This window comes from Thermobia domestica, chromosome 2 (genome assembly GCF_964235325.1).
Source record: "Thermobia domestica chromosome 2, izTheDome1.hap1.1, whole genome shotgun sequence".
Lineage (NCBI taxonomy): Eukaryota > Metazoa > Arthropoda > Insecta > Zygentoma > Lepismatidae > Thermobia > Thermobia domestica.
Window position 1 is genome coordinate 151417967 of NC_137455.1, and position 288358 is coordinate 151706324.

Here is a 288358-nt window from a genome sequence, read left to right on the forward strand (position 1 = left end):
CCGCAGTGTTGGCGTTTAACACAGGGTGTGTGTTACGTTTTTAACACACAACCGGTGTTGAGCGGTGTTAAATTCGGATCTATGTTTGTGTTTTTGGGGTTGATTCGACACCATGTCAGGGTCAGTAGTGTGGGGAAAAGTGTTAAGTATTACTTGTGGTGGTGTTGCACCAACACGAAGAAAGTAACACAGCGTGTAGTGTGTTAATGAATTAGTGTTAATATTACACCATGCCAAGTATCAATATAACACAGTCCCTGTGTTATTTCTTCCTTTTTACTTCAACACGCAATCTGTGTTAAAATTCAAGGTCAAAGCCGTATAAGTAACACCGTTGTGGTGTTGATTCTACAGTCCCTGTGTAAAAATTCAAGGTCAGACTACCAGATTAACTCCGTTTATGGTGTTAGTCCGACTCCACTTCTGTGTTACTGTGACACCTATTTCGAAGTTGAAATACTGTAACTCAATGTGCGGTATTAATGTAACCATTAATCTGTGTTTTAAAAGCTTGTGGTATGCATGCTTACAATTACCGAAGATTCTAATTTTAAAATAAGGATAGTAAATTACAGAACACTTCACTTAGAAAATCTTCATAAACTTCTTTGTCGTCCTCCTCAACACTTATTGTGAAGTATTTCTTGATGGTGCGAAACACAACCTTAACCAATATCTTATTGAAGAATGATAGAATACTCTTACCTATATGCTTATAATTTATTTGCCTCTTAATCGTGTTTCTACTTGTTTTCCGCCATTTTTGAAACATAGTCCCCGGAGTTGACTGGTGGGCTCTAGTGTATTGTAGAAGTGTCCCAGTAATACGATGTTGTTTCTCGCTGTTGACATATTTAATCAGAAACATTATGTAAAACAATTGAGAACTCATCGTGCGGTTTGCACGTTGAAATTTTGGATTTGCCTAAGTATTTTTTTTTCCTACTGTGTTTGTCTTTAGCTTCAGTACATAAGCCTTTATAATTAGATGCCCAACATATTTGGCAATCACGCAGAAAACACCAAAGATTCTCTTAGTTTAACACACAGGCTGTGTGTCATTTCAACTACCGGCATTTGACACACAACTCCAAATGTAGAGTGAGTTGTGCTAACCACCTGTTTGTGTTATATTTTAACACAGTTTGTTAACACATAGGCATGTCGTTGAAATATCACAACGATATTTTACAGGGATCGGACTTCCGCCAAGAATCGAACTCGGAACCTCAGGCACTTACGATAAGCGGTAGCCACTAAACCAGCAAAGACATCTACAGTATGTGAACACGTTCGGGAAACAAAGTGCATCATCATCAATGTCTGAAATGGCCTTGCTACTGTGTTTTCGCATGTCCATTGGATGTAAAATTCTCATATTTCACCAACATTTCCCACAAAAATATTACGATATAAAAATTTAAGTCCTCTGAAGGAAACTATACCTTTGGTTGTCTCTATTTTCATAAAAGTAGAAATGGACCTCTATTTAACAGGTTAGTAAATACTGTATATAAAATAGTAGAACATTAAAAATTAGTAAAGAGGATTACAATAGCGATTCCAATACTTGTATTGCATGAGCATATTCATGGATTATGATTTACAGTACGATGGACAATAGTGAACATGATTTATACCACAAGATTGTGTGTGTGTGTGTGTGTGTGTGTGTGTGTGTGTGTGTGTGTGTGGTGTGTGTGTGTAAGTAAAAGTTTTGGTTTCTATTGGGGAATAGTGATTGGGAGCACCTTTGTGATTATGTGAAATCTCACGAAACGAGCAAGCCCCACAAAGCGTGTGTATTCAAATGGTTAGATTTAGAAAAAAGGACTTAAACTCGCAACAACTATCGACACTGTCTCATACTCAAATTGAAGAAGAAAAGGAGCGCTGTAAAGAAATTTTGGCAAGGCAATATTTAGCATCTCCTAATTTACCATTCAGGGGACACAAAGAGAAAATGGATTCAGATTCCACTGGTAATTTTTTGGACTTGGTCAAGTTAATAGCTTTATTTGATCCAATCCTTCTTGATCATTTGCGACAAGCGATAAACAAGGAAGTTAATAACCAAATACCCAAGATGAACTGAATATAACTGCTTGCGACTAACGTCAAAGCTGAAATTGTGAAGAAAGTGATGAAGAGTAAGTACTTTTCAATTATTGTCTACTGTACTCGAGATGGCACTCGTGTTAAACAGCTTGAACAAAAACAGAAAAGTTAAAAATAAGGACGTCCCTCAGAAAAGCCCGCGCCCTGGATAGTGAATAAGGCATCAACCAACATTTTACGTGCCTCTCCTCCATGCAGTTAGTAATCTAAAGCATCTGTCGGTGGGGAGTGTTTATCGCGGCTTCTATCTTTAACGAAAGACATTTACACGCGAGTCTGTTACTATTGTGTAAGATAGAAAGAAAGAAGTGTAAAATAGAAGATAGGAAAGCGCGAGAGAAATTTTATTGTGTTTTGATAGAGGGACAAAAAACCTGGAAACCAGAAAAATCCTTGTCGGTCATGCTACATGCATAAGTATTTAGATGGCAAAACCACAGTTGAAGGATTGCCAAAATCCATGTAAAATTGTCTCTAATAATACATTATTAATTAATATGATATATTTGAAGCCTATCTGATTATGTTACATTCAAATCTGTGTTGTCTGTAGTGGGGAGGTGTATTGTTAGTGGGGATCTGTGTTATTTTTAGCATGCAATAATTCCGTCTCAATGTCCTTTGTCTGTGCATGTGTCGTCATCTGTCTGCAGATTGCAGCATCTTCAATTCACCTGTTGTACCCCTGCTACTTCTGCTTTATTGTTTCGTGAAGCTGGTTTGGGTTTTGAGTTCAGCTGCTTGCCCCTGGATGTTATCTTGTCTGCACATGTCAGTTGAGTAACATGTATGGTTCCATTGGTAGCTATTAAGGCATTTACTGTTCTTGCGAAGACTTTCTTTGTAGTTTTCTGAATGGTTTCCAGCATCTTCTTTTGTTCTTCTTGTTGACTGGTTGCTGTGAGAATGGTTGTGACCATGTAATAATGCGGTTTGTAGCTATCTCTATTGCTGATGTGATTTGTTGTTCTATATCAGGTGGATGGCCTTCTGGGACATTTTCTTTTGTGGAGTTTTCAACTGCTTTAGTGGTGTCGTGGTCCTGGGAAGGGCCAGATCGTCTGCTTGGGTTAACTTCTTCTATTGTGATGTTGGTGTACCTTTGTTGATGGATGCTTCGTGGTCTTTGGGGGCAGATACTGCTTCCCGTTCTGTCCTTTCTGCTTACAAGTGGCATAGAAACCATTGTTTACTGGTCTGTTGCAATCCTCTTAGTGTGCATTGCCACAATGGAAGCAGACTCGCTGACTAGAGCACTGGAACTTCAGATGCCCGTACTGGTAACAGTTCCAGCAGGGCATCGGTCTTGGAGGCTGTCGGGAATTCTCTACTTTATATCGCCTTTCATCAGTTTCCAATTCTTGTGTTGTGAGCCTATTGATGTCTTCAATGTGCTTGGAAAAAAGCCTTAATATTGGTGCCGGGCCGTTGTTTGTGTTTATACGGATGATGTTGGTAAAGCAGATTTTCTGCTTTTTTAATGCTTCTTTGATTGTATTGATGCTAATTATGTCTGAACCCCCCGTATAACACATGTGTACGTTGATGACTTTTTCTGCTGCTTTTGTGTGGCGTGCTGCTGTCTGTCTCCTTGAGTCCTGGTCTTCTTACTTGAACCTCTCGCCTCTTCAGTGTACTGTTTTCTTCCTCTTCTATGCTGTACCGGCTTGAAGTCATCTTATTGAACATCTGTTTGTGGTTTTTAACCTGTATGAGAAGTGTGTTTTACCTGTGAGTGGGTATTCACCTGTGTGTGATTTTGTTGGCCCTGAAAAGAGCCGGAAGTTTGAGGTCTCTCCTGCGTGAGCTGTTTTGGCAAGATGCTTTGCTCTCGCTCGGTGGCTAGTTTTTCTGGTTGAGCTGTTTCTGTTGGGTTCGAGAGTCGTCCAAGTATATATAATTGCTTGTGGGCCAAAGTCACTGTTTTTGAAAATCTTTAGGAAAATCTCCCTTGTGGCTTCTGATTTGGAATAAGCACGATGCTTCCCTCCACTCATGCTGAGCAACATGAAATCCTCTGCATCGATCTTCTGTTTGATGATGGCTTCGATGTTTATTTCTTGGTTGGTTTTCAAGATGTTCACAGGCAGATACATCAGGTAGTTATTATTGAGTGCCTTACATGCTTGAACTGGGTGTCTCCCTCCAGTTCTCCTTGGTTGACACTGTTGTGTACATTTCCTTCTTCTCATCATCTCTGCGTTTGTCTTCTCTGGACGTTCCTCTTTTTGTGAGTCTCTTCTGTCTACTGGGTACTCTTCTGGAAGTCTCCGACGGCAGTTCGTCTTCTGGCCCTCTCTCACTCGTCTCACTCATCTGGTCGTCTCTTCTTTTATGGCTAGCATCACGCGAATTCTTTGTGGGTGTTCGTTTTGGTGGTCTGGGCATCGTTTAGTGGGATTGCTGGTCTTGACAAGAGCCACAGTCACTGTCACTAATTGGGTTAGTGGGTCTGGTAAGGGCCAGTTCTCTAATTGCTGTATATTTGCTTCTCTACGCTATCCTAGCGAGATAGTATTGTGATCCCGTCAGCCGACTGTCGGCAAAACCTGTTCAGCCTATATGGCCAGAGCGAATCTTGGTCCACAATAGGGGGTCAAATCGACGGAAAGCAATACTTATTTCACCCTATACACTATGATTTTATAATCCTTTAAATGTTCTTGAAATTTACGAATTTCAAGAATTCCACCCATTTGCACCGGCAGCTTCACACAGGTCTTCTGATTATTGCTGTATTAAATATTTATTTTGATTTTTACGTTGTATTGGGTTTGATTTCTCCCCTTGTGTTTTTTTAGTCCTATGGCAACGACGATTGCATGTGCTAAACATCTTGTACCTGTTTTCTTAATTGTAATAATACCACGTTTTGTCTTTACATATTCATCGGTATTCATAACATGTTTCAAACGACCTTGTTCTCTTGGCATGCGTACATGATGAAAGTTCACGATACAATTTTCATTTATAAGGAAAGCCGCATTACTTTGCAGTACTTTCTCATAACTTGTTCATAGCACTTCTGTTGGGAGATTTCTACCTTCTCTGAACGATAACCAAAAAGGGCGATGTTCTTCTCTTTCATTTGTAATTGTTATTCCTACGTAATCATGTTGGTCCACATGACGTAACAAATAATCTATTAGAACACGTAAACTTGTTTCAATTACAGTAAAAGGATTTTCATCTGCTCGCACGGGGGCTAAACGGATTCTTAGCATTGTTCCCTTCACATTACATCTTCTGTACTGTGTTCTACGTTCTTCTATTATCTGAAATCTATTGTTATCATGATTACGATTATTGATTCCAAATCCCACTTGTACATTTGTGTTTCAATCTGCTTGAAATTCAGACAACAATTCGTCCATTCTCTTCTCTATTTCGTCTAAATCAACTTCTATTTCTTCTGCTAATATTTCCACAAAAGATGGATATATTTCTTCTTCCTACTCTTCTTCTTTTCCAGTATTGGGAAATAAATTGTTAAGCCAATTTTGTAGTTCATTTTCGTAAAACTCTTCTTCTGTATTCTTCTCTTCCTCATTATAATCTTGTTTCATTATCTGTGAAAACGTAAGATTTAGCAATTCTTTATCATTTGTCCTTTCTTCGACGTCTTCTTGTAATACTTCTGCTTCTTCTTGTAACTATGTTTTTAATTTTTTCAATACATGCGGATTCTTCTTCTTCTGTTATCATTCTATTACCTCAATTTTCTAATATTTCTAATAGTTCTTCATATTTCTCTTCTTAATCATCTACAGCTTCGTTTATCATCTCTTCTTCTTCTTCTTCTTCTGCTATTTCAATTAAGTGTGTCTCTTTCTTCTTCTTCAGCAATGTTCATCATGTATTGTTTTTCTTCTGCTATTTCAATTTTATTAACTACATCTCTTTATTCTTCTTCTTCTTGAGCAATTGCATCTGCTGGTAATCTTTCTTCTTCCTTATGTGTTCCTTTCTTCTTGCTCCTTTCATCATCATCTTCTTCTTCCTTATGGACTTCTTCCTTCCTCTCACGATGATCATCTTCTTCTACCCCGATTACATAATCTATTTCCCTCAAAAGAACATGCGTCTCTTTATTGCGTACGTATTCTTCTTCTATGTTGTTAATAGTCTGTAATCTCTTTTAATAGTTCTTACGTACTCTTCTTGTTTTCCATTTTATTCCGCCCTATATGTACTATATGTATATAAGTAATACAAAAAGAATATTTTCCTATACGTATATATAAGTATTTTAACAGAATATATGAATATGTAAAAGCCAATATATATATATATATAACCGGATATCTATTAAAATGCTACAATAGCAATTAACAGCGACTGAGCTTCAACCTACAACTTTAGCTTTCAAATCTTCGATTCACTGTTATTTGTGATTTCATGTCTATAACAAAGACAAATATTTTTAAAAAGGTGTACTTTAAACAAATTACCTAAAGAGATATTTTTCATAAAGTTTATCCTTTTAAATTATGGTACAAAGCCTTTGCATTTTAATAAGCTTTCTCCGAAATAAATGCAAATGAATTGTGCTGTCATCTCTGGAGTTTTTTAAACCATACGTTTGTGGACGTTTATATGTTTGTGGCAAATCCTTTCGACAGTGAGATCTCGGAAACTACAGGCTCTAGAAAGGTGACGTTTTCACTGATCAATTGCAAATTTTGCGTAGATTGTCCAGTTCTAACTCAATATTTAAAAAAACATAGCCATTATTTATATATTACATTTTTACGGGTACACTGGAAGTGTTGAAATTAAAAACAAATTCTAAAGCATCATATCCTACCTATTATAATTCCAAAACCATTTAATTGTATATAGAGCTGCATATCTCTCAGGCGTTTGTTTCATAGCCAAATGATAATGAAAAACGAAGCATAACCATTTCTCCAGTCTAAGTTAAATATTTATTGTTTGGAGTGTTTTACCCAATAAACACTATATATCACTGACATTATAATTGATTGTATGTGTAATGTATTAGCTTATTTTAAAATATATAAAACGATAATCATGCCTGTTGTTGTGTATGGTTGCGAAATACAGTCACTTGCTCGGAACGAAGAACATAGATTGAAAGTATTTGAGAATAAGATCTTGAGACGAATATTCGGACCCAAGAGGAACAGGAATGGGGAATCACGGAACCTTCATAACGAGGAACTATACAATTTATACGGTTTATCCAACATTGTTAGGGTCATCAAATCTAAGAGGCTCAGGTGGGCAGGTCATGTAGCCAAGATGGAAGAACGAACGAACGCTTTCAAAATCTTAACTGGAAGACCAGCCGGAAAATGACCATTAGGAAGACGTAGGAGCAGATGGGAGGACAATATTAAGATGGATCTCGCAGAAACAGGAATACAAAGTAGAAACTGGATCCAATTGGCTAAGGATAGAAGTCAGTGGAGAGCTTTTGTGAAAGCGGCATTGAACCCCGGGTTCCATAGGCCATAGAGTTACTTAGTTTATGTATTTGCTTTACATACTACATGCAAGAAGAAAGAAAATACAGATCATACATGAGGTAAAAACTCCAACCGGAAGTAGGCTCAAATCTTGCAAATGGTACGAGATATTGAAAAAGTAATCGAAAAAATTTCCCCTTTATGGTATCGCTTGCCGATTTTTACCAACACTTCTTTCACTTGTGTCTGCAAAGGGACATGTACAGATGTGAGGAATAACAAGGAGATTCATGCTCATATATGAATTATGCGCTGTGTAAAGAGCACAGGTTCAGCTAGTAAGTATTTAAAAAAGGAATATCAATATCGATAAGGATAAAGAATGCTTGTCTTTGTATAATAGCATTCAACCTAAAATAAAACAGAAATTCATCTCGTTACTTATAAACACATTCCAAATAGTTATAAAACAGTGTATACAGATTTCAATTCGTTATAAGGAAAAGCTAAGACAGAACTTTATGATGTCAAGGAAACAAAAAGCATACTGTTCACTATCAAACATGTACTAATATATTTTTTTTTTTTACTTCTGCTATAATGAACTTTTTTTTCGTGTTCCACGTGAGTGAAACTAATGTATGTCCACAGTTTGCTTCAAGTGTGTTGTCTGATGAACAAATGTTCTGGACATCGTTTTTTATACTTCCAGAATTTCATCATTAATCTTAGCGACCACGAAAAATATGTATTTGACACTAATATCGACCGTTTTACATATTCCGCTAACCCTATTCCCTATGGTAGTCGAATGCAATTTAAGCATGTGGAGTTTCAGCATTGATCTCAGCATCTGTGAATTCAATAGTAACATCGGTCATTTTCTACACTTCATTACAGAGTACTTCCGTTTCCTCTCACTTGCTTTAAGCATTGTCTCCTTTAGCGAAAGGACATACTTATACAACGTTATATCAGCATAAACTTACTTGCGAGAGATCGAACTTAACATTATTAACTTTTTCCCTGAAAGCCTTCACTGTATGTGTCCCCTTAGCGTAAAGGATATATTTTTGCGACGTTAAACTGAAAGATTTCATCTCCCCCTTACGGGGCACGGTGTCTGAATGATAAAGTGAGCTTACATCTGATGTTTAGGATCCTTTGGTTCGATCTCAAAGCGAGTAAATTTGTGGTGGACAACGATGTATCCGTAAGTTTTCTCTTTCTACATTGTATTCCATCACTTGTCTTAATCATGTGTTCCCTTAGCGTAAGGAGCATATTTGTGAAACGTTAAAGTGAAAGATCTCCCTTACGGGACACGGTGTACTTATCTCTGGTGATTATTGTCCCTGATTCGATCGCCGAGCGAGTAAATTTGTGGTGGACAACATAGTACCCGTGAGTTTTCTCGATGTACCCTCTCTCTCGTTCAGGGCATTTTTTAAGGTACCTTTTTGTATCCAAATGGATACCTAGGCCCAGCACTTGGATACCCAGGCCCAGGAGTTTGGATACCCAGTGAACTTCATCAATCTTTAAATTACTGGAAGAGTACTTAACAATAAATTACTTGAATTTCTGTAAATTTAAAATTATTTCAATATACTTTGGTTTTGTGATTATATGTATTAGCTTGTATTCTGTGGATAGGTATAAAATTTGAGCTTCATTCTTGAAATTTCTCTCTCCTTCGTTTCGCATAGTCATTTGTCTGTCTCGAGATGCTAGCACTTTCATTCTACTCTAACACAGAGGAAGTTAATAGACCGATTAAAGAGGTAGAAAGGTTGAAGCCCATGAATATCGGTCCAAATAACGTTTGGATTATATAGTCTCAGAGAAAATAACAGAAGAAAACAACTTTGCTATTTGGATATTTAATTTTTATGAAATGGAATTTTTACTTATCCTTAGCTTACAAAACTGTTTTGCTTTGTTACAATTAAGGCTCAGATAAAATATTGACAAAAGAACCTATACAACACTTTTGGGGAAACTTTGCGTTGCGACGATAGCCACCTACATTAAAAAACCAGCGATATGTAGAGTAAGAAGGAGCTGCTGATTCAGAGTATCGGCGCCGATGGTTTGTAGTGAAAAATCTCTCACGCCGAATGATTAATGTAGCTACTTGAAGTCAAAGCCAGGATTGTTGTCTGTCGTCTATAAGGTAGGATCGCGCATTAGAACGTATTTAAGGCTAAGCTAAACTGTCTATTAAAGAGGAGGTTATTGTAAATAGGAAGGATTTAGAGCAACTGAATTAGACTTGCCATGTTTGTTTTGTTTTGCTGCTTGTATGTTTTCTGGCAACAATTGAAAATTGAGTTTCCTAGAATCCATTTCCGTTTTATTTAGAAGAAGCGATCACGGACGACTTTTCCTTTAAAGTCAGATTGTATTTTATTCATCACCAGAACGTGATTTTTTCATACATCCTACTATCACACCGACCTACTACGCACTATATTGTTGATATTCATTTGATGTGACGCATATTAAGTTATAAACTTTGATAAAACAACTTTTGATTTTTTGCATAGGTTGGATTATATTGAGTGCATTGACTACGCATACATAATTTTGAAGTTGTTATTTTAGAGGCCTGTTGAGACTAGCTTTCAGCTATTCCTGAGCTACGCTTGTGCATTCGTAATAGCCCTATGGTTCGTTTTCCAGAGATTCCCAATTCTCATTATCGCCCAATTCCAGGCTGCTCAAAGATTGTTCAGCAGACCTACCCTGTTTTATCCTGGCAACCAAACATTTCAAGTCTGTAATGGGTAATATCGGTAATTAATATTTGTTCAGGCAAATTTTCTTACATAATTAATAGTGGCACAAACTTGTAAGAAAGTGGAATTGTCCATTAAGTATAAAGCGCTTTTTTTAACAAATTTTGAGCCAATTTGTTGCACAGTTAGTTTCAGTTTCGGATTTACGCCGGCGGAAAAGGGGCTGACCTCCTCCAAAATTTTGGGATTTCTATAGAAAACGAATCAATTGTTACTTATTACCTTCAAGAACCTCCCTTAAAATTTTGGGATTTCTAAACACGAAGTATTCCTAAGAGAAGCCCCTACTAAAATATTTTTCTAAATTTGTCGCTGGTTACCTTTGTGCACCTCCATTTTCCCCCTTATTTCCATATATTAGAACCTGTAATACTCAGATTATAATCACAGGGTATTTTTCAGTTTTTTGTTCAGAGCGAATTTTCTTAAATATTGCCAGAAATGTTTCTTTCTCTTTGGTAATTTAACGATCAGTGAGATGCTACAAAATGGCGACAGTTAAATTGTTAAAAAAATCCCTTATTTCACAAAGCATAACAAATTGTAAACCTTTTTCATGCTCTGTAGCGTTACATAATTAACGGAGAGTCCTAATAGTATCTAATGCCGAAATCTCGAATACATCGCATGCATTCTATTTTCATAGCAAAAGTGGGGCTACATGCAATGCTCCTGTATTGACGGCGATATGTTGAATTGGAAATGAAACAGTTAGCAGAAGTCTGACGAATACGTCATTTTATATGTTATTATTTCAAACGTAATACATTATACAAAAATGTACTTTAAAAACTCAGTGTGGTTGAATTTTATTATTATTGTCAAGGGCCCTTTTGTGCCTGGATACCCAGTAGCGATTTCTTAAAAAATGCACTGCTCTCGTTCCACATTTTATTCCATTATCATTCACTTTGGGGCACGGTGGCTCAGTGCTTGGGGTCCTTGGTTCGATCCCAGCTCGCGCCGTGTGGACTTTGTACTGGACAAACACTGTACTCTTGTGTCTTCTCGGAGCTCTCCCTTTTTCTCCCACTTCTTCATTTTACCATGTGACTATTGTTCAATGTTTGGTGGTTCCCGAACACATACTACAGACAGACAGGCAGATAAAGAATTTTATTTTATTTATATTACATAGGTATAGGGACGATTGTTCAATGTTAAAACATTCATGGGGTGTCGAATACAATCACTGCATGTGTGCTGTGGTTTGACCTAAAGCTATCATTTGATATTACCAAAACTAAAACACATAAACATACATCTTCCCGGAGCATATTTTTGAGACGTTAAACTAAAAAAAAAAAATCATCTCTCCCATACGGGGCACAAAATATCTCTGGTGATTACGGTCCCTGATTCGATCTCCAAGCGAGTAAATTTGTGGTAGAAAACATCGTAATCACCAGAGATTTTATGGACAAGACCCATAAAATCATTATGGCTTTCGGTTACTATTACCTTGATGAGATGACATATTTAATGGTCGATAAACTGACATATTTGAACAATTTCTTAAATTGGATATATTTTCTAGCTTTGTGTTGAACATATACGTCCTTCACATTTTGTCATAAAGATAATTAAAAAGTTTTCAAAAGTACTTCATAATACGAAGCAGCATAGTATAAGGAGTGTTCAAATGAAAAGATACGAAACGTCTTACAAACCAAACCGGTTGAAATAGGAATATGCCGCTTTGGGAGAACGTAGTGCGACATGTAGGGAAGAGAATGTAATGTTCGGCGTGGTTGTCGGCATGCACGGGCGCCCCTCACACGACGCAGGAGAGAAGCGTGAGAGAAGCACTCAGTCACAGTGTTCCGTTCCGTCTAATTGACGCGGCAGTGCTTATGAGGAAATCATGGCGTTCACGTTCACAAATTCGACGCTTCAGGAGCAGAGAGGTGTTATCAGATTTGTGACTGCGGAAGGGTTAAACCGGCCGATATTCATCGCTGGTTATATACGGGGGACACTATATACTTGACAAGTCAGTGAAAAAGTGGAGTGCTCGTTTCCATGGAGACCGGGAGATTTTGATTAATGACTCGAGACCAGGCCAGACAAACACGGTAATCACGGCCGAAGCCATCGACAAGGTGAACGTCCTGGTGAGAAGTGATCGGTGAGAGTATGGTGAGGATGCAATTTACGAAAGCACATATCGTCGCTGGTTCAGAAATTCAGGGACGGCGACAGAAGCTGTCAAGATCAGTCGCGGTCTGGACGTCCAACAACATTTTCCGAGGAGTATCTGGACCAGGCCATAACAGATAGTCCGAATTCAACTGTAGAGGAATGAGTGGAAGCCTTCTAGGTACACAGAACAATAGTAGAAACGAGGCTTGTAGCGTTGGGTTTTAGCACAAAGTTCGATGGTGGGTTTCCACATCAGCTGAGTGCAACTCATCGAGAGAGGCGAGACATGACATTCATTTCCTTGATTTCCTATACAAGAGTGATCTCTTCTTCACACGGATTGTCACAGGAGGTAAGAAGTGAGTTATATACTAGGGATGGCCAAAAATTTTCGGATCCGGATATCCCGGATCCAGTGAGATCCTGATCCGGATCTCGGATCCGAACCTCAGATCCGGATCTCGGATCCGAAATTCGGATCTCGGATCTGGGTCCGGATCTCGGATTTGGATCCGAAATTCGGATCTCGAATCTCGATCCGAAATTCAGATCTCGGATCTGGATCCAGATCTCGGATCTGGATCCGAAATTCGAATCTCAGATCTTGATTCGTATCCAAACCTACATCTGAAATTGTGATGATAAAATTGAATATCTAAAATTTGTTAAAACTTTTTTCGGATTCACTAATATAGTAGGTTGCAGTGCTTTTAAATGTTTCCATAACACGTTTGTGCTACCTTTGTTCTTTATTTTATTTTAACCTTGCAATAGTTACATGTTGCACTTTCTGTCGACGTCTCTTTAGTAAAATGTTTCCAAGTTTGATTTCTTCCCATTTCAGAGTATAGTGAACTATCTGAAAACTGATGTAAATGGTAACAAATTCTTCTGTTTAGCTCCTCTTCGAAACTTAATGTTAGCTTCACATTGAAAATATTTATTTTATTCTTAGAAAATAACTTTTTTTCATATACAAATGAAATATCTTTTATATAAGGCCCTTCTAATCGCAGGAATACTAGACAAAACAAACTCTTTATTAATAGTAGTTTCTGACTCACTAGAGTCCAACCATCAACAAATGTAATAATGAATATCTTTCACTTCGAAGGTATATACAACAAAAAAATATAGACTGGTTGGCGTGGAACAACAGTAGATTTTTAAACATACACACGAGAATTTCAGGAGAGCGATATGGTTATGTTCGTTGCATGACTTGATTACCTAACTTATGGCTTGCCCTTCTGAGGTCGGGAGTTTGTTGAAGGAGTAAATATGAAAGAGATTTCTGTTATTTTTATGTCACCCTCCAGGTTTCTTTAATCATACATTAGAAAGAATAGAGTAGAATAGAATAGAATATTTTTATTGTCGTTAAGTCTGTATACAGACAATAGACAACGTCAAATGCAGTTTTACAACTATGTTTTTTAATCCCTATTTCAATATACTCTTATCTTCTTCAAATTCCTTAATATTATAATATGGTACAGTAATTAACCAATCATACAGTTTGCTTTTAAAATGAGTGAGCGGTAACTTTTGGATGTCTATTGGTACCCTATTCATAAATTTTGTACCCTATATTGCATAGCTATTTTTTAACTTTTGTTAGCCTGCTGTATGATACATCAACTTGTTTAGCATATCTTGTGTTGTATGAATGAATATCCTGTCTACGTTTAACATCTGACATGTTTTGTTTTACATAAACTAAAACTTTATATATATACAAATTTACAACAGTCATAATTTTCAACTTACAAAATAATGGTTTACAGTGTTCCTTGTATGATGCCCCACTGATTATTCTGATGACCTTTTTTGGTAGTAACAGAACCTCATTTATGTAGTTACTACTCCCCCAAAACAATATTCCATATTCTAAGGTACTCTGAAAAAAGGCAAAATAGGCTGACCTTATATAGTTGTTCGGTACAATATCTCTTAAATTTCGTATTAAACTTATTGTTCTTGAAAGTTTTACACACATATTCTACATGTGCCTTCCATGTTAACTGCTTGTCGAGAATAATGCCAAGAAATTTCACATTATTTGACATTTCCGGACATTCATTTAATGAAAATACTTGCTGGGTAGTCTTATCTTCATTGAGAAGAAATCCGTTTGCCTTGAACCATTCCTTAGTTTCTATAAAAGTTTTCTCATTCATTTGCATTAGATCTATAGAGTTATTACTAGTGTTTAGAAAGGTTGTGTCATCAGCATAGAGAAAGGATTTAGCTGAGATATTTAGTGGTAGATCATTTATCATTAATATAAACAATAGCGGCCCCAGTACAGAACCTTGGGGAACCCCATGTTTTATTTGAATACTATCAGATTTCATTCCATTAACACTAACAATCTGAGTACGACCTTCTAGGTATGTTTTAAAAAAGTTCAGACTCTTACCTTGAAAACCATAACATTCCAATTTTCTTAACAATGTATAATGTTCTACACAGTCAAAAGCCTTACTTTGATCACAAAAGGTAGCCAATGCAAAACCCTTGTTCTCAAATACTTCATGAATACATTTCACTAGATTGTCAATGGCATCTATCGTTGAGCTACCGCTTCTGAATCCAAACTGTGAATTATTAAGCATTGTGTGTTCATTTAGATAATGATATGCCTGTTCCTTCGCCACCGTTTCAATAATTTTAGAGAATATGGGTACTAAAGATATTGGTCGATAGTTGGCTGGACATAATCTGTCTCCCTTTTTAAAGATTGGTATTACCTTACTTATTTTTAGAACATCTGGGAAAATCCCTTCACTTAAACATTTATTAATACAAAATGTAAGCGGCTCAGCAATATAGTTAATTACATTTTTAATGAACTTATTCGATATGTCATATATATATTTGCTATTTGATGGCTTAAATCTATTAACTATGCGTATGATATCTTCCGGTGTTACCAATTTAAAATCAAATATGTGCGAGTATTTATTAAGTTTATTTTCATGGTTATCAGATCCTATTTTATTAATATTATTTTTCATTATATCTATAGAGTTTATAAAATATTTATTTAATTCATCAGGTGCAATATTCATTTTATCTATCGTATTACCTTTTGCTACTTTCTTTATTAATTTCCAAGCCATTTGACATTTATTGTGAGAGTTTTCGATGTTTATTTGGTTAAATTTCTTTTTCTCTTCTATTACAGCCTTTTATATCTTTCACGTGTAGTAGTATAATTTCTTTTATTACGCTCTGTCCTCTCATTTTTAACGTAACCAAAACATATCCATGCATCGTATCATTGAAGCGTTTTGTGTTTTGTATATTAAAGTGTTCAAAAATATTTAACATATTCGCATTTGTTCATGTGATCTCAGGTTCAATTATCGGTGGGAACATACATGAGAAAATTCAAAGCTGAAATAATATGAAAATAGTATTTAAAAGTCAGGAAATTGATATTACAACTTTAGCTATCTATTGGGACTGTAAGTTTGTATTTAAATTAACCCACACGTTTCGTGAAGATATATTACGTCGTTATTGTTTATTTACTCTAAACTACCAGATACATCCTCAGAGGCCACTTTACACTGTAGTAATCAACAGATGAAAACATTGGAAAAGGAATGGAATGAAGGTCTCCAGAGCCTTAGATCAAGGTATTAACCTAGCATGTGCCCAGTATAACTGAGGAACAACCCTGGAAAATCCTCAGTCAGGATGGCTGGTCTCCGAATTCGAACCCGGTGTTATCCAATTGCGAAGCAAGAATCCTAACAAGTAGCCTGAGCTCGCTCCGTATTATTATTATTATTATTATTATTATTATTATTATTATTATTATTATTATTATTATTATTATTATTATTATTATTATTATTATTATTATTATTTAATTAACGCAATGTTTTAAAATTAGTGCAAATTAAACCTTACTTTCTTTATTGCTGATGTTATAGTTAATAAGCCTACATGAAACATCAGTCACCCACCAAGAAAGAATACTAGAACTGAAATTCAGAAAGCGGGGGTGAAGAGATTAATGAGGATGAGGAAACTATGTACGATGCAAAAACAGTAATTATGATCGTCACAGATATATTCACTTACATACGTCAATTAATATTTCGCTGATACAGTGCACTCTCACTTTCTATAGTGGCAGGAAAATGGCCTGCTTTTGTAAACGAACACACTAAGCACGTGCATATAGGCGCAATGTCCGTGCAAAGAAACATAGGTGAAACTAGAAAGAAAATAGGGAAAGCGAGGGGAAAATGATAAAACCGCCCTTCAACTTAAAAAAAAAACTTTAAAAAAAACTAAACTTAGAGCTACGAAAGACGCGAGGTGAATTTTATTGAAAAGATTGTTTTTCCTTAGTGATTGTTGTTTTTCCTTAGTGATTGATAGTAGTTGTGCTAACTATGAACATGATTTAAAAAGAAAACAAGTAGCTAGCTGTGAGTTTCGCAAACTAGTTGAAAAGAAAATATTGGATAAAATTTAATAATAAAGAAGGCATTTATGATAATTAAAAGAAACTAAATTCTTGGCACGACAGTTCTTCGGTTCCTACCAGCGGGCTTACGTTCAAAGTGGGGATGTGTAGTCAACGTATCGACACCCGAAGTCCCTAATGCCGGCTTTCTAGACTAGAGTCCGTTACCTCTTACTTAAGATAACTCCCCAATTGTCCTCACGATGCTGGGTCAACATCGAAATTGTTGAGTGCCTCTCCGGAAATTGAGCCCATGACCACGGGCACCGAAGGCACGCTCTCCGTCTTCTATAGACGAAAAGCTATAGTTACTCACATTATCTAATACAGAAATAAGTTCTGATTCTCTAATAGCTGCTGATGGTGATAGTCAAGGTTCACCGAAGCATGATCCCAACCCCAAACTGAGATATTGATGTCACTGGAACGCCTGAAAACTCATTGTGGGTAAGTGAATTGCCCACTTGTCAGGATGAAGGGCGATGGTGATGTGAAATGCGGGGCTGTCAGAAGTACTACTTATGATAATTAGATTTATAATATTCTATGTTGCCATAAACCCTCTTCAAGAACATAACTGTTAATCTTAGCTTTGGAAATGTTACATAAGGAGTTTTATTGCCATCATTAGGTTGCATTAGGAATTATCGGATTGATTTTAACGCTTAACTTTTACATCTCTTCTGATTTACGAATATTTAAATCGCGATTATCCCCTTAGGGTCAATTAGTGATATTTTAAATCATTTTGAACCAACTTCATATATAGTGTCTTGTTATATGGGAATAATTGAGACCAGATGTAGTCTACAGGCTAAGTCCAAAAGAATCTTGGCCAACCTCCTGATAAACCACGTCTTTCAGCAAGCCGATACCCACATGAGGAAATCTTCGGTTCAGTGTGAAAGCTTCCAGCACTCTAATCAGTGAAATGTGTTTTGCTAAATTTTATTCAATGTGAAAGTACCTAACTTTATTGCTAAAAAAGAAAAGGCATTTATTTCAAACAAGTCGCCATTACAGTTTTCGTATTTGAACACAACACTCATGAAAAGTCATGTTAAAGCGCGACTTGCCCCTGAAAAAGAATATTTATCTGTTTTTAGTTTCTCGTGTTCCCCAAAGTACATGCGGAATTAGTGCAACTGCCTTCCCTGCGAGCGGATGGCTTCCGCTCGCATTACCTAGGTACAAACGGCTATGATCTTGGTACTAGCACTTGTTTCGGTTTCCAGATCTCAAATATTTGTCTTTCAGCCTGATTCTATATTTGAATTCGAAATTTCAAATCTAGATAAGGGGAACCAAAATTCATAGTTTATTCTCGGTGCTCATATTGTGATTTACTAAACAATTATTAAATCTAATTGTAAGATATACATTTGATATTTTGAGCAGACTGTGCAAGATAAATATACGTAAAAACTAGTCAATACTTCTCTTAACTGTTTATGTTTTCTTAACTGTCAATGATATAGGTGTATTGAGGAATTTTAAATATTCGAGTTTTGTATTCCGGTTTCAAATATAAATATGTGTGTATTTCATCTCGGTCCTGCAACCGGGTGGACCTAGATTCGACATTAGAACTCTCATCCGGATCAAATCAGATTATTTGATCTTTAGTGTAGAATGAAGGAGACAAATAGACTTGTCAATATTCGTCTTAATTTTCTGTTTTCTTCTTCACTGTCAGGACTTCGTGAAATTACTTTCGGCGAATTTTTGATATTCAAGTTTATCACAATTTGGGTGGGATGTCGGTTTGGATAAGAATCAAGATCTGAGATCCGGATATCAGATCCAGATCCGAATTTCGAACCCAGACCTGAGATCCGAATCCAGATCCGAGATTCGAAATCCGGATCCAGATCCGAGATCCGGATCCAGATCCGAGATCCGGACCCAGATTCGATATCCGGATTCAGATCCGAGATTCGAGATCCGGACCCAATCAGATCCGGATCCGGCCATCCCTATTATATACCGGAACGCGACGCGTCGCAGAATTGTGTGTCGTTTCAGAACTGCCTCCATCCAGAGCCAGATTTAGCCATGGGCTCGGAATCAGGGCGGCAAATTTTGAAGAGCGGCAATTTAAATATATATATATATATTTAAAAGAAACATAAAACTATTGAAAATAGACCTACATATTTCACCAACGACTCAATAAAATAAGCGAAAGCCATTTTTTTAATGGCCGTGACTAAGATAATATTGTAGCAGATTAGTCGAAGCAAATATTGTCATAAATCAGTTGGTTATTATGGTGGTTTGATCAGGAATTAAAATATATTACATAAAATGAGTAATAAGAAACAAGAATAGTAATAACTAGTAATAGTAATAATTATTATTTAGTAGCAAACGTAAAAGTAATATTTTAAGAAGTGGATCCAGGAGAATTGAAGTTTTAGAGAAATATACGATTGGTTTGACTAGGGGCGACAATTTCGCTAGGGCCCACGGGCGAAAAACATGTAAATCCGGCCCTGCCTCCATCGACGTTTAAACCAGACCTTCATTCCAAGAAGGTGTTGTTGAGTGTGTGGTAGGATATTCAAGGCATTATTTATTGGGAGCTCTTGGAAGCTAATCCAGCCATTAATGCGACCTTCTCCTGTCAGCAGCTTGACAGACTTGAGTAATCATTGCCATTGAAGCGGCCAGGCTTTGACAACATGATAACCCTAACCGTATTCCTGCGATAGCATGTCAGAAATTGATGTTCTGTGGTTGAGATATTTTATCTCACCCGTCTTATTCCTTTGACTTGGCCCCTACAACCTTCCACTTTTTTTCGCGTTTTGCAACCTCCTTTACTGGGAGACCTCTGCTGATGTGGAGACTATGAATGTTGCCTGAAGTAAGTTCTTCAACTCGAAACCTGCGGAGTTTTATCGGCTTGGAATAAATCTTCTACCAGAAAGATGACAAAAGGTCATTGCTCATACTGGTGAGCATACACAGCCCTAAGTGAGTTGCATTTTATGTTCTTCGCACTATCATATGCACACCAAACACGGTTAGAACTTTTACACTTAGACAATATTAAATTCAAAAGTATCTGTATTCCTTAATTTAAGAATACATGCTTATGAAATATAAAATTCTTTGGTACTTTATCACTTCCTAAAGACCTAATGTTACAATTTAAAGCCCAACTCATTCCCACAACTTAACGTTTCTTTTCTCCATAATCAAATCATGGCTGCGATTTCCTACTTGGTATAGCCCTCTATTTTTTTAAAATAATAATATAACCGATATTTTACTACGTTTACTTCCCTTAGTTGGGTGTCCCGACAAAACGTACCAGCGACAAAACGTACCACTCGAATTTTCGCGACAAAACGTACCACTTTTGACGACCTGTCATAAATGACAACCTATCATGGATTAATTAAAGCATTTCTGATATTTATTCCACGACAAAACGTACCACTTATATAAATTACAACCTGTCATGGACTAATTAAAACATTTCGGATATTTAATCCGCGACAAAACGTATTACTTCATGTTAAGAAACATGAGCAGGTAAAACACGGCAGTATAAGGTTGAAAAGAACAGACAGGTAATGTATCGATTTCTCAAAGTGCAGAAACTCATTGGTAAAAGAGGGCTCATTTACAGAGGAAATGTAGCAGCCTATAAACTGAAAGACACAGCTATAGATCATGGAAACCTTTTGGATATTATTCCTTTCTTAAGCAAATTTGATCTTCCGCTTAAAAGTAATTTAGATAAAATCACCGAGAAGAGTCATATATGAGGAAGTAAGCAGGATAGTGGTCGCATAACTTTTACTAAACACGGTGAATTATGTTTTGAATGCTATCAGCACACTTATCAGAGAAGATATTTCGAAAGAAGTCTCTCAAGCTTCAATATTTTCTGTTCTATTAGATACTACTCAAGATATAGTAGTTTCAGGCCAGTGCTTTGTTGTTTTACGGTATGTTGTTAAAATGGTTGTTAAACAAAGTATTGTTGTCATTGTAAAATGCATATCTACCACAGGCCAGTGTCTTTGCGGTTTACTGCTGTAAATTCTGCAGAAATTGAACCTTGATATTAAGAAGTGTATTTGAAATTCAACCGATGGCTCAAGTAACATGCAAGGACAATATTCGGATTTTTTTTTTTAATTCACCTATGATCAGTTACACGTGTGATTCAGTTTATTTTGAGTTTAACGGCCCTTTTAGCAGCGAGGCTATATGAGACGAGACATACTGATTTACGGGAAATCCGAATCACATGAGCTCCCGCCGGGAATCGAACCCAGTTCTCCCGCGACAAAGGCGCATATGCTAACCGCTTAACTACTAAGAAACTCAGTTACACGTGTGATGTTACGCTCATGTACTCAATCATGTTATATGTGATCTGTCATATGTGATCTGAAAAAATGCATTGATTCTGTGTCATTGTTCTGCTGAATGACTGTGCGATATTTATGCGTGAGTCTTATCAGCGAATGTACATTTGGAAGATCAAATGTTAACAAAGGCGTCTTACAGTTATTGCAGAAACAAGATGGTAGAAAACACACTGTTTTTCAGAAAATGTTTGGTCATTTTTCGAACCCAAAAAGTGCTTTGTATATAGAGTTGACAATAACAATTAAGAAAATTGCTTCTATGGAAAATATCAAACCAAAAGCTAGGTGTAAAGGATATATAAAAGATCTTCTCAAGTTCAAAACAATTCAGACAGCAGAAACAGCAGAAATGTTCCTTAAGATATTTCAAGTGACGACCTCTCTGTCAAATTATCTCCAAATAGAGGGTGCTGCAATTGTAGTCCTATCGCATGATGCAGACTACTCTGTTCGAACTGAAAGAGTAGAGAGATGATTTTGAATCCGTTAAGAATGCAGCATTAAGCTTTGCAGAATGGGCCAATAACAAATTTGAAGACTTAGAACGTGATTTCTTTCTTTCTTTTTTTTTTTCTATTGACCTATCGACAATTCGCCTTCAGAGATGGACAAAGATTTTTCCTGTAATACTCGTATGAAGATGAAGCTGCTTCTATCCAATGACCAGGTACTGCATCGAAGCATTCAACACAATATTGGACATGGTAGTTTTGAGTATTTCTTCAAGATTCAAGAAGCAATGCACTTTATGGATTATTTGGACCCTAGCCACTTCAACCAAGTAACAGAACTTCCAGACGTGCCTTTCGATAAACTTGCATATTTTCTGAAAAACTTCAGTTAAGAAGTTTCCAAGGATACTATAAATGTATTCTCTTGGACTTTTGAAGGACATGGATATCCTCGGTTGACGAGCACAACCGAGGAAAAATGACTGTGCTGATTGTGCAAGTGATTCAGAATTAGGAGAAAATACATTTGTTTACAAGGAATGCGAATGCAAAACGTGTTGCAAAATTGTTCAATGTGCTGCTTTTTAATTTTGCATAATTGTAATTTGTGCAGTAGTACTTATCCAGGTTTCCAGCATACAAATTTTTATTGACTTTGCCCGTAACTCAGGTAACATGTGAAAGAAATTTTTTTCAAAATTGAAATAAAGTTAAATACATTAAAAATAGGCTAACGAGTACCATGTCTCAGGAATATTTGAAAACATTTAGTTGATGTCTATTGAAAAAGATTTATTAAAAAAATATTTCGAATGCAAAAGTGATAGACACAGTAGCATCAAAAACTAGTACACTAAAACATCTGCTAATTTTGTAGTATAGTATACGTTCTCCTTGAACTTCATATAATATTTTGAACAATTCAGAATAATATACTGATGAAAGAATATTAGGTTTTAATTGTCAATTGTTAATACTATTGACTTACTGTAGAAAGAAAACTGCAATTGATTTGTGACATTGAGATGCTGGTGGTCCTTGTAGCAGAAAGCGCCCGCGCCCCTCTAATAATGCCTATCCGTCTCTGGTCCAAAGCCTGGAGAAAGTGTGATGGAAATCAGCAAATATTCAAATATTGCATATGCAAGATTCTTGCTGGTCTTGGTGTTACAAGAATCTTGCAGCCATGGTCTTAGTCTTAGCCTTAGTCTTAGTCTTGGTCTTGCATCGGTACTTTTCTCAGCACCAATCTGTTCAACTTTTAACCTTATTTTGGCCGATATATATATATATATATATATATATATATATATATATATATATATATATATATATATATATATATATATATATATATATATATATAGGGGAAGGTAGTACACAGTGGATCATTGTACACAGTGGATCAGAAGGCGTTATTCATTTATTTATTGCACAAATTCACCTAGCGCATGTCAGTTATTCTGTTTTCACATTACACACTTATGAACGAAATGTCAACAACAATGGATGCTTCTCATTTGTGGTGAAGTGAAAAATCTGTTTTCCTTATGCTGAAGTAAAAAATGAAGTAATAGGAGTGAATGCTCTGACGCTGTGATTTATCTTGTAATTTAGAATACCACGGACACGGGAGGTAGGTAAGAATGTATTTGTAATATAGCATTGTTTATTTTGTTCTTCTACTTTAATAGTTCCTTGTTGTGGGAAACTGTTTGGGTTGACACCAACAAGTACACAATGGATCACATCGGTGTGGTACACAGTGGATCACATCGGTGTGGTACACAGTGGATCACATCGGTGTGGTACACAGTGGACTGATCCCTCTGTACCTCATTGTGTTTATAGAAGTCAATGTATTTGGCATACTCTTTTAAAAACAAGTCATGGTATTGGCATTTCACGGAGCTTTTAATATCATGTTACACGTTACAGATTAATGGTTTAACCACAAGGAAATATACGCAAGGCAACATGAAAGACATTTATTTAGATGAGAGAAGCAGTGCAATTAGTGGTGGAGCAGGGATATTCTATTAGCAGCGTTGGTAAATTGAAGAACATTGCTTACACAACTTTGAGCAGATGTGCCAAAAAATAAGAAAGTACCAGGTGACAATGTTAAAATGAAGTCAAATTATTCTGTACGACAAATATTCACTTCAGAGTTGGAGCATTTATTTCCGAAATACATAAAAATGTGCAACAAGATGTCTTAGTCTACGTGGCCGTGAGGCGTTTGGCATATGAAATTGACAAGAACAACAATATATCGATACCTGCTTAGTGGGGAAAAAAGCAAAATTTCAGGTCTAGAGTGAATCGTAATAAAGATCTTAGTATTCGAAATCCCTAAGATGTGTTGAATAGCGTCAATCTTAGACTCTCAAGATTGGTCATTCAACAAACACAATGTTGAGGCATTCCTTAGTAATTTATGTAACTTATCTACGAAATATCCCAAATTCCCTTTCACGTATTTTCAACTTGGACATGAACTAGAACAGATCAGACATCCAAGAAAGTAATAACAGAGAAAGAAGCCAGTGAATAAAAGGAGTTCAAATTCAGCAGCAATCTGAAGCAAAACGGATAAAATAAAGAAAATGATTTTTAGATTTCGTTTCTAAGAAGTGAGAAGATACACGAAAGTTTCGTCCACCCAAATAATCCAGATATTTCACCCACACACAATATTTGAATAGTAAGACGGCTTCCAAAACCTCTTATTGTGAAGAATAAAATACTGTCTGTTAATATGAGGTTGCCGGTAGAGTTCCATGGAATTGATCTCCGCTAACCTTTTGAAGTTTCAAAGGATGATATTGTCGAGCTGGACATATATTTTTGTCGTCATAGTGAAACTAATAATTTGCATAATCAGACTAATTGAATTCAGTAAGAAAGTTAAATTCTCCATTTTATAACAAATTGATTATGCTATTGTGCATAACTACTAAATTAACTAATCCAAAATCAAAGATTCTCCGTACAAGATATCAATTTAATTGTCTAAAAAGTTTGTTTTATAACAGTCGTTTGTATTGTTTATTTTGGTAATCAATTTCTGAAATTAATACTATGCTATTAAGATGCTTGTAATACTTCGATTCTAACTATTATTTAGAATTTTAAAATTTATTTTGTATTGTGAATAATAAAGATTTTGACAATAATGTTTACAATTTTATGTAGATTTGGAGATTTTTAGATGATGGGCTCCTATCATACGGTTTCTATTCATTACTTTCAATACATTGTTCCTTTGATCCACTGTGTACGCATATATGATCCACTGTGTACGATGGTGGTACACAGTGAATCACTTTACAAGCATTAGCGTTAACTGTAACTGTAAAATACAGAGCAGCGCTTCATATTAATAAATTACTTACGAATGTAGTGGAGACATGTGTCCATGTTCTACACTAAACAAATTCCAGTAATAGTTGCATTAAATGGATTTATGCTGAAAGTTTTAAAAATTGATCCACTGTGTACTACCTTCCCCTATATATATATATATACTTATATACCGTCCTATCACGTGGTACGTTTTGTCGCCTGATATTATTTGATGGCTGATTGGAAGACTCTTCGCAAGTAGCCCTCCAGGCAAGTGGTACGTTTTGTCGCTCGTCATTATTTAAAGTGTTTTTAGAAAACCCTTCACAAGCAGCCCTCAGGGTAAGTGGTACGTTTTGCCGCTAGTACGTTTTGTCGCGTATTCATTTCTGTCATGTTCATGAACCGTAACTTTGGAAAATAAATATATATATTATAGAATACATTTTCTTATGATAATACTGAATATTTAGTCTAGAATATTTACCAAACACAGTGAAAACACTTTATCCTGATATGGAAGACATGGTGACTCAGTACTAGAATATTCATTTCTGGCACGCAAACTTTCTGGTTTGGTCTCTGAGCACCATTTGAATATGTGGTAAAGAACGTAGTGTCCGTTGCGTTTCTCGGAGTTCCGTTTGTTTCCACGTCTTTCATCGTACAATTCTTTCAACCATTTTTCACCTGTCGTGTTTAATCTACAAGGCATAACCTTTGACCAGTCAAGATTTTATTCATTTCATTGGGTTTTATATACTTCTAATGTTGGGGTATCGCAAAGAATTATTATAGGTAGTATGTGTGTCACTATCAAAAGAAATAAAGAAACAACAATACATACTATCTGCCAGTTAATAGTGTACTTTTCATATGCAGTAAATAAATAAATCAATCTATTCTAGCAGAATAAAAACTACAACTGCTATGAGCGCCATACGTTTTAGCGCCAAACAATTCATTTTTCTAGATTTTCTCGAATCGAGCATGTCATGCACTTTGTTCAGGTCGATGTGGTCTATCGGCGGATGTATTTTCCTGATCTTTGACCAATATTTTATTTTAACAAAAAATAAAGTTTAAAGAGTAATTAAAATTTGGGCTTAACCATACCATATAATGTCATTTTTCTAGCGTTATAATAAAGAGGTTGATGAGCGTAAACACTTTAGTATCAGTTTCACCTTAATAGATGGAACAGTTCTTGTATAGCATCAAATGTTTAGGCTTAGAAAAAAAAAACTATTTTCTCGAAAACTAGACATCAACTTTTATATATTGATATATATCATTTTGTTAAGCTGCATGATATATACCTATTGGTGTATACAGGGTCGGATCCAGGATTTTCTGAGGGGGATGTACCAATAACTACCAGTACCTTTGAATTGAATTGGAATTTTTCAAATGCCTTTAGGCATCTGTGGTGTTAATGAGAAAATGCCCTGGAAATGCTAAGTGTTTGTTCTCGGTGAATCCATTTCTTTCAATTTTTAGAAAATTGACTAAATGCGGTCCTGGGTATATAGATAGATATAATAGATATATATTTATATAGATCAATCGATCAATCGATCGATCGATAGATAGATAGATATAGGGTGGCCCAAAAGTATGTATACAGTCCCATACTGATCAGCTCACTGTATTTTATATCATTTCTTATTGTTATCAAACAGGTAGACCTAGCTTCTTTATTATTTGTCTTTAAACATTTTTTACTTATACCTTAGCTCGGGACAACCGAAGCAAATAAACCCATAAAATAGAATGTTGTACTTGATCAATGCATGGGTGTATACCTATTTTTGGACCACCATGTATAGACCTTCATATCCTCTTTTGACTTTTTTTTTTTTTTTTTTTTTGTTAAACACTGACAATATTGTAGGATTATGATTGTGAATATTTTTATGCAAAAGCCAAAGTATTTGTCATATAACGAAGTAAAAGAAGAAACTTTCCATTGCAGATGCAAACCACTGAGCGACTTAGGATCATAGTTCGTAATTAACATGTAAGACCCTCTATTAATTAAGCTTCTAGATTTGTCATTTCAATGAACCGTTGTGTGACCTATTAGCATCTCTTGCGCTCGAAGGAACAGCAGAGAGAAACAACATACAAAAGGAGAGCGAGAGGGTTCGAGGAGGCAGGAGAATGGAGTGTTGGCTATGTGCGACTACTGGACCTCATAAACTACCAACGTTCTTGTACGACACATCTGCCACTACTACTACCTTTGCCTTTTATAAATGTCAGGTATCTCTTCTACTCCTACCTTCCCCACTGGTCTAGTGATTAGCACGCAACGGGATCCCGGGTTCAGTCCCCGATGGGAGAGCCTTGACTAAGAACACACTACTGCAGTGCAGGTTCCGCATTACATTATAGGCCCAAGTCTCATATAACTTAAGAATCCCTAACTCCAATCCAACAACCAACAACCAAAGCTAATTTACACTAGAATCTTTAATATTCAATTAAAATAACAAACACCGTCTCCTTTAGCCTAACCGGCATAACCGTTGGGCGTAAAACTCAAAGAATTCATTTCATTTCATTTTAAAATAACAAAGGAAAAGGTAGTCGGCTACAGCCTTGCAGAATTCAAGAAATGGGACTCTGAAGAAAACCCTGGAAATTAACTCAGTCGGGATTACCGGAGTTGCGAGGCATGAATATGAACCCGGAACCTCTTGATTCCAAAGCAAAAATACTAACCACTTCGTAAATGTTTGTGAATTTCAATTTTCATCTTCAAAACTGTCCTACAGATATTTATGAAGTAGGATAATGATACTCTCTTTGGTTATCATAAAACGATCCGCCAGAATTTACTGAAGGGAATATTGGAGAAACTCATTTAGAAGTACCTAACTACGGATTTTTCATTAACTGAGGTCTCACACCGTTTTATAGTGTGAGAACGTGAGAACTTATCAAAATCCCTGCCTTCTTTTCCGTTATTAGAATCCACAGCCCTATATTAGAGAAATATTAACTAACAACGTGTGCAAATGACCATCTGTTCATAATTTATTTAGCTCTGTCCCTAATCACTAATCTTCAATCTATGCACTGAATCCAGCTCCATAACTTCCAGTTTCTTACAAACCATTTTGAACCACAGTAGAAATAGGGTTGCCATTCGTCCTGGAAAATCCGGGAACGTCACGGAATCGAGATCTGCGTCCCGAAAATATTTCTCGGGACGCTTATATGTCCCAGATTTCAGCGAAGAAGAAAGGAAGGAAATATTATAGTTTGCTTTTTTGACAGGTTTAGGTATATAATTATTTTCTTCAACTTCTGGGTATAGCAATTCAAAAGTTTAAAAAAAAATTGAATACATGAAACATGGATTCAATTAAGTTCACGAGTTAACTACTTTGACACTGAACGAAGCTTTCGTTTCATTGGAGCAGGGACAATTATTATTATCTTATTGTTATCTTTAGTGCTGTTTCGATCTGAATCTTGTTTCTGAAATATTTTAACCAATAATCTCTGACCGATATTTTTGGTAATATTCCGCTGACCATTCAAAAAGAAAAAATATATTGTTTTAGTTAATAAAACTGAACAGACAGAAAAAAAAAGATTCAATACGAACAAATAAAACGTGTGAAAGGAAACTTCATACCTTGAATGAGCTAAAACAGACTCTGAAAGCCACGAAACATAGAAAATCCTGAGAAATAAATAAAAAAAAAAATGCTTACCAGGAGGAGGGGGTAAATCATTAGTTTACGTTTGCTTAACTAGGGAGGAAAAGGTCTACTAAAATTACTAAAAATGTGATTTCGTAATATTTCAACAACTCTATCTAATGGAACAAAGTAAATTAGCATATAACATTTCTTTTCATTTTAAGCCTTTGAAAGATTCTCGTAATTTAGTAGCGTCCCGAGTTTTCATTTTTGAAATATGGCACCCTTAAGTAGAAAGGAACTGGCCATCCAACCCCTACTCAGTTGACTTAGCGGCCCCGCCTATCTACGTTAGAGTAAATGGGCTAGAACTATGATTTCGATCAGAATAGTGAACCGCTGTAATTGTATTATTTTATAGGTCTACATTAAGCATGTTGCTAACTTAACAGATTTTGCGTTGAAGGAGTTTGTTTACTCTCCTATACTACCTGTTAAGTTCTCTTTATACTTTTTTTGTTGTTCCTTTTACATAAGCAACTAAATGACCGTGAAACAACTAAAGAAAATGAGTACGGAGGATGCGAAGTTTCCCTATACCGCGTAGGACTGTATAAACCAAATTTCGATGATGCGCATGCGCATTGTCACAGGCCATGCTCTCCACTGGCTCCTAGGCATCAGCCTCCGACTCACCTCGATTTACCAGCAGACGGGTTTCAGCCAGCTGAAAGAGAAAGCGTGAAATAATTTTTTTCCTGTCCATTATCGATTCAACATGGCGGCTGCGTTTCGTCTGCTTCTATACCTATCTGTTGCTTGTAGTGTGAGCATAACATATGGTTTCAAAGTGGAAAAATATTCACTACTTATGCCGAATGTTAGACCGACTACGGTGAGTACAAATCGTTTTAATGTGTTGTTTATAATGATTTGATGCATGTTAGCGTGTAAAGGTTCACGTACTGTCAACGTAAACTTAAACCATTGGCGGTAATGAAGAGAGCTATACAGTTCCGAAACACCTGTTACGTTGGATTGGACGTATGCAGGTGCCTGCTTGTTCAGGTAATCACGAAATTAGATAACGCTCATCCATTTTTCAGCAGGGGTTCTACACATTAGACAATAATATTTAATAATATATAATGCTCAAATGTCAAACACATCTTTCCTTCATGAGCGTTGTTTAGACACTGACAGTTGCGGACAAAACTTATAATGGAGAAATATTAGCATTTTGTTATGGGTATTATTCAGGGTTTATTCATTTTTTTTTCTTAATTGATAGGCAGCTATATTTTTAAACATATGTTTATGTCCTTTCTCAAGTGAGTCTCATCATTGTCAAGAAGCATAAGTAATATTGTTTTCCGAATAAAAAATATATATGTGTATATATTTCGTGATGAGGACTGGCATGAAGTCTGGGAATTCTCGAAAAATAAATAAATAAAAGTATAATGTTCATTATTGTGGAGTCACTTGTCATTTGTACATAGGGCGGCGGTTGGAAGTTCGCGGGGAGGTTTTTCTCCCTCTTGATCCGAAAGAAATCAGGAAGAAAAGCTATGGATAAAATGCAGTAACTATAAAAATAATTGTTATTACATCTGTTTTAAATCAATTTCTCATTTAAAAATTTTACCCTTTGAGTTGGTGAACTGAAAATATTGATCTATGCGGCCTAATGTATCATTACGAGGCATATGTACTGATTAACTGCTTAGTAAGAAATGCATAATGTTTGAGAAATTAACAAAATGCAATTAGGAGACAAATTCTGGGGTCTCGGGTTCTTTGAATCTCTTCAATACTGTCTTTGTGAAGACTCAACCTTCTAAATCTTATCCCCTCCAAAAAATCAATATGTTTATATTGCACTTGAAAGAAGTTAACGAAATTCCTATTGTGTTTAATAAGTGTTGTGTATTGTGCTTATTGAAGGTTCTTTAGCTTATTGAAGGTTCTTTGAGTAACAGAAAAAAATGTAAAATTCCAGACAAACCTAAAATTATTCAGTGCAATTGCGTTATTAACTAAAATTCTGAAAGAAAATATGGGAGGAAAACGTAATGAAAAGTAATGATCTTGCACACATAGTTTACTTGTTAATTAATAACGATCGACACCTTCATATGGCAAAAGATACATATTCGGTAATTGTAAACTTAGGCACATTTAGAATGTCCGGATTGAATGAAATTTCGAATTTGATTATTATTGTTGTTGTTATTGTACATCATAAAACAATAACTGAAAAATATCAGGAAATAAAATCTGATTATTACACTTTCCTTACTTTAACTAAATAAGGAACTTCATCATAAGTTTCTGATAAAATTGAAAATCGCGTTATGTGCGTGTGTGCAGGTGCAGGCCCGTACCCAGACCGAAAATGTATTGGGGCCCGGTGAAAGTTAGGGGGGCCTGACCAAAAAATATTATAGTTCATCACCATATTATAGTTCATTTACAAGCCTACTGTGAAAATTTTAGAGGGGGCAAGTAAAAATTTAGGGGGCCCGGCCCCCCTAGACCCCCCTGGATACGGGCCTGTGTAGGTCTATGTGCTTTTTAATTCTATTTTCCTCTATTTGTAAATATTTTTTTCAAAGTCCATTTATTTACTAAGTTTTCGGAACTTTTTAGCACACAGCATAATGTTATTTAAATCTGAAATTATATTAGTAGAAACAACGACCATATAGGCTAGTATGAAATAAAGAAACTTAAAGCAACAAAGAATATATGACACACTACCATATTATACATATTTGCGTAACTAGGATATTTTCCTAGGGGGGCATGGGCCCTTACTTCTGAGGATGGAAAGAATCTTACCTGTGGTCCAGCGATATTCTAGGGGGTGGACAATGTTCTTGGGGATCCTAAACCACTCCTCCTTCCAGTTACGCCTATTATTATACAATACGTATATTTATATATTTATATCTAGTTATTTACGTATTTGTTTCTTTATTATTCTAACTTAGCCAACTGACTTTGAAAATCACTTTCAGCGGTAAAAAGAAGTTTCATGGTAATAAACTGAAACTGAAATCTGTAAAATAAGGAGCCCCAAATTCTAATCAATACCTATTCAATAGGTAAATTATTATGCGGGTTTATGTATCACGTTTATTTCTTATCATGTATACCAACTGTGCACACGTTGTCTGCAAATTCCATCTTCTTAACTGTAACAGACTTCTGTAAGGTCAGCAACATTCCTGACGTAGTCTTTGTGTTACTGACTACAAAAAGACTGCTCGCTTCTCTTTTCATACTCTAGTCCCTATATTTCATATTTAAATGAATTTTGTATTAGACCGTGACCATTTCGTTCCCATTTTCGATAATGCGTAATAACCCAAAAATCAACGATGTCTATCTTTAGGAAGGAACAATATATATTGCCAATGAGCCATATGAAGTTAGTGATTCGCAACATCGCCCACAAGAAAACATCGGTAGTTTCTTCATCAGCAAAGAGTTCCCAACAAAGATGTGCTCAATAAAGAAATGATAATTTCAATGTTAGGCTAGAATTTTTATTAATATACTGCACTCTCTACACAGTGCATCATTCACATATGAGCATGAATCTCCATGTCATTCCTTACAATATATTTACATGTCCCTGTACAGACACAAGTGAAAGACGTCTTGATAAAAATCAGCAAGGGGAGATTTTTTTCGATGATTTTTCAATATCACGCACTAGTTGCAAGATTTGAGCCTACTTCCGGTTGGAGTTTTTAATTCATGTATGATCAGTGTTTTCTTTCTTCTTGCATGCAGTATGTAATAAGCAAGTATATTACACACACAATTAATTATGTCAGTGATATATGGTGTTCATTGGGCAAAACACTCCAAACAATAAAGATTCATTTTAGACTGGAGAAATGGTTATCCTTCGTTCTTCATTTTCATTTGGGTATCGAACAAACGCCTGAGAGATATACTATTCCCGTATACAATTTATGCTGTGTTGGAATGTATAACTCGTAGGATATGCTTTTATAAAATTTCAACACTTCCAGTGTATCCATAAAAAATGTAATGAAGAAATAATTGTCATGTTTTTTTTAAAAAAAATAATCAACTAGAACTGGCCAATCTACACAAAATTTGGAATCGACCAGTGAAAACAGCACGTTTGTAGCACTCGTGGTTTTCGAGATCTCATTATCAAAAGAATTGGAGACAAACATATAAACTTTTCTTTGGAGGCAAACATATCATCATATGAGAACCAAAGAAACGTAACTCCAAGAATGGATTTTTTGTTTGCTTGGATTATAAACATAATTCTGAAAGGCCCACTTTGTGCTTTTTGAGTGTTATTGAAGTTGACTTTTGTCATTGACTTGTCTGCTATGCAATAGTGTGTTTGTCATCTTATCGAAATAACACTTGTGTGGAAAAAACTACTTTTTCCCCTCTCTTCTGTGAACCTACAAAAATGGAGCTACGTTCCTCTTGTTCTCATACGACAATATAAACCTAGCATTTTAATATATAGATATTTCTATTTCTTTTTCTACTGTCTAAATCCAAATTCAGTGTTACAATCTTACTAAATATTACTCGTTATCCAAATATTGAAAAACTGAATTTGTACGTCTAGTATCACGGGCATCAGTATTGATGATCTATAATTAGCAATGAATAATGAAATCTTCGCCCTCTCAACTAGTGGCGGTCACGCTTGCCTTTGGTGCACAAGGTTCGATTCCCAGTAAGAGAGCCATGAGATTTGAACCCATTACTGTGTTTCGAATTCCACTTTAACCTATAAATCCACGTCTCATATAACCTCAGTGCTAAAAGAGGAGCTAAATTCCAATAAACCAGCCAACCAAAATAAAATGTTAAAACGCTTAAACATATTTTCAATGTTTATATATGTGTATCGCAGTTAATTTGCAAAATTTCTATATACTTTGATTTTTTTATATCTTATTTCAAAACTGTAAACACAAGAGGTAGAACTATTGAATTCCCATAAATTTTAACAATTCATCAAACCCATTTTTTTTAAATACACAATCTTCAACAGTTCGAAACTTGCTGAATAAATTTTCTAAACACATAATCAGTGTTCTCGAGAAATACGCATATTTTACCACAAAATAAATAAATAGTAATTAACTTTCAAAGTTTAAGAACAATCTTTTTAAAAATATTCTGTACGATTATTATTTACCAAAATAAAACATTGCTCCGTTATTGGGTATTAATAGCTTAAATTTTCACACACAAAAGTATACTGTTAGTAGCAAAGATTCTGAAAGTAAAACTTGCGATTTTGATTAAAATTATAAATTAGCTACATTTTTAAAGAATAAGAAAATTATGTCTTTTGTGAATTTGCAGACTATGTAAGTTTTATTGTTTATGTGTAATCAGTGATAAACAAATTTTGTATTATTTATTTCTTTTACATTAACTTCTCTGTTTATTTCTATTATTTATTTTATTAACTTCTCTATTTCTCTATTTATATCATTAACTTCTCTATTTCTCTATTATTTATTTCCTTTATTAACTTTCCTAAAATCTTATAGCAACAGGCATAAAACCAGATTTGTTCTCTTGTTATTTCGGTCTCTTCCCTTAATCTTACTTCTATCACTTCCTCTCAGAGTTTCATTATATGGCTCAAAGACGTTGCTCTTCATAATCTATTCAACTTATTTCTTTACTTCAATGAGGGTGTTGGGACGGTAACACTGGAGGCATGGGGAGGGAGGCTGAGGGTTGGAAGGAAGTGACATTAAGGAGTTTTTTCATTGAAATATGTGTCCTAAGGTGGAAAGGGTTCCAAAATTTCCATAAACCTATTTTTTCCTCTGCGAAGACGTGACATTTCAGCTAGTTTGAACATATAGTCAACTCAGATGAAGCTACTGCAAAATGTTACTCGTAAAAAATCTCTGTATTATTCTGAGCTGTTTGCTAACGTTTCGTCAAAGTATGTCCACGGGGTTGTCGTGGAAAACATCGTTACATTACACATGTACGAATTGATAGGCCAAAATGAAGACATTTATTTATTTATTTATTTTCCTACTTAACAAAAAATGTTTTGTAAGAGGTTCTTAGACGTATGGTACTTCCAAATGAGCTTCTGAAACTTTCCGAATTCACGAGTGGATTAAAGAGAGGTTAAAGTTGAGGAGCGGGAAAGTAAAACACCAACTTTTGAAATTATCATTTTCTGTTTCTTAAATTATACTGCACATAGAACAGTATAGAAATTTAAAACTAAACTTCCCAGCGTTAGAGCTCACAAATGTCTGTGTATGAGCTAGTCGACATTTTTAGGTTAAGCAATGTTTGTACCGGCTCTCATAGTTATTTTTTTTTAACCGGAGTTCGATACCTCTTAATCAAAATATAATATTACTTGACGAAGCTCGGTTTAACAACGAAATTTTTGTATTCTTATGGCGAATTGAACTCAAGAGCACCCACATTACCCCAGGGGCGGATCCAGGATCGACTTTTGGGGGGGCGGTGGGTTGTCATACTGCTACTTTTAAGGGCTCCAAACTTTGGGATGGGTTTTATTTATATATATAAAATAAGAAAGTTTCCTCTTTTTGGGGGGGGGGCGATCGCCCCCCTCTGGATCCGCCCCTGCTGATTACCCGTACGCTAATAATTTGATTGCAGAGAACCATTGTTATATATTACACTAATAGAAAACATTGGCTATTGATAAATGACATTTATTCAGATATACCAACAAAATTATTTTTGAACCAGCGCAGCGTTTGAAATATTGTTCTAAATAACCAACAAAATTTTGAAAAAAAAAATTAGAAACGAACGTAGGGCCAATCCTTAAGATAAATCGTTTTGAAATTACCTTTGACAGGCTCTTTCTCACTACAAACACGCTCGTACGTACAAACACATATAAAGATGACTTTTCACAGTTACGTAATGTTCTCCACTATGTTTCCCACATTTCACTCAAATGAGAAGGAAATGGAGCATGGTGGTATTTACTACTTAAATTATGAAATACAGTAATATTTCACTGGATGCAGATGAACTTGATTATAATAAGAAATGTATGGAATTTGTGTGTAAAGATTATATCTTGCTATATAATACTACATCATTACCATTAATAATTACAATTATTATTATTATTTGCTATAATGTTAGTAATTGTGGTAGTAGTAATAATAGTAGCAATACTCACACCAAATTTCTATTATCTATTATGTGTAATGTTTTATTTTCGATTCACTTTTAATAAATGTTCCTGAGGTATCTCAAAGAAATCCCGCAAGGTGATGTAACAGGCATGATTATACGCCTACCATAGAAAGAATAAACCTCGTAAATCTGTATATAACTTACGGTCAACAGAGTCCATGCAGTATTTTGGCAATCTGTATTATTACCTCTATGATATCAGTATGGGGCGGAGACATGTAATATTAATTTCCGTAATTAATTAATGATTATTAATTAGTTAGGCTTTGTTTGGTTAGTTAGTCATCTCCGTTAATTAATTGAAGTTAAGTTTAAGAGCCGTAAGCACGTACTGTAGCATTTTCCAAAGGAATATTGAAATTGCTCAAAAAGAAATCTACTCATTAACTATCCCACGCTCAGTCATAAATTTTATTTCTATTAATTTTATAATTGCTATTACAGATGGTGCATAGCACAGTGGAAGTGAGCGAAGGCTTTTAAATGATTTTTTTAATTGAATGATAATTCACCTTCTCACGCTTAATCGATTTTAACCTCTAGGAATGCACAATATAGGTGAGCTCACGTAGTGTTTCATGAAATACAGTACTTTTGTTTTACTGAAGACTTTTTTTTAAAAGATAGGAGTAAGTTGATTCCCTTGCTTCTGACTGATTTGAACCCTCAGGCAATAGAGTAATTCTTACACCTCGTATAGAACACTCAATTTTCCACGAAAATAGGACTTTTTTTTTTTTTTTTTTTTTTACGAGTCACCCCAAGATTTGTTTTTAAAGATCGGTGGGGAATTAACTCCCTTTCTTATCCCCTTATTCCTGATTGATTTGAATCCAAAATAATAGTGTAATTTAAGGAGAATGCATTGAGAAATTTCGTACCTTCTTTCTTTATAAAAATATCGTGGGATATATATATACGGTCTATTATGTTGAGGGGGTGGGGGTAAGTTTACCTCTAATTCTTGACTGATTTTAATCCCGAGCAACGAGGATATCTGGAAATTCTTAAAGAAAATAATACGCAGTATTTCGTAAAAATTTGAACCGCTCTTACGAAAGCTATTGTAGATAATTGTTTCCTTGTCACATTATGTATATATTATGCAAAACTTATAAAGTTAGAAATCCGATGGTGACAAGTTTTCAAAACATAAGGGCTTATAAGGTAAACGTCAAGTAAAGGCCAGGATATGAAGATCCAAGGATTGTGCCTGGATTTAAAAGCCCCCACAATATTTTGACTTTACCACTCATGCAGTTGTAGTGAACACAGAACAAGAAAAAACCCTGTCTTTGTCGGAGATCTAACCCTGGCCTTGCTGACTACACTACCGCGGTTCTTAAAAGCATGCCAACAGAATTGAAGGGCTTATATTAATATTATTTATTATTATAAATAATGTACTCTTCTCACCATCTGTTGTAGGCACTGAATCCTCTAATAAAATTGGAAATGAATCTTGATAAATTAATATCCCATGATAATTCGCAAAGGGCTGAATAATATGTACAGAAAAGATAGGCGGAATGAAGAGAGTGGAAGAAAACAGAAAAACACTGTATTTGTGCGCCATAAAGTGATGTGTGTGAGATCGAGCTGAGAACTCTTTGCACCAGACGTGTGAGCTACTACTAAGCCACTGTTTCCCGTGAATTTAAATAATGAATTACTATGTTAATAATTATATCTCTCATTAATAAATAAAGTGACCATTTGTGAGTGAAATGAAATGAAACCTTTATTTAAATGTCCCACTGAAGAATAAACGATTTCGTTTCATTTTTATTTAATTTTAGTTTACAGTGATTACAAATATTGAGAGCAAAATACTATTTCCAAAGGAACTCTATTAGTAATAAGATTTGCATTCATGTGTTGAAAACGCGTAATATGAAACATACCTTCAGTTTAACATCCCGTGTGAATGTTCTGTAGGTTAAACAAATACACGTGAATGATGGTAAACGACTTGATGGAATGATGAATGATGAAGTGGAACGAAACAGGAGAATACCAAGAAAACGCAAGATGGACACAATCCTGTTTACAAATTCAGAAGACCTTACTTGATCCCTCACACTAAGGGCAGCACACTCTGCTACTGAACCGATGTGTTTTTCCATCGTTCCCCGAGTTTCAGAAAAGGGACTAAAATTTTGAATATGAATTAAAAACGAAGCATGACGATCTTTTATAATCTTATCTGCTGCAAATGGATCTATTAGTATACACAGTAGTTGTATTGTTTTGGAACGTTTGACATCTAATAGAGTGTAGTACTAAAATGTTCATGAGTGTGCCTTTGCTGCACATGTTCTCGGGTTCGATTCCCGGTAGGAGAACACAAAAATATTAGTTTCATAATCATTCACTTTTATTAATCACCCGTCTCCTTTAGCCTAAATGGCATAACCTGCGTAAGCGTGGAACGTTAAACTAAAATGACTACAACATTCCTCTCATGTAGCACAAATATGCCCACCATTGTTCGTAAAAATAGTTCACATGTTCACATAATCGGGTTACACATCTGCCTCCACGCTATAAACATTTAGATCGTGACAATACGACAAACTTCTCTGTATAGAGGATATTAGGATAGGAAAGCAGAGATTAGCATCTTGTAATGGTAATCTGATCATCTTATAGCAAATCAATTCAAAATTATTTCACATTAAAAGTTGAACATTATACGATCCAGGCGAAGAACAAAATCTGCAAATTATATAAGATAAGCAGCTTTCTTCATTTTTTTTGAAGCTGTATTCTAAAAAATATAGGAGAACTCAAAATGTAAAAGGGAAAGATAAATTTAGTGGTTAAAAAAGAAAATAGCCATTATTTCCGCTTCCTGTGTAGAAGAATCTAACGTAAGTAATGAGCATCAGAGCAGAAAATCCTGCTTTCCCTTAAATTGTAATGCAATTTTTATGCATGCTTGGAGGATCAACTATTATTTCATGTTATTTGCGATTTGTTGAGATAAAAGAAACCAAATAATGAAACATGGAGAGTAATTGGACCACATGGACAAGTCATGTATCCCAAATTGCTTTGAATCCTTTGTTAAATAAATAACATTTGCCACATTAGTTACGAACAACGAACTGTTAGTGTATATATGTTCTTTCCTATCTATGTGCCACATTTCTATTAAAATCTGATCACGCTGGTTTAATGCAGTAGGATACTGTGAAGGGTTTCATTCCCTTGCTAACTGAAAATAATAGCTAAGGCCAGGGGCGTCCATGCTGTGGTTTCCAAGTGGGAGCAAGTATAAGCAACGTTTCAAATATAGTTTCAAATTTTGCTGTAACTAATGTAAAAATTCTATTGGGTTTTCGATACTCCCAAGTACAATTTTCTCTTAGGGTGGCGAGCGCCCCACCTTGTCCCCCTTGATGGGCGCCCTTGGCTAAGACTGTTGTTACCTGTAAATAGCACGTGTTCCTATCAAAATAATACGTAGGACAGAGCTAAGAAGATTCACGTCAAGTGCTTCACTACATTTTGACAGTCTCTAAGTTAACTTTCGTTATTAAAAGTCATTGCAAGTAAAACTCAGATCGTTTTCATAATGTGCTAATACCGTTTGTTAGGGTGTCATAAAATGATAATGGTGTGTTTATAAACCATAAACAAATTTTAGTCCATTCTAAGTTTTACAGAGTGCTATGTCTGCCACATTTAAAATTTTGCCTTTTATTTATTTTTACAAGTATTCTTAAAAGGATAAGAAAATGACACAAACTTACGTTTTTACAAATTAAATATGTTTAATGAAGAAAGTGACTGGAAGTGACGTGTCTGTATGCTATTTGCATGGCAAGATGGAGTGTGTAGGTGATAAAGTTTTGCACAAATTTCCTTTCCTCCAATCATTGTCAGTGATTCCTATCGATTTCTGGCACGAATCTCACCTAAAATTTTGAAAATATGCATGCTTCTGTGTCCTAGAATATGGCAGAAAATAATCTAAAAACAAAATTATCTTTGAGATTACAGAAGTGGAGCCAAATATTCCCCTGAACTTCACATGTAAGTACCTAGGCAAACTTCTGCTTATACCGGAGAGTTCTTCCCTCCCCGCAGCCAAACAAATACTGAAATGACAGTACTGCTGAAAACCACACAACTTTTCGCTACTAGACCATTTTAGGCATCTTGAAACTATACTCTGTCATGTCAGATTCTACGACAAAAAAAAATCCTCAAAAGGAATTAAGATATTATTCACACACGAAAACTATCCGTATGCTCAGTGTAAAAGAAAAGAAAAAGACGGGTTTTATTAAAAGTGCTAATGATTTCAGGAAGTGGGCCGGAGAAGGGGGATTTCCATGGGCTTATATATCCGATGGTGCTTAATATGGATTTTACAAGTATTTTGATGTACTAGTTTCATCTCTCGTGTATTTAACCCTTGTCCGGGCAAGCTATTTTTGTAACGTAGACGGCAACTGGGGCCTTACCAACTCTATTAGCCTTACCAACTCGATATGTTCATGACTTTAACTTCGACTAAAAATAGAAGAATTCAGAATTTTATGTCATCTGAGTTTCTCCGAGGGTTAAAGTTTCCCCGAATGTGTTTAGAAATATTTTCTCCCAATATGCAATAGAGAAACTAGACATGAATATCTGTGGAGAGGTGGAGAAAGAAAATGAAATGAAATGAAATCATCGAGTTTTACATCCTACGATTATGCCGGCTAGGCTGAAGGAGATAGTGATGATGAGAAAAGAAGGAAATGGTAGAATAAAGAAAGTGGGAGGAAACGGGAGAACCCCGAGAAAACCCACGCACACGGTGTTTGTCCACCACAATATTCACTTGGCGCAAACTGAGATCAAACCGAGGTCCTCATGCACCGGAGATGAACGCTCTATCACTGAGCCACCGCGGCCCCAGAGATGGAGAAAGAAATGCAGACAGTGGCAGTTTCTTTCAAAGTAATTGTTGCAACATCAGGTCAGCTGTTTTGACCCCTTGCACTTTACAATATTGCTCCAAGTCCAATTACACCAGACCTATTATTGTGTCTAAGGATTATGGCATTTTAGTATTTTTTTTTTTTTTTTAAGTAAAAAGGGACGGCATACCGTGGATTATTAGTCAAGTACTGAGCTCTGGCCCCAAAAATTACTGGTTCGATTTCAGAACATATAAGTCTCTGACGGACAACACCGTGTTTGATTTCTACCGTAGTTCTCCCATTTTTCTCCTACTTTCTCATTCTGCCATTCTTTCACCATCACTCGCACTTATAATATATTTTCCGTACTCCATAGCAGCAAGACGTTGAAGTATATTACATTGTTTTACTATACATCTTGTTTCAGGTAGGATTGTTTATTTTTGGATAAGAAAGAAACTGATACTTATCTTTGTTGATAGGGCCTCAGTGGCTCACTGTTAAAACGTTCACCTCTGGCACATGAGGTCCCGACAAGAGGACTTTGTGGCGGACAAAAGCCGTATGCATGAGTCTTCTTGTGGTTCTCCCTTTTCTACCACTTTGTCATTCCACCATTATCATCTGTCTCATCATCGTCTTCCTTAGCCTCGGTACGTGATCGTGGGATGTTATACTTATTTTGTTGACTTTTATTCTGGAAACACTTCTTAAGGTGGAGCAGGAGAGGATACAGCTAGTATGAATTAAGAGCTTAGATTTAATATGGGCCACAAATAGTTTTCATTACATATCTTTGGTCTATTTAAGATTTATTTTTTAATTGCACAATAGTTTAGTGTAAACAACAGATACGTTAACGTGGATGACCTGCTCCTTGTCAACAAGTTAAGCACGTAGTGCTATGAAGGAATTTATAGACGCATTTGTATTATAGCTAACAGATCTAAATCATTAAAAACGTATTTGTTGGATATAAGTATCCAGATAATTTTTAAATGTTTGAGTTAATTTTCCCGTTTAAAATGGTAACAAGATTAAAATACATGTCTGAATGTATTTAAATTTTTATCTAAATTTTCTTCTTAAAATGTTGTTTAGGCTTATTAGAGGTTATCACGTTTGCTTCACTAACCAGTCTGTTCTCGTTTGACGGATGCACTTAACTTTTCCAGCATCCAGCATTTTTCCATCTCTATAGCTGCAGCATCTGCTACAGCTATAGAGATTTAAAAAAAAAAAAAAAAAAAACACCCCGCAATCATGGATATTTTCTTTTCCATCTTGAAAAATCGACACCCTTAGCTTCAAACATCTATGGTATGGACAGCACTAAAAATGTTGGTTGAATTTTATACACGAATCTGTAGCGTTTTAGTGTTTAGCCTTGGTGGAGTTTAAATTGGACAAATTGTTGAAGTCTAAATTGGTGACTGGTGTTAAAATTATTTTTATTGTTGAGCAGAATCCTATCACAATAAGGAGCTTCTCTAAAGCATGATGAACTGGATGAACAATACCTAAAGTTGGTTAATATTTCTATAAAAACGTTGCTTTTTCTTGTTTAATGATCTGTTAGCGCAGTTAGTTGAAAAAAATAGAATTAATAAAACCAAGTTTTGTACAAAGATTACATTAAGGAGTTTTTGTTTCTTCAGTAATATAAAACGCAGTTGAATTTTTACTACCAGAATATTTTCGTATGCAACCAAATCATCTTTAAATCAAAGTGTTGCATATGTGTCAGGATATGTGCATATTCTGCACGAATTTGTCGTTTAGTTGCAATATTTGATTTCATTAATGAAACATTGAGACATTATTGAAATAAATGTTATTTCACAAATAATTATAATAATGTTGCTTCATGACTCATCTAATTTTCATAATCAAAAATGGAGCTAATTCCAACTTATATATATACTTTCCAACTTATATATACTTCCAACAATAATATTATCATTACAAGATCAGATAGAAACTCGGTACAGTTATGCGTATTCATCTCTTTACATTGCAGTGTAATTTAGTTGTCAGACATAAAGTGTAGAGACATCATTTCAGTAGGAAAGTGTAAAATTTTCTTGTGATGCTCATGGAGAGAAATACATACATTTTTGTCTAACATGTAAGTTTTTTTTTTTTTTTTTTTTTTGTTTTTTTTTTAAGGATAGAAATAGACTTTAATCTTGGATGTGTTAACAATTATTCCGATTTTCTTACAATGCGCAGTTGTAATTATTTCTGTAGTAAAACTTGGAGTTTTCTGCAGAATAAATCTTAAACTCCAGAAGATAATTATATTTCTTCTCAGACTGGCTTATCTGAATCATTGTATTACGGATTTTTTAATATAAACCACACAGATGAGCAATAAAAGTACCTCTACTACTAAATCTTCTATCATACTTGATATCAAAAGAGTTCTAAATCACTTTTGCTTCTGCAGCAAGTATGATAGAAGATACTAGTCCTGAAAGCATTATTTGTTTAAAAATTAGGGGATTTAGGATTTAGATTTCTGGGCTTTCGGCATCTAAGGCCATTTAGCCCGTCACGATTTGAGGGATGACGTCCCTCGGCGAGCACACAATCCGGGGAAAGGGAAGGAAGAAAGGATTGGGGAGGGAAGGAGGCGGCCTGGGACCTATAAGTTAGGTACCACCCCGGCATTTGCCTGGTGTGAATGAGGAAAACCCAGGAAAACCTCATTCAGGGTGGCTGGCCTGAAAAAGCGTGTTACACTTTTTCGACCGAGTGACCCCACCGGGAATCGAACCCGGGACCGATTTAAAAATTAGCGTAGACATCATATAATCACTCTGTAGTATCTAAAATCAAAAACAAAAGAAACATTGCAGTAATGGGGCTTAGTTGACAAATAAGGATTAAACAATAAATAAAATAGACAGATCTTGGTACACCCATTCTTATTGTAAATCTTTAAATTAAAGCTGTATATCTGCGTTTCATTGTGCCTTCATAACTTCTGCTCTACAGAACATTAAATCACCAAACAGGTACGATAGCTGTTAGCTACCTACAGGAAATGTTCTTAGCGAGATGTTAATCCGCTGAGATGTAAACGTCGTCAGAAATTTTCGCAGCGGTTATTTCCTGATTTCTTCGCCGGATCTGGCGAAAGAGACGAGACGTATGGTTGGGTTTAGGAGAATGAGTTTCCGTCGAGAAATAAACTGTGATAGCATTATCTCTATGCACACAAAAAAAAGAAGAAGAAGAAGAAGAAGTCTTGACTGACTGATCGATGCCCAGACCAGCTAGAGATTTCAAATTTGGACAGCGCATAGTATTTGTGAAGGATTTTTTTTTTTTTTTTAATATAAATTTGACGTGTAAAAAGGGGAACGAATAGGGGTAGAATTATAATAAGATGGCAATATCTCAGAATCTCTTACAGAATATTGCTATTTGGATTTTGGTTTTGTTTCTGCCTTCGTTTTAACTAACTTTACCTAGAAGGGAAGAAGAATAAAGAGGTAGGAAGAAAAAGAGAGAGGTTGGAATTATTATAGTAAGATATTGTTATTACGATATATCTTAACGTTACAGAGATGAAGTTTGATATTGGAACTTTTCATTTAAAATAATTAAATATGTGTCAGCATTTTTTTGATATTTGACCAGAATGGAGGAAAAAGAGGTGGAATGGTGCAGTAAGATGGCCATACGTGACGTCAAATTTCTTGTGAGACTTTAGATTCAATTTTATATGAGAGATGCAGAAGAAAAAAGACAAAATATTGGCCGCAATAACACGTGGACGCACTTGCTAGTACATGCATATAAATCAGTGTTGGGTAAGTTACTTGTAAAAATGTAACGCGTTACAAGTTACTTTACTTTCTCTTAAAATGTAACGCGTTAGTAACGCGTTACTTGCAACAAAAAAGTAACTTTTACTTTACTTCGAAAGTAACGCGTTCCTAACGCGTTACTTTCAGGTCCGAAACTTTAAAAATGTGAAAAAATTATCACTTCAATTTTCCGTACTACTATTACTACCGCTATTATTATTATTATTATTATTATTATTATTATTATTATTGTTATTATTATTATTATTATTATTATTATTATTATTATTGTTATTATTGTTATTATTATTATTATTATTATTATTATTGCACATTCTGAATCTCTTTATGTAAATGCAAGGACAATTTTTTACTTGAAATATGAACATTTTCATATAATGTAATATTGATAAAATGCCATACTGCGTTACTTGTAGGGATGGACACGAGCGAGTTCGAGCGAGTTTTCTTTGAAACTCGATTCGACTAGAAATAGACATCTTTGAGCTCGAACCGAGAACTAGGCTAGAAAAATTTCCTCCAGCTCGACTCGAATTGGGGTCGAGTTTCGAGTCGAGTCGAGCCAAATCCGGTGTGTAGTTTCGAGTACATTCTTCAAGTATATTACATAGACAGTATAATTATTATCAATTACACTGCTACTACTACTACTTTTATTATTATTATTATTATTATTATTATTATTATTATTATTATTATTATTATTATTATTATTATTATTATTATTATATTAATAATAATAATAATTATGACAACACTGTATATAAACATGAAAGATAAGCGGTTTGTATTTGAATACTAAAAAAATAGTTGATTGTCAACCTCGGTAGTCGTGAAGTCTTGGAGTCAAGGACATTGTACACTAGCTTCTGAATTTGGGTTGGGGGTCTAGGTTGAGTATTAAGGCTCGAGCCAAACACTATTAAAAGTTATAGGGCACTGGCCAAATATCTTCAAAACTGCTCGGCCCGGGTTTAGAATTCTCAACGACTCCAGCAGCTCGGCTCACAGCTCATTCACTATCGACTCGAACCGAGAAGTGAACTAAGCCAACAGCTCACCCAACCGCCTCGGCTAGAGCTCTCGGCTCAGTTGAGCCGAACCGAGCAGATGGCTCATCCCTACCAAGCCAGCTCGAGCCGATGGTTCACCCCAAGTGAGCCGGCTCGAGCCATCTTCTCAGTTGAGCCGAGCCGAGCCGAGCTGAGCTTCTTATAAAAATCTTTTGTGGTCTCGCTATCGAGACGAGACGAGACGAGATGTGAGCAGTGCCCCCTCTCGTGAGCAGCACTAAAAGTATTCTATGTTACTGTTTAGATTACATTTCTCATGGCTTTCGTTTTCCAGTGTAATCAGGCCATGATTTCAAGACGAGTTAAAACGAACGAGCCATCTATCAAACTCGACTGGACTCGAAACTCGACGCGAAAAACTGAATCGGTTTGGAACCCGACTCGAGGATATTACCTTTGACTTGACTTGAATTCGAATCGAGTCGAGTTTTAGCTTGACTCGTGCTCATCCCTATGCGTTAGAAAAATTGGTTGCTTATTATTATTCTGCTAAACTAATTATATAATAATAACAATATTGTTATGTAAAATTAAAAATACAGAATATAGAGAAACATGACACTACAACTAATAAAATGAGAACACATGAACTGGGAGTGAATCAAAACTTGCCAGTAACTGTAGAATCGATACATGCTTTTTAAAGCTAGTTTCAAACTCTATAATCAACGGGACTCTAGGATAAGCAAACTGATCTGAAAGAACGCCAATATTACATACCATCAGCAAACCATTTTCTAGTAATAAAGTAGGCCTACTCATCAGAACACAGTTTATTCATATTAACCCCTTACTGTAAATCGTTAATTATGGCACCCTAGTTGTTGGTAAATATTTTCCGCCGGGGCACTTCAGACACTTTACTTTTAAATTCTGTCCGCCATCATCCTCAGTTCTTAAGAAAAAAGTATACTTTCAAATGTTCAAACGGTAAAATATTTATGTTCTCCATCTTTATAAAAACAACAACAATCAAAATAAAATAGACTACCGGTATCATTGCACTCCTAGTTCACGCACTGAATGTATTGATTTGGAGCTGTCAAAATCTACGACAAAATCTTCCAGGTACTTGCAATCAGTACACGTGATTTCCCTAAGGCTGTCCTCATCATCCAAAAACAGCAAGTGGTACTACGAACTTATCTGTTTATCTGTGAGTCTGTGACTGTCGGTTGTTCATGCTCGATTGTTTCATTCTGCGAAATTCACTTACAGGAAAGAAACATTTGTTTCCGAAAAAAAATATACATATATTGTAGTTACTCATCCGAAATGTAACGCGAAACAAGTAACGCAAACTAGGTACGTTACTTAAAAATTTGTAACGCGTTACCGTTACAGTTACTTTGGAAAAAATGTAACGCGTTACTAGAAAACGTTACTTAAAAAGTAACGCGTTACAAGTAACGCGTTACTTGCGTTACGTTACTTCCCAAGACTGATATAAATAATGTATTATGTTGCATAAAGAATTTGAATGAGAAGCCAAGGAGGCGTCTTGGCTTTCTACGATGAAGCTTATTATTATTATTATTATTATTATTATTATTATTATTATTATTATTATTATTATTATTATTATTATTATTATTATTATTATTATTATTATCTTTTTGATTGTGATGTTCTACATAAATAAAATAACAGGACAGTTATAAAATTCTTGAGCCATTTTTAAGAGTTGCCTGTTTTTAGATGTTAGTCCACTTTACACGGGGGTTGTCAAAAGCAGTCACAGGAGCACTAATAGAAATTTTAGAAACGGCACAATCACTGAGATTATTATAACTTCTCTTTTTATAGGAATATATGTCTATTATTGAATTACAATATAAAATTTATCATATTTAAATGGCTCATATTATGAAAAATAGTGTCTAGCTATAAATAAGCTATTGTAAGGAAAGAAAGAAAGCGCTTAATTTAAGTGCTGAAAGAACTATAAGTAGATCTAAACAAGATTAGTAATACACATATATTGTTGACTGAACAACGAAAAGTTGAATATGACCATATCGGAAAAAGTAAGTTAAACAAAAACGTTAAAAATGTGATTTGCATTTGAGGAAAATGAACATTACATAAAATTTTATATTGAAGATTATTTGTAAAGGATATTTGAACAAGGTTAAAAACAATACGCAAGTTGGATTAGGCATGTCTGAAATCTAAAGTTTACAGAAACCATGTTTTGATTCTTGACCGTGTTACTGAGCTTTAAAAAAAAATAAAAGCGTAAAGAAGAAACGGTGTTTGGTTATGATGCTTTCAAGTTGTGAAACTAGAGGAGTTCTCGAGGTACCGTGCACAAAGCGTTTGGTTATGGTGCTTTCAACTTGTGAAACTAGAGGAATTCTCGAGGTATCGTGCACAACAACACTTTTTAACGAAATTTTACGACTTCGTAATGTCGCAGCAAAATTAGAGTAATGCAAGGTTTTTCTTTTGTATGGCACATCTAGTACGACTGAATTAATAATTTTAAAAAATGGAAGTGATCAGAACCAGAAATCAAACCTTAAACTTCCAGTTATCCAAAGATATTACCCACTTGAAATTTGTATTTGTAATGATATAGATTTACGTATCCCGTGATTCTACAGTTACGACTGTAACACTTGTGTTGTAAATCGTGGCACATTCAGATACAAAAATCCAGTGATTCTGGCATGTGAGACATGATCTGGGTTTATTTAATCCAGGATCTTCCAGTTACGGGTCCGCTTAGCAATACTAGTTGGATCATTAAATTTCTCTTTCAGGGACACCAAAGCTTCAATTACAGTATGGCCAGATGTTGTGCAGAAAAGCCTTATTTTATTGAGTTTATACAAGTGGCTTGACGTCACTGCTCATTCATTCACAGTGTGTACAAGGAAAAAAACACACAAACTGTTGCTCTTGCGATCGAAGTGAACCGCGGATTTTTTTTTTCTGTTTTTCCTGAAATCTCATAGCAGCAGGGCGATCCGCCTCCGCAAGAGCGAAGTTACTGACGTCAGAACTCAAACCCTGTGACTACGAAATAACTATTGATTTATACGAAAATCGTTCACCTGACAGAGACGTAAGACTTTTTGCAAAACACGAAAAGTAGAGAACATGTGTTTGAACAATTTAGTGCTATTTATAGCTTTATTTCGTGCTAACCAGGCATCAGTAGGTAAAACAGAGTGGTTTTTGTCTGGAACTTTAGTCATAATATTTTCGTCTCCAGAAAAATGTACCTACACATTCAAAAGAGATCATATTCCCCATTGATAATAGTGTACAAAATCCTTAACCTCGACAGTTCCTTCTAATTTATTATTGATAAATCGTCATTTATGTATCTGTCGTAGGTTCTGAGACGACGGAAGTAAACTTATCCTTCTTTATATCTTGATCACTCCTTGTTTACTGATCTGGTGCTCGTCTTACTAAAATCAGAAAATACTGTAAGTCAAATCGATCACATCTACTATTTTATTTACGATATGAATATGTAGCTGGCATATGACAAAAAAACAAAGAAAAAAATAATAATGGATCTATGTTCATAACAAAACGACAATTGCTCGTTATATTCTGATTTCCCCCTCCCATTTATCAAGCAAGAATAGAAACAGTTAAAATTTAAATAGGAGCTCGGTGGACAGAGTGCTCACTTTTTTCTGGTATAAGGGATCCCTGGTTCAATCCCGGGCCATTTGTGTTTGTCCATGGATTTTCTTGGAGTTGTCCCTTCTTCCTCAAATTATCATTCCACCGTTCTTCCATAATTATTGATTTTCATTATTCATCCGTTTTCTTTAGCCTAATGGACATAACCATGGGATGTTAAATTGAAAATTTCGTTTCATTTTACTTTCAAAAGCAAATTTCTTGCGTTAAATGATGTTAACTGCTCTCGAGCTTGCAAATAACGTCCCAACAAAAAAGTAGAAACACGCATACAAAATTATATCTTTTGGTATCCAAGAGCACAGATGAAGTAAAGTTAAGTAAATTACCAACATGGAGTATGAGTGAAACCTTCAATAGGTTCACAAAAAGGGAAAGAGTACGAGTATTTATGACTACCTTAAAAGATTTAAAAATTAACTTGTAAACATATTATGTCATGACATGAGTAGCTCTACTGTCACTGGGTAATATAATTTCTCATGACATAATGACTGAACAACATTGTCGTTGAACATTGACAGAATTTTGATTATAATCAACACATTCTATTAAGTGGGCATATACTATTAATTATTTCTATACCAATGGCATCTCCAAGTAAGGATTTACTGAAAATTCATCATCATACTATGGATATGTTATAAGTGAATTATGAGCATATGAACTATGTGTAACAGTTAACAAAATTGTTTTAGTGTTCTTCACTTAGAAACACTTTGAAACTTCTCGGAATGTTTACTTTATTATCTCCATTACACGTCAAATAGATATCCATTGGCCTCCAAGCTCCAATGGACGCCATATCTACACTAAACTTCCTGGTTTTAGCTGGGTCGATGAAAGAAATCGTCACTTGATGTGTTGACAGTACTCATGAAACACGGTTTCTTGGGAGCATCTTCTTCATTGCAGTCAGTCTTATGAGTAGGCCTAATTTATTTATGCTTTTAGCTTGTTGATTTTGTTGCATCTTTGAAAGAATAGGCGGACTAGTTATATAGCGCTGTATAAATTCGTGTAACATGATCGTATTCCGTATCTGTTACTTGGTTAATTAGTTTGGAATTCAACTTCTCTTTTAACACCGAAACTATATGGAACGTCCGAAACATATAAGTCCCACTATGAATCAAACCTGGATCTCCTTATACGTATTTATTTAACCGACAAATGTGTCTAGAATGTGGTAAACCCGGAAATAACTTTTTTTTTTCACTTAACTAGCAGGAAGTTGCAGAAGTTATAGTATTCAGTCTCGTGACATTGAAAGGGCCGTATGCATGCCCATTGCTGATACAGACATACCGATAAATATGGTATTCCTTGAAGTTTCTAGCATATTAATATTTTACGTATACTCTTTGAGGTTTGAGATTTTTTCTCTTTATACCAATAGTTGATGTGAATATGACACAGCGTTGCCAAATGGAGTGAGCAGAACTATCAGCCCAGAAAACTAAAATATTCAGCGTAACGTTACACGGTTATTGTATTTAGGCTAAAAGAGATGGATGTTAAAGAAAAGTGAATGACTATGGAAAAATTGATAGAAAGGAGATAGTGGGAGAAAATCTCGAGAAAACACACATATATGGTGTTTTCCACCACAAGATCACAGAATGACATCGAACCAGACACCAGAGGCAGACTTTCTACTGTTAAAATTCGAATAATTCGTTATTCATATAATGGATTCTTCAAGTATTCGTTATTCTAATAACGAATAATTATTCGAAAAATTATTCTAATAATTTTAACAGCATTGCTCTCTACCACCGTGTTACTGTGTTCTCTTCTCCAGAAAGCGAAGCACTACCCAGCACAACAAATGTTGACTAAGGCACGTGGCAATAAATTTGGCAGCCGTGCTCATCAGCGATTGGTTGCATTAATGCGTGTTGCTTGGAATTATGACGACCAAAATGGAGGCAAACATTATAGACAAATTATTATTATTATTTCGTTACGGTAATTCGGGTTTGGAACTCTGTGACAGCTATCTTTGTTTTAATTTTCATTTCATTTACGTATATTGAAGATAGGAATAAAAGCGGCTACAATTATCTCAACGTGACAATTAGTGTTAAAAAGGAAAAGGAACTAATACCAATATTTCCACACCGGTAGGACATTTGACTTTTATGTGAACCCACTGTCTCAAACGAATGAATGTATACAGTAGTAGTACATGTCTCGATATTTCACAGAGTATGTTCCATTTATTGAGACAGAAACATAAGAGAACAGTGGTGATTGTAAACAATTTCAGACTTTACGTATATAAAAATACACCCAAGGTTATCTTAACGCTAACTGTTCTTTTTATGGCTCTCTTCAAGTCTGTATGTGCAATTAGAAAAATGAGTTATGAAATTACATTATTTTTAACGTTCTTGTGATTCTAACACTATTATTATTATATGGTGCACCATGACATAAATATAGGTGTGAGAACAGGAAGAAAATTATTCTCCTAATTAAAGATTTTTCTTAATATAGTCTGTGATCAGATTTGTTCTGATAATGTTGGAAAATCTAGAAGAACAGTGAAAGTGTACCAGCCGGCAGTATACTCTCAAGGTCAAATGAAAAATCGTTTATTCATGGATTTGCATAAGGAACGTGCCTTGCTGCACAACTGCTCACATGGAAGAAACAAAATGTACTCGGATATTTTCGCCATTAAAACCACAATTATTGAGCACATTCTTTGAAGAACAATACATTAAGTAGTTTTTCACTTTACAAGCTGTTTTTCTACGAAAAGTACAATAACGAATTCATATACGTCATATCATTTGCCTATCAATTTTTTTTAATGCTCTGGATAACTTCGTCACTGACTTCTCAAATTGGAGAATATAACATGCAAAATAACTAGTCTGGAATGTAGGAAATGGTTGCCGTATTACTAAAGATATGAACAGAAGCCAATTTATGTATCTGAAACAAGATAATAATTGAAGGACAGACCCAAAGGGAAGCGCGCATCTGTGAATTATACTGAACAATTGTCCAAAACATATTATGATCTACTTCTAAACCTTATATCCGTGTCCTAAAGTTTACCTGTTGAAGAGTGTAGACAGAGCCAGAGGCGGATAGGGCTACCGGGCGGTGCCCGGTGCGCCCCCAAGATGCAACATATAAAAGAAAATTTCGGACTGAATGGAGCCAGCTTTAAATCATGAAAATCGACGCGGCATCGTGGAAAGAAGGCAAAGCTATTACAAATAGATGCTGATGCTTGCAAAAAGATTATATACCTATTTAGTGTCTGCAAACCTGCAAAACTATCAACTACTGATTGCCAACAGAGTAAATACTGCCTACCTCATCTGCTACGAACGCTACTGTCAGAGTGGAAAATTAACAGGAAAACTTTAGTTTCATGTGTGCTGAAATTAGTGCTACCACTATATCAGCTACGAATGTCACTGTCAGAGTGGAAAATGAACAAGAAGGTTCCACTTCCATGAGTCTTGAAAATATCGCTTCCAACTTCAGATACGATTGCTCTGTCAAAGAAGAAAATGAACAGAAAAGCTCCAGTTCTAGTGATACCGATTCCGAAGTCAGTTAAAACATTGGAAAACATGATGCAGCAGACAACAGAGCAACGAACTTTTTCATGCGTTCACGAAAGTAAGATACGGAAACCCATATCCTCAAGTTTTTTTAGTTCCATCTCCATGAACCAAAATAAAGCATACCGGTACCATTTAATCCTGAGTTTGGTTATAAACGAGCAGATGGAACCAACAGGGCTTGGCTGTCATATTGTCCTGCTCAAAATGCGTCTTTTGCAGCGTGTGCACAGCTTATTCTGCAGATTGAACAAACACGTTTCTCAAAGATTCTGTACATGACGAACCTAACCTAAACACGATTATCAGCGAGTAAGAGAACACGAGTCTTCCCAAATACATCAGACCAGCGTGGATGCTTACGTATCTAACAAAATAGAGCATAGTGTTAAGAAACTACTTCCATACGAACAGATAAAAACGGCAGTGTCAGGTTGAGAATAACAGACAGGTAATGTATCGAGGTGTTGAAGTGCTGAAACTCGTTAGTGAAAGAGGGCTCACTTACAGAGGAAAAGAAATGTAGTAGCATATTGGAAAACAGCTACAGATCATGGAAACTTTCTGGATATTATTTTTTTGTTAAGCAAATTTAATCTTCCGCTAAAAAGTAATTTAGAGAAGGTCATCGAGAAGAGTAAACTAAGTCATGTACGAAGAAGTAAGCACGATGGTGCTCATGTAACTTACAATAAAACACGCTGAATTGTGTTTTGGATGCTACCATCACACTTATCAGAGAAGATATTTCGAAAGAAGTCTCTCAAGCTGGATTTTTTTCTGTTCTATTAGATACTACTCAACAGGGCAGTGCTCTGTTGTTTTACGGTATGTTGTTAAACAAAGAATTGTTGCCATTGCAAAATGCATATCTAGCACAGGCCAGTATCTTTACAGTTTACTGCTGGAAATTCTACAGAAGTTGAACCTTGATATTAGAAATAGAACCTTGATGTTATATTGTATTGAAAATTCAATCTATGGCGCAAGTAACATGCAAGAGCAATATTCGTTTTTTCAAAACGCGTATGATCAGTTACACGTGTCATGTTACGCCCATATACTCAATCTTGTCATATGTGATCTGACAAAATGTTGCATTGATTCTGTGTCATTTGTTGTGCTGAATGACTGTACATTTATGTGTGAGTATTATCTGCGAATGGACATTTGGAAGATCAAATGCCAGCAAAGGCGTCTTACCGTTACTGCGGAAAGAAGATGGTGGAAACACTCTGCTTTGCAGAAAAAGTTCGGTCATTTTTCGAACGCAGAAAGTGCTTTGTACTTAGAGTTATTCATAACAATGAAGAAAATTGTTTCTACGGAAAATATTAAACCAGAAGCTAGATATAAAGCGAAAGAGTATATAAAAAAATCTTCTCAACATCAAAATAATTTTGACAGCACAAGTGTTCCTCAGAATATTTCAAGTGACGATCCCTCTGTCAAACTATCTCCAAACACAGAGTGCTGATGTATTGTAGTCTTATCGAATGATCAGACTACTCTGTTCCAACTGAAAGAGCAGAGAGCTGATTTCGAATCTATTAAAAATGCAGCGTTAAGATTTGCAGAATGGGGCAATAATAAATTTGAAGAATTAGAACGTGATTTCTTTGTTTCTACTGGCCTGTCGACAACACGCCTTCGCAGGTGAAAAAGATTGTTTTCCTATGAAGATGAAGGTGAAGCTACTTCTCATCCAATGACCAGGTACTGCATCGAAGCATTCAACACGATATTGGATACGGTAATTTCGAGTATTTTTCAAGATTCAAGAAGCAAGATACTTTATGGATTGTTTGAACTCTAGAAACTTCAACCAAGTAAGAGAACTTCCAGACACGGCTTTCATTAAGTTTACTCATCGTCTGAAAAAGTTCAGTTAAGAAGTTTCCAAGGATTCAATAAAGTCTTCTCTTGAAATTCTTGAAAATCAGTCTTGATCACAAGTATAACCGAGAAAAAACGACTTATTGTGCTGATGGTACAAGTGATTCAGAATTAGAAGAAAGTACATTTCTTCAGAAGGAAGGCGAGTGCAAAAGGTGTTGCAGAAATTGTCCATTGTTTTTTTCTTTCTTTCTTTCTTTAATTTTGCGGTTATAATTTGTACAGCAATACTTAACCAAGTTTGCTACTAGCATACGAATTTCTATTGACTATGCTAGTAGCAAACTCAAGTAACATGTGAAAGGAATTTTTCAAAACTGAAATACATTAAAAATAGGTTAAGCAGTACCATATCTCAGGAACATTTGGAAACATTTATGTTGATGTCTATTGGAAAAGATTTGTTAAGGAATGTTTCGAATGAAAAGGTGATAGATAGAGTAGCATCAAAAAGTAGTACACTAAAACATCGGTTAATTTTGTAATATAGTAGCTATACGTACTCCTTGAATTTCATGTAATACTTTGAACAATTCAGAATATATATACTGATGAAAGCATATGTTTTTAATTGTTAATTGTTAATACTATTGACATACTGTAGAAAGAAAACTGTGCAACTTGATTTGCGACATTGAGATGCAACTTGCCCTTGTGGGAAAAGGCGCTCGCTCCCCCCTAATGATGCCTATCTGCCCCTGGACAGAGCTCTCGTGACTAAGCGATTAGCACGCGCGCCTTTTGCGTGGGAGACCTGGGTTCGATTCCTGCCTGGAGCTGATATGATTCGGATTCCACGTTAAGCTATAGGTTCATGTCTCTTGTAGCTTTGCTGCTGAAAGGGACGCTAAAACAAAAATCAAATCAAGAGCGTAGACAAAATAAAACTACAAGGTGTCCCGACAAAACGTACCAGCGACAAAACGTACCACTTGAATTTTCGCGACTAAACGTACCATTTTTGACGACCTGTCATAAATGACAACCTATCATGGATTAATTAAAGCATTTCTGATATTTATTCCACGACAAAACGTACCACTTGTATAAATTACAACCTGTCATGGACTAATTAAAACATTTCGGATATTTAATCCGCGACAAAACGTACTACTTCATGTTAAGAAACTACTTCCTCATGAACAGGTAAAACAACGGCAGTATAAGGTTGAGAAGAACAGACAGGTAATGTATCGAGTTGTCAAAGTGCAGAAACTCATTGGTAAAAGAGGGCTCATTTACAGAGGAAATGTAGCAGCCTATAAACTGAAAGACACAGCTATAGATCATGGAAACTTTTTGGATAGTATTCCTTTCTTAAGCAAATTTGATCTTCCGCTTAAAAGTAATTTAGATAAGGTCACAGAGAAGAGTCATATACGAGGAAGTAAGCAGGATAGTGGTCGCATAACTTTTACTAAACACGGTGAATTATGTTTTGAATGCTATCAGCACACTTATCAGAGAAGATATTTCGAAAGAAGTCTCTCAAGCTTCAATATTTTCTGTTCTATTAGATACTACTCAAGATATAGTAGTTTCAGGCCAGTGCTCTGTTGTTTTACGGTATGTTGTTAAAATGGTTGTTAAACAAAGTATTGTCATTGTAAAATGCATATCTACCACAGGCCAGTGTCTTTGCGGTTTACTGCTGGGAATTCTGCGAAGTTGAACCTGGATATTAAGAAGTGTATTTGAAATTCAACCGATGGCTCAAGTAACATGCAAGGACAATATTCGGATTTTTTTCAATTCACCTATGATCAGTTACACGTGTGATTCAGTTGATTTTGAGTTTAACGACCCTTTTAGCAGCGAGGCTATATGGGACGGGACATACTGATTTACGGGAAATCCGAAGCACATGAGCTCTCGCCGGGTATCGAACCCAAGTCTCCCACGACAAAGGCGCATACGCTAACCGCTTAACTACTAAGAAACTCAGTTACACGTGTGGTGTTACGCTCATATACTTAATCATGTCATATGTGATCTGACAAAAAAAATGCATTGATTCTGTGTCATTGTTCTGCTGAATGACTGTGCGATATTTATGCGTGAGTCTTATCAGCGAATGTACATTTGGAAGATCAAATGTTAACAAAGGCATCTTACAGTTATTGCGGAAACAAGATGGTAGAAAACACACTGTTTTTCAGAAAAAGTTTGGTCATTTTTCGAACCCAAAAAGTGCTTTGTATATAGAGTTGACCATAATAATTAAGAAAATTGCTTCTACAGAAAATACCAAACCAAAAACTAGGTGTAAATCGAAAGGATATATAAAAGATCTTCTCAAGTTCAAAACAATTCGGACAGCAGAAATGTTCCTTAAGATATTTCAAGTGACGACCTTTCTGTCAAACTATCTCCAAATAGAGGGTTTTGCTAGTGTAGTCCCAGTAGCGTAGCCAGGATGTGTGTTCGGGGGGGGGGCCAAGTGCTGTTATAGGTACATATAGAAAAATTACAAACAAAAAAATATATAAACATAAAAATATATAAAAAATTACAAACATCAAAGTACCAAAGTACATTGTCGGACCTCTTGGGGGGGGCCCGGCCCCTCCGCCCCCCCCCTTCCCTACGCCACTGTGTAGTCCTATCGGATGGTGCAGATTACTCTGTTCCAACTGAAAGAGTAGAGAGATAATTTTGAATCCGTTAAGAATGCAGCATTAAGCTTTGCAGAATGGACCAATAACAAATTTGAAGACTTAGAACGTGATTTCTTTTTTTCTATTGACCTGTCGACAATTCGCCTTCAGAGATGGACAAAGATTTTTCCTGTGAATATGAAGATGGAGCTGCTTCTATTCAATGACCAGGTACTGCATCGAAGCATTCAACACAATATTGGACATGGTAGTTTTGAGTATTTCTTCAAGATTCAAGAAACAATGTACTTTATGGGTTATTTGGACCCTAGCCACTTCAACCAAGTAACAGAACTTCCAGACGTCCCTTTCGATAAACTTACATATTTTCTGAAAAACTTCAGTTAAGAAGTTTCCAAGGATACTATAAATGTATTCTCTTGGACTTTTGAAGGACGTGGATATCCTCGAAAGTCAGTCTTGATGACGAGCACAACCGAGGAAAAATGACTGTGCTGATGGTGCAAGTGATTCAGAATTAGGAGAAAATACATTTGTTTACAAGGAAAGCGAATGAAAACGTGTTGCAAAATTGCCCAATGTGCTGCTTTTTAATTTTGCAGAATTGTAATTTGTGCAGTAATACTTATCCAGGTTTCCAGCATACAAATTTTTATTGACTTTGCCCGTAACTCAGGTAACATGTGAAAGAATTATTTCAAAATTGAAATAAACTTAAATACATTAAAAATAGGCTAACGAATACCATGTCTCAGGAACATTTGAAAACATTTTGTTGATGTCTATTGAAAAAGATTTATTAAAATATATTTCGAATGCAAAAGTGATAGATACAGTAGCATCAAAAACTAGTACACTAAAACATCTGCTAATTTTGTAATATAGTATACGTTCTCCTTGAACTTCATATACTATTTTGAACAATAATATACTGATGAAAGAATATCAGGTTTTAATTGTCAATTGTTAATACTATTGACTTACTGTAGAAAGAAAACTGTGCAATTGATTTGTGACATTGAGATGCTGGTGGCCCTTGTGGGAGAAAGCACCCGCGCCCCTCTAATAATGCCTATCCGTCTCTGGTCAAAAGCCTGGATAAAGTGTGATGGAAATCAGCAAATATTCAAATATTGCATATGCAAGATTCTTGTTGGTCTTGGTCTGGCGAGAATTTTGCAGGTATGGTCTTGGTGTTGCGAGAATCCTGCAGGCATGGTCTTAGTCTTAGCCTTAGTCTTAGTCTTAGTCTTAGTCTTGCATCGGTACTTTTCTCACCATCAATCTGTTCAACTTTTAACCTTATTTTGGCCGGTACATATATACTTATATACCGTCCTATCAAGTGGTACGTTTTGTCGCCTGACATTATTTGATGGCTGATTGGAAGACTCTTCGCAAGTAGCCCTCTAGGCAAGTGGTACGTTTTGTCGCTTGTCATTATTTAAAGTGTTTTTAGAAAACCCTTCACAAGCAGCCCTCAGGGTAAGTGGTACGTTTTGTCGGTGGTACGTTTTGTCGCGTATTCAACTGCAAAAAGTAGAATTTTACAGCAGAGAGAAAGCATAGAATTATTTTGTTCTTGAAATGGAAAGAAAGTTTGTGAGTATAGTGGCTCAGTGGTAGAGCGCTTACTTCTCGTGCAGCGGATCCAAGATTCAATGTCAAAGTATGTGAGTTTGTGATGAACATTTGACAATATAGCATTCTAGAATTTTCTCCTATATTCCAATTTCACAAATTCTGCTTTAATTATCACTTGCGCTTTTTCGTTTCTCTTCACTAGCCTACAGATGATAAACCATACGAAAACTACATTTCATTTCATGAGAATAGGTTTCTTAAATCTCCATAGCCATTCGAATGGCTGTTGCAGTTAACAGGCATTATGATTTTTTTTTTTTTTTTTTTTTTTTTTTTTAACGTTTGCAAGATTTCATATATGGCAGTAAGTATACATACAACATACATACAAACTGAGAACTTTTTAAGAGAAGTCGGTTAAAAATGAAGTAACGTGAAAGATGTCGACTGATACGATGTTATTCAGTGCAAGTTTATATGCTACATGATTGCACTATTGTACGCACAATTTAACCATCATAACAACAAGAAAAAAGCTAGTAACTTCCCTTAAAGCGAATGGATGGTTTTCTGTAAGGAAGACGGACAAGTTCTGGCTAAAGAGCAGAAAATAATATCCTGATCTGGTAACTGCTGCTTTAAAAGTAATAATTCCATTTGCTACATCGTACCTCGAAAGTGATTTTCCTTCCATGGTAAGCATTAAAACAATGACAAGAAATCGCTTATCAGTTGAAAATGGCTTGATAATATGCGTCACTAAGATTGAAAATGAAATTAAATTAAATCTATAAGTTTAACGTCCCACGGTTATGCCGGTTAGGCTAAAGTAGACGGTGATAATGAGAAATGAGTGAAATGATGGAATGAAGAAAGTGGGAGGAAACGGGAGAACTCCGAGAAAACCCACGAGCACGGTATTTGTCCACCACAAAGTCCACACGGCGCGAGCTGGGATCGAAACAGGGACCCCAGGCACCGGAGGTGAACGCTCAACCACTGAGCCACCGCGCCCCCTCACTAAGATTGAACCGGACATTGCCGCATTAGTGAAATCATACCATGCTCACGTATCTCATTATCTTTCAATTTTAATTGTACTTCAATATGCAGGTTTTGTTGAATTTGTATTTTTCAGGTATTTCAATATGCAGTTCTCTGATTTTTAAATAACATTGTACATGTTGAAAATGTTTAGTAGACGCCCCTTTTTTTGTTCTTAACAGTATGTATAAAAATAAAAATATGCCTATCAGAACAAAATTCAAAATAATATTTAAAAATATTTTCCAGTATTAAATTCTAATTATATGTATCTATTCCGTTTATCTTCGCGACCCCTATGATATCCTCTCGCGACCCTCCTAGGGGTCGCGACCCTCAGGTTGAGAAACTCTGGTTTAAATTGATGACAAGTGATCATAAGATAGAGTTAACAAGGTTTCGAAACTGTGACGTTTTAGCTAAGTAAACGATCTTTCCATATACACGACTAAGATACTTAATGTGGTTGTTTCGACATTTGTGTGCTGATAAAGTCTGCATGAACAGTAAACTGGAAGATGCTCTATTGTTTCGTTCTGAAAGTCCCGATAGTCGCTAATAACGCCATTGTGTTTCAACGAGAAATCGCTTGTGTTGTTTTATGTATTACATATGGTTCACTTTATGTCTTTGTTTATAGAACATACACGCTCAGAAGAACATTAAAAACATTAAGTAACTATACAAGATAAAATTTATTAATATAATATTTATCTAGGAGCACCAATATTGCAATATTATAGGCAGTTTATTATCAGTGCTTTGCTGTGCATATTTTACGTTGCACTCTGTAATTAGTATTTAATAGTGCGTAAAAGAGATTTGAAGTCCTAAACTGTGTAGAAGTATTTAAACATCAACGAGCAAAAATGTAAAAATGTTTGTAAATTTTCAAATTTAATGAGTTACGAAAGCGTATTTCCAAGTAACAACATAACTTGCAAGCGGGTCACACAAAGGCTACTTTGGGTTTGATCCATATGTGGAAAATAGTAACTAAATATTTATTTAATTGGATAATATAATAATACAAATCTCTAAAATATTTTTTCTTGAATTTATTATCAAGGATACTATTATCCGAATTTATTACATTTACAAGTACTATGTTGGTGACCGTTAGGAAAAATCAAACAACAATATAGATACAGTTTGCTACTTAACGATTGACGTTTTTCATCTACGTACAATAAATAAATAAATAAATAATCTATTCCGGCAGAATAAAAAACTATCAACTGTATCCGACAGGTGACGAACAACATACTTTTAAAATTAGTTTCTTTGTCATTTTCTCGATAACTACTCATAAGAAATCACCTTGAAGTATTTCCAAGTAACAACATAACTTGCAAGCGGGTCACACAAAGGCTACTTTGGGTTTGATCCATATGTGGAAAATAGTAACTAAATATTTATTTAATTGGATAATATAATAATACAAATCTCTAAAATATTTTTTCTTGAATTTATTATCAAGGATACTATTATCCGAATTTATTACATTTACAAGTACTATGTTGGTGACCGTTAGGAAAAATCAAACAACAATATAGATACAGTTTGCTACTTAACTGTTCATTTCGTTCAGGTTGATGTGATCTATCAATTGACGTATGTATATTTTATTCGGTCAATATTATTGTTAAATAAAAATTTAAGTTGAAGGGTTAATCAATATTTTAGATTATATCTCATTAACTATACGATGTACTCTCATCTTACTAGCGCCTTAATATAATGCGTAATATGGAGTATACTTAATGTCGTAAAGTTGTAAGTATTCCATTAATAATCCTAACATATGGCATAAGTTATTTCGTATGAAGAAATCTGCAAGGAGTAATTTACTTTTGGAGATAAGTTTTGTTTCGGTGAAGTTTTTCGTAATTGCTTTATAATTTTGTTCGTATTTCATAAGATGATGTTTCATAATAACTACAGCACAACATGACTTAGTTTAAGGAATTGGAGCGAGAAATTCTAGAGCGGTGCCCCGTATCTTTTACTTTTCAAGTTTTCCCACACCCTTTGGATTAAAAAAAAAAAGAAAAAAAAGCATTCTCATTAGATTAAAACAGACTTGTGACCAACAGTCAGTTGTAGAGCAGAAAGTTGTAGAATATGGCATAGTGGTAGAACTTCACCTACTATAAAATCGTGTTGTTCAGTCAGTGTTCGAAGTGGAAAAAAAAAAAAGCAGAGACGGTATGTTTTATTACTATTTTGATTCGACATACCGTCTATCTAAATGTTGAAATACAGTGAGGGTATGTTACCTAAAATATTGCATACCAGAGGCGATATGCCTTCGTCACTGAAAAACCAGAGGCGGTATGGCATACCACCGCATACTGTCTCACTTTTACCACTGTGCCCAGTTTTATGGTTCCCATGTTAGAAGGATTCCAATTGTGCGTCATATTCTCACAAATAAAATCCCAAATATGTATGTGTAAATGATCCAGTAGGCTGAAACCAGAGATGGAGTGGGTCAGTGGGTCGGTGGGTCAAGTTTTCTGAGTGGGTCAGTGGGTCGTGGGTCAACACCATGCGACCCACTGTGACCCACCACCCACCGTGACCCACCATGACCCACTGTGACCCACCACCCACCATGACCCACTGCGACCCACCACCCACCGTGCCCTACTGCGACCCACCACCCACTGCGACCAACGGACTCAGTATGATCTACCGACCCTTTCTGCTCACTGCATTGTAGACAGTATCTTCTGAAGACTGGTAAATTTGTCTGCGTTTTACTTTCAAGACCTTCATTTCCCTTCCTTTTCTACTTGTTTCTGTCTACTTACCTGAGGTGAGTATATCTAACCAAGTGAAAAAAGAACTTCAGGCACTTATGGATATTGATATTTTTAATAGTAATGATAGCAATAGGACTTACACTACAACTTGGCTTTCGAGACCTGTGAGTTTTTAGAGCTAACTACTGGAAAAAATACATTTTTGAATCTCTGTAATATATAAAATATTATATAAAAAATTGAATGTAACTATGTGTGCCTGATCATCTGGTCAAATTGCAAAGTCAAATGAAATTACTTTTGGTATATAGTTAGGCCTTAATCCAAATTGGGATGTTATATTGCTTTTATTATAATGCATAATATCCTAAGGAGGTAGTGAGGATCCGAATTTTTTGGGGGAAAAAATGAGGATCTCGCAAGCCGTTAAACTTACGAGCTGAAATTCAGTTTATTAACTCTTTATTGAAAATAAACAGAATGTGTCCTAGCATTTTTAAAAATTCTCCTTTATGTGTGTGTGTGGGGGGGAGGGCACTTTCTATATATGGAAAATTGGTAGTGAGTTGGTTTGTAAAAATGATCGAAAACGATCGATGATATTTAAGAAAAAAATCAGAAACAAAAAATACAGTGCTTGGCTTCATATATCCATTGCTTTCTGCTATATAATAATTGCTGAAGCTTATGTTTATTATATGGAGCGCTTACAGCACAGGGCAATCAACCCATAAAGTTGTGAGAAAAATATGCATAAAATTTGTACTGTGAGCTTAATTACACGGAAATTTTAAGTTTGGATTGTACACATAATTGTATGGAAAATTTTACATTTTTTTTTCCTTTACGTTGGTCTACTTACTTTGATTTGGAACTTTGAAATTTCATCCTTTTTTCCACTGAAAAGTATTGTTAATTCAACAAGGAAATAATTATACTATGATAATTTAATTGAAATTCATCGTAATTTGGCACGTGGTAATTGAAGTTGAAGAAGGAGGGAAATTACCATTCACCTCTGAACACTTTCCAGGAACCTCGTTCTCTTTCGCTTTCTAGACGGGGGAGGGAACTTGGGAATGGTATCAAACCTTCATGTGTAATCACAAAAATTAAATTTATAAACAAATAAAAAATCATCAGTTTATCAGGCTTTAATTGATAATTTGTACACAAGATTCCCTATCAAAGGCGTGGTAGATGAAGTTTCTGTTCTGCCAACTGACATGGTCGATATGGAAAAGATATTGTGTGGTGATAGAGAGAGATACTTCTTGCTGAGTATTTCAAACCTGACCAAGAAAAATCGTTATCAGACTTAAGTCTAACAAGTAGATTGTCGATGAGAAGTTGCAGAAATCGGGTAGAAGTATTATCAATTTCCACGACAGAATGCGAACGGGGATTTCCCCTTATGAATTTACAGATGACTGATATTAGAAATAGACTAAGTGCTCAAACATTGTCTAACTTGTTGCTCATCAATGTTAATGGCCCACCGCTAGACGTGCTCAAAGTAGACGAGCTAGTTATTTCTTGGCTGAAGGATGGACATCATTCCACTGCGGATGATTTACCGCCAAAAAGTTACCAACAGGAAATAAATCCGATTTCAGATTTGTTTTAAGGTGGAAAATTACGAGTTACGGAAAATGTATACTTGTATTACTAATGGCTTATTTGTGTTATTCAACTTTGTACCTAGTTTTTAGTAAGTCTCTGCTTTAGGTAAACTACTTTTGAATAAATATTCATAATAATTGCAATTATGCATATTTGTAACTTAAATTTAACGTGGTGTTTTAGTGATTACACATTACAATTATGAGCATACTTTATGGAAATGCTCTCACATAGGGTACCCGAGCACCTTTATACCCTATGAACAACTGATTTTTCAAGTCTTTTGTGAGAAAAATACTGTGAACTGAGAAACCATAACCTTTTCCATATTGTACAGGGGTATTTTCCTGCGAATAGAAGTTTCTTTTGGAATGCGTTCAGAAATTAACACTTGCAAGAATACTCTCTTAGTACAAGTATATTTTAGGCACACACTAATTTCCCCCCACCTCGAACTGTTTCAATTTCCTCACTGACAAACACTTTACAATTTTATATCATAAAGGTCAGATCCACCGTTATTGTAACAGTGGTGCTTCAGCGATTGACTAGAAATTCAAACTCCGATTAGTGACAATTTCACAGTCTTGTTTTATTACAAGTGTAAACTCTTTAGTCAGTTCAGAAGAGGCCTGGATCGTGTTCAGAGTTGATGACGATGGATTTTGGTGAGTCAGAGTAGGTCAAAGGGGATGAGAGTGGTTTATGGTGGGTGGGGGTCACGGTGGGAGGTGGGTCAGAGTGGGTCATGGTGGGTGGTGGGTCATGGGTCACGGTGGGTCGTGGATCAGAGTGGGTCATGGTGGGTTGTGGGTCGTGGGTCAAGTTTTCATTGACCTACGCCAACTCTGGCTGAAACTTGCCATGATGCTAGATCTTAATTAGCTACGTAAGGGCATGAAATATTATATTGTCCAGGCTTACGATTTCTGAGTTATGAGCGATCGATTTTGAGCCATATTTGCGAAAACAGAAACCCATACACCGAACTTATCCACTCAGGATCAGACGTGTCATAGTGATAGAACTGCACATACTATAAAAGCGTGTGAAATGCTATGTTGTGCAGGCTTATTGCTCCCGAGTTGTAGGCGATAGAATTTTGCGTTATATTTTCGAAAGCAGAACTATATATATGTTTGAGTTGAATTAGAATTAAGTTCAATATCCCTTTCAGCAGCGAAGCTGGATTGGAATATACTTATATTCCAATCGGGATCAAATTTGGTATGGTGTATCTTGACCTGCTATATAAGCGCGTGGAATATTATGTTTTGTATACTTTTGGTTTCCAAATTATGAGCGGTCAAACTTTGCGTCATGTATTCCTAACTCTTATAGATTCCGTCTTTTTTAAGGTAAATTATAGACATTCAGTCAAGCGGCTACAGCATGATCCCTATTTATCGTAGGATCATGGTTCATACCTCGTTTTCTTACAATAGAGCAAACTTTTAAATGGTACCATTCACATCTCCCTATCATGTCTCTAAAGCGGGAAGTTTTGAAAGAAATCGGGATTTTTCTCTAAAAATATTTTTGTTTCAAATTTTGAGCCCCTCTGGACCACCCTGTGTTAACGCAGAGACCTGAAAATCAACTGAAAAATACTAAATGTGTGTATAAAATTTCAAGCTTCTATCTTAAATAGTAAGGGCGGGAAAAATATTTATCAATAATCCCCACAATGCCCCAGATTACTGCAAAAGACCCTGATCTCAGGTAAAAAAATTCCTGAGACATCCCTATGTATCCTAGGACCATGTTGCGCCCATCATTCTCTTCAGAATGTAACTGCCTTTAAAATGGTACCATTCACATGTCTCTATCATGTATCTGTGGTGGTAAAATCGCGAAGAAAGGGATTTTTTGGTTAAAGTTTTTCTTTTTTAAACTTTTTGCCCCTTTGGACCCTCTCCCTATGTTAATGCAGAGACCTGAAAAAATCTGATAAATACTACTAAGTGGACTGAATGTTTGTGCAAAATTTCAATCTTCTAGGTGCAAAAGTAACCCCGCCAAAAATAATGAGTAGATGTAACAAAAAATATTTTTTTAACTTATGACGTCATCACCTCCTATGTCTCGACGCAGAAAGGCGTGAAACCATACGTAACGTGTTCTAAAATCCATGCAGACTTGAAAAAAAAACTAAGTAAAAAGCTTTATTGGTTCCTTTTTAATCGAATAATGAAGAGACATTATAGTACCTGTACTAGAATTCCAAGGGGCTAAACAAAACCAATCACTGAAGTCATCCGATTGGGGCAGACCTTCGTCTGTTTATTAGCGTGTGAAATATTGTTGTGCAGACTTTGGGTTCACGAGTTATGCACAATTGAATTTCTAAATCATTGGACATAACAAAAATAAATCATTGGACATAAATACCGTTTAAATGGTAATTGAATCGTCAAGGTTAAGAAGGGAACAAGTTCATAAAAACAAAGTGAAGAACAAAATTATGTAAGCGGTAGAGTAGTCGTTCAATAACCACCAAGTTTGTGCTGGAATTTGAGAACTATTCACTATATCACTTACGTGTAGAACGATGCTTGGAAATAGTGTAGGAGATGTTGCAGAGTACAAAAAATACATTTTGTCATTTTTTTTTTGTCTTCCCTCCTTTTAACAGCGAAAATAAAAGGCTAATGAAGAGTGACTTTTTTTTACCATTATGTGTATTTTACTTGTGTAGAATGTAAATATTACAGGGATTTTGGACCAGTTTTCTCCATAATTTAGAGACAATAAAAATTTACCCCTCTTCTCTAATTGTGCCCCTAATTACACTAAAGAAAACTTAAAATAAAGACGTGGTAACCTATGCATTAAAGAAGAAACGAGGTAAACGTAACTACTATTGATTGAATGTTCGTAATACATTTGATGTTGGTTGATTTGGAGTTTAGGGTATCATTCAGCATCAAGACTATATGAGACGTGGACTTACAACTTTGTGTGGGATTTCAACCGCACGAGCTTCCAGCAGGAACAGGAACCGATCCCGAATCTTCCACGCCGAAGTCTCGCGCACCATATAAATTTGGGTTTAGCTAGGATTGAAATGAAAGGATTCTACTATTCCATACACGGTAGCTTGTTAATAACGATGCGTTGAATATATATTGTTTTCCGGATGATCATATACAGTTTATATATATATTATACAGTAAAACCTGTCTTAAGCGGAATCGAGCGCGACTGGCAAAAATTTCCGGTAAAGTCAGGTTTCCGCTTAATGGAGGTATATGTTGCCTTTAAAAAAATACACGCTTATAACGGACATACTGAGAAAATATTGTACGTACGTTGTAGTACCTTTTTTCAATTACAGTACTTCTTTTTTCTACGAATTAATACACAAAAAGTTTAAAATTAATACAAAATATGCTATGCATATGCTTTCCAGTAGTTAAGCAGAGTTTTCTTCATACATTGCTGCTTGGCTGCTCGAATTTCCGCACACACTTTAGCCTAAGAAACTACACTAAGTATTTTTTTTTTTTTTTTTTGCAAGGTAAGTTGTTGCAGTTCCTTTAAACTTCTGAGAGCATCTTGATACGTCTTTATTCTACACTCTTTTTCGAATTCGGTACCGGATTCGTCGTCTTCTTCCATTTCGTCTTCTCCTTTCCGACTTTCCATATGAATCTTGATAAAGGTGAGGGGATTAAGGACAAATTGTGGGGGTGTTCAACAATGTCCAGAAAGATTTAACAAAAGAACGAAGAATTTATCGCAGACATGTAATATATATATTTACCCTCTTTAGAATGTAATGTATATATTTACCCTCCTACAAAGTTCTAAACACTGCAGTCTGGAACTCAGAATTTTCTGTTAAAGGTTTATTTTGCTTTCCGTTGTCCGCATAACACAGTTTCCGCTTGATAAAGGGACTTTTACACGTTTTCCACTCCAAAATTCATGGGACCATGAAATATTACCGTTTAAGACAGTTTTCCGTTTAATAAAGGGTCCGTTGAAGGCAGGTTTTACTGTATATAGTTTATATATATATATATATATATATATATATATATATATATATATATATATATATATATATATATATATATATATATATTTCACTTCTCAACCCTTATTTATTAATGCTGTCAGTTTGAATACCAGCTGTATTTCCTGTATAAATTATAGTTTTTTTTCTTGTTGTTGTTGTTACACAATTGAACTGTTCCATTTGATAAATTAAGAATGAACAACGGTATTCTCAACCAAAAGAAGTATCTCTGTGCGTTACAAGTGCTTATTTAGAAGAAGAAAAATAATTTGTTCTTAGTCTAGGTACTTGTGCAAAAGTGTTGAAACTTAAGTAGCGTAATATAACGGGTATTCAAGTTCTTGCTTAGTTGTTCATCACATATGTACTGGCTAACAGAACAAGTTTCAAAAACTATGTTCGTTGATCTTTATGTTCAGGTTAACAGAATTAGTAGCAGGTAGGATGAGGACAATAGAGCTCAGTGGCACATTGTTCTTCTCTGGTGTGTAAGGTCACATGTTTGCTCTAAGGTAGTCTGAATCTTATAGTCAACAAAACAACTCTTCCGGAAGTCACCTTAAGGCATCTTTGCAGTTTTTCATTGAACTAATCCTTTAAAATTATTTACATATATATATATATATATATATATATATATATATATATATATATATATATATATATATATAGAGAGAGAGAGAGAGAGAGAGAGAGAGAGAGAGAGAGAGAGAGAAAAGAAACGATTAACATTTAATTTTCCTTTCAACTGATAGCATTTTGTTGGAAATCTTTAGTTTAATATAATCTGATACAATTTTGTCATTCGTATATGATGTTAGCAAATGATAACTTTTATATCTATAAAGAGAGAGAGAGCGAGATGCGACGGCTTTTCGGTAAGGTATCTACCTATCAACTGGGCGATTCGGGATCGATCCCTAGTAAAAGAGGATTTTTTTTCTAATTTACCTTCCTTTCAATACTGCTCAAAGTTCACCCAACCTCTGTAAAATGTATATAACCTGAGGGCCAGAGTCGGCTGAAATATTGTACTTACATCACCTGTATGTGCCGAAGTCAAATAAGCGTGTGAAGCTTTATCTCCACCCAACTGTTCAGCCCCCTACGGCCTGTCCCGAATAGAGATGCCCTTTAACTTATCTAATATAAATAAAATAGTTTGTTTGTGTGTCTGTCTCTGTGTGCGGCCTGGAGACCAGACAAGTGGGCCGAGAGTTACCAAATTTTGGTCACGAGTACCTTGGTCCAGGTCCCAGACCAAGACGAAGCGTTTTTTAAATTCTAGGGATGCGCTCGAGTCGAGACATATCTCGAATCTCGACTCGACTCGACTCGAATTCGAGTCGAGATTCGAGTCGAGACACACTTTGTAAAATTCGAGACGAGTCGAGACAAACGTATTTCTCGACTCGAATTTTCGAGTCGAGACACGAGTCGAGTCGAGACGGCTCTTAAAAATCTCGACTCGACTCGAATGTCTCGAAAATCTTTCTATAATTTTTAATATTATTTTGAAGAAAGTATTCACTCAGAAATAGCCTTGAAACCAATTCCAGCTTTTATTCCTTCAGAAAGGTACAGAACGCATAAAATTAATAGTTAATCTTTATGATCAAGATTTAATTTTCAGCTCAATTCAGTTAATTAGAACTAATAGTTAATGTCGTTGTATTTGGTTGTACTGCAAATATAATGATAATAATAATAATAATTGATTATCTAGTTTGTATAAAACTATTATCCGTAGTCTAAATCTAGTTTGTATATAACTATTAAGATAAAGTGAACTTCATAAATTCTCTGAATGAGCAGTTGGTAGTCTATAGTAATTTAGCATAGTTATAATTATTGTGTTTTCGTTCCCATGAACGCAATAGGGTTACGTAACTTCTGGATTATTCGCTTGCCCAACTATTCTGAGGCTTTAATATGTTGCAGCATATCACGAGCTACGGATAATATATAACAGGGCTGTCCAAATGGCGGCCCGCGGGCCGCATGCGGCCCGCCAAACCCTTTTCTGCGGCCCACAAAGCTTTCATGATTTACGATTGTTATAACTGATAATATTTTAATTTATATTCATTCAGTCTTTTAATGTTTCCACTCTTCTTTCGGAATAAAGCATCCATTTAGCGCCTGTCTACAACAAAAAGGCTCGGGCATCCACGGCAACACTGGAGTCGGTAATGTAATCGTTGCTGAAAGGAACGATTATTTCAATGAAAGAATATATATTTGATCTAGCTTTTTAAATCAGACCCTTTCTTCCTCGAACTTTGCCTAGAAGCCATAGCGCGCAAGAAATACACCACTTCTTGTGATAAACACAATTTAGCATACTTTCCAAGTTGCAATCGTCTGGCATTTAATTTTTTTGAGTTCTGTAGAGACATCGAGAGTACCAAGAATGGATTTAATGCGAGATTCTCAGATTTTGACAAACTAAAAAACGACATTGCATTATTTATTAATCCATTGACAGATATCGAAGAACATCCTCCAAACTTACAGCTCGAACTTTGTGACCTTCAGGCTGACCCATTCTTTCAGACAAGGACAGAGAAAGGAGTAGATTTTTCAGGCTACTTTCTAACAAACCTTTCCCAAACTTTTGTGAGTTGTGTCGAAAAATAGTGTCAATGTTTGGTAGTACTTATCTGTGTGGAAGTGCATTTTCCACCATGAAAATTGTAAGGAATCGCTCCAGAAACTGCCTTGGAGATTCTTCTCTTTTACATCTTCTGCGGGTTACATCTTTTACAACAAGAGGAATGGATGTAGATACCCCAGCCCTTGTAAACGCTCCTAGTCACCCTCATTAGTCACATTGAATAGGTATGTAATATTTCAAATATATTTTTCTTTTGTAGTGTAATAATAATAATAATAATAATAATAATAATAATAATAATAATAATAATAATAATAATAATTATTATTATTATTATTATTATTATTATTATTATTATTATTATTATTATTATTATTATTATTATTATTATTATTATTATTATTATTATTATTATTATTATTATTATTATTAGTTGCGGCCCTCCACCTTATTAGTAAAGACGGTTATGGCCCTCAGACTCATTATAATTGGACACCACTGATATATAATGTAACATTTGTTGTAAATCACATATTATGATACGAGACTATTTTACATAGTATATCTTATCTAATATAAATAAAATAAAGAGTTGGTTTGTGTGTTTGTCTATCTGTCTGTGTGCGACCTGGGGACCAGACGAGTGGACCGAGAGCTCCCAAAATTTGGTCACGGATACCTTAGTCCAGGCCCCAGATCAAGACGAAGCGTTTTTTTTTTAAATTTCGAACCAGGGGGGTCTCGGGGGGGACGTTTACTGGGACCGACCTGGGGACCAGACAAGTTGACCGAGAGTTACGAAATTTTGGTCACGGATACCTTGGTCCAGGTCCCAGTCTAAGGCGAAGCGTTTTTGTCAAAATTGGAACCAGGGGGTCTCAGGGGGGCGTTTAGCGAGACATGTAGTAAAAGTAATCCAAATTGATCGACATTAGTGTCAAATCCATAGTTTTCACGGTCGCTGAGATCAATGGTGACACTTCCATCAGCGATGACTTGCAAATTCAGCTACTACCAGTGGCGTATTTACGATTTTGTTTCGGGAGGGGCTTTGCTAACTTTCGGGGGGGGGCTTTACCTAAAAATGTGAAAATTCAGCAAGATATTTCATATACTTTACTATAGTAAGTAAGATTTCGGGGGGGCTTAAGCCCGGAAGCCCCCCCCCCCTAAATACGCCACTGGCTACTACTGTATGCGGGCCGGGTGTCAGCGGGTGAGGAATACCGAGACATGTATAAATAGCCCATATTGATTGATACTAGTGTCAAATCCATAGTTTTCGCGGTCACTGAAATGAATGGTGATACTTCCACAGGTGTTGACTTCCAAATACAGCCCCCATGCGAAGAATGGGTATATTAAGCTAGTATTACATTAAATGGACTGCTTGGATGCCAAGAACTAGTACAGATAAGTACCATTCACTTCTATGAATAGGTATTTTTTAAAAGGATTTTTGTAAACACTAAGTTATAAAACAATGAACTACATACAGTAGTTATGGTTTTGGTTCCCAACATAAAAGAAATATGGATTGTTCATGAGATATTGAACTTCAACTTTCACTCCTGGAAAATTTCAATTTTGGAGTTAGGCCACTTGGCATCAAAGCAGTTCACTGTAAGATAAATACATTCCGCACATTAGTAACATAGTTGTTCAGGGGCCTTCGATTTCCATCCTCTCAAATGAAAGCTGAACGATTGCTTGATACATGGAGAAATAGGAGGAGAAATAGTGTATTAAGCTTTCGAGCTTTGGTGCGTATCCGTATTTACACTCTGATATAACTTTAAGTTCACACTCAAATCGAGCTAATTGTTTAATGCATTTCGAAAGCTTTTGTTTTTATGCAGCTCATTAAGGAAAATCTATTTCATAATCGTAACATTTATGTACTAAGAAACTATGAACGTAAAGTGGACTCGACTTAGTTCCGTGGCCGCTGTGACTCAGTGGCACAGCTCTCACCCTTGATGTGTGAGGACTCTGATTCTGTGTGTGTGTGTGAACTCCGCGGCTAGTGTACGCGTCTTTGCCGTGGAAGACTCGGGTTCAATTCCCGGCGCGAGCTCATGTAGTTCGGATTCCACGTTAATCAGTAGGTCTACATTTCATATATCCTCGCTGCTGAAAGAGACGGTAAAGTCAAAATCAACTCAACAATATATATGTGTGTGTGCTTATGTGAATTTCCTCGTGGCTGTATGGTTAACACATACGCCTTGATCGCGGGAGACTCTGGTTCGATTTACGGTGGAAGCTCATGAAGTTGTTACCGGTATCCCACTTTAAACTGTAGATCCATGCCTCATATAACCATAGATATAATATATATGCCTTTGATACACTTATTTTCCGACTTGGAAGCCATCGAAAAGTCCCGTAGACCGAAAATGAGAAACATGGGTACAGAGTAAAACAGCCATAGAAATTTAAGCTTTTTAGGCTAACTTAATCCTTACATATAATGCAACTAGCTTGGCCAAGTTATAATGGAGAAAATGCTATCATTGCAACACTCTGAGAATAGAAAATGTTCGTCAGGTATTACTATCCCCCCCTCTCCTGCAGAATGAAAACCCTGACTAAAACTCAATATATATATGTATAAAACTATTTTGTGTAATGTAACAAACAGTGGCGGATAGTATTCATGTTTCCTTGCAGAGGTAATAGTTTTATATACCGTTCGCTTCAATCTTCCTCTCCCCAAGAACTAAAATAAATTAAAAAATTGCTATTACTTGTTAATCTTGTACAAAGGACGCAATTAAAGTCCCAGTGTAACACCCCTTCACATTTAGATTTTTCCCCTGGAAGAAAACTAGTTATTATTGTTTCTTGATTTCTCAGTCTCACCTACATAAACATACGAATAGAATTACAGGATAGGACATGTTCAGATTGCTTGCACGTGACATCTAACTATATTTCTCATCAAATGTGTCACAGATGAAAATTTCCGTTTGTACTGCCTCTATTTTCTGGTACATATTTTTCATTTATGTTATGTTGCTAAAGTTCGTTAGGAAACAAGTACAGACTGCGCCTGTGTGCCTGACAAACCGTAAATGTACTGGATAATTATTTCTTCACTTTCTTCCAGAAAAAAAAGTAACCCATCTCATGTCGGCTAACAAAAGGGGGTAGCGGACCAAAGATAGCCGTTGTTTACCTAAGGTCGTTACACAGCAGGGGTTTCATTCAGTCAGAGGGAAAAGAAAAAATAATTTAAGGTTTCTACATTTGTTTTGAACTGCAATATACTCCTTCCTTTTATTTTAAGAACCATTTCCTTCTCATTTGTCTGCATCAGAAAAAAAAATGCAAAAAAATCACTAGAATGTGCCTATTTACCAAAAGTACCTACTAGATCACTAGTTCAATGGTAAAATCACTAAATCTAGTACGAAATCATAAATGTGGCATCCCTGGGTTGGAGCGAAAGTAATGGTTGGAGTAAAAACTAGTCCGTATTTCTACTGCGTTCTGTTGTTGAATTCACAGAAATGTTCAAAAATAAATTCAAGAAGTAAAACACAATCCTACAAAAGACTGTTTACTTGCTCACTGGTTTTCGTATTGTGAACTGAAACTCAAGTGCGCAGTCATGTTGAATACTTCTGTCCCTTTCTACTTTACAACTTGAGGTGGGATGAGGGTCAGGATAGATCTAGTGATATACCGCTAAAGGAAGTGCTTCAGTACAGAGTCGGAAGCGGTATGTATTGTTTATACTACTTACAACGTTACTCCCCACATAAAATATAAATTCACCCTTTCTTCCTTCCCTTTTTCGAATACAATGAACCGACTCTTTTGCTGAAGAAAGATGCTAAAAGAAAATTGAAACATCTGTGTCTAAACTTTCTTTGAAGCGCAGTCTTTTGTATTTGTAAGGTTTTGCGAGTGTTTTCGAGATAGCCAAATCTTTTACCAAGGACTCCTGCTGCGAACTGACCGTGAGTAAACACCCGATCTCGCTGTGCTCATTTTCTCTCGCACACGTGAAATGGGTTTGTTGTTTCCAAAACAAATAGGAAGTTACCTTGTGCTTTTGCATTTCTGCACGCACACAGGTACCATTGTTGTTTTAATGATCAGAAGAAATATCAAAACCATCCGATATATATGATACGAAACAGCTAACAGAGGGAGGCAAAGATAAAAGTAGGCCTATACCAAGTTTTCCGCGTGGTACCATTACGGAGAATAAATATTTGATAAAGTCACGTAGATGCGCTTAAACCTATTCCATCTGTCCTTATAACTTTTCTGGTCTCATCAATTTCTCAGGAGAATACGTACAACATATGTCCAAATTCCATATATACTCTTTCTAAACTAATGAGTAAACTCATTAAGAACACCAACTGATATCAATAAACAGGAAAGAAAACAATACTTTATACTTCTATCATTTGGTACACATCTCTATGAAGCACAGCTTGTTTCTTTTCGAAATAGCTCCTTCGTGTCACAGCTGTGGTTAGTTTTGTTTTGTGTTAGGATGAAAGAGAGAAATGCAACATTTGCTTCGCGGTGAAGTTATATATAGTATTAAGATGAGCGGTGATAAGCGAGGTTTAACAAAGAGTGCCTTTCGGATGCACAATTTAACGGGTAGTTGCAGTCCGTGTTGAGAATCGAACCAAAGCTTTCTAAGACATGTTATGACAAACCCAAAAGGTGTTTTGTATCGGTGCAGTGCCAGTTTTTCACGTTTTTCAAAATGTTCCAAAACCCAAAGAATAATCTTTAATTTCTGATATTTTAGTCGTCACAAATTACAATTTTATAATGTAGTCAATGTTTATAATTACTGGGCAGTTGGGCGTTTAAACTAATGACATCATAATAAAGTCAAAACCATAATTTTGAGTTGAATTGATTCTGAGTTTAACGTCCCGTTCAGCAGCGAGGCTATGTGAGACGTGGACCTACTGATTAACGTGGAATCCGAACCACATGAACTCCCACCGGGAATCAAGCCCAGGTTTCCCACGCCAAAGGCAAGTATGCTAACCGTTAGCCACGAAGGAGCTCCACCATAATTTTAGTGGGCGTTAAGAAATATCTCGCCAGTGCTTTTACAATAAATAAAATTTTATAAGTATTAAAGAATAGTGGTAAGAGATTTTATAATAGCTCTTTTATTTATGAGATATGAGTATTTTGAAAAAACAACTAAAGAATAGGTTGGCGGAACCACAAAAGACTTTCGTATAAATACATACGCACCTTACTCACTTTTATAATTGTCATGCTTACGTTCTCCATAAAAACAGAAATTCTCTTTTAGTGATACTTTACACAAGATCATGAAGTGGGTTCAAATTTAATTAAAGGCAAAATACAATACAATAATCCACAAATATTGCCTCAAGTGAGTTTAAAGATTTCTAAACACTAGTGCGAAACCGGGCTCTGCCGTTGCGATCGATTTACAGGTCTTGAGACGAAAGTAAGAAGGGACTTACGCACACAGTAAGTAAAAACAATTAATATGACTGTAACTTTCCCCCAAATTGGTGTATCTTAAAACTAACCTCACCATTATTTTTCTAATTAAATTCTTGCCCGAAATTATGTATCATATTACCCTATTCCCATTTTGTAAACTTGACCTTAATTCAAAATGGTGGATTTCAAGATGGCTGCCATCAAGGTCATATCTACCATACGGCTTGCCCCAGGACTTATATGTATCTACATGGTTTTTCTTCACTTTTCTTCGTTAACGCTCCGTTTACAAAGGGTAGTAAGGGACTTCTGTAGTAATCTCTAATAACCACGTCACAACTCTTAAAAGTTATTTAAAAAAAATAGAAAACATGCACCATGGCAAAAATTTGTCATCACAAGTAATGATGCATACATGTCTTCTATCAGCAAAAAAAGTTTCATTGAAATTGGAGCCGAACATTTGAGTGATGTCCCTTGTGGGATGTGATTGAACGTGACGTCAGAGCACATCGCCCCCCTTCCCGGAATTTACGGGAATTAGGTGACCTGAGTGAGCACATGTGGTGCCAGCTCTCTCCAGCGACCTATCAAGGATCATTGCGTGTATGCCAAGACGTGTCGCCGTTTTTATCCATGCCAAAAGTCGACATACTGACAATTAGATAGGTAGTCATGATGGTCTGGCTGATGTGTGCGTATATTTTAACTCGTACATTTTGTCTCGACTCGAATTTCGAGACGTCTCGACTCGAATTCGAGTCGAGTCGAGACAGAGACTGTCGAGTCGAGACACGAGTCGAGACAGGAACATATTTTCGAGTCGAGACAGGCTTAAATCTCGACTCGACTCGACTCGAATGCATCCGTATTAAATTCGAATCACATGGATTTCGGGGGGGGCGTTAACCGGGACAGGTAAAAGTAGTAGAAAATGCCCGATATTAGTGTCGAATTTATAGTTTTCGCGGTAGCTGAGATCAATGGTAAAACTCCCACAGGCGTTGACTTTCAAATACAGCCCCCATCAGATGGAGACCAGAGGCGTATTCTTTTTCAATTTTCGAACCAAGGAGTCTCAGTGGGCGTTTACCGGGATATGTAAAAGTAGTGGAAAATGACCGATATTTTTTCCTTTTCCTGTTTAGTTTGTTTACATAGATATTTTATCTGACCCATGCGAAGAATGGGTATTTCAGCTAGATAAGAGAAAGGACTGACCATTATGGAACCAGCAACGCAGTAAAGTAATGTGTGGTTGTCTAACCTGAAAGCCTTCTGATATAGTCAATATTTTTTGAACCTCCAGAACGTGCGATCCTTCCCCCTTCCCTCCCAATCCCTCTTGAGTCGAAAATCGAACAGAAAATCTGCTTCGTATGCGATTATAGCTGGTGAAAATCTATCTATGTGCAAAAATTTATGGTTGTAGGCGACTCGTTACTATGCGAAAATTTGATTGCAAACACACACATACATTCTATTAAATATTAATATGGGATGGTTTTCGTGAGAGTTCTATAAATTTATTACCTGATCCAGCGGTTGTGTAATCACTTTCTACAAATTCTGACTGTTTTCCTTAATTCTATTAGGTTAATTCTAAAACATACTGCAAACGAAGCTGAGGAATGTTTTACCACGTAACTAGATTACAGACTCGATCCTCAAACCCATCGACACTATATTTATCCATTATTATTACTTGTGGTTTGCGTGCTTAGAACAAGTGCCATCGGTGCACGAGGTTCCGGGTTCGATCAGGTAACATATATTTGGTGTTGACTCAGCATCGTGAGGCACAGCACTAACGGTGATGGAACTAACGATCCGCTGACCAGACATTCCACCACTAAAATCGCCGGTTGGATGACCTAAGCCATTTGGAACTTCGTGCCGTGGAGTTTATTATTATTATTATTATTATTATTATTATTATTATTATTAGTAGTAGTAGTAGTAGTAGTAGTAGTAGTAGTAATAGCAGAGGAGGACGAGGAATATAGCGTTCTGCTACTTACTATAGTACTTTTGTACGAAACATTGAAAATTTCTTCATCGCTAAGATAGTGCTTTTCACTTTTTTTTTTTTTTTTTTTTTTTTTTAAATTTTACAATGCCCTTACTGTTCAATGAAAGATATCATATGAAGCGAAGAAGCTGTTTGAAGAAATAATTCACTTTTCTTTGCATGCGTGCAATTACAATCACGCTTCGTTAACTTCCGTTATTTCTATAAAGCCCGTTGACTTTTGTCCTTGGCTAAATCGGAAGTAGAAAAGAGGAGCTCTTTCATACTATTACGCGTGGCAGCATTCCCGCGTTGAGATTTGTGACGAAATCGTGAGGTAAACAAATGTTTAGTTACGGAAAGTTTCCTTTGACCTCCAAAACATAAAGTAAAACACTACATCAAGTATAGACCTACGATTTTAATCAATGTACACAATTTTCGTTGTATCGTTTATAGAATTGGAACAATTCGATAAGTTTTCTTATTTTTGTGAAATCTACACAAGACAAATAAAACCTATTGGGTGCATATTGTAGCCATGCCTTTATGCATTCTCTTTTTGAGAATTTGATATCCCAGACTTTACCGTTGCTAAAGTGTACGCTTGTACGTACAATAGAGGTGAATCATGATTAGGTTCGTTAACTTATTTTTAATAATCATGTTATGCAAATATGTTATGTTATGCTAATAATTATGTTATGTGTGTGTGTGTTCTTTTATGACTTTTCGTTATGTTCATACATAGCAATAGCAGCAAACTTATCGCTTTCCATTGATTGATTGATTATAATTTAACATTCCTTTTCAGAACACTATATGAAGAAAAGGAAGCTACTATTTTAAATTATCATATATCGTAGTATACAACTAAATAAATCACACTAGCAAACGCAGATTAATGTCCTTTTCTAAGATTATATAAATTCTCTCTTCCAGATGCCTGTCTCTTTAAATTATGCAATATTAGTATAGTTGTACCGCAAGCAATTTATAAAAGTTCTTTCTTATCTTTTCGTTTTCCTTAAGGTTTCTTCTTGGACTTGCCTCTTCCTTTTTTAGGTTTCTTATTGAACTTACATCTTCCTTTTTCAGGTTTCTGTTTGGAATTACGTTTACCTTTTTAAGGTGTCTTGTTAAGCTTGTCATTCATTTTTTAAAGCTTTTTTTGTTGTGCTTCCACTTTTATACTTTTCTTGTTGATCTTATCTCTTCCACTTTTAAATTTCTTGTACTTACCTATTTTTTCTAGTTTCTTGTTGTGCTACTTTTTTAAGTTTTCTTTTTAGTTCTTTCTAGTTTTATTTGGTCTAGGAATTAATTCGTGCGGGTGGACAAGAGATGGCGCAACGAACGGAGCGTCCCACAGTTCCGTGTATCCACACATGTGTTGCAAACCCCTGTCATCGCGTATCGTTCGTAGTATAGGGCAGTGGATTAAAGCGTCAACAACACCAGTTTGTAGTTAAGTGAACATGGCGCAATTTGTGCCTGATAAAGTGTTTTTGCGGGGTGTCCTGCTGCATTACTTTAACATGCAGAAAAGTGCGACTGAAAGTCATCGTATTTTGTTGGAAGTGTATGGTGACCATGCTCTAGCTGAGCGAACGTGTCAGAAGTGGTTTGCACGGTTTAGAAGTGGTGATTTCGGCTTGGCAGACCAAGAGCGAGCTGGACAGCCAAAAAAATTTCAAGACGAAGAATTGACAGCATTGCTCGAGCAGGATTCGTGTCAAACGCAGGAACAACTTGCAGCAGCATTAGGCGCTGATCAAACAACAGTCTCCAAACGCTTGAAAGCCATGGGAATGATTCAAAAGATGTCACATTGGGTTCCACATGAATTGAAAGACAGAGACGTTGAAAGACGTAAAACCATTTGCGAATTGCTGCTTCAACGACAGAGCAGAAAGGGGTTTCTGCATCGAATTATTACGGGTGATGAGAAGTGGATCCATTACGAGAACCCTAAACGAAAAAAGGCCTGGGTGAAACCAGGTGAACCAGGTCCATCACAACCAAAACGAGATATTCACTGTGCAAAGGTTATGCTGTGCATATGGTGGGATATGATAGGTGTGGTGTACTATGAGCTGCTGCAACCGGGTGAAACTATGAATGGAGAACGTTATCGACGACAATTAATGCGTTTGAAGCAAGTTCTGGCCAGAACACGACCAGAATGGGAGAACAGACATGATAAACTTATTGTTCAACATGATAACGCTCGCCCACATGTCGCAAAACCGGTCAAAACCTATTTCGAAAATGTCGGATGGGAAGTTTTACCCCACCCGCCGTATTCACCAGACGTTGCTCCTTCGGACTACTACTTGTTCGATTGCATGAACAACGATTTGATTGGACAGCGGTTTACTTCTTCAGAAGATATCGAAACATGGGTCTCTGACTGGATCGCTTCCAAGGATGAGGACTTCTTTCGCCACGGAATCCGTACATTGCCTGACAGATAGGCGAAAGTGGTGGCTAGCGATGGACAATATTTTTCTTAAGGTATTTATGTATTTTGTGTTTGTACTACAGCTTCAATGTGTGCGTACCAACCGCACGAATTAATTCCTAGACCAAATAGTTACATCTTCCTTTTTAGTTTTCTTGTTGGGATTATCTCTTCCTTTTTAAGGTTTCTTGTTGAACTTATACCTTCCTTTTTCGTTCCTTGTTGGACTTACCTCTTCCTTTCTTTAAAGGTTTTCTCTGCTTAGCGTACTCCCTTTTTTATTTCTTGTTGAACTATCTCTTTCTTTCTTTTTTGGATTCTTGTTGGGCTTATCTCTTCCTTTTTTAAATTCACTATTGAACTTACCTATTCCTTTCTCAGACCTTTTGCTACTGAACATTTTTTGTAATGTAACAGGCGATCATTAATTAATTTGGTTATGGATCTTCAAATATAGTCCATTTCTTACGCATGTATCTGTGTAGTTGTAAATTTATAAATATATTCCTTTATAAATTTGTAGATGTTGTTTTAAATTTTATTAGTTCAAATTAAGGTGACACAACAGTTCATTTTAAGAGACATCCGTCTTTCGTTAAAACCATATCATATATTACTGTTCGTAGTTATTAATATATAAAGTAGACATAGGCCTACCTACATGTATTTCACGTGACACCAAATTAATACATGACTATGAGTGTGTAGAGGCTTAGATAATATTGTAAAATTTTAATTCGACGCATACGAAAATTACGAAAAAGACACACAGTTCGGATTATATGTGGCTTCCTCGTGGGACGTTTAAGGATACTTCAATTCATGATCTAATATCATAATACCTTATCTTAATATAAGCGCCACTATTAATATGCCTTGAGCAATAAGCAAGTGAACCAATCATGCAGGATAATCCAAAACCCGGGACTTTCTCTTAAAATTAAATTACACTAAACCAAAGTAAACCTCCTTTTATGATACTATAGCCGATGATACTATGGCAGACCAGACGTTTTCCTTGATTAATAGTCATCATAGCGGCTCCAATTGGTATTATTTCTGGCTTCCTAGATAAGATTTCACGTCCTTTCAATTTTGGAGGATTCTCAAGATATTGAATTAATACCAGAAACTTTGTTTCCGACGGGGATCGAATCTAGTATCACATGCATTATCACTCAGCTACAGAAAGGCATTTGATTAGCCTAATACATCCATAATACGAAGATTTTTAATTGTGTGTGTAATTCTACTGTTTGTTGTTATTAGGTATCGTGAATAGTTTAATTTCAATAATTCATGCCTAAATTCAATGTATTGCATAATTATCTGAAAAATTAGAATAAGAGAAACCAAAATTAATGTGACAACACAGGCAATACCTCTTCTCTTGAATCCTCATATGATTTCTCTGTAGCATTTGAGTAATAAAGGTAAATTTGTTTATACTCTGACGACGATGTACACTCATGTCCAAAATGATCGTCGCATATCTATAACTGTCTTCTTGTAAGAATATAATTTGATAATGATTTTGCAGGGTACTTTCAATACTGATACTATGTGTATAATCGGGAAATGTATATTTGTGGTAAATTTCATAGAAAAAGAATTATAAATACGAAAATTAGAATAAATAAAACAAAATGTTGCTAAATGGACAAGAAAGTTTTATTTTCGTTTTATTGTTCTTATTTACTGCTCTTTTGACATGAAATTTTCCACATACATGTCTTTGTCGTTTATACACATACTAACATTATAAGAAATACCGAGCAAATTCGCTATCAAATTATATTCCTACAACAACATATTTATAGACATGCGACAATAATTTTGGACATGCGACAATAATTTTGGACATCTTCACACTTAATTAAATATTAAAGCAAATAAACATGTCGATTATTGTTTATACACATCAATATATACATTTCTTTATTTAGAATTTATTATTCCTTTGCAGCATTAAGGATGCACACGAGACATAAATCTGCATATTAATGTGGAACATGAACTGCATGTGCTCATCACTGGAGATCGAATCGAAATCAAAACCGCTATTGTTTATCCATGATCAGCAACACATCAAAACAACGTTTAAACCAAATACATGTTTTTAAAAAAATGTAAAGAAGCTAAATATGGTTAATTTTTGAACTTTGAATGAATATCACAATTAGTTTGACCTATTCCTTCACTCACAGAGATGATAGAGTATTCTCAATTCATGTTATCACACATTGTCAAGGCCGTTATCCGCCGCAGTTTAAAAATAGGCCAATGTCTTTTTCTCCTCCTAGCTTGCATGGCCAAATGCATTACGCTGCTATCGACATACATTCCAATGTGGCTGCTAATAGAAACATTGTAATCAATTTAACAAGCAAAGGCTTACTTGTTGAGCAAAATATCTTGAAAAAATAAAACAATATTTCCAACGCGTACTGCAGTTATTTATGGAGAATTTGCTTGTCGTCATGCGTTTATCAGTTATTCTGACGCAAACAAATATTATTATTATTATTATTATTATTATTATTATTATTATTATTATTATTATTATTATTATTATTATTATTATTATTATTATTATTATTATTATTATTATTGAAAGCTTAGATATTTATATATTTAATATCTCTTTATTCTACTTTATGGTTCTCTTCCACACTTTCCAAGTAAAGAAAAGGTCGATAACGCAAAATGACAAATAAAGATTTATCATAATCAGTGTGCAAGTTGACGGGGAGTGGGAATGCCAGAGATATCACTCTCCTAAAGGCCGTACCGTTTAATGTATCTGCACCAAATTTTAGACTTAATGTTTTTATAAAATTCCCTAGGGGCGGTTTTCGAATTTTATTCCTACCCCAAAAGCTAAGGATGGTTTACTGAAGGGTGAAAATTGAAAATTGATATTTCTCACAAACAGATCTAAGGATTTTGTTTAAATGACACATATCGATATTTTATTAACAACCTTTAATGTGGTGTAAAAAATCCATAATAAAAGGTGTAGTTTATTCTTAGGAGAGAGTAAATTTAGTACGATTTTCTCAAAAAACGACTCAAACAATTTTGTTTATATATTTTATAAACAAAGATTTTGTTAGTAACCTGACAATATGGCATAACTCATTTGTCCTGAAAATATTTACACAAGGAATAGTTTACTCCAGATTTGAGTTTTTTCCGGGCTATTTTCTCCAGAAAGACTCAAGCGATCTTGTTCATATTTCATAAATAAATATTTAACTACTAACCTGATAATATGGCATAAATCATTTATCTTGGAAAGTTCAAGGAATAGTTTACTCTTAAGAGTTTTTTTTTGGGGGGGGGCGGTTCTCGTAAAACCACCTAGTCAATTGCGTGTGTTCACATTTCGTAAATAGACGATTCATTTCATTAATAACCTCATATGTCACTTCTCATGAAACAATCAACAAAATTTAATTTATTCATGGGGTTGAATTCATTTTTGAAGTTTTTTTTTCAAAAATGACTCAGCGATTTTCTTCATATTTCATAAATAAGTATTTCTGTAATAAACTATAATGTTCAATAAATTATTTCTTATGAAAATATGGACAAGGGATAGGGGTAGTTTACGTTAGAGAATGTTTTCTTCAGTCCAAATTTCCTTCGAAAACGCTTTATAATTTTGTTCGTATTTCAGTAAGAAACGTTTTAGTTATAACTGCAGCATAACTTGATTTAGTTTAAGAAACTAGAGCGACGATGTTTATTGCCGTGGCCTGTACCTTTTATTTCAAATAACCACGAAGATAAAAACAGTAAACATCTTTTATTTGAAACAAAACTAAAAGCAAAACACTTTTATTTGAGTTAATATGAAGATCTCTCTTCTTAACCTTTTTCGTGAGCTCTCTCATGGCTAAGCGGTTATCATACGCACCTTTGGCATAGATAACCCGGGTTCGATTGCCAGCGGGAGCACATGTGGTTCGGATTCCACGTTAAGTTATAGGTTCACGTTTCATATAGCCTCGCTGCTGAAAGAGGCGCTAAACTGAAAATCAAATCAATCAGACTTTTTCGTTTCCGGAGATGAGTTTCAGAAGTTTTATAAAATGTTTATACATTGTTGAGATAAAGTTTACAAGAAAGCAAGAATTAGAGAACACACACACACACACACACACACATATATATATATATATATATATATATAAAGAGAGGGGCTGTTTGCGAGTATGGGTGAAATTCGTCCCTCCCTGGAAAAAGTATTCAATTTGCACAATGATCAGGATTGTAAAAAATACTCCTCTTCTGTTTACATCCATTTACATCACTTTCTTCGATTTCCTCCCCAAATTTTTATATGGCAGAGACGCCAATGTTAAGGAAGGTTGTAATAATGAAACGGATAATAATAGTGGAATGAAGAAAGTGGGACGAAACGAGAAAACCCACGCACTTAATGTTCATTGATCACAAAACCCTCTTGGTAAGGGATGGTTTCGAACCCACGCACCAAAGGTGAGCGCTATACCACTGAGCTCCATTCCATAGTTTTAGTACACGATCTCACATACGAAATACTTAAACCAACAAATGCTATTAGATACCTTAAAACATTATTTCCAATTTTGGGCAAACAAAGAGAAAGGCCATAACAAGTAGTAAGACGTAGCTGGAAAATCAGAAATACTCCCCAACAGTAATAATAATCTGTCTCGAAGGCTTGGCCATATTAAAATTTCCATGGTGGTAGAATTAGCACATTGAGAACCGATAAAACTGTCCAGTGCTGGATCACTTTGTCAAGTGTTCGTTCTCGCTGACGATTGTTCCAAGGACGGAATAAATGTTAATATCTGGGTGCAATATACGGGAAATATGAGTAATGGATTAGCTTTCCAACGTAGTCGTAGCTGACATTAGTAGCATGTGAATTCACGATATCGTGAAGCAGAATACCTAAAGTGATTCCACGGTTTTCAATATTTCATGCACACGTTCCAACTGCTGTGAGTAAACAGCTGCATTCATTGTATGGTCAGATGCCAGCAGTCTGCCATGCACGATACCCCGATCAGTCTGGTGCTAACCAAGATAACAGTGCCATAAATAGCCCAATTTTAATTACATACTAGCACATGTCCAGAAACTGATTTTTTCTTTGATGAGAGAACGAAGGAAATACAGGTAGTAACTGCTATCGCTTTGAGTCGTAGTTAATTCATATGGAGCAGCCCATCACCTCAATATATACTAGGGATGGCCACATTTTTTCGAAAAATACTTTCTCGAAAAATGGATTTTTCGAAAACGAAAAACGAAAAATTTTTCGAAAAACGAAAAACGAAAAATTTTTCGAAAAACGAAAAACGAAAAATTTTTCGAAAAACGAAAAACGAAAAATTTTTCGGAAAACGAAAAACGAAAAATTTTTCGGAAAACGAAAAACGAAAAATTTTTCGAAAAACGAAAAACGAAAAATTTTTCGGAAAACGAAAAACGAAAAATTTTTCGAAAAACGAAAAACGAAAAATTTTTCGGAAAACGAAAAACGAAAAATTTTTCGGAAAACGAAAAACGAAAAATTTTTCGGAAAACGAAAAACGAAAAAAATCGAAACAGAAGGAGATGGAACACGAAGGGACGAAACGAAACTGATGAGAAATTTGAAGTTGCGAAAGAGCAACATTTCCTTCCCTGCCTGGTTTGATTGAAGTTATAAACAAAAGAAAAGAAACGCATCATTACATACAGATAAGCTTTACTCCCTGACTGAAATTGAATAGTATCTTATTTCGCTGATGCGGCGTGTTCTAATCGTAATAGCTATTTGAGACTGCTTTTAGCTAGCTATCTCGTACTCGCCTTTGTTGATACGGTACGTGGTTTCGTATTCGCTGTGACTGAATATTTTGGTAACAATAAAAGATTGTTGTTTAGAGAAAGGACACGTGTCCTACGATATCAACACTTCTGATATGTTTATTGTCCTAGTGGGAGAAGCATTAGTTCGTTATGAGGAATACCCAACTGAGTTCATTATATCAGTTACCAACGCAGAGCTTGTTTCGAACTATATAAGATAACTGCAAGAAGAGATATTTTCGGGAAGTATTTACAATGGGAAAGTCGAATATATGGGAACATTTCACTCGTGAAAATGATGGTGTTTCTTCAAAATGCAATTACTGTCGAAGTATTATCCACAATCGAAATTCAACGACTGGCTTGTGGTACCATTTAAGATCACGACACGTTGGTGTTATACAGGAAACATCAAGATAGCAGTCACTGGAAGAGATTATTGAGGCCGAGGGTGATCCAGAGATGGAGCCACAAAAGAAACAGAGGTAAGTGATTGTACATTGGTGTCATTTGAATCTTCTAGCTTCCTCCCCGAGTGGGGTAGATAAGATTTATTTAGAGGATACTCGTGTTTGACACTCTTAGAGTAAAAATAAAAAAATAACGTGACACGAACACACTTAGTGGACTATTTATCTTTACACTCTTGTAACTTTTAGAATAATATAAAAAAAGGCTGAAATTTTGTTACAAACTAAGGATGCTACAGTATCACAAACATCCACAAAGATCCAGGCCCGTGCTGGCTTACTAATGAGGGCGGTGGACAAGTCTACCAAGAGGGCGCTCATACAAACGTGATTACGTTATATATATATATATATATATATATATATATATATATATATATATATATATATATATATATATATATATATATATATATATATATGTGTGTGTGTGTGTGTGTGTGTCTTTTGGAAGATTTAATTTCTGTCTCCAAGATAAAAAGAAAAGTATAGACCAACCTGGGTGTAGAAATGCCTCGGAGCGATGACCATCCGAAAATTTTCGGAAAAATGCAAAAACAGACATACTCCAGAACAAAATGTCGGATTGAAATTGGGCAAAAGTGAATGTCCATTATTGTTAGCCATAGATTCCATTAGTGTACAATCGGATAAAGTGCAGTGGCGGTGCAAGGGTGGCTCCCAAAGAAACTGGGGGAGCACAGTTGTCTTCAATATTGGGAGACGGGCAGATTTAAGGCTTTTTTTGGTGGCGAAGGGGCAGATGAGACCCAGATGAATCTGCTTTCTGAGGTGAACATGTATATTATATATCAGGCGATGTAGATGAAATAGTGGTAAATATCAGTATTACAAATCAGTGCCATGAACTTATTCTGAAATCTGAATACATGCATATTTGTAATTGGTATGCTTCTACTTAGACCGCATTAAATTTTAAGACACTTATTTTATAATAACTTAAATAATGACTTTCCCAAAACTATGAAGAAAGAAAATAAATTATGTATGACGCAAGAATACTATTATTTGAGAAAAATGATGATGATCTCAATAGCATTATAGGAATCGTTACAGGAATTAAATAAATAGACTAACAATAATTAAAGACGAATTTAATGTATTGAAATTGGGGGGCAGGCTCCCCATTTCCTCGGGATTTATGCCCTATCTACAGCTGATACAATTTTCCAGCATGAGGAGAGGCACATATCCTTTTCTGACACTTATTGCAATTTGTGTCCAAGTAACGGGAGCTGAATTAATACAGATTGGTGTGACGTAAATACGCCAGGATACGAAGTTCAGTTTGAAATATGAAAGAATACGATTCTTTTTTTAAAATGAAACAAGCCAAGAGACATCAATTTCATCTCACTTTCCTTTGTGGCAGTCGGACACAAATCATCACATTTCTCCCCCAAAAACACATTTCAAATCGAATTATTGAGGGGACAGTCCCCCGTAGTTCCAAGGTTGGGGACATGTCCCCCTCATCCTCTCGGGATTTGCGCCAATGACTATATGAATTTACTATATAGAACTGATATACAGAAGGACAATTAAAACCACTTCCCTCTAACGTGGTGTTTCGCAGGGTGCTGTATGCGCGGGACGCACTGCACCCTTCACGGGTTCTTCACCCACAATAACAGCATGTATTCATTTTATAGAACTAAGCCATACAGAAAAATAAATAAAACCGTTTATCTTTGATGTTGTTTTGCAAGGGTGCCTTGACGGGTTCTTTTCCAACGATAACAGTATGTATATTGTATAGAACTGTGCCATACAGAAGCACTAGCGGATCCAGAGGTATCGTTTGGAGGTGCGGTTCGCTTTCTGGAAGATGAGATAGCCTAAAAGTGACCAGAATTTTAATTTGCAAAAATGGGACACATATGAATCCGGGGCTGGAGAGGAGGGGGGGCGTAAACCTGATTCTCAGATTATATTTTGTGACCCGATTTTATTATTATTATTATTATTATTATTATTATTATTATTATTATTATTATTATTATTATTATTATTATTATTATTATTATTTTATGAAAGTATATTCTTTCTCTAGAGTTAAATTAAATACGAACTTCCGTTTCGGAGGCGTGGCGGTATCATAATTCACTTCACACTTAGTCACCACAATATATCAGATGCACTGTCTTGCACAGTACTTACACAAAGTACTATATTGACGATTGCATTTATATGTCACCTGTTATCTGCCACGAGCCTCTCCCATATCTCCTCTGTGTATATAAATATAGCTTCCCTTTGTTTCACTAAAGTGATCGCAAGAAAACATGAAGTTTGATATAACTATCAATTTCATTATCCAATAGAATGCCTTGACGTTCGTCGACCCCTATCCATGACATTTTTTTTTCACTGTCTCTCTGATCTGATCTTTGATCTATGGCGCTATGGAAAGAACATTTCCTGAGGGCAAGATGTTGGATTTCCGTTACGTTTCGTTTTGCTAAACTCAATATTTCACCATGATTTCAGTTTATCAACATTATTGACATTTTCTTAACTGCGCGTTAAGATTGCGGCTACATAAGTCGTACCAAAATCTTCTGATGTATCAAAGGTGAAGAAAACATTTCTATGATTGGTATAGAACCCAGGATTCACGAGGAGTTGGGGAGTCATTGATAAGCCTTGACGTTATGTGTGCATGGAATAGTTCATTTCTCAAGAAAAGCTCCCAACTATACTCAATTGATGCATTTAAAGATGAATGTGTAAGGAATTCAATTTCTGGTACATTCAGGAATTTTTAACTTAAGCAGGAGAGAGCAAGAAGACAAATATAGGATACTATTACAAAAGTGTAGACCTCTATACATAGGGTATTTTGATTTGTTGCTTGAGCTTAACGTTCCATGGTAGTGACATGACGGCTAAAGGAGACGTGCACTTATTGATTGTAATGGAATCCGAACCACATTTTTCGTTGAAATGTATCCTCAACGGGAATCAAACTGGGGACTTTAAACACCGTATAGGGTATTTTGTCCGAATACTCTGCTTTTGCAGTGGTATAATTGAGTATGTAAAAAAAAAAAAAAAAAAGACCAGACGAGGAAGAGGGTGTTGGAAATTGGCTCTATTAATTAATTTCTTAAAAGCAGCATTTAGAAACATGTATGCCTACAACAACAATAAAATTATATTATAGTAGCCTTTACCTAGGTGGGATTTCGCTCCCAGACCCCCAATTTGTTCGGAATACGGCCCTGTACAATGTAGAAAATGCTTCTACGTGTATTGTGGCACAATATTTTGCGTTCTCCCTTCTGTGTCTTTCATATACATATAATTGAATCGAGCTAAAACGCTGTCACGAAATTCAAACACCTCGCAAGGCATTTTAGTCAACCCTCACCTATTTTTTTTCGTTTTTTTGCCTTTCTACTGTACGTTAAGTGGCAAAAAATGCTCAAATACATGTTTCATTATTTTAAATGAATAATCAAATTAGCAACTTTCATGTCTCTAGCCGTAAGGAATCCCGAAATATAGGCATCTTATAATAATAATAATAATAATAATAATAATAATAATACAAAACGCTGAAATATATATTGAATTGTTTTAAGTGAGAAGTCCATATATCTAATTCCATGTTTCTAACCTTCAAAGATTCTTAGATATTGATATCTTATTATGATAATTGCAATCCCCGCCCCCTTTTCTTTACACCTCTTTTCCCCATTTTACTGAAGTATCAAAAAATGTTGAAACGCATTATTTTAAATGAGAAATCAAAATCAAAATTTCAGTTTTCTAACCTTAAGGGATTCGGAGAGATGATCATCTTATTAAAATAATTCCCACCCCATTCCCCCTTCCTTTCTTTGAATTTCCCAAAAATCCTTCCTTAGTGATACCTTAGATCGAAAATCTTATCTACTGTCCGAATTTCAAGTTTCTTGCTTAAGCGGTTTGGCCTGTGCGAAGATCAGGACGACTTCTTTATATATGATTACAATAACAGCTTGTAGCTTGTATTATTTCCTAAGAAAAGATGAAATGCCATTAAAAGTCACAATGAATGTTTCCGTGTTGAACCCCAAAAGTCACAGTTCTTTGTTGATGTAGTAGCTAGCGGACATACCTTTGATAGTTGATGCATCAGGTTCTGTGGTTTGATACAAGGTAAGTGAACATAGAACGCACTGCAGTGGTTCAGATCCAACTTTAAACTCTAGTTCTCGTTCTGTAAAGCATCGCTTTTGACAAACGACATAAATACATATCAATCAATCAACCAACCGAAAAGTCTCCTTTTAGATTCAGAGAGCTTTTCGGTAAGGAGCGCTGAATATTCTATATTTCTTTTTATTCAAAGTAAACGTAATTGAAGATTCGGGTTTTGAATCACACATCATTTTTTTCTAGGATATAGTTTTAAAATATACATTTTTAGTTCAAAGAGTGATCCATCTTTCCTTCTTCCTACAGCTGTTCGTTCAACGAATAAATCATTCTCGCTCGTTTGCGGCTTATGGTGACAGTCTCAAGGAACTAGGGACAGAAGTATTCACAATTCAAATATGTCTGTATTAAGTACCATACATTTTGATTAGACTCTGCTAGGCTTGTCACACAGATTGGATCGGCCAGATTGAAAAGACAATATTTTTATTTCCGAAAGTAAACTGGAAGTAAAATACCTTTGGGGGAGCGGTCGCCCCCTCTGCCCCCACGTGGTCGTGGATCCACCAATATACAGAAGAATAAATTAAACTTTTATCTTTGATGTTGTTTTGCAAGGGTGCCTTACGTAAAAGGCGCACTGTACTCTTCACGGTTTCTTTACCCACAGTAACAGTAAGTATTTATTGTATAGAACTGTGTCATACCGCAGAATAAATTAAACCGTTTATCTTTGATTTGGTTTCACAAGGGCGCCTTACATAAAGGGCGCATTGTACCTTTCACGGGTTCTTTACCAACAGTAATAGTATGCATTCATTGTACAGAACTATGCCATACAGAAGAATAAATAAAACCGTTTATCTTTGGTGAGGTTCCGCAAGGGCGCCTTATATAGAGGGCGCACTGTAACCTTCATGGGTTTTTTACCAACAGTAACAGTATGTATTCATTGTACAAAATTGTGCCATACAGAAGAATAAATAAAACTGTTTATTTTTGATGTAGTTCGCGAGGGCGTCTTATGTAAAGAACGCGCTGTATTCACCACCAGTTCTTTAGCAATAATAAATGTAAGAATTTATTAGATCTATATATATAAAAAAGTTGTACCTTTATTTATAATGAGATGTTTGGGAGGGCGCACCGGGACATGTCCCGGTGGGCCAGCACGGGCCTTCAAAGATCCAAATGTTTTAGGCTTCTATAATAGTAATAAATAATAACTTGGACGGGGCATGCACATCCACAGCACATTAGCACATTACATACTATGATCATGATATGATTTATTTCAAATAAATAGGTACAAAGTTGTCATCATAGGTATTCTGCCATTATTGGCAAGTCACTTGCCGCAACTGAGAAGCTTCCATGCTCCTTAGTCTTCACGTAAGGGATTGAAAATTTGACTTTTTTTTCAGAAAGATTTTATTTCGATAACTGCTTGGATGAGTATCATATCCAACAACATAGAAGGTTTTCAACGGACGTAAAGATCATAATGCAGTTTACAGCAATTTGATATCTCAAACTGATCTGGAGATGTGATACACATTGGTAAAGTTTGCAACACTGGTTAAAATTATGTAATTGCAAGAATTTATTGTAATTACAAGTACCAAAATCTGTTTCTGTAATGTTATAAAAGCAAAGAGAATCAAGATATATTACGAACAATCCCCAAATACGTCATTTTTAGGAGTATCACTATCAGTATTCACGTTTTTCATATCTCCTGAACGATTTGAGATATCAAATTGCTGTAACGGCTCCGAGAAGTTTACGTCTTTTGAGAATCACCTACGTGATTAGACGTTCTGTTTATGTAGGAAATTTTTCGAAAAAAGTCTAATTTTTAATTTCTTGTATTCATTCGAAATAAGCCATGGTCATAGTATTCGACACTAAGGTATTTCGGGTTTGCATTTCACTGTCCGTCTCACTTCTATTCATAGACAGATCCAGGGGGGGAAAGGTTATTCACCTCCCTGAGTTTCACAATCACCAGTGCTGCAAAAGTCGGTGAGAGAGAAAACAGAATCTTTCACTACCTTCTTTCCTCACCGTTGAATTCGTCCTGAATCCGCCTCTGCTTTTATTAATACTATTATCAGGTTTCTAAAGTTTAGATGCTTGTCATATTGCAGCGTCCTTAATTTGCAACACTGAATAACAAATTTGTGTTGTAAGGTTTCGTTTAATATTTAGATTTGAGATATGTAATAACATGGCATAGTGGCGTTAAAAATATAACTTTATATTATGTTGGCAACACTATTAATTTGTTGGTACTGCAGAGTTTATTAGACAGAGTTCCCTTGTCGTTATTTGCATCTTACAAAATTCCAGCCATTTTTGTCAATTAGTTTCAAAATTACATGGGCGTATCAAGATAAATGGCCCATCTCAAATTTTTATACTATAAAGTGGAGAAGTTCCATATAATATAAGCCTAATTAATCATTTTTTTCTTTCTTTAAATGTAAAACCTCAAATGATTGTTGTGTTTTCTTCTTTTAAAGAGACTCAAAATATTTTTCAAGTGAAAAGAAAACATAAAAATAGAAGATTCGCAATCTAGTTTTTATTTTAAGCTCAACACCTTGCAAATGTGTTCCGATGATGATGAGGATATTGGTTTTAGTTTAGCGTCCTACTCAGTTATAGAGACGTGAACTCAGCATAACATGAGATACAAACCACTTAAGCTCCAGGCTGGAATCGAACCCGGTCTCCCGAACCGAAAACACATACGCTAAACATATAGTCACGAGGGACCTCGAATGGGGCTGCGTAACTAAGGGAGATGCTGATGAGCAAAATAATGGATGAAATGGTGCAACGCTATGAAATGAGGAAACGGGAGAACCCCGAGAAAACCCACGAGCACGGTGTTTGTCCACCACAAGGTCCACACGGTGCGAGCTGGGATCGAACCAGGGACCCCAAGCACCGGAGGTGAACGCTCTACCACTGAGCCACCGCGCCCCCATAGGAAATTGTTCAAGGTTATGTACATACAAAGCTCAAGCGACTGAGACATTTTCTCAGGTCAACATGTTCTCTCAAATTATGAAGTATTGACTGTATCCTATCGTCAACTTTCATATACATGGCTTTTCCGTTCTTTTGAGTAATGCTCAGCATTTCCATTCTTCTGAAAACATGATTACATATAGAATCTTCCCTCAATAGTCTTCACAAGACTGGAAATGTGCAGCGGTTCTGGATAATATTTTGTTTAAGCATTTGTGTCAGTCTTCTACTGCTTTATTTGTTCGATTCCTGTGACTGCTACAATTCCAACTTTCCGGAGAAAAATTTCGATTTTCCAGCCATTGCTCCTAATCATTGAAGACTTCGACTCTTCGTCTAATCGGACAGCCTCCATGTTGATCAACAAACCATCAGAAATATACTCTACGGGTACTAGTGCCAGTGTTGGACACATCCGGACGTGACTGCGAATCTCTTTAATCTTGAGATTAGGGATGCCACATTTTTTCGAAAAATACTTTTTCGAAAACTAAAAACGAAAAACGAAATTTTATTCGAAAAACGAAAATTTTTTCGAAAAACGAAAAATTTTTCGAAAAACGAAAAACGAAAATTTTTTCGAAAAACGAAAAACGAAAAATTTTTCGGAAAACGAAAAACGAAAAATTTTTCGAAAAACGAAAAACGAAAAATTTTTCGAAAAAACGAAAAACGAAAAATTTTTCGAAAAAGCGAAAAACGAAAAAACGAAAAATGAAATTTCCGAAAATCGAAAAACAGATTTTTCGAAAAAGGCCATCCCTAATATATACCATTTTCCAACGAATTAAAGGTGGCGAATTTTCTGCACTATCCAATTGAATTTTTCTGAATGTTTCATTTGCCATTACTGGTCTCAATATACATCTTGAGTTCAGTACTTCGTTATCTATGACTGTAAACGTTCGGTACATGATGTGTCCTGTAGGATTTCATCAACGTTGTTTAACTATGTTTTTCAGTCTGCTCATTTGCGTACAAAATGCCTGACACATTTTTCTTCTCGTTTCACTAACATTTGTTCTCAGAAGTATAATGGTCCGTGCAACGCTGTTATGGGTTCTAAAGGTCGCCGTTTAACTGTAGCGACCACAATCATTAGGCTACAAAACAAACTATACCTTCCTTTTTTTGTTTCCATCCCGAAAAGAAAATGACTGCAACACATGGAAGTCCTAGAGAATTTTTTTTAGGTTCCTAGCAGTGTAATAAATTTTAAAAGTTACATGAAGTCCTTTGTGTTTATCTGACTGTGTATGTGTATTTTAACATTTTAGTCGTTTATGTTGTTTTTTCTTTATTAATATGGTGTTAATTTTCTTATATTTCAGCCGGAATTGTATCTCTGTACTCCTATCAAAGTAGATCCAGAGAAAGCATATTACATAGGTAAGTTTTCTTTTAAAATTAACTTCTAATGTATTAAGTCTTACGGTAACAGGGAAAGGGGGAGGGTTTTCGATTCCAGAGCCGATTATATTATTTCTCCATGAAGAAACAAGCAAACAAAAAAGGAAGAAAAGAAAGAAAAGAAAAAACATTAACGTCAAATGGAATAGAGAACTACGTATATTCTGCTATGTTTACAAGCGGCTTGTGGTTTACTTTAGAGAAGCCTACAAATTGGAGTGGGTTCAAAACCTTCTCCCCGTCTCCATTGGTTATGCATTCAACAAGGATAGGGCTACGTGAATAAAAAGAAAAGTATAAAAGACTGAGTAAAACAAAATGTCGAGCCGAAACAGAAACTGTCGAATTGAGACAACATTTTCTCGAGACTAGTCGAGACAGGCTTAAATCACAACTCGACTCGACTCGTGCGAATCCCTATAGGCACGCTTTAATTCCATTTCGTTTTAGTTTAGTTTCTCCCTCAAATTTCTGAAAAAATCGCATCAACATACTAATCTAATACTCAAATATGGTATAAGTTATAGGGATCACCTTGACACAAAAAGGTACAGAAGATGGGCATGGTGGCTCAGTGTTAAGCGTTTACTTCTGGTACGTGGAGTTCTTGGTTCAATCCCCGGCAAAGTAAGTTTGTGGTGGACAACATCGTGTCCATGAATTTTCTCAGGGTATTCCCGTTTCCTCCCACTTTCTTATTCCATCATCATTCACTTGCTTTAATAATTGTCTCCCTTAGCCTAAAGGGCATATTCGTGGGACGTTAAACTAAAGATCTCATTTCATTTTTGAGCTACAGAATCACTCATTTACATCTTCAATTTGAACGGAGCGTAAGCGTAAGTAAAACTTGTCAAGCAAAAAGAGGAAGAATGATTAATGTGAAGTTGGTACTACTGAATCTATGTTATTGTCTTGACTACTCTGACGCACTTAGCAGTTGTCGATGTGCTACCAAGGGAATTATCGCTTTACCAGCAGGTAAAGAGGAAACTCGTACAATTTAACCCATATCTATCTACCATTTGCCAGCCGTAATGCGGCAGCACTTTGTTTCGATCCCGTTTGCACTGACATAAGTTTTCTGTAGATAGATCCGTTAATTACTTCAGGATATGGGTCACGTCATACAAGAACGCAATAATATTTTAATCGAAGAAATATCTTAAGCATAAAACAAAGATAAAAATGTTGTTGCCGTGCATGTGCTGACATGAACTGAACACACACAAATCCATATTTGTATTTAGAGTAACTGTATCTCTGTGATGAGGCTAACTAGATCTATAAAAGAGAATAAATTAAAGATTGCGTGGCTAGATTATTGAAATAAAAATAATAAAGCTAGGTTAACTCTCTACAGTTAAGACATAAACAGAATAATTGAAACCCAGTGACACGTTAATTTGGAAATAATTAGTCAAATGAGTTCAGTTGAAAACTTTGTATAATACGAAAATAACCAATATAGCTTCGTGGCTGTATTAATTACTCAACAACGAAGTCTTTGATGTCAGTAGATAATAGAAAGAAAAGAAAAGAGAGATTTCATTTTCTTTTACATAATAAAGGATGTGAAATATCTGATGGGTAAATTACATGTCAGATAATGCTCAAAAAATCACTGACTGTAATGCGTCTGTGAGTTTAACTAGATAACGATAGAACACATGCAATACCAGAAAATTACGGTTTACAGTATAACACAACCGCTGGCATGTTTCACTGTAGCAAAAAACAGTAATGGGGTGGATCACAGGCCACCTGGATCTCAACGTTTGTCATCCGGGTCTGGGTATCGCTGCTCAGACCCACGCAAACTCGGAGTCCCAAACAGAACCGGCGACCCGGAAGCAGCCGAAATATAAGCTCTGCAGCATTACTGGAGAATTTTATGGTGGATGCTCACTACTCGAGCTCAATCATTCATTTGATTTTCGGTGTGACGTTTCTTAATCAAGGTACCATACCTTGAATATTTAAAATGTAATTCCATATTCATTTGTCTTCCCTTACTGAAAAACTATATAGTAGTTTGTGAACATAGAGTAGAGAAAAAATGATTTAACAAAACACTGTTTGGGCTCAGTGGAATCTTTTATATTCTAGATCAGCGTTTCCCAACCGGTGTGCCGCGGCACACTGGTGTGCCGTGAATGGGGCACTGGTGTGCCGCGAGGAATCGAAACAAAATTATTAATTTTATAGCAATCAAATTGCAAATGTAGGGGAAAATTTATATTTGTATTTCACATTACTATGAACCTCTACTATGAATCTACAATTTTAAGTTTCACACCGGATTACTGTTCTGTACATTTCTATTGTTGAAAAAAGTATTTATCATTGTTATGACCATTATTGCTTCTTTACTGCTGCAGACTATTTCGTAACTTGAAAATTTAAAATATCATCCAATCCTTTCGAAAAATTACCTACATTTGTGTTTTAAAAGTACAAGAGATGTGTTTGTTCGATCATTATTTAGTGATCTTACTTCTTAGTGAAAGGTTGGATACAGTTTTTAAAGAGAAGGCGTATTTTTTAAAAACCTGAGTCCAATATTTCATTGCAATTGTTTTCAAATTAGAATGAAAAATAAGCATAATGATTTACCACGGGGAAAAACCAGTGATAGAGCTTTCTTCTCTGTGAGAAGGAGATCAATAATCACAGAAAAAATACCACTGTGTTTTATATTTACAGTGTGCCACGAGAATCCAAGTAGTGTGCCGCAAGTTGAAAAAAGGTTGGGAAACGCTGTTCTAGGTGGTCGATTAAACTTTGACGATTACACATAAGAAAAAAACGTTGCTTATCATTTCTGTGAGTCTCACGCATTTACACTCTGATAAACCTTGTAGTTATTTCACAGTACAATGTTTTGACACACACAAACGCATATAACACACGAGAAAGAAAATTATTGATTTCGTGAGAAGACAGATTTGTTAGAATTGCATTAACAGCCTCACACATACTCCCCATATGCATGACAAGGTTTTGTCGTGTTCGAATCTGTCTGGGTCGCTCTGGTTCATGGCTCTGTCTAAGTTAGATCCGGTCACCCGGTTTGGCAAGTCATGGGTCTAACTGCCTCTGGGATTTCCAGGTCACAAAGTTACATCACTGACGAGGAGAAAGTTCGGAGTATAAGCTTTTGGGGCGCCCACCAAGTCCAAACACTAATAATAATAATAATAATAATAATAATAATAATAATAATAATAATAATAATAATAATAATAATAATAATAATAACTAACTCTATGACCTATGGAACCCGGAGAGTCAATGCCGCGTTCACAAAAACTCTCCACTGACTTCTGTCCGTAGCTAACTGCATCCAGTTTCTACTTTGTATTCCAATCTCTGCGAGATCCATCTTAATATTGTCCTCCCATCTGCGCCTAGGTCTTCCTAATGGTCGTTTTCCGATTGCTCTTCCTGTCAAGACTTTGAAACCGTTCCTACTTTCTTCCATTCTAGCTACATGACTCGCCCACCTAAGCCTCCTAGACTTGACGACCCTAACAATGTTGGGGAAACCATATAAATTATGTAGTTCCTCGTTATGAAGTTTCCGCCATTCCCCATTCCTCTTGGGTCCGAATATTCGTCTCAGGATCTTGTTCTCAAATACTTTCAGTCTATGTTCTTCCCTCAGAGTAAGTGACCATGTTTGGCAGCCATACAAAACAACAGGCATGATTATCGTTTTGTAAATTTTAAGCTTCAAATTCCTCGACAGAATTCGCGACGACAAGAGATTTTGAACCGAATAGTAACACGAATTCCTTGCTTTTAGTCGACATTTAATTTCTTCGTGAATATGATTTTCCTCTGTTAATATTGATCCTAGATATTTGAAACTATCCTCTTTATCAAAAGTATTATTTAATATTTTAACGCATCCATAATTTGCTGTATTCCGGTCCCGACGCACTTTCATGTATTTAGTTTTCTCTGCATTTACTTCTAAACCCATGTCCCTGCAAGCGTTTAATAAGATCTCTGCATTTCTTTCTATTGTTCTCCTATCATTCCCTATTAAATTTACATCATCAGCACATGCCATAACCGGATGAATACCGTTCAACTCTAGGCCCTGGTAGCTATCTTTGATTTTCCTTATAGCGTAATCCAGAACAAAGTTAAATAATAGTGGCGACAACGCATCTCCTTGTTTCAGGCCATTCTCGGCGTGAAAGCTCGTGGACAAAAATTTTCCTACCTGGACTTTACTTTGGGATTCATTTAAACATATCTTAATTAATCTAATTAGCTTTCTCGGTATTCCAAGTTCTGTAAGAACGTTGTATAATGTTTCTCTCCTAACCGAGTCGTGCGCCTTTCTAAAATCAATAAATGGTGGGTATTGTATTCCCACTTTTTTCCTAGTGTTTGGCGAATGGTAAATATTTGGTCGATAGTTGATCGATTTCGTCTAAATCCGCACTGATAATCTCCAATAATTTCATCTGCGTATGGGGTCAGTCTTGCTAATAGAATATTTAAAAGTATTTTATAGGATGTTGATAGAAGAGAAATGCCTCGATAATTATTACAGTCAGTTTTGTCGCCTTTCTTGTGAATTGGAACAATGATTGATTCTTTCCACTCTTGTGGCAATTCTTCCTTGTTTCAGATAAGGAGAATGAGTTTGTGTATCTGGTTCCACAATTTTTCGCCTCCAGCTAAAATTAACTCAGCCGGAATTTCATCTACACCCGGAGATTTGTGTTTCTTTAATTTCTTTATAGCGGTTTCTACTTCTATTCGATTGGGTTCTGGAATATACGGTTCTACGGTGTGTATCTCCTTTTCTCCATGTACACTAGTTTCTGGTTGCGTGTTAAGCAAATCGTAAAAGAAATCTTACCATCTATTTAAGATGCTATCCGTATCAGTGAGAACTGTACCGTCAGATTTCTTTAATATATAAGCACGAGGTTGATAGACTTTCTTAAATTCGTTGATTCCCTTATACATGTCCCGGATGTTTTTATTTTTACTATTATCTTCAAGTTCCTTAATTTTAGCTTTCAGAAAATCGCGTTTCTTTGTTCTAAAAGTTTTGGAAGTTTCCCGCCTGATATCTGCGAAATTTTGTGTAGTTGTTTCATTCGATTTTGTTGCCAGCGTAATTTTGCCTGTTTTCTCTTCTCTGCTAGTTTTATGCATTCCTGGTCGAACCATGGATTGTTCCTACGTATTTCCGCGTGTCCCAATTTTTCTTTTGCTGAAATTTTAATGCCATCTCTAATTTCAATCCAGGTATCCTCAACACTAGTGCACTCCGAATCTTCTAAAGCCGAGAATCTATTCGAAACTTCAATCTGGTAATTCTCTTTTACCTGGCTCTCTTCTAATTTCTTTAAATTGAATCTCTCCGTTTTCGGACAATGAATATTACCTTTATTCAACGATAATCTCTCTCGTATTATCGCTGCTACCAGGTAGTGGTCAGTGTCACAATCAGCTCCTCTAAACGACCGGACATCAATTATGCTAGATTTCCTTCTTCTATCTACTAAAACATAATAATAATAATAATAATAATAATAATAATAATAATAATAATAATAATAATAATAATAATAATAATAATAATAATAATAATAATAATAATAATAATAATAATGTGAAAGAAAACTCATCGAACCATATTACGCTTTTTGCAATCATCGGCAGCCCACTTTACATGTTCTCAGCACCATTTTCTTCGCGTTAGAACGTTGTTGATGGTGATTAGCTGTTTCGATATTGCAATCTGATCACGAATGCTTTGACTTAGATCATCACAATAGGTTGTTCTAGGTGTGATGTGAGTTCCACAGTCACTTTTGCCACATTAATTCTACGGTATTTGATGACACCGCAAAGAGTAGTCGCTAACGCTCTCGCCTTTGGTGTGAGCGTTGACGAGTTGATGTGGGTATTCGGTCGCAAAAGTATAACAATTTTTTTTAGCACAGTCATTCTGAGTGAGATTTTCCTCATTCACACCAGGGATATCCCGGGATGGTACCTAACATACGTAATGGCTCCAGGCCACTTCCTTCCTTTCCCATTCCTTTGTTTCTCCCAGATTGTCCGGGCATTCTGATAACCGAGGGACGTCATCCTTCATACATGACGAGCTAACATGGCCATAGCTGCTGAAAGCCTAGAAATCTAATTCCTAATTCTAATCCGAATCTACGGTCTTTGGTAACAATCTCTTTCAATGCACGGCGATCCTTGTCACTGAGGCTTCTGCTGCCGTCTATTAGTCTTCGCTGATGTTGTTTGCCTATGAGTTTGTAGGCCGTCACCACCTTGGACATTGTTAGATTAATATACGTAATATATTGGCCGCCTTAGATAAACTTGCACCAATTAACCGCGTACCCATATTTAACCTTTATGAAATTCAGACAGGTCTTTCCATTTCGCATCACCACTATCTGTCCGCTTCAACATATGCCACGTCTACCCCGCATGACATACTACAGACAATCACCTAAAGCACCATTAAAAATGGAAGTGCTGCACACGCATCTTCTGTGTTACCACCTTACACATCTTACATCTGAAGAGTAAGAAATTTCACTTCCAAGGATAGGTAGGAGGATTAGAAGTGTTCTATTATTAATATATATATATATATATATATATATATATATATATATATATATATATATATATATATATATATATATATATATATATATATATATTAACAACCCAGTCACTCTGTGCCTAATTTGGGGATGCTTATTGAGTGATACTGAGCGCCTTCCACTCACCATCTAGAATGAGTGGGAATGATCTCATATATATGTGCGAGAGGTTAACTTAATTTACACATACCAATCGGGGATTAATTCAGGTAATAAAACATTTACTTCAATCATTCAATAACAATTATATTTCTCTTAGATAAAATTGTGAATGTAAGTGTTTTGATGTGATTACGGATAATCGGAACCTTTGCCAGTCGAGTATCGCCTATCGAGTATTGAGCATTTGAGCCCTGAATAGGAGTAACACATACCTTATCTCTTCAGATGACGCTCGCTGATGACCTTGGTGTTGTATCTAGTATCGCCAAGTTGATACTTCTTATGAATGGTTGCTGTAGATGAGCATTGAGTCAGGTTTACTCCCAAATGCTAAAGACGAATCGACGATCTCCGTAGATAGAATATTGAATTCCTAAGTTGACTGTCAGTTGACTGTCTCGCTCTCTGTTGCTCCAACTGATCACTTTGACTGATCACTCACTGATCTTGTCGCCAAGACTGATCTTCTCTGCCAAGACTGATCTTGTCTGCCCCCGAAGACTGATCCTGAAGACCTCCCGTCTCCTGGTTTTGTTCAACTTGGTCCTTCTAGAATTTTCTCCTGTCGTCTGCTGGACGGCACGTGTGACCTCCTTTCACTTGGAAGAACGAATTCTTTCCTTGTGTCAAGACTCAAAAACTGCAACTCTCGACACACTCCGATTTCCCGATTCTAAGCAATTTCCTCATATCCGTGAATGTGTGAAATGTTCACAAAAGCTTACAATCTCTCTTTTCATAATTTACAGAATTTAGCCTATGTAGGAATTGACGCATTGCATGCATTGTCTTCCTGCATTGGCAGACTCTCAATGAAACATTTTATTTACATAATTTCGCTGACCATTAAATAATAACTTTTCCTCAGCTTGCATTAAAGTCAACTCGTAACCATTATTCACCTTCACCTAATTATTTTCATAAAACGCGATCTTCGCAAAATAAATAAACATTGATTGATAAAATAAAATTATTATACATAATCTTTCGATTTAAAAACGGATACTGCCACAATATATATATATAAAAGAGAACGTACAAATCCTTTGTCCGCTCATCACGCTAATACGGCTGAACCAATTTCTTTTATTTTTGGGGGGTTATTAGGATTTGGACCCTAGATGGTTTTTATCATATCACTTTAATTTTCAATTACCAGTGTCTTGAGATAATTGACCATTCAGGTGTCCATTACGTACAAATCCTTTATTAGTTCAATCATAGGTATAAAAATAAACGTATGTATATGCAACCCGCATGACCGTGTCACTCGGCGGGTTAACATAAATGACAGGCGTTATAATGGTTTTTATCATATCACTTGAAAGCGAAAAAGTAAAAATTATCTAAGTAACAAAGTTTATTGCGTTCGGGGGTGACCGCAGCGAAGCGGGCGCGTTAACATAAATGACAGGCGATATAGTGTTAACATTTACTGCAATCTTCTATGGTTTTTATCATATCACTTGAAAGCGAAAAAGTAAAAATTATCTAAGTAACAAAGTTTATTGCGTTCCGGGGTGACCGCAGCGAAGCGGGGTGAACGCTGCTAGTATATATATATATAACGCTGAATTACAAAAACGAAATTAGTATACCATATACTTTGACATACAGAATATATCAATAGCTCATGCAAGAAGCCGATATGGCTAAGTTTTGAAATTAAGAGAACTGAGGAGGATTTTTGTAAAATTAATATTTTGGGTAATAATTTTAATGAAATGAGGAGACTATTTTGATTTCGGATCGAGAGAAACGATATAACTTGATCTCAAGTTTGACAATGCACATTTATGAGTGCTTCTTCTTCTTCTTTTTAATATAATGTGGTCAAATCGACTAGAGATTTTGTCTAATAATTTGCATGAATTGGATGGAACCATTGCTTTGAGGCTGAGAAAACCGTTTCACTCGGTTTTGACGTTATAGGAATTATTTAGAAACGATTATGCATCAAGAAATATTTTGAAAACCTATATATATATAGTGGTGGAACCAAGGGGGGCTATAGGGGCTATAGCCCACCCCCTTGACGCTCAGGTATACACTGGATAAAATGGGCTTCAATCCTGCTTTACACTGGATAAAGCGGTAAACTATTGTTTAGCCCCTCCCTTTATCAGATCCTGGATCCGCCACTGTATAGGTTTATATATATATATTCAGTGTTCGAAGTGGAAAAAAGCAGAGGCGGTATGTTTTATTATGATTGGCTCAACATACCTGTTATTTAAATATTGTCTTGATCACTGAAAAACCAGAGGCGGCATGGCATGCCACCGCATACCGTCTCACTTCGACCACTGTAGATATGTTTATATACCTTATTCTTTCCGTGTGATAAACATAATTTATGCTAGTCTAACATGAATATGCAGACACGTAACAGAGAAGACGCGTCATGTGGATGAATTTATTACTGACTCGAGATATTGATTTGATTTATCGTTCGGAACATCAAATGATAAAAAATCTTCTGTACTAACATACAAACACAGGTACTTGCAATGTATCTGTAAGATAATTCTCCAGCTAACTTAAAAGAAAAAGACAGAAATAGAGGAAGTTTCAAGTATAATTTCAACTGTATAAAAATAGATGCAAACATTATGTATAAAGATAACCACGAAAGTTCTATCGCTTTTTATGGGGGTCTGTGTTCAATTGGCTCTCACACCGTAAGTTGAATGCATGGAGATAAGGCAAAGGCCAGTTGTTGGTGTGGGTATATCCAACATACTATCTGGTTTTGACAGTTCAGTTACACTGTGAACTTGCGTAAGGACACACTGAACATGGGACCTCCACAGAGTATTGTGCTGTACGTGTTCAAACTGGGGTCAAACACTGCTCCAGCTGGGCAGAAGATATGCCAGGCCTTTGGTGAAGGTGTCGTAACTACACGGACAATGAAGCAATGCTTTAACAAGTTTAAGGACGGTGACGAAACACTCGAAAACGCACCACGTGCCGGAAGATTATCATATGTACAAAATGAAGATCTTTAGGCAGCAATTGAGGCGAACAGCAGCCAAACATGTGAGGAACTGGGACTACAATTCAATGTGAGTGGAGCAACCCTTCGACAGGACCTCCATTAACTTGGGAAGCACTACAAGTTGGGTCCCACATGATTTGACTCCGGGCCAGAAGGCAACGCGAGCAGACACCTGTGTTTCTTTGCTGTCTCGTCTGAGGAAAGAGCCATTTCTGGACAGGTTGTTGACTGTGATGAAAAGTGGGTCCTGTACGAAGCTCCATGGAGCCGTCATCATTGGTTAGCATCCCATGAACCGGTTCCAAAACAGACGAAACCAGCACTGCATCAGAAGGTCCTCCTGTGTGTTTGGTGGACTACTCGCGCATCGTGCATCGAGAACTGCTACCAACTGGTCAGAGCATCAATACAATTGTGTACTGTCAGCAGTTGAGCGATGTTCAAGAAAAACTCAAAACTCTGGAGCCAGCACTTCTGAATCGCAAAGGGGTATTCCTGTTACAGGACAACGCTAAGCCCCACGTGGCTAGGATGATCCCGGACACCATTCTGCGCCTTGGATGGGAATCAATATTGCATCCGCCATACTCCCTGGACATTGCACTGTCTGATTATCATATGTTTCATTCGTGAACATCACCTTAGAGGACGCCAGTTCAAATCCTTAGTAGAGGTGCAAAATGAACTTGATACATTCTTCGGTTCACGGCCCACCAGGTTGTACCACGATGGAATCCATGGCCTTCCAGAACGTTGGCAGAAGGTCGTCGATGCTGATGGGGGGTATTTTTGATCTTCCAGGTACGTCTTAGGTGACATATCGATGTTCCAAGGTGGTGGGGGAAAAGCGACAGAACATTCTTGGTTACCTTTATATAATAAAGTGTCATTACGCTTTCGGAACGAATAATTGAGTTTCGTTAATTATTTTGTCTTTTGAAGTGCTAATGAGATTTTATGGCAGTTCGTGTAAGGTGACTCATTTTTTTCTTTCTTTCTGGAAGGTCATGTTCAAGTTTTATATATTTTACCTGTACGTTTTGAATAATGGCACTTACGTGTTATGAGTAAGGAAAAACAAAGCAAAAAGACTTGCTCTAAAATTAATTGTCTAATATGGTATTACTAACTTGATGTTTCCTTATCAGAAATCTGTATTTGAAGAAATTTTAAGTAATATGTACCTTTTTCATCAATTTCGTACTTCTATTTATATGAGCTTTATAACATTTTAAGTACATTTTATTTAGTGTAGCTGAATTACAATTGGAAGAAATAATATTGAATGTTTAGCTTGATATTTATTGATAGTATATCAAGGAATTAACGAAGCTGTAAAGGAGGAATTTACAATATTGCTATAGTTGAAACTATTTTTGAAATCTTAATTCTCATCTGCGGATGCGGATCGAGATGTTGCGGATGGGGATAGAGATATTGCAGATGCGGATAGAGATGCAGTGCGGATGCAACTTTTTTTTATATCCATGCGTACCTTTACACATGTAGCTCTACGTTAAAGAAAAGAAAAGGAATGAAATCGAATTTCCTGTGTTTGAAATGTCCTGTAGCTATAGATATATCTAATTTCTTCATATTTCTTTTTATTTAAAAAAAAAAAAAAAAAAAAACTTCCCCGCTAGTCTAGTAGCTAGTGCGTGCGACATTAGGGCACGTGATCCCCGGTTCGATTCCCAGTGGGAGAGCACAAAAAATTAATTTCACAATCATTCACTTTCATTATTCATCCGTCTCCTTTAGCCGTAGAACGTTAAACTAAATTTTTCATTTCAATTTCCTATTTTATAAAACCAATGGATTGGTAATGTTAGTCTTATAAGCAAGTTATTTTTTATCTTTAATTTTGTGTAAGAGGAGCTACCAAAGCTTATACTTGTGTGTGTGTGTGTGTGCTAGGTACAGATCCTGGATACAGATTATAGAAGGAAAATTTAAATCAAAATTTGACTCCAGAGAAAGTGTGCCAAAAACTTAAATAGTATATATCCAAGGGGGCTATAGGGGCTATAGACCACCCCCCCTTGACGCTCAGGTATACACTGGATAAAATAGGCTTCCATCCTGCTTTACACTGGATAAAACGGCAAACTATGGTTTAGCCCTTTCCTTGATCATATCCTGGATCCGGCCCCATATATATATATATATATATATATATATATATATATATATATATATATATATATATATATATATATATATATATATGGCCGGATTTAGCTGGGGTACACGTGCACTCGCCCTTCCCTTCGTTGTAAATATACACTATTTAAAATGAGAAGCTTGCAGTGAAAGTAGCCATACTTTCCAAAACTTTCTGGCATTAATTTTCCGTTTGGGACTTAACAGAAACCAGAGCTTTGCAAAAGAAGCAAGAGTTTAAGTCGATTTTCTGAAGGTTGAAGGAAAAGGATTCACCAAACAAAACAATACATTTGTCAAGCATGGAAGGAAACAAGCCAGGAGGAGAGAACATTTTTTCCTGGTTGCGACTCTTTTTAAAATACTACCCCCCCCTTTCCCCGTTCTATCTATCAGCGTTGTCAACGGTAAAGAATATTGTCGTATGACACTTTGAAGAGTTTCAGTGTGATTGGTGATTTTGGTGCACCCCCTTCAGAAAATCCTGGATCCGAAGTCAGTATGTTAAGAATTTATAGATATTTCAGTCTGTTCTTTCCCAGACGCAGGAGTTCAATGTGCCTATAGGAAAGTAGAATACTAGGGTTCTTAGGTTCTACAAATTGTACCTACATATCATACATATATAAGATTCAGAAATATCGTAGGTAAATACGAGTACCTACATACGGTTATTTGGATATTAATTGTGTATCGAGATACTTTGAAGTATAGTTTCTATTTCAAAAATGAAAATGAAATGAAATCTTTAAGTTTTACGTCCCACGATTATGCCAACTAGGCTAAAGGAGACGGTGATGATAAGAAATGAATGAAATGGTTGGATGTAGAAAGTGGGAGGAAACGGGAGAACCCCGAGAAAACCCACGCACACAGTGTTTGTCCACCACAAAGCTCACTTGGCGCGAGCTGTGATCAAACCAAGGACCCCATGCACCAGAGGCGAGCGCTATACCACTGAGCCATCGCGTTCCTCCGATTTCCGTTTCAGTTTGCCATTACATAATTTAATTTTAATACATATACTACACTGTAGAGGATTTTATATTTTTTTAAAAGTATGTTTAATTGTTTGTTCTTATAGTTGATGTATGTCATTGACTATACTGACATTGTTGGGTTTTTCTTTTTTAGTTGGATTTGAACCAAATGCAACTATGGAAACAGCTCATCATATGCTTTTATATGGTTGCACTACACCTGGAAGCAATGATCCTGTTTGGTAAGTCAGTTATTTTTTTCACATACATAGTTTCAGAGTTCGTTCAGTGAAAAGATTTGAAGTAGATTTAAGCTATTTTAAATTCTGCGCTAGGAATCACGTAATCAGTCTTCGAAAACTTTATTTACAAGCACCATTATAGCCATTCAAATAAACCTATAGGCCTATAGCTAGTAAATAGTGTTTTCTTCAAATCTCTGCAGCATTGTATTTATTATTCAATGTTCCCAAAACCTTCTGGGCCTAATTGGTCGTACTTCATTAGAAGAATTCTATAAATTAAAATTTCGAAGACTATAATAATATAGTTTCCTAGAGTAGACTGCAAAAATCGAGTCTCCTAACAATTAGCTTCTGTAAATACCACTTTAGGTGGGGGGATGTTGTTTCTGTTAGAAGATTTATGAAATATACAGAGCAAAGGGCTTCATTTGGAAAGAACAAGGGGCTGCTTCCCTGATTTTGGAAAACACACGCTTTTAAACAAATTGTGCACTAATATACTGATTAAAAAAACGTTAAACTCTTATGTCAGTACGCAATCTTGCTTTTCTCCCCCCCCCCCCCTTCCTCCTTCATTCTCCGTGGCAAAATCTGAAATGAAGCTACTGATACAGAGGGAGAAATGTTTTAATATTTGGTCTAGGAATTAATTCGTGCGGGTGGACAAGAGATGGCGCAACGAACGGAGCGTCCCACCCACACATGTGTTGCAAATCCCTGTCATCGCGTACCGTTCGTAGTATAGGGCAGTGGATTAAAGCGTCAACAACACCAGTTTGTAGTGAAGTGAACATGGCGCAATTTGTGCCTAATAAAGTGTTTTTGCGGGGTGTCCTGCTGCATTACTTTAACATGCAGAAAAGTGCGACTGAAAGTCATCGTATTTTGGTGGAAGTGTATGGTGACCATGCTCTAGCTGAACGAACGTGTCCGTGGTTTGCACGGTTTAGAAGTGGTGATTTCGGCTGGACAGCCAAAAAAATTTCAAGACGAAGAATTGACAGCATTGCTCGAGCAGGATTCGTGTCAAACGCAGGAACAACTTGCAGCAGCATTAGGCGTTGATCAAACAACAGTCTCCAAACGCTTGAAAGCCATGGGAATGATTCAAAAGATGTCACATTGGGTTCCACATGAATTGAAAGACAGAGACGTTGAAAGACGAAAAACCATTTGCGAATTGCTGCTTCAACGACAGAGCAGAAAGGGGTTTCTGCATCGAATTATTACGGGTGATGAGAAGTGGATCCATTACGAGAACACTAAACGAAAAAAGGCCTGGGTGAAACCAGGTGAACTAGGTCCATCACAACCAAAACGAGATATTCACTGTGCAAAGGTTATGCTGTGCATATGGTGGGATATGAAAGGTGTGGTGTACTATGAGCTGCTGCAACCGGGTGAAACTATGAATGGAGAACGTTATCGACGACAATTAATGCGTTTGAAGCAAGCTCTGGCCAGAACACGACCAGAATGGGAGAACAGACATGATAAACTTATTGTTCAACATGATAACGCTCGCCCACATGTCGCAAAACCGGTCAAAACCTATTTCGAAAATGTCGGATGGGAAGTTTTACCCCACCCGCCGTATTCACCAGACGTTGCTCCTTCGGACTACTACTTGTTCGATTGCATGAACAACGATTTGATTGGACAGCGGTTTACTTCTTCAGAAGATATCGAAACATGGGTCTCTGACTGGATCGCTTCCAAGGATGAGGACTTCTTTCGCCACGGAATCCGTACATTGCCTGACAGATGGGCGAAAGTGGTGGCTAGCGATGGATAATATTTTTCTTAAGGTATTTATGTATTTTGTGTTTGTACTACAGCTTCAATGTGTGCGTACCAACCGCACGAATTAATTCCTAGACCAAATATTTTCAGCGAAATCCCAGGTTTTGGTCATCTTAAAAGTAAAAATATCTTACTGCATTGCATTCCTATCAAAACATTTTAAATTTCAACGTAAAGTCAAGACTGTACTTTAAAAATTTATTAACATGCCCAGAAATGTAATAGAACGTATATCCACCTAATACTTATTTAGTTCAGCGTATGCTTACCTTAAATTTACGAAAGAAAGAGCTTATACAGGGGTGAAAATACGGTATAATTTTTAACAGTTGAGTGTATACCAATGAAAAATTCTAGCATTACATCACTGCATATACAGTATTATAATGTATAAATATTTTTTTAACAACTGGAAATGTATGACAAGTCGCTCTTTGCGATTTTTTTTCCATAGTATGTACTGTTTAATCCGTTTTATTTAGCTTTTCCATGCGGCGCTATATAGCGTTAGATAGATAGCAGATAGGGAAAGGAAGGTTAATCCGATTGCCAGTCCTTTCGGCTAAGTTCGATCGATCTACTACTAACTTACGGGTTCTTCACTCAAATTGCTAACTGTTGTAACTATGGGCACCCGCAGCGGAAGGCCAGAGGAAACAGTTGCTCTCTTCTAGATTTTCGAAAGGGGCGCTCTTTTTTCAAAATATTGTACAGCGAATAATATGTTTTTGGGAAGTATTTGAGCCCTTCCTTCCTTAGATTACGCGTTTAACTGAAAGCGTGATAATAAAAATCCATTACTTGCAGAATAATGTTTGACTCATTGTTTCAAAGACGGAGAACCTTCTCAGTAGATTTTGAAAGCATTATTTGCTTTTTGGCGCTTATATTTAAATTATTATGAAGGAAAATATAAAATACTTTCATAATATACTTCACAATTTCGGAATTTAATAACACTTTTTTTTTAGAGCATTTAGGAAACGAATTAATATTCTTTAATTACATTTTTAAAACAGGGGCGGATCCAGGGGGGGCGATCGGGGCGATTGCCCTTCCCAGAAGGGCAAAATTTTCTTATTTTATATATATAAATAAAACTCATCCTAAAGTTTGGAACTTTAAAAGTAGCACCGCCCCCCCAGAAGTCGGTCCTGGATCCGCCCCTGCTTTAAAATGTAACTGTGAAACAAACATGCGAAGCGACGAACAAATATATAAGGTTATAGAATAGAATTTATTAATATGTATATGAGTACAAAACAGTTACTTAATAATCTTTATAAACGATTCGGGGAGAGCTGTTTGTGGTTTTTCCTTTCAAAAATTATTTACATATTATAGGATGATGGGTAAATAGTTAATATATTATGTAGATAACACAAAATTACATGAGGCTCTAAATACTTAATAAATCGATAATAAAAAAATAATAATAACGACACACTAATGTCCCTTTCACATTATCCGGCGATTTGCCGGATCCGGTTCCGGCGAGTTGCCGGACGAGGTAGAAAGACATTGCAAGCAATGAAGCTTTTCACATATGTGCGGCGGTCATCGGACATTCATCCGGCGAGCAAAAACAGCCGGATCTCCCTGCTAGAATCCGGCGCGGCAAATCGCCGTGTATAGCCAAGCGGAACATTACAAGCAATGGCGCTCTTCACATATACGCGGCAAACTACCGGATGGGTGTTGGGGGAGGAAGCAAGTGTTGCCAGGAAAGAGCAGAAAGTGGCTGCTGTAATATGGGAGCGTGTGGTTTTGTGTGTTATGTGAAGTGTGTTTGTATATGTGGTTATGTTCTAGCCCAGTACATCTGGAGTAATTAACCAAACCTGTATATACAATATATGGGGAAAGATGACATGTAAAATTAATTGAAAACTACCAATACTACCGAAGTGTCGAAATCAATATAAATTATTATTTTTCTATGTAATAGAAGATTGGGAGATGTCCGTGTAGCACTGGACAAATGACCTTCTATAAATTTGTGGTGACCCAAAATTGAAATATACACTATCAAATATTTCAGCAATACAGTCTTTTGCTATATATTTATGTACTATTTTGCTACGCAAAGCAAGAGAGAATTCATGATTTGATATTTGATAAATATACCGTATTTTATATATTTTATAAATATCTGGCTGTAATTTCTTGAATAGTCCTCTGAATTCAGAGACTAGAGCAGTGCTTTAAAGAGACTTGAGTCAATAGTCGGAACGCTTGAAACAAAAGAATAAACACGAAATAGTATAATAATAATAATAATAATAATAATAATAATAATAATAATAATAATAATAATAATAATAATAATAATAAGAAGAAGAAGAAGAAGAAGAAGGATGACCAAAAATATTCGGATTTCGGAAAAACTCCAGGTTTCGGAAAATCTTTAGAACCACACACTAAATTTGGTCATACCTATTATTTGTCGTAAGAAGAATTCCACTAGTATTATACTGGCAAAGGAAGTACTAGAACTGAAGAACTAATTTTACATTAGCTTTGAATGAAATGACAACACACTTCAAGATGTAGTTTCAAATACATAAAAAGAAAAAAACATATAACTACTGGATTAAGTTTTCTAGTAATAAGGTTCTAAATTTTGTATTACGTCCTATGGTTCTGTTGGCTAGGCTAAAAGAGACGGTGATGATGAGAAATGAATGAAATGATGGAATGAAGAAAGTGGGAGAAAATGGGAGAACCCCGAGAAAACCCACACAAACGTTACTTGTCCAACACAAAGTTCACTTGGCGCAAGCTGGGATCGAACCAAGCACCCCTGCACCAGAGGTGAATCCTCTGCCACTTACCCACCACGGTCCCCTCGATTTATTGAAGTGAAACAATTTAACATTAACTTATTTCTTCACAATTCTTTTAACACAACAAATGTTCGTCGAAAGTTATTCGCGTACTGAATTGAAAGAGAGACAGTATTTAAGACAAAATATTTGATTTGGATTTAAAACTTTAATTTATAACCCCCTTCATCGTGACTTGGTCGTGATAATCGGTCCTGACTCAAAAATATGAATTGTAGGGGGGAAAATATGACCTAAAATGTGTTAAAAGGTCTTTCTAAGAAAATATTCAAAAATTAAAAAAAAAAAGAAAAAAAGGAGGTTGCTACCCGTCTTTCCAATCTGCCTTTTGCAGGTCAATTTACGGTCGAATCTGAGGATCCTGTAGTATTTGCTTACTTTCAACAAGTTTATACTTTTTTTTTCGATTGGAAACTTATTTTGCACTCAGGAGTAATCCAAAATGGCCGAGCCTAACATTTCTAACTCAAAAATACGAATTTTGGGAGAAAATTATAATGATCTAAAAATAATAATAATAATAAAATAACAAAATCAAAAATTTAGAATTAAAACAAATTGGATGAATTGGTTCCAAAGTTTTGAATTAGTAGACCTAAGAAAAAAAAGTCCCCTTTTCAATGGTCTTTGAAAAAAAGGACTTTTTGGCGTGAAATTATTCCCCTCCTCCTTAGAATTCGAAATTATCACAAGGAAAAAGGGGCCCCGGGAAAAATGTTATAGAAATCTTATACTCTGCCTAGCCATACATTATTATTTTTATTACTAATTTAGTCTAAATTCAGTGGCGGATCTAGAAGGGAAAACATGGGGGGCTGCCAGAACCCAGGCTATCATAGATATATCATGAGTTTACTATAAACTTACAAAAATATATATGTTAAATTATTATTGCCACTCAAAAAACTGGGGGGTCTAGGCCCCCCTGGCCCCAGGCTAGATCCGCCACTGGCTACATTATTCTATTGATTGCAGAAGGGACCTGGATCCGTCACTTTGGAAATTCAGCTGTGAATATATGTAAAGTACTATTGATAAAGGAATTAACTTCTTGTGTTGAGTGTTTCGTCTCGTATATTGTAGTGAAATGTTTTAACATGTTTTTTGTTCAATATCTTATGACTATACGAAATTGACTCAGATCCTTTCTTCAACCATCTATTCAATTACATTAAATTTAACGTTATCTATGTGTATAAAAAATACAAATTATCTTATCTTAATGTTACAGCCAACATTTCTGGAGGTTGAATACAGTTCCTAAATTTTGAATTCTGCCTCTGCAGCTGGGTCCGTACGCGATCCAACAACTCATCAAAAGATGCGATAGACATACGAAAGTAATTAAAGAATTTTACTTCGTCTTCCCTTAATTGTGGAAACAGTATAGAAAAATCTCCTTCAAGTACCGCTTCTCTAAAAAAGGGTGAACCCATATGTGTCTCTGACTTTTTTTTTTCTGCCTGTGTCTTAACAAGGCGAGTAGAAAACACATTTTGCGTCTGTCCATTACAACCACCACAACACGACAAGAGTCACTGAGTTTTGTTTCTTCAGTTGCACAGCAACCCTGCTCGCATATTTTTCATCCACGGCAAAACGCCGGATAATATGAAAGGGGCCGAAACCGGATCCGGCAAATCGCCGGATAATGTGAAAGAGGCATAACATATATTGTCTCAATTTTCAAATACTCTTTCAGCTGTTTTTTAAATTTTGTTAAAAATTTCTAGTTCTCTAATACTTAGGGGTAAGGCGTTCCAGGCCTAAATACATTGGTACCTGATACTTTTGATACCATAATTTAATCGTGGTCTTGGTTTTTCAGTTCTTTGTTTGTCTTTGCACGTGTACCAATTGAATATTTTATTTCAACAAATTGAGTTGAATATATAATTGCATCTTTCTTGAGGATTCTGTACATTGGGCAGAATCTATACAAATAAAGTCTATTTAATTTTAGTATGTTCAGTTCGTGGAATAGCGTCTCTTAATGTGCAAGAAAATGTTCCTCCTCCTCCTCTTCATTATTATTATTATTATTATTATTATTATTATTATTATTATTATTATTATTATTATTATTATTATTATTATTAATATTATTATTATTATTATTATTCACAAGAACAAGAAGCTTATATTTAAGCTGTACCCTTAAGTTTCCATACCAGGCTTCGATCGATATGAAAGGTATGGGTGGATGAATGCATAGTGATATATTCTTGTGATTAATTCCGAAAAAAAAATGTTATTTTTAGTAATTACCCCAGTGTTTAGCGAAACTTGAAACATATACTGGATGTATGATTATGCAATGGGCACAATTTGTTGTTGTTCTGTAATATATATATATGCCTCTCACCAGAATTTAAGGAGTGCCTGAGCCGGAAGTTTTTTCTTACTTTTTTTTTTTGCGGGGCGAGCAAAGCAGGTTTCGACACCACTCCTGCTGTGATTTCCCTCTTCTGGAATTTTGGAGCCGCCACTAATTACAACATTTCGAGCTTAGAAGACTAAAAATGTATTGTCAATAATTGTACAAAAGTAGTTTGTCCGTCGTTGTTAGGACTATGTTTCACTGTTAGGAGAAGTCAAACGAAGATAAATATGAGTTCGGTGCTTAACAACGTATGGGTATTTTTCCACTTACAGTGTTATTATTAAGTACTCTGCCGTTTGGCAGGTCCAGGGATTAAGGAGATTTTTTTCTTCTTCTTAATTTTCAGTTTGGGCCTGGAAATATTTCTTTCATGTGTCTCGATTTTCAGTTTCCGGCTTTTAACTCCCAATATTTTCTTTTATTTTTCAAATCATCGATAAATTGTCTTCTTCTTCTTCTTCCTATTCCCCGCTTTCCTTCCATATTTCCGTCTATGGCGGTATGAATAAGACAATTTCTTCGCAAGATATGTTCAACCCAATTAGCCTTTCTATGAAGGATGGTGGCTAGAAGCGTCCCTTCTCTCCTATCCGTTTTAAAACGTCTTCGTTTGTTACTCTTTCTGTCCATCTTCCTTCAACACCAGGAGGGACTTACAGTATATAAATAAATAAATAATTCCAGCAGAATAAATAGTATCAACTGCATGAGGTTGACGATGAACGACACACTTTCTAACTTCGTAAAAAGTAGTTTATTCTCGATTTTCTCGAAAACTACACATCAGAATTTACCACAGATATATAATTTTGTTCAGTTCGTGTGTTTAATCGACTGACATACGTCTTCTTTTGTAATATATGTATTACAGTTTTGAAAAATTAAAGTTTAGAAGTTAATCATAATTCGGAGCTATATCTCAGGGGCGGACCAAGGCAAAATTTTCACCCGGGCAAAGTGACTTTTGGCGTTCCTCAGTCCTAGAATATATTTTACATTTTATTATAGTGATTTTAATATTTTAAACCCATTTACTCAAATACATGACATAGGTATATTTAGTACTTGAAATATATAAAGGTAACGAAGAAAGTTCTGTCGCTTTTTCACCCACCACCTTCGAACATCGATATATCACCTAAGACGTACCTGGAAGATCAAGAATAGTCTCCATCAGCATCGACGACCTTCTACCAATGATTTGGAAGGCCATGGATTCCATCCCGATAGAACTTGATGGGCCGTGAAGCGAAAAAGTATCAAGAGCATTTTGCACCTCTACTAGGGATTTGAACTGGTGTCCTCTAAAGTGATTGTCCAAGGAATGGAACAGGTGATGATCGGACGGTGCAATGTCCGGAGAGTATGGCGGATGCAATAGTGTTTCCCACCCAAGGCATAGAATGTTGTCCCGGGTCATCCTAGCCACGTGGGGCTTAGGGTTCTTCTGTAACAGGAGGATACCTTTGCAATTCAGAAGTGCTGGCTCCAGAGTTCTGAGATTTTCTTGAACACGTCTCAACTGCTGACAGTACATAGTTGCATTGATGCTCTGACAAGTTGGTAGCAGTTCCCGATGCACGATGCCGCGAGCAGTCCACCAAACATAGAGGATACCTTCTTCTGGTGCAGTGCTTGCTTTAGCTGTTTTGGAACCAGTTTATGGGACGCTAACTAATGATGACAGCGCAGTGCAGCTTCGTACAGAACTCACTTCTCATCATATGTCAGCACCTTCTTCAGACGAGACAGCAAAGAAACACAAGTGTCTGCTCGCGTTCTCTTTTGGCCCGGAGTCAAATCATGTGGGACCAATCGACCCAAGTTGTAGTGCTTCCCAATTTGATTAGGTACTGCCGAATGGTTTCTCCACTCACACTGAATTGTAGTCTCTGTTCCTCATATGTCCGACCACTGTTCGCCTCAATTGCTGCCTGAATATCTTCATTCTGTACATTTGTTGGTCTTCCGGCACGTGGTGCGTCTTCGAGTGTTTCGTCACCGTCCTTAAACTTGTTAAATCACCGCTGTAGCCACGACACCCTCACCATCTTCCGCCCGCTGCAGCGGCGTTTGACCCCAGTTTGAACTCGTACAGCACACACGGCCTTATGACGCTCTGTGCAGGTCCCATGTTCACTCTGTCCTTACGCACCTTCACAAAGTAACTGAACTGTCACAACCAGGTAGTAGTATGTTGGATATACCCACACCAACAACTGACCTTCGCCTTATCTCCATTCGCGTTCAACTTACAATGTGAAGGCCAACTGAAGCAGACCTTCACAAAAAGCGACAAAACTTTCTTGTTACCCTATACATATGGTATCAACTACATCGTGTTTTTGTTATTATTATTTATGTACCGATATGTATAAACAAAAACAACATCGAATAGCATTTATTGAATACTACTAATGGTGACATGATTATTGCTATATTGTGAATTGTTTTGTTATATCAATAACATCAGGAGTTAGTCTACCACATATCCGACTATGTAACAATTTATTCTAGTAATGTGATATACCAATACATACATTTCACCTATGTTGAACGTGTTTTACGCACAGCCATGGGCGGCAATTAGGGGGGGCAAGAGGGGGCAGTTGCCCCTCCACTTTTTTGAAGTGACAACCTAATTTATATAGGTTCATTTGGAAATGTAAACAGGGTGTCCACACAATTTGGAGAAAAGATCTCTGACTTTCCATGACGAAAGTTCCAGATTTCCCTGACCCCTGAATAACTTAAAAATATAGAAGATAAAAAAAAAAAAAACAGCCCCCACACTCCTCATAGTTGCCCTTGTTCTCTTCCGCTTCTGTTTCTTTCTTTTTTCAATTTTCTTTCCAAAGGAATGTAAATTTACAAACATGTGCATTAGGCCGATATTGATTAGGCCTACATATTACACAAAATGTAAAGTTACAAACGAAAATGTGCAATATACAGAGTACTTAAGATATGAAAAAAATTACACATTATATGCTTACACATTATAATACCAATTACACAGCATTATAATATTACCTATAGTAATAAACAGTTCATACATGTTTTTACTGATTATTAAAAAACACACACACACACACACACACACAAACATTTCTTTTGCTGGCGGAGATGTTAAATGCAACCCATCTAGAAATTTGATTTTATCCTTTCTCGCATAGTTTTCTTCTCATTGATCTGAATATCCTTCTTGTTGTCTCCGCAGTTTAATTTTCTTCTCTTCTTCCTCCAGCTCCTTTAGTTTTTACTGAATCTTCCATTTCTCTGTCCTCTTCTCGTCTCCAGCATTATTTCTCTTTTCTTTTCCAAATACACCTGATATTGTCTCATTGAACTTCTCACTGAATTTATCATACCTCTTGTAATTATTAATCCTGCTGATCCACCTATTCTCATCACAGAATCATATATGATCCGTTGAGCCACCAGAGATTCTTCTTGTAAGTTCTCAACAATGAGAATTATATTTATTGTGAGACCACTTTCAAAAAATGCGTTTCCGTGAAAGAAGATAAAAACACAATTTCATAACTGACCATAAGTCAACGAAGTTCTTCCTATTTCCTAAGACTAAGTAAAAAACTCATCAAGTCCAATACCATCTCTGTCATTGGCTATGAATTTATTCTAGTGTTCCTTAAAATCTTCAGTCTGAGCTTTCACTGTGAGCTGGAGATATTATTTCTTTGCGTTCTCAGCCACTTGTCCAGATATCCTCTTCGCACCATGCAATTCTTCTAGAACAGCGTCTACCCTTTTGAGCAAATATGCCAGGATGCAGTTAGATGTGTTTCTCGCAGGAAATTAGTTTTAACAACTATATCAGAAAATACTGACTCCCTCAATATCATCATTGAGAACACCACATTTTGCATCCAGTAACAGTAAAGAAATCAAATCTATTTCATAAATTCAGTAATTGAACAATGGACTTAAATCGATTTTTCCCTGACTTTCCCTGACCAATCTGTCATTTCCCTGACTTCACCTGATACATTTTTACTTCCCTGACCTTTCCCTGACTTTCACTTATTTTCCAGAATGTAGACACTCTGGTAAAGGTTTTGTATGTATTACTGTTTCATAGAAAAAATGGTGCCATATGATATTTGTCGTTGCGTGAGTACGTATTGGTTATTTGTCTTCCCGTGGAGTTAAGAAAGCTACAGGAATTGAGTTTTAATTGCAATTCAAAGCAATTAATATTGCAATTGCATATTTCTTTAAATGTCATAGCATATGCTTGCAGTACTTACTGTATTTAACTTTCTAAGAGAAAAAAACATTCATTTAATGGCATGTGTAATGGAATTAAAAGTATAAGATGTTCATTAATTCCCAGTTTCAATAAAACTTCTGCAAACCAAGCTTCATTATTTATTACTATGATTAATATTATCCCTTCTATTTATTTGTTTTGTAAATTTATTAAATAATCTGATCACACAATTTTCCAGACAGAATTTTAAGATGTTCATGAGCAAGAACTCAAATCTTTTCTTACACTTTCGTTGTTTAAGAGTATAAAGGGTTAGCACCTACCTGTATTGCTCTTATGAATTTACTTAATAAAATAAAAATACGATATACGGCATTTTAGGTGAAAAAATATAGTATCCTATTAGTTATACAACCTTTCATCAAACAGTGTTAGAAACAACCAGGAAATCTAACATTAATATATAATTGTTCAGATCATGTCTTGCCCCCCCCCCCTACTTTTAACGTCCAACTGCCGCCGCTGCGCACAGCAATATAAACAACAACCCCTTTTATGTAGGTCCCAGTAGTTGAAGTGCATATCATTCATAAAATGTATCTCATGAATTTGTACAAAAGCTGAACACTCTTACTGTTAGAAGACTAAAACTTAATAACAGGTTTTAGCAAGTATTAGAAATCCTCTAACTTTCGTAAGTTTGATAAGTAAGGAAACCATATCAAAGATAATTTAGGAAACTTCCATTCGATTGTTTTCGATGTCCAAGCGTATATTCAATTTTACAAGCACTGTCGAAATGAATGATTTGGCAAGAACTGTACATAGCGAAACAATAACATCTCCTAAACACTACATTCAACAAAGACTGACAGTTCGGCGCGACGGTGTCGTTTCTAAGAAATCAAAAGTAAATGCTGTATATATTGTTCCCCCTCCACTACCACTTTAAAAGAATAACATATATAAAATCCAATAACATTAATTGTCTGGGAACACAAAGAACGTGGCCCGCTATAAACAAGATATAAGCTCTCCCTTCACTCTTTCTTCTACATGTCATGTCCCCATTTGTCGATACACCCCTAGTACTTTGAAACTCTCTTCTTCCATGGTGGAATGGAAAAAGATGGTGTAATTGATACTACTTGATAATATAAACCGTAAAAGTCACTAGAAAACATGTTATAAAATTTACTTTTTGAGGCTCGTTTTGGCACCCCCTGACTGTAGTGCCCCGGGTTGCCCGGCCCTTGGTCCGCCTCTGCTATATCTTATTACCTGTACTGCACACTATCATCTTGTTAATGTCATAATGAAAAGTTTAAAGTAGAGTAATACTTCAGTATTAGTTTTTATTTTAATATGTGGCGTGGTTATGGTCTAACATCGATGTGTACGTTTTCATTAAATTTGTTTCTCTCGAAAACTACGCATGGATTTTTACGGTTATAATTTTGTTCTTCATAATGATATCTGTCGATTAGTATATGTCTCATCTTTGTACTTTTTTTTTTTTGTTAAATATGCTAATAATATTGCAGAATTTACTAATTATGTAGAATTTTTAAGGGCATTTATATTTTAAAACTGAAAAACAACAGGAAACATTTTTTTTTATTTCTCCTTTTATCCCTAATTATTCTAATTTGAAGCTTAAAAGCTTGAATACTCTTTTTACCACAATATATGTAATCTATGGTGATGATTATCATAATTTTACTTATCTTAAGAAAACACAAATTCTAACACAAGTTTAATTAATAATTTAATTTCTGTATATTTTTAGGGATTGTGGAGAAATGTCGAAGAAGACGAAGGAAATTAAAACAGCAAGTCCGTGTGGAGAAGGTTCTCAGGTAATTACATTTAATTTCTTTTTGTTCTCTATTTTAATTAGAACAAACTCATTTTAAAGATGATTTTCAAATGCAATCCTCGTTATATCCATAATTTGATCATGCTTGAGCATTGGAAATGCTATTGTCCATTTTTGTGGGTGTTTTTCCCAATGAAATCAAAAACTAAAGAAAACTATTGGCCGAAATATAATTCGCAATTCTCATGTATCAATCACATTTACGCATATTTTAAGTTTCTCATTTCATTCATTTTGCTGAAAAGAGAAACGGAAATTACAGCGGTTTCTCCTCATGTTGCTTATACCAAATAAACCCAGAGTATAGGTATGTGAGGGAAAACTAATTACTTGGGGAAGGGTGAAGTCTAACCTGATACCTTGCCCGAAATAAGTATGTAGAAGAACTCTTCCAAACACAAATATTATATACAGTAAGCGCTCTTTAATCCAGTATTATATTGGTTCGGCACATTCCATAATCCAGCACCGATCGAGCCGCAAGAATATTTAATTAAATAAATATTCAATGTTGAAACTTAATTATGTACTCTGTTGAGTTTTAAATAAGAATATTTAAAACCCTACAGTTGCTAGAATGACGAATTATTTTGTACAGTGGGATATTATGTATATTGTCTCCACGGGTTCAAAATGTGCAGAAACACAAAATACGTTTTAATTATTTTGTGATATTTTCGTTAAAACTATATTGAGGTTCGGTAGTACGACAAACTCGCTAATCCGGGATGGCCTGGTCCTGAACCTACCGGAAAAAAGAGCGCTTACTGTAAGTCTTCTTCAGTTGCTGTAATACGATTTAATAGGTAGTAATATACATTGCTTTCCATGAACCCCAATGCATAACATATAAGGAAAACAGGACAAAATTGGTTTGGGTTATGTAGTTAACAGGGATTTTGTTTTGCACATCTTTAGTTTGCAGTAAATACATATTTTTTAATGACCCAAATTTTCTAAATGATTTACGGAAAATTACTGATATGCAAGAAAGCTGTCTGATATTGTTACAGAAACAGAAACATGGATTTAGAGTTCAGGTGTTACACATATATAGGGTGGACCATTTATCTTGATACGTCCTTGTAAGTTTTAAATAGACACAAAACGATGAAATTTCTACTATCTAAATATCGACAGGGGGACATTGCTTGAAACACTCCTCAATATCGCCAGATTAACAGTGTTGCCAACTCAACATAAAGTTATGTTTTCTTAAAGTGACATTACGTCAGGTTATTACATATTTCAAACCTACACGTAAAACGAAAACTTGCAGTTCAACACATATTATGCAGTGTTGCAAACTAAATACAATGCAGTATCACAAACATCGAAAAAAAAAACATTTTGAGGCTTCTACATTAGTAATTACGGATAGGGTAACACATATCCGAAGTATCTTACTGTCGAGTACTACGGTCATCATATGACGTATTTTGAGCCAGTAGAAATACCGTTACAAGGATTTTGAAAATTTGACTTTTTTCAAAGGACTTTATTTCGAAAAGATCTTTAGATAAGTATCATACGAATTACGTACAAACTCCCCAGTAGATGTAAAGATACCGTTTTCAGCAATTTGATACCTTAAACCATTTGGGAGATGGGGAAAAAAGTGATTAAGTTTGATATATTGCTTAAAATGGCCTATTTGTGCGAACTCAATTTACATTGCTTCTGTGATAATTAGCAATACTTTCTGATAGCTGCTAATAGAACAAACTCTCAGAATTACATAATTTTAAGCAGCGTTACAAACTTTACGAGTATTTTCCATATCTCAAGAACGATTTGTGATATCATATTTCTGTAAGCTGCGTTATAATCTTCCGGTGCTCGATCACCTCAGCACCCACAAAAAATGAAGAAAAAGAAAAGGGAAAAATTTAAAAAAAACAAGAAGGAAAGGAAAGAAAAAGGGAGAAAATTCTAATATTTTACTGCATTTCCTAAATGATAGTGAGGCCATTATTTCCATAGAGCGGAGAGCGAAACGATATAAAGTTTAGACAGACTGTTATCAGGGATGAAAGCATGTAAGTTCCGGAATTGTGGAGCTGAGGATTTTTTAGCTGACAAATTGAACGAGAGTTTCTCCGTGGTATTTCAGCTAATTTTTTGATCAAAAGATCCAATATATTTCAGACAGAAATTTTGTTGTAGGCTTTATATCTGGAGAACTACATATAGTGTAGCCAAACTAAAACTACCCTTAACTCTGTATGATGTGCTTATTCCGTAAAAAATACGAAAACTCGATTTAGGGGCCATTAAAATTTTTTGTGGGCTCTGATCCAAAAAAAATCCAATATATTTCATTCAATTACAAATATTCTTGTACGCCTTATATCTCGAGAACTACATATAGTGCAACCAAATCAAAACTATCTCTTAACTCAGTATGATGTGCTTATTCCGTAAAAAATATGAAATCTCGATTTAGGGACCGTTCAAAAATTATGTGGGCCCTGAACCAAAAAATCCAATTTTTTCATTCGATTATAAATTTTTCTTGTACCTTATATCTGGAGATCTACATATAATGCAGCGAAACCAAAACTACCAATTAACTCAGTATGATGTCCCTATTCCGTAAAACATACGAAATCTTGATTTAGGAGCCATTCAAAAATTTTGTGGCCCCTAATCCAAAAAATTCAATATATTTCATTCAATCAAGCATTTTCTTGTACGCCTTATATCTCGAGAACTACATATAGTGCAACAAAATCAAAACTATCTCTTAACTCAGTATGATGTGCTTATTCCGTAAAAAATATGAAATCTCGATTTAGGGACCGTTCAAAAATTTTGTAGGCCCTGAACCAAAAAATCCAATTTTTTCATTCGATTATAAATTTTTCTTGTAGGCCTTAGATTTGGAGAACTGCATATAGTGTATCCAAACCAAAACTACCTCTTAACTCAGTTTGATGTGCTTATTCCGTAAAACACACGGAAACTTGATTTAGAGGCCGTTCAAAAATGTTGTGGCTCCTGACCCAACATCTATTTATTGGCCAAGATCGCAATCTTTTGATCCATTTTTTTGATAGTTCCTAAAATTCTTGTTTCTTGTTTACACTTGTAACACAAATGGTAGACGTTCAGAACGGAAACGATAACTTAGATCGGAGGTTAAAATCTTGGAAACTGGTTACGCTGTCATAATCTGTCATATATCCTCTATAATGATATATTTATACTCTTGATATTTTGTTATTGTAGGTAATATATGCATGGGCAAGAGATGCACCACCTCTCGAACTCCCGCCAGGAGTTGGCTTCAAAGTTGGTGGAAACTCTCCGATTCAGTATTTGGTTCTGCAAGTCCATTATGCATCCGTTGAAAAGTTCAAAGGTACGTAATGAAATATAACGTTCAAAGTTTATTATTATTATTATTATTATTATTATTATTATTATTATTATTATTATTATTATTATTAGTATTATTTTACTTTCTTGTGCTTCCTTACTAAAAACATTCACTTATGTTTAAGAATTCTCAAAATAATGAAAAAACAAAGAACAGTAGAAAATTTGTAAGAAACATAGCAATGTACTCGTAATACTTAGAAAGTGCTAGGGAAGAAAATTATCATTGTTTCTGTGTCTCTGTTATTTTCCATAGAATGCCAAGTAAATAAAATGTTATCTATTTAATAAGTAACAAATAAAAATTTAGTAGCTTAATTTTAGATGTAGTTACCAATAATTTGAATTAAGAATAGACTATATCTGGGACCACACGCTTGAATGAAAGAGTATCGTAAGACAAACGTTGAATACCACTGTACAAAATAGCTTTATTATTATTATTATTATTATTATTATTATTATTATTATTATTATTATTATTATTATTATTATTATTATTATTATTATTATTATTATTAGATCTACTTTTTTGCCGTTTTGAAAATTGTCTTTTTAGTGCATCTACTGCAAGTTGCTCTTTACAACTTCTAGTAATTAAAAATTTAAAGCTTATAAATACTTTTTATGGCGAATGGTGTTTTATTATTCACTATGAAAAGGTATTGGTAAAGACTTAAGAAGGTGTGAGTATTATTTTAAGGATATACAGTAAATTATCTAGCAGGTATGTTGTTTAAGCAAAATTTTTCAACGTTAAGAATAACTGTTATTTTACTTATACACGAGATTGGTTTCATTTTTACAGTTTGATTTATCTGTACCATATTTAGTTATAATTATTCAGTCATAAATATGTCGATTTTTTAAAAAAAGTCTTTGTTCTTAAGAATTCGAATTAGTTTCATTGTGGTCATCTTTACTCACTGCATACATACAAACCTAAGAGTTAGCTATTTTCTCAAATTCCCAACAATTAGAAGTAATAATTCTTGATATTTCTCAGCAAGACTGAACCATTATCCCAGGTAGAACTAGAAATAAGTTAGTATCTTTCTAAATTAAACACATTAGAATGGCGAAAATTAGTCTCTAATAAATAAAAAAATGTGTTATCTAATTAATATACCCAAGAAAGTAATCTGTAGTACGTACACTATAAAGTTTGAACTGTAAAGTTTTTTGGAACTATAAAGTTTCAAAAATTAAAATACGCTGTTGAACATTGAAATGGCAATATCAAGATGGAAGCATCAATTGAACCAACATTCGCAGAATGCATAGAGGATGAACGGAAAGAAAATGATTATCAATGCAGCTATGCTCCTCGAAACCGTAACTGGAGATGGGCCAGAGAACCATAGTTGAGTAGTAGCCGAGTGTTTTCATAACGTAAGGTGTGTCTGGATGGCCGAACAAAGCCTCGTTGTCGAATGCTGAAGCAGTTCCAACAGGTTTGCGTCGTTGATCGCGGAAAGATTGTGACATATCGCGATTATGAGTTTATACTTCCACAACATTGGTACCGTTCTGGTGGGTTATGGCGTATTTCCACGGCGCCCATTGCTGCCGTTCTCTTTGACTGCACAATACACACATGTGAGCCTGTAATGATGCCGTGAACATCGAGTATTCAAAGTCCAATAGCACGATGTCCTTTTGTTGGGCGAATCCCGCTGTTGTTTGTAGCATCATGAGGCCACATCCAGCTAGCCACCGGTCCAGTATCAGACATTCTGATATGAGGTTCCATCGTATTCCCTGGACACTTGTGTCTTATATGTATTGATGGGAGTTCCTTTAACCAACCAAAGGTAAAACAACGAGATGTCGGACCCCATTGTGGTCTCTTTACAGCAGATCTTGCAAGGAGTTACTTTCCAAAGGGATAACGTATGATCATATGTCATTCATCTGGTTCATATTTGCACAACGCCTCGCGCACGAGAGACATTCTCCAGCTACACTAGATGGGCTTCAAGTATGTGTCGCAGATGAATTACATGCATTTAGAAGTGTTAGTAGAAACAATACAATTTGAAGTTTAACAGAAAAGTAGCGAATACAAAATTATTGCCCCACAAAGAGTATCTGTACTCTTTAGAGAATACATCTGGTAACAGCACCCTTAAGTTTTGTTTATTTTTAAGATATGATTCTTTTTTCTTACGAAACAACATAAATTTGTTTCTCTTGTTGAGCATTTTTCATCCTAATCGTATGTTTATACTTGTTTTCACCAGTAAAGGAAATTAATTTATTTTACTCATGTGTGCATTTATATTTTCAGATGGAAGCACAGATGATTCTGGAATATTCCTGGAATATACTGAGAGGCCGTAAGTTAATTTTTCATCTTACTTTCTACGTATTTAATACGGCATGACTTAAATATTACTCTTCCTTCTAATATAAAGGTAGATTTTTATGTTACTTATAAATAATATATTTTTCTACTTCCTTTAATGTTCCTCAGACTTTTATGCCTACTGGTAGTGACATTTCGGTGTTGTGGATATTACTATATTTTTATTTTTTGGTATGGTCGCCGGAAGGGAAGGGCAGGGTGGGTCCCGAGCCCTCCCCCCTGCTCACGAAGATGTATTGAATTTCTTAAGATTTTCTAAATACAAGTAAAAAATACCAAACGTAATATAACAACCAGGAATTTGAGCCCCTCCCCCCTAGAAAATATTCTTCGGGCGCCCGTGTTTTTTGGTTTGAAAATAGACTTTTTATTAACTTTTTGGAAACATAGAATAATGTAATTTTTCCTTCAGTTGTCCGTAGACAATTAAGCCGTGTTTTCAATAGTGAAATTTATGGAATTGTGTATTTTATTTTATTTTCTACGCTTCTATTATTTATGGACTTTTTCTTTCTTGGTAAAATAGGCTTCAAAAAGAAGGATACGTAATATGTGAACAGATAAAATCACACACACACATATGTATAATTAGAACATTAGGTAAGGTTTCTTCCCTTAACTTGCAGAAATAAAAATTTTAATTTATACCGATGTGACTTCTCAAGAGCCGTACACGTTTCACCGTTCTTTGTTTGTAACTTTTTATTTCAAATTATACATATCTACAGTAGTTACTGCTTCCTATTCATGACTTAATCATCACCTGTTTAAATTTAACTTTTTTAATTATTATTATTATTGCATAAACAAATTTTCAAACACAAGTCTTTCTACTTCGTCTTGGGATAAAATTTTTGAATCTTCTCTCCTGTGTTGAGTTTCTCTTAAATGTTTCAATAGATCTAATACCGGAATTTCCTCTTTAGCATCTCTAACATATTTCTTAACATGTACCTTAAGATTTCAATTAAAAAGTAGTAAATTTAGATAGAGGATGGTTAAGTGGTGAATGGAAAACAGTAATTACAAATTGGCATAATAATAAAAATACCAACATGAGTTAGCAACCTTCCACCAAAGAAGAAAACAATACGCAAATTAATCTCGCCATAACGCAATCCGCGTGTCCATGATTTCATATGTGATATGTGTTTTTGACAAGGTGTTCTACCCTGGAAGTTAATTCTTTTATTTTCCCTGATATTTTAATTTTTCTATATCCGTAACCAAGATTAATTCCTAAAAGACCAAACTTCAGACGAAACTCTATATAACATAATGATATATTGAGCGTGAACATTTTTCTCAGTATAGATGTTATTTACACGGAGTGATAAAATTGTGGCTGTGCTTTGTCCTTAACGGTTTGAGAACTTTCGATGCATTCCAGCATGGGATAATGTCAGGTTATATAGGCGAAATTATAAGAGAAGTTTCTTTGATGTGTCGATTTGTCATTTTACCAAAGCTTGGTACAATGTTCTTTTTATTTCGAATTACGACAAATATTTCACTTGCAGTGATAGGATCTATTAAAAAATTGCAGTCCTCAAGGACGTTGTCATTAGTTGCTCCTAAATATAAATTGCGCAGATAGCTAAGATAAAAGATGTTATTTATTTAAAATTTAGAATATTCTAAAACTTTGGAAAGTATTTATTTATTTATTTTAACACTAGTCTAGAAAGTCGACATTAAGGGCGAGGAAAGCCGATGTGCTGATCACACATTGTCCCAAAGACATGAATGCCACAAGCCGGCTGGTAGGCCCGGTCCCCAATGTCTGTTGCGCTAGGTGTGTGTGTTTTTTTTTAATTATTCATTTATTTATGTATTTATTTTAGCAAAATAACTTACGAGCTATGCTTTCTGATCCAACTGTCAGTAAGTGTATATTATTATTCCCTTTATATTATTTATTTATACAATTCTCTCCAAATGCATTTTTGTACGTGCCTTTGGCGTGGGACACCCGGGTTCGATTCCTGGTGGGAGTTCATGTGGTTCGGATTTCACGTTAATCAGTAGGTCCATGTCTCATATAGCCTCGCTGCTGAACGGGACGTTAAACTCAAAATCAATTCAACTCCAAATGCATTTTTGTTGTTCGTAACATACATATTTATATAAAAAAAATAATTGTTTACAGACAGCCTAGGCAAGCTGGAGTAATACTGCTTGGTACTGGAGGTTACATTCCACCAATGACGAAAGAATATATGGAGACGGCATGCACAATAAACGAGAAGAAAACAATTCACCCATTTGCGTATCGTACTCATACTCATAGTCTAGGTAAGTAATAACAATAATATTTATTAATTACTTAATATTTATTAATTATTATTGTTATTAATATTTATTAACCGACCGTGCAATAGTAATAGTAACTGTGTACTTTATTGTACCTTGAAATGTAAATTTTCAAAAGAATTTAAGTAATTCCTAAGACATACCGTTTCTATTCAATATATGATGAGTCAAATTATTGCTTTTCTTTATAAAAATGTAGTACTACTGCATATCACCCAAAACATACAATTTTTTAAAATGTAATATTTCCTTTTAATTGATTTTTCCTCTATTCGATATCCTACTTTTCTTTCCCTAAAAGTAAATATTCACATTGAAGATACGTAAGTATTAGTGTGTTTTCGTAAATTGTTTTACTTAAAATATTTACTTAAAGATCGATTTTCATGGAAGGTAAAGAGTTTTCTTATTAATTGCTCACTGTCACGCTACAGTACGTCGTACTCGTCTCGCAATCCTTTGATCGTTTTTACGGTTTCGTTGTTCAGTGGAAAGAGACTTTACTTGATTCTTTCCTATATATTTTTTGTCTTTTACATGTCTATACAATTCAAAAATACCTGAATTTTTTCAGGAGGAAGACACGTTTCTTGTAATATTTTTTTTTTTGCACAAATTGCATACTTGAGCCACAAAAACTGTGCTATTTAGTTATCTCAAAAACATATATGACTAGATTTTAATATTACGCCCAAGTAGATACTTCACAGTTCGTTCTCTGTTTTGTAAATAATCTTTTCTTCCTATTTCTCCCCCCCCGCTGATCTGATGAAACGTTTAAGGAAAACTCGTATAGTTTATTTTATGTTGTATGTTGGCTGATAGTGATTTCACCTTTCATTTGATTTTGCTTTAACAGATCAATATCGTAAGCACAATGTACTTTGTTTATTGTATGTACTCACGTGAAGCCATCCGATCTTCGTCAAACTTAACAAAGTGGTAGACTTTGATCTGCATAGTACATGTAGGAACGGTTTCCTGTAGAGGTGTTTAGTTCCCGTGATATAGACCCTCAAAGTTAAGGTTTTTGAACTTAAGACAATGTAACACCACGGCTCAGGGATTGAAACTGTCATTCTACTTACAGATTTCTGTATGAATACCACTCATTCTAGCTTTGGAACTTCTTGTATAAATTAAAAGACAAATTCTGATCAAAGCGTATATTAACTAATAAATAATAGCGTTAGTTTCGGCAAATTAACTCTGCCTTCATCAGACACATTATCTGATAAAGGCAGAGTTAATTTGCCAAAACTGTAATGCTATTATTTATTAGTTAATATAGGCTTTGGTCAGAATTTGTCTTTTAGATTTCTGTAATTCCTGAATATGCTTTATATTTCCGAGCTTTCGATTCTCCCCTGGAGTCTTAGTCAAGGAGGTTAAGAACAGGAAGAAGAAGAAGAAAAACATCAAGGAAGAAACTGGAACAGACTTACCCAGGCTCGTATTTATATATTGTTATTCCCTGTGCTCTAAATAATTTTCCGCCTCCACCCCTCGCACAAACTTATGCCTCAAACAAGGAAACAAGGATTTTGCAAAGATACCAGCTCTTGTAGAGCAGCAGTTCAGGTATTACAAATTACGAAAGGTACAGCGTAATTTTAAATGTCCTAATTCTCTCAGTGATGATTATTATGTGGTGTTCTGCCCGAAGGTAGGTGACGTCACTGTGAGACACCAATAATTATTGGTGATAAGGGATAAGAAAAAATAATTGTTTACATTATTCACAGTCAGTAATGGTGTAATAGCATCTATATTAAGACGCGTACCAAAGAGATCAGGTCGAGAATCGCCATAGCTAAAGAATCATTCAACAAGAAAAGATCACTCTTAATTAGCAGCCTTAATATTGGACTAAGGAAGAAACTGGTCAAGTGCTATACATTGTAATGAAACCATGAACTAAGAACTAAAAAATTATTGACATACACTAAAGGTACTGTTCGGGAATTTTTTCCAGTTGATGGGGTAATGTAATGAAACCAAGAACTAAGCATAAAAAATCATCATTTTTATTCATAAAAATTATAATGGCAATTTGGTAGGTGAAAATGGAACGAAGTTTTTTGTAATATCTTAACTGTTGGATATGTGCATAACATTATTTTTAAAAATCACAAGGACAGTATTTGTAATCAAGAAATCATTGGAAGCAGAAGCAAAATAGTCAAGAATCACCTGTAGTCAAATAACAATGTTTTTCAATAGTAATTAACATTTGGATAAAATCACGAAAAAGAGGAAAGCAAACTTCAAGGTAAATTAAAGTTCAAAAATAATTATTTTTACATCATTAGATAACAACAATATTTTGTCAGAAAATGTAATTAGGACTTTCCTAAGATTTTGTAGATTTTGATATTGGCTTTTGGCAAAGTAAAAAGAAAAAATAATTGAGGCAAACAAGGACAATAGTCCACATAAAATGACCAAGTTCGCAACTAAAAAAAATCATTTCCGCATTCTGCATTCTGGATCCTGCATCCAGCATCGAAACGGAAAGATCCATACGAAATTACAAATACGTCACGCTACAGTACGCTACAAATAAAATATAAAATTTAAAAATAATGTTATGCACGTATCCAACAGTTAAGATACAAAAAACTTCGTTCCATTTTCACCTACCAAATTGCCATTATAATTTTTATGAATAAAAATGATGATTTTTAACTCTTAGTTCATGGTTTCATTACAATATGGAGCATTGGATTTTATGGTTCAGAGACTTGAAAATTACGGAAGTTAGAGAAGAAATATTTAGAGCTTCGAAATACGGTATTGAAGGAAGATGGAGAAGATAAAATGGACAAAGAGAGTAACAAAACGGATAGGAGAGAAGAGGACGCTTCTGGCCACAATCCTTCGTAGAAAGGCCAATTGGATGGGACACATGTGCGAAGAAAGTGTCTACTTTGCACTGCCATAGAAGGAAAGATGGAAGGGAAGCGAGGAGTAGGAAGAATAAAAAAACAACTGATCGATGATTTGAAAAATTGAAGAAAATATTGGGAGTTAAAAGAGGAAGCTGAAAATCTAGGAACATTGAAGAAACATTTCTAGGCCCAAACTGAAAATAAAGAAAAAAAGAAAAATTAGTCTCAAGACGTGCCAAAAGACAGAATACTTAATAATAATAATAATAATAATAATAATAATAATAATAATAATAATAATAATAATAATAATAATAACAATAATAATAATAATAATAATAATAATAATAATAATAATAATAATAATAATAATAATAATAATAATAATAATAATAATAATACAATAAGCTGTCTGTCTGTAGCGCTTTTCAACTCGAGAACCATAATAGATAGAAACATGAAATTTTAATATGTTTTAAAAACTCTCAGAGAAATGACTCAAATGAACTGTTCCATGTCACTAGGTCATACCTGAGCTGAGATATGGGAGTGCAAAGTCCCCGTAAGAATAACATGGGGATATTTTAAAAATAATCGAAAAAAAATCAATATTAGAGTTGAATTCATAGTTTTCGGGGTCGCTGAGATGAATAGTGACAGTTTTAATCCAACTCAACTTCAAGGTGATACTCCACTCCGCAAGGAGGGAGCGAGATTTTAAAAGTAATCGAAAAGGATATATATTAGTGTTGAATTCATAGTTTTCGAGGTCGCTGAGTTTAACTGTATCAGTTTTTATGATGTTCATTCAAGTTCATCTTCACCCCTTGAAGTGGAGGTGAGAGAGGATAACTATTTTAAAATAATAAGATAAGCTTGCTAATTATTATCTATTGTAATAATAACGAATTAAACACGTTAACATATTTTATCTCGCTTGCACGGGACTCTGGGTTGCTAGTTTTAAATCTTACTTTATAGTGAATCTTTAAAAAGTCCAAGATTTTGCCGCCCTGTGCTCGAGCACAGAATAGCACTTACTTAAATACGGGCCTGGACTTACCAAGGGAAGAGCTATGCTGCAAAACACGTATCAAGTATACTGGTGGTCTTCAAGTGATGACCTACTATCATCACCATTTGAAGATCATCGGTGTACTTGACAACTGTTTCCCAGCATAGCTCTTCCCTTGGTAATTCCCTTCCATTTTATTCCTTGATGTTTTTATTCTTTCTCTTCCTGTTTTTAACCTCCGTGACTAAGACTCCAGAGGAGAATCGAAAGCTCGGAAATATAAGGAATATTCGGGAATTACAGAAATCTGTAAGTAGAATAATTTTTGAACTTAAATTTTCGAAGAAAGAAAGAAAAAAACTCATTGTTATTTAGCAAAGCACATGAAAGAAACCTATTGAACGTTAATTTAAGCCATAAGAAGGTAAATTATGATATGGTTGATTAGCTGTGTTATAAATGTGTAAGTGTGTAACGCAAGAAGTGAATCAAAATGTGTGAAAAAATTAATAATAGCTTTTTCTTTCCGTTTAATTCGACTGTTTGTGAGGAATTTTAAGGTGTTTTGCAACTGAAGTGAATTCGAATTCGTGTTAACGAATCTCCTAAGTCAGAACGCAGGAAGTTGTGTATATTTCAAATAATTTCCAGTATTGTTATCTGCTATTGCACAAACGGGCACTTTAACTGTTCTGCATATGAGGTGGTTTTTTTTTTTTTTTTTTTTTTTTTTTTTTTTTTTTTTTTTTTTACGAACCTCTGTATTCTTTAAGTAAATCTTTCCGAAATTGTTTAAACACATTGACATCAACCAATTCTGAAAATTGTTTTGTGAAAATAATCCTGAAAAACGGTAGAGAACATTTCTTCTGAGTGCAAGAACTGAAAACCAGTGTAGAAAAAATTAAGCACTAACGTATTGAGACAATGCAGTACAATGGCGTAATTTATTTTTAAAAATATGGAAACACGAAAGAAGTCGTTATTGCCGTTATTTGTTTATATATTTTTGAGTTCAATCATTATGTTACATCAAAATTTTAAATATTAGCTCAGTTCTTGAAGTGGAGGGGTATGTGGAGTATGGTAGAGCATAATTTCACGTGGTCGAGTTGTTATTTGATACATTCGAATATCCTCAGAGAAGTAATATAGTTTAACATTGGATATTATCTTCTGTCTTGAGGCGAAATATACCCTTTCCTAAAGTACTAATATGAGCACTCCTTTTAATATCCCTCATTAGCAGTTGAGAAAGTATTTTATTAGAAAGAAAAATTAAAAGTTTTTTGGTAATCCCCATGAAAGTATCGAAATTAAAAACATTGGTACAGACTGAGGAAAAGACTTATTAAAACTTGTAGGAGATATGTCTGACAGCATTAAAATTTGCCAGAGCTGATACTTGCTTAAGAATTTTTAATCGCAAAAATAATTATTGTTAACACATTAAAATTAAATCATAACATTAGGATAGAAAAAAAAGTTGAGGAAAAAATAAGAAAGTAGACACATTGAACATCTTTGAATGTTACTAAATACACAATAGAATTAGAAACAATGGTTATACGGCGATCAAATCTACAATTGAGTCCATTGTTAAATGGTATAACAACAATGAAAACGAAACCATAGCGAGAAATCATGAACAAAAAAAGAATTGAAAAACAGTCTGCAAAGCACTGACAATTACTAATAAAGAAAGGGAAGAAAAGAAGGAAATATGATCCTTAAATGTTCATAACTAAATGAATAATAGAAATAATATAAATTGATACGAGTTGATAAGTCAACAGCAAACGTGTTGTGCTACTACCTGGTCCCTTTTCAGCGACTTCGGAACGAATGGAGTTTTGCATAGAGAGAACATAATTCTCTAAAACTTAGGGGAAGAAAACACATTCAGACTGGTATATTTTTTTCGGAAGTTAACGGCAAAAGAATATGCAGTGGTCTGTATGCAATTTTGATAACAATTGTACATGATAATAACTTGTAAATATTTATCGGATTTTTTTTTCAAGAATTTATATGTTATAATCTCAGTAATCATTTCCTTTTAAAAATATGCAGTACTATATTTTGTATACATTTTCTTCCTTTCCAATAGGAGTTGTAGTTTCTGGATACAAAGTGCACCAAGATGAAAATGGCAATGATCATTGGACCTTGCTAGGGAAAAGAAACCCACTGACGCCCCAAATGTTTTATCCAGTGGTGAATAATGTAACAGTGGGATACAAAGACACATTGGTAAGTTGAATAAAAACTTTGTACACATTGACTTTAACCTCTTTTTGCATGAACTATTTCTAAGTAGAGTGCGTAATTGAACATAAAACATAGTCACAAAAAAGTAGTAAAATTATTGTTTACTTTTTGGGATATTACGAATTACCATCAGCATCTAATGTAGTTTTCATGCAAGAAGTGTGTCTTTTTCATTCAACGGACAGTATTTCCTGCCAATAATTTGACATCACTTGCTTTCATTATGCTTAAAGATGTTGAAGTAATACTTGTCTTACATATTCCACATCATTTTCACATAGATATCTGTAATTATATTATTTTTTGTATTATTGATATAAAATAATAATAAAACAGATGGAATACCAAGAAAACAATTAATGCTTGTGTTGTCTAAATTTACCCAACCTACCGTAATTAGAGAAGGCTAATTAAGTTAGTAGAGCAAGGATAGGGCAGTCAATGCCTTTCCTAATAGTTCAAAAGGATAAATGGAGAAAACGAGAAATTGAGAATTAAAAATAAGGATACCACATACCACATAAGGATACTTGAGTACTTGATTTCATTACTTTGCCATATATCATCAATATTCCACCAACGTAATCACCTTTACTCCTTATAGCATTAAAGAGTACAAGAACACGAAACGATAGAGAAAAAATACAAAATATTAACATCCTTTCTTTTTTCAGCAAGAAGAAAGTAATGGAGAATGTAATCACAATTCATGTTTTATAACCATTATCAAGTCCTCTGAAACAAGTTAACCTGCACTGCTTCGATGGATAGTCTATCACCGAAAATCAATATATTCAAAATGCATATTTCTTTGTTTTCTAATTATTTTGCTGCTACAGGGTGTCTACTGAGTTTCATTTTCAAATTTCCAGTATATTCAGTATAACTATCAGCAAAATTGCTGCACTTAATACAATGATTTTTTTTCAAGTTCTTTAGCAATAATCACACTCTTCATGATTTCAGGTTTGTAATTGTTTTACCGTCAAAAGAATATTTTATTTTTAATAAATTTAGTTAACCTTGATTTTTTTAAAATACAATGATTTTTAACATTTTTTAAAGAGCCTCCCAACTCCCCTTACAGACTTCCACTCCATCCATTGCTTTAAATGTCTAATTACAAAATATATACAATTCTTGTCTTGTCTTCATCACCATTTTTAAAAGGAGCATCAGCTTTTAAAGCCAAGTATGCTAAAAAAAAAATGTGTGTAAATGAATTACTTGTACAAGAATTGAATTATTTTGTTAAAAATTGTAAGAATTTTGCAAATGGCGGATGACGCCATTTGCATTTTTGGTCGACTTTCAAATCGCATTACCTGTCATATATAGTACGAAATAAATAGAAAAAAAAAGTTAATTGTGTAAGTTTAGTAATAGGAGAAATAATTTGTCACAGTTAGGTAAAGAAATGTATAGTCACAATCAGGTGTAGTAAGAGTCAAAATCGTGGTGGAGTTACGGGAAGAAGAGGACGTTACCCAGATAGTCAGGATGAAAGATTTGGAAAAAAATGAAAAAAATAGATGAGATGTAAACGTGTAAGGTAATTGTAAATGAATGTAGATCATTCCAGGAGTATTTGTAAATGTGTATGAAAAGTGTACGATGAAAATAGTTCATTTTTTCCACTTCCTCTTCGGCAGCTCACTCTAGGAGATGTTGACATTATTACATTCACTGCGGAACTCCAGCTCTTGCTTTGGAAAAATTTACAATCTCAATGGATATAAAGTTGTTTCTAAGGCTATTAAAACAATTACAAAAAAGTATTGTTACAAATTACCAGTTTCATGATTTTTCCAGTATGTGGAACAAAATTCCAGTATCAGCAGACACCCTGTGCTAGCTATAAAGACAACACTAGCAACATTGTTGATTTCTAATCAGTTAGTCATTAATGATTATTATGGGACAATTTCTATAAATTTAATTATAGATACTTTAAGAAATCCTTTATTGACTGTGGATGAAAATATGTGTTTTTGATAATTAAACATTAGTTATGAAATAAATTAAAATTTGTGATAAGTTATTTCATGATTTAACGATCTTAAAAACTTCTGTAATCAAAGAATAAGTCGAGATTCTAGTCAGCTATATGCATATTCCTTCATACAATTTTTTGTCAATACTTCAAAATGGATAGTCTGAATTGAATACACCTACTTAGCAAATTTAATTTGAATATCTAATTTTCAAAAATATTAAAGAAAGAATATATATACATATAAGAATGCACTTTTATGTCCAACTAGACGTTAGTGCATTTCTACGTTATAAAATTATAATTGTTATTTTCCACGATTATTGCAGGCCGCTCGATGTACAATGAACAGCCACAGAAAAACATATACATCAATTGGGTAAGTATATTTAATGTCATATTTCGTTGTTACTGTAAATAGAATGATTAAGAAAAACGTGCAACTGATTGGTATATAGCGGAACCTAACAGAATCAAAATAATGTATAAATGTGATAATCATATCCTATTAACTACAAAATATGTAAAGTGTCTCTTAATTTTATAGAGTAGACAGTGTTCCAATGTCTCATATTATTGTACTTTTTTCCTATCGTAGCGAGTACTTCGAACACCATGCAAACTACAAAATTACCTTAGGAATATGTTGATTTCATACACATTTATTTTTTGCTCTGTAGCTTCTTCTTCCTCATAAGTTCAATCATACTGCAATTGTTTACTTCTCTTCTTTATTTTTGATAGCATATGAAGCCCAAATCGCTATGCGTTTTTTTTTTCATGATAATTGACCATACACACAACACACACAATAAATAATAAATAAATAAAAGTTCTGTGCACCGGACTTGAGAATGGATTCGATGTATTTCGTTACACAGAATTCAAATTTCGAAACCCCAGGACGATTGATCGTATCAATTTTTTGTTATGGGAGAAAAATTTGATTGATTTTGGATAGAGAGGATACATGTAACACAACTAAATAAACAAACAAATACATTTAAAAAATCTGTGCAGTAGACCCCAAGGTGTTTATTTGATGTATTTTGTTACACAGGATCTAAATTTCGAAACTTCAAGACGATTGACCGTGTCATTTTTTTATGGGCGAAAAACGAGCAATCTTAGAAAGGGAGGATAAATGTAATACAGTCATACATATACAGCCCAAAACAAAGTTGACACGGTCAATCGTCCTAGGGTTTCGAGTTACACAGAATCCTCAAATTTCGAAACCCTAGGACAATTGACCGTGTCAACTTTGTTTTATGGGCGAAAAACGTGTGTCCTGCTTTATCCAAAATCGCTCAAATGTTTCGCCCATAAAAACTAAATTGTCACGATCAATCGTCCTGGGGGTTTTGAAATTTGCTTTCTGTGTAACAATACATCGAATTCATACCCTGGGATCCGGTGCACAGAACTTTTATTTTGTATGTGTGTGTGGTTGTGTTATTAATTACTAAGAATTCATCATGTCTACCAGAGATTGATCTTTTCACAACTTTTGAGTCATATTATTAAAAAACGCGTTTGATTGATTGAAGATAAATGTTCATTCTCAATATTGAGACTATATGAAACTAAGATCACTGCCTAAAGTTAAGTGCGAACCGTTACTCGAGATTTTATTCAAAGCATAATAGGCACACCGGCATCAAGCAGAGACCACATGTGCATTAATAAGTCGAGGACAATCAGGTATATTCCTGACAATAATTCAAATTTTGTGTAAAACCAATCGAATAATGTTTTCCCAGTGGACTGATACGCTCCATTAAGGAGAAATTTGAACGAAGTAAAAAAAGGAGAGAAAGCAACGATGCGAAAACGCAAGTTTATAAGTTTATTTATTGAGAAGTAAGCATTTGATTTGCAAATATGAAAAACATATAACCTCTATATATCTAATATACATCGCGTATTATTATTGTTATGTATGTCTATTTCCAATTTAATATTGATTTCTTTTTAATTATCCTTTTAGACCAACTAATAATGATGAAATGTGCAACTTCTATCTCATGTATTGGGTGGAAGGTACTGAGCCCTTGGAGAAGAAATATTGCTTCACATCTGGACCACCGTTTTATCATTGGAGTGATTCTCATCTGAACCACATTCCTGACAAAGAAGCTTCTCAACTATGAATATACTAAAAAAAATGAATCTCAGCTATATTTGAGTGCAAGCAGAGTCCAAAAGATTCAAAGAATATAAATATCAAATTTATCCCACTTAATTAAATTTAAAAACTCTTATGATAAATTCGTTATATACCAAAATACATGAAAGATTATAACTGCATTGGCTTGTAACTGGACATGAATAATCTGAATTTTTTAGGTTTGTTTTTCTTTACTTCTGGATTTTTGCGAAAAGGTCATGGTACATGAAATGCGCTGGTTTGCAATTTTGCATGAAGAATCTCTAGATAGTACTAAAACAAATATCATATATTTTGAGATTTACACTCTATTATCTTTATTTCTGGAGTTACTTTTTTCGTAATCCAATACAAGTCAAGTGAATTGTTACTTATCGACAGTTCAATCTGCTTAATACCAAAGATTTATCTTTAAACGTGGTAAATAATAATTTAACAAATCACACGAAATATTTCCAAATGAAACAAATGGCACCGAATGGAATAAATGCACAATTAAATAATAATGACCGAACTTTTCGTACTTAACAAAAATAAGAGTTTGTTTTTAAAATACATAAAGAACAAAATGCTTTTATATGAATAGTTATATATATGGTAAAATCATAGTTACTTGGCAATAATTACTATCATACAGACTAAGATTAATCTAGAGAAGTTAACTAATGGTGAATTTCCCCTTATGGTACAATTTTACAAACAATTAGAGCTGACAATTATTTAATGTATAAACAAGTGCATTATGAAAATATATCATGCTGATAAATAGGTTATTTATGATCAAGTAATAATAGATGATTATATGGATATTAAAAGCTATTCCGCGTGACAGTATATGGATATTAAAAGTTATTCCGCGTGAAAGTGTACAAAATATCTAAATCGTTTCTGTCTATATCTGTAAAGTTGCATTTTGTGAAATATTAAATAAGAAAGAAAAATTTACGTTATGGCTAACCTATTCTTAAAGTAATTTTAAAGTGAATCACCAAGCATTTCATGTACTACGGAAAATATTTTAATTATTGCTTGCACTCTTGCATATAAGACTTCTCAGAAAATTTACTTAAACACTTTTAGTGCAAACGATTTTACAGGTATATATATGTAATATGACCAAAGTAGAAAAAGAAAGAACATTGCGTTCGCAGTACTTAAGACTCTTATGTTTTAAAAAGAAAATTTAATCTCAACATTCCCCGAAACGGTGAATTTTTTATTTCGTTAATTAACATAGGCAATTGCCAGTATTACTTGTTACCTGTTACATACCAGATCTATATTTCTGTTATAGCTCAGAAATGCAAGCCTATTAAGGCTGTCTTAAGATAAGGAAAGTACCTACATTTGAAGAACATTTCCAAAGTATAACATTGAATTATAAATACTTTTATCCATTTTGTGTTTGATTCAAATATCTTTCGAATATAAGTACTTTCTCTTCATTATAATATTGTACAATGCTACATTTTTGTATTTATCTTTCAGTAGTGTGTTCTTTTGTAAAACAAAGAAAGCTTCATGGCTCATTCTTCTTTGTAAAACAAGTTCTCAAATCTTGTCCATCATGTTACGGGTTGTAAGTTGCGCAAGCAGGAAATGGTGCTAAAATATGGCAGCTATATTTATGAAAACTTTCCTACATAGATAGAAATAATGGGCTATTTTGGTGGGGTAGCATATTATTATTACAAAACATTTTCTTCCATAGCACATACAAATTATCTTATAGCTTCCAAATGAAATATAATTCCAAATAGCTTTAAAGTAAAGCTGGTTTACACTATTGAATTTATATATAAAAATGAACTTGATATAAATTTGTAACTTCTCTTTCACAATTTTTCTTAAATGTAAATAATGACTTCCTAGGATTAATGTAAATAAATGTGTATATAAGACAGATGATACTGTAAAACTGTTAATTAATTTCTTTGTTTAAAAGAAGAAACTGTATTTGAAGATTAATAATGTTGACTTTCAACATGATCAACTTCTTTCCGTAACTATACATAAACTAAAAGTGATTATTTTAAATTCACATAAAATAATACTAGGATAAAACAAGAATCTACACTTCAACAACAAAGAAATTTATCTGAGTATAAAATGGTGGTAATATTGGCATGAGGAAGATAATTAAAGTAATTTACAGCACTAACTTCTGTATGTTTGAGCACGAATATAGTTTTGGTATCGGTGGACAAGGTTGTAGGTTTCTTAAGAATATTCTACACGACAGTGTACGTTATTCGCACTTGTAAAATAAAGTTAATTCTTCACGTAACTTGTTGTAACTTAGAACATATTACCACAATTTTCAGAATTTATTATATACCGTATATATTTTTTTTTCGTTGTTTGTGTCTAATTCCTGAACACATTTTATCTTATATTTATATTCTTTCCCTGTTAATATTACGAGCTTCTTTCGAAGAACTGAGTGTTAATTAGTAAATCTTTGTATTGTTCTAAGTTAGTTAATTTTGTTATTAATATTACTTAAATTCTTTCGTATGTTCTATATAACATTTATAGCAGTAGTGTAGCTGGTATGATTGTATAAATCGATGGCTGTTATTTGTTATAAGACTGTTTCAAATGTGAAACAAAACAAAAACATGACTAATAATGTATTTCGTGTATTAATGTAGCAGTCCGTTTATTTGGAATCCTTGGAAGTTATTTCCGGTTTAGAGGCATTTAAGCATGTTCTCTCCAACATTCCAAACTTTCAAATGTTACAAGTATCGTAAAAACTTTTCGAAATGTTGATACCGCTATTATAAAACCAATCTCTTGGGTCAGAAGAACATCTTTAAATAGATATCTTAATATAAATACTTCATATGACTTTCGTTTTTAAAAATGAAAGAGTTGTCGGTAAGAAATTTCTTGAATTCCATTTGAAAATTAAAGATAGTTAGATAACATGTTGGTTTTCGGATAAAAGTTTTTTTTTTTTTTAATTCTTCATTCAAATAAGGTTATTTTTCATTACTGAACACAAGCATGAAAATACTTTCTTCTGAAACGGTAATGTACGACTTTTATGAATAAAATAAAAAGTAATCTAAGGCACATGTCTTCAGATGATACAAAGGCGTTCTTACAAAATTTTTAAGCCTTGCAATATCATAATATTCTAATTGTCTTATGTTAATAATGACAGAGAAAAAATGTTTATTGCGATTTTTAATATATATATATACGTATATTACAACGTTAACACGGTTAACACAGTGTAAAATAAATTACTTTTAAAATGTCCACTATTATTAAATTATTTTTATTTTCTTAATATAATAAAGTTTCCTTTGCCTGGAGCAGAGGGAAAAATTACTCAATTAAATATATTTGTCTCGAGATATATATATACGGTTATATTTTGAAATATGTTCTTAATATGAATATACATACATGTATCCATTATTGTCTTACTATCTTAAGAAAGACTTGTGTTGAGGATATGACTATAGGTTTGCGTTTTATCCTTGTTAAGTTTATTAATTTTATCGTGTTTTCAGATGAGTATAATATAATCAAATATGAATATATATAGTGTATTAAACTGGCTGTTAAAATTTACAGACTGAAAGATAAAACCTGGCGCTGAGCGCCTCTGGTACTCTACATATGTAAATATCACGAATCAAAAACAAAACTTTATACTTATTTAGTTATTAAACTTGTAAAAAATGTGTTATTTGCTTTGGCCTCATCTTATATCTTGTCACTAAAATTATAATAATACAGAATATAATAATCACCAATGTTAAATTATATTTGTTATATTTTTAAAAACTTTTAGTTCTGACGCAAAATAATGTGGATGTTAGAGAAATTGTGAAGTTTCGAGTGTATTTAACAGTATTTCCGTGATGATATCTGAAAAGAGACAAGTAATATGAGTTAAAATTTAAGACAAATTTGACCTCAGTTGGTTCTGTACACTTCTAGGTGTAACCAGATAAAGACATTGGTATGAAATATCCAGACTTCACTATAAAAGATTTGTATTACATTTTTCTTGTACAGTAAATCGATGTCATATTTTTATATTTGTTTTACCTGTAGTACTTAACAGATCTGAATATAGTTAAGAGGGCACCATATTCAGTTATCTCAGATGTAGAAGTTATTGTAGATTGTATGTACTAGAGCAGAATACATATAAAAATGCATGTATTGTCTGTGAGGTACAATCATTTTTGGACAGGCCCTTATTTTCGATGAAATAAAAATTATTTTTTAATGTGAAAATTACACTTTGATTATGAAATATTCTAAGACTTAATTTTTTACCTTTTCCTTCCTACAGAACTGTCCTTTGTTGGAGTAATTAAAATATGTGTATTTATGTTCTTGGGGATTCATGTAAATCTTGGAAGTAAACGAGTTAAGCTTCAATTGAATGAATTATTCTGCTCGTCTGATGGTACTGAGAAATAGTCAGAAGATGACCCACTGTGGGAGTTAAACTTGATATTTTAATATTATGTGTGGAAACGCACTTACTATTCCCCTACTTCAATTAGTGATTCTTGTGGTGTATATTCATATGTTACCATGCTTTGGACACATATCATGCTTCGATTCCTTAACCGAAAATCTTCAACGTCCTGTACGTTAATCACGTAATCACTTATTATTACCGTATTTTCTTCTTATGTCGTGATTTAAGTGGAGATGGGATTCATCATTAAGTCTTTAATATTCATTCAAGCTTTAACCCAAAAGAAGTAACAATCTGGAAAAGGTGCCAACAATGGAGTATTGTCTCTCTGAGAATCGCATGATATGGAAGCACATCTCAAACCATCGTTATGGGTATTCTGGATCTGGAAGTATGTAATATTGCATCATTTTGCTAGTACCATGCAACAGAAGATCGACTCTAAAACATTGTCTCTACGTGTGTACCCGGTTTTGATTTCCGCAGAGAATTCGATATAAACCATAGTAATAGTTTGGGCTCCACTTTAAGCAATAGGTTTGTCTGGTATTCAATATTACAAACTAAGGGTGCTATAATGTTACAAACATCCGAACTTCGGAGACCTCTACTACAGTAATAGCGTGAGACGAATGGGACAATGCCCATCCAAAGTACCTTAGTGTCTAGTACGGCAGGATTTTAGAACACTTGTCCGCACCATTGAGTTGTAATAAAGAAAATACTCAACCCAGGTACTAACCCACCTTCACTCGCTGTCGCTCGCTCGGCATTACTATATGAATTGAAAAAAAAGAAATGAAATCTTTGAGTTTTACGTCCCACGGATATGCCGGTTAGGCTAAAGGAGACGGTGATAATGAGTAATGAATGAAATGGTGGAATGAAGAAAGTGGAAGGATACTATATGAATTGAGTACCGAACTTTGATAAAGAAAGGAACCAACCTGACTACAAATCCACTTGAACTTATGTGTGCGGGTCACTCTTCTAAAACCTTTCCGTTTAATATTATGATCAAGATACATGACGTATTTCGAATAAATAGGAAAAAGCTACACGAGATGAAAGTTTGCCTTTCTTCAGAAGGCTTAGATAACGTTCAACCACGATGGTTTCCAATATGTATAAAGATCATGATGCCTTTACAGCAAGTTGAAATCGCAAATCGTTTCAAAGGTACGATAAACATGGGTAGAGTTTGAATGGGTTAAAATTGTGTAATTGCAAGAACTTGTAATTACAACGATCAAAAAGTGTTATGTTCTAGAAGGAAAATAATGCAACATTTATTATCATAGGCGTAGCTAGAGGGGTTACGATATGAAAGTTCTGACTAACTTATGATCATTATAAAAATTTCCCACAAATATATCACTTTAAGCAATAATCTCTAATAGTATAGTCATCTAATAGCAGCAGTATAGTAATCTCTACAGATGTTTCTAATCTCTCCGAATAGTTTGGTATATCTCATTGTTGTGAGTGATAATATGATCTTTACCTAATATCGAAGTGAAGATTTTTGAAAAAGACATTTTCAATCCTTTTCTATGTCCCTCTTTATTAAAGAGTCGCTGAAGTCTCCGTTCTTCGCACAGGGAGAATATGCCAGTGTGGTAATTGAAGGGGAAGAAAGGGGGGAATTCCTAGGAACCTTTGAACACTTCCTCGGAACCTCGTTCCCATCGTCCTCATACAGGGTATCTACTAAAATTCCAAAATGAAATTTCGTGACTTTTTCGTGACCTTTTCTTTACCAAATCATAAAATTTCCTAACATTTTCAAGAGCGAATTTGCGTGCGAATTAGGCCGAATTTTCATCCATGCGATAGAAACGTAGTTTGCTTGCGATTTGGTAGCGTCTAAAGCCAACCAGACATTTTTGGTGGTGAATTTTGACGTTTTATAGAACAAACTTTTCCCATCTGTACTTACATTTGAACAGTTAGAAAAAAAAATCGTGACCCAAAAGCTAAATTTCGTGACTTTTTCGTGACCGATAGACACCCTGTCATAATAACATCAAACCTTCATGTGTAATTACAAACATTAAATTTATAAACAAATAAGAAATCATGTTTTTCAACTTACTACTAAGAAATCTGTATCAAAATGGAATCTACTCCGAGAAGAGAAAGTACAAAGTTACAATTACAATTGAATCGTTGAGTTCGAAAACCGGTCATCTCTATCGAAGCTAATTTGAGAGGAGTGACAAACAAAACTAAATTAGTCAATTTGCATCTGACATATAGGGCTGTTTTCATTTTTGGACCGTAGAACTGACATTTTTCTGCTTTCGAAAAACGAAAATAACCCTGGGGGTATGTCAGATACATATTGACTAATTTAGTTTTGTTATCACTCCTCTCAAATTAGCTTCGATGGAGATGACCGGTTTTCGAACTCAACGATTCAATTACAAAATTACAATTATGTGCATACTTTATAGATACGCTCTCACAGAGGGTACCCAAGTACCTTTATACGCTGTGTACATTAGAAAAACTGATTTTTCAAGTCTTTAGTGAGAAAAATACTGTGAACTGAGAAATCATAACCTTTTCCATAATGCACAGGGCAGTGGCGTATTTAGGATTTTGTTTCGGAGGGCTATGCACAGCATGGGGAAGCAGGGGGCAATTGCCCACCTGAGTTTGAGAATTAAATATATTTTAATCGATTGTCTACTAGGAAAAACGTGAAATTTGTATGTCGGTGGGAATACAGATGCCCCTCTCCCCAGGCAAATCCGAAACGACGCTCCATGCAAACATACGTTGAATATTTGTAATTTCATTTCAACCTAACTAGTTTCATTTTAGAAAATATGGAAATATTCGGTTTTATCTGTGTATGTTTTTACCTGAGAAAATGTTGAGACGAGTTGAAGCTGAAATACACTGATTGCAGTTTTAATGACAAGAATTGCACACTGGTAAATCTTATATACACAAAAATTTAGCAGTGAATATAACCTTTTATTCTATCCATAGAAGAAAAAGGAAAGATCCTCTTGGCCTACTAATTTCCCGGCTACTTATTTCCCCGTCTTGATTTTATTTAATTGAGACATTTACTTTTCTTTACAACTAAACGATGTAAATATTCCTTTGCTATAATAACTAAAGTCCCATTATGTTGATATCCGTGCAAGTTGGTGTGGAACACCAGTTTCGCTTGTCAGCTCCTCTTAGTTTTGGTGTTACTGATGGATCATTCCATCTCAGATCGACCAATTTTTAAAGGTCTTACCGGTGACCATGATGGATTTTCACGAAAAGTTGTACACATAAGGTCAAGAGATAAAATACCGAGTTTAAAAGCATTCCTGTAAATAAAACCAAAGTTATAAAAAGATATGCTCCACAGTGCGTACGCCCAATATGAGCAATGTTGGCCGCGGCACGTTTTCAGAGTCTCACAACTTTCTCATTATGAACGACATTAAAGTGAAACTAACAGGATTTACAGAACTAAACACAAAGTTTGTACTAACAGCAGCAGAATGCATTTCCAGAAATAATAATGGCTGACATATTCATTTAAAAGCAGAACAAATAAACGAAATAGTAAAATGTTACAAAGTTCAGCATTTTTTTATAGGAAGAAGAGAGTTGGTAGGGAGTCTCTACCAGTCCTTGGATACACCACCTTGCCGACTTTCAAAAACTGTAAGCCAATTAGACCCTACTTTTGTTGTAATTTAACAATGAAAATACGAAAAAAAAACGAAAAAATACACAAGTTGGCAACACTGTTGCACAATGCTGATGGCTCGGACGAACTTCTATACTTGCATACATGAAGACCATATCATATTGTAAATGTCATAAATTACATCTTGTTACTGCAAGGTGTGTGGGAGTTATGAATCTGTAAAACGTAACTAATTGATTTGAATCTCAAACAGTAACGTAATGCACCAAGTCGTCGCGGCGCACTTGGGAGCGCGTTGGATTGGCATTCGGGAGTTTGTCGAGGGTTCATGTCTCGCGGCCGACTGTACTGATTGATGTTTTCCAGGGTTTCCCTCAGTCCTACCAGACAAATGCCGGGATGGTACTTAGCATACATGTGGCCAAACTCATCAGCAGATTCCGGGAGACATGTTCTATGGACGACAGACATCGTAGTGGTCGTCCGGAAACGTCTACAGGTGAGGAATCCACAGTTGCTGTCCTCAGATCCTTCATTAAAGGCCTCCAATGTAGCATACGGCGTTAATCCCAGGAATGCAGAGTTACTCGAACGTCCATTCGGATAATACTTTCCACTAACAAGTGGCACCCATACAAGATCCAACTTCACCAGCATTTCACATAGGACTATCCAGACCGCCAAGTGCAATTTGCAGAATGGACAACAGCGCAACTGGCAGCCAATCCAGACTTCTCCTTGGCCATGCTGTTCTCCGACGAGGCGACTTATTACGTCAACGATATAGGCCTTCAAAAAACATGTGCCGCATGCCTACCTTCCGCCATCTTGAAATACGCCGTTTTGAATATCACTAATTTTTTAATTGAAAGGTAGGCATGTGGCACATGTTTTAAGACTTTTTTTTTAATCAGGAATGAAATACTGCTGTCCATTTTGTCATATCGCTAGCTGTTGATGAATTATGGCCTGTTTTATCCCTATTTATACTATCACAACACATGCTCGAAATGACCACCCTGTGTAACAATGGTGTTTGCCACACCTTCTTCCATTCCTCATGCACAGCCTGCAATGTCTCTGGACGCACAGAAGCACATGCATCCTCAATCCGCTCCACGAGATGATGTAAGTTCCAGATCTTGACGGCTTATACAGCTGATGTAAAAAGGTGCCTCGTCGGAGATCAGCACGGTCAAGGGGAGATCTAGATTAGTTGCCAGTTGCTCTGTTGACCATTCTGCAAACTGCACCCGATGGTCTGGATCGTCCTCTGTGAGATGCTGGTGAAACTGGATCTTGTATGAGTGCCTCTTCTTAGTAGAAAGTATCCTCCGAATGGACGTTTGACTAACTCCACATTCCTGGGATCAATGCCGTGTGCTACATTGGGGACTTTCACTGAAGAATCCGAGAACAGCAACTGTGGTTTACTCATCCGTGAAAACTTAGGATATACATTTTAATTAAAATAATATGATAAAAGGCCAGTTCAAGATAGATAACTATATTCAAAAATTAATTTTAAATGGTTCAGTAGTTTTCTAGTTTTCCCGTGATGTGATCACAAACAAGACCCTTTTCGTTTTTGTACAATAGATAATATAGGTCATAACATGATCATAGTACTCGACACTAAGGTACTTCGGATGTGACTTGCCCCGTCCGTCTTAGTTGACTTCTTATTGTTATAGAGTCATCCATAATTTGGATGTTTCCGTCACATCCTTAGTTTGTAGCCAGGGGTGTCACTTAGGGGGCTAGGGAGGGGCAATGCCCCCCTGAGTGTGAGATTTAAATAGATTTTATCAATAAAATAGTAAATCAGTGAAAAACGCAAAATTTTACTTATATCAAGGGGTTTTGTCCCCCAAGCAAAATTTGAAATGACGCTCCTGTAGCACTGAATAATACATGCTGTATCGAACGTTTTCGTTGAGCATGTAGTTTGAAATACGTAAACTGACATAGTGCCAATTAAAAAAAAAAAAAAAAAAAAGAGAGAGAGAGAGAGAGAGAGAGAACTTATATTGAGTTAGCAAAATTTTTAGTCTGGTGATATTGCAAAATATGTCAAACTATTTTCCTCTATCGTTTTTTGAAGCATACAAAATTTGAGCATTTTATTTTACCCATTAGTTTAAAAGTTACAAGGGCATTTCAAGATAAATGGTCCATCTTATATTTCTAGCAGCTGAAGTACTCAGCAATGCCCGGGAAAATTTCTAAATAGCTTACAGCACAGACTAGAATTTACAGACCGCAAACTCAGCGAAAAACTGGAAACTTGGCGACAGTAGCGTTTCTAACACCCGACGACGGAACTAACCAGTCGATCTGACGTCACATACGTGGAAATTTCGAAAGTAACCACAGACTAGATTATTTTTCTTCTAATTTTCCATCCATTTTGTTATACAATCGTAATATTGGATAGTAGTATTTAGATTATTTTAAGGATAAATGGTTTAATTTCACTGCTATATCTGACAACTGGATGGAATAATCGATTATATGTCACACAGTGGTCGAAGTGAGACGGTATGCGGTGGTATGCCATACCGCCTCTGGTTTTTCAGTGATGAAGACATACAGTCTCTGGTTTTTCAGTGATCAAGACATACCGTCACTGGAAACTGGACGCTAATATACCTTTAATAAATCCATTTTTATACACAGTAATTGACGAATAGCTTTGCACGTCAAAGATTTTATTTCTTATGTAGAAATATAAAGGTAACCAAGAAAGTTCTGTCTCCTTTTCGCCCACCACATTCGAACATTGATATGCCACCTAAGAAGTACATGGAAGATCAAAAATAGTCCTCATCAGCATTGACTACCATCTGCCAACGTTCTGGAAGGCTATGGATTCCATCGCGGTAGAATTTGGTGTTCCGTGAAGCGAAGAAATATCAAGTGCATTTTGTACCTCTACTAGGGATTTGAACTGGCGTCCTCTAAGGTGATTTTGTCCAAGGAATGGAACAGGTGATAATTGGACGGTGTAATGTCCGGGGAGTATGGCGGATGCAATAGTGATTCCCATCCAAGGCGTAGAATGGTGTCCCGGGTCATCCTAGCCACGTAGGGCTTAGTGTTGTCCTGTAACAGGAGGACCCCTTTGCGATTCAGAAGTGCTGTCTCCAGAGTTTTGAGTTTTCTTGAACACGGCTCAACTGCTGACAGTACACAGTTGCATTGATGCTCTGATCAGTTGGTAGCAGTTCCCGATGCACGATGCCGCGAGCAGTCCACCAAACACACAAGAGGACCTTCTAGTAGTGCATTGCTGGTTTCGGCTGTTTTGGAACCGATTCATGGGATGTTAATCAATGATGACGGCGCCGTGGAACTTCGTAAAGGACCCACTTTTCATCACACGTCAATACCCTGTCCAGAAATAGCTCTTTCATCAGGCGAGATAGCAAAGAAACACAAGTGTCTGCTCGCGGCCCAGAGACAAATCATGTGGGTCCCATCAACCCAACTTGTAGTTCTTCCCAAGTAGATGGAGGTGCTGCACAATGGTTTCTCCGCTCACACTGAATTATAATCCCAGTTCCTCACATCTCAGGCTACTGTTCGCCTCAATTGCTGCCTGGAGATCTTCATTTTGTACATGTGTTGGTGTTCCGGTATGTGGTACGTCTTCGAGTGTTTTGTCCCCGTCCTTAAACTTGTTAAACCACCGCTGCATTGTCTGCGTAGTCACGACACTGTCTCCAAAAGCCTGGCATATCTTCCGACCCGCTGCAGCGGTGTTTGATCCCAGTTTGAACTCGTACAGCATACACGCCCTTATGACGTTCTGTGGAGGTCCCATGTTCACTCTGTCTTTATGCAAGTTCACGGTGTATAACTGAACTGCCACAACCAGGTAGTATGTTGGATAGACTCACACCAACAACTGACTTCCACATTCAACTCAAAGTGTGATGTCCAATTGAACACAGACCTCCACAGAACTTTCTTGATTACCTTTATAATTTCTAAGTTTGCCAACGTTGATATTTTTGTTATTTTTCCTGTCTTTTGTTTTAAAAGTAAAGTGTCTACAAAGAAGTTCACTTCTTGCTCCTTTGCAAGAACTCATGTTGGTTGTGTTGGTTGCAGGTGCGGGTCACATGACCGAGGGGAATGAATTATGGGATCAGTAAAAAAAAAGTAGTGTATTGAGACGACTCGATTAAACTGAAATCGAAAAAAAATATTGTCATGAGTTTGTCAGGACTTCTTTTGTGTTTCCAATGATAAAGAAATACATAACTGAATGCGGTATTTACGAATATATATATATATATATATATATATATATATATATATATATATATATATAGTTTAACATTCAAAAATCTGCTATTTTCATTAAAAAGTATTTTTGCGTCTTTCGAGTAATCGTTAACACTGTGAATACTTGTGCGGTGATTATCTGTGAGCGTGAGTGTATCCCTAATATTTAAATGTTTGTGGCAATTGCTTTCAATTCAATCTGGTATTATTAGTTAATGGAAGTTAAATATTTTCAATATGGAGAAGATTTTTAGGAAAAATAAGAAAGCAACTCTCTCATATGCTTCCTCAATAAATTCATTTATCAGGAAGTTAGTCCTCATAACATGAATTTTGCTGCATTTCCTGATTATCTTACTAAAACACAATGGGAGGCCAAATTTAAAGAATATATGTGGCTGAGATACAATAAAGGTGGATTTGGTTGTTCTATATGTACAAGTGCGAAGGAAACTGTATCCATTCAAATCTGAAAATTTGAGCATGGACGGACGGAGTTAGGATTTTCTGCTATGGAGGGGAGCGGACCTTCCGGGAGTCTGAAATTCCTATCAGTCTACTGGGGATGCGGGAGTTGTCCTGCGACAAATTGTTTAAAAATTGTCTATATAGAAACTCGGTTTTTGAGCATTTTAGCGTATAAATCTCTATAATAAAACATAAGGGGATATTTTTTATTATTCTCAGAAAGTTGGGGACGGGTGGCAAAGTCTCTCCATGCTCCCTTTCTCCGTAACCACGGAGAAGCTTTCCCATGGTTTTGAGTCATTATGTAAATAGAAATGCAATCTTTTAGGCAATATACCCTCACTGTATTTCATCAATTAGATAGCCGGTATGTCGAGTCAAAATTGTAATAAAACATACCGCCTCTGTTTTTTTCCCACTTCGAACACTGATGTCACATTAAATATAAGTGATACAGTAAACTCTTTTATTAAAAGGAAGAAATTATATATATATATATATATATATATATATATATATATATATATATATATATATATATATATAGCGAGAGAGAGAGAGAAGCTGGAAAGGAACGTCCAGTCCAGAGACAGTACAAGAAAAAGTGAATATTAGCTGATCTGATCTTTCTGCACTACATCTAACACTGAGATGCGAAGCAGACTTAAACAGTCCTCCGGTTACTATGACAACCCACGACGTCATGTTCCAATACCGATGGCAGCAACATCCACTCACGACGACACTGATCCCGCCCACCGACAGCGTTGATTGGTTCTTTCGCTGTACAGATGATCCAATCTTATTTCAATAGCGCATATAGGAAGTTGCTCGTCTGTATGTATTCTAGTCTGTGGCCTACAGTCTTTTTCCTTGTATTTACCTATAAGTATGCCAAGCTAAGGCTAGTTTTAGACGGAAGCATTTATCGTAGCAAAAATCGTATCATCGATATCCTACCATGTAAAGTAGCAAATGCTATAGCATTTCCCATGCCATGGCATATCCAATGGCATTTCTTGTCGATAGAACCTGCTCTATTTCGTAGCATTTTCCCCAGCATTTCTGGTCCGATTGCAGCGCCGTGGTGTTAAAAAGAAGCGAAAGATTTTGTGCCAAATATCCATGTTCTTTGTTTCGTGTGGGAAATTGAATTGTAGTAAAGAAAAATGAGTTCGAGTAGGGATGCTGTTTGCCCACATACTTCTTTGTGATTTTCGTTTTTTAATATGATTGACGAGAACTGTTGTTACAATTACTATAGCTATAGCTACCTCACGCTTAATTTCGGATACATAATTGCGCTCTTCTCCAGTGATTTGTTTGCTACGTCACGACAGATGCTTATCAAAATGCTACCATTTAAAAGCACCATATACTTTTGATGCCATAGAATATTATATGAAATTTTTGGCAGCACATCTGCTACGAGAAATGCTAAGATAAATGCTTTCGTCTAAAACTAGCCTAAGGGTGTGAATTTATATAGCGAACACATACAGTGCTTGTCAAAAATTCCGGAACGGCTAAATATCTTGGTTTGAAAGTGTTTTTCTGAAAATTTGAAAGATACAAAAGTTGCAGGATATCAACAGATCTATCGAAATCTCGTGCCCGTCAAAATGTGTGCGACCCCGTGTGGGCCCATCTGTGATTTTTCAAATTAGAGCCCCCATTTTTTATTCCAAATTCAGTATCTACGGAACAAACTAAATCAGAATATGTACTGCTCAAAGCTGTAGGATGTGAATATTAGACCCTACAGGACCGGAAAAACTATTAAAGTGGGTTCTGTGAAAAGTTCTAGAACGGCTAAACACCTCGATTAGAATACGTTTTTCTGAAAACTTGAAACATATAAAAGTTGCAGGATATCAATAGAAGTATCGGAAGCCCCTGCCTTTCAAAATGTGTGCGGCCCTGTGTGGGCCCCAAGGGTCCCATCTGTGATTTTTTGAATGAGAGCTCCCATTTTTTATTCCAAATTCGATACCTACGGAACAAACTAAATCAGAATATGTAGTGCTCAAAGCTTAAGGTGTAAATACCAGACCCTACAGGGCCGGAAAGACTATTACGGTAAGTAGTTTAAGAAGTAGGGAAGAGCTAAATACCCCTATTAGATTGTTTTTTTTTTTCTGAAAACTTGAAACATACAAAAGTTGCAGGAGACATCAACAAACCTATCGGAAGACCGTGCCTGTCAAAATATGTGCGGCCCTGTTTGGGCTCCACGGGACCCAACTGTTTTTTTTTTTTTTTTTTTTTTTTTTTTTTTTATGAGAGCTCCCATTTTTATTCCAAATTCGATATCTACAGAACAAACTTAATCAGAATATGTATTGCTCAGAGCTGTAGGATATGAGTACCAGGCCCTACATTGCCGGAAAAACTATTAGGGTGAGTAGTGTGAAAAGTTTCGGGAGGGCTAAATATCTGAAAACTTCTAAGTTACAAAAATTGCATGAAAATCAACAAGATTGTTGGGCTGGTAGGAAAATGAAAATGTTTAGACCCTATGGGCACAAGGGAACCGAAGTGTTATTTTGCAAGTAGGTGCCCCTGTACCAACATGGTGGAAGTGTGCTATAGGTCATAAATATGTTCTGCAAAATTGATCTATTAAACTATGATGGATAGTGTAATTGTGGTGTATGATTGGTAAAGAGAATAGAGGTTTAGAAGAATTCAAGTGTGTATTTACGTAATTATTGGTGTCTTCCCCTCTGAATAGTTTCTTCAATTGAACTCTATTAAGCACAATGAATTTAGCCGAAAGAGAAAGAGTTACTATTCTGATGAAGAGACATTATGGTGATAGAGTAAGGCCATAGAATAGCCACCTACCAGAGGCGGCTTGTGGCTAAATAAATAGGTGAGGCACAGAAAACCGGGTCGTAGTGTTCAGTGGCGATGAAACTAACTCTTCTGCCCCCTCACTCCGTTGCAGGGTTTTTCCTGAGTTTCGGGCTGCTAGTAAGCTAATAAGCATAGTATGAAACCAATCATTTGAAAGGATATAAAGCCGAGGTTTCCCACGTTGTAGGGGCGTTATTTTCGCTACTGTCAATGTTATATCTGCAGAAGACGAAGTGGCATTCGTTAATCTATATTTCCTTATATTTTGTTACAAAAATGACCTTGCTTTTAAGATAACGATTGTTAGGTTAGAATATTTTTTCTTCCACGTTTAATCATTGTCACAGGCGCAAATCTGTCTTCAACATGGGGGGGGGGGGGAGTTAAGACCGTTCTGCCCATAATCTTTTTTAAGCGATGTTCAAAATATTTATATGTAGTTGAAGGAATATGAAGTTGAAAAACTATGCTGTGAAGGAGCAGGGGAGCAGAGTTGTCTTCAACATTGAGAGGTGGGCAGATTTGAGGCTTATTCTGGGGGGGGGAGCATCAATTTCATCTCTTTCCTTTGTGACAGTCGCAGTCGGAAACAAATCATCACATTTCTCCCCCCAAAAAACATTTCAAATAGGATTACTGGGAGTTCCAAGATTGAGGGGACATGTTCCCCTCAACTCTCGGGATTTGCGCCAATGATCCTGTTGCTTCTTCCCTTACCTACAAAAATCTATATCCTATACGGAAAATAGAGAAAACATATATAGGTATACTAAACACACACAAGTAAGTTATGCGTTGAGTTTCAAACATAAATATTAAAACAGGAACTTAACCTTACTTGTACAAAACAACGATGCGACGATCCTTTTGTGTTGCATATCGTGTGATCGCACGAACCAATGTCCTCTATCATGTACACATTAATTCAGCACAATTCCCATCTTTTAACACACTGTCACAAACTTACAAAAAGTACCCCCACCCATTAATATCTTACAAATGCACAATATCACTTGAAAACAAGATAAAACCTGCAGAAAATCGCGATATTACACCCGATCTATCCGTCGATTTTCTCGCTCTTACTGCGAAAATGTTTCACAGTATTGTCATAATTGTTATAGATATTTTTTTCGTCAACGTTTTTAACATGTTTACTAGAAATTAAGTATAGACCACTATATATTTTGAAAACCAGATAATTCCCTTCAAAGGAAATATTATATTTCCTCAGTAAAAAGTTCTAAAAGTTTAAAAAGGTTGTTAATGTGAAAGAAATAGCATATGTAATTGGTTACTTGTATATAATCAGTGAAACTAATACTAGTAAATTAATCAAGAAATTAACATCTCGTTACTTGCTAGTGTAGACTTTTAGACGAAATATTCCTTTCCTTAAATGCTTACTACATAATATAAATGCATGCAATAGTAATTAGTGGAAGAAGAAGAAAACAACAGAAGAACAAGAATAGGAAAAATATTAGTATTATTTGTAAATATAAGAAAACTGAATATGAAGTTAAAATGTGTTTATTATTTCAATGAATAAGCATTAGTATGGAAAAGAGGAAAATGTAATTGAGAAAAAATGCAAAGAATTACATTGAAAATATTTTTTTAAAAAAATCTTATTCCTATCCATCCTTCGATCAACGAACAAAGCAATTTAGACTAGATATATTTCATGTTGCCTACAGAATGCCGTTGTCGTATTCCTTTACCAAATTAAAATAATAAAACTAAATAACATATTTGATAATCTCCAGAAAGAAATTTTTGTGAACTTTATACACTTAACTATTGGCTTACTACAAATACGTAAATTGATTCTAAAGTAATGAGGATGTATGCAGTTCAGCAAATGAAAACTTTAGTATAAAAAGTTTACCAAAGCATCTTCCTTGAGGGTTATTATGTAACTTATTTGGTTCCCATAGCTGTAGCCTTTTTATTATTATTATTATTTTTTCTTATTCGTTTTACAACTTCCAGCGCATTACTTCCAACTTTACCACGGACAGTTTAACACTTAAGTACTCACGCGGGGTGTACACAGACTCCCAAACAGGTAAATTTTGTGTTGTTAGCCAAAAGTCCTGATAAAAAAAAAAAAAAGTAACAATGACTCGAAAAGAGTACAAAAAAATCTAATTGCAGCAAATACTTTTAAAAACATGTCTAGAGTTGTGCTATATTCTCCTAATTATTTAAAAAAAATATTTTTACTGTAAAAAAAATGATCAATTTGGGGATCTATTAGACCCCCGTGTGAGCGCTGCTGTCACAAAAAAGGGCGCGAGTATTTTACAGGTTAAAGAACTAAATCACAATATATCTTGAATTTGTATTATGTAAATAACAGTTGGAAAAGCTGGGAATAACTAACAGTAATGAAGGCCTCAAACTAAATTACATCCACGCGAATTCGCAAAATATAGGTAAAATATGAACTGAAAACCAGTAAATGAAATTAGTTGTTTACAAGCGTTCTTCCTCTCATTCTTAGAGTAACGTAAATATTAATTTACGCAGCCAAAATATTTGACTGTAAAGTTTAATAGTATTACTGTTACTGAAAAGTTCAAACATAATTTGGAATATGTTTATGCTCACTAATACCACTTATTATTACGGAGAGTGTAATCCATTTAATATCTATACCACTTTCTACTTTATTTCTTTGAAGTGAAAACTATCTTTTATGCAACTTGAAAGACATTCAAACACGAAACGTAATCTACCATATAATGCGAACTTTGGGAATCTGTGCAACTCACGGACTCGATTTTGATTTGGTAAAATATAAAGAGGAAATGTTATTATTATTTAAAAAAAAAAAAAAAAAAAAAAGCTTTGTCAAGAAGGAAACTAGTTTTATTGAGAAAAATACTGCTCACTGCGTCAGTCTTTTTTTTTGGGGGGGGGGGTGTCAAAATGGGACGTTCCTACCTTCATCAGACACTGAACCTTCGTGTAAATACAATTATCATACTTAATTTCTAAAAGAATATCTTCATCTTAGTTACAAATTCCGGTTACAATCCTGCTAAATGTGCGAAAAATTGCTCACTGTATTCAAGTTGAGTAAATTGTTGTCTTTCTTCCAATTTTGTGATTATTTTGTTAATAGTCTAAATATCTATTTTTTCTATTTTTAGTGTCTTTTATACAATATTTAATGAAATACAATGTCTTTTAAATAACATTTACTGGAATGAATCATCTCATTTTCATTCTTATCACAAGTGAGGCGATTGGCTGCGGTGGCTCAGTGAAGGAGCATTCACTTCTGGTGCGTGGGATTCCTGTTTCAATCCAAAGTGAATTTTGCGGTGGACAAACATCGTGTGTGTGGCTTTTCTTAGGGTTCTCCCACTTCCTTCATTCCACCATTATCACTCATTTCATCATCACAGCCTCCCTTAGCCTCGATGCATAATCGTGGAACATTAAACTAAAGAAGTGAGGTGTTTAGACTAAATAAATTGGAAGAAAGAAGCCAGTTTATTTACTTAACTTTAGTACAGCGAGTACATTTTCGTCTTCAGCTGTAATTCATCAAGCAATAGTAGTTTTCTGAAAGGATCTGTGCTAACGATGACAATAACCATTTGCAGAAACGTATCGAGTTAAATAAATGAAAGGGAACTTTCAGGTAAGCAAAATTTTAATATGTATTTAATATGCATCCTATTGAATCAAGCAGCAATCTCTCAAGCATTCTTCCTTCCGAGTTTTTAATACATCCCATATCGTACTTTCTTCTTTTACCATTTCTAGTTCTTCTTCATGTGTTTTCAGTTTGACCCTGCTAGTTTTCTCCATGTCAACATTTTAGAAACCTTTAATTGTTTTTGTTGCAATGACACGTAATGTCCATGTCTTTTTCTTAACAAAATATACTTTCCTTCTTCTTCATTGATTTAATTACTTGTTTCCATTTCTCGTTTACACTTCGTCTTCACTAACAATCTTACCCAGGCACCGAAAGCTACTCATCTTTTCCATATTCTTTTCTCCTATTTCTATATTTGAGAAAGATAGCTTCGTTGCTATTTCCACTGATTTTCTCTTTCAAACATTTATCCCATATTCTTCACAGCTTTTTCTCGAATTCTCTAACAACATATCTTTTTTGTTCACATTCTGGAAAAAGAGACACAACGTAAGCACCTAATCCTTCCAATTCCCTCCGAAAAATCCACTTCTCTCCTTCGCTATCTTTTCTAGATAAAATATTAAATAACATTTGTGAAAAGCAATATTCCTGTCACACTTCCTTTTGAAGTGCACTCTCCTTTGTAATTTTCTTCGCCCATTTTAACTTTTTACTTGTTAGTTTATGAGTCTTCGGTTTTCGTTCCAACCAACCTTCGTTAAAACACTCATCAAAGAGAAAAAAAAAACTTTCCAGCTCATTTGGTCAAAAGTCTTTTTTAAATGAATACACCCTACATATCTGCCTGCGACTTTGTGGCCCTTTTCTACAAACCTTTCACCGATCATTCTGGAAAAACTAATAGCATCTGCTCTCCGTTACTGAAAGTTCCTCCTCAGCTCCATAATTTGCTAATGGTCGAAGTTTAGTTTTTCAGTCTCTTCTTTGCGGTACCCTACTACTTTCTCTGTAACCTAATGCAAGCATAGTACTTCTTTAATTGCATCTATCTTTTCTGCACTTGAACCTTTTTCCGTTTCTTCAAAGTTTCATATGAATCGATTCTTTAAATTTTTCACAATATCCAACTCCTTGCTCCCTACTTTTCTTCTAGCTGTATTTTCCAGTTGGATTTCCACTTCGACTAGCACAAGTGTCCGCTCTGTTGAGTCTCCGTGTTCTTTATACTACTGAATCAAAACACTAAGTATTTGATATATGCGGCCAGCTATTCAGGACTTCCATATATGTCTGCTCTTTCACTGGCAATTAAGAATGATTTCTGTCTTTAGAAATTAGCCAATTTTTTTCATCTTTCATACACACGCCTAACAGAAATTGGCCATTTTTTTTTCTTTCTTCATCTTTCATACACACGCCTAACTCATATTTGCCCCCGAAACTACCTTCCTATCCATTCTCAACAACCACATTAAAATCTCTCATTACAGTTTTGCAAACATTCCTCCTTGCCTACGATTTATTCTATTGTAGTTTTTTCCTCTACTTATTTAGTTGTTTACAGTGAGAAATGTGTATGTCTGTATCACGTCTTTCCCTTATCACCGAATTCTACAAACATTATCTTCTCTTTCAGGTACTTAACAAGAATTACTACTCACTCACCATTACCACGCCTTTCTCATTACCTGAGTCAGAGATCCTATTCTTTTCGCGTCGCAATTCCCCACCACTTTTCTTCCTAGCTTCACAGGTTCCTACCAGGCCTCGGATTATTTTGTTTCACCTATTGTTTCTTCTTTGTGTCTTGCTTCTCTTGTTACCTGTAGTTATGTTTCCAATATTGCTATGCCTTGCCCAAAATCTTTCCCGAAAAATCCCCCCGCCTCTATAATTCAATTTATACAACTTGTCCCATGTGACACTTGTTTTCCTGTTTGTTTTTTTCTTCCTGCACGTGGTCATAACAATCAGCCAAGAAAGACTGTTTCCACGGCAACAGCACCTTCAGCCAATTATAGTGGCTCATTTCTCTCGCTCTGCAGTGGTAAACATTCCACCCTCTCCGCACGTTGCCAGTTTGAATATAAACAAATGCACATTGTTTTAGTCGGATGTCAACTTGACTAGTGGACCCGCTAGTAGCATTCGTTTTAGTTCTCTTTTGTGTCATTTAATTTTATAAAACTGAGATTTACTTGCAGTGAATAATTTGGTGTTTCGTATATACGGTACTTCAGTGTTTACTGCATTATTTATTTCTAATTCTCTCTCTCTCTTTTGTGCGTGTGTGTGTATGTCCTCTAAAATGGATGAAGTGGGAGAAAGTTCAAATCTTGTTCGTCGAAGAAGGGGGCGACGAAGAATTCATTCGCCTGTAAAGAAATATTCAAAAATTGGACAGGGTGTCGCTTTACGAGGCCAAGCTCGCGAGATGGTGTGTTCACTACGCGAATACTTTGAGTGGAAAAGAGAAAATGGTGGTCCTCTTATCGATGTAAATCGAGTTACAGAAAGGGCAGCAGCTGCCCTTAAAATCAGCAGAAAAACAGTGGCGCGAATTGGGAAAGAAAAAATAAGGAAAGAAGAGGAACTTGAGAAAGAAGAACAAGGAAAGGACGAGCCTGGACCATCGCAGGTACTGCTTGAAACTCCAGGAAAACATCACTGCTATGAAAAGAAGGTCACAAATCTCGATTCATTCCAGTGGGATGCCCTTCGTCGCCACATTTACTCTTATTATATGCGCAAGGAGCATCCTACATTAAGCAAGCTCCAAGTCAGCCTTAAAGAAGCAAACTTGTTCCACGGAAGTAAGTTCTCACTTAGAAGCTGTCTCATAGACCTGGGGTTCGAATTTAATAAATTCTCCAAACGCACAGTGCTGATGGAAAGAAGTGACATCGTGGCTTGGCGTTGTCGGTACCTCAGAGCTATGAAGAAATGTGATTATAATAATGTAGTTTGGTTAGATGAGACATGGGTCAATGCAGGCCACACATTAGAAAAAGGCTGGACCGATCATGCTGCGCATAGTACAATGAACGCACCAATAGGGAAGGGGGGAAGAATAATTGTTCTTCATGTTGGCACATCTCGTGGTTTTGTCCCAAACTGCCTCCTCATTTTCAGATCTAAAAGAACTGGTGATTATCACGAGGAAATGAACTTCGATACATTTACAAAGTGGTTCCAAGAATCTCTTGGAAAATATATCCCCTAAATCCATCATCGTTATGGACAATGCCCCATACCATTCTGTTATGCTCGACAAACCTCCAACAACTCAGTCCCGGAAGTGAGGTCTTGGACTGGTTAAAGCGCAATACTAATGTGCAGTTAGAACCTGACATGAAGAAGGCAGAGCTTCTAGAACTGGTGACCATATACAAGCCCAAATTCCCTTTGTACAGAATCCACGAATTAGCAAGGGAAAAGGGTCACCAGGTCATAAGACTTCCCCCCTACCACGCCCACTTCAACCCTATAGAAAATATTTGGGCGCAAGTAAAAGGATACGTCGCGAGGGAAAATAAAAAAATCACAGTGGCAGAAGTGGAAAGACTTACAAAAGAAGCAACTGATAGTGTCACTGCGGAAGACTGGGCTAATTGTTCAATATTCGAAGAAGCTCCTAGACGAGCAATGGGATAAAGAGGGAATACTTGAACAGTGTATGGAGGAAGTGATAATATCTGTTAATTCCAGCTCCGAAAGTTACAGTGATTCTTCACTGGGAGTATCCCCAATCACACAGTAAACGTAAGTACATTTCTCTTTCTTCTTTACTGCTATATATATTAATTTTTAAAATTATAGCAATACAAATGTCACGAGTTCAAAATGAAGACGTGTTGTTTGCGATATGTGGTATACAAACGTAAGTTCAGTAATTATAAACAAGGTTCAGTATTGATGTTAGTAATTTTGCTACAGCTGTATGGAAATTCCTGTTTTCTGCAGTGAACGTAAAAGTTTCCTATAGAAATAAAGTCAGAGGGAGGAATGGTTGGATTTACCGTACTTTAATATTCTACCAATGAAATTTACAATAATGTTTGTCTCCCTCATGAGTGCGTGTTTAAATAAGCGTTCTACATTTAGTAAACGTTGATATGGAACAAGAAATAATTCACTCGTTCTACTCGTGTAGTTTCCATACCCGACGCAAAAGCTGGCAACGCAGCATCGAGCACCACGTGCACGCAGCTAGCTGTCACACGGGACAAGTAGCATCTATTGCACTGTAGTAGATTTTAATCAAAGATATTTTAACTTCAGAGCTTTTTTTTTATCCTGCAAATGACCTAACTCCCAAGTAGACTTTAATGAAGGATATCCTACCTTTGGAACTATTTTTATTCTGCGAATGAAAATTGTATGTTCTCTCTGTCCCTTTCTTTTGTCGGCGAATACGAGAAATAGTGCAAGAGTTTCTTGTTTCCCATACTACACTATTCCAGCCGTTAAATTCGCTCTGACCATGCTTGGTATTAGTGGAAATCCTTTTGATTTCTGCCAACTTATCTACTGGGTCGTCTCCTAAAAGATACTCTTGATCTAGCTACTCCATTTAGTGCAATTCGGCAGGGGTGTCCTTTTAATAATATGCAATCCTTTCCACCTGCCACAAAAAGAACTTCGTAAATATGGTGCCTATCGGAAAGATCAGCATACTCAGAGCATGGTAGAAGAACTTCATGTTCAATATTTCTAGCTGCCCAAAATCTAGTTACACACCATTTGGAACCATAAATAAAACATCATCCTCATCATGGTTCATTAAGTTAATTCTTAGAATACACCATTTCAGGTGATAAAAACAATCAACATAACTAGCCCATTAAACCTAAAAAGAATGTACTTTTTGTATACGTATTTTTAAATGGCTCAACTGCAACTCAGTATCTTTAGGATTAATGAATACGTGTACAAGGGTACCAAGAATGGATATAGAATTCTCAGACAATTACTAGTTATCACCAATGGAAAAGGAATAACCCTTCATTCATAGAAGTAAGTTAGTTTAGAACGCATATACATATACTTCCTCAATCAATTAAGAGACTCTTAGCATTTCTATTGTCTTCTGAATTTAAATGCAATGGAAGATCAAAAAACCCTCAGCATTCATCATAGAAACCGTATTAAAAATGTAGTAAACATAAATTGATAAATTAATTTTCTAGTTTACTTACTATGGTATTTTATCAAATGCTGTACAGCGTAATCAAATATACATGTCTTCAATTCAATTTAATATTTCACTGCAGGGAAATATTAAAGGGGGAAACTAAATAAAGATCTTTAGAATAATATACAGCACGAACTAAAGCTTACTTACACATGTGCATATATAAATAGATCACATAATACGTTACTGGTGGCAAGAGTAACACTAAACTGGGCAAAAATTTCAGCATACAGTGGATGACAGAATGTTAAAATAAAGAAAGAAAAAAATCAAGAGGAATGAAAAGAAAAGTAGGTTGGTGAATATTTCATATTAAACATCCAAACGTCTGCTAATGAAAAGGCATTTGCCGTTAACTGTCCGTATCACATACGCCATTATACACTAAATTAAAATGACGCAAATATTTTCTTACGCAAATGTTATTTTTCTTTATTATGTATTAACTGTCCACGATTTTAAGTTACAGTTGAATGCATTAAGCATTCAGAATTAAATAATGATGCTGTGATTTTTTTTTCTTTTTTCGTTCAAAGTCAAAATGCCGAATGACTGCAGCAATGATGGTGAGGAACAAAATTAGCACACCCAGTTTTCACTTTCAATACTTCACGACACCCACATACTTTTAGTTGGTAGACACAGTAAACACCATGTTCTTTTGAGCTTCATAACCTCGTTTCTCTCTTTAGCATTGTAGAAAATCTGCGCACTTTCTCTCGGCACTAACAATTGTTTAATTCCAAAATATCTGTAGTTCACGAGTTTATATCACACTTTTAGGCCATCTTATTAACAACAGCCTGATGTAAGCTGGCGAGTTGATTTGTCCACTTATCTAAAGCGTTATATCGAGCAGCGCCCTGGGTCTGTTTGTCTAATTCCAACACCTGGTTCACTTGATCTATTCGGCCACGTATTGTACTGAAAAAATGAAGAAAAATAATAATTAGAATAAGTAAAACAAAAAGTCTGCATTAATACTAGTTCCTATTGGACTCACTTTACATCAAAATTTATTTATTTATTTATAAATATTTATGGGCATTTATGGCCTTAAGCCGTCACGTATGAGGGTTGACGTGAGCACACTAACCCAGAACCTTTCATCTTTCTAGTCGAGAGCGTAAGGGACTACGCTACGCGGGGCCGCTACACCAAAACTGAAAAAAGAAAAATTTTAAGCAAAACAATAATGGCACGGTAAATATAAGTTTCTCAATTTTTAAATTCGCACGCTGCATCATCAACACGGTCTCATAAAATTGAAAGGTCTTCAGAAAGGTGAGGTCCCTCCAAACCTAAAGTCAATCACAGCCAACGGTGGAAAGCATTGTTGCTAACTTCATTTTTGCAAAAATAGTCTACTAACAATTCAACAGTTCTGTATTATCAACTACATTAAACTTCTGTATTATCCTGCAATAAACTCTATTCTGGTCCCCCTCCCTGCTAGGCTAGAAGCTAGCGCGCGCCTTTGGTGTATGAAGTTCTGGGTTCGATTGAACGAATTACGGAGGTTCAGATTCCACTTCAAACTGCATCTCCACGTCTCATATAGCCTCCGTGCTGAAAGAAACACTAAATTCCAATCTAACCAACCAACTAATTAATTCTTGTTACCAAAGGGTGTTTTGAAAGTAGCTAATTTCATCTCTTTAAATCTTATTTAATTTCATTTAATCTCTAGAAAAATAATTAGTCTGTCGCTGTTGGAAATATTACACCTTTTTTTAAGATTCTTTTTAACGGTCTCCTCGAACCCCCTTCTTATGAGTGGCAATGATTATCAATGAAATATTTGGCAGATCTGAGGCAGTTCATTTTTCACATGGATTATGGCAGGCTTAATGTGGGCGTGAACTGTTTCAAACATCAAACAATCACTAAATATATACACTCACCGGACAAAAAATTAGTCACCCCTCAAGAATTCGTGAACAGCAGTAATTAATAGCGTGTAACACCACCTCTGGCTTTGATAACCGCCTGAATTCAGTTTGGAAGCGAGTCCACAAGGTTTTTCAGGTATGTCACATCCAGTTGAAGCAACTCGTTTAGGATTTGATCGCGCAAATCCGCCAAACTGCGTGGATGCCGATTTCGGCGTTTTACCTGCTGTTCCAACATGTCCCACAGATTCTCGATGTGGTTCAAGTCTGGTGACTTTGCAGGCCAATCTAGATGGAAGAGGGTTCGGAAGTGTTCATCATACCACACACAAATTGTTCTAGCCCTATGAACTTTGCTGTTGTCGTCTTGAAAAATAGGAGTCTCCAGAGCATACTTATCATGAAGATGTTGACTGAAAGGCAACACTTGCTCATCCAGAATGTTCAAATACACATGCTGGTTCATTGTAGTGGTGACCTCAGTAAGTGGGCCCAATTCATGATAAGAAAAACACCCCCAAAACATCACAGACCCCCCACCGGCTTGAACATGCCCTTGATGCCTTTGCACACATTCAAGATGAAATGCTTCATGTGACCTTCGGTGCACTCGACGACGTGCGTCATTGGAATACAAGCAAAAACGTGATTCGTCAGACCACATTACCTTCCGCCAGTCAGCTACTGTCCACGTTTGGTGATTTCTGGCCCATTGAAGACGAGCAGCTTTATGTGCCTGTGTGAGTAATGGCCCCTTGCGAGGTGCCCGACTCCAAATGTTCAATGCATGCAGTTCCCGTCGTACTGTTCTTTCGCTAACAGGTTGGGATGGACCTGCATTCACTGTCTGCAGCAATTCCTGTCGGGTTTGGAACCGATTTTCATTCACAAGCCGAGAAACGCGTCTCCGATCCCTTTCAGTCATGATCTTCTTCTGACCACAATTCTGACGCCGTGTTTCGTGGCCACGTGTATGACACCACTACTTGTACACGCGTTGAACAGTTCACTGCGAAACACGAACAAATCCAGCACCTTCCTTCACCGTATGACCATGGGCACGGCCAAACACGATTGCCCCTTTTTTGCCACTCTGTTACATCATTACTTTTACCCATTTTGACGGACACTGTCCACTTGCAATACACTTGTCTCACTGACTGAAGCTGCCTTATAGTTCCGTAGAGGCAGTACGCTCACAGTTGTGCACGTGACTCGACTGCTGTGCCATCTGTACAGGCTTTACGATTCATTTCTCCTTCTGCACAAGGGTGACTAATTTTTTGTCCAGTGAGTGTATATGCAAAGATAACCGCATTCATCTGTGTAAAAAACTGCAAATTGAGAAGTAGTTCCATGGCTCCTGTCCCATGGTATTCTTAACTATAAATGAATGACTTTCACTGAAGTTCAATAATATTTATTATTTCGTCTTTCAAAATTTCTTTTAGTAATAATCATTGAGCTTATCATTATAAGCCTAAAGAGCACAAATTTCATCTGATGAGATTGAAAAATATTCGACAAAATATCAGGGTAACAGAATACATATGGAGGAGTCCGATGCACCACTGCCATTGCCAGGCGTAAGACGTAGAGAAGGAAGAAGACTCGTTGCTTATTATTCTGCCTGTGACTTCCCCTATGAAGATCTGCAATGAAGTGTGTGCAATAGTGCAATGCCGTCAAAATTAGGTCGCTATTGGAAAAGGCATATCACAGCCATTTCCCAAACAGTTTAACCTTAACATGATTGTGAAATTATAGAAATAATGGTGGACCGTCAGAAAAATGTGTATTCCGTAGTAACCGGCTACAAAGGCCCGTGAAGATACATTCAGATACAAGACGACTCCAGTGGAAGAAACGAATGTGCTGTTTGCCATACGTTGTCGGATGGCTTACCATGACAAGTCACCACCACAAAAGATGGCCCGGAGAGTCCATTTAAGTACATATACATAATAATAGTAAATATCTTTAATATTTTTCGTAACATTGTCCTAAGAAAACTTCTAGGGCTTACTTCATCACTTATGGTGGATCTTACTTCCTTTAGGAATTATTTTCTACAAGATTAAGGTTTAGTGTGTGGTTCTTCAAATATGGCTAATATTCCAATTATTTTTTCAAATGTTACTATGCAATAGATAATATCTTAAAGAGACACACATTAGGTTAAAATATGACTCTGTAGTATATGTAATTTGGCTTGGAGACTGGCTGTTTGATCCTTTTGTATTTTACTATTTCAATATTAGTGATTTTCTGGTAATTTTTCGAGTTTTTGGTAATTCTCTGAGCCGCGGTCACGAACGCAGGAATTTACTTCGGGAGAGCTTCAAAGCTTTGGGCGGAAGTTCAACTTCAATACGAGGATAAATTATATTACAAAAGGTAAAACCACACATAAATTTATTCTAAATTTATACAAAAAAGTCGATATTTCGTGGACGGCGAACCCAGAGGACCCATCCCTTGCATTTAACACGTTCCTGCAGTCAAATGTCACACGAATTATAATACGAAATTAAGACAGTATGTGTGTCTCTTGAGCCTACATCAGAGTTGTCAAGAAAAATATTACCCTCTTTCTAAGTATATTTACACCCTCATCTCGTATTACATCTACAACTATAACCTCAGACCACAGAAAGGTATCATTTGACATTCAGAAACTTTAAGTTATATTCTGGACTTTTTTTCTGAAATAAATAAATAACGATATTTTGATATTGATACGAGGTATATGTTACTTGGAAGAAAACGCGTTGAGTATGTACAGAGACAAATAGCTCCAAAGTTACTGACTTCTTCAGTTAGTTCTAAGACGCTCTGCTTAGATGTGTCATATCTTTTGTTTGGCACCATCAGTTTCTACCAGTGGTGCACACAAAATTTCATCAAGAGGGAAGGGATTCAAACACCCAAACTCATATAATTTCAGGATACGTGCGATTTTCGTATACACATCTTCTGATGATACGTGTTTATTTTCTACAATATCTCTTTGAAGGGAGGGGGACAACCCGGAACACTTCTTTGCGTACGCATTGCCTTTCACAGGCTATAATTGTAGGAATGTTTGTTACAGAAAATCACATTTTGTATAAGACTCCTCAATACATGACTGAACCATCATGTCAAAATTCATACAAGTATCAGAGTTTGAGCCCAAAAGTTATTTAACATTGATTAACTAATGTCCGAGAAGTATTAGTGAGGGTCAAATATTCGGTCAGTGTACATCTTAACGTCAGACAGCAGAATCAAATGATTATTATCTCTAAAATCCTCACAAAGAAAAGGATGTAAACGGTAAATACTAAAAAAAGGAAAAAAATATTTTTTTCTTCTAAATCTTTTCCCAGTTAGCAAGGGATGACGGCTTTGCAGATCGCTGTCCGTCACTTGTTTTTATCGTTCTTCACATGATCTCTCCACTTCCCCACATATCGTCCCACATTCAGATCAATAGCATTCACTAGGTGAGATACGTATTCCGAAAGTGGTGGTCTTACATGTTCAAATAATCCAAGTCTACTTTCTGGCAGCTTTTCTACCACTGGTCTCGTTCTTACTGTTCCTCGAATCAGTTCATTCTTAATTTTGTCCACATATCCAACTCATCGTCTTCATCTCTGCAATATGCAACTTCAGTTCCTCTCCTATCTTCGTCGTTGTCCAATATTCCGCTCTGTATAGTATGGCAGATCTAACTACTGCTTTGTAAACTTTTCCTTGAAGGCGTATTGGTACGTTACGGTTACACATACTTCTGCCGCTGCTCTCCATTTTGTCCAACCGCTCCTAATTGTGCTGTTTACATCTTCTTCTATTCTTATATATTATATCTTTATTTTAAATTAATATATTTGGTATTCATATTTGGCGAACGTCACTGAGGCTCCTGGATGACTCGATCTACATTTGTTCGTTTATCCGCCTGCACCACACATACTACAAGGTACAATTTTCGGTCTTTTCAGTTTAAATTTTCAGGATACAAGCACGAGACACACTAAATTTGCTGTATAGATTTCGGCAGCATACAAACGTAAAATTTCAAAATGGCGCAGATTTTTTCAAAATAGCGAGTATTCACGCTACAAAGTGCAATTTTCGGTCTTTTAAGTTGAAATTTTCCGTGTAGAAGCACGAGACATTCTAAATTAGCTGAAGGGCCTATATATTTCGGCGGCAATCCAACGTAAAATTTCAAAATAGCGGCCATCTTTTCAAAACAGCACTGAATAGAAAATTGTTGCAAGTTGTGACAGTGACAATCTTGAAATATAAATCACATTTTAACACTTTTACCCCAAAGACATCGAAATATTTTGGGAAAAAAAAAAACGAAAAAAACACTATATGGGCCCAGGTGGGTTGGGATTTTTAAAACCCTGCAATGAGGCATCTTCTTTTTGTTTCTACTACCACTTTCTTGCTGTTTCCCTCAGTGCTACTGATAGTGCAATCCATTTCTCTTCCATTTGCACCTCTTCTTCCTACATTTGCAGTACTTGCGAAGTGGTAATTTGCTTTCGAATCATTTCATCACTAGTCCCATCTAGTTTCCACTTCTTTGTTCGAACAGGAACATTATGTCGTCTTCTTCCTACTTTTTCTTCTTGATGTAAATCACGGCTACTACGAGGCAGTGTTGTTCCGTTAGACTCTTACTTGGTATTACTTTGCAGTCCTTTGCATCACTAGGTTTTGCCTCTTCCGTAAGATGACTGTATATTCAATTACATGTATCAATACCGAAGCAGCAAAATTACCCACTAAAAAGTTAAACGTAAAAGATGAAAAACTTTTAAAAAACGAGCTGAACTTCTGCGAATGGGTATTTTTTCACAAACTGTTTTCTTCCCTACGTTTTCCTTCAGTTCCAATATTCTATATTGTCTTAGGATTAATTGTTAGAACGTTACATCCTACAATTTACTAAATGAACGGGATTGGAGCTAAATGTCCTCGTTACGTCTTTGGTAGCCAATTATATTTATGGCAAGAGTGACCTATTAGTCTACACAATGACAAATACACAAATAAGGATGGAGGTATGAATCAAAATTAACGAAACTAAAGATAAATACCGTAAGTATGGATACAACTTGTACGCTGTGTATGATAATTTCTTCAATTATAACTTTACTAACTACATAAATTTCAAAACAATTTAATCAATTATAACTTTACTAACTACATAAATTTCAAAACAATTTAATACGTCCAGAAGAAGAGTTTATAGGCACGTATATCATTCTATATTGGGATAAAGATTCCTTTAATAACTTAATCCCAATGGACACAGTTCATGATCTATCGACGCCCCAAAATTATACAACTATCATTGGTATTCTTGTGTTTGACGCGTTACTTCTAACTGCAGACACCAGGTTTGAAAATCATCTACATAATGGTATTCTGAATACTATTCTGTATGATTAATTGTATGCAACTATGATCTATCAATATAATGTATGCAACTAATTTGTTCGTCACTGTGCATTATTATTTTTGAAAGATAACACTAAAAAATGCGTTATTCATATATTTCAAGCTTATTTTATATGGTACGGTAAAAACAAATTTCACCGCCAGTTATGATGTCTTTCTTCTTGTCTTGCTATTGAGAACTATGTTTATTCCTTTTTAAAATAAAGATTAGCGTATTTTTCAATATGTGTAGAATGAGTGTAGCATTTTCCTATTCGTGAAAATAATTTTTAGTTGCGTCTGTGCAGTGAATTAATTGAATTCGCAACGTTTGTTTTCCTTTTTCTGCTGTGTCCTTTAGGCAAAAGAAGAGGATGTGGGAGAGGATTTATAAAACGAACACTGGAAAAACAACACGAAACATTCACGCCTTAGACTTGGTTTCCAATGTTCGTTCAGACATATAGTCAAAGCAGCTCTTTCATGCTTTTAAATACAAATATTTATACTTACGCTTAGACAGCCATTCAAGCATACAATGTTCAGCACGAAATGAAACACCTAGTTCGTTAAACGGCGGCATTCTTCTCGAGAATGTTTTGTCTAACGCTACATGTCTGAATGGATGGTACAGGTTAATCTTAATGAATTAATTTTTGAATTTTAAGCAGGGTAAGTAACAGAACCCATGACTTGGTTTTAACAGCCTAACTTCAGATCGCTCAACCATGTCCCGGAGCTTCAATGTTTCCTAGCATACCTCCACAAGTAACTCCAAATTTGTGAATCCTATTAACTTAGTCTCTAGTTATTATAAAAAGTAATATTTGTAGATCAATCCATCTGAAGTGGTCCAAAGATGGGGAAAATGGTTGCTCGACCATCTCCGAAAATTTTAAAAATTTGAGTGTGATAAACCTTGTGTATGGAAGGTCAATAACACTATTCACATTGTCGTATGTACAAGTGTTCCTGAATGGCTGCCATCTTTGTTGTCGGTGGAGTGCCAATTTATGCATTTGCAAGCGTGTACGAAAACTACAGTTGCTTAGGACGTACGAATCAGACGGACACCAAACAAAAACGAATGTTTAGAGGAGAGACTGAGGTACATGGAAAATATATAATCTTGCTTCTAAATAAATATGCAGAGTTGCAAACCAATACATGAAATCACCAGAAAAAGTACAGAAAATTACACTTTTGAAGGGAAAAAAATGTTGTAATGGTTTAAAGTGAGGAGTTCACAAGCTTTGTGCTGAATACTATTGCATGTAAAGAGTCTGCAGAAATATCCACAGCTATGATACTACTGGCACCGTAGATTTATGGGGGTTTGAAATTGAAGTTTGTGATTTTGATGCCATTTTTGGGGTGTAATATCTCTAAGTGAATAAAATATTGAAAAAAAAAATCAGGACTGATATTACATGGAGAAAAAAGTGAGGACGTGGTAAAAACGTGAAGAAGGCATGTGCGCGACGATGGTCGCAGCTCGGAAAAATTTAATGTTTGGATCTTTTTCATGCTAGATCTCAAAAACTACGCACGGTTCAACAATTAGGCTCGCTTTCGTTAGCGTTCAGTTGTGCAAAAGCCTGCGAGTATCGTTTGTTCCGTCTTTCTAGCTCCATAATCATTGCCATATCTATATAGGAGAGGGAGTTAGCTTCCCCTTGCACCCACGACACCCATCGCTTAACTGGACCGCGGTTTTAAGGCAATCAATGTATCAGTTAAGTGTCATTGAAATCTAATCCCAGTTACGGAAGTTAATGAATTCACAAAGTTGATCTACATCTATCTATCCTATATATCTTATATTTATTTAGAAGCAAGATTGTATATTTTCCATGTACCTCAGTCTCTCCTCTAAACATTCGTTTTTGTTTGGTGTTCATCTGATTCGTACGTCCTGAGCAACTGTAGTTTTCGTACCCGCTTGCAAATGCAAAACTTGACATTCCACCGACAACAAAATGGCCACCATTCAGGAACACTTGTACATACGACAATGTAAATAGTGTTATTGACCTTCTCATACACAAGGTTTATCACACTCATTTTTTTATAATTTTCGGAGATGATCGAGCCACCACTTTCACCATTTTTGGACCACTTCAGATGGATTGACCCTAGTTCGTGATCGTACTTGTAATATATGTGTGCAACAAGTACCCCAATTCTTCAACAGTGATTGCAAAAGTGCTTCAGTTTGTATCTATCTGCACTTAGTTTATACGAAGCTCGGTCTGAAAAAACATTGAAATGTCCAACGAAGTGGTCATATGGTAAACGATCGATTGATTTTATAAATTTTCGTACTTCTCTTAAAATTTAATTTCTTAGTCATGTTAGATACACGGTACGCGATAATAAGTTAAGTAACTGAAATTATGACTAAGAAATTTTTATAATTTAACGTTTGCGTGTACGATCTGTAGACATTTTTTTAAAATCATACGTTCAGCCAATTTATGAAATATAAGCTGAAGTAATTTATATATGGTTCAAAATGAGAGTGAGTTACATACAAATTTAAATACACCTAACAATAAGATCGTCACCTGAACTGTGATCTTTAATTTTATTCTACCTACTCTTTTACACTATATAATGACTCAATTTGAGCTTCGTTCCTCGCAGTTACTTCTTAAATACTCCATTTACGTATGAATTAAAATGTTCAGTTGCAAATACCGTAGTCCTTCATATTTATATATACACCTTCTTCCGACTACCTCAATTATTACACTACACAAAGACCGAATATGCTATACTTACTTGTCTAATATGCAAGACACTAAAAGACTTTCTACTTCGGTTGCATCAATGTTCAGTTCTTTGGAGATAAAAGGGATATGAATCCGAGTGTATGGTTTGATGAGCTTTATAAGGACTTGAGTTCGTATATTCCGCAGCAAATCTGCAGGTACAGAAATCAGTGCATTAGAAAAGTCATTAATTAAAAACTGAAATTATACTAACTGAAACATCCAAATGATGACGGCAAATTAACGCTCTTTCAATGACACCTGTCATCTCATTTATAAATCTGCTTTTTTTAAAAAATTATGCTTCTTGTAAAACTACATATTTTGATCAGTTTCCTAGTTCTACAAGAAGCATAATTAAAAAAAGAGAGAGAGAGAGAAATAAAAAATACGACAAGGAGTCATTGAAACGTACAGTTAATTTGCCGTCACCATTTGGACGTTTCAGTTAGTGTCATTTCAATATAGTTTGCAACCTGTTAGTCATTGAGTAACATTAAAAAAAATCTATTCTTTCTGAACCAAGACACAACGAAATATTACGTACTCAAAAATTTTCGGAGCACAACATTTGGTCAATAATAGAGTAAGAACAAATAATAAAAATATGCAGCATACAAGTGAACATCCAATACTGAACTTCACAATAAATTTGTGTTCAATCAACATCTGACTGGCAATAATTTCGAAAAGAATTAATTGATCTAACCCATGTTAAGAAGTACCCGGAAAAATGATTTCTTCTTAGATATTTCATGTCATATGTCAAAAGACTACCATTAATTAAGGCCCGTACTTAAATAAGCCCCTAAGTCTAAGAAAATTGTGTGCCCCCTCCCTTTCTATTTATTCTTATTCAGTATACGCCTAAACAATACGGCTGCGTCCGCTTATATCGCGCCACCAACAACGTGGTGAGGCGTACACAACTAAGTGCACGGATTCCGATAGTAGTCAATAAGCAATAGCCCAGAGTTTCTTTCTGAAAAATCTTTCTGGGGGCTATTTTGGAATGTGTGCGGAAAATGATCGGAATCTCAGATGCTTTTACAAAGACCTACAGGGCACGAGATCCCCTTCAACCCCAAAAAACTTAAGCTACATTTTTTTCCACTCAATATGTAATACATAATGCTACATAATAAAACCAGGGTTATTGCTATTTTGGATTTAGCCAAAGTCATCGAAAAAAATCCTAAATGCGATACTGGTGTTACAATTTTAAAATAATGAAATTGGCCAGAGAGTTTCATTTTACGGATACTCCATAAAGTAATACAACATAAAACACGTTACATTTTTACTGTTTTGTTTCCTCTTTATTAAAAAAACAAAAAAACAAAAAAAAAAAAAAAAAAAAAAACGAAAAATACGTGTACGTGTTCAAGTCATTACTAAATATAGCAAGTAGCAAAAACTTATTTTATTTATAATACATAATTAAATCATGTATTAATTCTTGTAAAGGCATTCCTTATTTATACCAAATGGATCCTTCTTCGTCTTTAGGATACATACCGCTCAAGAACATGAATCAAAAATTATTTACTTAGAATATCTCCTTCAATAGAAATCCTCAAGCAATGATCCAATGATGAGCCTCAGAGTCGATTTCTTAGTGGTTTCATTATTCTACTAATTGTGCCGAAAGATCTTTGAACGGCAGCTGCTGACACAACTACAGTTAATATTTTCACACATGCGCTTTTTAGTGTATCATATCCTAGAGATTAACTCAGAATATATTTTAATGTTGACACACTGTCATTTCCACTTTTCTGGCAAGAACTTGAAAAATTTTGCATTTCCTTGTAAATGATCATCTATGTCATGAAATCTGATAAAGATTTCTGACATCTGATTTTTTTATCAGCTGAATGCGATCAAAAGTTGAATATGAACAAGGAACACAAGGAAATGAAACGTACTGCGTCTCTGTTATATTGATGTGTGTTATATTTAAAAGGTATTTCCAAACATTTTCTTCTTCTACATGGTTTTCTTTTACTATATCAATCATAAATTTAACAATTTTCTGCGAGGAGATAAATCTCTATGTCTGGAGGGATAATACCATCCGATCACTCCTCTGAAAGAAACACTGAGTCACCTGTTCTTCTAGTGCCAGCAGCGCGAACAAGAAAACTAGGCGTGGTGTTGTTTCAACACTGTCTTCGTCTAGACCTACATTAAATTTCACTCTCGTGTACAACCTCATTTTTCTGGATACCATACTTCAATCTTGATTATTTTTTAAATTGCCGCCTAGGGCGGGGCCACTCTAGCCCCTGCGTAGCCCACGGGCCTGAACATTATCACAATTCTGCTATCACTGTCCGAGCCGCAAGTTGGTATGTCTCCATTCACTACGATCTTCAGCTAATCTCTTTGTCTTAGGAATCACTTGTTTCAGTGAGTCTATTAATTTTATTTCTCATCTGCCTCTTTTTAATTTAATTCCAGTATACCTTCTATCAAGTCTATTAAAATACAGTTTCTTCTCAATTAATGCGCTAACCATTTAATTATTCTTTTTTAATCACGTCCAATATTACCGTTATTTCTCAATCAAAGACAACTCCTCCATTTTTTTTAAAAACAAAGATTAAAAACAATCTACAGCACATACCGAGTATATTTTCAGAACTTATTATAAAATTATACTGAAAATCAAATTACAAATCTTTCTTTGTCTTCCTTACTGGAAGGATCCCCTAAACTTGGAACGTTCACGGCTAAAGTAAGCGAGGAAGAAGGCAAAGTTAGCACTTAACGGAAGTTTATGATTCTCTTCAGTAAAGAAAAACTCCACATCGTATGTCAAAAAAGCAAGACGACCCATATATTTTGGTACGAAATTGCGACAAAAAAAACACAGGTCCTGGTTTCAGAAATATACGGCAATAACGGAAGTTTAACATTCACTTAAGCATTCGAGTAACAATCCATTCGTAGACGTTTCAGCGATAAATCATCATCATAAGCGCTTCAGTATCACTTTTAAAAAATATGTTGCTCGAAGAACTATATTTTCGTTAAATCATCTCCTTTGTAGAAATGATGATTATAGATTACTAAAGCATCGTTCTTGACTGTTCTTGCTTTATAACCATGTTGTCTTTCCATTATCCATTACTTGTCGATCGATTTACCGTTTTCCGTGCAAAAGATGTATAATATGTCGACATTTATTCACTTCAAGTCTAAATACGAGTAATGAAAGGCATTACAGGTTATAAACAAGTGCAGTCATGAACAATGTTTTACTAACTCATACTCAATATTCCTAGAGATGAGATTTATAAAAATGTAGGTTTTCGAGCAACGTAATGTTTTCATAATAATAATAATAATAATAATAATAATAATAATAATAATATAACAAAAGTACTGTAATGTAAATTCAACTCATCAATCTATATTAAAAACTTTTAAAATTAAAAATAAGAGAAACAAACAGGCTGAGGTTCCGTAAACGCACTTTCAAGGAAGTGAAATCTAAAAATGACAATGAAAATGTCAAAATACAAAAACAAATCAGAAACTTATACAGGGGAAAAGCCAGGTTGTTTAAACTAAACAAATGGTAAACAAAGGGGAGTTATTTGGTCAGTCATTTGACAGTCGATCCGCCAGTCAGAACAACATAGTGAGTCGACCACTAGAATTGGAACCTTGGCAGTATGGACCTAAGCCTTTACCAACAATTTTCCTGTAAGTACTTCATTCATTATGCTAGGACGCAACACGTAAGAAGTTCGTGCATGGAGGTCTTCCTCCATGACAGGCGTAAATTGTTAACATTTATAATTTCTATATTTATTATTTTGTAACCTTCTTCTCTATGTAACTTGTTCAATAATAACCAAGATGCATCTGAAGTAGTATTGTCTTTCTACCGAGAATAAACAATAAGCAATATCCTATAATCATTGATTCAATTAGCAACCTATATCTGTATTTTAAAGTTACGAAACAGTACTGATGATGGCGAAAATGTATCGCTGAAATGTCTGTGAATGGATTGTTACGCGGATGTTTGGAAGAGCGTTGACCTTTTATTATTACTACTACGTAAATTTCGTATACATCCTAATATTTCATTAAATATAATTTGACTATTCTCCTCTACTAACAATTCGTCTCTGGTTTTCTGTTAAACTAGAGTTAATTTTGTCAATTTCTCTCTAAACTCATATTCTGACAGCCTTTAGTTCAGCAGTTCCTAACCTTGTTTACCTGACGTCCCTCTTCGTGAACTCTGCCTGCTTCATGTCCCCTTCTTACTACTCGATGCGCTGACCCCTTTCGGAATTACAGTTGGAACATAGAATTCTCATATATTCAATAATAATAATAATAATAATAATAATAATAATAATAATAATAATAATAATAATAATTTCATCAATTTATACTTATTTCCAGGAAAACTTCTGCATACCATTGCAGTGAAGTATTTTTCACCAGATTTATTTTTAATGGAACACAGTTCTTACACAATAGTCATGTTCTGTTTGTAAGCACTTAATTTAATGTCCTTTTGTTACAATATTCGTAATACTTGTAATTACGAATTTAGTTTATTTCTGTCAGTACCTTGCACTCTCTTTGCTCATTCTTTTTTCAGGTCCCGCCAGGAGGTGCGCTCCAGGTTGGGAACCACTGCTCTAGTCATTTTCGTTACTTTTTTTTTGTCATGTCAGTTTCTATTCCATACAGTACAATACTTCACACAAACACCTGATAAGCCTTTTCTGTACCGCTTTATTTAGCAACCCACGAAAGATGTTCTCTCTTTCCCTAAAGGCTATTTTTGCTATTCCTATAATCCTTGTTGTTTCCCGTTCGCATTTCATACCTTCTCTAAAAATACCAGGTAAGTACCATATTCATTAATCTGTTCTACTTTCTCAGCTTTAACTTCTATGGCTACTAGTTTCATTTGTTCCAATAAACACTGTTATCGTGTTTACTATTTACCTTCACGTTGTACGCTTCATAGCCTTTTCTCAAGTTTCCTAATACTATGTGAGAAATAGAGGTAATAATATTAAAGTCTGCAACTGAATATTAAAAATTTCAAATTTTGATAGATATGAAATTACCTTCTATGTGTTCTCTAATAAATGGATCATCCATTATATTTTTCCTGTTTTGTTTCAAGATTTTCTCGAACTCATTGATGTCATTATTTTGATACGCCGATACCAAGTTCGTCATTGCTAAGATCTCTGGATCATTCTTGTAAGGCTTGGCTTCCTGAGAATCAAATGGATTGATACCAGATTTCATCAACCTGAGAAATAGCAAGAACCATCACACACACGTTTCGTTTAAACAAATCAACAATCAAGTACTCGAGAGCTAACTAATAAATCAGACTTAGTGTTGATTCTACTTAAAATAGAATACAGAATTGTGGAAAACGGAAATTGCTGATAGTCTCTATTCAATAACAACTTTACTTCTACATCCCCAACAGCGTGATTTAGCATCACATGATTTTACTTTTTTTTTATAATAAGAATCTAGGTTTGAGACAGCACACTTGCTCAACAGGGGATATCTTTTCTTTTTATTAATTAAACTCATATTTAACATTAATACGTAGTACAAGTTATCTAAATTGACTTCTGTTCTGCGTCCTTAAGGAAGGAACACCAAGATTATTAAGAATGCAAACTATTTTCAAAATGGAACTTCAACTTATATTTCTCAAATGGTAAGTGAGTCATGTGATGTCGTTTGAGCTAGGACGTACCCAAAAACATAAATCTTATCACAGTTTTTACCAAACTTTATTTCTGTAAGTGTGATTCACATCACAACGTAGGAAATTAGTGATAAGTCTTCATCGGTTTCTCGTTGTAGGTGGATCAGAATGGCACTAATGCTTCAGCAATGTAATGGCGTTATGTTAATAAGTAGTAGCAGCAGTACCCGAGTGAATGCGGCCGAGTTCAATGCAATGCATCCAGAAAGTGGCCCATATCACAAAATACAATTACGATTCTAACCAAATTTCGGGAAACAGATCCTTTGCACGATATACCACGCAGTGGACATCCAAGGGCTGCTACAAACGAGGAAACTTAAACTGCTGAGTTGGTAACATTTGCTAAGAGCTCTACTAGCAGCACCCGCCATGTAGCTTCGTACCAGAACTGCTGAGAGTCAAAGTTTAATAGTATGGACAATGCAGTGTAACAAATTGCAATTATAGCAACATTTAACGAAAGGCAAGCCCGATAAGTGATTAGTGTTTTGTCAATGGAGCCTGGAATAATGCCATATTAATCACAATTTCCTTATGAGGTGTTCTGTGACAAGGTACTCTTCTTCCTTAATGGCGAGGTAAAGAAACGAATCATTGATACTGGTCAGACGAGAATCCACACTACTGATTCATGAGTGAGTGAACAGGAAATTATGATGTAGTGTGTAATATGAGACATACGCAATGGAGCTCCAGTGCTTACTAAACACATACTGAATGTGACCGATATGAAAATTTGAGAATCTGCTATATGAAGAGGTGCCTCCTTCACTTATAAATCATGCTTCCCAATGTACTTTCAGCATGACGGTACACCTCTGTACTGAGAGATACAGTTTCGACGGTGGTTGGATCAACAGTTCTCTCACCAGTGGATCTTGAGATCTCGTCCCATGTAAACGCCATTGTGTACCAGATCAAAATCGACCGTGCCCATGAACTGCAGCAGCGAATAGCGCACACTTGTGGCAGAGTAGATCGTAATACGCTAGGAAGGGTATAAGTGAGCTAGTCGCCACAATGACCACATACTGTAACTGCTGCTCCCAGATTGACATCTGAATCAATGTTACTCGAATAAAGTTAGGTATAAATGGTCATCGGATTAGTTTTTTTAATGACTTTCTGGTCTCAAATGATATGACCTCCATAGAAAAAATCAGTTTCATTCAAGATAGAGGAATTCAAAATGATTCCCAGAGCCACGTGGCTCAGTGGTATAACTTTCCCTGGTTGGATGTCAGCTCGTGTACTAAGTGAGTTTGTGATGGACAAATACCGTGTGCGTGGGTTTTCTAGGGGTTCTCCCGTTTCCTACTACTTTCTTCGTTCCAACATTTCATATATTCTCATCACCACTGTCTCCTTTAGCCTACACGATATAAGTGTGGGATATAAAACAAAGATTCCATTTCATTTCAGGATGACTGCCATGACTGACATGTGCCCTTTTAGGTAGAGTTTTACATTCAAAACAGCAATAGCGCATACTACAGCCCAATCTCTGCAGTCATTCCAAACTCACAAAGGTAACGAGATAGGAGATAATGAGAAACGAAATTATCGCATACGCCTTCCAAATTCACTGTATTCTAATGTTCCCAATTTTCAACTCATTTGGGAGCTTCATGATCAAGGAAAAAAATGTTAAAAGCCAAAGGAAAGAAACAGGTACACAAATATAAATACATTTCATTCTTAAGAAAGAAACGCGAAATGTTTCAAATAATTGGTAAAAGTGAAGGTTACGCAATCACAATACCAGAACGCACGTACGATTTTTATGATTAAAATACTTATTATGACTACTTTTGGTATAATTACAAATTAGAATTACCTAGCTCATTTCCAAGTTTTATTATTTTTTAAATACAAATAAAACAACAATACTTACATATTAGCTAAAACTAGATACTTTAAACATGTTGTCCTCCTTGGACTACCCGATTCATCGTAGTTCTTGAAAGCCTCAAAAAAGTCTGTATGCGCCTTCTCGAACTCTCCTTCTCGTAGGTGCATTTTCCCACCACATTCTGGAAATGAGCAATAATTTAAACGTTGAAACCATTTCATGACAGAAAGACAACTTACTTGTATACTTTTAAGTTTAATTGACAAATTTAGATACGTGCAATTTTTACTTAGTTTGTACTCGGATAACTTTTAAAGTAAAGTTTACAATCAATATATATATATATATATATATATATATATATGTGTGTGTGTGTGTGTGTGTGTGTGTGTGTGTGTGTGTGCAGGGTGTTATATACCGATATACCGTTATATACCGTTATATGAATTATACCAATAAACTGTAAGAGGAGATTCCTCACATCAAAATAAGAGAAAAAGTTCATATGGACCCACGGCGGAAAGTGCATTTTTTCAGAGCTAGGGTTGTCCAAAATCGCGAAAAAGACAAATTTCAAGAGGCTCTATTTCGAATTCGAGAGACTGTGGACGGCGGTTCTTATCAGCACAAAGGAAGCCACACATACATAATCCAAAAGTGCATATTTCATCAATTCTCAATAGGTGTAGAGGGTATTCCCTACAGGATGTAATTCTCACATATGCTCTCAATGGAGTTTTCAGATATACTCTGATTTCAAGAAGGGTCCAAAGGAGGCAGGTAGTAAACCTTGAATACAATGGACATCCAATGCTTCGGAGGGAAGTCGGAAGTGTTAGGAACCGGCAGCTCCATGCTTCTTTGTGTTCGGAATAACGTGTGATGATATGTATTTCGTCACGGTATATTACACGATTTCTTCACTTATAAGCGTGAAAGAAAACATGCGTTTTCCCGAATACGAGAAACAGTGCTGCTGACGATCCTTAACACTTCCGACATCGCGCCAAAGGATTCCGTGTTCAATGCTATCAATGCTTATCGTTTGCCTACTTTGGACCAATCATAAAGTCAGAGCATATCTCAAAATTCGGTTGATGGCATGTCTGGGAATTTCACCCCTGCAGGAAATAATCTGTACATCCATTGAACATTAATGAAATTTGTACTTTTGGACTGCGTATGCGTGACTTCCTTTATGCTGATAAGGACCACCATCCACAGTCTCTCGAATTCGAAATAGAGCCTCTTGAAATTTGGCTTTTTCGCAAATTTGGACAGCCCTAGCTCTGAAATTTTGCACTTTTCGCCATAGGTCCATATGAACATTTCCTCTTATTTTGATGTGAGAAATCACCTCTTAAAGTTTGTCGGTATAGTTTATTAACACCCTGTATATAAATTTATTGAAGCAGATCTACGTGTTTTCATTTATCCGGTGACCTCTGTGTTTGGGAAGTCCAATTGTTTCGTTCTCCTTATTTGAAAAAATATTTTGTTTTATCTTAGATTCATAAAAGAAAAATGACTATGCGATACAAATAAATTACTGAAATGTGAGTTGGCCAGTTCATCAAACATAAGAAAACACATTACGGACGAAATATTGAACAAAAAACACTGGATGAAATAAGAAATCTGGGGAACAATGCTAAAACGAAATGTCTGCTATTATGAGCAGTAGTATGTCTGAATATGTAGATGAGGGCATGTCGTCAAATGGCACTTAATATAAACCGTTACTGGGAAGGGTGTATTACCGTCCTTTTCCATGCTCGCTTTTCCTACACACGCATAGTGAAACAGAATGATTTCACATTTCGGGTGACTATTGCAAAAGCTATTGCGACTCATTACACAAACCAGAAGCCCGTAGCGAAGCAGTCGTCCACGAAACGAACCAGGAAAAAGCCTCCAAGGAAATCAACACTTGTAGTGCTCCAGGAAATCCACCGATGGCATGCCAGGAAAATTCACCAATCTCCTGTGCGATGGGCCAGCAATTCAATTTTTTCACCTTCAATTTTGAACACACGCATTTGTAAGCGGCTCCGGCTGAGATGCATCCGTAGGGAGGTTCGTGTTCACCACATTGAAAAACGAAGTACAAAAGTTTTCTTTTTTTTAAGCAGCGGTCGAATTCAAATAGCAGAAAGTCGTCACAATGGATGAAGCATACACGTATCTCACTGCCGGTAGTTACATTCGGGCAATGACATACTATGACAGCGATGCCAAGGTTTACTGCAACTTTGCGTAGATTTATGGTTGTCGCAGGAAATCGGATTAGCAAAGTTGATGAAAACGTGAATGCAAGATACTTCCTGCAATCCACTGTAACACCTATCTTTCGGATTCACATCCTACAATTGTATGGTGTGGACGCCAACAAGGTGAGGATCCATATGAACAAAACTCCACGTTGTACCGCCAGAACATCTCTGCATTTTTATCAGGAAAAGAAACGGGAATTCGTGTTATTCTATTTCAAGATATTCCTGTGAAAAGCCTTCATAAAAAGTCGGTGGATTACTACAGCTTTCGCCTGTTAAAAAGATGTTTCCAACATACCCTCGCTAGCCTCTGGAAAGTTTGCAGGGAGTAGTGGAACTGCATTCACCTGCCCAAGTTCGCTCCAATGAGAACTTTGATGTTGGGTGATGGTCCACATTGCTGGAGTCGAACACCAGAACATCAGTGGTCGCAGTAAGTTTTCTTGTAACTTAAATACCCTTCAAAATCGGTCAAATACAAACTGAACAACCTTCAATAGAACGATTATTTATTTTTAGAATTTCAATTCCCGTTAAATTTCCATTCGGCACTTAACAAACTACTACCAAATTGTTTTGAACACTTAACAAGTTCAATTTGAATTTGGAATTCATTTTTCCTGTGTTTCTTATTCAATTGATGCCTGAGTTTTTCACTTATGAAAAACTCCCTTGTTTATCTGTTTTCCTAACAGAACGATCGAGAAACCTAGTGACTCAAACAAGATACAACTTTGATATAGCCACTTAAGGGCTCTTCAAAGAAAAATGGCTACGTTTCCTTACATACATTGGTCAATCGAAACATCGGAAATTTGAAAAAGTTCTTTGCGTGTGGTTGTCGGTCGGTACCTTAGCCGACAGTGTTGGAGTGTCGTATTATAACTAAGGTATAGTCCTGCATGGTATTTATGTAAGTGATACAGAGAATAACAAGGGCAGGTAATTGTACAGTTGTACAGACAGACATGTACGCAATAGCAACTGTTCTCTACTAAGGTGTGTGATCTCCTCGAACTGCTAATACAGCTGCACACCTGTCTTGCATGGGCTGAATGAAATTTTTGATGAGATTCTGTGTAGGAGGTCTTCGCCATTCCTCCAAGAGGGACATTTCTAACTGTTGCAGAGATGTGGGAGGTCTCGACCGAGCTGAGTGTCTTTCCTAGGGCATTGCGCAAGTGTTCTATTGAAGTCCGGGAACAAATGGGACATACCATCCTTTCGATTTCTCTACTGTGACCATTATTCGTACGTGTGAGGATGGGCATTATCGTCCATGTAAACGAACGAGGGACCAATTGCTGCAGCCAATGGCACAGCATGAGACTTGATGATTTCATCTTTGTATCGCTGGGTTGTCAAGCTATCATTCCGGACGACATATAGGACGGTATATTGGCCACTAGAAATCTTTGTCCACACCATAATTTCACTGTTACCATATTGGGTACTGCACGCACATAGGCGGGATACTTTCTAGATCAGTGCATGTTTATTATTGGACTACAAACTAAATCGCGTGTCATCTGAAAAGAGAACAGAACTCCACATTTGATGTTCTGCAGCCCATATTCTACGGACCCAACACTCACTGCAGATAAAAAACTACACACTAATAGCACGTCCGTAGAAATTACCTTCCCAAAGTCAGTTATGGATAGTTTGAATTGGTACTCTGTGCATTACTGCCAGGAGAACTTAACGTTGCCGTTAGTCCCTACTCCGAAGTGCCATTAACACTAAATAGCGGTCGTCTCTTGTAACTGCGCGCGGACGGCCTTATCCTCACTAACCCTTAACAGGAAACGTTATTTATTTATTTATTTATTTTATTTTTTTTTTTCGCTTTCAGGAAATGTGTGTCTGTCTGTGGGACACGGACATATATAAAGCAATATCTTTAAAAAAAAAAAAAAAAATGTGTAATGTAGATTAATGAAACATTATATTTTGTACTTCGAGCAAAATATGATAAACAAGGATTACATACATTAATTCGGTTCTATTGGCATATAGATTCGGAAAATATTTCAATATCTAAATAAAAATAGTACATAAATTTAAAAACTGACAAATTTTAAGTTAGTATAATTCTACACATTACTACCCTGCAAATATGCTATTTGTCCACAGGTAGCTACCCTGCCCAAATGTGCTATTCGTCCAAAAGGGCTTGGAAACATTTGACGGACATGATAGCTCTAAATAGAAGTCGTCCCAAAGTGTCTTGAAAATGGTGAATACATGTCTTCGTATCCTGATTTACAAATAGTACACAGCATTAGGAGAGCAATAAGGGCTTTATTTTCAGATAGGTCAGTAGATCTGTAGTTTGACTTTATTCTACTTCAAATTTGTTTCGACCTTCTTCCGTCATGATGAAATCTCTTGAATTATATCATTATCACATAAGGTAGACCAAATATCAACTTTGCTCGGATTTTTTCTCCAGATTTCTTACATGAGTGGCTATACCAGGCATTCGTCTTACTATGTCTTGATGAAGAACCCTTCGGTTTCTTAGAGGTTCATTTGAATTCCAAACAATCCTGTTTTTACCTTTGTATCTAAGGCTTTCGTTATCACATGAAACTTGAGTAGGGCTGCTCACACTGACATTTCTGTTACTACTTGACCTCACACCTTGCACTGTATCACAAGTATTAGTATCGCCCTCACTGTCAGTAGGTAATTCTTGACTTTCAGGAAAAAATGAGGGGTCTTAATCAGAATCTACTGAAGACAACAACATAAAGTCCTCCTCCACTTTCAGCATTTTTGGATTTTTTTGCAGTGAAATAAGAATCTGCTGTATTTACAGTTTCTTTCTTACATTTTTTCTCGAAGCACTAGGTCTATATTTTGCAAATACATAAAATCTCAAACAAATAAAATAGTATGTTTAAAGAGTTCTATAGTTTCTATTTCATGGTAAATAAAAGTCAACCACAAAACCTTTTGAAAGACACACGTCTCTTCAGGAAATGTGTGTCCAATAAACACGCAAAAATATAGACTATAACGGAAATGTGTGTCTCTCAGACACCGTAGGTTTTCTAAAATCATCTATAAATGTTCACTCAGAGATTAACGTCAACAATGAACTACTGCAACACACGTACAACTAAATAATAGGAAGGTACTGAGAAAACCGATACATTGAGTGAATCAGTGTTGCCAATGTAACACACAGAAAAACCATACGTGTCTGACAGACACATATTTCCTGTTAAGGGCTAAAGTCCAACAGTTCCTGTATGTTGAAACTGTGTATCAAGTCAGGAAATGACACTAAAATTTACATGTATGGCTTCTGCTTCCTGCTTCTGTATCTGCCCCTTCCAATTTCCCATGGTTTTCCAAGTCATAAGACTCCTTTAAATCAAGACGTGACGGAAATTTTCCTACTGAACGTACTACTACACTAGGTCAAATGCATCCTCTCAGCATCACGAACATACTATTGGAGTTTCACTATGGCACTGTGGTTTTCGTGTGTTTTCACCAGATGCCAATCATGCCTCAAGATGCCACATATGACTCTTCCATGCCAATACTTCAACATAAACCACATACATTTTGTAAGGTAGCGACCTACACAGACAGATCCGCCATTCTGCAGATAAATAATTTCTGGGGTTCACTTTGCACATTTAGGCTCGCTCCCCTGAATGTTTTGGCCAGTGTATATGCAACAACAAACTGAATATTAGGTTGGTATGAATGAAATGCCACCCACGTGCATTATTCCCAAAAGTCAAAAAATTACCACCACAATCCTGATTAATCAAAATAGTCGCCATCTGCAACCACAAACTTCGCCATCGCTCACCCAACGATGCATTCCGGGGCGAAAAGACGTCTGGAGACTACGATGTGAACAAGTCCTCAATTGCACATTGCACCTCCCGATCATCAGAGGATGTCTTTTTCCTAAAGAAATGCTCAAGATGTGGTAAAAGAAAAGTCAAGAGAATAAGGTAGATGACAATCCAAAAATATTTAATATTATTATTAGAAATGTGTGTTTTGTTTCAGCGTTAATGTTTTCTCCGTACATTGTGACTCACCAAGGGAACAGTTGACAGGATAAATATACACGAATAATAAAGTCAGCTTTATTATTAAGCAAGTAATACTGTATCACACTACTACATGTAGCATACAATACACATTTTTGAAAGTGACTAAGTTGAAACCTGTACATTTTAAAGTACATATTAAAACATTTATTGCTGGAAATTCATACGTTGCATTGAAAAAATAAAAACGCTGCATCCAAAAGTACCTAACCTGCCAATCTACATGCAATTTCTTCACACTTAAAAGGAATTTTATAGGCAGAAATATTAACTCACCTCTTATAACACCCATTATTAACGGGTGTGGTATGGCAGATTTGATGTGGAGGGACTGTTCATAAAGTGTCTTTAGTTTCTTATTATTTTTCTGTGCTGTATACATTTGGATTTCTAGTGCATAGATCTCTAACAACTGAGTGCCTTTCTTCAAGTCGTCCTCGCCATCATCCGTCTGAAAATTCAGGGTTATCATTAATACAATATATTTAACGGCTGATAGCGTCGATCAGGAACGACAGCCGAAAATTGTTCCATATAGGTAACATCAGAACATTAATCTTTGTTTTAGCACAAATATAACTAACATTTTAAACTTCGTATATAAGACGCTTTTCATTACATTCCTTGAAATCACTGATAAGTCTAAAGTCAATATTGAACAATCATATATGTCTTTTTTATATTAATAAGAGGTTATGGTCAAGTATACAATACACCCAATCAGCGTTCAATTTAGAATTCGAAAATATTAAAAATAGTACTTTCGATAAAAGCGAGTGTCCAAATTTATCGTTCTGCTGAGTGTACCATCAATAACACAGAAATAGACAACAGTTGTGAAATATTTCCTGAACGTTTACATAACAGAATAAAAGTTCGATTTCATAAATAACTACTTAGTTTATATATATGCAGTAAGCAAATATATATATATATATTTGACCAATAAAGAAATCGCAGTTCCCCAAAATTATTTTAAGAAATAAATATTAATGCTACAGTAAAAATCTTACTTGTTTAATGTTGAGATTTATTACTTACATTCATGAATAAATATTTTGTGCGTCGAGGTAACTCTGTCCTTCAGGAATGACCAGTGACCCCTCCCACACACAGTACTTGAACAATAACTGACTGGCGTCTTGCATGCACATTGGTGGCAGGATCGCTAAACTCAAATTTCCATTTCAAATACCATTTATTACGTTCTATTATCGTGATCCTCTATACATATTATAAAAATATGTATGTAATTTACTTTTTTATTTTTCCTTCCACACATCGCAAAAGCTATACAATTCATTCTCTATATATAAAAGACGTCCTGACTGACCGACCGATCAACACCTATGCAACTTTGCTTAAGCTAGAAAGTTGAACAGTACATATAATGTGTGATATAAGGTACTACTAGGCAAGTATTTTGAAAATTCGATGTAGAAGGGGGCGAAATGGGAGCTGCAAAAGATTAAAGTCTAGCTGAAATGCCCGTTCCTTTCTTAAGGTACACATTTCAATGAAAGTAAAATAAAAATCCAGTTCGAGTCAAATTCTATGTCCCAAAATTAACTTCAGACGTTTCAGCAGTTTTCCGGTGATGGTAAGACAGAATATCGAAAGAAAGACAAGAAAAAAAAAATACAGGAACTGCCAACCTTCTCCCCTTAAATACATAAGTTTTGGCACATGCCTATTTATTTTTAATAAGGAGTTTATATAAAGAGTTTAATCTCCCTACATTTTAAACTCTTTCCCCTCCCCTTACGATACGCGTTTTAATGATAAACACAGCGTTTTAAAATTGGACATCTCGAGGACATGACCTACATTCTAAACTTTACTTCAAGTGGTTCATCCGTTTTTTTCATGGTGATGAGACAACGTACATATATATACATACAGCGTGATTCGAAATGATGTGAACGATAAGGAAGCGTTCTGTAAGTGATAATACTCTTACCAACAATGAAATCTCTGTGGAAATATTTCAATATTATCCTCAAGTTTTGTTTGGAACGAGCGTGGTAGTTTAAAATTTATCCGCTAGGTGGCAGAGTGATTAGTTTCAAGATGGCTCCCTGTGGTGCAGAGAGTTCACGTTTGTCACAAGAGTTCACGTTGTTTTGCGTTTTAGTTTCACGTTTGTCGGTCTGTTGTTAGTGTTCAACGCGAGTTCCGCACAAAATTTCATAAAAATTCATCATCAAAGAACTCCATACGTAAGTGGTATGACAAATTCAACAGAACGGGATGTATTTGTAAAGAAAAATCGCCTGGTGGGCCGTCCACTTCTGAGGGAGATGTCGAAAGGGTTCGAACCAGTTTTCAACGCAGCCCACAAAAGTCAACAAGGAGAGTTAGCAAAGAGCTTCAAATGCCTCAAACAACTGTTTGGCGTGTAGTGCGTAAACATTTAAAGATGTATCCATATCGAGTGCAGTTGTTACAACACTTAACACCTAATGATCACACGTGTCGCAAGACTTTTTGTGAGTCATTTCAAGAGTTGTGCAGTGTTGATAATGTTGATGATGATTTTTTGGGCAAACTTTGTTTCAGTGTACGTTCCATGTGACAGGAAGAGTGAATAAACAAAATGTTCGCATTTGGGGAACTGAGAAGCCGCACTAAATCTGTGAAATTGTGCGTGATTCACCGAAGACGAATGTGTTTTGTGCTATTTCATCTTCAAAAGTTTATGGTCCGTACTTGTTTGACGAAGGAACTGTGACTGGACAAACATTTCTACAAATGCTTACTACGTGGCTTATGCCACAGCTTGAACATGACAGTGCAAACTTCATCTATCAATTGGATGGAGCTTCATGTCACTTTCATCACAATGTCAGAAATTTCCTCAACAGACTGCCACGCCGCTGGATTGGGCGGTCAGGTAAAAATGATCATCAGCTTCTACGTTGGCAACTAAGATTACCGGACTTAACCCCCTGCGATTTTTTACTGTGGGGACATCTAAAAGACATTGTCTACAAACCCCCTCTACCCCAAGATGTGAATGAACTGAAAGAGAGCATCACTGCTACAGTGCAAACTGTTGATGCAAACATGTTGAAACGGATCTGGGCGGAATTGGAATACCGAATAGATGTATGCAGGGTAACAGGGGGCCCACATAGAACATTTGTGAAGTACCATTTTCATTTTTTATCACAAAAACTTGGAGAGTTTTAGCATTTAACTGTAATATTTGAAGCTATTTGGATGATTAATAAAAAAGTTATAAGGAGTTGTAATCGTTCACATCATTTTGAATCAGGCTGTGTATATATATATCTTAATGACGTGTTTAAAAACTGAGTTTCATCTTCCTAACTTGAACTCTACTTTTTGTATAAATTTTTAATCCCTCTCAGAGAATTTGATCATTTTAATCAAATTGAGTGTATATATATATTAACAGTTTGAGATAGGTACTAAGTTCAAAAATTCATTTCAAACGGTTCAGCCATTTTCCCAAGATGAGAATATAAACGTCGATTTATTTTTTGTAATATGTATAGCTGACCACACCTCGGAATTCCTTAACATGAAAGATAGTCTTTAAACTTTTTATTTAAAACAATTAAACCAGTGTTTCAGTGGTTTGATATTTGACCTAAAAGGGAACAAAAAAGGGCTGGAAATTAAACGTGACAGGGGTGGTATCGGAGTTGTGCAACTATTATATGTCCATACCTCTGAATATCTTAGGTTTAGAAAAATGAAGTTTGGTATATTTAGACCTTTCGTTTAAAATAATTAAAAATGTATTTCAAATTTAATTTAAAGTAATTAAATACGTATTTTGGCGTTGTTTTAAAAATATTTTTTTTTTTTTTATTTCACCTAAAAGGGATGAAAAAGGATAGTGGACGTTCACAAGGTGCTCGAATTTCGTGTATAACTTCGAATTCACACAAAATCTTTATGAATAATGCAAAACGAAAAACGCAAAATATTGCTCACAGTAACGGTGGAAATATTTGCTAGCCATAATATATACACTTGCATATTACATACTGTTTTAAACAGCATTTTATGACGGGAACGTTCATACGATGCTTGTCTTTTAAACAATTAATACAACAAATTACTACAAATGAAACATTCATGTAGAATTCATTTGAACTCCATGATTTGATGATCTTGCGTTACACATTACAATAGCATATAAACAAGTTCGGTACCTAAATATTTTAAATATGAATTGAGATTATAACCACAATTGGGAATATAAAATGACCTGTTAATCAGTTATCACGAATCAATTTCCCATTCGATTGTCAATTAATCAGTTTTTACATATACTTTTGAACAGGTTAAATTACCTTTCTTACCTGACATGACTGATGCAATTGCTTCAGAATCTTCGCTAGTTTATTAAAATCTCCGCGGTCAAAATAAAGCTTCCCTAATTTAGTATTTGTTTTGAACCACAACCTATCGTTTTTGGCATCCTTGAGAGCTTCCAAAGTTGTCTCGTAGAAGTCCTGAAGTAATTCCATCTGCAAAAGAAACATACAATAACTGAACCAACGAGGTGAAAAAATGCTCTTAAAATTCAAAATTTAAAAACAATAAGAATAATCCACTTTCAAAATGTGATTAAATATATTCTGATAATAATAAAATAACCAAATGCTAAACTCAACTCAATTACGCACTCCTATTAACTTTCCTGTATACTTTCCGATGACTCAGTTTTTTTATAATCCTTTCATACCTCTGAAATGTTCCATGAGAAACTCTTAAAATGTGACGAAATACGTGAAATGATACATTTCTTCACTAATTCATATAATTGTAGTTTCGTTTTGTATTAACAATACATGCGGCAGCAATATGTATTTAAAATGTTTTCTACCTGTACTACCTTCTGTAGTTATGTAACAACTTCCTTAGGGGACACGAATCTCTCTGAAAATTATTACCAAGTACTCACCTTGTTATGACGAAAAAATTTCGTTAATTTTGCACTTAACACCGGCTTTGATCTACATTTTTTCGAGCTCCACATTAGACTGTAGGATATATCTCAAATATCGTTGATGCTAAAAAGGGACTTAAATTTAACTTTTTCAAAAATAAAAAGACGTTGAGATATACATTCAAATCAAAGCTTTCTGAACTCTTAACATACAAAATGAGGCAAATAATTCACAGTTGCCTTTTATTTAAAACAGCTGACTGAACGAAAATCTGATTAGTTATCAACTGCGTATGAGGTTGACGCCTTGACGTCAAGGCCAATGTCTTGAAGGCGTCCGCTTCGGATTTAAATCAACATTTTAAAACAGAAGAAGTGGCATATGACATATTATTAAAATTAGAATTCTCCCATAAATTAATTCCTACTTTTAATATTCTATATCGGTCTTGAAGACTCGTAACCTAATTTTAGATACACATAATGAGGGAATATTCACAAAATGTCCAATACGTTTAAGTAGATTGGAAGAATGCTATCTACTAACACCAATCTTTACTAAATATCCTACTACTTAGGGGGAGAGCCATTAAAGCTGTCATGTTATTATAGGTAAATAAAAAAAATAATAATAATAATGCAAATCTAATGGCCAAGTTCTTTTATACATATCTGCATTCTTTTAAAAAAGATGTTAGATTTGTAATATTCACAACTTATTCTTGTCATTAATATCTCTAAACCCAATAAAGAAGATTAAAATAAAAACAGAAACGTATGTCAGATATAACTGTAAATTGGAGTATTAACCTTTCAATTTAAAAATGGTGACCTAAACGAGCCTTCTTTGTGATTACTATTGCTATGAAATATGCACCCACTTTGTTCATTTTACATCAGTATATTTTCCGAGCTGTCCATTATTTTTACAACGAAAAAGTGCTTTTGTAGCTGCTATGTGGCACGGGTGAAGTCCTTGGAGTTTGTAAGATCAAGTGATAGGATCTATAAACAGAGTTAAACACGTAGGTCTAAATTCTCATTTATACGATCTCCTCACAACTGGATTTTCAAACCAGTCATATGTGTAGAGGACCTTTTTCTTTGCTTTAATGAGCACTTTCAGCTAGTAATAGTTTTTAAATATCCTGAAAAATACTGGAAATAACGAAGATAAGCAAGCTCTGTAAACTTGCATTACTAATTGTGAAAAGAATGTCAGAAAGGATTATAAAAAGTTCACAGATTGTCGAGCAAGTGAGCAAAAATAAATAAAATAGTTTATTAATGTTGCAATATATTTGTTTACTTGCACCTTTCGCACTGACATTGGAACAACCAGAAATTACTTCTTGATTCAACACTTTTGCTCTGAGTTCTACAGTCATCCATCTTCTGCACTAAGGATGTATGAGACCGACTTATAGTTTAGCATGGATTCAGAAGCACACGTATCCCCGTAGGATCCCGTGTATAAAATCATACATGCTAACCATTCGACTATTCGGCAATCGCCTCACTCCTCTGTCGTTGAGCAATAAAATTGGAAAGGAAGGATGCAGTTTAGTTTAGTTGAATTTAGATACATTTTGTGAGGTCTTGAATACAAGCATAAGCTTTGGATTCCCCTTTTGTATGTAAATGTAGGTCTTACAGCCTCTGTAATGAAATGGGGGTTAAATTAGTGATCAAGCTCATATCTATTTTTAATTGTTATTTATATTATCGTATTAGGAAAAAGAACTGATCGTCTACACTAGGCCAAAGGAGGCCAAAGGAAGAGTTTGAAAGCAACATTTCGGTACTCGAAAATACTGATACAGTTTCTATATATCAATATTTCTACAGCCATGAAACACTTGTTATGCTAAACAGCACTTAATTCATGTACATCATTGGTTTTATTCAGCGTGTCCTTATATTTTCCGTATCTTCATGTAACTAAATTCCGGCGCAACAGCTCTTAGGAGCCATGGCCTACCAGTCCGCTTGTCTTGCAAGTAACGTCTTTGAAATGTGTGATAAGCACGTCGGCTTTCCTCGCCGCTAAGGCTGTCTTTCTAGACTTTACGTCTCCACTTCTTTATTTCAACTAGCTGCCCAACGGTTCTCACGACACTGGGTATACGCTGTAATGCCAACACTATCTGATAAGTACGAACGGTCACCCATCTTAACTCGTGTATCTTGACTTCGTTGATCACACGAGACTGTATTCTAGTGTGGCTAGGTGTTAGCATCTACAGGGTGGGCGGAAAGTAACTCCCTATTTTAAATTGAGAATTTCTATTGATGTCATGTGTAGATAGCAATGAAAGTTATCTTGTTTTATATACTAAATTATGCCATTTTTTCATATTTTCTCCAGATCCTGTGAAGCTTCTGATATTCCTTTGAAACCACAGAGATATCAAGACGATTAACCCTTGAGGAGAAAGCCAAAACTCATGTGAGGTGTGGTGTGGCAGTCTGTAATTTAGGTCCAACAGTGGTGGAAGGGTCAACATGAGAGACAAGCTGTTCTGGGTGCAAAAACAATTAAAAATTGCCACAGAAAATTAGTGACTACCGGAAGTGTCGTGGACATTACATGATCATGTAGGCCCCCTTGACTTCGGTATCAGAGAAAGAGATAGCACATTGAGAGAGGTGTTCGAGCGATGCCCTTCAAAACCAATAAGACAGGCTGCAACAGAGAGTGGCATTACACGCTATTTTCTACGTGCAATTCTCCACAAGAGTTACATTCCAGATCATGTCAGTTGTAACCAGATGATTACTATAGGCGTGTTGAATTTTGTGAAATGATGCTCGTATGGCACGAAGATCATCCACACCTGTTTGAAAAAATTCTGTGGAGTGATGAAGCTGCGTTTCATGTAGGGAGGTTCGTGACAGTGTGGTGTGGAGTAACTTCTTCCCGCATTATTGGATCCTATCTATTGAGAGACACTATGAGGGCTGAAAAATATCTGGAAATGTTAGAAAATTTTGTATAGCCTACAATTTCTGAATGGGACGAGTCACGTGAACTGCTATTTATGCAAAATGGAGCTACCCCTCATTACGCCTTGCCTGTAAGACGGTGGCTTGATAAACGCTTCGCAGAATGTTGGATAGGTTGCCTGAGTCCCACAGAATGGCCAGCGCGAAATCCACACCTCACCTCATTAAAAACTGAATTTATACTTACAGTATTTTAGGCAGGACAAAATATTAAAAATAGGAAGTTACTTTCCGCCCACTTTGTATATATTCATATCACTATACATCTGTGTATTTCTGGAATGTTTTCCTTCTTTGTTCTTTTTATTTATGGGTGCATTCCTCTCACATCTCCTCCGTTTTAACGAACATGGAAAGAATTTTCTGAGCTAAATCATTACAGGGAACTGAACGTGGTTTATCAATATTGCCCGGAGTCTAAAGCGCAATCACTAGTATAGAAGTATCCAGGATCTCCAACAATCGAAAGTCCAAAACATCACCCACCACTGGCAAACTGATGGTAACCGTCTTTCGGGAAATTCATGGTATAGTAATGGTGGGACTTTTGCGCCCCTAATCACACAATGAATACGGCGGCGTATCAGGCAACACTACGGAAACTGAGAGAAATGTTCAACACTGTTAGTTACGACAGTGTACTTACAAAACAATGCGTGCCCGCATACAGCTCAAACGACAGCAAATCTTTTGCAACGATGGGACTGGAAATTTTTCTACATCCATCGTACAGCCTGGATCTGGTCCCGTCCGATTCTCCTCTTTTGTTCAAAAATCAAAGAATATCAGTGTGGCAAACAATTCATATCACATGTTGTCAAGTATGTGATTCAAACAATGGATTCGTCGTCACGATCTCATCTTCTACCGCCAGGATTTTGACAGTATTGTCGCCTAGACAAGTGCCTCAACAGGTGGGAGGGTAATTAAGTCAGGGCAGGTGGCCGAAATATGACGCCCGGGGAAGTCCGATCCAGGTGGCTTCTCATGCACACAAGGACTTTCACTTTTAGTATAAAGAACTGCGCTCTAAGATATCTCTTTCAGTTAGTGTCTGATGAAGACAACGTTACGTTGTCGAAACTGTTACACTGGAATTTAGTTTTTAATAAACAAGTGTATATACTCTGGTCAGAAGTGTTTATTGTTTCTCAATAGAGAATGTGATTACGTCGAAAAATACCGAAAGGATTTACCTTCGTTCTACACGAAAGTACGTATTTCTCTTCATATCTAGTATCAACAATATAAAAGACGGGAACCTTACTTTCTGACTCACCCTCGGAAATAACAGATCTGCTACTGGTATACTTTTACAGGGTGTCTACTAAACTTCCAAAATGGAATTTTGTGACTTTTTCTTTACCAAATCATAACATTTTCTAACATTTTGAAGAGCGAATTTGGTTGCGAATTAGGCCGAATTTTCATCCATGCGATAGAAACGTACTTTGCTTGCGATTTGGTAGCGTCTAAACCCGACCATAGACATTTTTGGTGGTGAATTTTGACGTTTTATGAAACAAAATTTTCCAATCTGTACTTACATTTGTACAGTTTAAAAAAATCGTGACTCAAAAGCTAAATTTCGTGACTTTCGTGACCGATAGACACCCTGTTTTAAATCTTCTACGAACAGTATAATAGTATAAATACAAAACTCTTTAAATTTAATAATAATCGCAATTAACTTCACCAAATCAACTTTGGACCACCCATATGAAACCTGTTCTAAGCGCCTTACCTTCTAGTTTCCTACATAAAATCCAGAAAGGCAGTACTCCTGATTGTCGAATTAAAACTTCAGCTCACAAAAAACACACACTCACTTTTCTATTTCTGAATGAATGAATCGCACAACAAACTAGCGAAATATTTTGGACAAGTGACAAAGAAATACTACAACATAGACTTACATTTTTCGATGTAGAAATGTAGTCAAGAATAGAATTAATGGACTTTTCACTATGATTTCTTGTTACTGCGCTCTTGATATATGTTAACAGCTGCTTATACCTTTCCATCATTTCCTTGTAATTTCCCTACAAGTAAAGAATTCAGTTAGGATAATAAGAATTAAAAAAAAATAGACAGATCCATTTGACATAAGAAAATAGAACAATACTTACTATTTTCTACTATCGCTATGAACAATTACAAATCAACTTTTTCTCGAATTATATTGCATGCATCTGTTTGTGGCGCCGTTCTGGCCTTTGTCATCACATCTTAAATTCAATTTTCATTTGGTCAAATGGAATCGAATGAAAAATTCTTTCGAACTAAACTTTACTTAGGAACCGAATACTTTAGCGGCCCATACACGTACACACTTGCATGACCAACATGCATGAAAGATTTGTTTCATCATGCATGTTGGAAGAATTTTTTGCCCACACACGTACCAACATGCTGTCCAACTCACTAGTAGTTTGAGAAATGTGGAGGACCAGGAAGAGTCGAATGGCAAGACAATATGATTGCTATCAACAAGTAGTAACCATCGAGGTCTGTTAATTCTACATGTCAGTACACAGGAATAAGTGTGAAAACGTAGTTGGAATAATGATTTTCTCTCTCTCTCTCGCTTACAGGTTGCTTCTGTGTTTCTTCCTGATCCGACAAAAATGAAAGTTCATCGCAGTACCACAGGGGTGTAGCCACGGGGAACCCATCAGGGCTAGTCCCCCCAAAAATGATCCAATAAATGACCAGCTTTTAAAACCTCATTGCAGGATTACCTCGCTTCAGACATTTAAAACTAACTAAGTTTACAATAATTAATAATTTACGGTAAATTATTTACCTATCGAAAAATAGTACGGTCCCTCTTCCGTGTAAGGAATAACCAAATGTACAACCTTGCTACCACGTATGCTACAACCGATTGATCTAGTGCTCCTGTGCCGATCATGTCCAAATTGGACTGAAAAGGTTTCGTTAATGGAACTATATTATTATACACCATTTATAATATTTTGTGTGTGTGATTCTTCTTTAGATTTGTGTCAATATAAACTACATAAACAAATGGATTTCGATTTTTTTTTTTTTTTTAACAGCAGATTACACAATTTACTGTGATTTATATCTGACAGTTTGAAGACAAACATTTTAACAAGGTACTATAAATACTGCTACAAAACAATGGAACTAAACTTGATTTGTAAGTACATTATATTTTTATATGCTGTAAAGTGTTTTAAAAAATACATTTTTTTTTATCAGGTGCAAAATATGATGAAATTTTTTTTTATTTATTCAGTTTGGATTTCATTTGCTTTTTTTCCACTTGGTGTGAAACAGGAAGTGAGATATAACTGTTAATAAAATAATTATGGTGTTTTTAGTCACGAATAATAAATAAATATTTTTTGTCAGGAAATCTTAAAGAAATTGAGTGATTTTTTTTTTGTTTTTTTAATTTTTTTATTAATAATCACCAGATACAGCTCAGAGGCCATTTTATGCTGGATATCTAACAACAATAACAATGGAAATAATTTGGGAAGGAATTGGTCAGGGCCTGTTTAGTAGGTACCATCCCGGCATTTGCCTGGTGGGACTAAGGAAAACCCTGGAAAACCCGTCAGGATAGTTGGCAGCGGGAATCGAACCCACGACCTCTCAAATGCGAACACTCTACCACTTGAGCTGGAAAATCAGTCTTTATGTAGATAGGTTCTGTGTACAAAGGATTAAATTGAAATAGATTTGCACAAAGGTATAACGTTTGGTCCGGGTCAGTAGCTCTTGGTTAAGCATAATAAAAACTACCTGGTACATAATGTTTATGTAGAAAAAAAGCTTTTAAAAAACAGCGTTCTTAGTTTTTCGGACGGAAACCAAAATTTTCCGTTTTTTTCAGGCCTCAAAATTCTAGCTGTAACACTGTTTTTGGGCTTTGTACATTGTAACACCGCCCTCAAAAACGACGCCCCCTCTAGATAAACCTGCTGGCTACATCCCTGTAGTACCACAACTTCGGCATGTAAATTACATCAACGGCAGAACCACTTAATTTGCTTTTTCTTACTTTGTTGTGCTCTCTTCTGTACTTGGAGCACAATGTGTTTAGCCTGCGTTTAACACCATCAAGTGTGGCGTCAAGTTGAAACTCTCTCAGCTTTTTCTAGTTTTTCATATGCAGAATTCTTTACATTCTTTTCCACATTATAATCTTTTTTTAATTTTATCTTCCACAAACACGGTAGTTCTTTGTATATCTGAATAAATTTACGCATAGAATCCCTTCTCATGTAACGCAGATTATCCATCTTCAACGACCTTGGTATTACGGAGGAGTGTCACGTGATTTCTTCCGTTGTTGTGATTAGCGGACCAAAATATAAAACCACCACCTTGCATGAACGAGCACATACACGGTAAACATGTATGAGGAACGGCAAAAACATCATGCAAGTTTTCAGATTTTGAAAACTTTCAACATGCATGAACGAGGCCATACATGATCAACTTGCCTGTGGTTTTATCATTTTTCATGCAAGTTGGGCGGTTTCTTCAGGCATGTGGGTACGTGTATAGGCCACATTTGGATTTCACTTTATTTAAGACCATTGTTCAAAATCTCATGCGATCCTTTAGAGTGGCAAAAGTATGCCTCGAAGTAGGAAAAATACCTGAAAATACACAGAGAGGTTCACAAGTAACTAGCTTGAGCAAAACATGAAATCACTCTATTAAGAATATAATTTAGCACTTAAAATCATATGTTAATGTAGAATATAAAAGGTATAAAAATTTCGTGTTTTCGTACTTAGTCCATAAAAGGATTTGTTTTTTAAAAGAAATCCACGATATTTATAGACAAAAATCACTGTATTACAGGATAATCATAACTGATTGCCAATGGTCTTTTTGTAGACAAAAAAACGTAACATGTGTAATACAGACTGATAGAGAAATTCAGCATTCAGCTTAGCCAGTAGTTCCAGGTTCGGTGGATCGGATGCAACCTTGCTAGACGATACCAAATGACGGATGTGCTCAAATTTCACGAAAGGCCTTCAGTTACCTTCTTGTCGAGGGTACTTCCGCACTCACTTCAGCAAGTTCAACCGTCCGATAATTCCACTCGCAGATGTTGAGCCCAGTCTCAGGAGACAGGTGCTTATGTAAAGAAAAGAGCAGTGGTGGATTCTTTCGTAATAGAATCTCAGGTCCATAAGACTAGTTTTCCGCTGGAGTCACAGGCACTCAATTGTACGAGTTAGGAAATCAATGGGTACTTGAACGAAGGGTATTAATACTAAAACAACACGGAGTATCACCTAAGCTTTCACGCAAAAGTCGTAGCATTCTTGAACCGGTGTGTACTATACCAATGCGTAGTGATAGATTATGCTTGGAATTAAGGATGACCAAACCCTACTATCTTGATCTGCTCGGTCTCCAGATCTAACCCCATGCGAATTTTTTCAGTGCAGTTTCGACAAGAATATGTCTTTCTTTCATCTTTTGCAGAAAGTATCCAAAACTTGAAAATATGAATCATAACTGGCAGGATCTCTGCTGAAATCCTACGAAAAGTTTGGAATAAAATGGCCTAGTGTTCGAATCTGCGAAGTGAATAAGAGGTGCTCGTATCAAGCATTTGTTAATCTTCGTATAAAAATGTATTTCAGGGTGTCTACTAAAAATCCAAAATGAAATTTCGTGACCTTCTCTTAACAAAATCATAAAATTTCTAATATTTTGAAGAGCGAATTTGGTTGCGAATTAGGCCGAATTTTCATTCATGCGATAAAACGTACTTTGCTTGCGATTTGGTAGAATCTAAAGCCGACCATAGACATTTTTGGTGGTGAATTTTGACGTTTTATAGAACGAAATTTTCCCATCTGTACTTACATTTGTACAGTTAAAAAAATCGTGACCCAAATGCTAAACTTCGTGACTTTTTCGTGACTTTCGTGACCGATAGACACCCTGTATTTAATAACGTTGTACTTGTTTTCTACTTAACTTTTAGCAAATTTTGATTAAAGCCGTTCTACTTTTAGCTCTGCTAATACGTTTCACTGATTTGTATATAAAAAATATATCAATGAGTATCTTTCTCGGGAAATAGATGAGGAATATATATATATATATATATATATATATATATATATATATATATATATATATATATATATATATATATATATATATCCTTAGATAAAAAGCATACACACTATTATTTCAAAAACAATCGAAAGACTATCTCATTACCAGATCATCCACGCTGCCAAGCTTCTAACTCTACATCTTCTGAGCTACCTCTCTGCAGGAAAGAATGAAAAGATGACATCTAAGTCGTAGATGGTGGAACTCAGCGGAATTTAATATAATACAGCAATTCCAAGCAAAGGTTTCACCGCGCTTTTATACGACAATAAGTGAACGACTGCCTTCTTTTGTACATAACAGGGAAACGAGTCGAACATCGGAACCATCATATTCTTATTCCTACTTCATCAATTTAATGTCGGAATCATAAGGGTCATGGCTCATTTCCTTCTGGAAATCCCTCCCATCGTGAATGTTTTCGTGATTCCACTGTTAATAAACACAAGTAAACAATAAATCACCAATAAATCAAGCAAACAATAAGTGAAACTGAACAGAAGTATTATAGCGATTTTTAACACAAACATGTTAAAATATGTCTTTCGAACTTTTCCGAAACTGTAACGATATTATTTATTAAATAGTATATGCTTTGGTCAGAATTTATCTTTATTTTATACAAGAAGTTCCCAAGCTAGAATGAAAGGTATGCAGAAGTAATCTCGCATCAAGTTTCTGAATCCACTGAACATTAGATTCAGGATCAGATGTGATTCTGAGCCCTTCAATAGTAGGTTCTGTTTTTCATTACACATAACGAGGTAAAGTCAAATCAATTAACTAATAAAAAAAGTTATTTATTTACTACTGTTGTCTTTCATTATCTTCCCATCTTCCTGTTCTCTCCCGAATATTTACATTGAAATACTAAAACACCAGCGCTGACTGATTATTACGGCAGATCCTAGAATGAAATTACTATTTAATAACGAAAGTTTGCATAAGGAAAGTAATGACAACGGTGTTAGACTCGTAAACTTTGCAACATCCAAAAACCTAATCGTGAAGAGTACAAAATTCCCACATCGCGACGTTCATAAATACACTTGGACATCACCAGACGGAAAAACACATAATCAAATTGATCACGTTTTAGTAGATAGAAGAAGACAATCTAGCATAATTGACGTCCGGTCGTTTAGAGGGGCTGATTGTGACACTGATCACTACCTGGTAGTAGCGATAATACGGGAGAGATTATCGTTGAATAAAGGTAATATTCAATGTCCGAAAACGGAGAGATTTAATTTAAAGAAATTAGAAGAGAGCCAGGTAAGAGAGGAATACCAGATTGAAGTTTCGAATAGATTCGCTGTTTTAGAAGACTCGGAGTGCACTAGTGTTGAGGATACTTGGATTGAAATTAGAGATAGCATTAAAAGTTCAGCAATAGAAAAATTGGGACACGCGGAAATACGTAGGAACAAACCATGGTTCGACCAAGAATGCATTAAACTAGCAGAGAAGAGAAAACAGGCAAAATTACGGTGGCTACAAAATCCGAATGAAACAACTACACAAAATTTCGCAGATACCAGGCGGGAAACTTCCAAAACTTTTAGAACAAAGAAATGGGATTTTTGAAAGCTAAAATTAAGGAACTTGAAGATAATAGTAAAAATAAAAATATTCGGGACATGTATAAGGGGATCAGCGAATTTAAGAAAGGCTATCAACCTCGTGCTTATATATTAAAGAAATCTGACGGAACAGTTCTCACCGATACGGATAGCCTCTTAAATAGATGGAAAGATTTCTTTGACGATTTGCTGAACACGCAGCCAAAAACTAATGTGCGTGGAGAAAAGGAGATACACACCGCAGAACCGTATATTCCAGAACCCAATCGAATAGAAGTGGAAGCCGCTATAAAGAAATTGAAGAAACACAAATCTCCGGGTGTAAATGAAATTCCGGCTGAGTTAATTTTAGCTGGAGGCAAAAAATTGTGGAACAAGATACACAAACTCATTCTCCTTATCTGGAAAAAGGAAGAATTGCCACAAGAGTGGAATGAATCAATCATTGTTCCAATTCACAAGGCGACAAAACTGACTGTAATAATTATCGAGGCATTTCTCTTCTGTCAACATCCTATAAAATCCTTTCAAATATTCTGTTAGCAAGATTGACCCCACACGCAGATGAAATTATTGGAGATTATCAGTGCGGATTTAGACGAAATCGATCAACTATCGACCAAATATTTACCATTCGCCAAATACTCGAAAAGAAGTGGGAATACAATACCCCGGTACATCAACTATTTATTGATTTTAGAAAGGCTTACGACTCGGTTAGGAGAGAAACATTATACAACGTTCTTACAGAACTTGGAATACCGAGAAAGCTAATTAGATTAATTAAGACATGTTTAAGTGAATCCCAAAGTAAAGTCCGGGTAGGAAAATTTTTGTCCACGAGCTTCCACGTCGAAAATGGCCTGAAACAAGGAGATGCGTTGTCGCCATTATTATTTAACTTTGTGCTGGAATACGCCATAAGGAAAATCAAAGATAGCAACCGGAGCCTAGAGTTGAACGGCATTCACCAGGTTATGGCATATGCTGATGATGTAAATTTAATAGGGGATGATAGGAGAACAGTAGAAATAAATGCAGAGATCTTATTAAACGCTTGCAGGGACATGGGTTTAGAAGTAAATGCAGAGAAAACTAAATACATGGAAGTGCGTCGGGACCGTAATACGGCAAATTGTGGAGGCGTTAAAATATTAAATAATGCTTTTGATAAAGTGGATACTTTCAAATATTTAGGATCAATATTAACAGAGGAAAATCATATTCACGAAGAAATTAAATGTCGACTAAAAGCAGGGAATTCGTGTTACTATTCGGTTCAAAATCTCTTGTCGTCGCGAATTCTGTCGAGGAATTTGAAGCTTAAAATATATAAAACGATAATCATGCCTGTTGTTCTGTATGGTTGTGAAACATGGTCGCTTACTCTGAGGGAATAACATAGACTGAAAGTATTTGAGAACAGGATTCTGAGAAGAACATTCGGACGCAAGAGGAACGGGAATGGGGAATGGCGGAAGCTTCATAACGAGGAACTACATAATATATATGGTTTACCCAACATTGTTAGGGTCGTCAAGTCTAGGAGGCTTAGGTGGGCAGGTCATGTAGCTAGAATGGAAGAAAGTAGAAACGCTTTCAAAGTCTTGACTGGTAGACCCATAGGAAAACGACCATTAGGAAGACCTAGGCGCAGATGGGAGGACAATATTAAGATGGATCTCGCAGAGATAGGAATACAAAGTAGAAACTGGATGCAATTAGCTAAGGATAGAAGTCAGTGGAGAGCTTTTGTGAACGCGGCACTGAACCTCCGGGTTCCATAGGCCATAGAGTGAGTGAGTTAGTTAGTTAGTTAATAACTGGAATAAGACTGTTTAATTACAGGAAAGAAAGATGTAAGTGCCAAAGTATGGATATTGTACCTAAGAGTTTTCACACACGCTGAATGACTAAATTGCCACTTTTAGCGCTCTGAGTGCACAAGGAGTGATATTTATTCTGTAATTTTGAAAAAAAAAAAAAAAGTAAAAAGAAAAAAGATTTAATCAACTAACGGCGATTGATCGTAAGGAAAGTAGTTACAAAAGTTAAGGCAACAGGTTTGTCTGCATAAAACTCAGAAGTGAGAATTGCCGAAAGTGTACCACAGAATTCTCGGTGCCGACGTTTCTATTTACATGCATCTGAGTGACAAACCAATGAAGTTATACATAGGTTCCGGCTTGTATCACGCCAAAGCCTGAAATAGTTTCTGAGAGAATTGAAATATATTGTAGAATGATGCCTTACGAACGAAGTTTGAGGCAAAATGTAAGATATCGAGTTTTATCATTATTGTTATTTTTTTAAAATGTCAGTTCTACAAATCATTTTAATGAAGGAAAGCGCATATTAATGATGATTTTAGCCCACGCGGACTCTCAAAACCGAAACAGAACAATTTGTTTGGCAATTGTATCTCTGAACAGAATACATTTTGCAATAAATATTAGAGAACATAAAATTAAATACTAACCAATTTGAAATTTATTTTTATCATTTGCTTGAGAGCTTTGAAACCCCATTCTCCTTTCTCACCGCCTTCTAAATCCAAAACTTTTTGGAACGAGGTAAGAGCAGCCTTTGGATCCTCTTCCTTTAATGATTTAGAATTGTAGTACTGGTTCTCTAAATCTACGTCAGGTTCTGAGTTACTATCTTCCGAATATTCCTGGAAATAAATAATAATAAATACATTAAAAAAAAAAAAAACATTCTATAAAGTTAGCACGTTTATCATGAGTAAAATACATTTATTGCTATAGCCAGCGTTGAAAAAAGAACCACGATTTAAAAAAAAAAAACATTTTTGGTGATCTTTTTGATTTAAATCACTAGTACTTGATTAAAAAAAAAAAAAAACAGTAGAATTTAAATGTTCGTTTTTGTTATTTGTTTTTGATAAGTTACGGAGGTTTCCCAGTTTCTTTCAGTTAGACTAAAAAGCAAAATTGAAGGTTTCTCGATATTTATGGTGTGCTTTCTGAAAAGTGTTTCTCATACGTAACAATTAGTCGGAAGCAGTACACCATTGTTTTCCTAGCTTGTAAGAGTGGGTGGTCACCTTGAGCTCGGGAGTTCAAATCTCAATGACTGGACGAAAGAAAGACAACGTATGGTTTTCTTTTATCGAATTCCAACTGCAAGCGAGAAAGGATTTCACGCAAAATGCAAGATATGCGGCTCATAAATGCAAGGTCTTGTGATCCGGCTGAAGAAGCATTTAGAAGTGTGCAGAGCAGAACATCCAGTGGAAGATTCTAGGGGTGACGAGAGTGACATTAAAAATTAGTCAATTTTGTCTAATATATACAAAGAACATCAATCGAAAATAGACAAAACGATACAACAGAAAGTGAAAAATTTGAATACTGAAAGAAATGTAGACACATGGTCCAAATTCTCAAGCCGACCTCTGTTGCACTGGACAGAATTCAAAGAAATAAAACAACATCTGACGCTGTGTAGGAATATCGAAGTGTCTTCATGAAACGTTAAAAGACGCACTCCAAGACGAGGAAATGGAAAATAACTATGAAAATAGGTATAATGAAGTATTAACGTCTGTCTATTTCTTGGCCTACCTTCTCGATCCGAAACAGCGAAAATTCGAATTAACTGCCAAAGAAAAAAATTTACCTTTGAAATTTGCAGAAGCAGCTTACGATGATACTTCTCTACCGCCCATGGTAATTAACTTCACGCAAAGTCTCCTCCTTTCTCTAGTGTGATGTTCACTGACTAAGTTGTACAAAGCGTAACAGCCATTGAATGGTGGAAATCACAAGGGATTATGCTTGACATGGAAGTATGAAGCCAATTACGCAGTTGCTTACAGCTTCTGCTTTATCTGCAGGAGCTAAAAGAATTCTTTCTTCTTTTGGCTTTTTACAATCTAAGATACGAAATCGTTTAGGCACTGATAAAGCCTTTAAGTTTGTTTCTCCTTTTAAGCAACTTAATCAGTAAAGAATTTATATATGCTCGTGTAGAAAAATTTGCATGGCCCTGCACAGTGAGTATATAGCCTTTTTATTTTTTTTTTTTTATAAAATGAATAATTTTTCACATTCTTTTAATTTTATTATATCACAATGAATATCAGTATCTTTTTACATAATGTTAATCAGTGTCGTTTTATGTGTTCATATTTCTTGTACGAACTTACATTTACCTATAGAAGAGGAATGTTCACTAGATGTATTGTATAGGTAAATATTTAATTTTATCTTGTTACAAATCAATATTTTTCGCTTGAAAACTGTACATGTATTCAAGGTAAACTTGTACAGCAACATTTTATATATAATACAACACTATGTAAGATAATTTAGTAGTTAGTAGAAAGAAGTTTAGCACAGGACGTGGACACTGTCATTAACGAATAGCTTTTAGTTTCTAATCAAGAATGCCATTCCTTAAAAAATATTTTTCAATGTTCTTAATAATTTTGCAGTTATGGTAAAAAAAAAAAAAAAAAAAGTCTTTGGTGTACATTGTACACATGGTGTGTGCAATTCTGAATTGAAAATTGTGAATATTGGATTCTAAATTCTTCACTGTCATTGACAATGATTTCTACATTGTTAAAATTCTTGGCCCAGAAATTTTATTTAAAAAAAGAAAGAAAAAAAAACTAGGTTTAAACTTGCATCCTACCTGATATAATCTTTGAAATATATGAGCTACGAACTAAGAAACACAACAGCAATGGCGAGGTTATCTAAATGTTAATTGTAGATTCCTTAAATGGTATCGTTTGACAGTTATCTACTTACAAGTGAACAAATACGATTTGTAATTATAATTTGTCACATTATTTAATGATCAATAATATGCCATTCCAAGAAATATGGTAATCTAATTTTAATAGCTCAGTATATATCTTACTTGAATCATAACTAACTTCCATCAGTATACATAAACAAAGTAATCTATTAAGAACATTTCTTCTTCTGATTATCCTATTAACTGGTATCACTACCGATAAACAGTACGGATTAAGATAGGAATTTTAGATTTAAATTCGATTAAAGTTTCAGAATGCTCAAAAGTACTTCATTTTATTTCAGTTTAAAGAAAAATAAATTTGATTTAAATCACTCTGATTTATATCAAACAACCCTGGCTATAGCCATCTTCAAAGTGGCAATTACATTCAGTGTATTACACTTAATTTCTTTCAAAACTTGCATTTTTCATCGGTATGTCTGTATAATACAGAGGCGCATTCCCTTCGGTTACCCCAAAGATCACTAAAAACCCATCTATTGATCCCAGTCATAGGATTTTAGGGGGGGAAAATGTCAGTCTCAATGGTCAAACAGAAGATCATCTTTTCCATACGTAAAACTGCAAGATCATGAACGTTTTACCTTATAAAAACTATTAAGAAAACGTGACAAACTGTTTATCTGAAGCTCCACAACTGAATGTATTTATATATTCGCAATTCAGTTTGCCAGTAATAAAGCAAGCTTCTGTCATGAAGTGAAACTATAGTCGACTGCATCCATTACGGTAGAAAGACGTGTGTTAAGCATATGAAAAAAACTACTGGCTCCGAGAAAGTAGTGGATATTAATGGTACACAGAAAGCTAAGAGGAAGTACAGTAAAGGGAGGCTTGTATACAAAGCTTCTCGTTTTTGCTCTTGTAAGCACGCACAGGTAACAAGTCCTCTTGGCCATCCCATGATGTTTCAATGCCATCGTTAGTACAAATTCTTTCTGAACACAATTTTGCAAGAATTACACTGCCAGTGAACTTTCATCCACGTAAGATGTTTATATTAAATATTTATTAACACAAAAATAGAACTGCTATTAAATAATAACTAACATAAAAGGAGGCACTGGAAGGCAGTGGACTTCTGGAACGTTTACCACTTTTGGGGAAGAAACAGTCAACATTCTCATGAGTACTTGACTTCCTATTATAAGGCTAATGATTGGTTGCATGTTACTATAAAAAATGAACATTGATGTCTTTTTGGAGGCATTGATTTCCCCACTCAATTGTTATTAAAATTGCTGCCGTGTTATTATGTGCAATGGATACTGATTATTTTGAAATTTTTGAAATACGTGTTTTACAAATAATGATAATTTTTGTGCTTTTATAATGACAGGTTTCGGTTTAGGTCAGGTCGTGTTAAATTTAACATTATTTAATTGATTTCTCGGGAATCTGTTCCTCAATGTACTTTAGGAGTCCCAGTGGTTACCCAGAGTTAAAGTTTCTTTTCTGTACCAAGACTGTATGAGAGGACTCATTGCTTGTAGCAGAATACGGCTGGTATTTAGTATCTCCCCCAATCTTGCACATAAGATTTACAGTGTGTTACTTACTTTACAAAATATAGCTAAGCTTGGGACAGCGAGCGAAGGAAATTAGAAGCCCCATGGCCCTTGTACTTCTACCTTTATCACAATTTAGACAAAAACAAGGTACTCGGTTCTGGAACCATGAAACGAGTTGGGAGAGTTACTAAATGCCATCCCAGAATACAAATTATTACACGCAGTTTGAGGGTAGTGTCTCCATTGAAGTTTATGTTGATTTTCTGCGGAACTCGGAACTGATGCGAGAAAACAGTTTCATCCGAATGAAATCACTGGATAATTGTCTTTAGAATTTCACCATTAGATTGTTTCTAGTTCAGATATATACTATTCAAATATTTAAATTTTGCAATAATTTGATATTTTCCTTAGACCAGGTAATGTTAGCCTCCCTCATATTTATCTTACTTTTATCCAATATTAGAACAAATTATTCGATTAAGTTGTGTCGCGCGTTCTATCATGTCACTTCTGCAATAGACAGTACTGTGTTCTCAAAAGAGACTGGTATTGATCACTTTATATTACATTTCTTTTTGATAGAAACATTTCGTTCTGGCTTCAGCTTTTCAATTTCCCTTCCTGAATTTCTCATCAAATAATGCTTAAACATGTTTAGTAGCCAGGGTTTGAAAAAACCCGGGTATTTTTGAAAAAACCCAACCCACCTGGGCCCATGTGGGTTTTTTCGGGTATTTTCGGGTTTTTAGGGTTTAATTGGGGTTTTTCGAAATATTTCAATCTCTTTGGGGTAAAAATGTTAAAATATGATTTACATTTCATGAGTGTCATTGTCACAACTTGCAACAACTTTCTATTCACTGCTGTTTTGAAAAAAATGCCGCCATTTTGAAATTTTATATTGGATCGCTGAAAAAATCTATACAGCAAATTTAGAATGTCTTGTGCATCTACCCTCAAAATATCAACTTAAAAAGTCCGAAAATTGCACCTTGCAGCATGGATACCCGCTATTTTGAAAAATGGACGCCATTTTGAAATTTTATGCCGCCAAAATATATACAGCTAATTTAGTCTCTCGTGCTTCTACTTTGAAAATTTCAAGTTGAAAGACCTAAAATTGCGCTTTGTAGCGTGGATATCAGCAGCGGGTAAGACGGTAAGGGGAAGGGTAAGACGGTATATATATATATATATATATATATATATATATATATATATATATATATATATATATATATATATATATATAGCCCTATATATGCGATGTACAAAATATTTATGAAGGCGAAAAACAATTCTCAGGAGGATTACCCATGTCGGTCCCGGCGTCCTCTACAGGGGACATAAAATATGACATTATTATTGCTTTATAACTTTAAAATCAGACCGGCAACATTAAAAACTGTTCACAAAGAATGATCCAAATATGATCATTCCCTGTAAATAGTTTTCAATGTTGCCAGTCTGATTTTAAAGTTGTAAAGCAATAATAATATTGTCGTATTTTGTCCCCTGTGTGGGACTCCGGGACAACATGGGTAGGGGAGCAGAGTTGTCTTCAACATTGGGAGGCGGTCAGATTTGAGGCTTATTCTGGGAGGTATCAATTTCATCTCACTTTCCTTTGTGACAGTTGGGCACAAATCATCACATTTCTTCCTAAAAGACACATTTCCAATCGGATTATTAAGGGGCACAGTTCCAAGATTGTAGGGGATATGTCCCATCATCCCCCCGGGATTTTCGCCAGTGGATATCAGTTTTTTTTTTTTTTTTTAAAAAAAAAGCGCGCCATTTTGTAATTTTACGTTGGTATGCTGCCAAAATCTAAACAGAAAATTTAGTGTGTCTCTGGATTGTATCCTGAAAATTTAAAAGACCGAAAGTTGAACACTGTGTGGTAAAGGCAGACAAATTAACAAATGTAGATCGAGTCATCCTAGGAGCCTCAGTGACGTTCGCCAAATATGAATACCAAATAGCTATATTAATTTAAAACAAAGACATAATTCATCAAAATGTCTTAAATATTTTTCAACGTAAAATAAATGGTCTTTCGATGCTTTGTGCATTCAATTACGGAAATAACCCGAGCACTTGTTGCAAGACCGTTCTTTTCCGAAAATTAATTTTAAACAATTAACAAAGATAGGCCTGTAATTCATATTTTATAAAGTAAATGTTTCAAAATGTCTAAAATGAAATGAAATATCCTCCAGTAAAATAAATAGATTTATTGTTGAAGTATTCACTTTCGATGCTTTGTGGGTTCAATTGTGGGAATTTCCCGAACACTTCTTTCACGACGGGTTTTCCCTGAAAATGCAACTTGCTTTACTGTACATCGAAACTTCCATTAATACTTAAGTTTCAATGCAGCACTTGAAATAGTAAACGTTACGTAGTCTTCGGAGCTCCGAGCATTAAGCTTCTTAATTTTGACAGGAATTTTTACGTTATTGCTAGTGTTGATTCTACAGAATGCTTATTTGAATGCTAGCAAAAAATGACTTAACTGTTGTTGGAAAACCAAATTTTACTGAATACTGTTGTTACCATCAAAGGAAAAAATAATACTAATAGTTTTACTAAGGTATTTACATATTTACTGTTAGTACCGGCACCTATGACCTTAAACCCGTCAACGTATGAGGGATAACGTCCCTCGGCGGCGCCGAGTCAGGGAACACACTATTCACGGAAAGTATTTTCTAAAATATACATTCGCTTACTTTACTTCAAATAGGCTATAAGCATAATCCGCACATTAATTTGCTCTACAATTATCTCAAGCTAAGGTGAGGTTTTTTATGTATTTATTTATTCAGTGCATTTAGAGCTTTATAAAGGTCTTAGGTTGAATATTATTGTCTATCTTAACATGAAAGTATATAATTCGCCCAAAGAAAATTTAAAATCTGAGAAAAATAACTTTCAATGTGATCACCTTAGTTGTACCAATAATACACTAACAAAAAAGTCAAAAACCCAGGTGGGTTTTAAGATGGTTTTTTTCAGGTGGGTCCAACCCGAAAAAACCCGGTGGGTTTTTTCGGGCTGGGCCCACTTGGGCAAACCCTGTTAGTAGCCAAGTAGAACACAATAAGAATAGCTCATGCGTAACGTCACAACTTGTCTGGAACTAGTCTCGCTTCTCTACCAATTATTACTCATCTACTACTATAATTTTAGTTAATTTGCTTATTAAATTATTATTAATACGTATGGGTTAGGTGCCGGAGAATTAGTCCAGAAATATGAAAAATACATACAATTTATGGGAGAGAAATCGTGAATCGGTTATTTTTCGTGAAATTCATTACACACAAAACAAGCTTAATGTTATTTTAACATGTTACAAGTTGAGTGTTTTCGGTACTATTTTAAGTGGAGGCATGCTGATGTAAGACATTAGAGTGTAAATGAGGCACTATTTAAAAGATAGCAGTTTCATGTGACTGATGTGAACTTCGATTTTCAGTTTTATAACTCCGTATGTGGGTGAAGAAGAGGAGTTATTACGCTTTGTGAAGAGGTACGAATTGATGAGATTGAGCAGAAAGTGTGATAAATGTAGTATGACCATAAAAATAAAGAAATGAAAAAACAGTTACATATTTAAATGTAAATATCGTAACGAAGGTGTGAAAAAGAAAGTAAACATATGTAACGTTATTTATGAGAGTACTTATATGAGTTTTCTACCATAAGGTAAAGGTAAGTAATCACAGTGTGTGTAGAAAGCAACTTAAAGTAACCTAGTGGTTTTAGCGACATCCTCGTTTACGGCTATACCCACTATCGCTGACGCGCGTTCCCTGCGCTTCTGCTCTGTTAGATATCGAGCTCCTTCGTGGCTAAGCAGTTGCCGTACGCGCCTTTGACCTGGGAGACCCTGGTTCGATTCTCGACGGGAGTTCATGTGGTTCGGATTCCACGTTAATGAGTGGACTTAGGTCCCATCTCATAAAATCGCTGCTGAAAGGGGCGTTAAACCCAAAATCACCTCAACTCTGTTAGATATCTTTCGTTCTTTAGTGACAAACGAATTTTGGGCATTTGTGCCGTATCGCCAAACCACTTTGAAAACTGAAAAAAAAAAAATAGCACCAAAGTGTATTGCATTCGGTTACATTTTGTTGGATTACATTAAGTTACGTTAGATTACGTTACATTTGGCGTGCAGAATTACTTTAATACGGATCCATAGTATAAGTATTAGTAATAGTAGAAGCAGGAGTAAGAGTAGTAATAGTAGTAGTAGGAACTGGCTAGAAGCTCGGCAGGAGTTGGTTGGCTTCTGTTCTCGACATGAAACGGGCAAATTAAAGACTTGCCAATTTTTTTCTGTACATTTTACAATTTCTGGATCAGTATAGTAAAACAAGTGTATCTCTCCGCGAAATAGTCCATCCGCCTCTCCACATACTGTGCCGCTAACATAAAAAACAATCAACAAATACAACCACTTTCTTAACTTTTACTATTTCCCTTACTTCCCTTGTACTAATTCTTTCTCAAACTTAAATATATTCTCCAACTGACCCGGTAAATTGGTCCGACGATACGGCACTTAGCCCGAATTTTGTAATAAATGACAGAATTTTCATGTTTTCAAGTCTAGAAGTACTGGATCTACTCTGTGGTATAACGTTCGCATGTATCACTGAAATATGCAAACACCTAGTTCTAACTATTAATTTTAAGTTTGAAGCCTACTTTACAGTTTTCTTTACATTGGGATTTCCAGCTTTTTAAAAGAAATAGTACTAGTGTTTTCCCATAAATAGGCACGTTGAAAAATCTCATGAGAAACATAATGTATGTTCATTATTTCATTATGTTATACTGTAGCTCAATTATTCTTTAAAAAAAAAAAATCTGGAAGGTAGTAGTTGGACAAATTAGGTCAAGTGTCGCATCATTTTCTAGCACTTTTAAAATTTTTCTTTTTACTGTATGCGCATACAAAAAATACTTACTCAAATTTAAGCTACTTATTATTACATAATCGCAATACATGATTACTGTTATAACCCTATATCGAAGTCATGTGTTGTTTCCACAGAAAGCCGGTAATACACATAAATTTGTTTTGTGCATGACCAGTATGCAACGTTTATACATAAATATGAACACATTTAATTATAACTTAGAGAGTAATTTGCAGTCACAAATAACATGACTACATGATGTTTACATCTTTATTCACAAGGACGTTAAGGTGGGCTTAACGAATTTATTTAGATGTCAAGGTCTTAGGGAAAAAAATATCATAGATACTTTTGTACTGTATTATAAAATGTCTGACCCTATAAACAGATGTAAAGTATTCCATTATAACGGCATATATTAAAACAATAAGCACTCATCTCTAAAGTAAATACTTACCAAATCATACTCCTCATCTTCACACATGAAATCATTCTCAACGTCCGACATTTTGACTGTGAGAAATAAATGAAGACCGGCAGTGTCAAGTTACGAACAAATGACATCCACTATGCGAAGCATGAGAATTGGATCTTTTATGAATAGTGACTAAAATTAATAGTTTTAAAGTAGTTATGAAGTAGTAATATGATATGATATGAACTTCCCGTGTACAATGGTCAGATATATTTTTGTTTTCCTTTTGGTCACATTCAAAAAAACATATATTTCAGCAACTACTAATGTTTATTTACTCTTTTGCTCTTTATGGTTAAACATTATATATATAGCAACAGGATTTCACGGACTCCATGTCTCCCTTCCATTTGGAGTGAAATTTTAATTGTAAGGCCGTATCCAGGGAATCAATAGGGTTCGACGGTTGATTTGGGGTGTAGCATCCCGTTCAGCAGGGAGGCCATACGATACATGGACCTTAGCTTAATATTGGATCCGAACCACGTGAGCTCACCGGAAACCGAATTCGGGTCCCGTGCACCGAGACCAAAGATGCGTACGCTAGCCACGAGGAACATCTGTAAAGGGTAAGAACATCCTCAAATACCTAAGTTTACTCAGAATAAGAATGTAGTTTTAAATGATTTTGAAGTCTGTAATAAGTTTTCTACTTCTTCAAAATCGAAATCCTTACTGTACTCTTGTGGACACGTTATTTTAAGTTAATAGTCTAGGCATCGGGGCTTAAAAATTCAGTTCTAAGGGCAGCAAATCATGTAACAATTTGGCATCCGATATATTTTTTTAATATATGCCCATCACTGATCACAAAAATGCCAGATGCCAGAAAAAACACCATGCGGTTGGGGCGGAGGAGGGGGAGAACCGAAATTTTAGTCGTTTCTATTATTCACTATAGCTCCGTAAACATTGGAGCTACAGAATTAAAACTTTTTTTATTTTGCTTGTCTAATTGTCTTCTACAATTTAATTCACGTGCATTTTTGAGCTAAATATAAGGGTTTTCTCGTTATTTTCATTTTTACTCAGTTTTGGTTGCGCGTGACGTCAGTTTTTTAGCCACAGATTCTTTACAAGATGGAATTCGAAAAAAAAAAATGTTTTCTCTAAAAGTGTTTCGTCATTTTATGCTCTTTCAAAAAAAATGTGTACTTATTTTAGTGTAGGATTAATAGTGCCTGAGTTATAGCGACTTTATTCTGTCGTGTGCGAAACTGATCACGGCGCGGCCGAAAAGTTACCTTCCCACAAACGGTAGATATTAGCAGCCGATGATGATTAATATATACAGTATACATATAATCTTGTCTGCCTGCAAGTATATGATCCTAATGATTAAGTCTCTCTATAATCTAATTAAAAATAGCAATTTTTAATATCAGTTGAGGGGCTTTTCGGAAAATAACCCTTGTCAAAACATAAAACTTATATATATATATATATATATATATATATATATATATATATATATATATATATATATATATATATATATATATATATATATATATATATATATATATATATATATATATATATATATATAATCTTGTCTGCCTGCAAGTATATGATCCTAATGATTAAGTCCCTCTATAATCTAATTTAAAATAGCAGTTTTTAATATCAGTTGAGGGGCTTTTCGGAAAATAACCCTTGTCAAAACACAAAATAACTCTGAAGAATGAAAATAGAGCTTTCTCTAGTATACAGTGTGCGAAACAGTGTGTGTCTGCAAATCTGTTCCTCTATACGTGTTTCTGATACCTTCTAAAACATGTACAAACATGCACCTTTCTATTCATTTTTCTGTAAAAAAAAAAAAAAAAAATCTTGTTTCGACAAGAGTTGTTTTTGCTACAAGTCCTTCAATTTATGTACTACAATGCTACTGAACGAAAAAGAGCAGGAACCAGGATTCAAAGTTGCCTTTAAGAGAGAATTATGAACAATTTGCCATCCACGTTTTTTTTTATACAGGGTGTTTCAAAACAACACCGACAACGTTTGGGAGGTGATTCCCCACACCAAGATCAGACAAAAAGTATAGACCAACCTGGGTGCACAAATGCTTCCTTTCGGAGTTATAGGCTGCCGAAAACATGAAAAAATGAACTTTAATAGACTATAGCTTCTAAACTGTGGGACCTACTGTAGGCGGCTCAAGACTTCACTTAGGAACCAGTATGTACCATATCCAAATATCCATGTTTCATAATCCTGCAGTACTTCTGCAACAGCTTTTACAGAGGTAGTTGTTGAGTACTTCAAATTATATGCCCTTAGCCAAACTCCTTCTATAAAAATTGTTGAGTGAGTACCACAGGATTCTGAAGCATGTATTTTTGGATAGGGCACATATTAGTTCCTAAGTGAAGCCTTGACTCGACTACGGAAGGTCAAATAGTTTTGGAGCTATGAACCTTTAAATTTCATTTTTTTCATGTTTTCGGCAGCCTATAACTCTGAAAGGAAGCATTTGTGTACCCAGGTTAGTCTATAATTTTTGTCTTATCTTGGTGTCAGGAATCACATCAAAAACGTTGTCGGTGTTGTTTTGAAAACCTGTATATTACCACCTTTCTCTCTTAATACTTACTGTAACGGTAAGAAAAAAAAAGAAAAAGAAAAAGAAAATAAGACATGCCTAACATTATATAACATTTTATAAATGATCACTTTTTAAACTGCTAAATCTTATTTATAAAAGAAGTACTTGCCTATTATTAAGATTGTGTACAGTTGCTATAATACAATAAATCTATAATAAGAAACGTAATATAAAGAAACTATATACTTAAGAAATATCTTCACAAGAGAACAAATTATTTGATTTCTAGAATTAGTTCTCAATAATATTTAATGATGAGCGCAAAAGTCTTGGTCTTGCAGTTTTTGCAAGGATCTTGCATGCAAGACCAAGACCAAGACCAGGAATCCCGATGCAATACCAAGACCGAGATCAAGGGGTGCAAGACCAAGACCAAGGCCAAGATCATACCTGCAAGACCAAGACGAAGACCAAGACTTTTGCGCAAGAGTCTTACAAAGTACCGGCTCAGTGGTAGAGCGTTCACCTTTGGTGCTGGAGTTCCTGGTTCGATTCCAGCTTGCACCATTTGAGCCTTTTTTGGTAGATAGAGACCGTGCGCGTAGATTGTCTCGGGGTTTTCCAATTTCCTCCTACTTTCTTCATTCGACCATTTCATTCATTTCTCATCATCACCATCTCTCTCAGCCTCGATGCATAATCATGGCACGTAAAACTAGATATTACATCATTTCAAAACATGTTAGTGGTGTTCTTAGTATTGAACATCGATAATTCCGTACACCATAGGTGCCGACTACATGGGTATGGCCTTGGCTACAAGGATCAAGCATCCGTTAGAAATTTTTAATGTGTGCTCCAAAAATTAATATCGAAACAACATTTTCATGTGACCGCAAGTTTGATTTCATGGGCAGGTGCTTGCACTTTGCATAATTATTTATCAATATAACTTTTAGCCTCCTCAGGTATATGGCACACGAAGATTGAGCAATATAACATTATACAACAATAAATAATCCATATTCACAAGTGAGAATGATTTTGTACAGTTATTTCAAATAACCTGGAGTTTGATGCTGTGTTTTTGTATCTCTAATATGGATCAAAATATTTATATAGTTGAGTTTACACAAAAGACATGAACAGTTGAGTCGTTTTCAGTTTTTACTCAAATTATATTAAAATATTAAGATGTTTTTATTATCATCGTTATTATTTTAATTTTTCTCTCTCTCTTTTTGACCAATATTGCTAACATATCATCATCATAGCTATTCTACTATTACTAGTAGGTCACTTGTTGGAACTCAGAAGCTTCGATATACGGTGGTTCTCAGCTAGTCCCTTCGTTTTGACGTAGCAATTTTCTGTTTTAATACCTTCCTTCAACTAGTTTCCTTTGCCCCCTCCCTCTCTTTCCTTCTACCATATTTTCTAGCATGTCCCTCATAAGAAAGTTCCTCCTAAGCCAATCGCCTAACCAGTTCCTTTTCCTTCTCTTAATTACATCTAAAATTCTTCTTTTCTCCCCTCCTGCTACTATTTCCAACACCTTCTCATTCGTTTTCCGTTCAACCCAGCGAATTCTCTCCTTTTATCGAAAGCCTCCAATATTTTTTTCATCGCTTTTGCGTAATGTCCATGTTTCTGTTCCATAAAGTACATATTGGAATCAGTATATATATATTAAAAAAAAAAACTCAATATTTAATTGGAAGTTTGTTCAATTCAAAGATTAGCTAATCTTGGTTGAAAATTATAAGAAAAAATCCCTGATGCCTTTAGAGTGTAAAAATAATTTAGCAATTTATGGTATTTCAGTAATCTGTGCCGTCTTGATTTTCTTTCATGCGTTTCCCCAATTTGGGAACCAGTGGAGTATTGAATCTGTTAAAAAATATAAAAAGGTTACGAAACGTTGTAATTTATCTTATAAGTAGTGAAGCGTGAGGATCAATTAAAAAAAAAAAAAAAAAGGTTATCACCTATGTTGTGTACTATCATCATACTTACACGAAAGTAAACTATATTTCATTTGGAAACATACATTGTATTTTCGTTACTATTGGCGCATTGTAGAATTTATCAAGAGAAAAATTTACGTACGAAAGGCATAAGATTTCTTAAAAGCAAGACTTGCAAGACACTTGCAACAAAACCAAAACCAAGACCAAGACCAAAGGTTCCAGTGCAAGACCAAGATCAAGACTGGATGTCCAAGACCAAAACCAAGACCAAGACCACCCAGGTCTTGGTCTTGGTCTTGCATTTGCTCATCACTAATAATTAGAGCAACCCACATTATGCTCTATGTTTAGTTTAATTATGCTTTATTTTTTCCAAACTATGCTTTAGTATGATTTATTGTTAATTTCAATCATTCTTTTACATTAATCGTGTATAAAATATAATATTTACTATACATTAAATATTCTAAATATCTTGATCTATTTATTAATATTTTATGCGACCAGTTTCTTTCATATCTAATGATCTTTCTACTTAATGCAATGTAAAGAGATACAGTACGCTTTACTTGAGTCAGTTTTTTTTTTTTTTTATCACTTGTGTGCTCGTTAGAGGTGCATATACATATACAGAAAGGGAAAGTAAAAGAGGCCACCAATATGTACAGAAAGTGCTCTAGTTCAAGAGGTACACATAACGATATAGTGTAGAGTTCTTGTATACTATTCATGGTTGGCGCAAAGTTTTTTTTCTTTTCTTTGTTTTCTCCACATCAAAGGATTACACCGAAATAAGCTTTTCATTGTCGCATTGTTATGTTCTCAATGATTTTTCAATGTAAGTATTGGTTTAAAAAAATATTAATACAGTATGTTAAACTTGTAGTTAAACAGAATTTTTCAAGAATTGTGCTATATATTTTAAATTATGCTTTATGCTTTATTTTCTAAAATTATGCTTTATTATGCTTTTAAAATTAGCTTCTTCTGGACCCTTAGACAACCACAACCATGTTCAAGGTACCAACCATATATGTAAATTGCTGTTATGCTTTTTATGCTTTTAGGTTGCCCTACTAATAATATTATGCAACTCTTATAGTGGCCCTTTAGCGAAGAAAGTATCAAGTGCATTTTGCAACTCTACTAGGGTTTTGAACTATCATTCTCTAAGGTGATTGTCCAGGAAATGGTACAGCTGATAATCGGACAGTGCAATGTCCGAGCAGTATGGCGGATGCAATAGTGTTTCCCATCCAATGCGTAGAATGGTGTCCCGAATCATCCTAGCCACGTAGGGCTTATGTTAGGTTAGGTTAGTGTTGTCCTGTAACAGGAGAACCTCTCTGCGATTCAGAAGTGCTGGATCCAGAGTTTTGAGTTTTTCTTGAACATGGCTCAACTGCTGATAGTACGCAGTCACATTGATGCTCTGACCAGCTGATAGCAGTTTCCGATGCAAGATGTCGCGAGCAGTCCACCAAACACACAGGAGGATCTTCTTCTGCCGCAATGCTGGTTTCGACTGTTTTTGAACCGGTTCATGGGATGCTGACCAATGATGGTGGCGCCGTGGAGCTTCGTACAGAACCCACTTCTCTTCACATGTCAACAACCTGTCCAGAACTGGCCCCTTCCTCAGACGAGACAGCAAAGAAACACAGGTGTCCGTTCGCATTCCCTTCTGACCCGGAGTCAGATTATGACCCATCGACTTAACTTGAAGTGCTTCCCAAGTTGATTGAGGTGCTGCCGAGTGACTTTTCCACTCACACTGAATTGTAGTCCCATTCTTCACATGTCTGGCCACTGTTCGCCCCAATTGCTGCCTGAAGATCTTCATTTTGTACATGTGTTGGTCTTCAGGCAAGTAGTACGTCTTTGAGTGTTTCGTCACCGTCCTTAAACTTAAAATACCACTGCACTATCCGCGTGGTTACGACACCCTTACCAAAGGCCTGGCATATCTTCCGCCCCACTGCAGCGGTGTTTGATCCCAGCTTGAACTCGTACAGCATACTCACCCTTATGGCGCTCTGTGGAGCTTCCATGTTCACCCTGTCCTTAGGCAAGTTCAAGGTGTAACTGTACTGCCACATCCAGGTAGTATAATGGACGCCAACAACTGCCCTTCGCCTTATCTGTATTTGCATTCAACTCACGGTTTGAGGCCCAATTCAACAGAGACTCCACAAAAACTTTCCACAGATTTTTCTTGGTTACTTTTATATCTCGGAAAAGATAAACAAATTTTTGATGTCTTTAATGCATCATTTAGCTTCTGCATCACTCTGTTCATTAATTGGTTGAATTTTTTTACTTGCTCGGACAACTGCACATTAGAGTGCACAAGAAACCGCGATTCTTATGTTTGCATTTCAAACTTACACACTCTAGTTTCTGACAGCTACACATGGTAGTCACTAAAAAATCCCTGGGAATATCCTCGAGTGTTTTCAAAAACTGGCTTCTGAATTTGGTGCTCCAAGTACCATCCGGAGTCTTCTGGCCTTGGTTGATAGATCTCACACTTATCATCATTTCCCAAATTGCTGTTTGGTAATGGAATCTCTTTATACGTTGTTTCAGAGCATCAATAGTTGGAGGTAATTTCTCAGGCTGCATTTTCCAAAAAGTAGGAGCCTAGCTTCATCCTTGAGGAGCTTTGTGAAAAACAGTTCTGCAGATTCAATAGCGCTTGCTGATAAAGGAATATAAGGAAAATTAAAGGTCACAGTTTTCTGACATGAGTAAGTAGACAGTTCTTGATCTTTGATGATACAACTAGATATGACGTTATGTCGCATCCAAGTGGGGCGTGATAAGCCTCTACCTCTCTTCTCATTCTCAGATAACTAGTAGCTAAGGAAATGAACTGGAATAAACCTTCTTGTCTTTGAAATTCCGCCTCATGTACAATTCTTTACAAGAAATTCTGTCATAAGGTTGTATCAACAGCAGAAATACATCGGTGTCTCTACTCATCAACATGAAGTATCATTCTAGACTCTGCTTCTTCATGCTTCCCTTCAAGATTTTGAACATAGATCTCGAAGTTTGACTTAACAGTTTTCTGATCTTTAAAACTACCGGGAAAAACAACAAAGAGTTCTGAAGGTGATAAGTTCAGCAATGCATTATCTACTTATGGTCTAATTACTCAAAGAACTGTGACCTTTTATTTTCCCTAGGACAGATTCCTTTATCAGCAAACATTATTGAATCTGCAGAATTGTTTTTCACAAAACTCCTCAAGGTTAATGTGAAGATCTCTGATAGAGCTAGGCTTCTACGTTTAGGAAAATGCAGCCTGAAGAGATTATCTCCTACTACTAGTGTTGTAAAAAAACGTTTTTTTTTTCTGTGAAGTTTTTTTCAATAAAAAACATCGTTCTTTTTCATGTTTTTTTTCAAAAGTCTGTTTTTTTTCCCGCAACTATTATTTATTGATTTATGTTGCAGATTATTGAAAGAATCAACAGAACTAGAGTCGAAGCCCTCGTAACTTACAAATCGTTTGTTTCTTCGAACCTATACGAGCAAAATTGTGTGATTATTCCTTTCGGTCCCAGGCCATTTTTGGCGTTTTCCTACATTTCCAGTTAGTGACTTATTGCTCAAAAACTATTCATTCGATTGATATGGTTAAGGCCTTGTTTTTAAGAAAATGGATGTGGCTATTTTTTGGTGTAAGTTGCATTGCAGTGTTACCAACGGGTGGGAAATTATTGAGGGAAACGTAGGGGTGAAAATTTACAAAAAATCCCTAACCGAATTTCAAAATTTTTTTGTATCTAGCACCACTGCTGCTATATGGGTTCAAGTAACCTAAAGAAATCTTTGGTGTGTTGACAAGGTACAGTGAAATCCTGAAGTCGCTGGCTTCCATTCAAAGAAGGAAAGAAAAAATTCTGTCGTACACATGAAATTTTGACACTTTTTACGCCTAAGAGGCAAAAATCAAATATGCCGGGGTACAGCTTTTCTAATTATCCTATTGAAACTTTTTATGGTGCGTTCTGTAGGGCAAAGAGGAAGCTTTCAGGTAGTGGTACGTTTGTTTCAATGTAGCCAGTAAGAGGGTAATAATAGAGGGGAAAAGGGAAATTTTCCGAATTTTTCACCTAATAGCGGGAATTAATTGTTTTGGCTGGAAACGCTGCCATCAGACAGACGAAAACTATCTGAAAATAAACCGTAGTACTCAAAGAATATATCCTACAAGTATCATGGCGATATATAACAAAGTAAGTATGAAATTTTAAAAAAATCTCATTCTACCTCAGAAATTCACCATTTTCTTACCATTTCCAGAACATGGTTTATTATAAACCTCAACTGTACTTCCCCTAATTGTTCTAGTGAAACTTTTTATGGTGCGCTGTGTATGCTAAGGATGAGGCTGTTAGACACTGGTACATTTGTTCGAATGTAGCCAACAAGAAGGAAATAATAGAAATAAAAAAGGGAATTTTTCCCAAAATTTGCCCCTAAAATCTGGAATTAAAATTTTTTGTAGCTAGCAACACTACTATCAGACACACACAAACTATCTTAAAATAAGCTTTGTATCCCTCTAATATATCCTACATGTTTTGTGATGATATCTAATAAAGTAAGCATGTCAATAAAAAATATCTCATTCTACCTTAAGAAAAATCACAGTTATCTTTCCAATTAGAGAACAAGGTCCACTGTAAAGCTCAACTGTACTTCCCTTAATTATCCTATTGAAACTTTCTATAGTGCGTTGTGTAGAGCAAAGACGAGACTTCCAGATACTGGTACGTCTGTTCCGATATAGCCAACAAGAGGGAAATAATAGAGACAAAACATATAATTTTTCCAAAATTTCCCCCTAAAATCTGGAATTAAAATATTTGGTAGCTGGCAACACTGCAACCCGACAGATGCAAACTACCTTAAATTAAACGTTGGTACACCACTAATACATCCTACAAGTATTATGGCGATATTTAAGGAACAAAGCTTCTAATTATCAAAAAGATATTACGGTAAACAGAAAAGTAAGGAAAAACTAGAAAAATCAAGGGCTAGAACCTAAATATGAATTTTACGTGCGTCCCCTAATTACCCCATTGTAACGATCTGTACTTTCGTTTGTTAAGTAAGGACAAATGTTCGATTGGCGTAAGTTGACTTGCACTCGAACGTATAGGTACGGATTTATAAACAAAAATTTCTAATGTTTTGCCCAAATATAGGAGAATTTTAATTTCCCTAATTGGCAACACTGCGCGCAGGCCCGTCCAATTGATGTCAACAGTTAGGTATCTATCCGAGGTATCTACCTGGCAAGTCTTAAGGATATCTTTCTACAACGAAGGAAGCTACAAGGAAAAAAAAGTAAAGGAAATTTGAAATTAGAAAATTCTCGAATTTTTTACTGGGGTGAAATTTGAGAAGGAAATTCGACACCAGAAGAAAAAGAAATTAATATGATAAACTATAGTCCAACCACATTTTGCAAGAACAATATCCCGATATCTTAATTAGTGTCCACACTGGAGCGGATTAAAGAAGTGACACACCTGTGTGTGCCATTTTGGACACCTGGGCCACCGAGTACACATTTGATTACATTTTTTTGACTACTAACTCGTGTTGTTGTTGTAGTTATAGTCTCGACTCATAATAATATCATTGTAAACAATAACTTTATAGGGAAAATTTTCTCTCCTTTTTACATCTTAGTTCCAACACTGTTGGTGAGAAATGCAGGGTGTTTCAAAATGAATTTTGGGGTTTTAAGTCTTCGTAGTACTTACTACATTTTACGTACAATTATGAGCAATGCATCAAGTAAAAGAGCACCTCAAACAGTCTTTACTACAAGTGTTCAATGTGAGATTCATTCATCACACGGCACACATCTAGTCGATAGGCGAGAAAGGCCCATAAATTTTCCGCCATATGCCACAAAACACATTCAATTTAGGGGAGTTTCGTTTCAATTGTACCATCTCCTGAGGATTTGCTGACGGCCAGATGCAAACATTATAAGTGTTCACATTAGCTCTTAGGTGAAAAGTCGATTTATCACTGTAGACGATACGATCCAGAAAATTTTCATTGTTATGCAGGAATATTTCACTTGCGAAATTGGCACGTAAACCGTAGTCTGTAGGTTTTAGACCTGTAGCAACTGCAAACAATAAAGACGTAGTTGCAAGCGTCTCCTTAATATTCTTCACACAGACGGTTGCACTGTACAGGTTCAGTCTTTATTAAAACACAAAAAGCTTTCTGCTCTCTAGTCTCCATCTTTGCTCTTGCTCTTTCTAACGGCAGACAGAAGAAACAATGCATGTACATGCTTGCGTACAAAACTGTTTGAGTTGCTCTTTCATGTGATATAATATTTATAATTGTAAGTTAATTGTAATAGATACTACAAAGTTTCAAAACCCTAATATTAATTTTGAAACACCCTGCATCACTTCAAATTGAGTCATCCTATATTCAGGTCCTAGTCAATTTGACGCCTCGTGCAATGACATAATTTGCCGCCTCCCCCTTTCTCCAGAAAGAACAAATCTTAGAAGTCATGATTTTAAGTATGCTACTCCAGCATGAACAACAAAGGAGAGGGTAAGTGCAGTCGCACTCAGAAAGGCTTAAATACTTACTAAAACTGCAATTCCGTTGTGTATGTTTCTTTTTCTTTAAATGTGAATCTATTATGATAGTGAAAGATAAAGCAAACACATCTGCAGAGGATAGATGGTAATCCTTTTTATAGAATTCACTATCGAGCTTCAATCTCAATGTATCAGTTTGCAATTCCAGTGCAACTAGCTCTTTTATCTTTATTTCTTGATTTTTCTTCATCTCCTAACATTTTTAAAAAAAACTTGTTTCTATCTTCAATGATAAGGAACTTGCTTCTGACAAAAACAAGACTACTTTCATATCAAAACTGTGATAACATACGAAATGGAACTGATATTCACTACTATTCGAGAATTGAATTCTTGCATTTGACAACAATCAAGCAATTTGTGCTCGGATTTATTCGACCATTTGCTTTAGCATTGTCCATGTGGCCTTAAACTAATGCAACCTAAACATAATTTATGAATGTAGTATTCAAATAGAAGGTCAGCTTAGTAAATGTAACTACCATCATCATGAAGTATGTTTCCAACAAGAAATATTTAATTTAAATAATATACTTATGACAGATTTTGCCGGACCATCCAAGCTTGCCGTTCCACGCAAATGCACGTGTTGCATATATACAGTGGCGTATTTAGGAGGGCTGCCCGGCTTAAGCCCTCCCCCGAAATCTTACTTACTATAGTAAAGTATATGAAATAGTATATGAAATATCTTGCAGAATTTTCACATTTTCAGGCAAAGCCCCCCCCCCCGAAAGTTAGCAAAGCCCCTCCCGAAACAAAATCGTAAATACACCACTGCATATATGGTAGAGCCGGTTCTGCATATCATATATATCTAGTCGACAAATTATTTATATATGATATTTAGAAAAATACTATTAGGCAAATTAGTATTAGTTTTTACCTTTAGACAAGTTATTGGAATTTTATACTGTTCGTGACATTATTTTCGTACTTATTAAAGGCCTGCTTTCACGAAAAAACAAAATTTAATTTCTACTTTTATTTCTTAGTTGATATTGATGAAAACTGCTGAAACCCGAATTGTTAATAGGTACGGTAAATTGTAAAATTTTTGTAGCGTATCAGTATTTAGCGTTTAATTTATGTAGCATTTTGCGGTGATTATACCTACATAAAAATATTTCATACTTAAATAGACGTAAGATGCATTACAAATGACTATTTGAAAAAAAAAACGAAATTTAGAAAAAAAACGAGAGGCAATGTTTTTTTTCTAAAAAAAACGTACGTTTCTGAAAAAATACGAACCGTTTTTTTTCTATTTACAACACTACCTACTACTATATATGTTTGTGTTCGAAGTACTTGCTTTAGGTGTAGTATACTTTTTCAGATACTTGTGACACATAATTGATATCTGCAGCGACGCCCAACTGACAGTCAGCTGTTTGCATTTGCTCATGCGCAGTAACATGCAACGGTTTCTCGCACTTTCTGCCCTTTCTGATCCAATTTCTGTCCTTCTAGTACACAATCGCTTAGAAAAAAGAAGCAACAAATGCATCAATTTGGAAGATGAATTTAGAAAAAAGAAATGACATAACTGATTAATAAAAATTAAGATGAATCTTTCAAACATTTGTTTACAGTTAATTATTTGCGTAGTTAGGGATAAAGAATTGTATTTTTTAGATGCCAACTATCACCGATCATTTGGAAATGAATATGGAAGAACCATCAAATAAAGTAAAGAGACGCGTCATTTTATTATAAAATTACATGGCAAGAGAATTTTATCTTATCCCAAACGGTTATAATCGAATATACAGTGTTACAAGAGCACTCTGATTAGCTAAATTAAAAAGACCCCAAGGATTTATCCCTCTACAAGCGACATTTTCTTCATCGTCTACGCCCTAACAGCACAAGGTATCCTAGGCATGTGCCATTTAGGTGTCACAGCTACATTTTAGGTACCCGGCACTTGGCACATATGATATTCATGTGCCAATTATGTACTTCAGCTACTTCAGCTACCTACAGCTTTAGGTACTTGTTACACCTAATTGTTATTTGCAACTATGTATCACAATTATAGCATTTATATACCTGGCTGAATTTCGCACTCTAACAGTCATTTGTTTTTATGTCGTAACTTGGGACATATCTGTCATGTTCTAAGTACATCATTCAGGTACATACTGTTTCACATACCCTAAGAGCACAAGATGTGCTAGGCATGCGCCATTTAGGTGTTCTACATTCATCTCCCACATTTGATGCATTTGTTCCTTCCTTTTCTAAGTGATTGTGTACTAGAAGCAACAAGCGCATCGATTTTATTAGATGGCAACTGTCGCGATGATTTGAAAGTGAATATAGAAGTAAATAGACACTCGTCATTTTTTTATAAAATTACATGGCGAGCAGATTTTGAGTTGAGTTGAGTTGAATTGGTTTTAGTATAGCGTCCCGTTCAGCAGGAAGGCTATATAAGACGTAAACTTACTGATTAACGTGGAATCCGAACCACATGAGCTCCCGCCGGGATATGATCCCAAACGGATATCGTCGAATATACGCGGTTAAAGAAGCACTCTGATTAGCCAAATTCAAAAGACCTCAATAATTTATCTCTCTACAAGCGACGTTCTCTTCATCGGCTCCGTAGCCAAGTCGATAGAGCACGCGGCTAGTAATCCAAAGGTTGGTGGTTTGCGCCCACCATGGGACATATTTTTTACTTGTTTAAAGTGTATTTTAGACTCACCTTAATATAAACACATTACTCAAATAGGCGATTTAACATATTTTGGGGGAGTAATTTTGTGGTTCATTGACGCTTACGGCATGGGGAACATACCTAGAACATACTAGGCACGTTCTCCAGATACATCTCAGGCATGTGCCTACGGGCGGACATAGACTATGACTATAACTTGGAATCCATGTGATTTCTCTCTGAGAGGTACATAAGGCACATACTGGACACATTCCCATGTACCTGAGGGAACGTGATAAGCATATGTCTGGTATGTAATTGTGCTATTCTGGCGTGGCCAAGTCGAAAGAGCAAGTGCCTAATAATCAAAGGGTTGGTGGTTCGCGCCCACCCCGGGTACTTTTTTACTTTTTAAAAGTGTTTTAGAATCACCTTAATTTAAAACATTACGCATAAAGTCGATGTAACATATTTTGGGGGAGTAATTTTCGCTTATGTAATGGGGAAGAACATATTAAGTCAGTTCCCGAGGTACATGTCAGACATGTGCCTAGGGGCGAACATAGACTGTGACTATCACTTGCCATCAATGTGATTTCCCTCTCATACGTACATAAGGCACATACTAGGCACATTTCCATGTACCTGAGAAACCATGATAGGCATCTCCCTGCTATGTAATTGTGCTGTTAGGGTTATAATCTGTGGAACCGTACAGTAAAACTACTGCGAAAAAATGTATGTGACACTCAAAGTTTTCCTTTATATATATATATATATATATATATATATATATATATATATATATATATATATATATATATATATATATATATATATATATATATATATATATATATATATATAAAATCGTGATTTAAAAAAAAATCATTTTTGTAGTTTTTTATTTAATTGATTTTTTTTATTAAATCAAATCTTTCTCCTCGTATAATACAAGTCACAAATTGAAGAAAAAACATTAGGAATTAGTATTAAATGCTAATTATACCATTTAAGTCAAAATATTGGGGTTGAATTTTGAATTATCCCCAATCGTTAACCTATATCAATCCCAAGCATTGTTTCTTAACCCTTTTAAATTATGGCTCTTTTGAAGGTAAATTATAGACTTTCAGTCAAGCAGCTACAGCATCATCATTATTTATCCTAGAATCATGGTACATACACCACTCTCTTTAGAATAGAACAGCTTTTGAGGCGGCAACATTCACATTTCCCTATCATGTCCCTGAAGCGGGAAATTATGAGAGTAATCGGTATTTCTTTTTTACTTTTTTTTAAAAAAAGTGATCCCCTCTGGATTCCCCTGTGTTAACGCACAGATCTCAAAATCAACTGGGAAATACTAAGCGGTGTACTAAATGTGTACAAAATTTCAAGCTTCTATCTTGAGTAGTAAGGGTGAGGAAATTATTTAACAGTGAGCTAAGAACATTCCCACAATACCCCAGATGACCCGGATGTAATATAAAAATTTCCTCAGACATCCCTATTTATCCTAGGATCATGATTTGTACATTATTCTCTTCAAAATAAAACAAACTTTCAAACGATACCCTTCAAATGTTTCCATCATGTATCTGGGGCAGGTAAATCACGAAAAAAGGAATTTTCTGTTAAGAATATCTCTTTAAAAAACTTTTTACCTCTGTGGACCCCTCCCCCTGTTTTAAGGCAGAGATCTGAAACAAATCTGAAAAATACTGAGGAGTGCACTGAGTAAATGTGCAAAATTTCAATCTTGTAGATGCAAAAGTAAGCCCGCGAAAAATAATATTCCCCAAATACCCCAGATTCCCGTATAAAACAGGATCTCAGCTAACAGAATTTTCTGAGACATCCCTATTTATCCTAGAAGCATAGTACGTACATCATTTTCTTCAGAATAGAACAGCCTTTCAAACGGTACCATTCATATGTCTACATCTGAGGCGGGAAAATCACGAAAAAAGCTATTTTTGTTAAAAAAAAATATCCTTTTTAAAAACATTTTTGCCCCTCTGGACTCCGCTGCTTCCACAAAGAGATCTGAAAACATCTGAAAGTTATTAAAGGATGATTGAACAAGTGTGCAAAATTTCAGTCTTTTGAATGTAAAATGTAACCTGACAAATAATAATAATAATAATGCACATAATAAAAAAAAATTAAATTTCTGACGTCATCATACACTAATCCTCAACGCAGAAAGGCGTGAAAGTATATGTAACGTGTTTTAAAATGCCTCTAGTCTTGAAGAAAACGAAGTAAAAAGCCTTATTGGTAGTTTTTAAATCAAATAATGAAGATTCTATCTTATCACCTAAAAATAGGTGATATAATTTAAAAAGCTAAGCATTAAGGAAAAAGTACAGCAACGTTTATCAAAATGATACTTTTTTTTTTTTACAAAAGTTGCTGATATTTGGGCAGGGGCCTATTTTTAAAAACTCAGAAGTAGCTTGCGGCATGAAATACATAGATTTCGCCTTAAATTATAAAATTAACAAAAAAAATTTTGGAGAGGGGATAGGACCCCTCTAAATACGCCCTATTATCTGGGAACAAACAAACAGACAGGCACAAAAAAGCATTTTCCCGTTGAAATAGTTAACGATTTTAAAACCCAAACCCAATGTAACGAAAAGAAGAAAGCAAGATTGCTCCCTTACCTGTTCAAAACGGTATTTTCCCTAATCATCGTTTGCATGACAGTTGTTTTCATACTACACTGTACATTTGAATCTCATTGTATTATGATTATTAACTTCCGTAATCGAAATACCAGAACAGAAACGGGATTTTACTTATTTTCACTTTATTACGTCGGAATTTGATTTAAATCAACGATTTTTATTTAAAAAATCAAGTGATTTAAATCGTGATTTAAATCAATCCACCCATATATATATATATATATATATATATATATATATATATATATATATATATATATATATGTCAATTTAATATCTAATGGTTACGAAAGTGACTGTACATATGTGTTCGTAAGAAAAAAACAAGCATAAACCATATTGACATAGGTAAGCGCCAAAATTGTGTTATGATGTTTTCTTTTTAGTTTTATATTTCGTTGCAATAATCATAATTGTTTTGCATTACTCTAGGGTGTTTTTCCGTTTAAGGTTGGTATTGTACTTTAAATCCCTTCATCTCATTTTCGAAGGTTATATGGAGACGTGTGAGGAAATCGAACTCAGTAATCACTGGTGGTAGACTAGATACTATTCCCTCCTTTTTTGTAATTTGTTCGTAGTTTTCTTTGGATTTTAACCTACCGGTAATTACCAACAGATAATTCCTTAGACCTAATTGGTGTAGCGGACCCAGGATAATGGTGTAACTTACTTTCTTGTCTCTGGGTTCGAATCCCAAGATATATTGTAAGTAATTTAATACTTTATAAATTGGCGCCCAAACAGGGACAGCCTTTTATAAATGACTTTCCCTCTAGGTGCTAGTAATTCGTATGAGAAACGAATAATTATTGCACCTTCATATTGTTCACAGTGCGTCAATGTTAATTTATTTTTGTGTTCTTTTTCTCTTGCGTGCAACTTTTAAATATTTATATATTTGTTCATGATATCCATAGTCATGCATTTTGAGGCACTCCTCGATACAGGGAACAAATTAGGCACAGATGCAGAAAATGGCTGCTTAAGTATGTATGTACTAAATTACAATAAAATCTATGGCTTTTTATTTAAAATATTATGCTTAGAGGGGGGAAATTTATCCACCGTGTTATTTTTAGCGTTATGAAATGTCGGTAATGAAGTTGAAATTGAAAAGTCTGCATTGACAAATCAATAAAAATACAGTGACACACCAATCTTTACTTTAACAGATGTAAAAAAGATACTTGCAGTAAAAGAAATAAGATTAAGAAAGTTACAAGTAGGGCATTAGTGAACATGTATAGCAGTTCAACAATGAATACAGAGTAAATATTGAAAAGAAAGTAGATTTACGAGTACGTGATTTGAGAAAACTAACCGATATCGAGAACAGGGGTGTAGCCACGGGGGGCCAATTTATTATCTCCTGCCCCCTAATGATTTCTGGCCCCCAAATGACTAGGTTTTAGAATATTCTCCTAAGATTACCTCGCTTCAGTCATTTAAAACTAACAAAATTCAAATACAATTAATAATTCACGGTAAAATAGTATCGAAAAATAAGGTTTTACCATATCGACCGAAAAATAGTATGGTATCTCTTCTTTATACTGATCGGAAAATAGCATGGTATACTTTTTGTAACAGCAAATTACACAATTTACTGTGATTTATATTTGACAATTTGAAGACAAACAAGGCACTATAAATACTACCATAAAACAATGCTACGAAAGTAATTTGTAAGTACATTGTATTTTTATATGCTGTAATTAGTGCTTTTAAAAAACATATTTTTATCGGATGGAAAAATTGGTGAAAAACCGTTCTTATTCAGTTTTTCAATTTGGATTTATTTCGCTTTTTTCTACTTGGTGTAAAACAGGAAGTCAGATATAGCTGTTATTAAAATTATTGGTATTTTAATCATTAATAATTAATAAATATTTTGTCAGGGAATCTTAAAGAAATTAAGGGCATTTCAAAGAAAATCAATCTTATGTAGATAGGTTCTGTGTACAAGGGCTTAAACTGAAATAGTTATTCATAAAGGTACAACGTTTGGTCCGGGGCAGTAGTTCTTGGTTAACCCTTGAAATGACAACCTTATTTCATAATGAATAAGCTTGCGATATTTTATAATGACAAGATGAGGCTATTAGGCTCATATGTATTTTCATTTACTATGCACGCGGACCTACAGGTAAATGTATGTTTTATTATAATTGTGCGTACGTATTTGTTAATAACTCTATTCCTGATTACCGATGTTATAAATAGTGTTTTGTCGTTACATTGATAAACTTCACTTTTAATGGTAAATGATAAAAGTTAGCAAAACGTCACATAAAATAATATATAATGTTTTGATAGTATACATATTTTTGGTATATATAGTTTAGAAGAACCTAAAGTAAATCACCTACAGAGAACGGTTCACTTCTTTTGACAACGTAAAAAAATTCTACTAATCTTGCTGAGCTGTTTGCAGACATTTATCTAAGATATATCGAATTTTTGTTGCTGCATTCTTGACCTTTTCTGGATCACACACATGACAACTTCTATGCTTCTCTACGTCCACTTGATCTGGGCACTCCTGTAAATTACGGCAGAGTTCCACAGCCAATTTTGTATCATTATGTAAGCTAATGATGCTACGTCAACTGATTTGTTTTATCAATGCTTCTGCTACTGAAATCAAAAACAGACACTTTTAGTCGGCGGTAGTTACGTTCCAGTTTGGGTGGCTGTTAGTCCAAATCACGTATGCTGCCACTCCATAAGCATCCAGAAGATTCATAAAATAAGCAAAGTTATATCTATACATTTTCCTCCTGCATGTATAGTTGTGAACCATCTAATCGAAGGAATCAACCAGCCTTTTTGTTTCGTTGTAATATACAGGGTGTTTCAAAGCAACACCAAAACGTTCGGGAAGTGATTCCTGTCACCAAGATAAGACGAAAAGTAAAGACCAACCTGCGTGAAAAAAGCTTCCTATCGGAGTTATAAACTGCCGAAAACGTCTAAAAAGAGTTTTAAAGATCAGCTCCAATACTATGGGATCAGCCGTAGTCGGGTGAAGATTTCATTTAGGAACTACAGTATAACCTCGTTAACACGAACTCGCTTAAGCCGAACACTCGGTTAAGACGAACAAAATTTCGGTCCCGGCATCGCTATACGTTATCTTATAGGAAGTTTATCGGTTAACACGAATTTCGGTTAGCACGAATTACGAACTAATTTTTAGTCCCTTGAGTCAGTAAAGGTTTTCATTTAACTCGAACTTTCAATCCTTTCTTTTTTTGTTATTTTTTAGATCATTTTTCTTATTTCAGATTTCACTCCAGATCAGTTTTTGTCATACAGTATTTATACAGACGAAAATTGCCTTGTCAACATCTTCTCTCCCTTGTAACTCCAAACTGGTGACAGCAGTCATAAATACCTCTCCGTTACTAACGTTACGCAACGTGCTAGCGGAGTTATCAATTTTATAACTTGACCTGGATTTTCTGCGTGGATTTTTTTTTTAATTTTCGAAGATAGGATAATTAGTTTACTGTAGTGTTTTCACTTTTCAGAGGAAGGTACCGAGACCGAAACTAGTCTCGATCTCGATCTTAACTCGGATTTGAGACCGAGTCGTGCTTTTAGAAATCGAGACGAGACCGAAACTCTCAGCCTCGTCTCGATACAATTCTGTGGATGGTATCAAGAAGGAGAAGAGTTTTGGTCTCGCCTCGAATTTGGAACCGAGACGAGACCGAGACTACTCAGTCTCGTCTCGATACCATCTCTAGTGTTTTCTATGACATATATAATATACTGTAGTGGTATGTATAGTCTGTATACTGTAGTGTGTATGTATCGAGACAATGTATTCGAATAATAAAATTTGGGTCCCCGGTTAACACGAATTTCTTTAACACGAACTCCTGATTTTTCAGGCCCTTGGAATTCGTGTTAACGGGGGTTTACTGTAGTATGCGCCTTATCCAGATATCCATGTTTCAGAATCCTGCGGTATTTCCGCAACAATTTTTATAGAGGCAGTTCGTTGAGTGCTTCAAATTATATGCACGTAGCCAAATTCCCTCAAAAATTGTAGCGTGAGTATCTTAGGATTCTGAAGCATGTAGTTTTGGATAGCAGACATATTAGTTCCTTAGTGAAGTCTCGATCCGACTATGGTAGGTCCCATAGTTTTGGAGTTATGGACCTTTAAACTTTATCAATGAGTTCACAAACTTAAAAATTTGAAACCAAAATTTTCCAAACCAAAATTTCAAACAAACATTTTGAAACAAAAATTTTTAAACAAAAAAAAATCGAACAAAATTTTTTAAACTAAAATTTCAAAAAAAATTCAGTTTTGAAACGAAAAAATTTTAAAACAAAATAGTTCACAAATTTCAAACGAAAAAATTCCCAACAAAATTTTGAAAACAATTTCAATCAAAAATTTTGAAGCAAAAAAATTTACAAACAGAAATTTCAAACAAAAATTTTGAAACAAAAAATTTACAAACAAAAATTTCAAACAAAAAATTTTCAAACGAAAATTTTCAAACTAAAAATCAAACAAAATTTTAAAAATGTCAAAAAAATTCTAAAAAATTTGAAAAAAATTCAAACAAAAATTTTCAAACAAAAAGTTTTAAACGAAAAAAATTCAAACTAAAAATTTCAACTAAAATAATTTCACGTTTCACGGTTAACCGTCAAACATTATCCGGTTTTTAACTATTCGATTAACAAATAAACTGTTTTCATCATATTTATCAGTAAGCACAAAATATTGAACAAAAGTGTTCAAAACCAAGATTTTTAAATGTTAAACAAAACTTAAAACTGAATGCAGCAAAGATTTGAAAATCATCAGCCAATCAGATTGCACGAAAGATAGTGATCATCCAATCAAATTGCATCAACTATAACTTTGCCAGGGCCAAATTACATCACCTTGTAATTAAATTAAGTGTTGTAGGATGTATTGCCTTTCGTCTATAAGTCATGAGATTCAATAAGGTACCTATCAGATTTCTGAAAACTCAAGGTTAATTCAACCACCGCCAATGATCTTAGATTATGAGCTGTGGCTCAAGTTCAAAATATTGTTTGAAATTTCGCGCCTCATACTAAAATTTTATCACAATTCCCAAATTTAAAGAATGGTCCTACGTACCTCTCTGGATATCCCTAAGTCTTAAAACCTACAAAGTTTAAATGTACCAATGTCCTGGACACCTAATCCCATCATAGGTCAATAACAGATCACGTGACCATACTCATATTTGACAATAATTTACCCAAAGAAAGAGATACCACCCAATTTTAAGAACAATTACCAATTATTAATTTAACAATAAGAAATGTATCCCTCCCAAAATTTAAGATTGATACATAAATACACCTGAGTCTTATCAAAAATAACAAATCCTGCACTCATTCAATAATAAAGCCGTATCAAAAAAGATAAAATAGGTCAATAACCTTTAAAATTTGAATAGATGACCTTAAGAGAGACACCAACTTGTTATTTGATAATTCCCAAATTTTAAAATGGAACATAAACATATAAAGGTAATAAAACTCTGTACATACCCATATAACGTGCTTAATCCTTATCAAAAGGGTTCAATATCCTCCGAAATTTGATTTTTGGTAGTTCTTTACCCATGAAAGGGAACGATGTGGACCATCCAAATTTATAGTGGTACATATTGATATCCTGTGCTATGATACCAAATGCTTATATTAAACAATTTCAAAAACTGAGTGGATGAGCCAAGATACCCCTCCCAAATTTTTAAAGGGTGAATCAATGTACCCATGTCTTATGATAGGAAATGAACCCATATACATGACCATATAACCATATAAGGTAATAGGACCTTATCTAAGGGGATAAAATGAACCAAAAACCAACCACGTGGTTGTACTAAAATTTGGCAATTTGTACCCATAAAAGGGAAGAAGGTGGACCATCCAAATGTCTCATGATACATATTGAGGTCCCATACTATGATACCAAATGCTTAAATTGGAGAATTTCCAAAATTAAAGGGGTGGGTCTAGGTACCCCTCCCCCCAAACTTTAAAGAGGTGCACCAATGTACCCATGTCTTGTGATAGGTAATGGACACCTATACATGAACATATAACCATATAAGGTAATAGGACCTCATTAAGGGGGATAAATCGGGCCAAAAACCAAACACGTGGTACAACGTATGGCTTACGTTTATATTTTTGTAATTTTGTACCCCTAAAAGCGAACGAGGTGTACTATCCAAATTTATCATGATACATATTAGGGTCCTATACTATGATACCAAATGTTTAAATTGAGCAATTTCCAAAATTTAAGGGGTGGGCCAATGTAGCCTTCCCAAAAATTTAAAGGGGTGCACCAATATGCCTGTCTTATAATAGGGAATGGACCCCTATACATGACCATATAACCATATAAGGTAATAGGATCTCATCAAAGGGGATAAATTGGGGCAAAAAACCAAACACATGGTTGTACTAAAATTTGGCAATTTTGTACCTCTAAAAGGGAACGAGGTGAACCACCCAAATTTATCATGATACATACTAGGGTTCTATACTATAATACCAAATGTTTAAAATGGGCAATTTCTAAAATTAAAGGGGTGGGCCAAGGTACCCCTCCCAAAAATTTAATGGATCGCACAAATGTACCTATGTCTTATGATAGGGAATGGACCCCTATATATGACTATATAACCATATAAGGTAATAGGACCTCATCCAAGGGAATAAATTAGGTCAAAATCCAAACACATGGTACAACGTATTGCTTACGTTTATATTTTGGCAATTTTGTACCCCTAAAGGGAACGAGGTAGGCCATCCAAATTTATAGTGATCTATACAGTATTAGAGTCCTATACTATTATACCAAATGTATAAAATGGGCGATTTCCAAAATTTAAGGGGTGGGCCAAAGTACCCCTCCCAAAAATTTAAAGGGGTGCATTAATATACACATGTATTATGAAAGGTAATGGACCCCTGTATACGCCCATATAACTATATAAGGTAATAACACCTCATGAAAGGCGATAAATTAGGTCAAAAACCTCCGAAATTTAAATTTTTGGCAATTTTTTTTTACCCATGAAAGGGAACGACATAGACCCCCAATACTACTGGAGGTACATACTATGGTCCTAGGCTACCATACCGAATTTTAGATTTGGCAATTTCCAAAATTTAAGGTGGGTGGTCCTATGTACTCCTGCCAAAATTTAGGGGGTGGGCCAAGGTACCCCTGTCAAAATTTAGAGGGGGTGGTCCTATGTACCCCTAGGTCATTGACCCCGGGCCAAGGTCATTGACCTTTGACCTATGACGTCACAAAAAAATTTGCTGATGACGCAATATACGGGGGTCAGTACTACTAACACTATTTTCCTTGTCAATTACAATTAGTTACCTTTTATTTTACCTTAATTTCCACTCATCAATCATCGTGACATGAGCTCATGCATGATTATATTAAACAATATATATATATATTTAAATAACAGCATCCTGATTGAATAAGAGTATAATTTTAAAAAGACACAGAGAGAACATTAATAGAAAAAAAAAAACTTTAGTGTTCACAGTTTACTTATGCAAATAACACGTGGGCATTGTTTCAATGTTTTGTAGTGTTAAATTTATTCTTTTCTCGGTAACACAAAACAACAACTTCCTTTTGTGATTTTCGCTTTCGTTCTGCTTCACATACGAATCACGTCGCTTCCAGTCTCGTCTAATATTACAAAATTTACACATAATCGGGAGTAAAAGTGAGGGGGAACGCGAGGGGACGGCATCCCCTCACCTCCAAAAATATGTATGGCATCCCCTAGTTCCTGAAAAATTACAATGGACAAAGACAGGCAGGGGGATGACGTGACGTCTTGCTGGTACCTATCGTCCCCCTACCTTTTCAGATCCACTTTTACCCCTGTACATAACTTTTTTGGCGTACATCAGAAACGTAGTAAGTATGATCTTTAAATTCTTGTGCTTTATCATAACACGTTGTGATTTTCAGCATTGTACTAGTTGCTTTGCCATTCAGAAGTACACGAGGCAAATCTAGAACCACACTCATTACAGCCAAGAAAAAAGACAAACTGAGGGAGGCTTGACGCCAAACATTCAGCAGTCCCATATTTTCAGTCTGGTAGACAAATGACGAACTAATAGCATTTACTCACGGTCAAGTATGCAGAAGAGTGAAATTATGGTAATGAATAAATCGTAAAAGCGTCGAAATATTGTCATTTTCGCGTAAATTTCATGGAATGTCGAGACTTGTTGCAAATTTCGCTAATTCGACCGAATTTCACGTTTAATCGCGAGCATTATATGGCCCAACAAATAGTGAAAAAATATATATATTTGAGGTACATAACATTTCCTTACAAAACTGATACATTTTGCGTTTTCGCGTGTTACCAAAAAACCGTGTCTCTACTTATCAGAGTATAAAACAGCTCTCCCAAGGGAGAGAGAGGTTTTAAAATTTCCATGTTGCCCACCAACCTATGGTTGTGGTGAGAAAGAGAAGACTAGCTCAGAATTTTATACTTTTTTATACCACCAAGAAGAAATTTTGTTCCATTCAAATAAACAATACATTGTTGTGATATCCCGTTTGTTCCAAAACTCTGAGGCCATAGGTCAAATCAGCCCGTATCTACGGCGGGTCTACTTGACCGCCCCCTTAAATTTTTGTTGGCCCCTAAAATTTTCACGGTAGGCTTGCAAATGAACAATATGCTTGGATCGGGCCCCCTAACTTCTACTGCCCCCCTACATTTTTGGGCTGGCTACCGGCCTGGATCAAGTCCATTATGAGCAAAAATGTGGAAAAAAAAATTAAAAGGAACATTTTAAAATTTGGAATATTTTTATAATTGACTGCCTTCTTGATCGCTAAGGAAGGCTCGTGATTATAATAATGGTATAGAATTGCCAATACGGGCAATGTGTTAATGTGTTGAATGAGTAAATAGGGAAATAGAATAAGCTGCAAATCTATTGCTTTCTCTGCATTGGTAGCAGCAGCTACAGTACCGGTACCATTAACAGGATTGAATAATGTAAATCGTGTTTTTGATGGGTAAGGCGTTAGAATGAGTTTCAAAAGTTTCGTAGAGTTTGTTTTATTGCGTAATTAATTGCCAGAGATTCTCCATTCTAGTAATTTTTGAGCAATAATAAAAATGTTTGACCATGCGCTGGATAACAATGAAATTCCCACACCATTATGACCATCGAGCTCCCCATGGCAGTTAGCGTACACACCTTTGGCGTGAAGACCCGGGTTCATTTCCAGGGGAGAGCTCATGTGGTTTCGATATCACGTTAAGGTGTAGGTCAACGTTTCATATAACTTATCTGCTGAAAGGAACGCTAAACTCAAAATGAAATAAAATCAAAATCATTATGACCGCCTTTTTTTCGTTACCTGAGTAAAACATTCTATATCCTTCGCTTCCCAACTTCCCATTACCTTCCCACCTAACTTCCTATATTCCTACCAAGTCTAGATTATTTTGTTTCATTTCTTTAAGATTTTCTAATTTCCCTCCCTTTTATATGGTACATACGTTCTATGCCCCTATTCTAAACCTTTTTCTCTTGCTTGCCGTCCTTCCTTCAGCGACCTCACCCACACTGTCATTTTCTCGTCCAATAGTCCTTCCCAAGATATCCCCCTCCCATTGATCCGAATGAGGGATGTTTTACCTCTGGAATTTATTTTGACCTGCGATAGATCATTGCACATACGTTATCTTTCTCCTACTAGGGAAAAGTAGAGTGATGGTTTCCCGTTGTCTTCCATTCCTCAGTATTTCAGCCATTAAAGTCAATCTGACCACGCCTGAGACTTATGTCCAAGTTGCCGTGCCAACTACAAATTACTATGATTTTCGCCAACTTAGATATTGAAAATATGCTGCCTTCTCCCAGAACACTCATCTTCTGACCACTACATTTAAACCAATTCGGTAAGGATGACCCTTCTGGTTCCAGCTCTACATTTCACTGTAGCACGCAATCCTCCCCACCCGACACATAAGTATCTTCGTGAAGGTTGTGTTTATCAGGGAGGGACCCTAACAGCACAGGATGTGCTAGGCATGTGCCATTTAGGTGTCCAGCTACTTTTTAGGTACCCAACACTTGGCACATATGATATTCATGTGCTAATTATGTACTTCAGCTACCTACAGTTACTTATTACACCTAATTATTTTTTGCAACTATGTACCACAAGTATAGCATTTATATACCTGGCTGAGTTTCGCACTCTACCAGTCATTTTTTTTTTTTATGTCATAACTTGGGACATATATCTGTCATGTTCTAGGTACGTCTTTTAGGTACATACTGTTTCAAATACCCTAACAGCACAAGATGTGCTAGGCATGCTACATTTATGTGTTCTAAATTCATCTCCCATATTTGATGCATTTGTTGCTTCTTTTTCTAAGCGATTGTGTACTAGAAGCAACTAACGCATAAACTTTATTAGATAGCAACTGTCGCCGATCATTTGAAAATGAATATGGAAGAACCATGAAATAAAGTAAATAGACACTCGTCATCAGGGGTGCCCATCCCCCCCCAAAGATGATGGCGCACTCCCCCCAAAAACTAATAATCTCTTCCTTCCTCAAAACTCAAGTCCTCTAAATACAATTGTCCAGTGTAGCAGTAGTTTTTATAGTACTAGTAATTGTTATTTTTGTTGTTGTTTTTATTTCCTGTAGTAGTATTATAGAATGCTTGTAGTAGTAGTAGGGGCAGTAGTAATTATAAAAATGGCATTACTTTTATTAGTAGTCTTGGTAGTGTACAATACTAAATATGTTCTATAAGGATATTGAAGGGCATGAAAACTTCTACACACTGTGTATGGCACAGGTATTCTTTTTTTACAATTAGTAGTATTATTTTTTCTTTACAAAATATTGATATAATTCCCTTGTACATGAAAAGTAAGACGCAAGTTACAAGTTATTGAGTTTGATACCAAAAGAAAATGTTATCCTCGAAATTAGCCTACGAAAAGAAGTGATATCCAACATAAAACATTCCTGTAAAAGAGCCAAGTACGAGTGGCCTTAAAAAGAATTGAAATCACAAAAATAGGCGCCAAGCTCTGGTGGACAACAGTTACAAACTCTCACTGGCTCACTTCAAATTTAGATTTGAAACTTGGCTGTTGTCTGTATTGTTACCACTAGCTCACAATTATGTCAAACTACTTTATAATTTTCAACAGACAACATAGGCAAGTTTCAAATCTAAATTTGAAAGTGATTCCTTGAGTGTTTGTAACTGTTGTTCACCAGAACTTGGCGCTCACTTTTGTGATTTCACTTCTTTTTAAGGCCGCTCATACTTTTTTTTTTTTTTTTTTTTTTTACAGAAATGATTTTGTTGGATTAAATTATTACTGGTCGTGGTGGTGACATTAACCTACCTTTGGTGTCCTTTATAGAGTAATAATTTTTTTCTTTGCTCACTCGACAAAGTAAATTTGTCTATAATATCGCTGTTGGGAATGCATTCTAAAATGTCTTTTTCGGAAGAAAGGACAAGCATGTCGGAGAGCCATACATCTCCCATGCTGCTTCTTAGTCTATTTTCTACAATCTTTACTTTACTCATAATCCTCTGTGCTGAGCAACTCGTTGCTGGTAATGACAGAAGTATCTGGTATAATATTGTTAGGTATGGAAAACCAGACATATTCAACAAACACCTGTAAGGCCTAATGAATACTTTCTTCACCCACTGATCCAGACTGATCCAGATATATCCACAAAGCGATAAACCGACCAGACCATCTTTTCATATAGCAACTTGCGCGGTACTTCATTCATAGAGTTTCTAAGCAGGGGGTAAGGGGATTCATTCTCGAGATTAAAAAAAAAAATCGCATCGTGTTCCAATGTTATTCTGACGACAGCAAAATTACTTATTCGACATTAGAGTAAAATTCTTCCCCAATTTTTTTCTCGGTGGCACAACTTGCGCCATTCATCCCTCCTGTGGGCGTCCCTTCTCTTTTAAAACGAACCAACCTTTCCTTTCATACGGCTACTTGCACGGTACTTCATTCATCGAGTATCGAAGCAGGGGGTACGGGGATTCACCCCGGAAAATTTTTGAAAATTAGCTTCTCAAAATCGTGTTTTAATGCTATTCCGACAGTAAAATTGCTAGTTCGAAAGTAGAGTAAAATCCCCCCCAAAATTTTTCTCAATGGCGCAACTTGCGCCATACATCCCCCCTGTGGGCGGCCCTGCTCGTCATTTTGTTATAAAATTACATGGCTAGTAGATTTTATTTAATTATAAACGGTTATCGTCGAATATACACGGTTAAAGGAGCAATCTAATTAGCCAAATTCAAAAGACCTCAACAATTTATCCGTCAATAAGCGACGTTCTCTTCATCGCCTTCGAGGCCAAGTCGATAGAGCACACGGCTAGTAATTCAAAAGTTGGGGGTTCGCGCCCACCATGGAGTACATTTTTTTTACTTGTTTAAAGTGTTTTTTGAACTCACCTTAATGTAAACACGTTACTCAAATAGGCGATTTAACATATTTTGGGGGAGTAATTTTGTGGTTCATTGACGCTTACGGCATGGGGAACATAAGTAGAACATACTAGGCACGTTCCCCAGGTACATGTCAGGCATGTGCCTAGGGGTGAACATAGACTGGGACTATCACTTGCCATCCATGTGATTTCTCTCTCAGAGGTACATAAGGCACATACTGGACAGATTCCCATGTACCTGAGGGAACATAAGCATATGCCTGCTATGTGATTGTACTGTTAGAGGACAGATATACAAATGTCAATCGAGTCGAATGGCAGTAGCTTCGCTGACGCTCAATTCAATAAAGGAATTTTGGTTTGTAAACCGAACTCCTTAATGTTGCTACACCACTGATCGCTACTTGATCGCACTATGATCCATGTGCTTCACTTTGTCGCTCACAACACCCTTGCTATTCTTCAGATTTGGCGCCGGCAGATTTCTTTTCTTTCCCCACCTTACGCTTCGCAGGCATTACGGATATCCAACAACGAGTGATCACCGGTGTTTCGAGCGATTCCGCAAGAAGCGTTTACTGAAAGTTTCCAACAGCTGTACAACCGATGTCAGAAGTATATTGTAGCTACTTTGAAGGCCAGTAAAAGGATTTTGTTTTTAAGTCTTGTTTCGTTTATTTTCTGAGTAATTTTGTGGTTCATTCACCGAACTTTTCAGACGCATATACATATATAATATACATCGATAATTACCTTAGTTCATCTCAAGTGCAATGGGTCCTTGGTTCAATCCCAGCTCACGTCAAATGAGCTTTATGGTGGGCAAATACCGTGTGCGTGGGTTTTCTCGGAATTCTTCCGTTTCCTCCCACTTCCTTCATTCCACAATTTAATTTATTTCTCATCATCACTATCTTTTTTAGACTATCCGGTATAACCGTGAGACGTGAAACCAAAATTTTCATTTCACTGTACCGACGATTGCGAATGTACTTCACAGATTTGTAAGATTCTGAAAGTTTTCTAGGATCGATTTGAGATTTTTCCATTCTTGATAGCGCCAGCTTTCGAGTGGTAACTCAATTCGGTATCCTTGATTCTCCTCGAAAGTTGCAAATATTTTTGTTGTGAAATCTTATAACAATGTAATTGTATTTTGTTCGAACTTCCTCTTTTCCAAACTTCCTCTTTTACATGAGAACGTCCTCAGGTTTAACTTACGTTAATATAATAATCTTCAAGGTTATCAACACCAAAATGCAATTATTCTTTACTGCGAAAATTGACTTCATTATTAAATCTAGTAGTCATTGATTAATAAACCCTGTTTTGATAGGTATTCGTAGGAAATTCTATACACTCGAGTTAATAAATGCCTACTGTGCTACTGACTCAAAGATGCATATATTGCGGTGCCCCTAGAACGTCACGTATCGTGATTGTGATTTTACAACGACGGCCTCTATCTATAATTATTTTCGCTCTTCAGTTGTTTCGCGACGTGATCAACAGTCAATATGGCATCCACTTGCATGGGTTTGGTGCAAGTGTAAAAATATTTGTATAGTATTTTAAGTTGTACTGAAGGATTAGTTATGATATTAGTGTAGTTGTTATAGTATGGTTATAAGAATTTCAAAATTGTAACTGCACGAAAATGTTAAACGATCATAGTCCAAATTTTAGTGATGAAGATGAAGATTATGAAAATGGTTATCGCTCAGAAATTCAAGGTGTTCTCAGTAAATGGACCAACTACATTCATGGGTGGCAAAGTCGTTTCATCGTCTTGAAAGATGGTACTTTATCATATTATAAATCTGAGCAAGACACAAGCTTTGGATGTAGAGGAGCGATTAGTATATTTAAAGCAACTATAAAGGTAGGTTGAATAAATTTCGTCAAAGAAATTATTGCACAATATTTATTTTATATTTAACCAAGAAAAATGGTAATTTGAGTTGTTTCTTATGTATATTTTACACCGTATAATACCGAAGGAATTATTTTTTAAATGATAAACTAACGATTGATTAACTTATGATTGGAGTGCTTTATTGTATCGTAATTTAGCTTGGTTACTTCGTGAAAATTACATGAATAGGCTATAAATCTAATAAGTTTTAGATTATTACATGTTATATAATTTTTTATACTTTCACTCTTTCTATCATTTCTAGTACTTGCAATTTAAAGCCTGTTTGAAATTTAATTCTGCAGCAGATAAGGCGACATGGGGAAGGTGGGATAGTGCTATGCAACAAGTAGATTAAGAAAGGTTGAGGGGGTTTGTTGCCTTTAATTTACACTTTTCTGTATTTGTCAGTGTTGATACTAGTTTGTTCCAAATATAAAAGCGTTATACAGCAAAGGTAAGCTATTGTACCGTATTCTAGAGCTTACAATTAAAAGTTGTAGTACATGGCGTGAATGTCCATGGATACTAAACTGTACCTAACTTAACTTGATATCTGTAAGTGTAAGAAAATATTGTAAAACAGATTATTGCAGGAATGTTAGGGTTAGGATACATAATAAGACGAAGTATAACGTGCCAGCACATTGATAATTCATCTTCGAAGTTTAATATCACTCAGTGAGAACATAACGTTACGACTTCTGTAGCCTATTAATGTATGTACTGTGTGCGTGAGTTTTCTCGGAGTCTCCCGTAACTTCCTCCTTTCTTCGTTGCATCATCATCACCATCTCCGGATAAATTCTGCTTTTGGGGCCCAGAATTTTCTCTCTCTCTCACCTAGTTTTGGCTCCGTCAACCCCCTGCAACATTTCCTCCGTTACACACTTTCATTTCTATTCTGTTCATTTCACAGATTACAAATACATTAATTACTCTTCCGTAACAACAACTCGTTTCTCCTGTAAACATTCTGCTTTGTATCTAGTTTTGCCCCTCCGAATACAGAATTAACCCACCATTTCCCACTGCCTAGGTGCATATTAGATGAAACTCTATAATATTAACAAAAATAACAAATGTATGTGTGTGTGGCGTTAACTTAAAAACTACTGGACCGATTTCAATGAAAGCTACACTAACGCCGTCATTGGAATCTCCAAGAATAAATATGGCTTATTATCGTTGATGTAAAATTCCCAGCTATTTTTTAACGGGTGAATACCCAAAATGGTTATTTATCAGATGAATGGAAATTTCTAGTTAAATGCCGCACTTTTTTTTTGTATCAGGTTAAGGGAGACGAATGTTTAATGAGTGATTAATTATGAAAAATAGCGGAATGTGAATGAGGGAGGAAACGGAAAGCCCTGCAAATACTCACGAACACTCTTGTGCACCTCAAATTCGCATGGCCTGAGATCGAACCAGGGATCGTTTGCATCAGAGATGAGCTCTCTACAACTAAGTCACCATGACTCACGAAGAAAGGACTTTTCAGTTTTTAGAGAGAGAGAGAGAGAAGGAAGGAAAAAGGAGGCATGGAATCAGTAGTGTAGCGTGAAGTTCTAAAAGCGATAAGACGCTAGAAGACTACTTTTTATTTCCGTAAAACGTGAACTAGAGTTGAAATACAGTACCGTATAATATTACCTGCTTAAGCACTTTACAAATATTTAAACCTTGATAAACCAAATATTTAAATATTTAAACATATAACATATGATTTCCATTCAGTGATTTTTCTCAAAATCGAGCATCATTTGCGACGTCTTTAAGTGTATAGACGTTTCAATAACCATTAAACTCAGAAACGAAAATTGTAATGTACTGTTCCATATGCTAGTAAAAGAGCTTCATTCGAACCCTGATTTTACGCATTTCAAAGCCCCAAAGCTTCTTACACTTGATGGCATGGTCCTAATATGATTAAAGGCAATGATTTCGTCGGAATGAACTACCTCCTGGTATGATTAATCAATAGGCATGCTTACAGGTCTCGCTTTTGATACTTGATACCCGAGATCAATTCCGGCGGGATTACCTGTGATTCAAAACCAGCTTGAAATTGTAGATCCATACGTTGCAGATTATATTGCTTCGATGTTGAAAAGGAAGCCAAATTCCAAATAAACAAAATTTATTCACAAGTTACAATTTTTGCAAGGACGCACTCCTTGCTGTAGATATAAAAAGACTCAGTTTTGATTACCAAAGTCCTTAATGACTAAATTAAATGAGAATAGTACTCTCATCCTCTCTGACAAGTTCTATAGGCAATGATTTCGTCAGAATGAACTACCTCCTGGTATGATTAATCAATAGGCATGCTTACAGGTCTCGCTTTTGATACTTGATACCCGAGATCAATTCCGGCGGGATTACCTGTGATTCGGAACCAGCTTGAAATTGTAGATCCATACGTTGCAGATTATATTGCTTCGATGTAGGCATATGAATAGGCCTATATTGATTATTATACTGACATTACAATGTATTCCCTCTTGTGTGTTGTTGCTTGCTACGCTCCTGTAAGTAAGCTATACACCAGTATTTTTTTTTAAAAGTAATTGCATGTTCCTGATTACACTTGGAAAGTACATTATTTTTAACGGTTGACAGTAGTAATACCCATTTAGTAATAATTGACGTAAGATATATATAGGGTGGCCCAAAAGTAGGTATACAGTCCCGTACTGATCAGCTCACTGTATTTCATATCATTTCGTATTGTTATCCATCAGTTTCTTTGTTATTTGTTCTAAAGTCTTTTTACTTACACCTTAAGCTCGGAACAGCCGAAGCAAATAAACCTATAAGCTAGAATGTTATACTTGATCAATGCAGGGGTGTATACCTACTTTTGGGCCACCCAATGATTTGATTCCCACATAATCTAATACAGTAATACAGACGCTTATCCAAATAACGCTCAACCTGTAGTTCTGATCTCCCACAGTTTTTAACTGCTGTCATCGTTTGTTTGTTTTGCATCCCACGATGACAATGCTCTGAGCCAAGAAAGACGTGGTAATGACAATGAACGAAATTGCTAAATGAAGAAAGTGGGAGAAGACGGGAAAACATGAAGAAAATTCGCACAGAGGTGTTTGTCCAACATAAAATCACGAGCTGGAATCGAACTAGGGACACACGCACCAGAAGAGACCGCTCTACCACTGAGGCACAGCGGCCCAGTACTAGTGTTATCGTTTCCAATATTATGATTAGAGCGAAAGTCGAACATGAATGGTTGTACACATATAACTAGTATTTTTTGTTTAAAGTTACTCTTCTAGTACGTATCACTCCTTAGACATGTCTGGCACAAAACATGTGCCAGGTTTTCTTCGAGTGGGAATTCTCCAGTCCAACGCGTGCTTTTATTGCAGGAGGGCGATCCACTGACTTACGGTAGTTGCGCTTAAACATCTCTCTCTCTCTGTAGATTATTTGATAAAATTGTAACTTTTCTTCTTCAAGTTTCAAGGACGAAATTATTTACAAGTCAGATATATCATGATTAATATTAATTAGCCATGTTATGATATATATTTTTCTGAAAAATACGGAAACTGTGTACTGTTAATTTGAAAGAGTAGACAGTGCCTCTTAGCACCCGATGTTACTGCATGAAATAAGCTTTTTGCTTCCCGAAAGTTGTTTATCTTGTTTATGGAATTAAATATTTTGAACTCTGCATGAAGTTAGAAAGTTCCAACAATTCAGGTAGTTGTATCACTCTTACTGTGATAATTTTCTTTTACGGTTCATTATTTTTAATTTTTTTTTTTACCTCACTCACTAGGTAACTATCCTTCTCCAAAGATTTCAGACGTTGAATTAAGATTTCATTTGCATTTCGGAAATAAATGCACATCATTGGGGGAAGAAGACTCAGTATTTATCGTATCCATGGCAATAAAGAACATCAAAGGAAGTAAGCTTTGTTTGTAAACAGGGTTTGCCCAAGTGGGCCCAGCCCGAAAAAACCCAGCGGGTTTTTTCGGGTTGGACCCACCTGAAAAAACCCGCCTTAAAACCCACCTGGGTTTTTGAGCTTTTTGTTAGTATATTATTGGTACGACTAAGGTGATCACATTGAAAGTTATTTTTATCAGATTTTGAACTTTCTTTGGGCGAATTAGATGCTCTCATTTTAAGGTAGACAACATTCAACATAAGACCTTTATAAAGTTCTGAATAAACTGAATGAATGAATAAAAAAAAAAGACTTCCCTTAGCTTGAGATAATTATAGAACAAATTAATGTGTGGATTATGCTTATAGCCTATTTGAAGTAAAATAAGCAATTCTATATTTTAGAAAAATACTTTCCGTGAATAGTGTGCTTTCTGACTCGGCACCGCCGAGAGACGTTATTCCTCATACGTTGACGGGTTTAAGGTCATAGGTGCCGGTACTAACAGTAAATATGTAAATACATTAGTAAAACTATTAGTATTATTTCTTACCTTTGGTGGTAACAAAAGTATTCAGTAAAATTTGGTTTTCCAACAACAACAGTTTGGTTTTCCAACAACAGTCATTTGTTGCTACCCTTCAAATAAGCATTCTGTAGAATCAACACCAACAATAGCATAAATTTCTTGTCAAAATTAAGAAGCTTAATGCTCGGAGCTCCCAAGACTACGTAACTCTTACTATTTCAAGTGCTGAATTCAAACTTCAGTGTTTAATTGAAGTTTCGATGTTCAGTAAAGCAAGCTGCATTTTCAGGGAAAACCTGTCGTGAAAGAAGTGTTCGGGGAAATTCCCGCAATTGAATGCGCAAAGCATCGGAAGTGAATACTTCAACAATAAAACTATTTATTTTACGCTGGAAGATATTTAATTTCATTTATTACATTTTCAAACATTTACTTTATAAATCATAAATTATAGGCCTATCTTTGTTAATTGTTTTAAATTAATTTTCTGAAAAGAATAGGGTTGGTTTTTTACCGACCTGGCCGGAAATATTGCTGTTATTTTGATTAAAACAGGTGACCGGTGCAAACTTCTTACCAGCCCATTTATGACCGGTTTGAAAAAACTTGTATCTAGTTCAAAGTATAGATTTAAAAAGTAACTTTCATTCTTTCTAAATCCAAAACTCACCTTTCACCATATATCAACGATTAATATATTTTGTTCATCTGCTTACATAATTTTGAAGAGATGACAGGGACTGTTTCGCGGAAAATTTGAAATTTATTTGTAAGGAACTTTATACATTTATTGAGAGTAAAAAAAGGACGACTTAAAGCAATTTCCTGTAGTTGATGTGTAAGTTTAAAGAATAAATTTAATTTTCCAAATCCAAAATTGTCACGTAAAGATTAATTTATTCATTTGTTTCGATAATTTTAAAGATGTGGTGATAAATACAAAAAAATGATCAGTGCCGATTTCAGTTTCTCATTTATAGTAAGGATGGCCATTTCTGAAATTCGGAAAAAATTCTGAATTCTGGAATTTTCCGAAATCCGGAAAGTGAAATTTCCGGAATTCGGAAAATTTTGGCCATTCCTAATTTATAACATTAAGCTTATTATTGAATGTACTAAGGATATGCAGAATACAGGTGCTAATGCACTTTTGTTCACGATAGTATTATCCTTCCCATGGGGGAGGGGGCCCGAACAGAGATACGTTACACTTAGACCTATATCATAGGGAATTTTGCAGGGGTGCGGTCTTTCTACTTTCTATAGTTGGCAAACACTAGAAAAGAACCGTCTTGTAACAAGTGCTCGGGAAATTCCCGTAATTGAACGCACCAAGCATCGAAAGTGAACTTCCAACAATAAAACCATTTATTTTACGTTGAAAAATATTTATTTCATATAAGACATTTTGATGAATTATGTCTTTGTTTCAAAATAATGTAGCTATTTGGTATTCATATTTGCCGAACGTCACTCAGGCTCCTGGGATGATCTACATTTGTTCGTTTGTCTGCCTGTACTACACAGTGTTCAACTTTCGGTGTTTTAAATTTTCAGGGTACAAACCGGAGACACTCTAAATTTTCTGCATATATTTTGGCGGCATACGAACGTAAAATTACAAAATGGCTCTTTAAAAAAATAGCGGATATCCACGCTACAAAGGACAGTTTTCGGTCTTTCAAGTTGAAATTTTCAGAGTAAAAGCACGAGAGACTAACTTAGCTGTATATATTTTGGCGGCATAAAATTTCAAAATTGCGGCCATTATTCAAAATAGCGTGTATCTATGGTACAGGATACAATTTTCGGACTTTTTAAGTTCAAATTTTGAGGGCAGAAGCACGAGACATTCTAAATTTGCTGTATAGATTTTTTCGGCTATCCAATAAAAAATTTCAAAATGGCGGCCATTTTTTCAAAACAGCAGAGAATAGAAAAATGTTGCAAGTTGTGACAATGACACTCTTGAAATGTAAATCATATTTTAACATTTTTACCCCAAAGATATTGAAATATTTCGAAAAAAACCGATAAAACCCAATTAAACCCGAAAATACCCACATGGGCCCAGGTGGGTTGGTTTTTTCAAAAATACCCGGATTTTTTCAAACCCTGTTTGTAAACAATGCATTACCGCGCAGATGTAGAGATTCTCCTGATATCAGTGAGGTAATGCAGTGGGGAGTTTGATCAGTATTTAAATGGGTGACCAATGGAGAAAATCATGTGGTTACTTGCTAATGGATGATATAGGATACATAAATTTAAAATAAGTGTTGTCCAAAAAGCCACCAACATGGCCACCAAATCTAACCGCGTACATAATACTCATTTGAGTCAGGTAGATGACTTAGACCGTCTTGGAGCAATTCCTTACAAACCTAAAGTTTTTATCAGGAATAAGCTCAATGGAGGATGGGGACAGTAAAAATCTTCAGGGAGATCCTTTTTCCAATGTTTTCTCCGATAGTAACAGTTTTTCGCTCGAGGAAACAATTGTACTCAGCCATTAAAGCTTTTTTTTTTTTTTTTAATTATAATCTTACGAATCATCATATACCACAAAAATTTGAAAATAATAATAATAATAATAAAGGCTTTAAATACAGTATGTGTAGTTCACAACTAATTACCCCAAAATGTATTTCCTGTAATTAGAAAGCAGCAAACTAAAAATAACAAATAAATAAAATAAAAAATAACCGGATAAAAGGTCAGTACCTGTTCTTAAAATATGGTATTGGCAACGGGGCATTTGTTTAGCATCTTGAGAAGAATTGAAAGCTTACTTGACTACAAGAAGTAGTGGGCTTGGGTTAAGAAACCAGCAACAGTGGCGACATTATACATGATGCTAAACGACAAATTCTCCAACTTAGAAGTTACCGGCTGGTGGATAGAAAGAGCTTCTTTGATTAAAAACGTCTTTTAAATATTTCATCAGAATAACCGTGTAGCGTTTTGAAATGCAGAATTGAATGAACATAGTCCCAAAATTTTTGATAGCTTTAATGTCAAGAACAGCGAATGTCCAAGCAGCAGTGTTGTCAATATTTTTAAGTGACAATTGGTTAAAGTATACGAGTGCAAAATTGTGTTGTTGTGATTACATATATATAGAATTAATAAAATAAATTATACATATCGCGACGAAATTAAGTTAGTGTATTATGAGGTATTCGTGTATGGAAGTTAGAGAATAAATAAGAATGGCATATTTTATTTAACTTAATATATATTTTGCTTCGAAATGTTACGAGAATATTATAGTAACTGATTGAATGTAGCTTACATTATGTATCGTAAGGCCAATTATTATACCTCACATTAGCAAAACGTTTTCTGACAGCTCCCTTTCTTGCAAATGGCTTTTGTGATTTTGATGTTTGTCTGTATACTTGTTGTTATATTTACTTCTGCTGCTAATATAATTGATCCGTCTCATATGGCCTCGCTATTGAAAGGGGCGTTAAACTCAAAATCAACTCAACTCAACTCAGCTAATATAATTGACCCTTGCACTTAATACAAACTTGAACATACTACTTTCTCCATTAAAACAACTTTGAAATTTTTCAACTTATTAATAGGAAGTGCATGTTACATATCTCATATTCTTTTTTTGGAGGTCTTCTCAACCAGGTCATGTACCTGTTTCTTCTAGGAAGTTCAATGTACACTGTAAATGTTATGCGGAAAAAAAGAGTGCAGTATACTCTATAATCTCAGAGAGATCATTTGCCGCGAGCTGACAAGTTTCCATACGGTACCAGCTGAGATAACTTTTAGAGAGTTAATCTGAAATTTGAGTTTCTTAGTGCATATGGCTTAATTCATTATGAAATAAGATTTTCTTTATAAGGTAGTAGAAATATCATCATTTGAAATTCATCTGACAATTATCACAATTTAATGTTGTTTTTTTTACCTAATACTGAAAATTGATAATTGATTACGGAATGAAACGCAATTTTATCAAATGAATATAATGCACATTTATTTATTTAGAAAACAACACAACAGGCTTAATGCCTAATTATAGTGTCGTATAATACATACATATACATATATACTTTTACCCGTACAATTAATTAATGCACTTCGAGTGTCAGGTACTCGGTAATCTTGTTTCTAAATACATATTCTGACATACTGAATATATCTAATACATCAGTTTTATGACTTAATTCATTGTAGGAGTCACACATTCTCCACAGCGGAGATTTACTGAGAATATTTGTTCGTGCCCTTTCACAGAAAAATATACCAGTATTCCCTGGTCTTGTTCTGCCTGTTGGAACGCTCAAATATATTTTCGTGAGTAGCTCTGGACAGTCAATTTTATTATTTAATACTTTATATAAAAATAGTAAATCAAACATCTTTCGTCGATTCGTCAACGTTAGGAAATTCAAACTCCTTACTAAGTCCACGTAGGGAATCTGTTTGGGATAGAAAGCTGTTTTCTTGTACGTAAGCATTTTTAGAAATTTAAATTGTATGTTTTCTATCGCTTGTAAGTATTTATTTACATTCGGTGTCCAAATAACGCACGCATATTCTAATCGGGACCTTACGTACAAATTATAAAGTTTAATGAATGTTGACTCGTTTCTAAACTCTTTACCCATTCTATAGATAAAACCGAGGTTTCTGAATGCAGCGTTGGAGATTGCATCAATGTGATGAGAGAAGGTCAATTTTGAATCAAAAATTACTCCTAAATCTTTAACTGAATTTGGTTTACACAGAGATATGCCAGTAATTATATACAGATGATTGATGGGATTTTCTTTCCTTGAGAACGATAAAGACTTGCATTTAGAGATATTCAATGAAAGTTTGTTTTTGGCCGCCTACAGAAGACAAAATCATGTGAAACTTCCATAAAAAGAAAATAGGGAATAATTGTGTAGCCAGATTAGCAGAAGAAATAAAATATTACTTTCGGCAAAACACGCAGATTTCTAAAAATCAAACAATAACTAGATTCACTTCAGCGATACAAGGAATCGTAGTCACGTGAATAAGGGCAGAAGCCTCAAGAATATCACACCATTACATTCTCTCGGAGAAACAGTTGGCCGAAAATAAAGTTTTATAAATTTGATTTTCTGATCTGCCGTACATATATATAAAAGCTTTCAACAAAGTAAGCTATAATTATTTCCTGACTCTATTTTTGGAACATATGTTTATATAAATTAACAAGTGAAAGTTCCATCGTGGCTGTCCCTAGATACGCACCGCTGGCTTTCTTTTGTATGTAAGAATTCACTCATTTTAATTATCTTCTGTATTTGCTAATGAACGCTATAAGTTATATATCTATAATTTAATAACAAGCACTAACCTTGTACAGGCTTGCTATTTAATTATCTTAGGTATTGTTATTGTTCTCCCATTTTTCTTACTTAAACCTTATTAGTTGCACCCAGGTATTATCAATTTAATTCTTCATATGCAAATTTCAGCAGTGTCATCGTAAATATAGGGATCATTACATGTCAGATCAACAAACCTCACAATTTTATTCTCACCAATTTCAGCAAAATTTACTAGTTTGGCTCTGTCCGTGAATTAATACAAAACGTATTTTTCCAGATTTTTTTTAGTTGCTCAATTTTTCGTGAAAGACCTCGTGAAAAAAAAGTCGAAAAATTGAAAAAAAAGTAAAGTTTGGGTAATTACAAATAAATAAATAAATAAATAAATAAATAAATAAAATAAATAAATAAAAATATCAGGCTCTATAAGAGTTAGTGTTTAATTTAGTTTCATTTTAAAACTCTTGGAATGGGCTTTCATATACTGGTATGTCACGTGGCAAGGTTTTGTGAAATTAATAGTTCATGCTCACCTCAAAATTTATTTTACCTTGAATATATCCAAAAGTGTATTATTTTATATAAAATATTTTTCTGCTTCATCATGTGTTTTACACATGGTAAACATGTCATAATGGAATTACAGTGGATCATGGTGAAATAAAAAAATGAAGTTTTAACTATTTACCACTTAACTGCGATTTCAAACTTCTGCAGAATCTTAGAGAATAATTTCACAGTGTACATTTCCTTTTACAATTTTTGGTTAGCATTGTCCACTTGCTTTTGTTTGTAAACTCTTCCTGTTTGATATACTCTGGGATCCACTTCTAAAATAACACCAGTCATAGGTGCATTAGGAATATCGTCAAAATCTGGGTAGCGGAAGGAAGGTGAAGGTCTATATGGATATAAGAACATTATCTCAGGGCATGATTAACCCATCTGAAGGTCCGGGGCTAAAAAATATGAGACCCCTGCTGACTTCACCTAATACATTTCTGTAAAATTACAGTAGGAAAGTTTAGGGAATATGTTTCATATTTTTGGTCATTTTATTTTATGATGATTGTAGCTTTATGTTTCTTTTTAGATAGCTAGTTCAGATTTTGATCAGAGTGGAGGCCCGGGGCTATAGCCCCCCTAAGCTCCCTCCTTAATCGGGCCCTGCTTTATCTTCACTGTTTGATTTTCCTCATCTGAGTCTAGAACACACACTAACCACGGGTGTCCATCATATCTGCAGATCAGGAACTCAAGCAGCCATTTCTGTGAATTCAACATCACCCTCAAAGTTGTGCTTTCTACTCATGAGTTGTTAGGAAATGAAAACAACTTCTTGTTCAGTGTAATAAAGAAGTAGAGTCTCTGAGTACCTGGTAGTTCTTGATATTATTGTCCTTAGTTTCAAAGTCTCTTCGCTCCCCAGACTCTGGCGTTTCCTTGGCTTTTCACTTATATTTCAATCTTTGCCAGAGGTGACCACTTTGACCTAACCTCACTCAACCTCACGCTCACACCACCAGTGTGACCTCACACTCATCTCACCGGTCTGACCTCACGCTCACATCATTCTAACTTCACGCTCACTTCGTGAGGTTGAGGTCGAGTGAGCGTGAGTACCGAACTCGTGAGCGCCAATTTCGTGAGTTTGGGCACAGCTTTTCCCGCTAGCTTATTAGCTAGCACGCGCACCTTTGGTGCACAGGGTTGTGGGTAAGACTTGCAATATTTCGATGTATCGATCGACAGTTTGAAATGTCGGAATTTTTTTATGTCGATTTTTCAATAGTTTTCAGTATTTGGATAGTTTTCGATGTTTTCTTGTTTTCAATATCAAGGTATACCGATACCACTTTCTCAACATACCGCAAACTTTTCATATAACACGACCTAGACTTTCAATACTTCAACATTCTCTTTTCCACAGGATGACTACCTAATACAACCAAATATGACAAACGCACGTCGATTTATCAGGATCATCCAAGTGGGATCTATAATATTGTAATATTAGTTCGTACGCCCGTACGACTTTTGCTTCAAACGCGAACTATTAAATACAAGTGAATTATTGAATTCCGTCTCCTGGGTTCAATAGCTAAAATAATTATTTCGAAAAGTTCGTTAATGAAGATGATTTACCCATGGGTAGAGGTAGAAATTAGCCATTTTCGGTTTAACATTGATTACTATAGAGCAAAGGCAGTAACATATAGCGAGACATGGTTTCTTGCAATTGATCCAGCGTCCCAAGAAGACCTTTCATCTCCATATTTAACAATGTACTAAAATCGGAAATGATACAAATTTACTACAACTTCCAGTCTCAGTATTGATCTACATAGATCAAAAACTATATATAAAAAGATGCTTATTTTATTTATTTATTTATTTATTTAAGAATCGATCTAATTTTCTAAGAAAAGTTCTATGCAAACTGAAAATGGCAGAAATCAACCACGTCCAGTTCTAACGTTGATCACTATAAAGTAGAAACTGTAATAGAGATAAGCGTTTTTTTTTTTTTGTGCAATTAATGAAACATCCCAAGAATACCTTTAGTTACCATCCTTATCTATCCACCGAAATCGAGAATGATAGAAGTACATTACAACTTGCAGATTCAAGACATATTGCAAAAAAGGTAAAAACTATCGAGAAGTAGGTTTTGGAATCTGGTTTGGCATCTAAGAATAGTTGTCATCTCTCGTAACCTTCCATTCTAAATGAAATCTTTGAGTTTAACGTCCCACGCTTACGCCGGTTAGGCCAAAAGAGACGGTGATGATGAAATAATGGATGAAATAGTGGAATGAAGGAAGAGGTAGGAAACGGGAGAACCCTGAGAAAACCCACGCACACGGTGTTTGTCCACCACAAAGTCCACTTAGCGGGGGTTGGGATCGAACCCGGGACCCTACGCACCAGAGATGAACGCTCTACCACTGAGCCACCGCGGCCCCCCAAAAAGTCAAAGTCCAATAATAATAATAATAATAATAATAATAATAATAATAATAATAATAATAATAATAAAAGTAAAAATTAAGCTCTCCAATAAATTGATTTTGCAAATCTATGACTTGAATCATTGGTCGAAGTTAATGAAATTTTAACCTTATACTTGCAGTAGACATTTGCATAGAGGCCGGTCCGTATGATGCGCTTCGCCCTCTTCCCTAAATTCTCTTTCGCATGTGACCCTCGACATTTGCCACCTTACCAATCTCTATCTAGATAAATTTCAACAGTCCAAACAGTTATTCTGGTCATTTTAGAGATTCAGTAGTTTCAGTATTAAAACTATTACGTACAGTCGAAAATTCGAAACGAATTTCTTGTATTATTGAACTAACTCATATTGTAAAACTCAAATTAAAAATTAATCATTCTCTGTAAATTTACTTTAAAAAAATGAATTTGTAACAATTCAAATCTTTCTTTACAGGATACAAAGTGAAAATGCATTAGAATTTGTACAAAAACGAAGATATTTATAAAATAAGTTTTTTCTATATATATGATTATTTTGTATTGTTAAATTTTTTACATCGACGGGGGGGGGGGGACATTAAATCCGGCCCTGGGTCGAACACTAAAAATAAATCAATCATCGGTGTTTGTCCGACTAATATTACATAAATGATGTAAGTTATCTCCGTTTTGGATAAAATATAGCTTTAGGGACACATGTGAGCTAGTTGCATACTCCTAAGTTGTTCCGCTCTCTGAACAACGATTAAGGATTATAGCCTAGGAAAATTAGTTAAGTGGTCGAGGACTGGCACATTTACCCTAGTAGTACAAAACATTTACGGCTGTTCTGCATAATTATATTTATACAAAAACAATTACATGCTAACTATATGAATTTTATTTCCAAGTAAATAGTCAGTGTATATGAAATTCTATATACTTACCAAGATGTAATAGTCTCTCTCCCAGAAAATATGTAAATTCTATTTTCTATTTGGAGCAGGCAGGAAGGCCAACAGGCTGGTTTTAGTTCGTTGGTTGCACCCATTAGACTTATTTTTTTTTTTTGGGGGGGGAGGTCATATTTTCTTTCAAAATGACAGAATCTCACTTTTAGTTATGCTATAATTTTCCTTTTAAGAACGGCAACTGCGAAGGCGAATGAATGTATTCTCTGTAGCTTGAAAGGATAAAAATTATGACTGAAGGTGGAAGAAAATACTGTATAGACTGATCCTGTTTAGAAAGAATGGACAAGGGCCACTAAGTGATGTAGCCTGCAATGTATTCGACATACAAACCAGTGTGGAAACTCATTCAGGAGGGGGGGGGGCGGTGGCTCAGTGGTAGAGCGTTCACCTCCGGTGCTTGGGGTCTCTGGTTCGATACCAGCTCGCGCCGTGTGGACTTTGTGGTGGACAAACACCGTGCTCGTGGGTTTTCTCGGGGTTCTCCCGTTTCCTCCCACTTTCTTCATTCCACCATTTCACTCATTTCTCATTATCACCGTCTCCTTTAGCCTAACCGGCATAACCGTGGGACGTTAAACTTAAAGATTTCATTTCATTTTTCATTCAGGAGGGGAATCTCGCTAAGAATTTAAGCACTCTGTTTTGGGGGCGAATAGTATATTCGCGGTGAGATTGCGCCCAAGTAGTTGGAGTGATGAGCTCCCCTCGGCCTTGGGCGGGGGAGGGCTACAATTCTTATGTGGTTAACTGCTAGCCCAAGATTCAAGATTCTCCTCCCCTCTAGAAAATTCGTAAATAAAACGCTGACTTAGCCTACAAAATCCCCATTAAACAATGGCAAGCGAAATCACAAGAGAAAACTATAGTTAAAGAACAAAGGAAAATATTCAGACCAGTTTTGGCGGTAATGTATCTTTAAAAATGTAGGTAAATACAAAACAGTTTAATTTAATCGGTTGTTCTATGATAGTAAATGGTGAGTATCCTTGATCGGATTTCGAGGCCAAATACTCCACTGTGCGGCACCAGTGTGCCTGACAAAACATCAAGACATTCCATGATTATTTTCTACTTGCTTCTAAGAAATACCTGATGACAAAGAAACTAAAACTTCTATCCCAAGTTGGCCAATAAAAATAATAATAATAATAATAAAATAGCAGACCAAAGATACTCCCTGCTTACCTATGGTCGTTTCACAGCAGGTGTTATCTTCAGATCGAGAAGCTTTTGTGTAGAGAACAAAAAGTCTACAGTGTTTTCGAATTACAATATACTTCTCCCTGATATTGGAAGAACCAGGTGTCTACTTTGATGCAATCTCACTCAACCTCACGCTCACAAACTCATTTCGACCTCCCCGGTAGGAGCTCATGTGGTTCGGATTCCACGTTAATCAGTAGGTCCACGTCTCATATAGCCTTGCTGCTGAACGGGACGTTAAACTCAAAATCAACTTATTTCTACCTCACGCTCACACCATCAGTCTGACCTCACGCTCACACCACCAACCTGACCTCATGCTCACTCGACCTCACGTTCACATCACCAGCATGACCTCACGCTCACTTCGTGAGGTTGAGGTCGAATGAGCGTGACTTCCAAACTCGTGAGCGCCGACCTCTTGAGTTTGGACACCTTTGATCTTTGCTTCCGTTCTTGGCAAGACAAGAATACATTTATTGCATTATTCTTCGTGAAAAATTTAAAACCCTCTTCCCCATAGAATACGCGTTTCCCCTCGAAGTGAAATGATAGAAATTCATTGGCCCAAGTGCTAATTTATTTCAAATGGTACACCATTTTCCCGTGATGATCAGACCGACAAACATAAAATCACTTTTATATATTAAAAAAAAAAAAAAAAAAAAAAAATCTCACCCCCGTCTCTTCTCTTGTTTAAATCGGAATTTCTGGAAACGCTCTGAGGTATGCCCACATGTTTTAAATAAGGAGTTAATATATCAAGTTCCGTATCCCTATCGTGTTTCTAATCTTAAGAGATTTCAAGATATGGCGGTCTTATATATGGTTAACTGGCATCTTCAAACTTAGAAACTTAACTGTGTTTTTTATGATGTGTACTAAATGTACGTTCCGTAGCTGTGCACATTGTGTTTTGCTTCGCTTGTGCAGTAGAATATCATAGTGGTAAATCATCCACAAAATGTATTTGGATCAACGATCCAATGGGAAGTTCATTTACGATGCACAGATAATTCCAACCTTTTTTTCTTTTTCGTTCCTACGTGTTTCGATTTTCTCACAGTTTCCTGTTCTGTATTAAGTGAAGATAGCTTATCACACAAATGAATTTAGTTTGGAATACGTTTACTTGTACTTGAGCTTCTGTTTTTTCATTGAAATGTATTTAATTTTGAAAGATGTTTATTTCCGAAGTGCTTACAAGTTTACGATAAATAGCTGATAAAGTTGCACATCAGCATATGCATTGGGTCAATACCCACTGAATAGCCGGACTAATTTCATGGGACTCTTGGTTATTAGATATGGGATGTCTACTTTCTATTTTGTGCTTATAATGCAATATTTATTATATATTTGTAGGTACATAATTAATCATTTTCATCAATAATTATACATTTATAATGACTTACATATGATGAATTGTCTCGTAAGTTTTTTAAAAAATATATGTTTATTCTTATTTTAAAATTATTCTGATATTAAAAATGATGCTGGAATTTTCGAATAATATTTATGGTACATTAGTTCAATTAAACTTTCAATATCTTTCTCTTTAGTCATTCTTTGAGCCACGTGTTTGCGTGTTTTTTCAACGCCAATACAAAGTGTTCAAAATTTTATAAAACATTTTTTTTCAGACAGATAAAACAAATCGTAAAACAATTAATATAAAACAAATTATTTCGTGGTAAAAAATGTTCTCTAACAGGAAATGTAGCTTTCGAAATTCGTGCACAGAAACTGTTCTGAGGGTTGGAGGGTGTGCCCTCATGGGGACACTTTTGTTAGCATACCTCTTCAAAAATACGTGGCAAAGACAAGATTTAATTTGCGATTCAAATTATCATAAAATAATATGAATTTGTTTCCAGTACACTGTGGAAGTGACGAAGTTTCATGATGTGCAGTTCTTGTTTTGTTGTTATCTTCATACTGTCGCTATAGGAAAAAAATCTTAAATGTGCTGTCCATCATGTTGCTCTTGCTGTCTTTTGCCAAAATCCGTAGGTTTTGGAACTAGAGAAGCAAATAGGTCCCTTTTTATTAATGGTTCATTGTCCCACGTTACATTGAATGAAGGAAACTGATTCAAGCGATCGATCATATTTCAGATTGCGGGTTTAAAACGCATGTTGATACTAACTTAAACAAATTTCGGTAACGTAGTCAGTAGAACATTCATTTCGGGGACCAAACTTCCTACGTTCAAACCATGGGTGCGCGATATAGGTTTTGTGGTAAATAAATACGATGGGTGGGTTTTCTTGGAGTTGTTTCGTTTCTCCTTCGATTAAATTTCCTTTCGTTCTTAGATCAACTCCGTAATTACAGTCTCGTTTGTGAGACGTTAAGCTAATGCTTTAATGTGAAGTATAAATGTTAGGCAGTTAGTTTTCGTATATCAATAATCATAAGACACCTTGGGGAATCGTGAAACAACGAGTGTGCAATGATTGATTTTTTCACCCGTTTAAATAGGATAGAAGGGTGTAATTGGGCGGAAAACTTTGTAAAATTTTATATTTTGCATTTCAGTATATTTTATACAATGTAATTATACTCAAATTTTGGGTGGTTATATGTTGATCAGAAAAAAAGCTTAGATGAATTTTGAGAGGGTGTAATAATAATAATAATAATAATAATAATAATAATAATAATAATAATAATGTTATTGTTTTGATCCTGATTTTTTACTGCTGCTTAAAAACATCATAAGGATGGTGTCATGAAGAGCAGCGATCTTCAATCCTCACTGTGAGGCAGTTAAAATTTCGTTAAAAAGCCCTAGGGGGTAATTGGGCACATGATATGGGGGTAAATTAGTGGATTGCCTTAAGTGAACATTTTTTTGCTTAGAATTAATTTAAATGCTGTGCTATCTTTGTCTTTTGTGGTGTACACTTTTGTTTCTTATTGCATTGTGCTTATTAAGCTAGTTTATTCAACTTAGGCCTCCAGTGGCTGTTGCGTACGCCAATAGCGTTGGTGCTGTAAATAGGACCTGTTTATCAATCTAAAGTTCCAACACATGTTCTGATGTAATAGTTTATAGTTATTTAGCGTTAGTCTTATACCTTCTCCTATGTTTGTTTGTTCTCTTGTTTTTATCTAATTATTTATTTATTTTTACGTTTTCGGCCAAAGTTTTCACAGCTTATAGTTTTTTTCGTATGTAATACATTGTGGATTAAGTTCACAGGACAATATACTATGATATAAACAACAACTGGAAGGCTTGAAAAGGTATTCAAATATCTTCGAGATTTAGAAATAAGTTACTCCAAACTTAGGCCTCCAGTGGCCGTTTCGTATGCCAATAGTGCTGATGCTGTAAATAGGACCAGGGCCGACGCCAGAAGTTTTACCGCCCTGGGTGGTACTTTCACATGCCGCCCCTTTAATCTACAAACCGTCTTTCGACAAAAGACGTTCAAGTGTCATAAAAAAGTAAGATGCCCCATTTAAAAGCATGTATAAAATGGAAAACTAAAATTAAAAATAAAATAAAATAACTGCCTCTCTCAAATGCTTACGTAATGTTTAAACGGCTCCTTACGTTTTAGTCACGACTAAGAATTTTAACTTTTAATTTTTTTTTTAAATATTTTTATTTATTTATTGGAGTATGAAGAAAATATAGTGAATCAGATATTAAGGCAGAACTAAGTGATTAGCCTAAGGCTTATAATGTACTAAAATGCAATAGAGATACATAAATTTAACATATGTTAATTGAAAGAAACTTTTCTTGCTTTGATATGAGCAAATTCCTTTATCACAGTCGCATAGTCCAATGTTTCGCCAATTCGTGTTCTGCTGATATCGCTGGACTATTCAAGTATGTTTCAGACATGAAAGAATGTAGATAGTTTTTAATAAGCTTAAGGTTCGAAAAACTTCTTTCTCCACTTGCCACTGTTACCGGTAAGCTTAACAAAACCCTAAGTTCAACACTGATATTGGAGTGAGCAAAGGAAAGGAAAGTCACGCGGCTGGTTTGCTATACATAGAGCATCTTTGGCGACAATTTTATCTTTTCTATTGTCGTTACTTATTTGAAGTAAGGCATCATAAACCTTCCCTATTTGATATCTAAGTGGAGTCAGAGCACCAATTCTGCTCTCCCACCTGGTGGTGCATAATGGTTTTAAAGTGAAACTGCTAATACGTTCGTTTAGTATAGCCCAACGTTGAACTGACGTAGAAAAAGTCATTAACTATACAAAGAAAAAAAAAAAAGAAACGGCGCACAGAGATGCTGTGGCTGCATCGTTAACGACAATGTTTAGTGAATGACTACTGCAAGGAACATAGAAGGTTCGGGAATTTTTTCTAAAATTCTCTTCTGAATATCTGAATGCCTTTGATGTTCGAATCATTGTCTTATCCTTGGCCTCTCATGTCTTCGATAGGAATGTTAATTTCGTTTAGCTGTTTAACCCTTTGACTACTTTTTTTTTTTTTTTTTTTTTTTTTTTAAGTGAACATTCTTTTATATGTACTACTCCTTTAGTGTAAGATATTCCTGACATCTGTACACAGTTTTGGAAACTAAACAGTCTCCCGGTCACATCAGACCCGATGGGAGAACAACATGTATTTTTTAGAATTTTCTAAAAACAAATTCCCCGCGATGTTTGAATTATTCGCATGGGACACATATATCCCGTTGGTAGTCAAAGTGTTGATTATTACTTCTGTCAGTCCTAGACCAGTGATGTCGTTACCGGTACGAAACCAAGAAAATGTTAACAAATTTTTACAAGGCATTCTCCATTACTGTGTGTAATTTGTATAAAAGTAACGATTATTGTCATTTGCTCTGTCAGAAATATCTGGTATGCAGTCTAGTATCATACTATAATATTTTGTATCTCTCAACAAAGACAGGATTTTACTTTTAATTTGTTCACTAAGAATTTGAATAATTTCGTTTTGGACATCTTTTCCTAAGTAATAGTGGTATTTATTTTGTCCTTCCATGGTTCTTTTAATGTGTTCAGCCATGACGTTGTCAAACTTTGCAAAGAGTTCTACCAGTTTCGGAAAATTACCATTATTACTTGTGTTAAGTTTATATGATGTTCCGCGTAATGGTAGACATTGCTCATCTAAAAACTATTATTGCAACTAGTCGTTCTGTTACGTTCTTTCAATGTTGTGCTTCGATATTTAACATTTTCTGGTGTTCTGCATCAATTGTAAGAATACTCTTCAGTCTTATCGAAAGCTCCATCCACCTTCTTTGCGCTTCAAACTGAATAGGAAACCTATTATGACTAGCCAAAACTTCAGAAATGTGGTGCCAATTGTTATAGTCATCAACTATGAAAGATATTTTACTTGTGGAAAATAATTTGCAACAAAAACCGAAAATAGCATTCTTACTTTCTGAATAAACTATCCACTTGTGACAGTTATCTGCGAACCGACGGTTGAAATTATCTCTGGGACAGTTGTCAAACTTGGTTAATTGCCTTGGAGGACCTTTTTTGATTAGGGTGGTTCTAATATTCGGAATGAACAATTTGTAAAGTGGTTAAAAACTCGCTGCTAGAACCAAAATGTCTCTAGATGCTGTAGGCTAGAATGGCCTGTCTCAAGTGGGAGTGTACCTTTTGCATACTTAGAGTGAAGCGTTAGAACATTGTTGAATAATATATATATATATATATATATATATATATATATAAAAGACACTTTGATAATCTTATCCACAATCCACCCTAGCTGAAAATCTTATCTGCGTCGCTACAAGGGAAATATTGAACGAGATACCTGTGGGTAGTAGTTTGACAATTGAAAATGAGGGGGAATGCTCTGAATTTCCTGAGTATTTTCCTGAATGTGAGTGAAGTAAGTTCAATTACAATCTCAGGTGAACACAATTTTATCTTTTCTTTTTTAAATTTTGCTGCCCTGGGCGGTGGCACGGCTCGACCTCCCCTCGCGCTGGCCCTGAATAGGACCTGTTTATCAATTTGGAGTTCCAACACATGTTCTGTTGTAATAGTTTATAGTTATTTAGCGTTAGTCTTATTACCTTCTCCTATGTTTGCTTGGATAATGGGGCCTGTTCTCTTGTTTTTATTTATTTATTTATTTATTTTTAGGTTTTCGACCAAAGTTTGGACCGCTTATATTTTTTTTCGTATGTGATACATTTTGGATTTTTTTTTTTTTTTTTTTGTGATACATTTTGGATTAAGTTCACAGGATAATATACTATGCTATAAACAATAACCGGAAGGCTTGAAAAGGCATTCAAATATCTTTGAGATTTAGAAATAAGTTATTCCTTATTTTGCGGAAACGAAATTACGAAGGTGTAATTTTTTTCTAGGTCACATAAAACTATTAGTTTTAAAGTGGAAATGAAAGCATGAGTTTTCTTCATTTACACCCAATCACTCCCACAGGTTTATGTGCACCAGCAGTGGATTGAATCATTTTGCACCCCTGGGGCTGCGGTGGCTCAAGGTAGATCGTTCACCTCTGGTGCTTGGGGTTCCGGGTTCGATCCCAGCCCCCGCCAAGTGAACTTTGTGGTGGACAAACACAGTGTGCGTGGGTTTTCTCGGGGGTTCTCCCGTTTCCTTCCACTTTCTTCATCCACCATTTCATTCATTACTCATCACCACCATCTCCTTTAACCTAACCGGCATACTCGTAGGACGTAAAACTCAAAGATTTCATTTCATTTTTGATTTTGCACCCAGTTACCCCCAAGGGGGAATTGGGTGGAAATCAGACCAACAGCAATAAAAATGTTGCAGCATCAAAAATAAAGATGCAGAAAGCTTACCACTACCACAGTAGATGCAGAAGAACCTGCAACATACAATCAGTTCTTAAAATTTTGAAAAACAACCTATAACCTGTGGGGAGAAAAAGGTTAAGAAAAAACATACCTCCCAATTTCCCCCTTCTACCCTAATGTTCGGAGATGCGATTTTATTTTTCCTCAGGGATAAGCTATTGTCTACTTTCTTTCTGGCATGGGAATTTAGTTTACTTCCGCAATAGTATTCATTGCTGGAAAATAGAATTTTGTGAATTCCCAAATGTGCGAACCTAATAGTTAATACAAAGTAATAGGCTTTATTATGAGAAATTCCAAGTAAATAAATAGCTATCTGAGAATGAGTGTATACCCTTTATTATCGTGTGTTAGGCGCGATCATATTTCATTGTTTACATGTTTTAGTTCATCATTTTCATTTCCTGTCTTAAGAACTAACAATGTTTAAACACATAAACTGGCTGTATTTCAAAAAGAAAAGAAATAACAAATATAAGTTGATTTGTACAATGGATCGAGGTGAGGTACGTGGCAGAAGAAAAATATTCAATGCAGTTGTCAACAGCAGACTTTTATTTACGATAGAAAGACGGTATTGTTGTATAGAAAGGCGGTCGAGAAGCGGAGGGTCGGAGTACATGATAATAGCTTTCTGCAGGTTTAGCGTGGTTGTTCAGGTTGGAAAGACAGGATCGAAAGTGAAGATGTGTTGTAGTGTTCGGTGTTAGTTGTATCCAGTGTTCCTGTACTAACAAGCATGTAAGCTTCTAAGCATTACAGGACCACGTTAGATGCTTCCTGGTTGTAGATAATTATTTATCCTGGATTTGGGAAGTACCAAGTGACAATTTTTAGCTCACTGCAACATTTGCCGAAGCGTCTTTTCGCTGAGTAACATAGGACGGGAAACGATAGCAAGTCAAATGAAAGGTAAGAAGCACATGCAGATGGCCACATCCATTTCAATATTAGAAACAATATGCATTTGTGAATCAAGGAAACAAGGCTTTACTTTCTGACTTAAAGTATCATCCTGCTTGTACCTCGTTTGTACAGAACTTAAAAGGTTTCTCGTGATGTTGCATGGATTCTATGTTGCAAGTGTGTACGAGTTCGTGGATGACACAAAGTAGTTTACAGGAATGCTTAGTAAAAGACAGCATTATAAGAGCAGAATTATTATGGCGTATTCAAAGTGTAATGCCATACATTAATTCATAGTGCTAGTAGAGATGCGAAAGTATCACTGGGAAAATGCAGCTTCAACGTAACAAAATTGTATACTCTTTAGTTTATAGATTATCACCATAATTATCACCAAAGTGAACTAATTCAGTTGTTGAAGAAGACATAGATGTGCGATTCTGAAGTACAGTAAAAGTGCAAGTATCCACGCGTTATTTGACATCGGCGTTTCTAAGGAATTCTACAGCTTCTGACCTTTTACTCGCTTTGAAGCTGTAGACACTTTCACTCTTGAACTTAAAAAAGATGGTTTAAATTTCATTGAATGGCTCTAATGTAAACTTTACATTTCTACATATCTTCAAAGTCGGATATCAAGACGTCGGCAAATGATCCTGTAATACTTGTTACAGAAAGCCATGGGTTGCTTTGCTTGGAGCATTTATGATTTCAGCTGAAGTAACAAACTGATGAATCGTTGAATTTCTAGGAGCTCTGCATAACTTACTAGAGGACGATCCAGCTCGCTGTGCCGAATAAACTCCTATAGAGTCTCAGAAAATTTTCCAGTGAAGCTTTGTTCTGTGTTGGCTCGAAAATAATAGTGTCGCTCAGCGAACCATTGACATTTATTCGTATATCCTGTTGTATATTCAAGGTGTCAGCAAGGATAAGAAAGTTTCGAGCTATCAGATCGTATCAGGTATATTAGAAGAAGGCATGTTTATTCCTAAACTTATATTTTTTAAAAAACTTGGTTCAAAAGTAGAACTTTTGCTTAACTGAATTTCAAACTTATTCTCCTCTCAAACTTTTACGGACGCGATAAAATGAAGAAAATCCTCTTCCTGTGAAAAACGTTGACATTGGTTTTGCAACAGTGCTGCCTCTACGAAATGTCAACCAATAACGGATTTGGACATTTTCTATTTTCTCCGAAATTGCAGAAAGTGTCTACAGAAATTTGTTTTTAAAAGTCTGAGACCATTTTGTGTTTGAATCTTATTATTTCTGCAGTTTTTTTTTTTTCTGAACTAGTTGAAAATAATTTGTTAGATGACAATAGAGCAAATAGAGATGTAAGGCAGTTCAAAGAGTTTTGTTCGAATCTAAATTTTAAAATAATTATGAATCTGTATTCTAAAACAGCCAGCATTTGGATGACCTTTGGTCAGGGCCGGATTAAGGGAAGGGGGGAGCTTATGGGGACTAGACCCGGGCCTCCACTCGGATCAAAATCTCAACTGTCTATCTAAAAAGAATCATGAAGATACAATCATCATCATAAAATAAAATATGACCAAAAATATGAAACATATCTCCTTAATTTTCCTACTGTATTTTCACAGAAATGTATTAGGCTAAGTCAGCAGGGGCCATATATTTTTTCTAGCCCCGGGCCTCCAGATGAGTTAATCCAGCCCTGCCTTTGGCTAAAGAATTTAGTTCTTCGAATAAAAATGATGTAAAGATGTTAAAATAGTCTTGATTTTCTCTAACGAAATTCAAATCCAGACAGAGGATCTATACAGTATGTAGCAGATTTGAAAAAAAAAAAAAAAAAAACTTTAGTGGCATTAGGACTAATGTACGATTCAGTAGCTTCTTCTAGAGCCTTGAGAAAATATCCGTAAAAAATCCAGGATTCATTATGCACGAAATGATCCTACTCGTTTTGCAGAAGCAACAAATCAAGAACGAGAAGAAGAGGAAAAGAACCTGAAGACAGGAAAATAAAGATGATTCTGACAACTAGCTTAAAGCTGAGGAGTCTAAAATAACAGAAGATGCACACTATTGAGGAATTAAAGCATTTGGAGAAGTGAAATGAATTAAATAATATTCTTATTTTTTTTTTCTAAAGATATGTTGTTAATATATCGCAACCAGCTTTACAGGCAGTACCGTACACACATCCGCCATTTGTCTGTGAGTGTCTCATGGTGACTTTCCTTTCATATGTGTCGAAACTTTCACCATGTGACTAAAGTTCAGATCCAACTTTTTAAGGAAAGATGTTTTATTTCTTGCTTAAGCAGGAATTATTGTAAGTATTTTTTTTTAAATTTCATAATAAAATACGTTTTAGTCCTTTATGTTTTTATATTAATTTTTCAAGTTGATTAGAGAAAAATATGTTGCTTATGTATCATTGATGTGTTTCTTTGATCTTTTTTACCATCAACATGGGAAAGTCTTATGGCTAATTACATATCAAGGAAGATTTCAAAAAATGTTCTGGAAAATGGAGGAATCTAGGAATTTTTTCTGGTAACTTTTGTCGCCACCCTGATTATCACAATTGCATCTCCCATCTTTTTTTCGTTCCTTATAAGGAAAATATCAAGTAACGCTGAAACACGTCTTTAATTATTTTAAATGAAAAGTCCAAACACCAAATTTCATGTCTTTAACCTTAAAGGATTTCTTGATACAGGCATCCTGTTATAATAATGGTAACCCTATCCATTTCCTTTCTTCCTTTCTAGGGGGAAGTATCGGAAGAAACGATGGAACACGTGTCTAGTTATTTTAAATGAGAAGTCCATATACCCTTCTATTGTGCTGCCAAAATGTCTTGAGCCGTGGCAAAAATGCGAACTAAAGCTCACACCCTCACACACCCACGCGTTGAGCCAATAAGGGTTCAGCTGTTGCTAAGCGAGAGAAAGCGAGTGGAATTCCTTCAGCCGATAGCAGCGCTTGCAACGGAAGACTAGGGATCAAGTCAATGTGGCATATTTTTACCTTTCATGTCTCTACCCTTCAAAGGTTCGGAGATATGGACATTGCTGTCCTTTCCTCCCTCTTCTTCGTCGAATTTCCATAAGAACTTTAGTGATACACTGTCACAAATCCTATACACTGTCAAAATTTCAAGTTTCTAGCGTAAGCGGTTTGGTCTGGGCGTTTATCAGTCACTCACCCACACAGGACTATTTCTTTTACATATGTAGACTGTATTGTACAGGAAATGCATTGACTCAATGTCAATTGACCCATTTACCTAGTCACACAAGTGTCGTGGAGTCATGATCTTGTCATTGTAGGTCATTTGAAATTGACTCTAGATGCAGGTATTTTAACAGTCCCAGCTACACTACCACATGCATGTGATGTGGCGAAAAATTGCCGCTGTACGTTGATCCTAAAGCCTGATTCATGGTAACAGAGATTGAGAAAATTGAGCCTGTTTTTATACTGAGAGACAACTATCACTATAGTAATTGACCAGACGTATTTTTGTGGTAAAAAGAGACTGCATGAAAATAACACTTTTCTTTGATCTCAAAGTCTGATTGATGGTAACAGAGATTGGGAAAATTAAGCTTGTTTTCATACTAAGAGGTAGCACCACCACAACAGTAATAGGTCAGGTTTGTTTTTGTGGTAAAATGAGATTGCATGAAGTCAGTATTTCTGGAAAAGATGCACCGCTATTATACCATGTGCGTGGCAGTCAGAAATTATAACAGGAGATGTATACATCAATGTATTTGTTGTTGGATCATGGAAATAAATTATGGAGGGTGAACTATTGCCTGTACATTGTTCCAGTGGAAACCTTGGGCTGCGTCGTGGCGAATGAATGAACAGTTCTCAGTGAAATCGTAGATTACGAAATACTCACCTTCTTTCAGAGGCATCTGCTGATGGGTCACTATCAAGAAATGAGTGTTGAAGAAGTTTCAGAGGTTTTCAGAAAGTATACATGTGAATTCTTTAATAGGTTTGACTAAATAGAAATAACGTACTGCCTTTGAGCAAAACACAATGTTTTGGAAAATTTGTGAAAATCCTATTGTAAGCAGTGGATATCTCTCTTTAAATATTACATGAGCTTCACAGAGATTACACAGAATTATTTTTTCTGAACATGCTTTCGTCTTCCATTCATCTTAATTTTTTTTTTTTTTTTTTTTTTTTTTTTTTTTTCAGGCATCGTTGAATTTATTTCCTCACTCACAGATGCTTTATTTTTTGCTGTTTCAAAATCCTGTTTTACCAGGTTTAGGATTTGGGACATGATAAAAACCTGGCTTTCTGCTTTCGTTGCAGCATAGTCTGATACTCCAATTTCATTTTGAATGTCTTTCGAAATCCAGCTTTTAGGGAGTGTCGACAATATTTGCATCCTAATCTCTTATCACCTGTGGTACGAGGGAAAATAGTTTTTTTTTTTTTATAACGAGTGTGATATATTTTAATACAATAGTGAGATATATGAGAGATGCGATAGGCTTTTCTTGAGCGGACCCAGTGTAACTCCCTATTTCTTCTACCGCATGGCACTGTTATCAGTTGCCAAAGATAGCTGGAGTGCTTCGGACGTCCACGCACACTCCACGGACACGAGCATGGTGCAAAGGACGCAAAGCCGCAGATATCCACAGGGAAACGGGGACAAGTGTTTAGCATTGGGAAATGTACAGTAATGTGCAAGAAGGTCGAAAATGGACGAGAAAATTTCCAGGGTGTTTAGTGATCGGCCCGACCTCGTTCTTCGCTAACACTGGACAACACTACGTGTGTTGAAGAAATGGTGAAAGCAAATCAACGTGTTTATCTAAAGGGCATTGTCAAGGAGCATAATATTTCCCATCTGAAGGCATTGTCATGTAGCTTAATGTTTCCTGTGGTAGTGTTTATGATATTTCCCAATTCGTTGGAATATCGCAAGATGTCTTGTCGGTGGGTTCGTAAGCTTCTTAATGATATCAACAAGAGAAAGCGAACAATCATTTCACTGAATAATTTGCAGTGGTACGTCGGAGAGAGCAACAGTTTCCTGGACTTCATTATTATTGGGGACGAAACGTGAATACTGCATTACACTCCCGAGTCAGAACAGCAAAGCATGGCTGGAAACAATTCGGCGCGCCAGTAACGAAAAAATTCCGAACAATGCCATCGACCGGTAAACTGATGTTAACAGTGTTTTAGAACAGTCGGGGACAATTCCTACTTGATTTGTTGCCAAGAGATGAAACCATTAACGCAAAACGCCACTATTGCACACTTGCCCATCTGCGAGCGACCATTAGGAAAAAGCGTCCTGGTATTTGAGATGTTGATGATGTGGTTCTCGTACATGACAATGCAAAACCGCACGTGACGAAGAAAACAGTCACCAAACTTCATTCGTAGAGTAATAGATTATGAAGCATTTTTTGACAGTCCTGATATTGCCCCCAGAGTTTACCATCTTTTGGTCCATTGAAAAAGTTCCTGCCAGGACAGAGGTTCACGAACGACACCAAAGCGATACACTTCCAGATATATACAAGGTCAATTTTTTGGTGACTTTTTAATATTAATTTCACGGAACTTTACCAAATAATATATCCTATGAAAGTCAATATCAAGAGCTTTAAAATGAAACCAGATTGAAACTCTTTTATAGGCGTTGAGGAAAATGATTTTTTGTAATTACTCGAATTTTTCCTTTTGCAATTTCTCAATTCTTTTATGGGGTCCTGCACAAAAACTGAGTGGCTAAAAAGATCTTCATGGGTAGAGCTAAACCTGTAAAAGTTTTTTGAATTGACATGAATCTGAAAAGTGCATTTATTTTCGTTAATTTGACGTGGAATGATCCTACATCGCATTTTATGCTCTAGAATGAAAATCCTTATATCTTAGAATCTATTGAGACTTGAACACAGGATTATTACTTACAATAACTTTTACTCAAAAGATATTATATTGTACTTCTGCTAAATCATTTAGTGCCTCTCCTGAAACAACCACCACCACCACCACCACTACTAGTACTACTACTACTACTACTACTACTACTACTACTACTACTACCACTACTACTACTACTATTATTATTATTATTATTATTATTATTATTATTATTATTATTATTATTATTATTATTATTATTATTATTATTATTATTATTATTATTATTATTATTATTGGATAGTTCTTGTTCAGATATAATTTGAAACGGAAGGCAAATTAATTGTTTCTTGTTTTTGTCTTGTCTCAACAGCCTCATGAATTTGATGAGTGTCGTTTCGATGTTTCGGTGAATGATTGTGTATGGTACCTGAGGGCAGAGACGCCCGAGGAGAAACAAAGATGGGTTGACGTTTTGGAAACATATAAGGTAAGAAACATTTAAATTAATCTTCCTTATACATTCCAATGTTTTTACATATCGAAGTTTCTTTTTTGGGGGGCGGGTGGGTGGGGGCAGCGGTATTGTTACCGAAAGGTGGTATTTTTGAATTTATAATGCAACAGTACCTTAGTTATCTATGATTATTTAACAGTTTGCTCGAAATATACAGTGTCGACTGTTCAACTCGCTTTGACTTCGATTGTGTTGGAGTGATGAAACCCTCAGTAATACCAGTTTAAGGCCATTGCAGTCGGCTGTCATTACATCAGAATTATAACTGGTGATATCATAGAATGTGCTACAACGATCTGTGCAATAGGTTGGGCAAGAATGTTTTACGAGTAGTCAGGTTGCTTGAGTTTAAATTTGGACATGGAATATCATAATTAGGGTATAATGCACAAGAAAGGTATCGCAAGTTGGTATTGTGAGGTACGGTAAGTATTGTGAGGACGTAGGGCGTTAATACCTATAGAAAGGAGTGAATCTGATTAATTTCAAACATTTACAGTACGAATAACAGAAAAATTCTTGGAGATAAAATGTCACAAGGGACATCTCATAGAACTTATTGAATTACAGAATAAAAGTTTCCCAATATACAGATATCAGTTGTTGTCAAATTAGAATGCATTGTATTTACGTGAAACTGCAGTGAGTCTCAAAATATGGATGGTAAAAAGTAACCATAAAAAGCCATATGAATCATCCACATAATGTATATAAGAGATAATAAAGAAATGTGTAGTTTTATCAGTACTTATGGAAACTGAGTATTGATATGTTTGTATGTTCTTCAACACCGTCCAGATTTGACACGAGAAGATACGTTTTTGTGAGCATCTTCATCTATGGCAGAGTCAATAAATAATGAACAAGGTTCCTTTCGAACTGTCCTGAACTATAAAACCACTCTTTACCTTACTGTAATCTTGAAGCTCGTCGATTGTTGCCAAAATTTGAGGTTAGGAGAACGCTTGAGAGTCCGTGTACTTTTTTTTTTCATTCTTTGACATTATAACAAGAAGAAGTGAGTTCTTCTTACGGAAGCGTTGTGTGGGAAAGAAATGTACATCATAGGCTATATCTTTCAGTTCCGGCAAACCATTGCCTTAATCCGACATACTATCTGATACATGGTAATTTTCAGTGATATATTGCCAAAATTGTATCAAAAATTAATAATAATAAGTCGTTTGTTTTAGTTAATTTTATTTTAAGTTACACATATTTCCAAAGCTAGAATGAACAAGGAAACTACTATTACCTCCTTTAAGCTAAAAGAGAAGGATAATTATGAAAGTGAATGTGAAAGAATTGGTAGATTGAGAATGTAGGAGAAGCCACAAGAAAACTACGGACACGATGTTGTCCACCTCGAACTCGCATGGCTTGGAATAGACAAAAAGTAATTCCTTTAGCTATCCTTTGTAGAATACTGTCATCCTCGTTTTATGTCACCGGCTGTTACCAGTTCTCGAATACAAACCGTACAACGAATGTCTACTGCTTTATTCTTGTGTAGGGACAGTGTAGCCAGTAGAGGAAATTTAGTGTTACCGTTATCCATCAGTGGTTTGCAAAACGTACTTTCGTTTTTAGGTCCTGTCTTCTTGCTGAGATTCGTATCCTAATTTGGCAGAAATCCTGCATCTTGCTTTAGATAGAATCATAGGCTAGTTACATTAGGATCTAGTGATCTACTTCCACGATTTAATGCACGCATGGAGGAAGTGCCCGTAGCTGTTCGGCCTATTTAATGGACAGGTTCTGCCGAACAAGGCATCCTGACGTTGTCCCCAGTTCTGCTTTCAGTCCTTGTGCACGTAGTGTACTATTTAGATCTGTTCCTCGATCTTGACGCTTTAGCTTGTGAGCCCTATTCTCTGAGGGAATGGAATACGTCCACTGAGCGGCAGGACCGAAGTCCTGCCTACAGTTACTTACTGGGAGAGGCGGACCTGCTAGCGAGTCAGGTCCTGCAATGCACTGCAGGCATGATCCCCGAGCGTTTCGAGGCAAGCTCACCTCCCGCACATGCTCGCCATTGCTCAGATACCTGAGATTAGCTCCCATATGCTACCGAATCCCACAGTATGACCACAACCGGGCACAGTCCAACCCAATCCGGAACCCCAGCAGTACCTGAGGGAGCTACAGTCCCGGCCCTGCCTACCTCTATCGTTCAACTGGCAACCGCCTTCGCATGTAGAGGTACCACCCACACGTCGAGATATTCCCATATCTCACCCAGAATCCAGTGGTACTGTTAAGTCACCATTTGTGTTTGGTGCCAGCCCATATCCTACAGTTTCCTCCCTTTCTCTGGGGACGGAGTATCAATCAGTCTTGGCTTACACTGATATAGTATTTAATTAGAAATAGAAAAGGTGTCATTTTAGAAGAAACAGTCATTTGACAGAAATTAATAACTACCTTGATATGGCTTCTTTTTTCGTACCTAACTCAAAGCGATGCAAGTATATGGACAAATCTGTCATTTATTTGTTAATAGTTGGATTTTCACATTCCTTTCTGCTTCTGTTAATGTTGTAATTTATGTTATTGCAATTTCTATGAAGAACTTCATAGACCCGATATACTGTATAAAATGAGAAGAGTTTATGGCCCATGTTAAATCGAGCTCTTAACCATATCAGCTGTACTCATTCTTCTTCCCTCTTAATTAGAGAGGATGATGTCTCATTATTTGCATGTATTCAGAAGTAATTATCGGTTAGAATCAGTGTTGCACTACTTCTGTTATTTGTGGTATAATTGCTATGTGTTATTCTTTATACACATACTATTACTGCTATTACTGTTACTTATATATTATTTGAATCATTAAATAGTTATATATATTGATGTTCTAGTCAGCTATTAGCATATTTTGAAATATTAAGCATAGGACTTATTATTATTGAAGTTCAGTTATTTACCAGTGTTCTTGATCTGTTTTTTGTGGCAACACTTTACTCGCTTTTTGAATGTGGACTCATAGATATGGAATACGGGTCAGCGATACGCAAGTAAGTAAGTATGGAGAAATGACTGCATATTGCTTTTAAAATTCACAAGTAAAACGAAGTGTTTGTTGCCTATCGCTACTTCTTGGTTCTAGGTTTGTTGTGGAATAACGTATGCTTACTTGACCAACATAAATGCTTTCTTTTTCTATCCGTTCGTACTTTTGAACACATTCATTTTTCCATTTTTAATGGTTTGTTCTGATTTTTTTTAGGCTGAATCGGGCTATGGCAGTGAAAATAGCCTTAAACGCCATGGCAGTGCCATTTCTTTGACGTCGGCAACTTTGTCTGCAGCCTCTTCATCGAGTTTCAAAAAGGGAAGAGGTAATTAATTAGCTATGTAGTACATACTCAGAGTATCCTTCTTTCTGATAAAACAGTACTATTTATACTGTACAGGGTGGACCGTACGGATCAGCTCATTGCATTTTATATAATTTCTTGTTGTTATTCATCAGGTAGACTTAGTTTCTTTATTATTTGTTCTTAATGTGTTTTTACTTGTATCTTAAGCTGGGAACAGCCGAAGCAAATAAACGTATAAGCTAGAATGTAACATTTGATCAAGGCAGGGGTGTATACCTACTTTTGGGTCACCCTGTATAATTATGCATTATAGAGATGTAACAAGGTGCATTATTGGAGCAAAATCAATACGAGGAGAGAAAAGAGCGATTTTGAAAATAACCAAGTAATTGTATTACTTTATTAAATGAGTAAAATAGCTTTCATGCAGAAGCAAATACAAGTATGTTATACATTGAAGACTTAAACTTGTAATTCAGAATGAATTATTTGTGTATGTGATATTTTGAACTTAAACGTTTTATTCAGATCATGTGATGAAGATATTACATTGTAAATATTTACTTTTGTAGGCTTAAAGGAGAAATTGGCTGAAATGGAGACGTTCCGTGACATTTTATGCCACCAAATTGAAACGCTTCAAAGCTATTTCGATTCATGTGCAGAAATAGCAGCATCCATGAATGACCCGGGGAAAGAACGACAAGGTCAAGGTAGGTGATTGATTTTTCATATTTATCATGGTTAGAGTATCATAGGTTTACTTTCATTGTAATATTTAGTGTAAAAGATAAAATAATAATGTTGCTAAGACGCTAATATTAAGCATGTTGTTTATGCCACGATAGTTTGGGGACTTAGAAATAATAATTATTAATAATCCATAATTACCAGAGGTACTTCAGATTGACTGATTTTCAGTACGGAGTGAAAAAGAACACATGTTCTTCGCGGAAGTGTTCACGAATTCAGTATTGTTTGAAGAGGAAAGAATCGAAAATGTTCACCGCCAAACTACGGTATTATTGGTTTTACATGAACTTTGCCCAATTTCGCGATCACAAACTTTATTGAAACTCACACTCAGTAATTATGAAAATTGTCGCGAAAACAGTTACGTTTGGTTGGAACAAAAATCCTGAAGCAGATAGGAAAATTAGTTAATTACCAGAAAATAGTGAAAACGTAATAAGAGTTTACGTGGGCGGATGGATAATAAGTCCGGGCCACCGCACTGATTGTTACTGTTCTCTTTTCTTTCTGATTTTACGACCTACGGTTATGCTTTTTAGGCAAAAGGGACGAATTAATAAAAGTGAATGATTATAAAATAATTGGTGGAATGGTAATATAGGAGGAAACGATAGAACTCCGAGAAAACTCATGGAGACGATGTTGTTCCCCACAACTCGCATGGCTTGGCGAATCAAGGACCATCGCTCTCCTACTGAGCCCCCGTGCCCCCGTCCCCTGTCTCATTTCTTAAACCATGTATGGTTGGGAAAATTAATGAAAAATTACTGTAGGAAAAAAGTAATGGTAGAAATTAATTAGAAAAATTATTGATTAAAATTAAAATTGGCAGTTTTTTAATTCGATGCAATTAGAATTGTTTTGAACAGTTAATATAACATTTAATGGACAAAATTATGAACATGGGAAAATTAATCGATTATTATGAATAGTTAGGGCAGCGTTTCCCAACCTTTTTCAACTTGCGGCACACTACGGGTGTAACTTGAATTCTCGCGGTACACTCATAGATATTATTATTATTATTATTATTATTATTATTATTATTATTATTATTATTATTATTTGCAAATATAAAATACCATGGTATTTTTTCTGTGATTACTGTTCATCTTCTCACAGAGATGAAAGCTCGATCACTGGTTTTCTCCTATGCTAATTCATTATGCTTTTTTTATTATTGTAATTTTAAAATAGAAAACAATTGCAATGAAATATAGGACTCAGATTTTTAAAAATACGCTTTCTTTTTCGAAAACTGTATCCAACCTTTCACTAAGAACGAAGATCACTAAATAACGAACGAACAAACAAATGTCTTGTACTTTTTAACTTTGATGTTTTAACCAAAACCGGTGCATATCATTGCAATCACACAGCTTGCGATGCGTCGAAGTCAAAACACAGCTGTTGAACAAAGTGTTGTTCTGTCATTCACGTGCGAATGAGTGTTCTACGAGCGTTCACTTGACGCGTACCGTAGAAGTGCTTCCATTTCTCGGTATTAGTATGACTCAATTGAAGCGTGACATAGCAACTAACCGTGAAAATGTGTACGACCCGAAATACTGTCTGCTACACAGTAATAGATGTAGAATAATATATTACAATTACAGTATTTTTTTCCATGGTAGAAATTCATAGTAATGTGAAATACAAAAATATACATTTTTTCCTATGTCTTGCAATTTGGTTGCTATAGAATTAATAATTTTGTTTCGATTTCCTCGCGGCACACCAGCGGTACATTCGCGGCACACCGGTTGGGAAACGCTGAGTTAGGGTTTGTAATAATTTTAAAAACGAAGACCAGCAAGTTAGAATAGCAATAGTGGTAATTATGAAGTTACCTTAGTGACAACTGCAGATAGTCAAACAGCGGTTTAATTTATTAGGACTATTAACTTCTTACGTATTATAACCATTCGTACAGTCACATCCACATCATTATATTACAAAATTTTCAACCATTTTTTTCCTTTATAGGATTCCATATCTTAATGGCTGGAAACTTCGTAACATAAATGCTACACAACTTCTTATCGTTATAGTAAACTAACTTTTGTTCATCCGATAATCCCATTACTGGCACTGGGGCGGCTCAGTGGTAGAGCGTTCACCTCTGGTGCTTGGGGTCCCGGGTTCGAACCCAGCCCCCGCCAAGTGAACTTTGTGGTGGACAAACACCGTGTGCGTGGGTTTTCTCGGGGTTCTCCCGTTTCCACCCACTTTCTTCATTCCACCATTTCATTCATTACTCATCATCACCGTCTCCTTTAGCCTAACCGGCATAAACGTGGGACGTAAAACTTAAAGATTTCATTTCATTTTTCCATTACTGGCACGACACAAAAGGTCATTATCAGCCACTCAACCACTGCTACTATTTAAGTGAACTCAGTTCACGTAAGGGGCCGCGGTGGCTCAGCGGTAGAGCGTTCACCTCTGGTGCTTGGGGTCCCGGGTTCAAACCCTGCTCCCGCCAAGTGAACTTTGTGGTGGACAAACACCGTGTGTATGGGTTTTCTCGGGGTTCTCCCGTTTCCTCCCACTTTCTTCATTCCACCATTTCATTCCTCTCTCATCATCACTGTCTCCTTTAGCCTAATTGGCATAACCGTGAGACGTAAAACTCAGAAATTTCATTTCATTTTCATTTCAGTTCACGTAATAAGGTTTCCATAAGGCTGGTAATTAGTAAAAATAAAATGTCATAAAATTAAAGAACAATTTTATCAATGCTGTAGTTAGAATAGTTCTTCTTGCTGGTGTAGTGATTAGTGCGCGGATCTGTAGCAAGGGGGCCTGGCTTCGATTTTCAATGGAGAGAATTGAAATTTGAACGCAGTTTCGAGGTTCGAATTTCATCTTCAGCTGTAGGTCCACACAACAGATCTTAATATAATGTATAAAAGATAGTAACAGTGGTGTGTGTGTGTGTGTGTATATATGTGTATTTTGACGTTGAAGGGGTACGTATAACTTTCAATAATAGTAATTTCATTGTTACATAAAGTTCGTGAGAGAATGTCTCGTAATAACCCAGTATAGTGTAAGTCTAGTATAGTCATAAGTAAATAACATTAATAAAAAATAAGTAAAACCCACATGTAGATATCCTTGCCATGTCTTCATCAAATGATCCTCATAACTCATACAAAAATGTAAATGACCGCAGTTACGACGTCATTAACTGTACCCATAGATTTCTGGACGAAGAAAAACTATGAACAGACTACTAATTTATTTGAACATATTTGAAAGTACTACATTGTTTACTTTCTAGATTTCCTATATTTTTTACTGCATGTATTATTCATGCTCAGCAGTTTGTTTTCCGAGTGTTGAAGGAAGTCATTAGAAATACTAACTTTGTCATACTTGCCTCTTCAGAAACTATTAATTAGGGAGAGTATAACGCAATAACGAATCTTTACCTTGCAAGCTTAAGTTGCTTCTGTTTGACCATCTGATAAAACAAGAGTACCGCCGCACAGTGGTCGTAATAAAAAAAAAAAAAGGACAAAACCCCAGAAATGAATTCCATCACTGGAATGAACGGCTATAGTTTTTTAGTAGGTGAATGTCCACTCTATATAGAACAAACCTGTGTATTATCCTGACATCACTCATTCATGAAAAAAATTCTGTCAAAAATGAATGATAGGCTGTTCTTTAAAAAATGCTTTTCGTGTGGGATGGTATGACAGAATTGTTCTCGCAAGTATATTGATAGTTATGAAATGTTAAATATTGACATTGTTGATCAGAATATTAGCAATTTTCTAAGGACAATAGCAGGCCTCTGAGGCACTTCATGTGCGCACTGGGAGCATAATTTCAACACACTATTCAAAGCCAATGCTTTGTTATATATTTGTAGACTTTTAAAATTTTCTCAGCAAGTTCAAGGTTTCTTTTTTGTTTTAATCAGGGTTGGCTGGTTTAAACCAACTAAAAAAAAAAAAAAAAAAAAAAAAAAAAAAAAAAAAAAAAAAAAAAAAAAAAAGTTCGTAAAAGTGTAAGTGTTCGTAAAATCGTGATGAATACGAATACATATTTGTGGGTTATCACGTTTCACTCCCGTATGTTATTCGTATTATATTCAGCTACATTCCCCATTCATTACTCAAAGAGATTATACTACAAAAGCAACTTTCGTTTTTTTATAAGTTTATGAATGTTTCTTTTATGATTTGTTATAGTTCGTTATTATTGTTATGCAGTTGCAATCAAAGAAAAATTCTTGAAAAAAAAACATTCATGGAAGTGAAGTGAAGAAGTGTTAGAATAACAGGAAAAATGGATTAAGTGATATGTGTATAAATCGCAATTACCTTCTGTAATCTTTTAGTGATCATAATTTAGTGCACTAAACTGTCTTTAGTGTTAATAAAACAGTTAATCAGTGTTCTACAATTTAAAAAGAAGAAATAAACTCTTCAATCTCCTAGGAACAGTACCTGGTGAGATCTTACCAATTTATTTATTTATTTTTTTTATCTTAATTAATTTATTAGTGCAATTGTGGTGTTAAAAAGTGGTGAAAAATAATTAATTATTCGAAATTAAATATTCATAATTTAATTGTAATTTCTTTCGTGGAAACATTTCATAATATCTTGTAACACAATATAAGCATTAGTTAACATGGCGGATAGTAATGATATGGAAATAGTTATTAATACGAATGATTGCAATGCATCAGAAAACAAGAATACACATGAAGTTCCTAATGTAAATGGCAATCAACATACAAAAATGCACAGTACTAAAAAAATACCAGTCCCGCAAACAATTATTTCTACTCAGGACCAAACAATTTCAAATGATGCTAGCAAAGCTAATGTTACTATTCGAAATCAATATAATGGTAACCACACGGGTCCATATTTTGTTTTCATCAAATCTAATACAGAAGATCTGGGCCGAAAACATCTCATGACCATAAGTCGTAAACTATACTTAGCAGGTATCGAAGACATCAAAAACTTCGAAACAATAGGTAAAAATCTAATAAAAGTACATTTCCACAAAGGAACATCTGCTAATAAATTTCTAGACCATCCTATTCTAAAGGAACAGAATTGGGTTGCTTATATTCCTAATCATGCAATATACACTATGGGAGTAGCCAAAGAGGTGGACCCCACGGTGGAAATGGATGAACTGCTACAGGAAATCAAATGTGATGTTCCAATAGTATCTATTCGTCGTATATACAGATTAAATGAAGAACGTCAAAAAATCCCCACTTCAACTATCATTTGATATTAAAATTTTCTTCCTAAGAATTAGAATAGAACCATACATACCAGCTATTCGACAATGTAAACTATGCTTAAGATACGGACATACTGAACGCACGTGTAAGTCGACAAAGCATTTTTGCCATAATTGCTCACTGGAACATAATGCACAGACATGTACTTCAACACCTAAGTGTTTCCACTGTGGAGAACCACACGGAGCATTTTTTCAAGATTGTACAGAAAGAACAAGACAGAAGAAAATAATGCAATTAATGGCTGAACAAAATATTTCATTCAACGAAGCCAATAATCAATTAAGGAGGTCGAAGCCTAACCAAGGCACAATACAATATAGCACTGTTTTACGACCCAATGTTACGAATAAAACAAACTCTGTAAACAATAAAGTCAATACTTTAAACTCACCTGTTCTAATCGAAAAATCATACACTATAAATAGTTCTTCATCTGCTCAATTAGAAGCAGCTCCACCACCATGGAAGAAAAGAAGGAACACAGACAATATGAACATAAGCGTACAACCGAGATCTCCTAGATTTTCGATCTTTAATGAAAACAATTCTAAGAACTCAATACAAAAGACCTACGTATCTAGTTCTCAATCTGACAAAAGTTACAAACCTAATCCTTTAACAAGAAATAACAGATTCAACTTTAGTCTTGAACAAGGTAACTTTAGTTCCGAACAAGGACACTTTTCCAAAGATGAGTCTCCATTCTGCCTAGAGAAAGGGGATATGAATAAATTAGATAAAGAAAGATCTGGAAGGAAACAGTTTACTAATACAGAATGGGATACACGTACTGGGACAACCGGTTCAAGCCAACTTCCACAAGAATCACAAGAACAACGATTACAGAAAATTAGTATATCGAAAGAAAATGTATCTAAAATTAAAATAGCAATCAAACAACTCTTGGGGAATGTAATAACTACTGTTAACAGTAATATCTCCAAAGATTCAATAGATCAATTAGTACAACCATTCTATAGTCTCATAGACTCACTACAATATTAAAAAAAAAAAAAAAAAAAAGTGTGCACTGTTCCATCCCTCCCCCCAACAAATAATTATTTTAAGAGTGATAATGGATTATAACAATAAGAAGAGTTTAATTATTTTACAGTGGAACACACAAAGTATTTTTTTCTAAACAATATGCAATCAGGCACCTCATTCAAAACTTCCACCCTCATGTAATTTTTATACAAGAAACATGGGGTAAGCCAAACTTCCCTATTAATATTCAGAACTATAACGTCATAGAACATTTGAGGGAAGATGGATATGGAGGATTAGCAACTTGTATTCATAAAAATATAACATATAATAATATACATATTCAAATGTCTACAACATATCAGGATATTCAAATGTTTGGTGTAGAAATAGAATCGGTCAAACTTTTAAATATGTATATCCCTCCTGACACTATTCCTAGTATTAAATTTTGGACAGAATTATTTCATAAAAATAACTTTGACTATATTATTGGCGATTTTAATACACAAACAAATCTAACTGGCAGTACAAAACCAAATAAGGCGGAGAAAAATTTTTCTAAAGCTTTGCACACTTCTCAATATCTACTTTTAAATGATGGAACAGCCACAAGAATTACGGTCGATGGGATTAGTGTTCCTGACATAACACTTTGCAAAATACCTCATTACATAAAATCTTCTTGGAAAGTGTATCACGACGCATTTGGTAGCGATCACTTACCCATTATAACTAGTACTCATCCACTTCTCTCACGAAAATTCGACCAAATTAATCAAATGACAACTGATCAACACCTTCAAGGATTCAAGAGACTTTCCAGAATAGAAACGAATCTCAATTGGTCACTATACAGTACAAATTTCTCACGTCTCTTATCCCGAAAAGATATCA

At 35.5% G+C, this 288358-nt stretch overlaps 3 protein-coding genes across 3 annotated transcripts in view; 2 read left to right on the plus strand and 1 right to left on the minus strand.

The window, feature by feature from the left end:
• Window positions 1–29518: 29518 nt before the first annotated feature.
• On the plus strand, window positions 29519–145241 carry Phm (Peptidylglycine-alpha-hydroxylating monooxygenase). Its single transcript, XM_081747244.1, has 10 exons — window positions 29519–29724; window positions 96137–96194; window positions 109341–109428; window positions 122487–122556; window positions 125808–125940; window positions 128248–128296; window positions 130475–130620; window positions 136655–136797; window positions 139138–139187; window positions 140799–145241. Exons 1-10 carry the CDS (start codon window positions 29608–29610, stop codon window positions 140959–140961), a joined length of 1017 nt encoding a protein of 338 aa, XP_081603370.1. The 5' UTR covers window positions 29519–29607; the 3' UTR covers window positions 140962–145241.
• Window positions 145242–159641: 14400 nt separating this feature from the next.
• Window positions 159642–217137, minus strand: alien (COP9 signalosome complex subunit 2 alien). The gene is made up of 9 exons (XM_081747258.1): window positions 216982–217137; window positions 207759–207953; window positions 199484–199609; window positions 193972–194139; window positions 189911–190085; window positions 183319–183457; window positions 180754–180944; window positions 175656–175797; window positions 159642–166458 (listed from the first exon to the last, which is right to left on the minus strand). Exons 1-9 carry the CDS (start codon window positions 217030–217032, stop codon window positions 166314–166316), a joined length of 1332 nt encoding a protein of 443 aa, XP_081603384.1. The 5' UTR covers window positions 217033–217137; the 3' UTR covers window positions 159642–166313.
• Window positions 217138–247600: 30463 nt separating this feature from the next.
• The window catches only part of cert (ceramide transfer protein), a 210991-nt gene continuing 170233 nt past the window's right edge, over window positions 247601–288358 (plus strand). The window contains exons 1-4 of the mRNA XM_081747262.1: window positions 247601–247994; window positions 276965–277081; window positions 280341–280452; window positions 281007–281147. Coding sequence (XP_081603388.1) covers window positions 247770–247994; window positions 276965–277081; window positions 280341–280452; window positions 281007–281147 — 595 coding nt within the window. The 5' untranslated portion in view covers window positions 247601–247769. The remainder of the gene's footprint in view (window positions 247995–276964; window positions 277082–280340; window positions 280453–281006; window positions 281148–288358) is intronic.

Excerpts from the sequence above, each read along its gene's own strand:
- Phm (XM_081747244.1), top strand. The coding sequence starts at position 29,608 with ATGGCGGCTGCGTTTCGTCTGCTTCTATACCTATCTGTTGCTTGTAGT. Across the intron at positions 125,941-128,247 it reads ATCCGTTGAAAAGTTCAAAG|ATGGAAGCACAGATGATTCT; the intron begins GTACGTAATGAA and ends TTATATTTTCAG. Across the intron at positions 136,798-139,137 it reads TGGGATACAAAGACACATTG|GCCGCTCGATGTACAATGAA; the intron begins GTAAGTTGAATA and ends CGATTATTGCAG.
- alien (XM_081747258.1), bottom strand. The coding sequence starts at position 217,032 with ATGTCGGACGTTGAGAATGATTTCATGTGTGAAGATGAGGAGTATGAT. Across the intron at positions 199,610-207,758 it reads TAAAAATAAATTTCAAATTG|GGAAATTACAAGGAAATGAT; the intron begins GTTAGTATTTAA and ends CTTTACTTGTAG. Across the intron at positions 183,458-189,910 it reads AATAATGGGTGTTATAAGAG|AATGTGGTGGGAAAATGCAC; the intron begins GTGAGTTAATAT and ends GCTCATTTCCAG.